Raw genomic sequence first — 288358 nt, 5'->3', positions numbered from 1 at the left:
TGTACAGGGGAAGGTAAAACACAAACATTGTTGAGGTTGCCAGATTCCAGCAAATACATTAATCAAAATATCAGTGTGTCCTATGCCATGACCATTTTACATATACCCCTTATCCACTGCCACAATAACCCAGGGTATTGCCAGGTTAACCCGGATTCTGTTCACTGGAATAGGGTTTACCTGGATCCAGTGACCCGGGAATCCTATCTGGCTAGCATGCAGGTTTGTCCCGTAAAGGACCTGGGTTATGGTGCAGTATATGGGTAAACCAGGTTCATGTGACCAGTTCACAACATAGGAGAGCCATCAATAGGAGATGATCTTATCTCCTAGCACCGTCACGGCACACGTGTTCAGTGGTGTCACTGACCCAGCAATAAGCCCGGTCCTGCTGTCCAGACTGAAAGGGGTCTCAGCCGAGTTTCATCCGGGTTGGAGTCGTGTCCAAAATTCCAGATGCATGTTATATACAGGGGTTTAATTTTCTGGAAATGCATTTACCACTAAATACTAGTTGTTATCGTTATTCCTAATACCACTTTCACTCTGCATCCTCGACCCAGGTTATTGCTGGGCCGATGACGTATCAACAAAGGTCACGGTGTGGTGTGACAGCACCAAAACCTATAACTCTGACCCAGCATCCCAGCATTCCGACCCGGGTTAAAAGAAGGCTCAATCCTGCTTCGAACCCTGGTTGCTGTGCCGTGTGAAAAGGTAATCTGGGTCAAGCGACCTGGGTCCCGTTCACACCATGAGGGAAGCAGTGCCTCCCGGTGCCATCGTCAGTTACAAGCACTGCCTCCCAATGGCTCTTCTCGGCTCCCCCCACTCCCGAATGATGTCAGTGACCAAGGTTATTGCTGGATTGCTGGGGGGAGCTAACACCTCGCAAGTGCTGGGTCGATCCAATGTCGGGCCCGTGTCCAAATCCCAGATGTGACCCGGCATTTGCAATGTGAAATGGGTATAAGTTACCCGCAAGCAGTATTCCAGAATGCAGTTAATGGGAAATACAATAAAGAGTATTGCATTACATTTCATGATCTTATGTTCATTATTACTTATTACGGTACTTGTGTATTTTGGCGGCGCCCATCGCATCGCATACCATAAGGCATGCGATGGTATGCGATGCGATATCGCACGATATTGTACAATGTCATACAATTTTAAAATTGTATGACATTGTATATGGCATACAATGCCATACAATGCGATGCGATGTGATTAAACATTGTATAAGCACCCTAATGGGTGTTTATACAATGTTAAATGCACCCCACGCCACCCCCCCACTATAAACGGGAACCTGAAGCGTGGCGAACGCAGCGAGCCCGCGAGGGGCGGCGGTACGCGTCCTCCGACCTTTTCATACCCCCACTATCCACGTCGGCATGGAGTTGAGAATAGAAAGTGTGGCGATCGCAGCAAAACACCGAGCCACCGAGCCCGAAGCGTGGTAGATGCTTATCCAATGTTTCATCACATAGGGGGCAAAAATCGCGTCGCATCGCATGCCATCGGGTGCATGGCATGCGATGCGATGCAATAAAAACATTGCGCGATGGACATCGGGGCCGCCGCCAAAATACACAAGTACCCTTATTACAGTCCTGATCTCCTGCAATTTCAGTAAAGACAAGCTGTGCAACCTTGCTAACCTTATCCCTTATTCTGGTTCACTTGCAAAAGCAAATTTCTTCTCAAATGGACAAAACCATGTGCAATGCACAGGGGGCAGATGTAACATGTTTCAATACCCCCCTAAGTGTTGGATCTTAAGATCAACCCCAGTATGTGTATTATAGATGGAGCTGCTGTAGTTTATCGGGGGTCTGGCGGTCAGATTTTCAACCTATCCTAACTATAAATTTTGCTCCCCCCTGCCAAAAGTTTTATGTGTGTGTAGTGTGCGTGCTGCTATATGTGGTGGTGTGTGTATACTGTCTATGTTTTTAGTGTGTACTGTGTATGTGTGTATATGTAGTGGTAGGCAGGGGGTTAAATGAGCCAGCACAGAGCAAAACTGTGTTGTGTCTGTCCTATTTGGTTCCACCGTAGCCAGCTCACCTTGCCCATCCATGGAACTTATGGGGGTTATTCTGGTTTACTCCTTCTGGCAAATTCCTTCTTAGATGGACAAAACCATGTGCACTGCAGGTGGGGCAGATGTAACATGTGCAGAGAGAATTAGATTTGGGTGGGGTTTTACTTCAAAATGAGATCTATATTGCAGTGTAAAAATAAAGCAGTCAGTATTTTCCCTGCACAGAAACAAAATACTCACCCAAATCTAATTATCTCTGCACATGTTACATCTGCCCCCCTGCAGTGCACATGGTTTTGGCATAAGGAGTAAACCAGAATAACCCCCTATGTATATGGCAGCTCTATCTGCTCTCTGTGGGCTGGGTTCCCGATATTAATAAATGGGGCGGTACGCCCTCTGATTATGTAGAAAAAAGGGGGAAGGGGGATGGAGGGTTGTTTGATGTGCACTAATCTCTTTCACAAGAAAAAAATAAACACATTTAAAAAAAAAGTTATACATAAAGTTTAACTTTATTTTGTTTCCATAAAATTCCCTTGCATTAGGGTCCCTCTCTGATGGCTGCTGGGCTGAAGCAGGCATGGAACCACAAGGAGAGGAGCTGGCAGCACACTGAGAGCAGACAGGACCAATATGGCCACTTATAGGAAACACCAGTAACACAGGTGGCGAGTGTATGTGTGTGTGTGTGTGGGGGGGGGGGGGGTTGGGGCAATTATTTGTGCATTATTATGTATATAAGTGACACTGCTGACATTGGCATTTCATTTATTGTGTCTAAGCGGTACCGCTATTGTGGGCATTCATTATGTGTATAAGCGGCACTCCTACTCTGGACATTGTGTATAAGGGGCACTACTGTGTAGCAGATTGTGAATATGGGGCAGTACTGTGTTTCGTAATGTGAGTAAGGGGCACTGCTTTGTGGTGTAGTATGAAATAGGGGCATTATGTGCCGTGTCATTTATTTATTAACAGTTTATTATTAACAGCAAGTTCAGTTCACAATCAGATTGTGCTACTTTGGTGTAATTTGAATTGAAATGAGTGTTATTGTGTGATTACGCCACTTTGTGAAACCACACCTCTTTTTCTGCACCACGTGTCTTTCGTGTGCAGTGTTCCTTTAGAGTATGGGGTTAAGGCCCTTTGTGAAGTGTGCTCTCTCTCTCTCTCTCTCTCTCTCTCTCTCAGCCAATCAGTGGCCGGCCTAGCTTTTGAATTTTCAAATTCTGCCGGTGCTGTCCGCAGTGTCCGCTCACTCAGGCTTCCCGGACACTGCAGACTGCCCACTATGCCACTGCACCCACAGCTCCAAGGCACTTCATGCTGCCCAGGTACCACCTGCCTCCCCCTGTATCATCCTAGACTGGCCGCCGTGACACTGCACCCACAACCCCAGGCAGGCACTTTGAAATTTCACTTGGTGCGCTAGTAGGCCTAGAGCCGTCCCTGGCAGGGTGGCTACAGAAGCATGCAGGCGTGTTACTCCGTCTCCAGCCCGATCTCCCTGGGCAGAGTGCCCTACCTCAGGAGACAAGGAAGGAAGGGGTGGGTCCCTGGGCAACTGCCCATTAAGCAAAATGGGAAAGACAGCACTGGTTGTAAGATATTTAGAGATAAGAGGAGAGATGTACATTGGTGTAGTTTGGTTTATGGCCTTGTGTGTAAGTAAAAGTATTTTGTATTGAATATGGTAGAATACAGGTAACCAATGGAGTGACTGACAGAGTAGCTTTGCAGAAGATGAATGTCTGACTAGGAAGATTAGCCTCGCAGCTGCATTCATGATGGACTGTAGTGGTGAGAGTCTGTATTGGGGTAGGCCAATAAGGAGACTATTGTAATAATCCATGCTTGAGATGATGAGAGCATGGATTAGAGTGTGTTGTGTAAGGTAAGAGCAAATTTTGAATATGTTTTTTAGGTGCATGTGGCATGATTTCGAGACAGATTGAACAAAGTAAAGTTCAGAGTCAAGGATAACACCTAGGCAGCGAGCTTGAGTGGTAGGAGTGATTGTCATATTTTCAACAGCAATAGAGATATATGGTTGGTAACTACTATTTATTGGTGGAAATATAATTATTTCTGTTTTTAAAATATTCAGTTTGAGGTGGTGGCATGACATCCAAGACGAAACAGCAGAAAGGCACTCAGAGATACGGCCCAATACAGATGGGGACAGGTCCGGGGAGGAAAGGTAGAGTTGAGTATCATCCGCATACAGATGATACTGAAATCCAAAAGAGTTGATTAATTTGCCAAGAGATGAGGTATAGATTGAGAAAAGCAGAGGACCTAATACTGAACCCAGAGGTAATCCAACTGAAATAGGTAGAGGAGGTAGAATCAGAGAAACAAACACTAAAGGAGCTGTTATATAAGTAGGATGAGTACCAAAAGAGGGCTGTGTCTTTAAGACCTAGGGATTGTAGTGTTGGTATGAGAAGTGTGTGGTCAACAGTGTCAAAAGCAGCAGAGAAATCTAGGAGAATTACAGTATTAGTGAATAGTGGCCTTTAGAATTAGCAGTGACCAGAACATTCACTACTTTAGTCAATGCTGTCTCTGTGGAGTGTTGAGCATGAAAGCCTGACTGAAGTGGGTCCAATAAGCTGTGGGAGTTAACAAAATGCAGGGCCGGTGCTAGGATGTCCGGCGCCCTCCTGCAAACCATACATTTTGCGCCCTTTCACATTGCCATTGCAATAAGCTGCAGCCCGATTGTGGGAGTGTATGCAACATGAGATCCTATAGAGGATCTCTGGTGCATGTACATGTATGCATACACCATCTCAGTGCTGTGTCCGCAAAATGTTGCAGGCACTAAAGGTGCCCATACACGCTGTGAGAATTGCATACGTTATGGGCTAGAACGCATCGCATGGCATGCATGCATGCAATGTGTGCGCGATGTGATCCGAAAGCAGTACAAAAAGTAGGTGCAGCACATACTTTTTGTACTGTGCGATGCCCGCAGGAGCGCAGATCGCATCGCACGCTGCTATTGCAGCATGTATGGCCACCTTTGGGCACATAACCCAACCCATTATTTAAAAAGTGTCTAAATTAATATAAAAAAAAATCTAGAATTATTAAAAAATGTGTTATAAACATGTATAATAAAAGACTAGGGGCGAAATGTAATAGGGTGCGTTTTTTTAGACAAAAAAAAAATCGCACCAAATCGCACCTTTAAAAATCGCGTTTTTTGCCGCGAATTCGCATATGTAATGAGATGCGAATTAGCGGCAAAAAATGCGATTTGCCGCGATTTCCAGTCATGAAAATGTGCGCATTTTCAGTCATGAAAATGTGCGCATTTTCATATATGCGATTTTGGGTAAAAAAATAAAATTAAAAAAAAAACGGCGTGGGGTCCCCCCTCCAGAGCATAACCAGCCCCGGGCTGAAAGAGCCGGTCCTGGTTTCATAAAATCACAGGAACAAACAAGTTGGGGTTCCGTGCATTTTATAAAACCAGCACCAGGCTCAAGGGCCGGTCCTGGTTCCCAAAATACGGGGGACAAAATGACTAGGGGTCCCCCGTATTTCAAGAACCAGCACCGGGCCCAACCAGCCAGCAGGGTAATGCCACAGCCGGGGGGAGACTTTTTATACAAGTCCCCCCGGCCAAAGCATTTAGCCCTCTGACCGGTCAGCATGGGCAGGGGTCCTGGGGGAGTGGGGACCCCCCCAAAGAAGGGGTCCCCCCCCTCCAGAACTTACCAGCCCATGCTGAAGCCCGGGGCTGTCCTCGATGCCCCTGGGCGGTGGGCATCGAGCTGATATTTGGTGTAAAAAAATAGATAAACTATTGTTTTTTACTGTGGCACTACAAGTGCCAGCAAGCCTCCCCAGCAAGCTGGGACTTGGAGAACCACAAGTCCCAGCCTGCTGGGCATTAAAGGGCCCGCTGGCACTTGTAGTTCCACAGTTAAAAAAATAGTGCACAAAACACACTGACACACATTTTAAATAAAACTTTAATACACACATTACACACATACTAATACTTACCTATCTTCTTCCCGTAGGTAGCCCTGGTCCTGATGTCCTCCGGTCCTGTGTCGGCGTTCCTCTTCATGTCGACGTCCTTCTTGAAGTCGACGTCCCTGTCGGCGATGGCGTCCGGTGTCCGGGTCCGACGAAATCCATGGAGGAAGCAGTGGAAGGAAACCATACTCACCTGTCCCAGCGCGACGTAGTCCAGGTAAGGGTCTTGGAAAAAAAACAAACCGACACCCGAATCCAAGCGGACACGACGGAGACGCACGGTGTTTACATCGTGCGGCTCCGCCTCCCGAATGCCGCTATTGGCCGCCTTGCGGCCTAGCGGCCAATCAGGAGCCGCTAGGCCGCAAGGCGGCCAATAGCGGCATTCGGGAGGCGGAGCCGCACGATGTAAACAAACACACGTGCGTCTCCGTCGTGTCCGCTTGGATTCGGGTGTCGGTTTGTTTTTTTTCCAAGACCCTTACCTGGACTACGTCGCGCTGGGACAGGTGAGTATGGTTTCCTTCCACAGCTTCCTCCATGGATTTCGTCGGACCCGGACACCGGACGCCATCGCCGACAGGGACGTCGACTTCAAGAAGGACGTCGACATGAAGAGGAACGCCGACACAGGACCGGAGGACATCAGGACCAGGGCTACCTACGGGAAGAAGATAGGTAAGTATTAGTATGTGTGTAATGTGTGTATTAAAGTTTTATTTAAAATGTGTGTCAGTGTGTTTTGTGCACTATTTTTTTAACTGTGGAACTACAAGTGCCAGCGGGCCCTTTAATGCCCAGCAGGCTGGGACTTGTGGTTCTCCAAGTCCCAGCTTGCTGGGGAGGCTTGCTGGCACTTGTAGTGCCACAGTAAAAAACAATAGTTTATCTATTTTTTTACACCAAATATCAGCTCGATGCCCACCGCCCAGGGGCATCGAGGACAGCCCCGGGCTTCAGCATGGGCTGGTAAGTTCTGGAGGGGGGGGACCCCTTCTTTGGGGGGGTCCCCACTCCCCCAGGACCCCTGCCCATGCTGACCGGTCAGAGGGCTAAATGCTTTGGCCGGGGGGACTTGTATAAAAAGTCTCCCCCCGGCTGTGGCATTACCCTGCTGGCTGGTTGGGCCCGGTGCTGGTTCTTGAAATACGGGGGACCCCTAGTCATTTTGTCCCCCGTATTTTGGGAACCAGGACCGGCCCTTGAGCCTGGTGCTGGTTTTATAAAATGCACGGAACCCCAACTTGTTTGTTCCTGTGATTTTATGAAACCAGGACCGGCTCTTTCAGCCCGGGGCTGGTTATGCTCTGGAGGGGGGACCCCACGCCGTTTTTTTTTTTTACTTTAACTTTTAGCCTTTTTTTGGACAGAACCATGCACAGATCACACAGATTTGTGCATGGTTCTGTAAAAATCGCCAGCAAGAAGCTGGTCTATTTTTTTTGCGTTTTTTGGTAAGGTCCCATATGCGACTTTAGAACTCGCATCCTATTACATATGCGAGTTCTATAGTTTCCTATGGGAAAACATCTGGATGCGATTTTCAGTGTGACTGAAAATCGCATCTTTAAAATGTGCGATTTCGCGGTAAAAAGTGCGCTTTTTACCGCGATTTTTAACCTATTAAATGTGCGATTTTCGGAAAATGTGCGATTTCGGCCGTTTTTGACCAAAAATCGCACATGTCTAAAAAATCGCACCCTATTACATTTCGCCCTCAGTGTTCTTTTGCTGTTTAACTCTTGTGCAGTCCCTTCTCTTCTATCTGCGTAGGCAGGACGCTGAGGATGACATTACACCCCTCTCGTGACGGGGGGGAAAGGAGGGGAGAGAAGGAGGAGATGGAAGAAGAGGGGAGGAGATAGAGGGAGCGGAGTGTTGAGGACTGGCAGTGGCACTGGTACAGCACATTGAGAAGAGGGAAGGAAGGGCGGCGCTGCTGCCTTTTTGTCATTTGATTGACAGCTGACAGGCGCAGGGAGCAATGGGTAGGGGGCGGATCCGGACATGACATCTCATCCAGGCATTCACAGACAGCGCTACATGCCTCAGCGCAAGTGTCCGTGAGGAAGAGGGGGCAGGTCGCATGAGGAGAATAATGTGTGCGCAGTGCAGGGAGCTTCTCAGCCATATACTGCCGCCAGCTGTCAGACAGGCGCTGCGGGCGGCATGCACGCTGTGTGCACTCGTGGTTCAGGGAGCAGCTCTTTATACTGCCGCCCGCTCGCTGTCAGACAGGCGCTGTGGGCGGTGTGCAGGAGGCAGTGACCGTGAGGGCTGAGGCAGCTTGAGCAGAGCAGGGAGGCAGACAGCGCCTTTTCAGCATGGCGCCTCCCTGCATTGCAGGAGCTGCTGAGTGGGTAGCGCCGGCCCTGACAAAATGTGTCAGGCAATCGTAGGCAAGTCTCTCAAGTAAACCAACAACAGGTGTCTATGGCTCTAGGGAATATCTTAGTGTGTACTGGGCTATCCAACTTCTGCTGCCGCCGTGCTGGAGGTTTGCCAACCTCCACAATTTACCAAAAGAACACAAAAATTTGCATGGGGCGCTGAAGTGAATCAAAGAATCAATAAAATTTATTAAGTACACATATCGCAAATTCACTATTAAATCAGAATAAAACTGTACATACAATAATTACAATACCAAAAGCATGAAAAAACCCTAAAAAATTAAATAAATAAAAGAAAAAGAAAGAAAAAGAACAAAAAAAGAAGGGGGGACAATGGGTAATTAAAAATAAATATAAAATAGCAGCACTTAGTGATCAGCCTAAAATAGGCACATACAGATGGAGCCAGACTTATTGTTGCTGGCGAACCGCCAGCAGCATGTTGCTGGCGATCCGCCAGCAACACGGCGCTCTATCTGACTGAGACGAGCGTGCGTCCCCCACGCACGCGCGTCTCAGTATCTGGGCGGCGGGGCGGTGAGGCGGACGCAATACTGTCCGCCTCCCGCTCTAGGGGGGCTGGGGGGGACTCGAGGACACTGCGAGGGGGTGCGGTCGCCCGGTGTGGGCACCGGGCGACCGAGGGCAGCACCGTCGGAAGGGGACGCGCGCGTACCTCGTGCGCGCGCGTCCCCTTCTGGCATACAGATGGCGCGGGGCAGGGGATGGCGGCTGGCGTCGCCATCGCCATCCCCTGCAAAGATGAATCCCGCTACATCTGTAGCACCGTCCATATATGAACAATTACCCACATCCGGGTATATAAATGAATCCTTATGCACGTCTTGTTTTTGGCTAAGGATATCCTTATATAAGTGATTCAGATTTCGCTATAATAAGCACATCCAACATTCAGTAATTTAGGGCCAATGTGCCCGGCAATCTTTAATGGACAATGTCAGTATTGAGTAATATATAACCGGTCCTTGGGCTGATCGCCACTTTATAGAGTTTCTTCACGTGGACCTGATGACCCGGAGACGCCGCTTGAATAGTGTGGTGCGGCTGCAGTGTGAGTACCGCTGATATGATTTCTCTCCGGTGTCAGCGTGTGGAGGGTCTGGCTTTAGTCAATACCGGCTGCTGATTGCAGTTTTCCACCAGGTTCTCGTGTTGTAGCAGCACTTGACCTCTGTGTTATTAGTGCTCTGGCACTCTGGAATTGAGAAAGCTGCCCTGTGAGCGGAGAAACGCGTTTTCCAAAAGAGTCTGACTGGGAAGCTGGCCGCCCGGTCTACTAACACCGCAAAGTGATCTCGTGGGTCCCTCAAGTACTGCTACAACACAAGAACCTGGTGGAAAACGGCAATCAGCCTATATACTCCAAATAGGCCCACAGCATGTGTACATTGATATGCGCATCTCTTTGTTGCAGGTTCTGGCGATTCTGTCGCCAACCGCTAGGACACACCATCAGATGAAAGGGGCGCATGCACATGAGACGCTCGTGCGCACTGTTCCATCTAAGCCCTCTGCCACCTCCAATTGACCTCCCAGCTGCTCCCCTGAAGTGGAGACGGGCAGGGAAAGTGCTGTGTGGATGGGGACGCACGTGCGTTTGAGACACTCACGCATCCTCGACAGATGGAGTGCCTCTCCGCCAGCTCTCGCCAGCGCGGTAAGTAGATGCTATGCATATGCCCACAGAATGTATTCACAGAAGGCAGAGGGACTGAGAGCATGGCCAGCAGCTCTCACAGCACTGGTCATGCCCCTATACTGACTTAGCCCAAGCTACAGATGGGACAGAAAATGGAGCTAAACGGAGCAGCCTCTGTGGTATACCTTTGGCTGTACAGTTTTGTGTTGCAGTTTAGAACAACAAACTGACTCTGATGTATTTCTTCTTGTTTGTTTCAGAGCCTCCCGGTAAAACACGTTCCTCACTAACATTGGTGATAGATATCAAACCAGGTAAAAAAAAATGGTTAATAAGAAACTGAGAGAAACTGATGCATTGTGTTCTGTTGTAAGTAGCCCATATTAGTCACATAACATATCTGGCAGGTCTGTCAGCCATGCAAGGGGCACGTGCACATGAGACGCTTGCACGCCCCGTTCCGTCTAAGCTCTCTGCCACCTCCCGTCAACCTCCCAGCTGCTCCTCTGTAGCTTCTCCTCTGTAACTTCATTGCCCCTGATGAAGTCATGAAAATGACGAAACGCGTTGTGCTTTCCGCTATCAACCCACCAGAGTTGTGCATGTATTTGTGAACATCTTTTGAGCAATTAATTTATCCACCAAAGTTGCATATTTGTGTAATACTTGTGTTTATTTGTTACACGATATAGGGTGATTTATGTGAAATTTCATACTTAATCTTTTTTTGTATTAAATACTATTCTTTTATCAAAGTTGCTGTGTTACTCTAGCGCCCTCTGAAACCCCCCTTTCTTTCTCATTTCTATTTCCTGGATCCTATCTAACAGAGGATCCCTCAGAGGTGCTGCTTCTAAAAACTCTGAGCGCAGAGAGGGGACCCCTATAGCTTTTTTATATATATATATATATATATATATATATATATATATATATATATGTACAGCCTGCTCTAACAGTTTAAATAATGTTGCAAGAACAACTATAATAGTCATGTCCTTAAGTTGATGGTGTTTTCTCATGTTTCCCCATCTCCCAAGCATGCAGCAATTGCACAAAACAACCCTGCAGAAGATGGTAAGTACAGCTTTAATAACCATGTGACTAAGGCATGGGCAAACTGTGGCCCTCATACCCTTCAGTTGTTGGTAAACTACAAGTCCCAGCATGTGACTTGTAGTTTCACCACAGCTGGATTACCACAGTTTGCCCATGACTGACGTAATGGTAATAACAGTATCAGTTTGTGCACTATTCTGTATAACAATTGTTGGTGTTTTCTCATTTTGCCCAGATTCATTCGCAGGCGGGAATCTAGAGACGGAACCCTCAGAACAAAGTCTTCCAATAATCCCTCATATTGTATTCAGTACAGAATAAAGGGGCTCACAGATGGTGCGATTTTGACTATGACTGATTTTGACTATGCAATTTCCCCTTGAAGTGCATGGAGCTGATTTTGGCTAACTTTCCATGCAATTTGGCTATGTGCTATTCGGCCTATGGCCAAATACATTAAAGAGCATATCTCCCAATTGTCCCGTTTTGTGCTATTTTGGGACGGTCCTTCATTAGCGGTGAACAGATGTCATGCATATGAACACAGAATGTATTCACAGGAGGCAGAGGGACAGGGGGCATGGCCAGCAGCTCTCACAGCACTAGTCATGCCCCTATACCACAGGTCTTCAACCTGTGGCCCTCCAGATGTTGTGGAACTACATGTCCCAGCATGCCCTGAGGTTTTTTGGCATGCTCTTATAGGAAAAAAATGTGGCAATGCATGTTGGAACATGTAGTTTCACAACATCTGGAGGGCCACAGGTTGAAGACCTGTGCCCTATACTGACTGAGCCAAGCTACAGGTGGGACAGGAAATGGAGCTAAACGGAGCCACCTCTGTGGTACACCTTTGGCTGTACAGTTTTATGTTGCAGATCTAGAACAACAAACGGTACTTGTTTCCTAGCACGGCCACACCGATTTTGATCGGGTCGGAAAAATCGCGTCGATCGCATGCGACCAAATCGCATGCGATGCGACCGACACAATTGACCCGATTTTTACATTGATTCTAATGTGAAATGGTCCCTGGGACCCTATTTCACATGGGATTCAATGTAAAAATGTCCCCAGACCCCAATTTTAACCCAATAAATGGAAAGAAAAGAGGTGTGAAACCGCGCTTTTACCTATTAATATGCAACAATTAGAGAAAGCTCTAAGAGCGAAACGCGTCGGTGTATTGGAGCCCTGACACCCATTATTGCCACCCAGATTCAGCTACTTCTTTGTGACCGGACCAGCTTTCCTCATCAAATATCCCAGCAGCCGCAATTTACCACGACACCATATCTACAAACCAGGTTGAGCCCTATAACAACAGGAGCTCCCTTGGCTGGAAAAATACAAACCAGGTCGAGCCCATTACCAACAGGGGCTCCCTAGGCAGGAGAATTACATCACTCCTAAAATCCCCCATCGGCCCACTTCATTGGGACATATCAGGAAGCATACATAGGAATGGACACTGAGACTCTCACCTTTGGGAAAACTGGGTGACTATCACGGCTCCATATTTTATTTTAATTATCAGCGATAGTACCATCTTTTTCATTTATCCATATATGTGGTATATTTTAACAAGTGTATTTTTAATAAATGTATTTTTACCTCTAATTGTTGCATATTAATAGGTAAAAGCGCTGTTTCACACCTCTTTTCTTTCCATTTATTGTGTTTGGGCTTGACACCCTTACTTACGAAACCGCAGCTCTAGCAAAGTCACCCATTTATAGGCGCCCTCACGGGACACTTTGTGCCCCACCCCCCCTTCTTTTCCCAATTTTAACCCCCCTGATGGTTCAAATGCCCCCATTGTGAACGTCACCCCACGATTTACGCCAACCCGAAGCGTGGCGAGCGTAGCGAGCCCGCGAGGGGCGGTGGTACGCATCCTCCGACCTTTTCATACTCCTACTATCCACGTCGGCGTGGAGTTGAGAATATAAAGTGTGGCGAGCGCAGCGAGCCACCGCGCCCGAAGCGTGGCGAGCGCAGCGAGCCCCGCTAGGGGACGTGCATAACTTCACAGGTATACGCGTCCCCTCGCGGGGCTCACTGCGCTCGCCACGCTTCGGGCTCGGTGGCTCGCTGCGCTCGCCACACTTTATATTCTCAACTCCACGCCGACGTGGATAGTAGGGGTATGAAAAGGTCGGAGGACGCGTACAGCCGCCCCTCGCGGGCTCGCTACGCTCGCCATGCTTCGGGTTGGCGTCAATAGTGGGGTGGCTATCACAATGGGGGGCATTAATTAATAACCGTGAAGGGGGCTAATACAATCAGAAATGGGCCATATTGGCCCATTTCCCATTGTTTCCTATGTGAAATCGCGTCCATTGCATCTTGTGCCATTATAATGGCACACGACGGACACGATCAACGCGATTATAACATGAAAAAGAATTTAACATTGAAGCCTATGGCAAAATTGCGTTGATCGCGTCGGTTGCGTCGCGTGCCATTTTAATGCACGCGACCAACGCGATCAACGCGATTTTGCCTTTGCCGGCAAAATGGACCTGATTTCAAAGGAAATCGGGTCCATCTCGTTGGTCGTGTACCTTAAGTTAAGGTACACGACCACTAACGATTGTGGCCGTGATAGAAAACAAGTACCCAACAAACTGACTTTGATGTATTTCTCCTTGTTGGTTTCAGAGCCTGCAGATAAAACACGTTCCTCACTAACATTGGTGATGGATATCAAACCAGGCAGAAGCTGATAGGTTGGCACTTCATCTATCTCTCTCTAATGTATTAAGTTCCCTTCATACAGCCATAGCAAAGAGTGAGCAGGAAAGGGGACAGTGGGATAAACGTGGCTGCTTCCTGGGATTACATAATGAGCATTTTAGTAAACATTGGCCAGTGTTCCTTATCAATGTAAGCATCTGCCCTGTGCGAGATCTGGATGATAGGATGGCAGTCAATAGGGAGACATGCGCAATGCTGACATATACAATGTGGTAGTGACGCAGGGCACATGGGTCACTTGCCACTCCAGGGTACATGGTAATCTAATTGGGGGCCACCTGCTTAGTTGTTGGCACTGACACCAGAAAAAAACATGAAAAACTCATGTTGACCTTTTGTTTGTGTCAACCTTTTTCCAGTGTTAACCGTTTGTCAACCTATTGACTATCAACCTAGGCACTGCCGAGTCTATGATCAATTTTGACTTTAACATTTCAGCCTTTATTGAAATTATAACTTATGAATTAAAGAGAATAATCTTTTTGTACCAACACAATTCAGTTTTAGATGCCATACTAGATCCCATACAAAAAGAGATCAAAGATGTAAAAAAGGGACTGAAGAGCCAGGATTTAATAAACATCTTATTATCAAGCATTATCGGCATTACCTTCCTGCTGTTCCTTGTTACCAGCGCTGCTCTCTTTTTTTATTGCAGAGCCAAAAGGTAGGGATTGTGTTATTCCTTTTATTGTCCGTTTTATAAATGTTCAAGTTGAAGCTTCATTTATTGATCTCTTTATTTATTAACAGATCTCGCGAGGACAGCAGTGATATGGATATAGAAGGTGAGAAAACCAACAGTTCTCTATACGGTGTCTTACAATTGCACATATCCAGAAATGATGTAATCTATTTATCTTTCTATCTAGATCTTTCTAGTGGCATAGATTCATCTGACGATTAAGAAGATGCAGGCCTCTCCTTCAATCAGATCTATGAAAGCCTGGATTTGAGGGTACCACATTTATAATCTTCCAACTACAGATGAATGGCACCAAATGTCTGCCAGTTTGGTGATAAGCCCCTGTGTACTGACTAAGATTGATGTAAAATTTACTATGTATTATGTTATTAAGATGTTAGAGATGATCCCACCTCCCCCCCCCCCTACCCTTTTCCTCCACCCCCTCCAAACATTTCTTTAGGTGGTTTGAAATACTGTAGTTGTTTCAGAATGTCAGATCTGTTATAAAGCTTTGATCCATCCATACAACTAGAACACTTACGAGGATGATGCATCCACATGGTGACGGAAACTTTACAAGACTTATAACTATATGTGTTCAAATGCTCTGACAATATGCTTGTTTTATTTACAGTTGATTTAATTGATATCTGATATATAATGCCTGATCCACCCCTCCCCCCTTTTTTGAAAAACCCAGTACATTTACATAGCTCCCGACTTCTACATTAGGTAATAATGGAGTCTATTACCTGCAGGCTGGGGGGGACTGGGAGTTGATATTTCCAGGCTGAATGTGCTGCCCTTCTATGGGGAGCAGGGGCTGCTAGAATGGGACCAGTGCTTATATTCTAGAAGCTAATGCTGTTTTTCTATCCAACCTCATATATAATATATATATATATATATATATATATATATATATATATATATATATATATATATATATATATATATATATATATATATATATATATATATAGCAGGGCGTTTCTTACCGGCACTCCACGGTCTTAGTTCAATCAATCAAAAGAATTTTCAAACGGACACAACTGGCTTCATGCAACGTTTCGGGATCCTTTAATCACATCCCGTCATCAGGCAGTGTACATACGGGATGTGATTAAAGGATCCCGAAACGTTGCATGAAGCCAGTTGTGTCCGTTTGAAAATTCTTTTGATTGATTGAACTAAGACCGTGGAGTGCCGGTAAGAAACGCCCTGCTGTATACTTGTGATACAAGGCACCCCGGCTATTGCATATCTGAAAGGAGAGTGCCGGCTATTCGATTGCTATATATATATATATATTATAAGGGCACGGTAGTGCCCTTATATTAAGGCTGAATCCAACGAACGGATTTTTCCCATAGGGAACTTTTCGGATGGGGCATGGTGTTTGAGGGACTGCACCTCAAAAGTGACTGGGCGTACTGAGCTGAAATTTGGCATGTACGCGTAGAATCGTCAACCGGTGCTGCGTGCCAAATTTCAGGTCGAAATATTAAAAAATGACCAATTGGGAGCGATCTAAACTTCCAACTGCCAGTTTTTTTCTGACACTTCAGAAATTACACTTTGTCACCCATGTTAGTCTATGAGGGTTTTTTTGGGAAGGCATAACTCGGGGTAGGGGAACAATTGAGACTTGGGGTTTGTTTTATTAGGTAGATATTGTCCCAGTGGAGTGCCTTTTGGGGTTGAGGATTTTCAGATAGGTACAGTTTTTTTATAATTTAGTGAAACATGCCCCATTATAGAGATAGGAGCTCCAACTTGTTGCGCATGCGCACAATGCCACCAGCAGGGGGAGCAGTACACTGATGAGCTTTACTTGGGTGTACCAAGATGGCCGACTGTGAAGCAATATTCACAGTTTCTTATATAGCAATATATACAGTATACTTCATACACATACATGCCCAGCTAATGCAGATGGCTGATGGCATAATGACACACAAACATGGGGCACAGGAACCGGGCAGACAGGTGTTTTTTTGCAGGTCTGGGCATAGGAGGACCCAAGAGAGGACTACAGGTGGTGAGCGCAGTCACTGTCTCTCTGTCCCAGCTGAGGTCATCAGCCGGCAGATAATTACGTGCAGGAGCAACAGGACTAGTACATGCAGCAAGGTAGCTGTGGGTAGCATCAAATGGGTGCTTACATCAGTGCCCCCTCCCCTCCCCCAGGTGGCTAGCAATGGCCTGGGCTCGTTTACCGTGATAGTTAAAAAGGGGGCGTGGCCTAATCGCGGAACCCCGGTGGCCACGCCCCCTTTTGAAAACTATTGCGTTACACTTACTTTGCTTGTGCCTGGGGACGGGGTAGCTTTTTTCTGTGAAATAGTGAAGCTGCAGTGCAGCCCTGCCCACTGATCTGTGGCATGCTGCTCCTGGCTGAAGGTAATTTGTGCAGGGACTGAGGAGGCACCAGTGTGTGAGAGCGTACTAGTAATTGAGGGGAACAAGGGGCCTGATTCAGGATCGCTTGCTAAGCAGTGTTCTTTTGCTGCTTAGCGAGCGGAATGCCGCCTTCCGAATGCCCGCCCCCTATGTAATGTTACTATGGGTTTGTATCCGCTGTGTAATGTGATTGGGTCACTACGCACTATATAATGTGAATATCGGTCACTACATCCTGTGCTATGTGTATATGGGTCACTACAAGCTGTGTAATTAAATGATGGATCACTTTGCGCTGTGTAATGGGACTATGGGTCACTATACACTGTGTAATGGGACTATGGGTCACTACGTGCTGTGCAATGTGACTATGGGTCACTACGTGCTGTGCAATGTGACTATGGGTTACTACGTGCTGTGCAATGTGACTATGGGTTACTACGTGCTGTGCAATGTGACTATGGGTTACTATGTGCTGTACAATATGACTATGGGTCACTACGTGCTGTGCAATGTGACTATGGGTTACTAAGTGCTGTACAATGTGACTATGGGTTACTACGTGCTGTGCAATGTGACTATGGGTTACTACGTGCTGTGCAGTGTGACTATGGGTTACTATGTGCTGTACAATATGACTATGGGTCAGTACTTGCTGTGTAATGTGAATGGGTGTGGTATATTTCCCCGACAGTCGGGATTCCGACAGTCATTACTCAGACGTCGGAATCCTGACTGCACAGCGTGGGGAGTGCAATGAAGCCCCTTGCGGGCTCGCTGCGCTCGCCACGCTGCGGGCACGGTGGCGAGCTGCGCTCGCCACCTATTTTATTCTCCCTCTATGGGGGTCGTGGACCCCCACGAGGGAGCAGTCGGGATTCCGACATCGGAGCAATGACTGTCGGAATCCCGACTGTCGGGGAGCCGTCCGGCACCCATGTGAATATGGGTCACTTTGTGCTGTGTAATGTGAATATGGCTCAGTACGTGCTTTATAATGTGACTACGGGTCACTACGCACTGTGTAATGGGACTATGGGTCACTATGCTCTGTGTAATGTGAATATGGTCACTATGTGCTGTGTAATGTGAATATGGGTCACTATGTGCTGTGTAATGTGAATATGGGTCACTATGTGCTGTGTAATGTGAATATGGGTCACTATGTGCTGTGTAATGTGACTATGGGTCACTACGTGCTGTGTAATGTGAATATGGTCACTATGTGCTATGTAATTGAACTATGGGTCACTACGTGCTGTGTTATGCGAATATGAGTCACTACGTGCTGTGTTATGCGAATGAGTCACCACACGATGTGTAATGTGACTATGGGTCACTACGCGCTGTACAGTGTAATGTGAATATGGTCACTATGTGCTGTGTAATGTGAATATGGTCACTATGTGCTGTGTAATGTGAATATGGTCACTATGTGCTGTGTAATGTGAATATGGGTCAGTACGTGCTTTATAATGTGAATATGGTCACTATGTGCTGTGTTATGCGAATATGGGTCAATACACGATGTTTAATGTGACTATGGGTCACTACGTGCTGTAAAGTATAATGTGACTGGGTCACTACGCACTGTGTAATGGGACTACGGGTCACTATGTGCTGTGTAATGTGAATATGGTCACTATGTGCTGTGTAATGTGAATATGGGTCACTACGCGCTGTGTAATGTGAATATGGTCACTATGCACTGTGTAATGTGAATATGGGTCACTAAGCGCTGTGTAATGTGACTACTGGTCACTATGCTCTGTGTAATGTGAATATGGGTTACTATGTGCTGTGTAATGTGAATATGGGTCACTACGCGCTGTGTAATGTGAATATGGTCACTATGCGCTGTGTAATGTGACTACGGGTCACTATGCTCTGTGTAATGTGAATATGGGTCACTAAGCGCTGTGTAATGTGACTACTGGTCACTATGCTCTGTGAAATGTGAATATGGGTCACTAAGCGCTGTGTAATGTGACTACTGGTCACTATGCTCTGTGTAATGTGAATATCGGTCACTATGTGCTGTGTAATGTGACTACTGGTCACTATGCTCTGTGTAATGTGACTATGGGTCACTACGCGCTGTGTAATGTGACTACTGGTCACTATGCTCTGTGTACTGTGACTACTGGTCACTATGCTCTGTGTAATGTGAATATGGGTCACTATGCGCTGTGTAATGTGACTACGGGTCACTATGCTCTGTGTAATGTGAATATGGGTCACTATGCACTGTGTAATGTGACTACTGGTCACTATGCTCTGTGTAATGTGAATATGGGTCACTACGTGCTGTTTAATGTGACTATGGGTTACTATGTGCTGTGTAATGTGAATATGGGTCACTATGCGCTGTGTAATGTGACTACTGGTCACTATGCTCTGTGAAATGTGAATATGGGTCACTAAGCGCTGTGTAATGTGACTACTGGTCACTATGCTCTGTGTAATGTGAATATCGGTCACTATGTGCTGTGTAATGTGACTACTGGTCACTATGCTCTGTGTAATGTGACTATGGGTCACTACGCGCTGTGTAATGTGACTACTGGTCACTATGCTCTGTGTACTATGACTACTGGTCACTATGCTCTGTGTAATGTGAATATGGGTCACTATGCGCTGTGTAATGTGACTACGGGTCACTATGCTCTGTGTAATGTGAATATGGGTCACTATGCACTGTGTAATGTGACTACTGGTCACTATGCTCTGTGTAATGTGAATATGGGTCACTACGTGCTGTTTAATGTGACTATGGGTTACTATGTGCTGTGTAATGTGAATATGGGTCACTATGCGCTGTGTAATGTGACTACTGGTCACTATGCGCTGTGTAATGTGACTACGGGTCACTATGCGCTGTGTAATGTGACTACGGGTCACTATGCTCTGTGTAATGTGACTACGGATCACTATGCGCTGTGTAATGTGACTACGGATCACTATGCTCTGTGTAATGTGAATATGGGTCACTACGTGCTGTGTAATGTGACTATGGGTTACTATGCGCTGTGTAATGTGAATACGGGTCACTATGCGCTGTGTAATGTGACTACGGGTCACTATGCTCTGTGTAATGTGACTATGGGTCACTACGCGCTGTGTAATGTGACTACTGGTCACTATGCTCTGTGTACTGTGACTACTGGTCACTATGCTCTGTGTAATGTGACTATGGGTCACTACGCGCTGTGTAATGTGAATACGGGTCACTATGCGCTGTGTAATGTGAATTCGGGTCACTATGCGCTGTGTAATGTGACTACGGGTCACTATGCTCTGTGTAATGTGACTATGGGTCACTACGCGCTGTGTAATGTGACTGTGGGTCACTACATGATATATAATGTTAATATGGTCACTACGCGCTGTGTAATGTGAATATGGGTCACTATGCTCTGTGTAATGTGAATATGGGTCACTACGCGCTGTGTAATGTAAATATGGGTCACTACGCGCTGTGTAATGTGAATATGGGTTACTATGCGCTGTGTAATGTTAATATGGTCACTACCCGCTGTGTAATGTGACTATGGGTTACTGTGTGTTGTGTAATGTGAATATGGTCACTATGTGCTGTGTAATGTGAATATGGGTCACTACGCGCTGTGTAATGTGACTATGGGTTACTGTGTGTTGTGTAATGTGAATATGGGCCACTACGTGCTGTCTAATATTTACATGCTGTGTAATGTGAATATGGGTCATTATGCGATGAGTAATGTGACTATGCAGGGCCGAAATTATGTGTTTCGGCGCCCGGGGCGGCAGTCGGGCTGTGCACCCGAGAGGCTCTGGCTTGCAAGAGGATTTGGAGGAAAAGATCTGCAGTTCCTCCACGGCGCTGCTGCAGGGGGAGGGAGATGTAGCTTCCCCCATGGTGCCGCTGAGGAGACAGGTAGGGCAGGTCCCGCTCCAGCGCGTATCGCTGGGCGCGCTGTGTTCATCACAGTCACAGACACTAGAGGTCAAGCCCACCTCTAGTGTCTGTCTTCTTCAAGGCGGCGGCCATCTTTGGAGTGGCCGCCGCAGACATAGATTGCGGCGCTAGCTCCCCGTTGCTGCCGCTGCTTGTGTAGGCTGCTCACACTAGCGCCCCCCCCCTACAGCCCCCGGTTCGCGTGACCCCCCAGCCCCCCCCCCTAGTTACGGCCCTGGACTATGGGTCACTACGCACTGTGTAATGTAAACCGGCTCTTCTCAGACTGTCACTGTAGGGGTTATTCTGGTTGAGTCGGATGGCTCCGAATGTGGACGGACGGCCGATGGTTGGTGTTTGCGCATGTGCAGAGGCGTATCTGCGCATGTGCGAACGCCGCACACGTCTGAATACGGCGTGAATTCTGTACAGAAAACGATCGGTCAGAGCAATCCGAACAGGGGGTGGAGAGGGGCGTGAAGGGCTGTTTGGCCTCATTACCATATGCGTATGCCCTGCGTTTCATGGGCGTTCCCATGAAAACGCTGGCCGTACATATGGTAATCCGGCCGTGACGAACGCGTGGGGGGCGGACATATGACATAGCCGGAAGCCAGCTGCCCGCCCATATCCCTGCTTTTGCATGGAGAAATGCCCCAGTGGTCTGGAGCACTCGGTGCTGCCTGACCACTCGGTCCAGCATTCGATGGTCGGCGACCATCGAATGATGGGGGAGGTTCCCAAAGATGGAGGAGGTGTGCATAGGAAAAATCCACTCGCGGCCCGTTCGGTCGTCGTCTTACCGCATTAGGACGGTGTGAGCGATCCATATGGAAGGCAGGGCTAAGAACACTCGGTTCCTTTCCAAAAATACGCATCTGACCGAATCAACCAGAATAAGGCCCTGTGAGAGGACTGGACGTGCAGTGATCTGTGTATCCAGTGCATGTGCAGAAGTACTGAAAGACACTAGGGCTGTACCCGGCACCATTTAAATTTACAAGGCTAGCCGACATGTGGAATGGAAAACAGGAAAAGGTTTAACTGCGCATAAGTAACAAGTGGTCAGGTGTATAATAAATAAAATAAATTTAATAACTCTAGAGCATTAAAAACAATGAATATTGAGTAACCAGAAGTGCAATATGGTTGGAATTAATAATAACTCTTATTTCTGATTGCCAGTCCATGGATCAGCCTTATTGGAGTTCACACATTGGAGGGATAATGATTGAATCAATTATATACAAAAAGTCCTCACCGACTGATGATATCCAAGTCTGTAAGGAATACTGTAAATTGCAGCTGTCTGGTTCACTGCAGAGCAGCTGAAGCATTTTGCTGCTATCTGCAGCTTTTGCAAAGGTGACCCGTTGTGACTTCTCTACAACCAGGACCCTCTCAAACCACCACTTGGGAGATAATCCCAATCAGAGAAGCTGGTTGTAGAGAAGCCCCCTTCCACTCGAGGCGGAAGCTGCCTCTCCTCCCCATCCCACCGGAGCTGGCCTGCCAGCAGCTCTGGCACACATGGACCCCCCCTCAGCTGAGAGCAGAAGGTGCCTCTTACCTCCTCTGCTCCAACCCCGTCCCTCTGGCGTCAGTTGCCTAACCACTGGCAGCAGCGCAGAGTGGGGAAGCTGCAAGGCTGTCTCTTTTCTCCCCCTTCCCATCCACATAACAGCAGCAGTGAAGCAGCAAAAATGTAAGTAGCACTTTTGTGGGCATTGTGTAAGGTCAGGTGCACTACTGGTGGCATTAAGTTTATAGGCAGGAGTACTGGGGGCATTACACGTAACAATGGGCCTTATTCTGATCGGATCAGTGAAACGTGCATACGGTCCGTCACACCGTACATTTCCCGTACGCTCATGGTGAGAGTAAGTCCGCCCACAGAACAGCCACACACGGATGGTCACAAACACCGACAATGGGGAGTGGCATACACTTGAGCGTACGCCACCGTATACGGACGGGTCTGGTCCGTTTTCACACCGTCACCTTCCGTATATCTGAACGTACGCCACAGTGCAAGTAGAAATTGAGTCCAAAAACATCATTGTTGCTCTTAGATGTGGTTTATGTGTCTTTTTCCTAATAAAAAACTGGTATGTTTGTGTTACAGTGAAAAAGTTGACACATGTCGACTTCTGTGAATTGAGTGTCCTGCTTTTTAAAGTATACAAAAACACTTTCTGAATGGGTGAGATGGTTATAGCAGCATTGCTTATTGCATTCAGGTGTATGTAATTTACTTGTATTTGGCGTTAATTAGCAGACCCAGGTGTCCGCTCTCATACGGTATCTCTAAGAGTGGTCAGGAGCACTCTTTGGCGTCCGCCTGTTTTTGGCCCAAAATGCACGGTGCGTTCACCGATCGAGGCGGTTGTGGCACCGTGCATTTTGTGTGCACACCCCCGTGTACGCCCATGTTTACGCCCAGTTTTCCTCATTATTCCGGCCGCTCCCATAAAAACGCCCACATGCCGCCCACAATGACCGTACTCTTGCGGACAGTTTTTTTCACACGGAGAGACCCGTCCCTGAGCGGTGTGAGGTCGCCACACATGCGCATTGCGAAAGCTACGCATGCGCAGATGCAAAAAAACCCCGAACCGACCACGTACAGTCCCACCGCACCAAGCAGAATAACCCCCAATGTGTGGCATAATATGTAATGGGCATAACAGTGTGCAGCATATTGTGTAATGGGCATAACAGTGTGCAACATATTGTGTAATGGGAATCATAATGTGCAGCATTTTGTGTAATGTGAAGTACGGTGTGTGGCTTAATGTGTAATGGGCATGTACATTTTTGCAGCGCACTGTCCTTGTTTCTAGTATGTGTGGGGGAATGATTAATTCTGAAGTGCATATACATAAATAAGTCACCTTCTATTTAGTGTAGTTTGCATTGATGCCTAGTAGGCGGTGATGGACACACCCAGTAGGCAGTGATGGACATGCCCCTCCAAGGGTGCACCTCCTAAGAATATGCCTATGCTGCCCACACAGGTGGCACTGCCACACAGAGGGTTAAATAATGGTACTGCCCTGGCATGTAGTAGTATTGGGTTACAGAGTCACACGCAGGGATCGTCCACTCCTCCACATAATTAATGAGTTTTCCACTCCGCTCCTGTTCCCAGGGCTGCTCCGGCACTCACCATCGGTCTGTTCTCTGCTCCCACCCGCTCCTGACACCCTGCTGCTAATCCTCCCAGCAAGTGTACTTTTGTGCTTGCCATCTACTCTGGCCATCCAAAATCAATGCCCTGGAATGGTGCTGTGGGGTCAGTGCATAGTGCACTAGATCACACAGATTTGGGAAGGGTACGTGAGATAACTAGGTTACTAGATTCCCAGCGTCAATGAGCGCATTCCACACACACCATCTAACTGTATATGTACACATTATAGGTTCTTTTCCAACTGCAGATACCTGTTGACTGTATTTTGAAAATGGGGTAATGGCTGTGGTAGGATGTAGCTGAGCAGCTCCCATAGCCGGTACCAGTCCCAGTGCTGATATGATCTAAGACTCAGCAGGGGGTAACTCAATGGCACCCTCCCCCTGTCAGCAGCACTCATCATGAGTCACAGTGATTGGGAGCTTCAAGTAGCAGCAGCCAGAGCTGAGGTCCTGCAATATGCATGGGCAGACAAGCAAACCCAAGGTCAGTGCTGCCAACCCCTTGTGGCCAGCCCAGTGCCCCTCCATCTACTCAACCATCCTCCATCCCCAGCCCAGTACACCCCAATCTACCCAACCATCCTCAGCCCAGTGCCCCACAACTAGCCAATCTCATCCGATAATGTTGCACTTCTCAGCATAATTGTGTGTGGCACATGTATAATGGGCATTGCGGTGTGTGACATATGTGTAATGGGCATCACGATGTGTGGAATATGTGTAATGGGCATCACAGTGTGTGACATATTTGTAATGGGCATCACGGTGTGTGATATATGTATAATGGGCATCACGGTGTGTAGCATTATGTGTAATTGGCATCACGATGCGTGGCATATGTATAATGGGCATCATGGGGGGTAGCATATGTGTAATGGCCATCATGATGCGTGGCATATGTACATTGGACATCACAGTGTGTGGCATATGAATAATGGGCATCAAGATGTGGTGCATATGTATAATGGGAATCACGGTGTGGGGCATATGTATAATGGAGCACAGTTGCCACATTTGTGGATGGAGGTGTTTAAAAAAATCTCACTCAAAGTACTGGTAGGCCTCACACTGTTTGAAGTCCCACCCCTGCAAAAGCTCTGCCCACTCTGCTCCTTCCCAGAGAGTTCCTGAACCTATTTTTGTACAAAGCACTGGCTGCAAGTATACACAAGTAAGATGTCACTGCAGCTACGCGCATGCGCACCCTACTGATGTGAGCAGGGGATGGGGGTAGGAGTTATGGGATGTGTAGTATGTTGGGGACAGCGGAAGTAGGGTGTGGGATGGGAGTAGAGGATTATAGGGTGCCTTCGGCTCACACTGTTCCTATTTTGAGTATGGGGAGGAGCATATTTTTGCACTTGGGCCCACAATTCTCTAGTTCTGCCTCTTGTTACACACCTACTTGTTTATTATTATTAGTAGTGGGGTGTTAGTACATTAGTGGAGGTTACTCACATCTGTGTACCATAGGCAGGGATTAGGTTGTTGTTCAAATGTGTTGGATTCCAGGTGATATTTATTATTGACATTATGGGGGAAATTTACTAAAATGGGAGTTCTATTTCACATGGGATGTTGCAATGGGCAACCAGTCAGATACTATCGATTATCTTCTAGAAGGTTCTAAATAAATAAAGTAGCTTTTGATTGGTTGCCCAAAGCAAGATCCCATGTGAAATAGAACTCCCTATTAGATTACTCATTACCAGTGCGCCAACATGTTGGAACAAACCTCTTGAATCTCCAATAGAGGTGACGAGCAGTGTTTAGCCTTTTACTATATAGGATCATCTCATCATGATCCCAAAATAAAACTTTATTGATTTATTAACAACAGTATGAATGATGTTAGAGACTTTTTTTTTCCGTTTTGAGAAATTTTTTATTTTGATTTTGACCATTTTTATTAAAATATACTGTTGTTTATAACTCATATGAAAGCCCATAAATAAAACCTTGTCAAACTCTTTACCTCAATTTCATCTTTGAAGGCATATTAACTTCACAAACCAATGTACGTTAGCTAAGAATTTTAAGTTCTCTCACATCCAAGCCATCAATAAATATACCAAATGCAATTGCAACATGGAATAGTCAGTTTAACACCCAGCGGGGAATGTAATAGGGTGTGAGAATCCAAAACGGAGAGATTTTAGGAGAGTTTTTGCCCTACAGTAAAGCTTCTAAACGCTGGGTGTCATGCTCATTGCCAGGGGTTTCATGGGCTGGATGTCTTGCCTGTTGACAGGGGTTTCATGCACTGGGACGGGTGTCATACTCATTGCCAGGGGTTTGTAATGCTCATTGCCAGGGGTTTGAAATTCTTGTGGCGAGGGGTAATGCTCGTTGCCAGGGGTGGGTTATCGTTAAACATTTAAAAAATCAAATGTTTATTCTTACAGTGAAATTTTAGATTTCTGAATTAAATAAAAATAAATTGAAAAAAAGCTATGAAATTCCATTGACAAAAAACCTTACGGTTTCACATGTCCCATTAAGGCTTCTTACACATGATCTAGAATTTCTGAAACCTGTTGTAACTCTTCCACTCAAACTCCAAAAAGCAATGAAATTCCGATCATTAAGGCTGACGCCTTAATGGACGTGTTACTTGCGCAATACAGATATGGTACGCCATCACAGCCTGTGGGTAAGTGCAGATTCAGCACTCTCACAGAGTGAGATTGCTGTCACTCACACAATGGTGGAGCTGCTAATTTACAGATTTGTGTGCTCATTGGAATACACACATGCAGTCTATGCAACTGAAGGTCTGAGCAGTAAACAGAGCCGAGAGGATGGGGTAAAAGTGGTGTTGATTGGGGTAGGAGACAGTGTGGTGCGGATGGTGAGCAATAGAAATGCGTAGATGGTAGGAAGGCTAAGCAGCACTGATGGGGGACTAACAAAGCAGATGGGTGGAAAAGAGTGGCACAGATTGGGGAAGGTAAGACAGAGTGATGCGATTGGGTGGGAAACAGAGGAGCAGTTAAAGGAAAGACAGCACTGATGGGGGTGGGGGTTCAGAGCAAAGGGGATAAAGGGAAAACAGAGCAGCACAGATGGAGGGAAACTGTGTCATGGATGAGGCGGGCAGAGCAGCATGAATGGAGGGGGAGACAGAGTATCACTAATAGAGGGGAAGCCAGTGGCATCTGTGTGAAAAGACAGGGCAGCGCAGATGGGGAAAGACACATTGGTGCAGATGAGGCAATACACACAGCAGTAGGTATCGGGGAAGACAGAACAGCATGAAGGCGTATAGGAGAAGAAAGTGTAGATGCATAGTAGTTGGGAGTATTATAGTTTTTGCAATTATGAAAAATGTTTTTGGTAACTGCATGTGAATACTAAATTAAATGGATATATGTAGTGGGTGTGAAAGATGTTGGACCCTCAGTGGGATAGTTCTAGTAATAGTGTTTATTCTAGCACCCGCTATCTTTTAAAACCTATGCAGTTCCTCTACCCTGTCTGGGGTGTTGCTGTCTGCTGTAGTGTTTCTAGCAAAGGTCTGGTTTGCAGTGCTGATATACAGACCACACTGTGCTAGAAGCACTACAGCATACAGCTACACCCCAGGCAGGGAAGAGGAACTGCATGGGTTTTCAAAGATGGCGGGTGCTAGAATGAACACTATAGTAACTCGGAGGTACAGTATAGACAGTTTTAGATTATTGCGGGTAATTACAGTATTAGGATGAGTGCGCCACATAACTGATCAGACCTTCAGTTGCATAGACTGCATGTGTGTATTCCAATGAGCACACAAATCTGTGAATTAGCAGCTCCACCATTGTGTGAGTGACAGCAATCTCACTCTGTGAGAGTGCTGAATCTGCACTTACCCACAGGCTGTGATGGCGTACCATATCTGTATTGCGCAAGGAACACGTCCATTAAGGCGTCAGCCTTAATGATCGGAATTTCATTGCTTTTTGGAGTTTGAGTGGAAGAGTTACAACAGGTTTCAGAAATTCTAGATCATGTGTAAGAAGCCTTAATGGGACATGTGAAACCGTAAGGTTTTTTGTCAATGGATATATATATATATATATATATATATATATATATATATATTTATATATATATATATATATATATATATATATATATATATATAGCTGCGATGTCCCTGCACCCGCTCACTTGCTGTCAGCTGCCGCGGTGCCGGTATAAAGATTAAATATAAAAGTTCAAAGGATACCGCACCCGCCGGACTTCTTTAGCAGAAATAACGTCACACTGCAACTGCCATATATGCACTCTTATTATGCGTATTATCCATTCCATTAGAGGACAGCTATTATTGGTTACATACATTTTTTTGTTAGAGAAAGATATTAAGATTGAGCTGGTCGTTCAAACCTTTTGGTTTGACTGTATCTAATGTGAAAAACATCCCCGATGATGGCAGAGGAGGGGATAGGCATTTAAAGTTACTGAAATGTGAATCCAAATGTATTTTCACATTAGATACAGTCAAACCAAAAGGTTTGAACGACCAGCTCAATCTTAATATCTTTCTCTAACAAAAAAATGTATGTAACCAATAATAGCTGTCCTCTAATGGAATGGATAATACGCATAATAAGAGTGCAAGTGTATCATGTGTTAAATGAATAGAGAATCTGTAGTCCATCTTTTCTTTATACTACTCATTTTGAATGTTTTTACCGATGTATGTCTTTTGTGTATATGTTTCCATAGTAACATTGTATTACACTTCGCAACAGACGCCGGTCTCCGCTGACGTCACTGACACGCTGACGGGAGGGGTGGGGAGATCCTATCCAGGAAGCTGCTGGCAGAGACGGAAGGCGGACGCCGGACGTGTGGCGCGAAATGTGAAGGTATTTAAATGTATTATATGCTCATTTATATGTTTGTGTGTAAAGCCTGAGGACGGGATAAATAAAAAATCCCGAAACGTTGCTGATATATGGCAGTTGCAGTGTGACGTTATTTCTGCTAAAGAAGTCCGGCGGGTGCGGTATCCTTTGAACTTTTATATATATATATATATATATATATATAAATATCTATCTATCTATCTATCTATCTATCTATCTATCTATATACAGTATATATATATATATATATATATATATATATGTATATATATAAATATATGTATATATATATATATATATTAGATATATATTGTATACATACACACATATTTGCCAAGTCAGAGAGGCTCTTCCCTACATTAGCCATCCCTTGCTGAATCCCCAGCCGCCTGACTATTGCTGATTAAATGAAACAGCCTCCAGAGCCGAGATAAACAGGCGGGGGAGGGGAGTATCATCTTAGGGGCTCAGAGTCTCTATCCTCGTACAGAGACCCTGAGCCCCTCCAAAAATGGCTGCCATCATAAAGGAGAGAAACATTTGTAGGCCTCCATCACCTCTATCAGGGTGCCTAGCACTACCCAGAAGTGCTGGCATGCTGAGCGCCTGCATCCCCAGGCAATGCAAATCCCCCTGCAACAAGCATGTAATCCCCTGTGGCAACAAGCATGTAGACCGCCATGGCAACAAGCATGTAATCCCTCCATGGCAGTGAAGCCCCTGGAAAGGAGCATATAACTCCTGTCAAGGAGAAAGTAATCCCTTGCATTGAGCAAGAAACCCTTGGCAATGAAGGTAAGCAGAACTTATGTGGCATAATATGTAATAGGATTTTCGGTGTGTGGTATAATGTGTAATGGGCATTATGTTGTGGGGTATAATATATAAAGGCATTACAGTGTGTAGTATAATGCCTAATAGGCATTACGGTGTGTGGCAGAATATGTAATGGCCATTATGTTGTGTGGTATAATGTGTAATAAGCATTACGGCACAGGTCTTCAACCTGTGGCCCTCCAGATGTTGTGGAACTACATGTCCCAGCATGCCCTGACAGTTTTGGCATGATGTTATAGGAAAAAAAATGTGGCAATGCATGTTGGAACATGTAGTTTCACAACATCTGGAGGGCCATAGGTTGAAGACCCATGCATTACGGTGTATGGCATAATATGTTAAAGGCATTGCGGAGTGCGACATAATGTGTTATGGACATTACGGTGTGCAACATATTGTGTAATGGGCATTACGGTGTGCTTAATTCTGGTGCTGTGTTTTACTTGGTGCAGGGTGTTTAAGGGGCTATACTTGGCACAGTATCTAAAAGGCTCTACCTAACGCAGGGTGCATAAGGAGCTCTAGCTGGCACAATTTGCATATGTAGCACTAATTTGTGGTGTAATGTGAATAAAAGACACATTGGTACTATTATGTGGCCACGCTCCTTCCCCACAAAGCCACAACCAAAATTTTGCCCGCCCGCCTTCGGCGCGCACTGTCCCTGTCTTTACTGTGTGTGTGTGTGTTATTGTGTGGGGGGACACAATTCTTTTTCTGGCACAGGGCACCAAAATGTTTAGTTATTGCACTGCTGCTACTGGGCACATGGTGTGGCACTACCACTACAGACATTTATTTCAGGGTCTGCACTGGGTACTTGCTGTCTTTTCTTAAAGTAAGGAAGGGCGCAAATTTATAGTTTGCAGGAGGGCGCCGAACACCCTAGCACCGGCCCTGATCTTGATTACCAAGTATGGGATGCCATCAATAAATCAACAGTAAATAAGTCGACAGTTAATAGGTTGACACACATGATAGGTCGACAGTCGAAATGTCAACGCATGAGAAAAGGTCAACATGGTCAAAAGGTTGACACACATGATAGATCAACGTGGAAATGTTCAACATATGTTTTTCATGTGTTTTTTTCTTTTTAAAAACGGTGTTTTTCATACCTGACTATCCACTTGGACATAAGGGTAAATATAATAGTGCGCCGAGTGTACCGAGGCGCCGTGCCCAAAGCATTGTGGGCGAAGCAACTTATGTCGACATAGACACAAAAAAACATGAAAAACTCATGTCGTCATTTTTCACATCCACATTTTCTATAATGACATATTGCTTGTGTTGACCTTTTGACCATGCCGACCTGATGCTTGTCGACCTTTCACATGTGTTGACCTTTTTAATGTCGACCAATAGTGGACAATCCTGCTGAGAGAGGGGGCTTGCTAGAGGAGCCCAGCGGGGCCCTGGTCCGCCCTGTTCCCCCTCTGTCCCTCCCGGGCAGCAGCAGCACACCTACAGCATGTGCTGTTCTGGCAGCAGGCAGCGTGAGTGCTCTTGCTGAGCCTGCTGTCAGCACAGCACATGCTGTAGGTGGACAATAACACTCCCACCTCAACTTGAGAGTGTTTAACATTTGGGGGCATGGCCTAACCATGGGGAGATGGCCACGCCTCCTGCTATTAGGCAACACCCCAAAAATGTTATTGGGGCCCAGTATACCTCTTGGTGGCCCTGGTTACAGTAAAGGGGTGTACACGGAGCAATTTTTGCTAGGGAGCAATTTTGACTAAGCGAATTTACTATATACAACAGCGATTTTGACTAAGCGATTTGACTAAATGCACCAGAGATTTTGTCTATGGGTGATTTTGACTATACTAGAATTAACATACTTGCAGATCACCTAGTGAATATTTCCCTCAGCTGTGAATACCAGCGATTTTGACTAGACAGCCAGCGATCAAGTCACAATATTCTTGCCTGGCAACTCTTTTTTTACTAAGCGATATTATAGGGCGATTTGTCTAACCTTGACAGCGATCTTTACTAACCACCTAAGCCCTTTTGACTATGTAGTCAAAATCGCTTAGAAGGATCGCTCCGTGTGTACACCCCTTAACTGCTATCACTCTGAATCAATACTACCAGCTGATTTACTTATTATGTAGTATTATTATGAAACCAAAATAAGCTTTACCAACGTGATTGGGAGACTATTGGGAGACTATTATGAAATGAGCCCCATAGTTAACTAGGAACTAAGTTAACATGTTTTACAGTAGATCACAAAGTCCTGCTTAAAGATTAGTGAGTGTTTTTGTCTCCTAGATATTGGTTTGTGCCCGAAATGCCAACATTAAAAATCCCACATGTGAATATTTTTACCATTCTGCATTATTATTCAATGAAATAGAGAAGTCGCGGAAATGTTTTCCCCATCAGGTTTATCTACTGTCCCATGGCTCCTTCTACATCCAAGCTTCAATTTCAGGTCTTCAATTACACCCCTGCCGCTTGGCTCAAGTTGTTACTAACGACTTCTTTAGTACAAACATTTTTCCAAAAATTATACAATATGCGGTTGGCTCATTTTAATATATGCAGCAGATTTTTCCAGATTTTGGATGAGTGCAAGGTTCCAAGGCATTGATAGCTGAAGGTAAAAATGCACTGAGATTTGTATGAAACTTACTGGTCTGATAGTTATAGGAAACACACCGAACTTACAGGAACACACACTGGACTGAAAGGTGTAGGAGACACATTCACTTGAGAGTTGTAGGTAGCACACTTGTCTGATAATTGTAGAAAAAGCATTGGTCCGAGAGGTGTAGGAAACAAATCGGTCCAAGAGGTGTAAGAAACACACCAGAATTAAAGGTAGAGGAAACGCAAAGGTCCGAAAGGTGTAGGAAACAAGAGATGGTCTAAGAGATGTAGGAAATTCACTGGTCTGAGAGGTGTAAGAAACGCACCATTCCAAGTGGTGTAGGAACTGCACCAGTCTAAGAGGTGTAGGAAATAGAAGATTTATGCCATAACCGTCTGAGAGATGTAGGAAATGCATCTGTCCAAGAGAAGTGTAGGAAATGCACCATTCCAAAAGAGTCTGGTCTTGGAGGTGTTGGAAATGCACTGGTCTGAGAGGTGTGGGAAATGCACTGGTCTGAGAGGTGTGGGAAATGCACTGGTCTGAGAGGTGTGGGAAATGCACTGGTCTGAGAGGTGTGGGAAATGCACTGGTCTGAGAGGTGTGGGAAATGCACTGGTCTGGGAGGTGTTGGAAATGCACTGGTCTGAGAGGTGTGGGAAATGCACTGGTCTGAGAGGTGTGGGAAATGCACTGGTCTGAGAGGTGTGGGAAATGCACTGGTCTGAGAGGTGTTGGAAATGCACTGGTCTGAGAGGTGTGGGAAATGCACTGGTCTGAGAGGTGTGGGAAATGCACTGGTCTGAGAGGTGTGGGAAATGCACTGGTCTGAGAGGTGTGGGAAATGCACTGGTCTGAGAGGTGTGGGAAATGCACTGGTCTGAGAGGTGTGGGAAATGCACTGGTCTGAGAGGTGTTGGAAATACACTGGTCTGAGAGGTGTGGGAAATGCACAGGTATGAGAGGTGTTGGAAATGCACTGGTCTGAGAGGTGTGGGAAATGCACTGGTCTGAGAGGTGTGGGAAATGCACTGGTCTGAGAGGTGTGGGAAATGCACTGGTCTGAGAGGTGTGGGAAATGCACTGGTCTGAGAGGTGTGGGAAATGCACTGGTCTGAGAGGTGTGGGCAGAGGCACATTGAGGACTAAAATTGGCCCTGGAAAATTTCTGAAAGTGGCCTCATGTGGGTGGCATCAAATCAATAATGGGTGGACACACATAGCGGCACCCCTGGAATTATACGGCACACATGGTGGCACCCCTTGAATGATATGGCACACTTAACAGCACCCTTGCAATAAGAAAAAAAACAAATCCTTTTAATTAAAAAAGGCAGCTCCCTTAGACTGATACTGCACCCCTGTAATTATATGGCACATGTGGTGGCACCCCTGGAATTATACGGCACACGTGGCGGCAGCCCCGGAATTATACGGCACACATGGCAGTAACCCTTGACTACTAGGGCACACTTAACAGCAACCTTGCAGTAAGAATTTTTTTTCTTTTAATTAAAAAAGAACCAGCTCCCCTGGACAAATACGGCGCACACATGGCAGAATGGCTGATGCTAGGGTGTTTGGCGCCCTCCTGCAAACTTTAAATTTGCGCCCTCCCAAACAGCTCATGAAAAAAAGGGTATATAATGCCCGTAGTAGCAGTTCCTCTTTTAAACATAATGTGCCCAGTAACAGCAGTGATGATAATAGACATTTTGGTGCCCCAAAATTACACAGTAGGTCCACTTATATACATTGCGTCAGGTATAGCCCGTTAGACACACTGCGCAAGGTAGAGCCCCTTAGACACACTGCGCAAGGTAGAGCCCCTTAGACACACTGTAATGGCCATTACACTTTATGCCACACACCGTAATACCTATTACACATTATGTTACACACTGTATTGTCCATTACACATTATGCCCCACACCGAAATGAGCATTACTTATTATGCCACAGACGGTAACGTCTATTACATATTATGCTGCACATCTTATTATGCCCAACATGTCTATTCCCACAAAGTTTTGCTGCTTACCCACGTGCTCATTGCCAGGAGTTATTTACATGCTTCTTGACAAGGCTTTCATCCCCGTTGCTATGGGGGGGTTACATGCTTGTTGCCAAAGGGTTACATGCACCTAGCCAGGGATTACATGCTTGTTTCCCAGGGGGGCGAATACATGCTCGTTGCACAGGGGGGATTACATGCTCCTTGACCAGGGCGATTACATGCTTCTTGTTGGTGGGGGTTACATGCTCCTTGCCCTGGGATGGATTATATGCTTGTTGCCTGAGTAGCACTGGGCACCCTGACAGATGCTAGAGGTGCAGGAGGACCTCTAGCATTTCTCTTTCTAAGGCAAAGGCCATTTTTGTAGGGGCGCAGGGTCTCTATTTGTACGTGGAAAAAGAATCTGCACCCCCGAGGCCCCCAGTAGTTTGAATTACATAATAAATCTGGGAGCCGTGGATCCAGCGGAAAGGTAGCCAACAGAGGGAAACATCCCTCTGGCTTGGCAACCCTTGCCGTGCTTACCCCACTTACTGGCTTCCACCAGCTCAGCCCCCCAGTAGAGGCATCCCTTACAGGCATAATGTCACCAGTATCAGGGTGACCTACACACTTAATGCCCCCATACCCCTTAATGCCACATAACATACATGCATGGTGCACTCAATATCAGAACCACTTCTATATATACATACATACATACATAATGGCCACACACAGTAAAACACAAAGTACTGTAGCTGCACTTACCTAACAATGCCTGGCTGTCTGACCCTGTAACCCATAGAGGAGTGGAGGTGGCTGCGGCCACAGACACTCTCTATATGCAGTCGGAGGAGGCTGGGCCAACCAGGGACATGGCTGCCGCTGAGGCTGAGTTAATTATGTGTAATGAGTTGCCCAGCCGAATTGTGTGGGCGGTGTCGGCACACTACACCCGCCCCGCATCTTTCAGCCGCACTGTCATCGGCCTCCCAGGAAACTTTCCGGTGAATTTAATGGCCAATCCGCCCCTGGGTGTGGGAAATGCACCGGTCTGAGAGTGTGGGAAATGCACCGATCTGAGAGGTGTGGGAAATGCACCTGTCTGAGTGGTGTGGAAAATGCACCAGTCTGAGAGGTGTGGGAAATGCACCAGTCTGAGAGGTGGGAAATGCACTGGTCTAAGTGGTGTAACAAATGCACCGCTCTCGGAGTTGTAGGAAATGCCCCTGTGTGGAAAATGCACTGGTCTGAGAGGTGTAGGAAAATCACTGGTCTGAGATGTGTAGTACTGTACTTGCACCAGTCTCAGTGATGTGAGAAATGCACTGGTCTGAGAGGTGTAGGAAAATCACTGGTCTGATATTTTATTGTGTATAATAATACAATATAAATTAGACCCAACAAACACTGAAATAACAAACACTAGTAAAACCAAATATATCACAAATAAATGCATACAAATTATATATATACATTTAAATGTTTGGTTGATTATGTGCAAACTGAGATTTACGGAAGAGCAGGAAGACATACATCACATGACTACTGTACTTGACCAGCCTAATGGCCAACACTTGGATTTAGGGAAGATGACAGTGTTGCAATTCTGCCCATTGGGCAAACTGACATGCAAAATGGGTATTGCAATCCGCCCGATGGTAAGTCAATGATCCGATGTCTGTGTACTAGGACGCAGCTGAGATCACTACTGCAGCCAGAGGCATCTCCTTGTAATAGATATACCGTATACAAAAATATCACTGCTGCATCAACAGACACTCTGTACACATATGAATTATCCCGCTTGGGCTTTATTCAGGGATGATTGCATAAGTTGTCGGAGCTGCAATCCCGTATACAGCAGTTGTGCGAAAAAGCACTGCTGCGAGGGTTTGTATTGAGAGTGAGACTTTAACTGCTTGTGACTCAGATAGATTTATTAAGCTCGGAGAAGTGATAAACTAGTTTTGGTACTCTTTACCTAGAAGGGCGCCCGTCGCGGGCATCGCGGGTACATTTATGTGTGCCCGCGACGCGACCGACGCGATGACCGCGATTTCCCATTGAAACCCATGTTAAACATGGAAATCGTGTCGGTCGCGTCGCGGCCGGCCATAAATGTACCCGCGATGCCCGCGACGCGATGCTCCCGATTTCCCATAGGAATCAATGTTAAAAGGCGCGATGGACCCGATTTTACTGTTAAATGGCTCAATGGACCCGATTTGGCCATAGGAATTAATGTTAAATGGGCCACAGAGCCCATTAACCCTTAAATGTCCCCCCCAATTTTTAACGCCACCCCACGATCCACGCGAACCCGAAGCGTGGCGAGCGCAGCGAGCCCGCGAGGGGCGGCGGTACGCGTCCTCCGACCTTTTCATGCCCTACTATCCACTAGGGCGTGGAGTGAGAATATAATAGTGTGGCGAGCGCAGCGAGCCACCGAGCCCGAAGCGTGGCGAGCGCAGCGTGCCCCGCGAGGGGACGCGGATACCTTCACAGTTAGACGCGTCCCCTCGCGGGCTTCACAGGTGTCCGTGGCGACGCTGACACCTGTGAAGCCCGCGAGGGGACGCATCTACCTGTGAAGGTATCCGCGTCCCCTCGCGGGGCTCGCTGCGCTCGCCACGCTTCGGGCTCGGTGGCTCGCTGCGCTCGCCACACTATTATATTCTCACTCCACGCCCTAGTGGATAGTAGGGCATGAAAAGGTCGGAGGACGCGTACCGCCGCCCCTCGCGGGCTCGCTGCGCTCGCCACGCTTCGGGTTCGCGTGGATCGTGGGGTGGCGTTAAAAATTGGGGGGGACATTTAAGGGTTAATTGTGCTTATTTGGGCTCTGTGGCCCATTTAACTCTGATTCCTAGGGCCAAATCGGGTCCATTGAGGCATTTAACAGTGAAATCGCGGTCAATCAGCCTTTTTAACATTGTTCCCTATGGGAAAATCGCGGTCATCGCGGGCATCGCGGCCATCCCGATTTACCCGCGATGCCCGCGATGACCGCGATTTTTACCCCCGACGACCGCGATTTCAATCGCTGGCGCCCTTCTAGGTAAAGAGTACCCTAGTTTTTATTACCGACCAATCAGCTCCTACCTGTGAAGCTACAGGCTTGGTTTGAAAAATGACAGGTAAAAGCTGATTGGCCGGTGATAAAAACCAGACAGTTTATCACTTCACTAAGCTTAATAAATCTGCCCCACAGATCTGATGCTTGTGCAGTAAGATGCAACCATTGGACACACATCAATTAGTCTGAGTAATTCTATCTATATATGAGTATGTGTATTGTGCAAAAATATCAAATATGTTTGTAGTTTTAAAAAATATAGGAATGGTGTTTTGAGGTCACCTTAATATCATTCCAAAATGCAAAGTTCATGGAACAGTCAACTGTCCCTATCACTCCAGCAGGTGTAGGCAAACATATATATTACTATATCAGACACAAACATAAGTGAACTTGTTTGCCAAAAAATAAACACAAGAAATAAGAATTTGTCTAATAAAAGTCAATGTCTTTCTTGAAGCGACATATAAAATGTTGCAGAGTTTATAGTTATATATTAATTTTCCATTCCTTTGGCTACACTTAAACAGCAAAATGTGGTTGGAAAATTGTGGGGTGAGAAAACTGAATTGCAGAACAATAAAGTAGAGGCAAGAATATAAAACCGAGCCATAGAATTTTAAGCTGCTGGAAGCCTGTTGCTTGGCGGAACAACAACTGGGAAGAGTCACTGAGAGCAGAGCTACAGTAAGAAAGGGTTTTATACATATGGAAACTTGTTTTTAAGCAGATTGCCTATGCTGCTCCAAGCATTTATTATTTAATCTTCTATGGACCAATGTATTTGTTTGCAGCTAAACTCTAAAGGGCTGATTCAGTCGCTGTGACCGCTTTAGCGTATTTTAATTTACCTATATCTGTGACTTCATGTTAATGCCAGTAAAAGCCCTTTACATGGTGCAGAAGCGTGTGTCTGACTGTCCATAACCTGGGACACCCAACATTCCCTGTAGGTACATCTTTAGTTGCTACCATTGGTTGCCCATCAAAACATGCTCCTGCACCACGTTGGGTAGAGATTCGCTGTATGGCCTCCAGTGTAATAGTGTGTACACATGGGGCTGATCCAGCGGCTGCTGATCTCGATTCGAGATCGCCAGGTCTTGGTATGTGCTGGCAGGGATGGAGGGACGGCATTGGGGTGGGGGTAGGGGAGCGGGGGTCATGCTGCATTGAACAGCATAGCCCATGTTCTGAGATAGTAGAAATAGACACATGCGCAGCCCCGTGGCATCGGAACCGAATCCGTATTGGGTGCAGCATAAAATGGTGCGATTTGCACTATTTGATAAAGCCACTGAGACGGCGAAACGCGTAAGGTGTTGCCTACCCCCCACTTTTATTGGACTGTTCCAGACCAGCCTTGGACTCTTCATTTGGACCTATTACCAAAACCGTGGACATTGTTTACCATCTTGAAGGACCCCAGCACCATCTTTGGGAGTACCATCTCTGGGTGTCTCCCCTACTCTGGACGGTGACTCGGCCCAAACTCCAACTTGGGCCTTGAGTCCCAGGGAGAGAAATCACACACCCCAGCCTTCTGTCTACAGGTGGACGGTAACCCAAAAACTTTATTGTTTACATTTGCACTTTATATGGTCCTGACCACAGGCACAATAGGAACGGACAGTCCTTATATTGCAACCTAACTCCCCATGAAAAGCCCTTTGCATTTTTTACCAGCATCTTTTCCATCTGGTCAAGTTATTGAATAAAATGTATTGATTTTAAATTGTACAATCAGTCCAATCCTTATTATATTATATTTTATTATATTTTATCTATTTTCAGTCAGCGCTGCTTTTCTTTTCTTTTTGGTGTTGTACAGTACAGTTCGAGCCTGACAAACCCGACACACATTAGCAGCTGCCAGTGATTCAACACAGGTCACAGCGCCACCCCCCCGCCCCCCTTCCTTCCTTGTGGAGGAATACATCCTTTTGCGATTTGCACTATGCAGGGATAGCTTGGTAGCCACATCAGCGGCGGTAATATAGGAACAATTGGGATATATTGATTGCATTTGTATTAGTGAGGGAAAAGCTGGATTGCCCTGCAGCGGCGATAACAGGAACATATAACAAATCAGTGTAGCCACACACAGCGGTAATAACCCTAACACCCCTTTCACATCGCAGCTGTAAGCCCGTATATTGCCATTTTTTTTAGCATTTTGAAACGGTACCAGCTGCAATGTGAAAGACTCCCCAGTCAATTTACCAGTTACAGAATACCGGCATTTGAAAAATTTTTAGAAGCAGGATCCTACACGGTTCTGAGCGATTTTTCCTGCAGTCTGAACGGGCCAGAACCGTTTTAATCTACACATGATAAAGGGTCATTAGTTGTCTCCCTGCATGTTGTCACTGCCCACAAGCAGGAACTGCATAATAGAGTTTTATTGCAAAGAAGCCGTTTTTTTATGGGTGAAAAGGTTGAATGTGAAAGGTACAAAAATGGTATATAAACAGTTATATCCTGGTATACTGGTTACAACATGCAATGTGAAGAGGTTTAACTGGCTTTTGACCAGTTTTATGAAACATTTACAAAAATGGGTTGAAAGCAGGGTTGCAATGTGAAAGCAGTATTAGTGAACTGACAGTGGTGTCTGGCGACATACACAGTACATATACTCCTGCTAGCCACAACAGAAGCGGCAGTGAGAACTGTCTATACAGCAACCGCCCACAGTGGAATTAATACTGTAACCTAACACTAAGAATGAAGGGTTAAATTATTGGCGGCATACCGTGAAAGCATTAAAAGGGACATACACCCCTTTACCTGTAATCCACAGTTTAACATAGGGCCATCTGTGATGTATTGGTGGTATGTGTACTAGTGAAAGAGAATCTTACTTGCCGTGCAGCGGTGGCAGCACGGAGAGATAGCAATAAACTATAGCCACATACAGTGGCAATAATCTCCTGTTAATTAATGGGTAATGTGCCTGGCAGCACACTTGGGATATATATTCCTGCCAGTCGCGATAGAAGCTGCAGTAGGAGCTGATACGGAAATCACAATATAGCAGCCTCCCACAGTGGAGATAATATTGAGACCCAATATTAAAATTAAGGGTCAATTCATTAGCTGCATATTGGAATAGCATTTAAAGGAATATACCTCCGCTAATAGCAATCTACAGTGGCGGTAGATATCAGCATCAGAAGGGTTAATATAGTGGCCGTATCCAACAACTAGAACTATTGGATATAAAGGGTTATATCTGATGAGAGCAATCTAAACCCTCCTCTCCCCCTTTACCTGTCAGACACCAGCTATCATTGAATGGATTAAAAACACAAAACAAAAATTAATTTTTATCTAAAATTATAAACTAGAAACAACCAACAAGGAATTACCAAACCCAATATAGACCTCTCTGAAGGCTATAGTGGATACACTGTTGAAATAGAAACAATATTGTGGACTTAAACAATATACACTTTATTATGATGCAACAATATCCAGTGTCTCTCACAGATGGGAAGAGACCATTCATTGTGAAATCAGAGAGAACAATCAATTATATATGTCCCAACAGCATTAAAAATATACAGTAAGTACAGACTATCCCTTAAAGGTAAAATACTAATACTTTTTTAATTAATTCTATAGACACAGATGCCCTGGAATAACTGACACATAGCGGACATGTTTTAAAATATTCTTTTTTAATAGTGTATTGCACTTTGTTATGTCTCACCAACTTCACTTTCACTTGTGTTCTTTATATTTCGCTATTTTAAATATGTGAATGAATAAAAGTTATATTTTATGTCTATTCATTTTTTCTTGGGAGACTTCATCAATGTATGGATAATGTTAATCAATACAATCGACCATATCAGTCCGGAGTGCCCCAAGCAGGAATATTTTTCGATTCGAGATCACCAGGTCCTGGTATCTGCTTGCAGGGATGGAGGGATGGCATTGGAGTGGGGGAGCAGGGGTCGGTACTTGTGTATTTTGGCGGCGCCCCTGATCTCCATCGCGCGATGAGTACATCGCGTCGCATCGCATGCCATGCACCCGATGTCATGCGATGCAACGCGATTTTTGCCCCCTATTCGATGAAAGATTGTATAAGCACCCTAAAGGGTGCTTTTAAGCACCCTAATGGGTGCTTACAATGTTAAATGCACCCCCACGCCACCCCTCCCACTATAAACGTGAACCCGAAATGTGGCGAGCGCAGCGAGCCCGCGAGGGGCAGTGGTACGCGTCCTTCGACCTTTTCATACCCCCACTATCCACGTCGGCGTGGAGTTGAGAATAGAAAGTGTGGCGAGCGCAGCGAGCCCGAAGCGTGGCAAGCGCAGTGAGCCCCTCGAGGGGACGCGGATACCTTCACAGGTATCCGCGTCTCCTCGCGGGCTTCACAGGTGTCCGCGTCCCCTCGCGGGGCGCGCTGCGCTCGCCACGCTTCGGGCTCGGTGGCTCGATGCGCTCACCACACTTTCTATTCTCAACTCCACGCCGACGTGGATAGTGGGGGTATGAAAAGGTCGGAGGACGCGTACCGCCGCCCCTCGCGGGCTCGCTGCACTTGCCACGCTTCGGGTTCAAATTTATAGTGGGGGGGTGGCGTGGGGGTGCATTTAACATTGTAAGCACCCATTAGGGTGCTTATACAATGTTTAATCGCATTGCATCACATTGTATGCCATATACAATAGCATACAATTTTAAAATTGTATGCCATTGTACAATATCGCGCGATATCGCGTCGCATCGCATACCATCATATGCCTTATGGTATGCGATGCGATGGGCGCCGCCAAAATACACCCTTGTTCTGAGATAGTAAAAATAGACTCTTTTGCACATGTGCAGCCCATCGGAATCAAATCCGTATTGGGTGCAGCATAAAATGGTGTGATTTGCACTATGTGCTATGCGATTTTGACCGTGTGTGTTATGGTGTGTATACACGGTCGACGGCCGTGCTATTCAATCCCGATGAGATCAGATAGCATCGGTATCGAATCGCATGGCAAGCCAGAAGACATGCCAGCAATTTTCACTATTATACTATATAGTCAATGCAGCCCTGTCTATGCTTGCGTGCATCTAACTCACTGTATAAAGTCTTTACACCTTATTGTTTGATACAGTCACTATTTCTCCATCAAATATTATTAGTCAGGGAAAGATGCTTATTTTCTCCTTCTGATGAGGAAGCACATAAATGTCTGCCTGTTGTACAGTCAGAGGCAGAACTCTGGGAGGCAATGGAGTCATCTGCCGCCGGGCTCCTGCTCTTAAGGGGGCACTTCTCCTTTAAAACAATTAATTGAAATCCATTGATATTGCTTCTGTGGCTGATTCCCCCTCCTAGCAGGACCATAGAGGTTACACTTTCTTTGTTTTAAACATAATACACATAACATACATTCACATGCAAAAATATATTTATATATGGTGCAATGTGTGTGTTTGTGGGGAAGGGGGGGCGGCAATATTTATCTTGCCTCCAGGCAACTGGGATGAACTTACGCCACTATGTACAATTATCATCTGAGGTAAACGCAGTCTCTGTGTTAACCCTGCCTTAGATTATTAGCATCTTTTAACCTTCCTGGGATAGTACATCTTTCAAAATATACATCTGGGTGAGAGAAGAGCATATTACAGCCGTTCTGAGGTAAAATGTATATTTTCTGTCTGCGGCTGTGCATAAATATAGCAGACTTTAGTTCTATGAGGTAAAATGTCCTTTTCTGAGGTATAATGTCTTGAAACAGTATACAGCTGTGTAGGTAAATATGAGAACACTCCTTTTCTGGGCTGGTATGTCATACCCTCCAACATCTGGAGGGACGAAATCAGTGCACATTTGGAAAGGGGGCATGGCCAAATGGGCGTGTTCAGTGGAAAAGGGAGGTGTGGCCAAATCCCCTTTCCGAAGGTGTATTGGCGTCATTTAAGAAGATCATATACCCGGGGCCCCAGGTATCATAGTAGCACTCACCCTGCTTTCTGTGCCCCCCGTGGCCTCCTCGTCCTCAGCCGCCCGCCCATAAGCTCAAATACGGTATCAGGGGGCGCCCCTGTGCACTGTGGGCCTGGGGTGCACTGGCTTTGCAATCCCCTGGGAACGGAGAGGAGGTGCAGGGGTTGCAGGGAGAAATCTCTAATCAAGGTGAGGACTGGAGCCCGGCTGAGGCCCCCTGCAGTGCAACCTGGGAAATGTAGTCTAAGCCTCATACTACACAATGGGCAGTTGGCAGGTGAAGACTACATTTCCCAGAGTTCCAGAAGCCACCTCAGAAATCGGTACATTCGGTACAGTTAGATTTAGCTGGTACAGACCATTTAAAAACGGCTAAATCGGTACAGTTGGAGGGTATGCTATGTATATTTTTTGGGGCAGGAAACACCACATCTCTCCTTTTCAGTCCGACAGGTGACAACAAAAACTTGAAAGGGAATATCATGAACCATCTCCACATGCCCCCAGTAAGTATAAGCATCCCTCCATGCACCCTCTGTCTGCCACACTCTTTCTGCCTGGACCTCTCCTAACAGATCACTGCACTGCCCAACTGCTCACCCTCCTCCTGACACAGGCCATGTGACATGCTACTGACTTTCTGTGCAGCTGCCGAGGCTGCTGGGAAATATTCACCACTGTAAACAAATTCACTATAGTGTGCTTCATCATGACACACAATTGTATAGCAGGTTATTACACAAACACAAACTAAAACAATTTTTTGAAGTATTGAGTTCCAAAATGAGACAAGGCAGAAAATATCTTAGCAACCTTCAGTGTAATGCTGTGTACACACGGTCCGATTTCCTTTCCGATGTTGACGATATAGTCAACATCGGATCGGCATCGGATCAACATCGGATGCAGATCGCAAGGGTTTTAACCCTTGCGATCCCGATCCGATCCCGATGTGCGTTCACGTATCGGAAGCCAGAAAGTCTTGGCTGCCTTGTCTATATAGTGCAGATCTGTACTATATAGTCAAGATAGGATGCAAATCGGATGTGCCTTAAGATCCTATCCACGATCCTATCTGATCAGATCGTGGATAGGATCTTAAGCCACATCTAACGTGTGTACACACCATAACAAAATACGGTACTTATGTAATATCTGGGCTCCCGTTTTTCTTATGAGACCGCATCCCCTCGCGGGGCTTGCTACGCTCACCACGCTTCGGGCACGGTGGCTCGCTGCGCTCGCCACACTATATAAATTCAACTCCATGCGTAGTTGGATAGTAGGGGTATTAAAAAATGGGGTGCATTGAACATGGGAGCCCAGATAATACATAAGTACCTAAAATACTTTATACAGTATATGACAAATGTTTCTGGAATTGGCTGTTCAACATAAAACAAAAGACACAAATAAACAGTAAACAGGGAGGTAGCGGAGGAGAGGAAACCCACAAAATACTTTAATCAGAGTTATAGCTAGACATTTTGGTGCCCTGCGCCAGAGAGAGCACTGATCCCTCCCCTTCTCTCATATGTTAAACAATGACAAAGGACCAGTAGTAGTAGTGCCACTTATCCACATAATGCCACACAGTAGTAGTGCCCCTTATATACACAATGTCACATCCTGCACTCTGTGTGGTGGCACTGATCACACCACCTTAGTCCCGGCCATGACTTCAGTAACCCAGGTGTCGGCCTGGCGCATGCACATTGGGGGGGTGGGATGGGGGCGGACAGTGTCGGCGCTTCAACATGGGAACGGCCAGTCCCCATGCAAATGCTGGTTCTTCTAACCATTTTCTCTGATTGCACCTGGTCCTTGAATTTGTGACCTTTATATTCGTATTATATATATTATAATTATTTTTACTGTGCCATTAAAACTGTTCATATATTGATCACTTGGTATAGCAATTTCTTTTCATTTCAGTGCTGCTTTCCATTTTCTTGTTGTTCTTTATCCATATAGGGAGCTGACTACTCCCCTCAAGCAGCAGCTTTGATAAGCAAACACATAACAAGCGCTGTAAAACTAACTTCCTGCTAATCCTTTTCTTATGAATGTACACATGCTGTGGGCCTATTTGGAGTGTGAGCCGGAAGCTGCAGTTCCATAGCCCCATTATTAATCTTATTAGGTCAACATGGTTAAGGTTGACAGGGTCATTAGGTCGACATTGGTAAGGTCAACAGTGAAAAAGACAACATTTTTTTTTTTACCCTTATGTCGACACAGTCAACATAAACACTAAAACATACCACCGGTAGGGCATGAAATACCACCTGTCGGCAAACATTGTGTCGACATGGATGCCGAAACGGACCAACTTTGGGGAAAAGACCACAAATGAAATTTCTACAGGGAGCTGTACCTGTGAATGTAAGACTTTCATAATAAAAGTCCTGTATCTATGAACAACTTATGTTTTACGTTAGGCTCTTCAAATTATAAACAGCTGACAGTCCCCAATCTATCTCATCAAGCAAACTGCTCCTTAAGCCAAGTTAACTTAAACATTTAGAGTGCCTGAGACGGTTAGTTTATATTACCAGAAAAGTAAAGCTCAGTAAGTCTGGGATATCTGCATGAAAAAACAAATATATACAAAATAAAGACTTGTTTTCCTGTCTCATCTTCCCACATCTGTATTTAAACCGAGCATCTAAACTTGCTTGGGAAACAACATCACATAATCCGGTGTTTTCTTTAATTATGAATGTAAGCAAAGTATAGCAAAATGGTCTCCTCCTGACCAGTCTAATTGTTAGGGTAATCTGTATTGGAAGAGCCAGATGATAATGTCTAACATCACTGTTTTGTGTGACTGGCATACAATTGGGATTAAGAAACCACAGGAGTGTTACAGATTGTGGTTTCTAAACTGAACATTTAGCTGGTAAAACGAATTATATATAGAGATCATTGTGATGGATTCAGAGTTATACAGTACATTTACAGATTTGGAGATTTTTTTATGTCATATTGAACTGTGAGGGTTTGCTGCTGCTGCTGCACCAACATGTTGCTTGCCTGCTTAAGCAACAGAGACATTTTAAATGTGGAGCTGGTCACCAGCCAATCAGAGCTTGCAGACCAGCAGCTACAATTAGCGAATGGCTGCCAAACCATTATTTCTTTATTTATTAACAGTTTCTTATATAGCACACACATATTCTGCGGCGCTTTACAGAGAATATTTGAACATTCACATCTGTCCCTGCCCCAGTGGAGTTTACAATCTAATCTATTAACCTACCACATATACACACACACACACATTCATTCTAGGGTTAATTTTGTTGGGAGCCAATTAGCCTACCAGTATATTTTTGGAATGTGGGAGGAAACCAGAGTACCCGGAGGAAACCTGCGCAAGTACGGGGAGAATATACAAACTCCACACAGCTAGAGGCCATGGTGGGAATCGAACCGATGACCTCAGCGCTGTGAGGCAGTGATGCTAACCATTACACCATCCGTACTGCCCCGACCATGAGCTTCTATTGACTCTCGAGCCGGCGTTATATTTGAAATGTATGCCAGGCTTATCTAGAGGGGAGCAGAAACGCGCTCTGCACTCCACCCTTCCCCATTGTAGCAGCTTCAGAAACAGGGGTGGATGCAGGGCTGGACTAAAGTAAGTAGCACTTTTGGAGGCATTATGTGTCATTGGCACTACACATATGCAGCATTATATGTGCAACATAATATGTAATGTGCATTACAATGTGGCATAATTTCTAATAGGCATTACGGTATGTGGAATAATGTGCAAAATGGGCATTACGGTGTGGCATGATGTCTAATAGGCATTATGGTATGTGACATAATAGACCTTTTTCTGGTTGATTTGTACGTGCGCATGTTCACACGCACTTCTGCGAACTGCAATCGCATGCAGTCATGCGAAGCGACGCCCATAACACATGCCAACGGGAGTGTACGCACCGGTACCCAAAGGGTAGTGGACTCAAACTACCCGCACACTTGCGTGCTCCTATGCACATTCACGTGAGCGCAGGATCATGCAGTGTGCATGCGCACGTGCACCCTCTGTGGGTTTTTTATTCGCAACTCAAACCATACACACACAGCCAACCCATTCTCAACACTATAGTTCTACACGATCTACCTTTTGGCCAGGTCTGATGTACACAGATATGTATAGTTTTGAGATGAACTCTCCTAACTTTTTTCCTAAATGTTTTCAAGCTGTTCAGAAAATAAGCTGATAATAAATATGGCTGGACTTCAACGTTCTTGAACTAATTAGCAGGGCAAAGGACCAAGGAAGTATGGAATACGCAAATTTATAGGGGTGAACAGCAGTGCAATCCGGGACTTCATGCATTATATCTGTTTCAGGGATTACACCCTTTGCCAATAGTTTAAAATCATATTTTTCAAGTAACATTCTTGTATCTAGTCACAGAAAATATGGTCTGGAAAGACAGGAAATTATTGCTTATCCGTTTCACAATGCTGCTGAACTGTGTCGATCTCAGTCCAATCTGTTGGATATTTTACCTAAAAACATAGAGCAAAATTTAAATTTCATAATTACATCAATGTAATCAATGATTAGTACAAAAATATGTATTTTAATCACTGGTACTCTTTACCTAGAACGGCGCCAGCGATTGAAATCGCGGTCGTCGGGGGTAAAAATCGCGGTCATCGCGGGCATCGCGGGTAAATCGGGATGGCTGCGATGCCCGCGATGACCGCGATGACCGCGATTTTCCCATAGGGAACAATGTTAAAAAGGCAGATTGACCGCGATTTGACTGTTAAATGCCTCAATGGACCCGATTTGGCCCTAGGAATCAATGTTAAATGGGCCACAGAGCCCAAATAAGCACAATTAACCCTTAAATGTCCCCCCCAATTTTTAACGCCACCCCACGATCCACGCGAACCCGAAGCGTGGCGAGCGCAGCGAGCCCGCGAGGGGCGGCGGTACGCGTCCTCCGACCTTTTCATGCCCTACTATCCACTAGGGCGTGGAGTGAGAATATAATAGTGTGGCGAGCGCAGCGAGCCACCGAGCCCGAAGCGTGGCGAGCGCAGCGAGCCCCGCGAGGGGACGCGGATACCTTCACAGTTATACGCGTCCCCTCGCGGGCTTCACAGGTGTCCGTGGCGACGCCGACACCTGTGAAGCCCGCGAGGGGACGCGTCTACCTGTGAAGGTATCCGCGTCCGCTCGCCACGCTTCGGGCTCGGTGGCTCGCTGCGCTCGCCACACTATTATATTCTCACTCCACGCCCTAGTGGATAGTAGGGCATGAAAAGGTCGGAGGACGCGTACCGCCGCCCCTCGCGGGCTCGCTGCGCTCGCCACGCTTCGGGTTCGCGTGGATCGTGGGGTGGCGTTAAAAATTGGGGGGGACATTAAAGGGTTAATGGCCTCTGTGGCTCATTTAACATTGATTTCTATGTCCAAATCGGGTCCATTGAGCCATTTAACAGTAAAATCGGGTCCATCGCGCCTTTTAACATTGATTCCTATGGGAAATCGGGAGTATCGCGTCGCGGGCATCGCGGGTACATTTATGGCCGGCCGCGACGCGACCGACACGATTTCCATGTTTAACATGGGTTTCAATGGGAAATCGCGGGCATCGCGTCGGTCGCGTCGCGGCCACACATAAATGTACCCGCGATGCCCGCGACGGGCGCCGTTCTAGGTAAAGAGTACCTAATCACTCACCAACTTCTGATTTTAAAAGAACTCAGGTGGAGGTATATGAAAGCTTTTAGACACATAGAATAGAGAGCAATAAAGTATCATCCAATCAGCTCCTAACTGTTAATTTTTCTAACACAATCTGTAAACTGGCAAATGTTGAATGCTTAGTACATCTCTCTCTGAGCTTTAATAAATCTCCCCAATTGGTGTAAATACAATTTAATTTGAGTGTTTCCTGTAATGTAATGCCCCCAACCCCAACTTTACACTATACCACACTGTAGTGCTCCTACGTCATGTTATGCCCCACTGAAGTACCCCCAGTTTGCATTATTCTACACTATAATTCCCACACTTCACAGTATTCTTAGTAAATAAAACAATTGTGAGACTGTGCAATTAATTGGTAAGTAGCAGCACTAAGAAAGAGCAAAAGGGTCTTCCCCAAGACCCATATAGAGTACTAGAAAGAAAATGATTGCTCAAACAATAAGGCACCTAAACGAAAATAAATCTACCATGAAGCCACAAACAAAAGAGCTTACAGTAACAAAGGTCCAATCTGATAATCGATTTTATTGAAGGATGGATGTTTAAATTTCCATAGAACGACTGCCCATTCGTTTTGATCTCCAATGGAGGGGTACCTAAAAGGGAAAAACAGATAACACTGCTGGTGCATTAACTCTTATACAAGGATAGATTTATTTCACAAATGCACTCACAATTAAAAAACAAACAAAGCAATCTATTTTTTTCAGGTGATAAAGTGTTTTTTTTTGTAGGAATTGTTTTCTATTGCGAATAATGTGTTTTTTTGTGTTTTTTTTTAATGGATCATGTCTTTTTCTGCTGTACGGGAATACTTTGTTGATTTCTTCTATAGGGGAAAATGGAAGGAATTCAATTGTTTCTCCCAGCAGCTACCTTTAGATGGTACCTCATAGAGTAATTACATTGATGTTTTTTAGGCATGCTGAGCCGTGAGGGAAGCACATTTTAGCTTGCAAAGTGATCTGTTTGGGTGCTCCAATGACAGTACCTTACTTAGGTCTAGGCACTTTCTGTGGGGGGGAAATGTGTTTTTTTCTCTGTAGGAGATCATGAGTTTTATTCTGTTGGGGGTAATGTGTTTGCCTTGTGGCCAGACTCCATTAATAAAGATTCCTTTATTTGCACAGGGTATTGTTGGAGAGTCACCGGGACAGAGACACTCATCTCGGTGATCACTGAGAAGTAATGTGATCGCACTGCAATTACATTACTTCCTTCTTATCTCCCTCAGCTGTGCTACTGCACATGCAATGACAGATGGGGCACCACCATCTCTTTTGCCTCCTGGCACCTGGTTCAAACTTACACCCCTGTGTATACCAGTTTAAAAGGATAGTATGGTGAGCCTTCTTATGTTGGAACTTTTAACCTGCCTTTGAGACACTACTGGGTTCAATACTGTGGTCTGGTGAACTTTACCTAGCAAAACTTGAGCCCCTCTCCCCCCTGATATTTTCACCCCCCCCCCCCCCCCACCCCAATTACATGGGACTAATAGCCAGGGTCACTTACTAAGGGCTTGTACAACAGGCCTGAGGCCCGATTGCATCCACAGTCCCAGTGCGTACCTCTCAAAATGACCCATTCCATTAGAGACAAATTCTGTTTCTGGATTTCCCCCTTGATTTATGATTGCCAACACCTATGTTAAACTAGCTAATTTATAAGAAAGGTGGTTCAGTGACACTCTTCAGTCCTAAGCTTCTTGTTTCAGATGCTTGCCAATCCTGAACATCGGCACCTCCGCAGCTTTCTTCTACAAGGGCTATTTCAATAACTTGCTCTTCTTTCATTTCTTTGGGAGGTCTTCTTTCCCCTGTCCCTTCTTCTCTCCCATCCCAGAATAGCACCACTTACAGCAAAGCATTCCTTTCCGATCACAGGACAGCACCTCTCGCTCCTCACAGCACATGACCCCTTAAGGGCAATATTAAATAGTCATTTTTATTTATTTATTTTTGTACAAATTATGTAAGTGCTGAGTATGCAGTAATGAGAGTAATTTTAAAAGTAGTTTAAAATAAAATACACTAAAAAAAATACTTAGTTTGTACAACTGCATCTCACTATGTTTATTCACAACTTCGCAGTCACATAAAAATATGCACTGCGGCCGCAAAAACTTGTTAGTCATTTAAAAAAAAAAAGTCAAACATAATTATAGTTGTCAGTAACAAGACATAGTTCCTCCAGCTCACTGAATAGTAATAGTAACCAATCTTGAACACTACATGATAATAGAATTCAGATATTTTGGTTACATATACCTGCGCAGGTGTATGACATGCCCCCAAGCCGTGTCAAGGCTTCTCTGTATATTGGGGGTCCCTAGCGCTATATCTAGGTGCAGGGTGTGGCACCCCAAAAACTATCATAAGCTAGGAGGCCCAGTGCGGCATGCCAGTGAGATACTATAGTGTTAATAATTAGTGATAATTAGCGCAGGTATATGTAACCAATATCTCTGAATTCTATTATCATGTAGTGTTCAAGATTGGTTACTATTACTATTCAGTGAGCTGGAGGAACCAATGTCTTGTTACTGACTAAGTATTAACCCCTCCCTTTCATACACCTGAAAAGTTTTACTGAACTAATTTGAGCATCTACCACTATCTGTATGTATGTTGTGAGAGGCAGAGAGGAGCTTGTATTAGGCGGAGATGCAGGTCCTGATATGCCACATGGAGTAGTCTGGGGTTGCTCCAAGGTAGGTAGCTCTTAGTTCAGATATACCAAGTAAGGAGCCATTATCATGTGGCTCCTTGCTGACTAATTGTAGACCCAATTTAGGGTAACAGTGGTGTGGGGTGCGGTGCCCCTGGACTGGTTGGGCTGGGTGGCTTTAGTGCGGCATGCCCTTACATTCTATTAACACTTTTCCCTCACTAACACTATCTCTCTCTCTTATTTTAATTACATTTAATTTATCTCTCTCTTTATGTATAGCTTCGGCTTCCTATCACTAATTATTAACACTTAGTATCTCACTGGCGTGCCGCACTGGGCCTCCTAGCTTATGATAGTTTTTGGGGTGCCACACCCTGCACCTAGATATAGCGCTAGGGACCCCCAATATACAGAGAAGCCTTGAAGCGGCTTGGGGGCATGTCATACACCTGTGCAGGTATTTGTAACCAATATCTCTGAATTCTATTATCATGTAGTGTTCAAGATTGGTTACTATTACTATTCAGTGTGCTGGAGGAACCAATGTCTTGTTACTGACTAAGTATTAACCCCTTCCTTTCATGCACCTGAAAAGTAGTACTGAACTAATTTGAGCATCTACCACTATCTGTATATAATTATAGTTGTGTAAGTTCATCGGTATGAATAACAATCGAAAAGAACAGGCGCAGCAACCAAATACTAGCGCTAAAGCTGCTGCCAGTCATCATTGCACAACATCTACTTAAGGTAAAGATAAGGAAACACTTGAAATCTAAATCTTTCACAATGGTAAAAAGGTAGAGTGCCACCTTGAAAAGCGCAAAATCATAAAAAAAAAAGAACACTAAGTGATAAATTTACTAAAGCTTCAAGGCAACCAACATATTCTGTCTATCTATCATTTCTCCCATACATTCTAGAAAATGATAGACAGAATATGATTGGTTACTATGGGCAACACCACCTCTTCATATTTAGAAGCTTTAGTAAATTTACCCCTGATGCTCAACTCTGTGTTCACAAAACCCTTAGAATAGCCATGGGGGGTGTTCACGTTAGCTATGGTGAGTCTGACATTTCTCACAATGTCCTCGTTGAGAAGCCTCTTTCTCCTCCTTCCACTATTTTTGCACCATCTGCACATGTGAGGAGCAAAACATGTAGAGATGGTAATGAGGACATAATAGAACTTGAGGATGCTACTGCGAAAGTGGAACAGGGTGAGGGGGATATTTGTGTACTACTACTATCTGACACTAATGAGGTTGGCCAGTTAGCTTGATGTAGCTTTTGGCCTAAACTGAATAAAAACAATATTGTGAACTGTAAAATTATCAAACTTAATGAAATTACTGGAAATGAATGCTATTGAGGTTAACAGGACTGTAAGAACAACAAAAAGCCACACCACTATGTGATTTTAGTTGTTTGTAATCAATTCTTGAAGACCAAAACATGCTACTGTACAGTGCAAAGTGCCTTCAACCATTAGAGTTTATAGTGCAAGTAACAGTGCCTCAGCAAAAAAACAAATTGATGGGCCTTGTCCAGTGATGGCTAACCTTGACACTCCAGCTGTTGTTGAACTACACATCCCAGCATGCTCTGCTACAGTTTTGCCATTTGGTCATGCTAAAAATAATGTAGGGCATGCTGGGATGTGTAGTTCTACAACAGCTGGAGTGTCAAGGTTAGCCATTACTTACCTAATCTGTAGGTGGCCTCTAGGCCTTTATTATTATTATTATTATTATTATTATTATTATTATTATGTTATTAATCCAGCACTGCTTCAATCAGTCATATAATATGTCACATTACCAGTTATACTGTATGCAGGTAAACAAGACGGTCCAGATCCAGGCTTTACTGACCAGGCTATACTAATATAAATTATATTTCTAATTTTGGTCATTTTTTTCCCTTGCTTCTGCCTCTCCTGTTTTCACGTCTTTTCAAGTTTGCAGTATGTTGTAGGGTTTTCCAATGCTAAAACAAAAGTCGTTTATATACTGTAGTAGCTGCCTTTATGGTGTAAAAACACATTTCCAGCAATTAACCTACAGTAAATTATGTGTTCCAAAATCAACTCACTGTTAATGGAGAATGGACCACCTACTAATAATTTATACCACTAAGGCTATTTAGCTGCAGCCAGAATCATTTGCTAATACTCTAACGAAAATGTTCTTTCTAGTTAGTACAATATTTTATTACGTTTTACTCTCCCCTTTTTTTTTTACATTTTTTTTTAATTCACTTGGGCCGCCCCTGTACACTAAACCTGCAGATGTTGCTGAGTCTCATTGTTTAAGTTCAAAGTGTGCCTAGGTCAAGAGTCGGCAGCCTGTTGATTCCAGCTGCTATTGCACTAAATGTGATCATCTGCCAGGCGCCACGGGAGTCGTAGTTTGATAAAAGCTGGGATGCTTCATCTACATCCAAGCAATGCAGATATTGTTATAGACACACTTATTTAGCTTTATTTTTTGTATAAACAAAAACAAAATTATTCCAGCAGCAAATATATGATTAACAAAGGATTTTGGAAATATAGATGTACAGCATCCAAAGGGCCTGGGTCTGAATCACACACAGGGCTTATTCAGACTTAGGGGGGGTATTCAATCTGGGATTACAGCTGTCGATCCCCGCCGACAGCCGTGGTCCTGGCCCGTTTGCGGTCAGAATGACCGCAAAACGACAGACGGGATTCAATGTTCTGCCTGCCGATGGGCGCAAAGGGGGCATGGCCGTGAAAACGGCCGTGGATTGTCGATCTGCAGCCTGGATAACGACAATCCACGGCCGTTATCGGCAGAACGGGCCTCACAGCTTCTGAAGTCGGGCCCGTTCTGCCGTGATCCCGCATCAATGCTGTCATTAATGACAGCATTGAATAGGGAGCCACCGCTATTTCCCACGTCGGAAATAGCGGCAGCAGATTGCATACCTCCCCGAATCGCAGCCCTGAGATTTAGCAAGATGGCTGATTATTGATAGAATGTGCATGGGTACAGATCGCATGTGCGAGCCCATTCTGCAAAAAAAAATCATTTATTTTTATCACAAGCCATTCGCAAGTTGGACGTCCCCATGAAAACACCGGACGTTCCCCAGGGAAAACAGGTGGGTCAATGACTGCATGGGGCAGGCAGCTGACATCACATGATGTCAGCCCCCATCCCAATTTCGGGGGTCTGCGGCGGTAATAAAAGTCAGTTCAGACTGACTTTTATTACCGAAGGACAGAGAAATCATTCGATGGTCATCGACCATCAAATTAATTCTTCTGTCGGACGGCCCTGACCTGTTCGCCAGGCTGCTAGTGTATGCTGCCTAGCAAACAGGTCTGAATCAGGCCTATGAGAATAACAGTATATACTGTTCTGAGCACTCGTCAGGGCTGTTTGCTCAGTGGAAGCAGCTGTTGGTGGAATTAGCCAGATCCCGTCTACATGGAATGCACAAAACAAAGAAAACAGCGCTCCAAAACAATTACAAGACAAGTGAATTAATTGTGCATAGGGCAATTTGATTGTACAGTATGTAATCACAAAAAAGAAAATGAGATAAAATAAATAAGAACAAAAGCTTGGGACCCTTGTGGGGAATGAGTGGTAATATAACCTGCACTGGAGCAATGAATAGGCTTCCAATATAAGGAGTCCAGTTGGATGAATTTACTTATTTATTAACATTATTTATTATTTATATAGCGCACACATATTCCGCAGCGCTTTACAGAGTATAGTTGAACATTCACATCAGTCCCTGCCCCCAGTGGAGCTTACAATCTATATTCCCTACCACATGTACATGCGCACACATACATTCTAGGGTTAATGTTTGTTGGAAGCCAATTGACCTACCAGTATATTTTTGGATTGTGGGAGGAAACCGGAGTACCCGGAGGAAACCCAAGCAAGCACGGGGAGAATATATACATCCATGATGCCCCAATGTACTTGGTGCAGTTGGAGGTTTGCGGTCCCAATTGGGGGGGCTTTATGGCATACAGCAAGTCCTCACCAGTGTACAGCTATTGTCCAAGAAGATAAACGCTCCATAGGGAAAAAACAAAGCAAGTGTCCAGAATATTGAGCAGCTAAGTGTCCCAATGATTTGTAGACGGGTCCCAAGGTATGCACCAACACGTTTCATTACCTCTAACTTTATCAAGGTGACTTGTTAGAGCTCAGTCCTGGGTATAAATGCCCTTCTCAATTAGTGAGCTATGACCTCATTACAAAAGTAATTCACTTGTCATATATCCAAAATATTATAAAAGACACGGCGATCAGAAAAGTATAAATGTCTAATTCATATATAAACGGTATTAAAATAATATACATAAAAAACATTAAATGAAAGATAAATAATCAATTAATGACCTTATGACCCTTCCTCTCAGTAAAACCGAAGAATAATATAATAATATTTGTTATATACTTCCTGTACCCTATATTTGTCAACCACTGCACCTTACTAGCATTACCTGCTGCCTCATTCCATAACTTACTGCCTGTCACCCTCTCCCTGCCACTCACTACCTCTCCCTGGTGTCACCCAATGCCTCTCTCCATCACCACTGCCCCACATCCTCTCCCTGCCATTTCAATGCATGTCATCCCATCACCCACTGCCTCTCTCCAGCACCCTCACCCGGTCACTCACTGCTTCTCCCTGACATCACCCACTACCTTTCTTCATCACCCACTGCCTCTCTCCAGCACCCTCACCTGGTCACTCACTGCTTCTCCTTGACATCACCCACTACCTTTCTTCATCACCCACTGTCTGTCACCCTCTGCTGGTCACCCAACGCCTCTCTGCATCACCCTCTCCCTGTCACCCACTACCTCTCCCTGGTATCACCTTATGTATTTAGCACCTTCTAGAAAATAATAGATAGTATCTGATTGGTTGCCCATAGCAACATCCCATCTGAAATAGAACATCCATCTTAGTAAATACATTGGGGGATGTATGTCACGCCATCACCCACTGCCTCTCTGTCACCATCACAAACTGTCTATAGCCCCCTCCAATTCCCATTTCAACCCACTTTCTCTCCCTAACATCACTTATTGCCTCTTTTCATTACCCACTCCCTGTCTTCCACTGCATATCCCTATCATAACCCACTGCCTGTTATCCTCTTATGGTCACCCACTGCTTCTTTCTGGCATCATCCATTGCCTGTCAACCTCTCCTGGTGAACTACTGCCTCACTTCTTAACCATCTATCTCCTAGTGCCTGTCACCTTCTCCCTGTCACCCACTGTCTCTCCATGGCACCACCCACTGCCTCTCTCCATCAACCACTGATTGTCACCCTCTCCCTGTCTTCTACCCTCTTTGTCCCCCTATTGCCTGTCACCCTCTCCTACTGCTTCTCCCTGACATCTCTCACTACCTCTCCCTTGCATAACCCACTGCCTGTTAACCTCTAATGGTCACCCACTGCATCTTTCCAGCATCGTCCACTGCATGTCAACCTCTACTGGTGAACCACTGCCTCATAACCTTCTGTCTCCCAGTGCCTGTCACCCACTGCCTCACCAGGGCACCACCCACTGCCTTTCCATGGCACCACCCACTGCCTCTCTCCATCAACCACTGATTGTCACCCTCTACCTGACTTTCACTGCCTCTCTCCATCACCTTCTCTGCGCCTCTATTGCCTGTTAACCTATCCCACTGTTTCTTCCTGACATCTCCCACTACCTCTTCTAATCATTCACTGTCTGTCACCCTCTGCTGGTCACCCATTGCCTCGACCTGGCATAACCCACTGCCTGGCATCCTCTCTCTGTCACCTACTGCATCTCTCTGTTAATCTCTACCTGAATTAAGATAAAGACCTATTATTTTACTTACTTTTTTTCCTGTATAAATCTTTAGTTGCTCACACACTGTACATTGCAATAACTAAATTTGCTTAAGACATTTGCTATAAGACATGTTTTAAAATGAATGTGGAAAAGAAAAGGGTAAGCAACACTATATATGAATTTCTAAGATATTATAAAATACCTCTAGTAGAGCATTGGATGGTCTATAACAACATTTTAATAAAACAATAGCATAGACCAGTGGTCAGGGAACTCGGTCCTCATTACCCCACACAGTGCATGTTTTGCAGGTCTCTTCACAGAATCACAAGTGAAATAATTAACTCCACCTGCGGACCTTATAAAATGTGTCTGTGAGTAATTAGTACACCTGTGCACCTGCTGGGTTACCAGCAAAACATGCACTGTGTGAGGTAATGAGGACCGAGTTCCCTGACCACTGGCATAGACAATAATGTGTAATAATATAAAATGCACCCACAGTAATAAAATATTGATGTATCCAGGAAAGTCCGTTCCTAGAAGTACCCCAAAATTTTTGAGGTAAGTAAAGATGGATAGTTACCGTCCCTGTGAGGATAAACAAAGAATTGGCAGTCCGTTCAAAGGTCCATGCGGTCGGCCCAAGATGGGTGTAAGTCATCGACAATCAGTTGGAGATATTGAGTAAGTGGTGTTTGTGTTCAACTTTGTAATCCAAGTAAGGAAATGGCTTGGGGAGCAGTGTGTTGGCAATGTTTGTATAGCCTCAGATGGGAAGGAGTGACAAGGTGTCTCCCAAGGGGTTGGTTCGGACTCAATCGAGGTAGTATTAAAAGCAGGTGGGGGAAGAAGCAATTGTACTTTATGAACACATACTGTGTTTATAAATAATCTAGCACCATTGTATGTTTAATGGGTTGGGATCATTTGGTCTAAAGCATGATGGTCGACAGTCATTATGTTGACACCATTAGGTCGACATGTGAAAAGGTCGACATGGTTCTAGGTAGAAAGGTCATTAGTTCGACAGGCCATTAGTTCGACAGTGTCTAGGTCGACAGTCAAAAAGTTGACATGGGGTTTTTCACTGTTTTTTAAACCAAATGTCAACACAATCAACATGGGCACAGTTTAAAGTGCACCGCATCCCCTCGTGTTGCTCACGCACGGTGCCTCGCTACGCTCGGCACACTATTTTATTCTCCCACCACGCCCTAGTGGATGGTAGGGCATGAAATACCGCCTGTCGGCACATATCGGCTCAAAAAACAGTGAAAAATCCCATGTCGGACCTTTTGACTGTCACCTTTTGACACTGTTGAACTAATGACCTGTCGAACTAATGACCTTTCGACCTAGAACTATGTCGACCTTTCCCATGTTGACCTAGACCCATGTCGACCTTTTCCCATGTCAACCTAGTAGTGTCGAGCTAATGACTGTCGACCATAATGCTGTAGACCAAATGACCGCATCCCATGTTTAATATAATGAAAAATGTGGGAAATTAATTTCACACAACCACACACAAAAAAGAAAAATATGTGCATTGCATATATATATAATTGTATAACATTAACTATGTAAATGAGTCCCCTTGATGAAGTCTGTTGGACGAAATGCATTGGTCTTTCACAGACTGTGCTTCTGCTAAAAGATAAGGAATTGCCTCTAATTTCTAGTGCTATCCTTTATGGGGTTTTTTGTATGCCTTTTTTTATGTGCCACCTACATTGTACAATTTTTATAGTGTCTTTTTATTCCTTGTTGTTGTATTTTTTAATTGTTTTTAAGTAGTCAAATGAAGTTACACCTTACTCATATGTCTTAGTTATATTTGAATGCAATTGTGACTAGAGATGTGCAGACTCAGATTTCAGAGATCAAAGCCCCCACGGACGTCATCATTCCGAGGCCGGTTCCGAGCAGCGCTTGGAGGTTCCCGCTTGACTCGGGTCCGTCCGCGTGGGCAAGAACGTCATCGCCCGGCACCGGATTTCGCAAGGCTTTAAATAGCGTCTGCCACGTCCGCCATCTTCACTCCAGTCTAGTAGTGGGTTGGGAGAGGGTGTGTTTGTGCTGCTGCTGGGGCTTAAACTTGAGCTTGACCTTGAATGCAATATTTTATTCGCTGGGGCTGTCTCTCTCGGTGCTGCTGTGTAGTCTAACTGTGTACTTGTAGTACTACTGTCTCCTCTGTGCGGTCTACCTCTGGTGTGCTGTGCTGTAATTATTTTATTCGGTGGGGCTGTCTCCCTCAGTGCTGCTGTGTACTCTGTTCTCCTCTCTGCTTAGGGTGGGATCTCCCTAGCAAGGAGGACAGTCTAACTGTGTACTTGAAGTACTACTATCGCTTCTCGGCCTTTTGGCTAAGATCAAGTGTAGTATCTGTTCTTATCAGTTGGGTCTGGACCGCCCCCCCTGGCAGAGAATAGAGAAAGGCCGGACTAAACCACCTTGCTACTGAGCTGAGGATTAGTGAACCTCATGTTCTGGGCGGGGGTAAAGTCTGGCTGAGTATCTTCATCCTGCCGTAGTGGGGGGTACACACTCTCCTACTGGTAGGGACGGGAGAAGCATCGGGCCTAGTAGATGGGGCTCTTGTTCGGGGGTCTATAGCCTCTGAGGGAGAGTCACTCGAAAAGCCCGGTCTAGTATCCACTCCCAGGAAGACGGGAAAAGCTGGGGCCGAGTAGATTGCTCTCGGGTCCGAGGGAAACAGGTCCCCCCCGGCCAGGGAGACAGCGAAAAGCCCAGCCCAGTACTCAATCCCTGGGAGAGGTAAAAACGTCGGGACTGAGTAGGTGTTTTCTTCTCCTTCAGTTGGTCTATTCGGCCGCTGCGGGGGAGACTCATCGAAAAGCCTGGTGGAGTATCAATTCCTATGCCGGGGGGCCGGAAACACTTGGTCGGATGCTGACTGGCTGGCTGCCTGAAGTCCGAGGCTGCACTGTGCCCCCGGGGAAACTCAGGGGTGCCGAACATGCACGGGTGATCCCAAGTCACCTTGCACTAGTATGGCACTAGCACTGCGCACTTCCCTTTAGGTTAGCGCTTCACGTCCTTACCTTGTCCTTTTGGATGGGGTGGGACAATTTTTCACACCCCCACCCCGGCCTTCTGGCTGGGGTCTCTATAATTATTTATTTCTTTTCCCTCTCACGTTTGTCACTTTTCACGTTCTTTGTTTTTTGTAGTTTGTCACATTTTTTGGTGTAGTGTGGTCGACCCTTACGGGCCTTCCATTTCCCCAATATGCCGAAGCTCTCGCCTTTTGGGGAGAGCTTCGGTCCCCTCGAGGACGACCCCAAGCCGCAAGGCGGAGGGAAGTCTACTGAGGGTCTCTCCAAACCTTCGGGTGCGGAGGACCCACTGTCCTAACCCTTCTGGGGGTAGAGGAATGAGGGTCTCTCTAAGCTTCGGCGAAGAGGACCCACCGTTCCCTATTTTCCCCTCTTCGGCCTTATGGTAGAGAGGGGTTAGGGGAAAAACTGGGCCCACTTTTGAACGTGTTTAGGCACAGCACTGGTGGTAGGGAGCACACCTCGGGCTCCTGAGTTTCTTCAAACTCAAACTACTGTCTCCTCTGTGCTGGGGCCTACCTCTGGTGCTGTGCTGTAATATTATATTAATAATTAATTATATTGGTACTTGTGTATTATCATGGCACCAATCGCATCGCAGACCATAAGGCATGCGATGGTATGCGATGCGATGCAACGAGATTTCCCCCGATGTCATACAATGTTAAAATTGTATAGCATTGTATATGGCATACAATGCCATACAATGCGATGCAATGCGATGCAATGCGATTTTAAATTGTATAAGCACTCTAATGGGGGCTTACAATGTTAAATGCACCCCCACGACACCCCCACTATCAACGTGAACCCAAAGCGTGGCGAGGGCAGCGAGCCAGCGAGTGGCGGCGGCATGTGTCCTCCGACCTTTTCATACCCCCACTGTCCACGTCGGCGTGGAGTTGATTTTATATAGTGTGGCGAGCGCAGCGAGCCACCGAGCCCGAAGCGTGGCGAGCGCAGCAGGCCCTGCGAGGGGCCGCGTAATACATGTAAAGTAATACGCGTCCGCTCGCCACGCTTCGGCCTCGGTGGCTCGCTGCGCTCGCCACACTATATAAAATCAACTATATCTACTATCCACGTCGGCGCGGAGCTGATTTTATATAGTGTGGCGAGCGCAGCGAGCCACCAAGCCCGAAGCGTGGCGAGCGCAGCGTGCCCCGCGAGGGTCCGCGTAATACATGTAAAGTAATACGCGTCCGCTTGCCACGCTTCGGCCTCGGTGGCTCGCTGCGCTCGCCACACTATATAAAATCAACTCCACGCCGACGTGGATAGTGGGGGTATGAAAAGGTCAGAGGACGCGTACCGCTGCCCCTCACGGGCACGCTGCGCTTGCCACGCTTCGGGTTGGTGTTCATACTGGGGGTGGCGTGGGGGTGCATTTAACATTGCAAGCACCCATTAGGGTGCTTATACAATTTAAAATCATATAGGGGGCTTATACTATTTTAAATCGCATCGCATTGGTGTGCATCCAGTGTATGGCATGCGATTAAAAGTCGTGCGACTTAAAATGTGATAATACACAAGTACCATTATATTATTATAAGGGCACGGTAGTGCCCTTATATTAAGGCTGAATCCAACGAACGGATTTTTCCCATAGGGAACTTTTCGGATGGGGGCATGGTGTTTGAGGGACTGCACCTCAAAAGTGACTGGACGTACTGAGCTGAAATTTGGCACGTACGCGTAGAATCGTCAACCGGTGCTGCGTGCCAAATTTCAGGGCGAAATATAAAAAAATGAGCAATTGGTAGCGATCTAAACTTCCAACTGCCAGTTTTTTTCTGAGACTCCAGAAATGACACTTTGTCACCCATGTTAGTCTATGAGGGTTTTTTTGGGAAGGCATAACTCGGGGTAGAGGAACAATTGAGACTTGGGGTTTGTTTTATTAGGTAGATATTTTCCCAGTGGAGTGCCTTTTGGGGTTGAGGATTTTCAGATAGGTGCAGTTTTTTTATAATTTAGTGAAACGTCCCCCATTATAAAGATAGGAGAGCTCAACTTGTTGCGCAGCCGCACAAGCCATCAGCTGAGGGCGTACACAGAGTGGCTTCACTTGGGTGTACCAAGATGGCCGAATCCTTCTCGCAAACTGAAATAATTTGTGTAAGTGGATTTAGCTGTGGTTATGTTATAGTGGGAGTGGGGGTGGGGGACGCTGTGTGTTTATTAGCCCTGACACTGTTATATTATAGTTTAGTAGGGTCCATGGTGCCGTGCCAGAGGTGGCTGTAAGATGAGTGACGTCATCTAATTTATTCACTGCACTCGTGCACTGCCGGGAAATTCAAAATGTGCTTTCTGTGGGGAAGGGCTCACTCAGGGTGGTATATGGCAGGGGTGGTGTCTCCTCGCAGCATTCCCAGTGTCCTGTCCCCCTGTGATCCCCCACAGCATCCCCAGTGTCCTGTTCCCCTGCAGCATCCCTAGTGTCCCGTCCCTCTGTGATTCCATGGCAGTATTCCCAGTGTGCTGTGCCCCTGTGATCCCACGCAGAATCCACCATCCCCCCCACAGCATACTCAGTGTCCTAGTCCCCCGTGATCACCTGGCAGTTTAGGCGTACGCATGGGGGTGCACATGCACCTAATAATGATCCCCCCGCACAATTTTACAGGAGACAAGCTGTGCAACTGAACGGGGTGCTGCACAGCTTGTCCCCGCTGTTGCATTGCAGCTGACACGGCTTTTACAGAGCCTGTCACTTTCAGGAGAGAGAGCAGTGGGGACGGAGTTTACAGGGAGTGTAGAATTACATAGGAATCAGGGGGCGGAGCTACACGGAAGTCAGGGGGCGGGGCTACACGGGAGAAAGGGGGCGGGGCTAACCTGGCTCAGGGCAGCTGGCCTACTGCCCACATTGCTGCTGCTGTCATGAAAGGAGAAGAGGGACAACTACACATCCTTCCAGTCCAGGCATGGCTATAAGATTACCTTAAGTTCCTAAGGCAAGTGAGTACTACTGTGTGTTTTTTTTCCCTGTGAAATGAAGTATGTAAGGTGGGTTAGCATTAGGCTGGAGGAGGGAGGGTTAGATTTAGGCACTAGAAGGGACATAGAGTTAGGCTGCTGGGGGACTTAGAATTAGCTGGTGGAAAGGGAAGGTTAGGCCGCAGGGCAAGTGATTGCATCTGTGTGTGAAAGCCTGCAGGCCGCATGGTGAGGTAGTGCATCAGTGGGATTTAGCGCAGGCCGCAAGGTGAGGGAGTACGTCAGTGTGACAGAGCGCAGGCCGCTGAGTGATGGAGCGCGTCAGTGTGATTTAGCGCAGGCCCCAGGGTAAGGGAGTGTGACAGAGTGCAGACCGCTGATTGAGGGGCGCATCTGTGTGATAGAGTGCATGCCACAGAGTGAGAGAGCATGTCAGTGTGATAGAGCGCAGGCTTCAGGGTTATGGAGCGCGTCAGTGTGATTTAGCGCAGGCCGCAGGGTAAGGGAGTGTGACAGAGTGCATGCCACAGAGTGAGAGAGCACGTCAGTGTGATAGAGCACAGGCTGCAGGGTGATGGAGTGCGTCAGTGTGATAGAGCGCAGGCTTCAGGGTGATGGAGCATGTCAGTGTGATTTAGCGTAGGCCCCAGGGTAAGGGAGTGTGACAGAGTGCATGCCACAGAGTGAGCGAGCACGTCAGTGTGATAGAGCGCAGGGTGATGGAGTGCGTCAGTGTGATAAAGCGCAGGCTGCAGGGTGAGGAAGCATGTCAGTGTGTTACAATGCATCAGTGTGATAGAGAGCAGTGTGATAGAGCACATGCTGCTGGGTGAGGGAGCATGTTAGTGTGATAGAGCGCAGGCTTCAGGGTGATGGAGTGTGTCAGTGTGATTTAGCGCAGGCCGCAGGGTGAGGAATCATGTCAGTGTGAAACAGCATGATAGCGAGCAGTTTGATAGAGCGCAAGCCGCGGGGTGAGGGAGTGTGACAGAGCGCAGACACTGAGCGAGGGAGCGCATCAGTGTGATATAGTGCATGCCCCAGAGTGAGGGAGCACGTCAGTGTGATAAAGCGCAGGCCGCTGGGTGAGGGAGCGTGTTAGTGTTGATAGAGAGCAGTGTGATAGAGCGCAGGCCGCAGAGTGAGGGATTGTGACAGAGCGCAGACCACTGAGCGAGGGAGTACGTCAGTTTGATTTAGCGCAGGCTGCAGGGTGAGAGAGCGTCAGCGTGATATAGTGCAGGCTGCAGGGTGAGGGAGTGTCAGTGTGATTTAGCGCAGGGTGAGGGAGCGTCAGTGTTATATATATAGTGCAGGCTGCAGGGTGAGGGAGCGTCAGTGTGATATAGTGCAGGCTGCAGGGTGAGGGAGCGTCAGTGTGATATAGTGCAGGATGAGGGAGTCAGTGTGACAGAGCGCAGGTCGCTGGGTGAGGGAGCGTGTTAGTGTGATAGAGCGCAGGCTGCAGAGTGATGGAGTGTCCCAGTGTGATTTGCGCAGGCCGCAGGGTGAGCGAGCATGTCATTCTGATAGAGAGCAGGACACTGGGGGAAGGAGATTGCTCCAGCTACAGCTCCCGGCTGATGCTGTTGCGCTGCCCAGTTAAGTTAGGTAAACTGTAATATTTGTCTCCAACATCCTGTCCCACTTGCGTATGTCACTCACACACCCACTCACACACCACTGTCACCCATATGCCACTATCACTCACTATCACTGTGTGGCATAATGTGTAATGGGTATTACAGTGTTTGGTATAATGTGTATCGAGCATTTCGGTGTGTTGCATAATGTGTAATGAGCATTATTTTCTCTCTCCCATTGTCCCCCCTTCTCCTCTTTCTCTCCCCTGCGCTCTTCCTTCTTCTACGCAGTAGGGTCTGCACCGTGACCGCTGTCCTGCTTCAGCCGGGTCCTAGACGCTGCCAGGGTGCTGCTTCAGCTGCTGGGTCCAGGAGGGTTCTCGTTGCTACTGCTGTCTTGCTCCAGCTGGGTCCAAAAGGGTCCAAACTGCCCCAGAGTGTCGCTACACCCACCACACAGTAAGAAGCACACCAGCACTCAGACATCTCCCCCATCACTGACCTGACATCTGTACCCCCCCACCAATCACTAACTTGATAGCTGTATCCCCCCTGCCCCACCTATCACTGACCACTGCAGACCCTGCCCCTGAACCGGCACCCCATCACTGCATGACCTGAAAGCTGCACCATCATCCCCTTCCCCCCCAGCCGTGAAAGTAGAAGCCTCAACTCCCACCAGCACTAACAGCAGCTACGCCATCCCCATCCTCCCCCCAGAAGTGACAGTAGAACCCCCAACAGTTATGTCTTTCCCATTGGGCACAATGGGCAGTTGCCTAGGGGCCCACCCCAATGGGGAAGACAGCACTGCCTCGGGAAGCTGCTGCGGCTGGAAGACAGTGGGTGCTGGGACCTTGTAGCGCTTTTTGCCGAGCAGCGTGGCAGGAAGCGCTGCTGATTTTTAAAAGACTGGCTGGACACAGATAAGGTTTTTCAGAAAGTTACAGGGTTTTTTAAATTTAGTGAAATATGCCCCATTATAAAGATATAGCATTTCAACTTGTTGCACTTGCACAGTGGCCACCAGTGCATACTTAGAGAGACTTCACTAAAAAGGTGTACCAAGATGGCTGATTTTATTACAGTACAGAAAGAGACGCTGGCATTTTCCATCCCCTCTTGACACAATCGTAACCGTTACTTTGTATACCGTTACACTGTATGCATGGGGCTCAGTTGTCACATTCCCCCCATCACACTCGGTCTGAGGGAGAGACACGTGTGCACGGCACTGCTTATTTACATATTACCGCCTCTCATACTGTGATTAACTCCCTCGTTGTTGTGCCAGCTGCTGATTGGTCAGACGTCCTGTCGTTTGCAATTGCACCTGACACTTCCTGAAATTAGGCTCTACCATGTTCATGCTGGAGGACTGTAGTGGTGCATTGGAGGGCAGCAGGGAAGTGGAGGCTGCTGCTTGGGGGAACTAGCGGAGCTTTGGAGGGAAGCTGGGAAGCGGAGGCCGCTGCTCGGGGGAAACTAGTGGCACTTTGGAGGGAGTCTGGGAAATGGAGGCCGCTACTGGGGGAACATGGAGTCCCCCCCCCCACCCCCAGTGCCAGTCATTGTCATGAATGTAGAACCCCAGGGGGGGACGGGGGACAGGGAGTGCCTGTCAGTGTCATGTATGTAATACCCCTTCGGCATATGTCCCCTTCCCATGTACACCCCATCCGCATGACTGTTCCACCTTCCCATACATATATATACACCCCCTCCCCATATACATGTCCTACCCCTCCTACACATGTCCCCTTCCATACATATATACACCCCCTCCCCATATACACGTCCTACCCCTCCTATACATGCACACAGAGGAGACGCTGATGATCAGTGGCAGGCTGGGGACGGGGGCAGGGTCCCTTCATCCACACTGGAGACTTGGCGTCCACGGCTCCCCCGCTTTCAGTCACCGCTCCCCCTTCTCACCCGCGCCCACCGTAATCACGGGCGGCCCCCTTTCTCCTGCATCCCTATACCTGCTGCCATCGGGCGCCCGAGTCCCTAGCCCGGCTGCTGGTAGGAGCCGGGTCTCCTCCTGCAGTGCGGGCGTGCGTAGATGGCCTGGCGTCGGCCAGGAACTGCAGCCAGAGCTGCGAGAGGAAGAAGCTGTGAGGAGCCGAGGACAGCGGCCGCTCACCTCCTGCGGTAGGAAGGCGGGTAGTGCCAGGCTTATTGGGGTGCTTAGAGCGGCTGTAATGACTGGGACTGTGCTTGCAATCATACTGTGGGCTGCGTGTGCATTATTTATATATATATATATATTGGGGGATATGTGTGTGTGTTTGTGTACAGCAGTATGTATAGTTTGGGACGTGTGTATGTACAGTATATATAGTATGGGATACGCTGTGCCCCCCCCAGTGTGTACGCTGTGCCCCACCCCCCAGTGTGTACGCTGTGCCCCACCCCCCAGTGTGTACGCTGTGCCTCCCCCCGTGTGTACGCTGTGCCTCCCCCCCGTGTGTACGCTGTGCCTCCCCCCGTGTGTACGCTGTGCCTCCCCCCGTGTGTACGCTGTGCTCCCCCCCGTGTAAGCTGTGCCTCCCCCCATGTGTACGCAGTGCCCCCGTGTGTACGCTACACCCCTCTGTGCCCCCATGTGTGTACGATGAGCCCCCATGTGTGTACGATGAGCCCCCCATGTGTGTATCTCCCTACAGGTCCCTGTGGCATGAGAGTGGCGGTGGCTGTTGCTGCTGCGTGTAAGCCTGGAGGTCCCTGCGGCAGCTCCGTGAAGGTCCTGGCGGCGATAGACAGCAGGTCCCTGCGGCACGAGTACGGCGGCTGCTGCTGTGAGTCAGCCTGGAGGTCCCGTCGGCAGCTCCTTTAAGGTCCCGGCAGCGTAAGAGCAGGTACAGTATATGGTAGCAGCCCATATGGTATGCCCCCCCCATGTGTACACTTGCCCCCCCCCCCCCCGTGTGTACGCAGTGCCCCCCGTGTGTACGCTACCCCCTCTGTGCCCCCATGGGTCTACGCTGTGCTCCCCATGTGTGTATCTCCCTACAGGTCCCTGCGGCATGAGTACGGCGGCTGCTGCTGCTGCTGTGAGTCAGCTTGGAGGTCCCGTCAGCAGCTCTGTGAATGTCCCGGGGGCGTAAGAGCAGTTAAAGTATATGGTATGCCCCCCCCCCTCTGTGTATGCTGCCCCACCCCTCAGTGCCCCCCCGTGTGTACGCTGTCACCCCTCAGTGCCCCCCCCCGTGTGTACGCTGTCACCCCTCAGTGCCCCCCCCCCGTGTGTACGCTGTCACCCCTCAGTGCCCCCCCCCCGTGTACGCTGTCACCCCTCAGTGCCCCCCATGTGTACGCTGTCACCCCTCAGTGCCCCCCGTGTGTACGCTGTCACCCCTCAGTGCCCCCCGTGTGTACGCTGTCACCCCTCAGTGCCCCCCGTGTGTACGCTGTCACCCCTCAGTGCCCCCCGTGTGTACGCTGTCACCCCTCAGTGCCCTCCGTGTGTACGCTGTCACCCCTCAGTGCCCTCCGTGTGTACGCTGTCACCCCTCAGTGCCCCCCCCGTGTGTACGCTGTCACCCCTCAGTGCCCCCCCCGTGTGTACGCTGTCACCCCTCAGTGCCCCCCCGTGTGTACGCTGTCACCGCTCAGTGCCCCCCGTGTGTGCGCTGTCACCGCTCAGTGCCCCCCGTGTGTACGCTGTCACCCCTCAGTGCCCCCCCGTGTGTACGCTGTCACCCCTCAGTGCCCGCCGTGTGTACGCTGTCACCCCTCAGTGCCCCCCCCGTGTGTACGCTGTCACCCCTCAGTGCCCCCCGTGTGTACGCTGTCACCCCTCAGTGCCCCCCGTGTGTACGCTGTCACCCCTCAGTGCCCCCCGTGTGTACGCTGTCACCCCTCAGTGCCCCCCGTGTGTACGCTGTCACCCCTCAGTGCCCCCCGTGTGTACGCTGTCACCCCTCAGTGCCCCCCGTGTGTACGCTGTCACCCCTCAGTGCCCTCCGTGTGTACGCTGTCACCCCTCAGTGCCCCCCCCGTGTGTACGCTGTCACCCCTCAGTGCCCCCCCCCCCCCCCGTGTGTACGCTGTCACCCCTCAGTGCCCCCCCCGTGTGTACGCTGTCACCGCTCAGTGCCCCCCGTGTGTACGCTGTCACCCCTCAGTGCCCCCCCGTGTGTACGCTGTCACCCCTCAGTGCCCGCCGTGTGTACGCTGTCACCCCTCAGTGCCCCCCGTGTGTACACTGTCACCCCTCAGTGCCCCCCCCCCGTGTACGCTGTCACCCCTCAGTGCCCCCCCCCCCGTGTGTACGCTGTCACTCCTCAGTGCCCCCCCGTGTGTACGCTGTCACCCCTCAGTGCCCCCCCGTGTGTACGCTGTCACCCCTCAGTGCCCCCCCGTGTGTACGCTGTCACCCCTCAGTGCCCCCCCCCGTGTGTACGCTGTCACCCCTCAGTGCCCCCCCCCGTGTGTACGCTGTCACCCCTCAGTGCCCCCCCCCGTGTGTACGCTGTCACCCCTCAGTGCCCCCCGTGTGTACGCTGTCACCCCTCAGTGCCCCCCCCGTGTGTACGCTGTCATCCCTCAGTGCCCCCCCCCGTGTGTACGCTGTCACCCCTCAGTGCCCCCCCGTGTGTACGCTGTCACCCCTCAGTGCCCCCCCCCCCGTGTGTATGCTGTCACCCCTCAGTGCCCACCGTGTGTACGCTGTCACCCCTCAGTGCCCACCGTGTGTACGCTGTCACCCCTCAGTGCCCACCGTGTGTACGCTGTCACCCCTCAGTGCCCACCGTGTGTACGCTGTCACCCCTCAGTGCCCACCGTGTGTACGCTGTCACCCCTCAGTGCCCACCGTGTGTACGCTGTCACCCCTCAGTGCCCACCGTGTGTACGCTGTCACCCCTCAGTGCCCACCGTGTGTACGCTGTCACCCCTCAGTGCCCACCGTGTGTACGCTGTCACCCCTCAGTGCCCACCGTGTGTACGCTGTCACCCCTCAGTGCCCACCGTGTGTAAGCTGTCACCCCTCAGTGCCCACCGTGTGTAAGCTGTCACCCCTCAGTGCCCACCGTGTGTAAGCTGTCACCCTCAGTGCCCACCGTGTGTACGCTGTCACCCTCAGTGCCCACCGTGTGTACGCTGTCACCCTCAGTGCCTCCCCCGTGTGTACGCTGTCACCCCTCAGTGCCCCCCCCCCCGTGTGTACGCTGTCACCCCTCAGTGCCCCCTCGTGTGTACGCTGTCACCCCTCAGTGCCCCCTCGTGTGTACGCTGTCACCCCTCAGTGCCCCCCCGTGTGTACGCTGTCACCCCTCAGTGCCCCCCCCCGTGTGTACGCTGTCACCCCTCAGTGCCCCCCGTGTGTGCACTGTCCAACCTCAGTGCCACCCCGTGAGTACTCTGTGCCCCCCGTGAGTACGCTGTGCCCCCCCCCCCGTGAGTACGCTGTGTCCCCCCCGTGTGTATGCTGTGCCCCACCCCCCGTGTGTACATTGTGCCCCCCCATGTGTACGCTACCCCCCTCTGTGCCCCCCATGTGTGTACGCTGTGCCTCCCATGTGTGTACGATGAGCCCCCCATGTGTGTATCTCCCTACAGATCCCTGTGGCATGAGAGCGGCGGCTGCTGCGTGTAAGCCTGGAGGTCCCTGCGGCAGCTCCGTGAAGGTCCTGGCGGCGATACACAGCGGGTCCCTGCGGCATGAGTAGGGCGGCTGCTGCTGCCTGGAGGTCCCGGCGGTGTAAGAGCAGGTACAGTATATGATAGCAGCCCATATGGTATGCCCCCCGTGTGTACACTGGCCCCCCTCAGTGCGCCCCCCGTGTACGCTGTCCCCCCTCAGTGCCACCCTTGTGTACGCTGTGCCCCCTCACTGCCACCCTTGTGTACGCTGTCCCCCCTCAATGTCCCCCGTGGTGTACGATGTCCACCCTCAGTGCTCCCGTGTGTACGCTGCCCACCCTCAGCGCCCACCGTGTGTGCGCTGTGCCCCCCCGTGTGTGCGCTGTGCCCCCTGTGTGTGCGCTGTGCCCCCCGTGTGTGCGCTGTGCCCCCCCGTGTGTGCGCTGTGCCCCCCCGTTTGTGCGCTGTGCCCCCCGTGTGTGCGCTGTGCCCCCCGTGTGTGCGCTGTGCCCCCCCGTGTGTGCGCTGTGCCCCCCCGTGTGTGCGCTGTGCCCCCCCGTGTGTGCTGTGCCCCCCGTGTGTGTGCTGTGCCCCCGTGTGTACGCTGTCACCCCTCAGTGCCCCCCGTGTGTGCACTGTCCAACCTCAGTGCCACCCCGTGAAAACTGTGCCCCCGTGAGTACGCTGTGCCCCCCCCCGTGAGTACGCTGTGCCCCCCCCCGTGAGTACGCTGTGTCCCCCCCGTGTGTATGCTGTGCCCCACCCCCCGTGTGTACATTGTGCCCCCCCCCATGTGTACGCTACCCCCTCTGTGCCCCCCATGTGTGTACGCTGTGCCTCCCATGTGTGTACGATGAGCCCCCCATGTGTGTATCTCCCTACAGATCCCTGTGGCATGAGAGCGGCGGCTGCTGCGTGTAAGCCTGGAGGTCCCTGCGGCAGCTCCGTGAAGGTCCTGGCGGCGATACACAGCGGGTCCCTGCGGCATGAGTAGGGCGGCTGCTGCTGCCTGGAGGTCCCGGCGGTGTAAGAGCAGGTACAGTATATGATAGCAGCCCATATGGTATGCCCCCTGTGTGTACACTGGCCCCCCTCAGTGCGCCCCCCGTGTACGCTGTCCCCCCTCAGTGCCACCCTTGTGTACGCTGTGCCCCCTCACTGCCACCCTTGTGTACGCTGTCCCCCCTCAATGTCCCCCGTGTGTACGATGTCCACCCTCAGTGCTCCCCGTGTGCTCCCCCCCGATGTCCACCCTCAGTGCTCCCCGTGTGTGTGCGCTGTGCCCCCCCGTGTGTGCGCTGTGCCCCCCGTGTGTGCGCTGTGCCCCCCGTGTGTGTGCTGTGCCCCCGTGTGTGCTGTGCCCCCCGTGTGTGTGCTGTGCCCCCCGTGTGTACGCTGTCACCCCTCAGTGCCCCCCCCCCCGTGTGTACGCTGTCACCCCTCAGTGCCCCCCCGTGTGTACGCTGTCACCCCTCAGTGCCCCCCCCGTGTGTACGCTGTCCCCCCACAGTGCCCCCGTGTGTGTACGCAGTCCCCCCACAGTGCCCCCGTGTGTGTGTACGCAGTCCCCCCACAGTGCCCCCGTGTGTGTACGCAATCCCCCCACAGTTCCCCCAGTGTGTGTTCGCAGACCTCCCACAGTGCCTCCATGTGTGTACGCTGTGCCCCCCGTGTGTCTACGCTGTCCCTCCCCCCAGTTCCCCCCGTATGTGTACACTGTCCCCCCACAGTGCCCCTGTGTGTGTACGCAGTCCCTTCCCAGTGCCCCCGTGTGTGTACGCAATCCCCCCACAGTGCCCCCAGTGTGTGTTCGCAGTCCTCCCACAGTGCCTCCGTGTGTGTACGCTGTGCCCCCCGTGTGTCTACGCTGTCCCTCCCCCAGTTCCCCCCGTATGTGTACGCTGTCTCCCCACAGTGCCCCCGTGTGTGTACGCAATCCCCCCACAGTGCCCCCCGTGTGTGTACGCAGTCCCCCCACAGTGCCTCTGTGTGTGTACGCTGTGCCCCCCGTGTGTCTACGCTGTCCCTCCCCCAGTTCCCCCCGTATGTGTACGCTGTCTCCCCACAGTGCCCCCGTGTGTGTACGCAATCCCCCCACAGTGCCCCCAGTGTGTGTTCGCAGTCCTCCCACAGTGCCTCCGTGTGTGTACGCTGTGCCCCCCGTGTGTCTACGCTGTCCCTCCCCCAGTTCCCCCCGTATGTGTACGCTGTCTCCCCACAGTGCCCCCGTGTGTGTACGCAATCCCCCCACAGTGCCCCCCGTGTGTGTACGCAGTCCCCCCACAGTGCCTCTGTGTGTGTACACTGTGCCCCCCGTGTGTGTGTACGCTGTGGGCCGCCTGTGTGTGTACGCTGTGCCCCCCCCAGTGCCCCTGTGTGTGTATGCTGTCCTCCCCCAGTTCCCCCGTATGTGTATGCTGTCCCCCCAGTGCCACCATGTGTGTATGCTGTTTCCCCCCTCCCCAGTGCCCCGCATGTGTACGGTGTCCCCCTCCCAGTGCCCCCCTGTGTGTACGCTGCCCCCCCCCCCCAGTGCCCCCCGTGTGTACGCTGCCCCCCCCCCCCAGTGCCCCCTGTGTGTACGCTGTCTCCCCCAGTGCCCCCGCGTGTACGCTGTGCTCCCCGTGTGTACGCATTGCCCTGTGCCCCCCTATGTGTACCCGGTGTGTACATTGTCCTCCTTTAATGCCCTACAGTAAAGCTTCTACACGCTGGGTGTCATGCTCATTGCCATGGGTTGCATGGGCTGGATGTCTTGCCTGTTGACAGGGGTTTCATGCACTGGGACGGGTGTCATACTCAATGCCAGGGGTTTGTAATGCTTGTGGTCAGGGGTAATGCTCATTGCCAGGGGTGTGAAATCATTAAACATTTAAAAAATCTAATTTTATTCTTACGCTGAAATTTTAAATTTCAAATACAAAAAAAATAAATTGAAAAAAGCCATGAAATTCCATTGACAAAAAACCTTACGGTTTCACATGTCCCATTAAGGCTTCTTACACATGATCTACCATTTCTGAAACCTGCTGCAACTCTTCCACTCAAACGCCAAAAAGCAATGAAATTCCGATCATTAAGGCTGACGCCTTAATGGACGTGTTCCTTGCGCAATACAGATATGGTACGCCATCACAGCCTGTGGGTAAGTGCAGATTCAGCACTCTCGCAGAGTGAGATTGCTGTCACTCACACAATGGTGGAGCTGCTAATTCACAGATTTGTGTGCTCATTGGAATACACACATGCAGTCTATGCAACTGAAGGTCTGAGCGGTAAACAGAGCCGAGAGGATGGGGTAAAAGTGGTGTTGATTGGGGTAGGAGGCAGTGTGGTGCAGATGGGGAGGAATAGAAATGCGTAGATGGTGGGAAGGCTAAGCAGCACTGATGGGGGACAAACGAAGCAGATGGGTGGAAAACAGTGGCACAGATTGGGGAAGGTAAGACAGAGTGATGCGATTGGATGGGAAACAGAGGCGCAGTTGGAGGAAAGACAGCACTGATAGGTGAGGGGGTTTGGAGCAAAGGGGATAAAGGGAAAACAGGGCAGCACAGATGGAGGGAAACTGTGTCATGGATGAGGCGGGCAGAGCAGCATGGATGGAGGGGGAGACAGAATATCACTAATAGAGGGGAAGCCAGTGGCACTGATAGAAGGAAACAGTGGCATCTGTATGGAAAGACACATTGGTGCAGATGAGGCAATACACACAGCAGTAGGTATCGGGGAAGACAGAACAGCATGACGGCGTATAGGAGAAGAAAGTGTAGATGCATAGTAATTGGGAGTATTATAGTTTTTGCAATTATGAAAGATGTTTTTGGTAACTGCATGTGAATACTAAATTAAATGGAGTGAGTGTGAAAGATGTTGGACCCTGGGATAGTTCTATTAATAGTGTTTATTCTAGCACCTGCCATCTTTGAAAACCTATGCAGTTCCTCTACCCTGTCTGGGGTGTTGCTGTCTGCTGTAGTGTTTCTAGCAAAGGTCTGGTTTGCAGTGCTAATATACAGACCACACTGTGCTAGAAGCACTACAGCAGACAGCTACACCCCAGGCAGGGAAGAGGAACTGCATGGGTTTTCAAAGATGGCGGGTGCTAGAATGAGCACTATAGTAACCCAGAGGTATAGACAGTTTTAGATGATTGCGGGTACTTACAGTATTAGGATGAGTGCGCCACATAACTGCTCAGACCTTCAGTTGCATAGACTGCATGTGTGTATTCCAATGAGCACACAAATCTGTGAATTAGCAGCTCCACCATTGTGTGAGTGACAGCAATCTCACTCTGCGAGAGTGCTGAATCTGCACTTACCCACAGGCTGTGATGGCGTACCATATCTGTATTGCGCAAGGAACACGTCCATTAAGGCGTCAGCCTTAATGATCGGAATTTCATTGCTTTTTGGCGTTTGAGTGGAAGAGTTGCAGCAGGTTTCAGAAATGGTAGATCATGTGTAAGAAGCCTTAATGGGACATGTGAAACCGTAAGGTTTTTTGTCAATGGAATATACATATATAGTCCACTAATGCTGCCTGCACTGAATCTGCCAGTATTATTTACTCAGTCCACTGTTGCCACTGGCAGTGCTACTGCCTAAGTGTACCTACCTAGTACATACTAGGCTGCTATATATAATTTAATAAAAAAAATAATACCTGTGCTGCGTGTGACTGTAAAAAATAATTCCATGCTGCTGGTGCACTGACGTGTGCCACTGAGTGCCACTGCCAAGCAGTACCTAATAATAAAATTGATTATTATAAATTCTGCTGGTGCATAATAGTCTGCTACTTTTGTGGTGGCCTCTGGCAGTGCTACTGCCTACCTACCTAGTACAGTAGTTTAGTTTCTCTACCTACTATGCTGCTATATTATTAATAAAAAATTTTAAAACATTAAGTGGACAGTAAGAACTAGAATAGTTGATCAATACATATAATTCTAAGTCAAAAGCAAACTGAGATTATAAAGAATATAATTCAGGAATAAAATAGCACTGAAAGACACAATAACCAGAAAAAAGCATATATGTTATGCAACATGAGCAATAATCAGGTTAGGATGCAAGTATATTGCATATTACTGATCTATAATCAGGCAGCAAGATACTCAGAGGCAAAATCAAACATTATCTCAGCGAAACACAGCAAAAGAAATCTGTTCATTTAACCCCTTTGGGGCAATGGTGTGAAGCCGGTGTATCCACCGCGCTTCACAAAGTAAAAGTTGTGTTCCCCGATTACCGCCGCGAATATTCGGCGACACACAATCGATCATCCTGTAGCGCAAGCTATTAAGAGAATGATGTAAAGTGGCAAAGTGACGAGCTACCGGGTGGTGGCAAAGTGACGAGCTACCGGGTGCTCGCTAGTGCCCGCAATCAGTGGGCAAATACAAAATGTTATTATAGAGGAAAAAATTGTTATTCAAAATTAAATCCATAAGGTCCACCAGAAAATCAATTTTAACAGAATCAAAATCACTATAAGTAATGAGGAATCTGCAGAAGGCTGAGAGACCTTATATATATTTATATATAACACCTATCCACAAAGAGTGACAAGAGAAGGAGGATTTGGTTCGAAAATGAATAGTTGCATGTTATACAATATTTGAATATTTTAATGTTACTAGATGAAATGAAATGTATTTAAAATTACTTTTTATCACTATGAATCTGGGTTTCACAAAAGAAAATACAACACACTGTCAAGAATTAATTTTTTTCCATACTTTTAATTGACGTCATAGTGTAAGTCGATTCATTTTCTATCTGAATTATGGGTATTAGAATAAACAAACAGCCAGCATGTGGCAAGTGAAATTCAATTTTACAATGCAACAGAACATAATTTACTTTCCTTATGGAAACAAAATGAAGCCAAGGCTTGAATCTTAACCTTAGAAAACCAGGAAAGTATAATATTTCTAATACAGAATAAAATACTGACTTGGCAAATACATAGCTTTCCTTTTTCTACAAAATATTTCTTATTGATGAGGATGGTATCTTATCCTATATAATAGAGAGCGAACACTGCTCCTCCCCTCTACAGCGGGAAGTCTAGTGTTGTGTGCACCAGCTTCCACTAGATGGCACCCGACAGAGCAATTCAAGTGTCGCTTTGTTCGGGCCCACAGCCACCAGCGCTGACATCACTGTTATGTTGTTCATTCCATAATTTTGACAGGCTGCTAACTAGTACAAACACAAAGTAAATATTTGGCGGTACTTCCTCATCTTTGCAGCCACCGCTACACCACTTATGTTAGCTGCTACTTAACCACTTTGTAAGGATTTTCGGGGCAGGAACCATTACAAATCTGCTCGAGAGGCATTTTTTGAGGTAAAAGATGTTTACTCTATTTAATTTACCACAAACTGAGGAGGATGCTGTGACTTTTTTGCAGCAAATAGACATTTTAGCTTTCACAGCTATTCTGAAAGCAATTGTTGAGGTCTGGCCACCTGTCTCTGACAACTAAAAGTACTTTCACACCACCACCATGTTTCCATGTCAAACCCCCTGTGTCGACACCACCATCTATTACCTGAGCGAAGCTGTAGCAGCACCATTGTCCCCTTGTGGGCTCGCTTCACTCGCCACACTTTGGGCTCGTTGGCTCACTCCGCTTCACTCGCCACAACTTTACTAAAGGTAATACATTGTGGCATGGACACAGGAGAGTGGCGAGGACCCAGGGTGGTGGCATTGACCCAGGGTGGTGGTGCGCTGTAATTGCTTATTTTCAGTGATCTCACTCCTACAGTACGGCTATATTTATGTATAGTCCGATAGTACCAACATGGGGGGGATCTTATACACATTTTAAGGTGAATGTGGAAATTCTTAGGGGGGATGTCTTATGCATTATAATGAGCAATGTCTTTAGAAGGTGAATGCCAGTAGGGGTGTGCATATGGACTTTAGAATGTGTTTAGTAAGAAGTCTCAGGGGGTGTTCTATAGACATTATAAGGTAATCCGTGGCAAGTCTGGGGGCGAGTGTCTAATGGGAACGATAAACTTTGATAGATTAGGTTATTATTATTATTATTATTACCATCATATTTGAAATTCTGAATTGTACTTTGAGTATAGGATAGAGCTGTTCTGTCTCTGTGATATGTACCTGCCAACTTCCTTGAAAATAATCCATCGGGAGTGAAACAAAGGATGAGTACATAAAGGTTTTGGTTTGATAAAGGACAGAGCGATGCATGAAACAAGTGACACATTTTGAGCCAGTTTTAATTCCCCCCCCCCCCCAAAAAAAATAAACAAAAAAATTAAACAGTTCTACCCAACGATGGCCTTTATTCAGATCTGATCGCAGTACAAATGTGTTTGGTAAATGGGCAAAGCCATGTGCACTGCAGGTGGGGCAGATGTAACATGTATAGAGAGAGTTAGATTTGTGTGAGTTATTTTGTTTCTGTGCAGGGTTAATACTGGCTGCATTATTTTTACACTGCAGTTTAGATTTCAGTTTCAACACACCCCACCCAAATTTAACTCTCTCTGCACATGATACATCTGCCTCACTTGCAATGCACGTGGTTTTGCCCATTTTCCAAACAAATTTGTACTGCAATCAGATCTGAATAAGGGCCTATGAGCGGTTCAGTGGAAGGCGTCACTTATAACTTTGTGGGCAAAGTAGACAGTTCAGATATAGAAAGAAGTTCTAGAACACAATATGGCGCTCGCTTGCATTGCAGATTTGTGAAAGTCTGGAGTCTGTACTACTGCACCATAACTGGCCAATATGTGAACAGCATGCATTTGAGTTTATGTTAAGACCAAATTCCACAATAGTTAGATTGGTCACTAAATTGTACATTAATTACATATAAGAGTATCACACTATATAAGAATGTAATTAATAAACAGTGCCTGCTCTATTCAAACTGATACTTCAGATGGATTAACAAAGTGTAACTTTATTTAATTCTAACAATAGGGTGTAATCTATTGATCAAATCACACGATCCTGTATACAATCTATATTTCAAAAATCTAGTTGTATTGTTTAAAAAATGTTTTTCCTGTGCAGATAAACAAATCCAGTACGGATGTTGCTCGCAATGAGCATTTCCAGCGAAGTGTGACAAGACCAGCTTGATAGCTCTGTTCTGGTACTTCACTTACTTGGACTCTTGCCCATGGTGTCAGATGTTCTTTGTCCCAGCTTGATGAACTGCCTTCCACCTAGTGCATGTTCTGTATACATGCTAATTGGCATCAGTAACATCTTGTTGCGGGTTGAATAACTGAGATTCATAAAACTATACAATAAATCCTGGTTATACCATTATTCTGATTCGAGCAATTAATCCATTGTGAAACCCATTTATAACCTTGGAGACACACCTGATCATTTGACAATTAACCATATATGTTTTTAGATTATTTAGGTGCTTTTATAATTGTATTGTGCATTTAGAAATGTCTTTTTTTCCTTTTTTTATATTTCTATAAAAATTAATAATTCTAAAGCGTGTCCAGTGTGTGATTTTTTGGTCAACAAACCTTTTCTCAGAGTGGTATTTTTGCTTAGCAGCGCAATTGTGTTGAAACCCCCCCCCCAATCCAGCTAAATATTCTGTATAACAGTCACTGGGATGCTTACTGTACTGTTTGACTGCCATGCTTAACGTTCTGTGGCGATCACTAGGATGGTTATTCTTCTGTAACATGAGTACGGGGATATTCAATGTTCTGCCTTGCAGTCCCTGGAATACTAAATGTTCTATATAAAGGTAACTGGGGTGATAATGTGTGGCACTTAGGGCGGGATTCTCTAAAATCCGCAGCCCAGTATCGCCGGCATTCGCATTTCTAATGACCGCATATTCTCTAAAATATGCGGTCATTAACGCAAGGGACAGCTCTTGCGGTAAGAGCTGTCCCTTGCGATGCGGCACCGTTGCTGGACTTCCGGGTCTATGACCCGGGAGTCCGTCTGCGCATGCGCAGACCAACGCACCGGCCGCGGGGCATGCTGGGAGGGATCCCTCACACAGCGCTGCGGTAAGAAGCCCATAGGTTTCTGCAGGGGATCGCCAGCTTTTTCTGGCGATTCCCTCTGCAGCGCTGACACTGCGAAGGGGGGTTAGAGAATACAGAAATACGGTAAAAACCCTGATAACAGGGTTTTTACCGCATTTCTGTGATAGAGAATCTCACCCTTACTCAGATAATCATTGCTGTATAGTGGTCACTGTGATGCTGCATAGTTGCCTACCCTCCTGCATTCTGCAGTAGACTCCCTGAAATAACAGCAATCTCCCTCTCTCCCTCATTAGTCTAGCAATCTCCCTCATTTCACCTAGCCCACATTACACTGTTACATTTTTGGGGGGAAAAGGAATGAGAGATAGATACATTTACATTGAATCATAAGGGCAATTTACCAGCATTGGTGATAAAACACAATGATCCCTATGGCTACATGCATTTCTTGTGGGCATTCTTATGGAACCACATGTAAAACACAATACTGTAGATGAACAATCCCTGACTTTTCTTTAGCAAGTACAGTAGCTCTTACTAACTGCTTTGGGGCTCATCTACATTTGGATACAAGTCATTTTAAAAGATTCCTCTCTGATGTAGCAGTACACACCTCAAAATTCTCCCTTAGTTGATCCAGATAGGATGATGTGAATGTAATTGGGCCTACACAGATTAGCTGAGCGATGCTAGGCCGCTCAGCACACAGCGCTGCACAGCGGTGTGTCAGAGATGCGTGCTGACCAATCTGTCAGGGCCAGTGTTCTCCAGTGAGAACACTGGCCCTGACCGACAACCTAACTAGATTTATTCTGCATGCTGGATCTTAATCGCCGGGCGATAGCGACGCGTGGGGCCACACATCGCTATGGCCCCTACACACGAGCGATGTAGGGGCATCTTCTAAGCGATCTAGTCAGATCACTTAGAAAATGCCCGTGCCCTTGTAGGCACCATAAGAATACACAGTTCTCTTATTGGATGATTATCAAATAATATTTCATCATTTTATTATTGTAAGTGTAATGCTTAAATGTATTTTTTTAAATTTCAAATTAATAACTGTTAAAACAGTTATTTAGGCCTAATTCAGAATGGATGGCTAATCAGAGTATGCAATGGAGTGCAAATCTGACAATTGTGAAGTATATATCGATATTTATGTACTCTAGTTTTAGATTTATATTTATATTATTTAAGAGTTTGGTATTCCTACACCTTAGTGGACATAATTGGAGCAGCAATAAGTAACACAACAAGAAAAGTTGTATTTATATATCTTTATTATGCACAAAAGTAGAAGATGACACCTCAAAATATTAGACTTGTACAAAACATAAATAAACAACTGTGTTGGAATAATGAGAATCACGGCCTGCTAATACAGGCCAGCGGCAAATGCCTTTATTACATTTTGTAGCAAGGACTGAATGATGGAACTGCTGAATAACTAATATGCATTAGAAATGACAGCTACACATTTAATAAATGCTGTCAATAACAGAACAAATTCCCTCTGATAAACAGGATAATTGCAAAGGTAACCCTTAGAAAGTCTTTTTTTAAAAACAAAAAAACACAATGAGGTAGATTACATATTGCAGAGTAGTTAATAGCTATACTGTAACTAAAAACCACTGGGGGGACTCCATTTGGAGGTCTCCATGCAACTCAATGGCGAAGGTTGAATGTAAGGTTTCATTTCACTTACAGCTGAGTAGGGAGAGTGAAATTGTTCTTTAAGAAAGAAAAAGGAATATGCTAAACAGGATTTCCAATGCTGGGACGGGTCAGAGGAAAAATGCTCAAGGCAAAGGAAACAGTCAAAGAGGAAGTATTGCTTATTTTTATATTATTATACGTTTACAGGGTTCTTCCTGCTGAATAAGTATCTGAAACATAATTTTCTGTGTGTGATCATTATGCATCTGTCTACTGGTTGGCCTTACACCCGAATATATCGGCAAGGACATAGACTAGACAGTGTAACTTTTATTCAGCAAAAAAACTTGGAACATTTTCGTATTAATCATAATTAAAGAGATTACTTATCCATAGCTGTGAGGCAAACACGTGTGATTTACATCAGAGATGAGTGGGTTTGGTTTTACTCAAAGTTATGCAAAGCTCAAGCTGGATCTTATTGGCTTTCCAAAACATGTGACAGGCTATAGCCAATCGGAAAAATCAGAACAGAGTAAATCAGAGTCAAACCGAACCCGCTCATCTCTAGCTTACATGGCGAAACAAGTGGCTGCTGAGACCATAGCGATCATAAAGACAAAAACATAGCACAATAATAGAGATGCCACATTTTTACTTACTGAAGAATGGTTCACAGTGCCCCCTATATTACCAATATAGGTACTGCATACTTTATCCCCCACAGCGAACGTAGTCACAATATGTTGACAGCAAATTAAATACAATTGTGTGAATGATCCCAAACATAGATAACAAAAGGGCAGATGTATTAAGTCTGGCAAAATGTTAAAACACTGATAAAGCAGACGGTGATAATGCTCCGGCCAATCAGCTCTGTTTAAAAAGGACAGTTAGGAGTTGATTGGCCGGTGCGTTATAACCTTCTACTATCTTACCAGGCTTAATACCTCTTCCCTAAAAGTCCCATAAGGATGACTGTTTACAACAACATAAAAAGGCACAACAGTTGTGATTCTTAACTGACCAAACAATAAAGTGTATTATATACAGATTTCCCTTTTTCTTGATACATACATAATGTACCTGACTACAAGTAATCATTTTGTACAACATGTGTTAAATGTTCCCTAACACACTGCTGGATAAACATAATAATGGCAGGGAAATGAAATGATAGAACCCATTGGGACACTTTCTTTGAAAAGTAATGCATCCCATTTTTGAGCTACAGTATTCACAGTATGGTTGGGACAAAGAAAATGACTGTTACTATCCAGCATCCCTGGACTAGAAATTGTGCGCAATTACTGTATATATATGTTTATATGTGAGTGGCATTGTTTGTAATATTGCCGCTCAAAGTGACTTTAAGAAGCTGCTAACCCTCCATTATAAGTGACTCACAGATCAAGGAGATGATATGAAAAAAGGAAATTGGGGAGTATGTGCTCCAGAACTGAATGCAAGGAATAGCATACTGTAGGTGCCTACCCTCCTGCATTCTGCAGGAGACGCCCTGAAATAACAGCAATCTCCCTCTCTCCCTCATTAGTCTAGCAATCTCCCTCATTTCACCTAGCCCACATTACACTGTTACATTTTTGGGGGAAAAGGAATGAGAGATAGATACATTTACATTGAATCATCAGCGCCATTTCCCAGCACTTTACAAAGTACAGTAGCTCTTACTAACTCCTTTGGGGATCATCTACTTTTGTATACAAGTCATTTTAAAAGATTCCTCTCAGATGTAGCAGTACACACCCACGCTTCTAGGTGCCACGTACACAATCTCTTTTCACAATCTCCCCATATATGGAACTAGACATGCCCTTTGGGTGGAGCATGACACGCCCCCTCGCTGGGGCGTTGTACAAAATTCTGCTACCAACTATAATCTCCCTGAAACTAGTTTTGAAAAGTAGGCAAGTATGAGGAATAGATGCTTATATTCACCTGTGGGCAGAATATGCTAGCATAAGGCATTACACCCACTCCCTCATCATAAACTTGATTTGTTACCCATCATCATAAGGACGCACGTGCATAAGAACAATGCTTGGAACAAATGATGCGACTACAAGCAGGCACATCCAACCTTGCATGGCCTGCAGCTTCTCTAACTTCTGACCTTCACCTAGGTAAGCAAACTCAGATACACTTCTACAGTCGTATTTGTGGATGCAATTGTAATGTTTCTGCCTGTACATGGCCCGTACTGGTCTACGCTCAGCCCTGGAGTATGCACGGTGTGAAGACTTGTGGGATACGCTACGCAGGTGGTTGCATGTTTAACAATGCACCTATATATCTAAAACTCCCCATGTCATGGCAGAACATATGTATTATATATTTATCTAGAGCACCGTTAGTGGTACTTTACATGTCTTTGGTAATGTGCCATCCACCACTTCACATTCACTATAGTGCTTTGGATTGCAGAGGGGCAGAAGCATGCACTGGTTTATGGGTGATGTGTGGACTGGACGTGTCCTCTGCTAAGGAAAGATAAGCTGCACATACATTTAATGCGCAGGTTGAATCTGAAAATGCATTTCTGTAAGCAAATTACTACTAAAATGTAACAAAGGGGTGGAGGGAGCTCTTATTTTAGGGGCAATTCTCGCATCTCCTCTACTAAAAACATTCTATATTAGCACCAGCTCATCTTCTTATATAATGCATTTCCCCTTTACACTTGTATCATAGTTCACTTTGTCAATGGAAGAAAAATGTAGGGAAAAAAGCTAATTTAATAAAACTAGGTTTAATAAAACTCTCATGATAAATGTAATAATAGTACATGCTGCTAAACTGGGCAATATTTTGGGAAACAAATGGAAAATTTGATCCGATTATAATCGTGGATCTATAAAATTAGAAGAGTGGACCTTAGTTTAGTGTTTATACTTTTCCACAGAGTGCGCAGTAGCTTTCTCCACCACACTGGCTCCGTGCCACGTGCTTAGCGAATCTAGGTGCGCTGGTGTAACAGCAAAGTGATCTGCAGTATACTGCACCTCCAGCTCCTTCTGTACGTGAGGAGTACAATGGCAGTTCTAAAGGCCCCCATACAAGCTGCGATGTGCACTCCCGCGGGCATCGCATCGCACAGCACAAAAAGTATGCGCTGCACATACTTTTTGTACTGGCCGCGCATTGCTTGCAAAACGCACGCGTGTAATCCGAAGCGATTTAGTACAAAACGCACGGGTGCTGTTGCACCGTTTAGAATACAGCAAGTTTCATCATACTGTGAATACTGTTTTAAAACTGGGGATTCATGTGTTTCATTGGTTGCTAAGCACACTTATGGAGAGATACACAGTAAATGCCAATAAACAGAAAGTGACTTTTCAAATATAATTTTTAGATAAAATATGCATGGCTTTTTGTCTGTAAATATAAATTTGTAGTTATATATATATATTATAATTAAAGTAGATTGCTGATAGTACAAATATTTTTTTTCTCAAAAATATACATTTTAAAGTGTTTACAATGTTGTTGTCCAGCCCATACTTGAACTCTTGGTATTGCATAATTAACAAGAATCCAACCAATGAGATGGAGAGTGTTGGGGGGGGGGATTTACATTGGGTGATAACAAAATTCACAGTCATTGAAATGATAACACGCACACACAAACACAAATCTTATAGAGTACATTTGTCATAAAACATTTAAATATATAATCTCTCTATATAATGTAGTAAAATATAGCTATAGGAATAGGATGATACTCTTGTCTTCTTTTAAAGAATTTTTACAATTTTTTTGTAAGTTTTTATATATATGTATATATATATTTTTTTTACATAATGTAGAAGATGCTTTTAAAATACATTCAGGTTTAGTTTTGGCAAAACGCTTGATTGTCCAACATTCAGGTAGCTTATAAGAATCCATGTCCATCTCTATTGTTGCAATGTTGTAGAGGAGGTTTTAGTAAGGTGTGGTTCTCTTTTACAAGGCCTAGCAAGCACCTTCTGCCAAGCAGGAGTGTGCTTGGAGTATTAGTTACCTACCTTTGCTATAGAGTAAAGTCATAAATCTAATGAAATGGATAAACTTTATGTAACAGAAAAGTTGAATTCAAAGTATCTTTCTAATCCCTTTCAGTCCATTCCTGATCAACTAATGCAGAGGACGGCAGCCTGGAGCAACTGCTGAGGTGTTACAACTCTGACTGCTGAGGTGTACAACAATGGAGGAACCTCAGCATTCCCTCTATCCCTAACTTCCATGAATGTATCTCAAATGAGCTGAGTTTTTGGCTTCCACAGTCTTTCTTGCACCTTTAATTAAATACATAGAGAGGAAACCATTTTGTCTACTTCCACCAGTGCTTGAGGTCTCCTTTAGAGCAAGTCACTGGTAGTTTCCCTCAAGATTAACACCAGGGTTGCCAACTTTTTCTGTCTCCTCTCCGGGAGAAGCCCGGAGAGGAGACTTCCAGCTGCAGGTCGGGGGGCGGGGCTTGAGCTTTACATCATTAAGCCCCGTCCCCAGGATGGCAAAACACCCAATACACGGATCTCTGTGGAGGGGGCGGAGCTAAAATGACGCGATTTTAGCTCCGCCCCCTCCTCTGACACCCGCGGATTGACGATTTCAATCCAAAAGGTATGGGGAAGACGCCGCAATCGGGGGGGTGGCGTGGGGGTCCCCCGGAATCCGGGAGGGTTGCCCACCTTTCCGGGGGGCCGGGAGGAGGACCCGATTTTCGGGATCCTCCCAGTAATTCCGGGAGGGTCGGCAACCCTGATCAACACAGATCCCATAATCCTTCAATAAAAGATAAAAACAGGTATCACTATTTCACAGTGGACTTGGTGATCAGGTTGAAGTCATGACGGACTAGAAAAGATACTTTGAAGTAGAAAATAATGGGGACATATGCATATATCATGCCAGAAGGACCAATGTCATGTACTATAGAAAGGTCACATGACTCTTGTGTTAATAAACAAGAAATGCATAATGGAGCCTGTAGGGTTGCCACATATCTCAGCAAGCGACACAAATTGATACCTGCCAACTATCTCCCGGTTCCAGAACTTGCTCTGAACTGGACATACAAAACCCTCTAAATGCCAGCTGTGGGCAAACTACATGATGCCCAGCCTGCCAGCCAGTGGAAGCTGTAATTAACCAACAGCTAGAACACTGATGACGTGCTATCATTACATAATCAGTCTGCACAGGGAGGCTACAGTATATAATATAAAATAAATTCCCACACCACAAATGTCTCACCTAACCTATTTATTCTTGCAGTGGAAACTTTTTTTTTTATTTTTCCATAGAAGAATCTAGTGTTTGTTTCCGTTTCCTGCTAGTCTTATATACTGTTTTTGAGATCAATTTTACATTTGTGAGCATTTATTGCATATATGATCACTATATTCAACTACCCTTTTTATATTTGTGTTATTACTGACATTTACTGAGTAAGCAGGTTGTGGTCTAGTTAGTGGGGAAAGTTAGTATTTTCAATTTAGCATACAATTTGCAAACTGTTAATTGGCACAGAGTATACGTATAAAAAGTATGAAAACAATGTTGTGAATTGTGATTATTATTTCACTAACGTTCCAGGATATTTTATATTTACATACATTCAACTGCATCCTTCCTACGGGCAGGTTTAATACCTATCATCATTTAGCGTCTGTTTATTGCAAATGCGGACTGCTTGAAATTGCTCTGCAACTTACTACAATCACCCTAAAACAATAAAAGACAAAAAAGTGCCCAAAAATCAAATAATAAAATAAAAATGATAAAAAAACAACAAAACAACAACAAGTACAACAAAAACAGAAATAAACTCTTCTCTACTCTTTTGATTGCTCTCTACAATGTAAAGGAAACATTGGACAGCGTTCCTCAACAACAGACGCCAAGTGCAGCAGGCACACTCATTGGACAAAAGCCACATCTATGCAGCCCTGTTTTGTGCTGGGATTAAGACGTAATGTGTTGTTTATATTAAAAGTGAGAGGCGGGGTGCTATTGGTCCGTTGCACGGAGAAGGCGGATCAGACTTGGTATAAAACTACTAAACACAAACACACCAGCTGCACGTCGCATTTCAGAACAGCAAACACTTACATTCAACACACAGCTGCTTTATAGTGGCTAAATATTTGACACTGTATTGATGCGCCCATGGTACCTCAATCAATGTTAAAATATACATACAGTGCATGTATGTATAACGTTTTCTTTGCGTGTATAGACAAAACCATGGCATCTTAATACAGGTTAAATGGGATGTAAGCAGCATTTTCAAAACTGGCACACATTTCACATTGACAGCCAAGGAAACTCATGTTGCAGGATTGCACACTGCATAATTAGTAGTATTACCACTTTTTTTTTGGCATGACGTTCTCTGGACTGACCCAAAGACTGCATTCATCCAGTAAGTACAAAAAAAAAAAAAGGCAGATTTGACACTGAGATCCCTTTTTCCTTTCAGAAAGAACTCGTATGATTCCTTCCAACCTTGGAGAGCTAATGTCAACAGTGACTTTGAACCTCTGCCCTTGGAGCTGATCTTCGGTCTTCCTGTGCTGTTTTCTTGGGTTAGGCATTGCTGTTGCTAGAACAGGGGGTGCTTTGTGTGCTGCCAATGCTGTGAGCGGCGCTGCTGTTTTCCGAGGCCGGTGGGGATGTGGGGACCTGCTGTCTTCCTGCTGTATCACCTGGAAATGTGAAGAGAAAAAAAAAATAAGTCTGATTAGTCTTTTGCTGCTGCTTTCTTAGATGAATAAATCCTAGATGAATCCAACAACAGCCCATTTAGAGCAGAGGGAAGAAAACCGCTGGGCATGTAACAGTTCCATTAAATAGGTGAGAAGGAAGAAATCTAACAAGCAAGTTCCTTATTCCCGTCTGCGTGTGTAGTTAAATATTTGGCTGGGTTGGGATTTATCAAATATTTGCTACATTTTCTCTTCCCGTAGCAAAAACTCGCACCTGGTCTCCACTGCCTTTCTTCTCAGAGAGAGAGAACACGAGTAGTCATTAATACAAAGGAAACAACTATTTATCAGCAGTCACAATCCGTGTCTCCCTGAGTTACTCATCTGCAGCTCCTAGATGAGTAGTATACCCAGTACACACTGTAAGATATATCCACTAAACAGTGCTTTAACTAAACAGCTGAACGTAATACGGCAATAGCATCAACTCAGTTTTGTTTTGCATTTATTGCTATTGACCAGGAGCATCTTAACCCTTTTGTGTGCCAAGTGAATTTGTCAAAATAGGTGTGAAAATTGGCAAGCAAACTTTTTTATCCATCACAATGACCTGTAATACCTTATACAGGAAAATAGAATCTTTTTTTTACACAATATTATTTATTTGAATTTATGTAACAAATGTGAGCGACGCTGGCATTTTTAGATGATATTTAGAAAATCTCTCACAGAGATGTTGTCACTTAAAAGGTTAAGAGAGGCCCGTGTGCAGCCTTCTCTGGCCAGGCCCCTCCTCCCTGCTGGGAGCAGGGCTGTGTAGTAGGGTCTGAACACTAGAGCACCCAGACTCCACTGCGCATGTGCAGATTGCTAGAAAAATGACCGCCAAACGATTTTTTTTTTCAGAGATGTGCTGGACTCAAAATACATAGATACAGATAGTGGTAGATGCTCAAATTAGTTCAGTAAAACTTTTCAGGTGCATGCAAGGGAGAGGTTAATACTTAGTAAGTAACAAGACATTGGTTCCCCCGGCACACTGAATAGTTTTAGCAACCAATCTTGAACACTACATGATAATAGAATTCAGAGATATTGGTTACATATACCTGCGCAGGTGTATGTAACCAATATCTCTGAATTCTATTATCATGTAGTGTTCAAGATTGGTTGCTAAAACTATTCAGTGTGCCGGGGGAACCAATGTCTTGTTACTCAAAACACATAGGCCTGCAGCTCTTCCTTATTGTCGGGAGACCAGAAAAAAATTTTGGCTGCAAAAACGGGTGCCCTCATTTAATATGGTGGAAATTGCAGATAAACAAAATTGTGAAAAACTTTCAGAACTAAATGGATGCAGGCCTAAAGCTGTGTACACACTTTTTGGCTTACGATTTTGACTAGTCAAAATCATGTAGCAAGTTGCCAAAATTGCAGTGTAAACCTGCATGCGATACTGAGGCATGGCCATGTGAGGTCGGCATCACAAGTAGAGATACGCTGTGTACACACGGTGCGATCTTGGCTATCAAGTTTGACAATATAGTCAAAATCCCGTTTATCCCCCCCCCCCTTCCTACCCCTGAACATAAATTTGGTTGTTTATACGCAAATAAGTTTATATAGCTTCTTATAGAAGTGTATCCTCTCAGATCTTTCCCAAATAATAATCCGCACTCATTGATGTTTAACAATGTATCTGCTTTATTGATTGTAATGTTTACTGAATACTTGACTTGAAAAATTCAATAAAAAAAATTCTCAAAAAAAAAAAATATATATATATAGTCAAAATCACATAGCAAGTTAGTCAAAATTGCACATGCGATCGCATGGCTAAATAGACTGTACAATGTGGAATGTGTTTGGCCTAGGGCCAATAGGCAATATAGCATGAAGTCAACATTGTAAGTGAAGCTAGTCAAAACTGCATAGTCAAATATATATAGTCAAAATTGGCCATGAGCCAGAATCGCACCATGTATACACAGCTTAAGTGCTTAATGCTATCACTTTAGAAGTATTAAATAATAATTGTATTCAAACATGGGTGAATTTTCTGACAAGCAGCTTCATTAACCACTAATTCAATTTCAGTATATTCCAAATTTGCTGTTGAGTAAAGTATACAAACATTCGAGCCATAGTAGGGAATTTTCCTTTATACAACTTAGACATGAAATTACAAATATTTATCTGAAATGTTGCCCACTTAATGACTGAGTGTTACTCTAATATTTCTATCATGTATATAAGACTGTTGATATGCTGTTTATTTTTTATTTGAACTGTTATGTTTTATGCTGTACTGAATAGTTTGCTTTCACTTAATTTAAATTAATTGTATATCATTTAACTGTGCAATTATGGCTACAAAAGTTAGGTCTCCGGTTTTTCTTGATAATTTAGCCACAAGGGACACTGACCTACTGAGCCTTAGGGCCTCTCTGTAATATTATCTGGGCAGAAAAAGAAATATTTCAGCAACCAATCATATAAATGTGGAGAAACTAAAGTCATGCGCCATACAACGCCCATATACTTTACTGAACCTTAAAAGTTTATAAACAAATAAAGTTAAATCCCACTACTTTTATATGGGGGTAGATTTTATCTTTAAAAAAACCATTATGGTAGAGAGGAGAAAAAAACCTCATTACTATGCAACTAACTGGAAACACTAAAAACAGCAAACCCCAAAACCGCACTTTCTAAGGGACTATACAGTGTTAGATAGACACATATGCTCTACATTAAGTAACGTGCGTACTTGGATTTAGAATTCCAAGTAAAACATAGGATGTTGTAAATGTCTTAAACTAGAAATGAAGCGACTACAGTTTGCTTTCCCCTATGTCTTTTTAGAAACACTCCAGGTTTTCTGCGACATACTGTACTGTATGAGTTCACGTTTTAGACCTATAAAGTGACAGTGCTATGATAACAGGCCTTGTCTGCTGGTGTTTATGAGAGCCTCTTGAAGCGCTGGAGTCCTCCATTAGAAATGTCAGTGGAGGAATGACCGACGGAACATTGCTCAAAGATAAACTACATAGGAGCACACTATAAACAGCTAATGCAGGAACTTGTTCTACACTCATTCCCCTTTTTAAAGCCCCAGAAGCATCTAAGCCAAGAAAGCAGAATATAGAACTGGCTGAGTTGTCTGCAGTAACGTATTATTACAGTACTGCCCGTCCCCATTATACAAACCACAATAGAACACTAATCATGCAATATACTGTAGTTTTCTTTTTAAACAAATTATTAGTGTTCCTGCTAGGCTGTTTTGGCGGGGCGCTGCGCCCTGCCCAATTTCTAAAGGGCAAAATGCGCCCTGCCCCTCCAGCAGCACCCTGCTAAAAGAGCCTGCTGTCTGACTTAATGGTGTGCCCGGCGGCGATAGGCTTCCCCGGCAGCTCAGGGACTTTGGCGGGGCCAGGTCCATCCCCTTGCATGACGAAGGAAGCCCGGGCATGCCCCCTTTAGTGACGCGGCGGCCCGGGCACGCCTCCTTTAGTGACGTCGCTGCCTGGACACGCCCCTTTAGTGATGTCTGCGGCCCGGGACCGCCTACAACGATGATGTCGGCAGGCCCGGTCCGCCCCTATTGCGCTGCCCCGTGCAGCGGAGCCCTGCCCCCAAAAATTCCTACAGGGAACACTAAATTATTATTATATTGTAGTAATACCATATATAATAGTTAACAGACCTGCATTTCCTTTTTGATCCTTATAACATATAAAGGGGTCGGAATGTATTAAGGCTAACTTGAGGTAAAAACACAGAACTGGCATTTTCAGAGGTCTGACCCCCATATGGACAAAACTCCGGAAAGCTTAACTTTCCAACAGTAGTGTAACGCCCACCTGCGGTGGCTTGGATGCACTAAGTAAGTGTGGGTGTCTTAGGTCAGAGGGGGCTAGGAAGCACCATTAAAATGTAGGAGATCCCATCTATCCCTGATACTCAGTATAGATGGTTTTACCATCTATCCATTTACTAAGGCAAAAAACAATGTAAAACTGCACAATTTAGAATAGAACAGAATAATAAAGCACCATAAAGCACAGAAGGAAAGCCTTAAAGTTACAGTATGAAGCAGGGTTTTGGAAACCTGGCCAAACAATAAACCTGCCAGTACAGTATGTCAGGCCAAGCACTGCACAGATCACTATTGTTTTTGCAGGATTTGCTATGTTTAAAATTATAGCAATATTTTTTTAAATAAAAACAATGTGTCCCCCCCCCCAATCCAAAATCAGAAATGAACCTCCAAGTCTAACCTGGTACTCGAAAATAGGGGGAAACTGTGTGACATTCCTATTTTGCAATATGAGGCTGACCTAGCCAGGGGGCTAGTGCTATAACAGCGAGACACCTAGCGTGGGGTTCCCCTTCCATAACATTACCCAGCCCCAAACTGGTCAATCCAGGGCTGAAATCCTTTGGAAATGTGTAACCCCCAAATAAATGGGATATTCCTCTCAAGAGGCAGCCTAGGGCTATTCCCTTGCAGGGATATTCATAAATAAAGTTAATAATACTGTTTTTTTTACAGGCAGCCTACATGTCCCAGCAAGTCTACCCCGGCATTATGACACTTGTAGAACCACAAATGCCAGCATTCCAAACCATTAAGCGCTTACTGGCACCTGTAGTCTGCCTATAAAATATATTTGCATTTCAAATAATGAGACCACTTGCAGGAGGTTTCCAGCGAGTTATAAATGACACCAATCCCGCTGCATAGTACATTTTACCCAACATCTGTAAATATTATGACCCTGTCTATGGGTGTTGTAATAATCTATACCAGTAGGTGGAGTATGAGGTTCTGCAGGCTTCATGTAGAAATACACAAGTCTTTCCATAGTATCAGTTACATGAGTGCTTGCCCACATATTTACTGGTTTACAGAACACTCCAATACATCCTCTTATTTGCATATTCTGCTTAAGTACATTATATATATATTTTGAATTGTGGCATTAAAGGGCAAAAGTAAACGTATTGGAGATGCAGCAAATCAGTTGCATATTGAGTTTACGTGAGCTCTAATACTTTACAAGAAGAACATAAATAATCAACTTGTATCCTAAGTTCTAGCACCGGAGAACCCTGCAATGTGCACTAAAACTCACAGGGTTATCACTATTTGGATAGCCGAGTCCTAGGGATGTTGCAGAATCAAACTCTTAGCCAAATGTAAACTTATAACAGACTAATATATCCTCCTTCCAGATGAGCTTGTCCCTTATACGGTCGGTAAACAGGCTGGATGCAACACTCTGTACTTTATTAATCAACACTTTGGCACATAGTGGATGTTCCTCCCCGAACAGGAAGTCTGAAAGTTTGTTTTTCTACCCTTCTGCCAAATTCAGCTTGTTGCCATGTCTGTTTATTTTAATCGACTTTTATAAAAGTTTCTGGGTAATGTCAGACTTCTGGAAAATGTCAATTATTAGGTACTGGCACATTGCGCCAATATGTCCAAAAAAAGATAATGGGTGAAATGTAATAGGATGAGAGATTCAGAAAGTGAGAGATTTGGTAAGAAATCTCCAGTTTTTTTAAAGTGGCAATCATTGACACAGCAAAACCAGTGTGATTTTGCTGTGTCAATGATTGCCACTTTAAAAAAACTGGAGATTTCTTACCAAATCTCTCACTTTCTGAATCTCTCATCCTATTACATTTCACCCAATATTTTATTTAAAGATTTAGCAGCACCCTGGAGCAAAACTTAGACTTTTGTCAAGCTTAGCAGTTTAATGTGTATGGCTTCAATCTAAAAATGCATTTTCTAGAAAACAACATGGGTGGTAGCCTATAAAAGTCAGACAATGCTAAGTGGTTGTAAGAACTACAAGCCAAGTGGTCCTCATCTGCCATCAAATTCAATTTTTTGCTTCTAATTGTTTAAAATCGCATTAGGTAAGTACAGTATGCTGCAACCGTTTGTGTTACTTATGGAAAACAGAAGTTATATTGTGTCAGGACTGCCAATCCACAGTACAATGTACAGAGTAGCAGAAAAGTAAAGAGAAAATTTCATCAGATAAAAACAACAAAAAAAAAATAACCAGACTAAAACCGGAAAGCCTCCTAATACTACAATCATACGCCAGTATTTTGAATGGGTATGGGTCACTAGGTTGACAAGAGGAAGGTCGACATGCATTAGGAGGACCACTGAAGGTTGACTTGCATCAAGGTCGACACATGCTTAGGTCGACAGGGTCATTATGTCGACACAAGCATTAGGTCGACATGAGGAAGGTGGACAGCCAAAAGGTCGACATGGGGTCCGTAACGTTGCACCGCGTCCCCTCGCATGGCTCGCTGCACTAGCTATGCTTCGGGCACGGTGCCTCGCTATGCTACTATTTTATCCCTCCCCACCACACCCTAGTGGATGGTAGGGCAAGGAATAGTGACTGTCGGCACATGTTGGCTCCAAAAAAGTGAAAAACCCCATGTTGACATTTGACTGTCGACTTTCCCCATGTCGACCTAATGACCCTGTGGACCTAACCTCATGTCGACCTCCAGAGGTGTCGACATTGATGCATGTCGACCTTCCACTTGTCGACTTAGTGACCGTATACCAATTTTAATAGAATATAATTGTTACTTATAACCGGGATATCTTGTCTAGATGAAGTTTCAATATGTAGATACAATTCTAGTTTTTAACACAACATAATAATTTGCCAGTAATAAACCGCCAGCCTTCAAAAACCTGAATAGCATTGGCTGCCTGTTATAGCGGCCAAAGTTACACTTTATATTGTAATGTGATTAAGTCATCTAAAAACACTGGCCCTTATTCTGGTTCACTCGCAAAGGAAAATTCCTTCTCAAATGGACAAAACCATGTGCACTGCAGGTGGGGCAGATGTAACACATGCAGAGAGATTCGATTTGGGTGAGTTATTTTGTTTCTGTGCAGGGAAAATACTGACTTTGTTTTTACACTGTAATATAGATCTCACTTTGAAGTAAAACCCCACCCAAATCTAATTCTCTCTGCACATGTTTCATCTGCCCCATCTGCAGTGTACATGGTTTTGTCCATTTGAGAAGAAATTTGGCTCTGCAAGTGAACCAGAATAAGGGCCACTGTAAGTAGCTTTGGCCATATGTCATCACACCCAAGAGTTCCTTGGCCCTTCTATAATTTTTTTTTTTTTTAAATGTGATTTTTTTTCCTTTCAGTGTCAACTACAACTAGTAATGCCTTGTAATCCTGTATGCCATTAATCCCTTGATAGCACTATTGCACAGAGGAAGTTAATGAAGGTAGCTGTAAGTCACAAAACTGATGCGTTAACACTGTGATTCCATCTATATGAATAGGAAATATCACACATCCAGGCATAAACAAGGGAAATCTAAAATGCACATTTACTAACTGGAATTCTGATTTATTTCTTGTAACTTGTCCCCACGCCACGTAACGTCTTGTTTCTACATTAATTCCCTTCCTAGGAGAAGTCCCTTCGCCGTGGTCAATGAATGATGGACAGCAAAATCCCTGGGTCAATGCTTGGACCTTTCAGCTACTGATCACAATGAAGAATGACCTCTCACATACTTTTTGTATCTTGGGAATCACACTCCCTGTGATATGAATCATAATAATTTTATTTTCCCAGCTAAAATACTGTGAATATAATCTATATAATATCTAATGTTTGCTTAATGCCTTTGGTGCATGTTATCAACAGATTTTTTAAATTATATTCACAGATGGCTCAGTTTGTGATTTACAATTCTCTCCAGATCAATTTATAGGTAACAATAACACACATTACCCCATGGATGTCAAAGGTACTGCTGTTCATCAACGCCTTTCATAGAGAAATACTGCTATACTGTACATTGATGTCTCTTAGCCAACCTACATATGGAGAACTGCCCAGGATAGCTCTAACACACCTGCATGACTCATGTAACTCACATTCATAGGCTGGTATTCAATTATCCCCAAATATTTTTATCCCCCAAAAAAACCCCAAACCAATGGTCAAATTGGGGTACCTGATTCTAGCCCTTTTTATCTGGGAGAAAAATGTCCGGTATTCAAGAAATAACACATGGGGCAGAATGTAATGCCACCCGAGTTCAGCGGCAGAGCGGGATGCCGGCTGAACTCTTAATTTTTTTTAAAGGGGCAGTAACTTGCAAAAAAATTGAGTTCTGCTGGCATCCCGCTCTACCTTCGAACTCGGTCGGCATTATATTGCACCCATGGGATCATAGATAAGTATCAGTATCCCACATGTTATTGCAGCTGGGAGGGCTGATTATTGGGGACTATGCCTTTCATGCCTAAATCATGCAAGTATTGTTCCAGATAAGTGCTATTCAATTAGCCTCAGTGAACCAATTAACTGCGGTAAATTACCGACGCTAACTGAAAACCAGGCATAAATAAAAACACAGATATCTTCTTTTTTTCTCTCTACTTGAAGTAAATATTTTTAGACCAATGCTTAACTGAAATGAACAAACTTTAAGTATAAGATTTGTTATACTCTAAATTCATAATAATATCTAATACAGTCATTTATTTTACATAGTTTTGTGATGGGAGACCAACAATAATGATTAATCCCATGTCATGCTACCCAGAGTACCCTGTTTTTTTTAGGATTAGCTAGGCACCCACCTGGAAATTGAGTTTAAACTTAATGATCAGTCACCGTTCCATATGCTGGACGCCATACCATAAATCATTTTAGGTTTTAGAAAAAATGATATTAATGCATATGGTTTATAATCATCTATCAATTATACTAATTTTAATAGGTCCTATGTTGATAATCTGTCGATTAAGATTGCATTTATTTAGCTCATATTTATCTCTTTACAACAATCTCAAAATGTAATATCAAGGCATATACTGTAAGTGTGTAAACAAAGTAAATATTTGGTGGTCTCAAGACTTTCCCGAATACCGTAAATATGATGCATTCATTGCTCTGCTAATGAATATCACCTCACCTCCTCCCTGATTACTATTTCCTACTCTCTCATTCTAGATTTCTCCAGGGCTGCACCTAACCTCTGGGATGCCTTCTCTTACTCCATCATACTTGCATCCAGCCTTCAAGTGAGCCCTTAATGCTCATTCTTGTACTCTAGCGTACCAGCCAACCTCTTATGCTGGCCACACATCAGACCCAACTTTCTTCCAACCATCCAACTAGTTGCTTGGATGGAATAAAATGATGGTACTGGATGGGAGCAAATGTAATATTTAATTCAGAAATTTGCTCCCAAAATCTGCAAAAGGACAAAAACTGTCGCTCAGACACAGTACTGTAGATGAACCGGTTTGATTTAAACAATTTGATTGAATGTTTTTGTCCATTTTCCTGGGTTTTTGAGCACATTTCTGAGTGTCCTTTGCTCCCATCCAGTACCAGATTTTTATTCCATCCAAGCAACTAGTTGGATTGTTGCAGGAAAGTTGGTCTGATGTGTGGCCAGCATTAGTGTCTGCCTTCTTCTCATTGTGTCCATCCATATCTACTAGTAAGCCCGCTTGAAGCAAAAGCTTTGAAAGCTAGTCTGCTACTTTCTGTGTTTGTTCATGTGCGAGAAAGAGATGTAGTTTCACTCTCTGCCACAGATGGCAGTGTTTCGGAGACTCACGGACACTAGACAAATATAGATGATAAATAGTGGCAAGTTCAAATGAGCAGGGTCTCGCCCTTTTGTCTTCTGTACATAATTATTCCATACATTAATGATGCATCTACTGTATGTGAATATATACTGTATATTAGTCTGTACTTATATTTGCTAGTGCCAAGTTTGATCACCTTTAATGGTGCTACAATTAACCATTGTGGAGTTTTATAAATGAAAGATTATTATTAATAATAATATTAACAACAATAGTAATGCATTAGCCAAGACAGTGCTACCTTGCACCCTATGCGGGACATCAGAGAACTTTCTCTTGCACACTTAAACTTACTGTGTTTTTTTATCTGAGCCCACATGACGTTTCGCTGCTTGTTGATTTTAAAATATTCATTGGCAATGCAAAGCAAAGCATATTAGGTCATTTGTTTTGCTATCTGACGGACCTTAAGCTACTTGGACACAGTCCACAAGTTGATCTTTGTTTTAGGGGATATCATCCAATTCATTTGCACTTCAGACACTGTGATATACTTTACATTTACACTTAAGGTCATAGTTAGTGTCTGGATAACAAAGATGAAATAAAGTATGGAAATGTGCTATTTGCCTTTTTTCGGCATCTCGTGGACAATATCTCTTACAGGAAGCCCATTAACGACACTACTCATCAGGCTGGCTGGAAGTCTAGTATCTTGGCCAAGCTTTAAAGATTCAGAGGTACAGATGTAGACCACATCATTGCAATGTGTCTGTGCGGAACTGAAGTGTGTTTTGACTTATCGGTATATAAGATGACCTTAGTAAGTATTTGGTACTTCACCAATATGTTCCTACAGATGTGTCCTCGTACATCATTGCTGCAGTCATGCCAAACAGACCCTTTTTGGCAAGTCTGTTCCCACAATATTGTCAGGCATCCTTTTTTTTCGAAAATGGGTCTTAGGTGCAATACAATACAGCTAAGAAGCATCAGGAGACTATGCTGATTAATAAAGCAACCAGTATTTACCCTGCACAGAAAACTTATAACCCAACTAAATCTAACTCTCTCTCTGCATATATTACACGTGCCTCACCTGCAGTGAACATGGATTTGCCCAGTTGTGTGATTTTTTGCTTGTTAACAAACCTGAATCAGGCCCTGTAATTGGTTACTTTTAATGATAACACACTGGACTAGATGTATCAAGTTTCAAAAAGTAATAAAATGGAGACTCAAAAAAAAAAAAAATCAACACCTAGAAATCAGTGTCATCTAGCCCTTTAATAGAATTAAGTGAGCCAGAGCTGTAAAACTTAATCCTATGCTAATCCCCTATTGTATTGTTCTTTGTATTGTATTGCAGCTGAGAACAATAGGCCTTGATGAGCCATGGCTCACCATGGCTATCCAAAGATGGCTAGTTGAAGAAGGCTCCATCTGAAGAAGGAACTTCAGTTTTGGGATCCAAATGATACACATCACCTATATACGGTAGTTGGCTGGGTAAAAGGCCACACACTCTAAGCTTATTAGAGCAGATTTTCATTTTAGAAGATCTCTCACCAATGGCCGATTATCCCGGATATGGGATTCTGGATTTTGTGTTTGATTTACACCCTATTCAATTGTTAAGTATATCGGTTTGTTCTTGGCCCTGAGGAAGTCTTACTGACGAAACGTGCTGGGCTTCACACCTTAACCGACTAACTCCTACTAACAAGTAGCCAAAGAACATTACTAACAAGTAGCCAAAGAACATTACTAACATCGGCTAACGATTTATTAAAGGAGATATCAAGTGCCAAGTATCTTGAAGTGTTTCTATACAGCCAAAACTGTACATCTGTATATGTTTTACAGTAGGAGCAAGTTTCATCTTTGCTCCTTCGGCCATGGCTAGCCATGGCTATTCTATTGTTCTCAGCTGCAATACAATACGTATTGCAGCTGAAAACAATAGAATAGCCATGGCTAGCCATGGCCAAAGGAGCAAAGATGAAACTGGCTCCTACTGTATGTCATTTTTATGACATTTTTTATGAAATTTTTTATGACATTTCATATGAAGTGTATATTTTATTAAATATTGTTATAATATAAATTCAAAACTATCTCATAGCGCCCTCTGAAACTTCTTTTTTTTCCCCAAGGCTCCATCTGTACCTGTAATTTTTCAAACCCAGCCCATAACATGGCAGTTAAGAGCTGATTGGCTGGTTGTTTATCACTCTCCGTTTTATCAGTATTTGAAGCTTGATACATCTGGCCCATTATGTGCAAGAGGGTTTGATAATTATTTATTAACAATATACTACAAAAAGAGTCCCTGTATGTTTCTTTTAAAGATTTTACTAACACACACCATAAAATAAGTACATTATTATGTGTATAATGTGTGTCTACACGAAAACAAATGGATAACTAGGAAACAGTTATTACACTTCTAGTTAATATTATGTTTGGGTGGACAATATGTATGATTGGGGCAGGCCAGGAACTGCAGAGTGGGATTATATTTACAGCGAGTGAATGAGTCATGTAGCACAGCATCTCTGCAGGAACAAAGAACCACCACCCATTAGAAAGTTCTGACACCATACACTAGTGATTCATTTTCCATCAGTTTATTACAATCTTAAGCTTTAATATACTAATGAATGTGAAAGAGCAACATCTTCACAATGTTTTAACCTTATCTAAAACACACATTCATATGTGATCACATAGTAAAAAATGACATGACTAACAAGCAACTGAAAACTCTTCTGCCGCAGGGATGCCCAGACTTTTGTAACTTGAAATGTACAAGTTGTATATGTTGCTCTAACAACTTATTTCATTGGATCAATGTCCACATAACAGAAATCTACAGGTGTATTTGACCTGAGGACATGGATCCTGGAGATTCGGTATATTTTGTTAACATACATTAATAAGATTCATAATATCGACATATTTGCATGTTGACATTGGCCACATGGACATTCCTCATGTCGATAGTGATGAAATGTCAATATTATTAGAATATCAACAAAATATTCAAGGTGTTCTAGGGGCAACTTGCTTGTATGTAAGGAAGTTCTGTCAGGGTAGAGTTACGCACTGAGGTAAACTGTCATGTGAATCTTTAAACCAAGAAGCATAGATAGGGGTGGTCCAGCCACAGAAATATGTGCCTACATCTAAGTATGCTGCTGAAAATACACATTTAGTTCTGTGTATGTTATGAGGGAGCATTTACAGCAGGCATGTCCAACGTTGGCCCTCCAGATGGTGTGAAACTACACATCCCAGCATGCTTTGCCACAGTTTTGCTAATAGAGAATGCTAAAACTATTGCAAAGCATGCTGGGATGTGTAGTTTCAAAACATATGGAGGGCCAACGTTGGACATGCCTGATTTACAGCCTACTTATGTTCAGCCCCCTAGTGCTCTGGGAGCAACAACTAATGGAGCAAGACGGAACATAACGACGGAACATGACCATTGTGCAACATTTGATCCAAGTATTTCATAATATACTGTAACAGAAAGACTCTGCCAATGGTGCAACCAGAAACAGATGCCCACCCAAAGGCTATTCGGGTGAATTAGGAAGTGTCCATTGCGAAAGTATCCTACCCCAGGGAGGAATAACCAGATGTCCACATAAACACATAAGTCTAGCAATGTGCTGGCACAAATGAACAAAATTACAACAGGCAATTATAAAGTGCAACATTTGGACTGCTTCAGAATTAATAAGTAATTATATACTCGGTAATAAATCATGTGGATTGCATCATTATAGTAAGATACCCTGGGAGCTGTTACAAAAGTCTCAAGGGCATAAAGCAAATGTGTCCAAAAAAACCATCTCACGGAAGGCAGAAAAACAAGCTTCCATGAAATAGCTGTGTAAGTTGCTGGTTCTGCCGAACAACGATGACAACTGTTACTTACATCATTGTTTTCACAATTTGTTTCTGGACACCGGTCTATCATTTCAATATGGAAAATGTTAGCTAAAAGTCTGTGCTAAAAAAACATAATCACATCTTGTTTACGTTCCTACTTCGGCAACTAGTACGGGTATTGTTGCTTAGGAGCGTGTGAGCTCAGTGGATGGGGCAGCTAACCGAGACATTCTGGCAGAACGTGGATTTCTCCAATCCAGACAGGAGTATGGAAGATGAGCACATTGATTGAAAACATATTTCAAATAAGTTTGTGTTAATAGTACAGGACTCATCAACTGCAGTGAAATACAGTGTGCCCAATTTCACTGTGCTCAAACTCCATCATAGCTTCATGCCCTTTTAGAGATAATTTGTTTTCCTATTACTCAATTATTATTTTTAACCCCTTCACCACGCTTAGTCAATCTGCGGCACTACAAGTGTTTGGCTGCGACAGCTGGCATGTAACCTTAAGGCTTAAAAACCACCAAAGTGTTGTGACTCAAGTGATGGTGTTAATAAAATAAGTGCACTGTCTAGTTATGCAGCACTGTGCTTATCAATGCTACTAATATTTCAGATTTTAAGAATATCCATGCTTGAGTACAGATGACTAAATTAATGTCATAGAAGGACTCTTTAAATCAACTATGTATGCTTGAGGAGATGCGGTTAGCATTCCAGCGGTCTCTATGCCGGCAGTCAGAATCTCAATGCCAGAATGCTGAAAATGGTCCAAAGACCAGTGCTGGGATCCCAAAATCACTCACAATGCTGGGCTCCAAAACCCTGACTATACACATCCTGATCATAAGTATGCCGGGTTGGCTAGGTTTAGGCCATGGGTGAGTTAGATTTAGGCAGTAGGGTGAGGGATAGGGGTAGGCTGCAGGCTGGGGTGTGGGTTGGAAAAGTTAAGGTTAGGCTGCGAGGGGCAGGTTTAGGCACTAAGAAGAGAGAGTAAGGCACTAATGGGGTATGGGTAGGTTTAGGCTGTGCTGTGGGGGTTAGTGTTAGGCACTAAGAGTAGAGGGTTTTCCTTAGACTGCAATGGGAGGGTTCGAGTTAGGTTTCGACCGGAGGGTTAGGGATGGGTGCAGGAGGAGGGATGTAGGCGAATAGGTTTAGTATACTTACCTAAAAGGTGTTGTGATCCTGACCAGTGGGAAGCCACTATCAATCTTCTGACTGCTGGCAACCCAATCGCCAAGATTCCAATACCATCATTGCTTAAAAATGGATATAGTTAAAACAGTGCAGTGCTCAGCAGTGTCGTCCCGTGTGTGGGCCCCTTAAGTTCATCTGGCCCAATATGTGATTCTCAGATGAATTATAACAGACACGTTTTGCAGGGGAAAAAGTACAGTACATAAGCATCAAAGAGTTAACAATAAAAAGGAAACATTTTCTTTCGAAAATCTGTCGGTTTCGTTTCAGAAACAGATGCTACAAGTTATGAAGAACATATTTTGTATTGACCATGTGTTCATATGGTAACAAATGATCTAAATGGATAAAACTGCATTTTTTGTTTCTGGTTGGTCCAGCAGCACATTATTTGGTTGGCAACTTACTACTAACGGTACTCTTTACTTAGAAGGGCGCCCATCTCGGCCATCTCGGGCATTGAATGCACTAAAAAATCAGGTGCGATGCGACCGACGAGATGCCCGAGATTTCCCATAGGGAACAATGTTAAATGTCTCAATTGACCCGATTTTCCTGTTCAATGCCTCAATTGACCCAATTTTTCCATAGGAAACAATGTTAAATGGGCCACAGAGGCCAAATAGGCACCCTGAAGTGAATAATGGCCACCCGAATTGTTAACGCCACCCCACGATCAACGTCAACCCGAAGCGTGGCGAGCGCAGCGAGCCCGCGAGGGGCGGCGGTACGCGTCCTACGACCTTTTCATACCCCCACTATCCACGTCGGCGTGGAGTTGAGAATAGAAAGTGTGGCGAGCATAGCGAGCCACCGAGCCCGAAGCGTGGCGAGCGCAGCGAGCCCCGCGAGGGGATGCGGATACCTTCACAGGTATCCGCGTCCCCTCGCGGGCTTCACAGCTGTCCGCGTACCCTCGCTGCGCTCGCCACGCTTCGGGCTCGGTGGCTCGCTGCGCTCGCCACACTTTCTATTCTCAACTCCACACCGACGTGGATAGTGGGGGTATGAAAAGGTCGTAGGACGCGTACCGCCGGCCCTCGCGGGCTCGCTGCGCTCGCCACGCATCGGGTTGACGTTGATCGTGGGGTGGCGTTAACAATTCGGGTGGCCATTATACACTTCAGGGTGCCTATTTGGCCTCTGTGGCCCATTTAACATTGTTTCCTATGGAAAAATCGGGTCAATTGAGGCATTGAACAGGAAAATTGGGTCAATTGAGACATTTAACATTGTTCCCTATGGGAAATCTCGGGCATCTCGTCGGTTGATCGCACCCGATTTTTTAGTGCATTCAATGCCCGAGATGCCCGAGATTTTTTACTAACGATGCCCACGATCAAAATCGTGGGCGCCCTTCTAAGTAAGGAGTACCCTACTAACCTATTAGCTCACACTGTAATATACGTAACCTTGCTACATAGCCTTCCAGTGCCCGTAGTAGATGAATGTTAGGCACCAGAATTAACTTATCCAATCATAATGCACTCCTATAAAGGGGGAAACGTGACTGTGCACAGCCCAGCCTCACTACAATCCTATTACTGTACCCTATCGCCAACTTTCCAATTATTTCTCTAAGCCCGGATTCCATTTTAGATGACGGCAACGGTGACGCAAAGGTTCACTTAAGTTGAGAAGATTTCCAAATCTTGCTACTTGGATTTTGTTTTTATCCCCCTCATCTCAAATATCCCTATAGCGACACTGAAACGCTCTAGGAAGTTGTGTTTTGACAAGATTTGGATCCCTGATAGCCCAGTCCATGCTCACAGTTTATGTTGGCGCAGTGCTAAGCTCTCAGGCCATTTTCAGACCAAGGCCACTATTTGTATGTTTTCCTTGTGTTTACATGGATGTGCTCTGGTTTCCTCATATACTGCAAAAAGAACTTACCGCTAGGATAATGTTAATATGTGTGTGGTATAGGCATTTAGACTGGATGCTCCCAGAGGGCAGAGACTGATGCAAATGATTCATCGTTCTCTATAATGAGCTGTGTGAAATGTTGCTGGTATATAAATAAAGGTTATTTATTTGGCAAAATAAATAGTTTAACTATCAGTTAGTTAGTGCTGCTACAGTAATTCATCCCCCAGGAGCTATCCAATTAGCACTGATCTGGGATATGTTTTATCCTGCCTGAGGCAGGAGTATAGATTATCCATGATAAATGACCCATTTTAGTGATCGCACTCACGAAATCAGATTGGTCCAGAAACTAATCCCAGATCATATGTGTTTTCACCCAATTAAACCGGTTAATTTTGATGCAAAAAAAAAAATGGATGACAATTGAAAGATGATGAACATTGGTCCTTAATCGAAGTAAAAGCCCATTTGTTTTAGCAATAAAGGCCTACAAATATTTTTTAAAAGACAAGGTACTAGCCAGTCTGCTTCTGCCTTACATATTACAGGCTGTGTTTGGAAATGGCATTCAGGAGCTGATTGGTTTGTACTTTATCTCTCACTATTTTATTTTTCCAATATTATGTAAAGGGGCATATACACGGGGCGATTTCAGACCCTTTTCTAAGTGATCTGACTAGATTGCTTAGAAAAGGACCAAGGAACGTAATGTGTGCATGTCCTGCACCAATGCCGATGCACGGTCCTGTGCGTCAGTATCACCCGGAGAGAAAGCCATTGTTTGCACTGGCTTTTCCTAGATTGCGGGGCTTTGCCTATTATAAAAATATAACGCTCAGCACACAGCATTGCAGTGTGCTGAGCGGGTGTCCCGCTATGTGCTGAGCGTTTGAGCTGCAGCACATCGCTCAGACAGAAAATCTGGCTGAAATCTCTTTCTGTTTTAATATCAAACATTTTTTGACCTTGTAAATAAAAATTACGAGCAAGAGAAAACATCTAATGTAAATGTAACTGTGGAAAGTAAATGCTAAATTAATTGATTATAGTGACTTTTTCCTGTGATCATTTGATCATTTTTACATAGTAATGTCATAATATCTTATGACAGTTTACTCAATGTTACACAAGGGCTGATTCTAAGTTGGGTGCAAAAGAATAAAAGAGCAAGGGAATGTTTTTTCTTTTCTTTTATTCTGCCTTATGTTGAGGCCATGTTTGAACTCATTATACTGACTTCTTTCTAAGGGAGGTATTCAATCCTGAATCCGACAGTCAGGACGTTCCCGACATATGGATTCACGGTCATTTGCGACCCGTTCTGACTGCAACTCCACAGTTGGTATTCAATGTTCCGAGTCTCGGAATGGATGCGTTTTGCCGATAACGGATGCAAATTTGACGGAATCGGCCGCAAAATCAACAATTAAAGGCTGATTCCAACAATTCAGTCGATTGAAGTCTGAAAGACTTTATTGCTGTCGGAAACGGCAGTACTGAATAGGCGAGTACTGCTATTTCTACCAGTGGAAATAGTTGCACAGATTAAATATCCCCGTATGTGTATCTGCTCCTGTTGATTTGTTACCATGCTGTTACTGGACTTTTGTCTATTGATCATTGCATATTTGCTTAAAATCAATAAAGATATAGTGCAAAAAAAAAAAAGATAGCAAGTAATTTTGCACCTTGGAAAATACAATTAAAGAATAATGACTGCGCCTGAATACTGCAGCCCTTGATTATCCGAGAGACTCCTCAATTCTCAAACAGTTACAATACAAAAACTTTTTTGGGAGAATCATAGGCGCTGTATTCCCTTGGTTGATTGGTCTGGTATACCAATTTTCTGTCTGGTGACTCCTTGTCTGGTAGCTAATAGAACCTGATAACTGACCTTCAGCCAGTGCCCTATGTGCACATCAAGGTATCTTTAATACGCCTGCTTCCTCCTGCACAGGTAAATGTGGTACAATAGCCTGGTCTCCTCGGCGGGGGACCCAATAGAAAAGGACTTACCAAGGGCTAATGCCCTATGTTCATCAAAAGGTTTATTTAGTCAGGAGGTCCCAGGTCACTCAAATCATTAAATCCAGGGGACGAATAAAAAAGGATTTATTTCCAAAAACAGCAGTAGATAGAGATAAAACCGGAATGGTTAAAAAGTCCAATGGTAAAAGTAAAATAGGCAAGGAGATTTGGGTATTGTTGGAAAAAATGGGGTGCCCTCCTGACCGGATGGAAGGGATACCCCAAACCAGGGCTTTAAGATGTTTAAATAGCCGGATTACCTCCAATACTCCAAAAATCCTCACCTCTCACCAACGCGTTTCGGGCTTTAAGATAGCCCTTTTTCAAGGTGTATGGGCTTACTGCCCCCTGACTGGTATTTATACCAGTTCCCATCAGTATTTGGTGGGGTTATTGATAAAACAAGGAGAAATCCCTATCCTCAATAATTTTATATAATGCTCCAAAAAGCCTTTAAAAATACATCGCAAAACCATATTTTCACATTATAATTACATATGCATAAATTGAATGACGCAAGGTACAGTATGAACAGACATATATCCATTTTACATGCATTTCATTAAAGTCCGGTTTTCCGCAGTTTACCCAAGATCTTAAGCAGGTGTCTTGTTTGTAATCTACAGCAGGTATGTTCACAGCTGTTTTGTTTTGTCCGTCAAAAACATGGTCCCTTTAATCCTGACGCACTCCATCTGCAAGTATGAACAGACGGATGATGCGTTCCAAAAGCCGGCACTTCCTGTATTCCAAATACCGGAAATACAATGACGCACTTCCGGTCTGGCGTTCGAGACCCGGAAATAGAGCCAGATGATTGGAGGCCGTATACTATGCATTCCGGAGCACACAGCTGTGAACATACCTGCTGTAGATTACAAACAAGACACCTGCTTAAGATCTTGTATAAATACCAGTCAGGGGGCAGTAAGCCCATACACCTTGAAAAAAAAGCCCGAAACACGTTGGTGAGAGGTGAGGACTTTTGGAGTATTGGAGGTAATCCGGCTATTTAAACATCTTAAAGCCCTGGTTTGGGGTATCCCTTCCATCCGGACAGGAGGGCACCCCATTTTTTCCAACAATACCCAAATCTCCTTGCCTATTTTACTTTTACCATTGGACTTTTTAACCATTCCGGTTTTATCTGTATCTACTGCTGTTTTTGGAAATAAATCCTTTTTTATTCATGACCTGGATTTAATGATTTGAGTGACCTGGGACCTCCTGACTAAAGAAACCTTTTGATGAACATAGGGCATTAGCCCTCGGTAAGTCCTTTTCTATAGGGTCCCCCGCCGAGGAGACCAGGCTATTGTACCACATTTACCTGTGCAGGAGGAAGCAGGCGTATTAAAGATACCTTGATGTGCACATAGGGCACTGGCTGAAGGTCAGTTATCAGGTTCTATTAGCTACCAGACAAGGAGTCACCAGACAGAAAATTGGTATACCAGACCAATCAACCAAGGGAATACAGCGCCTATGATTCTCCAAAAATTTTTTTGTAATTTTGCACCTTGGCAGAACCATGTTGCACTGCAGGTGGGTCAGATTAACTATGTGCAGAGAGATTGAGATCTAAATCTTATATATAAAATGAACTGGTCTCTTTTTTGAGCATTATGCATTCGGACATCCCTGCATTGGGATAAAACGCATGTGATGTGGACCAGTTGGATCCAGCCAGGTTTTAAGGAGATTAGGATCCCAGTTGGACCTCGAGGCAAAATGCCGAACTTTGACCCAGAAAACCAAAAACAACACTGGGCACTCACATCATGGGATTGTTACATCCAACTCATTGATAACTTAATAACTAGAAAATTAAAATCTGGACAATGGCAAGGACTTTAGTTAGTTGCAGTGTAAAAAAATAAAGCTGTCCAGCATTTGAGGGCTAGATGCAAAATCAGCTAGTATCTGCCCTGCATCCAAAAACAGCAAATGTATTTCTACCCCTTCTATTGCAACATGATTTGTTCCAGAAACAAAGTTTGCTTTTAGCTTTTCTACCATTTCAGAATCAGCCCCCCAATTTTTTTTTTTTTTTTAAGAATACAGACTATGGAATTGGGAGGGTTTATTGTGCCAAATGTTTATGCCAATTATGTCCAATGTTGCAAATCCAGCTGTTTTATACCAAATGTCATTCCAACACAGCCCCTTCTGCATGTCTTCCACTTGTTGAAACACCTTCTAACTTTAGTTTCCTGGTGTTTCATATGGTAAAACATTTGACACAAAAGTTGGCAGCATTATAAGCCGCCAATGACCCAATCTACAACGTTATGTAATCACGATCTGCTTCCAAGTTCCCTTTTCCTGAAGAATTTGTGAAAATGCAGCTCTACGTTCTAGAATTTCCTACTTGCATACTCTAGTGATATCATAAACCACAAATGTATGGCTTAGCTGTTGGTTCTCGTGTGGGTCTCAGAGCGGTTTAAGAGAAAACAAAATCTCTAATGGGTATTTGCCCATTCTGTCTCTTTGTTTGACATGGTCATATTGTGCTAATTTTCATGATGTGGTAAATGAGGTTAAGGAAGGACAACAGTATGATAATACACACGCATTACTCTAGCTACAAATTGATCAATTTCTTAAATTCCACTAGGGACCCTGACAGCACAAAGGATGAAGTCTAAGCAGAGGAAATCTATGACTAAGGTATGGGGACAGAAGTCTTAAAAATGTTGTTTACAAAAGTGGAATAATTCTTTACACCAACTTTTACCCATCAGCAATAAACAAAATATTACACACTCTAGAACTGCACTGCTAATTATAGATTGAGTAGATTTATTTGTATTTCATTTCTAAACTTAAAGCCCCTCTATTTGTGTGTGCTGTTTCACTACTAGAGAAATAGGGGCTTATGCAGCTGTGAACACCGTTTTGGCGACATGTATTGTTTGGTTGAGTGCTGTATTAACACCAGAACAGGCAGGGCAGTTCAGTTGCCCCCAAACATAGCTACATCCCCTGTATGGGGGGCACTGTCTCATAATGTGAACTTGGAGATCAATGTGACATACTGTAACACTAACTGTCCAGCAGAACCCATAAACCTTAATCTGTCCATGTGTGTTTTTGCATTGCGCATGCTCCAGAGTCTATGCAGAGTGTGCTCCAGATTCTATGCAGAGCAGTATGCAACTTAGTCACATCTTCACGGTGTTAGCTGGGTGGTAAAGGGGCAGTTGTATATAGAAGGAATGACAGCAAAATTGCAGGCTATAAAGAGGGGGGGGGGAATCTACTTATTTATTTAGCACCCTCTAGAAGATAGTAGGCAGTATCTGATTGGTTGCCCATAGCAACATCACATGTGAAGTAGAATACATATCTTAGTAAATTTCCCCCACAGTACTGTACATTTGATAATGGAATAAAAAGAAACTACCTACAGGCAGCTGACCATGCAGAGAAAGCAATGTGAAAGCTCTAACTCATATTAATGTGAATAAGAAAACTATGCATATTTGTCTCCCACTGACTGCTTACACTTTCCTTAATCCAAGGTCATCCTTTAAGGCACAGAGGGCCGAACTTGGTTCTCTAGGATCCATTTCTAGTGGCCAGATGCACTAAGCTTTAAAAGTGATAAAATGGAGAGTGATAAGCAGCGAGCCAATAACCTCCTACCTGCCATGTCACAGACTGTGTTTGAAAAATGTCAGACAGCAGCTGATTGGTTGGTTGTTTATCACTCTGCATTTTATCACTATTAAAGCTTAGTGCAACTCGCCCTAGATCTCCTAGCCTGGGCTCAGGTGGTCCATCTATTACATTTAACAAAATCCACAGGTGACCTTGATAACATGACCTGCTAGGGGTCCTTGAAGATCCCTGCCACAAGTCCTTGAAGACCTAATTTTGCCACCCATCCAGTAGAAGTTTATATTCTGAAAATAAAGCACCTACCCTACACTAATATGTCCAAAGGCAGTATAGTAGGTTTGTATCTGTCTGGTCACTGGCCCCTGGGTAAAGAGCTGACTCAAAAGGCTAAAAGAATACACACTCTTGTGCACTTTTTAGTCAATTTTGTTTCTCCACCTGGGTGACCAAAACACGCTCCTCACCATAAACAAAAATCAGTATTTCTTTTAACTACATAACATTTTAAATAATTCAATAAATATTTAGTAGTGGGAGAATTATTAACATATGTAGCAAAGAAAATGTGTAGAATGTAAATAAGCAGTACACAGTGTGCCATCAGTACACTGCAGTACACCAACTAGTAGCTAGGGGGCTCAATTGGTACATAAAGAGTTGTGAGATTCCTGATCAGACATTGTTACTCTTCTGCAATATAGTGGAAAGAGAAATACAGGGTAAAATTCAGAAAGTTAGAGATTTGGTAAGGAATCTCCAGTTTTTTAAAGTGGCAATCATTTACACTGAAAAAAAAAACAGTTTGATTTTGCAGTGTAAATGATTGCCGCTTAAAAAAATAATAATAATAATGGAGATTTCTTATCAAATCTCTCACTTTCTGAATCTCTCACCCTATTACATTTCACCCACAGTGTCTATATGGCATTTAACTTCAAGTAACAAAAACCAACATGCAAATGTGGCATGTGTAACTATGACAGGTCTGTGGTATATTGCCACATCATGTACAGTTTAGGGTGATGTTTCTTATAGATAGCAGTCTGTACTTTATGTGTGTAACAGATGTATAACTCTGAGGAACTCTCCTAACCTTGCTATGGGAGACAGAAGAGCTCCAAATGTACACTCTGTTTTTGTATGTTCTGTCCTGATACAATTGTTTTCTCTTGTGACTGATTGTATGACACATAAATAAATCAATAACAATAAAAAAACAACTGTTCTGTAGCAATCCGTGCACATTTAAACCATGTTTTAATTCTATTATTTCAACCAAATATTTCAAAACCCACTTAAATGCTTTAAAAGATGTACACTCCCTTATTAAAGTACATTGTTTCCATCTTATAGTAATCAGTCATTGGATGTGTAGCAATATAATAATAGGTTCCAGTATTTCCTTTATAGAATTTAAGCTTGAAAAAACTTTTTTTTTTCTGTTTTGTGGAGACAAACTATTTGTGGTGTAAAATAATTCAGCTGTTCTATGAGGGATGAATTCCCAAAACCACAGGGGTGGGGAAGGCTTTATTTGTTGGAATAGGAAATGTATAAGGGACATGTTTTAAATAAATCTGTTTTCTCTGTTGGCATTAAGCCTGTGCACGGTTTGCGGCAGTAAGATTTACTAGATAATGTGCAGGTACTTTCAAAACACAAGTATTGTTTCGCTTTCCTTATCAATACTATAAGGTAATAGAAACTTAGAATTTGACGGCAGATAAGAACCACTTGGCCCATCTAGTCAGCCCCCTTTTAAATGCAATAATAATGAAGGAACTCCACAGTATAGGTCTCAATATTTAATACTCCCCAGCAATGGTGCAATGAAGATGGCACTGTTCACGGTGACAGAAACTGTATGATATCTTAAGCTTCTAGCGTCATGAAAATGTACACGTATATAGTTATACCCCTTTCAGACTGCACTCTTAACCCGGGTTATTGCTAGGTCGTTAAGTCACCAACCCGGGTCAAGGTGCAGTGTGAAAGCGACACCCCGGGTCGCACAACCTGGGAGTTCAACCCTGGTCACGACCAGGGTTGAACACAGCTCAGATTCGGGTCAAGGTGTGTTGGTGTCAGCTCCAAGCATTGCCTCCTCCCCCACCCCCGATGACACAACACCGCTCAGACCTACCCCGTGTAATGTCACCGACCCGGCAATAAACTGGGTCAGAAGGGGAGCTTTCAGACCACAAATACCGGTTGTGACCCAGCATTTGCGGCCTGAAAGCGATATTACTTATAGTAAATACAGGAAAAACTGCTGCAGTATAATTTATAGACACAAGGTGGCACTATAGATAACTCACATACTTCCACTGTGGTTTGTAGAATATTCTAAGACAGGATTGATATACTAAGGCAATGTCTATGCTATTGAGTAGAAAAGAACAATCTAAAGAAACATTGAAAAATATTGACACTATAATGTTTGGAGATTAGTACTGCATCTATACTATATGTTAAATGCAGCATTCTCCAATTATTGTGTTTTAGCTCATAACATCCAGAATTAGTACAGTATGGAAAATAGTGATGTCATAAATTAGGGATTATGTTCATATATTCCTGGGAATGATCCATTTACAAAATTAGAAAAATAGGTTTTATATTTATTGTCATCAATTATAGAATAATCTGGATATTTGTAGTTTACTGAACAACACTTTTTACCTTTATCGGACATATAATTATAACCTTCAAAAACATTAATACATTATAATACAATAAAATCTTGATTTTGTTATCTGCCTTAACCAAGGTGTACTCTACCCATTAATAACATGTTCACAACAACCCATGCCCCCATCTCGTAGACCGGCTTCTGTGCCACCCAAGTGTCCATTACATCTGCCGTGGGTTCTCCATGATTTATCTTAGATTTATAGTAATTCCCTATTTGGAACATACAGTCATGGGCCAAAATACAATTCACGTTCCGTTATCAATAGTTTTATGCTAGAACTACTTCCAAAACTAAATGGTTCAAAAAGGATTTGAGACATACCTGTGTGGGAATAGATGTACCACAATGCTCCTGTTAACAGCGCACCGATTATGAAGGCTGCAAATGCAATTCCGACCACCGTTGGGGTGTCCAGTCCATAGAAAATGGCTATATTAACAAAAATACAGCTCCGTCATTCACAGTGACTGACATAAAATCTGTACATTTCCGAAATTTCATTTTGGCACAACATCAACCAGTTTGGAAAAGAAAACCCCTTTCATACATCACAATTAGGGCAATAAATCAGTTTCTATAGCAGCATGGGTCTGTCGTTTTTTCCTTATGAGATCAACATATCTGGGGGTAGAAATGACCTTCCGCAAAGCTGTAAGAAATCATGCCCCATGGAACATGTCTAATTTCACCACTGTGAAAAATGGATTTTCGCAGAAGCACTTAACTGCGACGGCCTTTAAATGCCGCACTGACAGCATTACTAAGATTTAAGGAAATATCACTTATTCCTACATGAGTGCTGTCATTTCAGCCAACTTTATTTTGTAACCTATGAAACCTTTCTGGCCTTGTTCCCATTTGGAGGTGGAGAGCGGAACCGCTTGTGAAATAAGTGATGTCAGGCAAAGGACAGAGAATCACAGAAATAGATTCTATTGTTCTCAATATTTGGCAATGCTGTATAGGTTTGAAATTAAATCCAGACAAAAAAAAATACACTTCCTTTAGTTGAAAAAGTCACAGAGACACCCTCTATTGATATCCAAGTGTGCTTCTATTTTCTTACAAATCCTTGAGGCATTCATTCTTTTTCTTTTATTTATATACTTTTTTTATTATTGGCATATGCCTCTTATTCTAATATTAGTCAGAGTCAATGGAACTACATTAATATCAGGCGGTTGGGTGGAAAAAAATAAGAACAATGGCCAGACAAAAGCAAAACACCAGATTTGTAAGAGGTTGTGGCAAATTAAATGGGTGTTTGCATGAATTGGGTTTAAAGTGTATACAGCATTTACACATGAATGCGGCAGCCATTTTGTCGCATGAACTTATGTGTATGAGAACGCAGCACTAGTCACTTTCCAGTGAGAGGAGACTCTGAGGGCCAGATGTATCAAGCTTCAAAAAGTGATACATTGGAGAGATAAACAACCAACCAATCCATACCTCCCAACTGTCCCGTTTTTTGCGGGACCGTCCCGGTATTTTTGGGTGGTCCTGCCTCCTGCCTGGTGCTGCCAGTGTCCCGCGGATAGGGATGAAGGCGATTTTTAACCCCTGGGACCTGGGGGCAGGCAGGGAGATGGAAGCCTCCCTGCCTACGCCAGAATGTGAGTGTGTGTGTGTGTGGGGGGGGGGGGGGGGGCTCCTGGGGACACAGGCAGCACAAGCTGCCCCCCACCCCGGAGAGCTGGAAGGGGGTGCAGTGGAGGGAGCCGCTGCACTGGTCCCGCTCGTGCATATGTAATGAGCAGGACTTGTGTGCAGTGAATATTTAATGAGCGTCTCCCAGTCCCCTGCTGGCGAATGTGTAAAAAAAATCATGGCGAAAATCATGCTGAAAGCAGTTCTCCATCCTAGCATTGAATACACTCGGCGAATCCCAGTGAAAACCCCATTGAAATACACCAGCAACTTGCAGCGAGCATGAAACGGAGAACTGGCCGGCATTCACTGTTCGCTTTTGGCGAACAGTGAACATTGAATAGGGCGAATCAGATTTTCAGTGAAAAAGATTCACAGCAGGGAGTGAAAACAGCCCGATTTGCCGGAAAAAAAACAGTGAATTGGGAGAATTGAATACTGCCCATAGTGTTTGGTAGCGTTCTGTCATTTTTTTATATAACCTAACAACCTGCTACAGTATGTAACTTTTACTATCATTTACTGTATTATTTGGACAGAAAGAGTGTTAAAATGGCATTTCTAAAAACTGAATTTGAAAAAAAATGAATTTAAAATATCACTTACGTTCGGGTAAACTTGGACTGTTCTGATTTTTTGAGTTATCTGTTTAGAAACAAAGAATCCAGTTGAAAATATAGCAAAATGTATACAAACAAAATAAATATGAGATATATGCAATGATACAAACAGCCTGAAAAGTGTAATTAGTTTATATGTTTCCATTGAGTAAAGACCTACAAGTTCCACACGCTGAAATTAGTTTTAATAAAGTTTTAATAAAGAGTGGAAAAACAAAGCACCATAACAACATTAAACAAAGCACAAAAGGCCCTAATCACTCGGAAGGGGGTGAATTCGGCCTTGTTCCGATGATTGGGGGTCTGAGCATGTGCATATGCAGCCCTCGGCAACTAATGGCTTCATTGAGTTACATACTCGCCGGGCCGTTTTTTGCGGAAAGGGATGGCCAGGGGTAGAAGACGGCGGTGACAACAGGCTGATGCCTGCTGGGGGCCCGTCTTCGTCGTTGCGCTCTTAAATAAAAGTCACTCTCTTCTGTTTGCACAGGCAGGAGAAATCAGTCGATGGTGGGTGACCATCGACTGATTTCTCCTGCTAGCGGAGGCATGCAAGGGGATCTGTTTTCGTACACATCTCCTCACATGGTATCGAGGGGATTCAGCGGCGGGGGGTATTCCGCTGGGTGGCAAGTGGTGTCTGATGCGCTCAGTAAGCTGCGATGTTCATAGCTTACGGAGCCAACTGAATCAGGGCCAAAGTCTGCACCTGTCCCTCCTGTTGTATGCGTTTTTACATTTAGAGGAGAAAAATAGGGGGGCAGAAACTGGGGGGGGGGGCACTGTCCAAGACCAATTTTAGCATATTGGAATCTGGATGGTAGGTCAACCGTGTCTAGATAGACAGTCAACACTGACAAAAGGTCGACATGCACAAGGTCAACACTGGCAATAGGTTGACATCCACGAGGTCAACATTGGCACAAGGTCGACATAAGCGAAAGGTCAATATGCTGTCAACCCCTTAATCCAGAACTGGGAACCCTGCATATTACATAGAACCTATGGGTTACTCCGGAATGGGATCATTCGTCAGACTGCATTTAGGTCTACAGTCATTAGGTCGACCCCACTAGGTCGACTGGCAGGAAGGTCGACCTGACTTAAGGTCGACATGGGCCAAGGTCGACATGACTTAAGGTCGAATTTGCATAAAGGTCGACATGAGGAAGGTCGACTGGTCATAAGGTCGACATGGGTTTTTCACTGTTTTTTGATCCGAATGTCGACACAGTCGACATGGACACAGTTGGCAATGAGAATCGGACCCTCGCATCGCTCGCTTCGCTCGCAATGCTTCGGGCACGGTGCCTCGATGCGCTCGGCACACTATTTTATTCTCCCACCACGCCCTAGTGGATGGTAGGGCATGAAATACCGCCAAACAGTGAAAAACCCATGTCGACCTTATGACCAGTCGACCTTCCTCATGTCGACCTTTATGCAAATTCGACCTTAAGTCATGTCGACCTTGGCCCATGTCGACCTTAAGTCAGGTCGACCTTCCTGCCAGTCGACCTAGTAGGGTCGACCTAATGACTGTAGACCTAAATGCAGTCTGACGAATGACCGCATCCCGTTACTCCTTAATCCAGAACCGGGAACCCTGCATATTACATAGAACCTATGGGGTACTCCTTAATCCAGAACGGGAACCCTGCATATTACATAGAACCTATGGGTTATTGCACAGTACCCAAGGTTTACCATGTAGGTAAAATACAAGATACTTGAAAATCTTTGGGGAGTGAAATTCAGAGCTTTCCCTGCTCTGGAAACCATGCAGCTAATTGGATACATCCCTAAATCTCTGCAATTTTTATATCAGCCAACCCTTAGTGCAACATTTTTTTTTGCCAAGGTTCTAAATTACTTGCTCTTCTTTGTTCTCGAACTAAAGCTTCTAAAATGAAAAGAGGTGATGTTTCCCATAGCAACCAATCAGATTCTGTCTATCATTTCTCTATTGCATCCTAGAACATTATAGGGTACTTGTGTAATATCTGGGCACCCGATTTTTTCATTGTATTACATCGCATTGCATCGCATCGCATGCAAATAGTGGCATACAATTCATGCGATGCGATTTTTCATTGTAAAGACCCGATTTTTAATTGTATAGTCACCCATGGGTGATTTCATACCCCCACTATCCAACTACGCATGGAGTTGATTTAATATAGTGTGGCGAGCGCAGCGAGCCACCGAGCCCAAAGCGTGGCGAGCCCCGCGAGGGGACGCAGAATACAAGTAAAGTAATCCACGTCCCCTCGCGGGCCGCGCTGCGCTCGCCACACTCGCCACGCTTTGGGCTCGGTGGCTCGCTGCGCTCGCCGCACTATATAAAATCAACTCCATGCGTAGTTGGATAGTGGGGGTATGAAATCACCCATGGTTGACTATACAATTAAAAATCGGGTCTTTACAATGAAAAATCGCATCGCATGGCATGCCTTAAGCAGTGGCATGCGATGAAAAAATCGGGTGCCCAGATAATACACAAGTGCCCATTATAGACATAATCTGTTTGTTTGCTATGGTTGTTTGCTATGGGTAACATCACCTCTTTTTATTTTTAAAAGCTTTAGTAAATTGACCCCTCACAATCAGAACCTTAATCTACTGTATCTAGGCAGTGACACCAAAATGCTGGCTCTGCTGCAGTGATAGGAGCTTGGTGCTGCAGTGTAACACTAACCTGCAGCACTCAGCTCCTGTCACTGACAAGGAGTTTCAAGTGCTTGAAGAGTATCTGGGGTAAGCTAATGTGGGGCTCCTCCCACAAAGCCAAACCCCTTTATGAGAAACTACACCCTTTTTTGTCCACGCCCACCAAAGGCAGGTGCGACCACTGGCTGGAGCTATGCAGATGTAGCCTTATAAATCTAGCCTCAATACACCACGTAGTGGGAGATGCCTGGAAGTGAGCTGACACATTCTGTCTAATGCCACTAAGGGCAAGATCCTCTTTGCCAAAAATGTATCTAAGTTGCATTGCATCTATATCAAAAAGCTTAAACCCCCATCAAATAAATCCCCCTCAAATACATGCTACCTAACACATGGGGAAAAACTAATTACACACTTGAGGAGGCACATAAGCAATTATGGAAGCCTGGCTTCTGTCCCCACTTCCATAGGCTGCAAGCAGAAAATAGCAAGAGAGATGCATCGCGCATAGACGTTTGAGGCCGTACACACAATGAGAGTTATTGACAAACCTTTGTCTAACTATATCATATGTTATATTTGACTCATATCTAAATGTAACATTCATTTATGTATTCGTTTTATCATTACATTTAAAATCCAGCTTTGGACTGCGATGAAACAAGTCAGTCCTATCCATAAAGAAATGTTAGAGTCTGGAGATCCTACTATTCCTATCTATACTGTTACATTCTTTCCTGTCTATTGTTATCACTAAAATGTCACTGTGATCAGCAACACCACTAATCTCATCCCACTAGTGGAGAGAGAGAGCGAGATGTGTGTGCCATTGTAGACTACATATTTTTTCCTGGAGAATGCCTAGTGACATTTTGTATATCTACAAAGTACTATTTTATTGTTGAAGCTAGAGCACATCATATTTTAAATTAATAAGTGCTGCAGTATAACTGTAATATGCACACTATAATCACATAGATGAGTATTTTATTGTTTCTGTGTCTGTGTCCTGTCATTGTTATTTTGGGGGTTTGGATAAAGTTTTCCTTTTGAACTGCACACTACTGAGTACTGATCATGTAGCCATGGTAACTCAATGTTAGTCAAAACAATTCCATTTTTTATGACCAGTTTGCTGCAAATTGAAGTAATTAGTGGTTGCTATAAACCTCTCTGGACCCTCTAGCAATCCATTTTTTGGCACTCTTAATTGGTATTACAAAAATACCAAAACCATACCTAACTAAACTATAGCTACAGTATTTCTTTCTGTAGATCATTGATTACAACTTTATACAGCAAGTAACTCCATTACCCTTGCACACTGTTCTATGCAAAATTCCTTTACATCCCCATTTAAGGATATCTTTGGTACTCAAATGTTTACATCAAGCTAAATCCTATGGGCCAAATATTTTAAGCATGTTATACCATCCTATAACATCTGCACAGACTGCTGATGTATACATATGCATTTATCACCTCGCTCGGGTGATAAAACTACTTCATTAATAAGAAGGTTGATGAAGATTAGAGTAAATATTTGGCTATTTTGTGTGTGTGCTTTTCAGAATGTGCGGTTACCTGGAGGTTTCTCTAACGTGATCACTGCCAGTGGCCTTGTGACCGTCTTCTTGTTCTGCATCATAGAAAGTATCATACTGCTGGTAAGGGAAGTGCAGGCTTCATCAAGCTCAATACACTGGAACAAAGAAATGCAAGGTCAGGAAGGGATTCAGTGTACAGTTCAGTATCATAAAAAGCATCAACAACTGTCATCCTGACCTGGAACAGCATGTAGGGAAGGAACAGGTTGTAGTGTTTTAAAACAGGCAGGAAAAAAAAAACATATTAAATGTGCAGCTCACCTTATCAGACGTTAAAAACAACAAGTCATAACCTGTAGGCTTGTCTGCTTTTGTAGAACTACAGCCCCCATCATGTCACTTGTTTATGCATGTGTATTCTATATTTAGCCCTGTTGCAGGATAGAGCTTTCCTGCACGACATTGTTCAATTATAGAATAAAAGAATTAACCGTTAGGACTTTTCCCCAGGCCCCTGGGAGATACTGGAGAAGGAAGCTCATGTGGAAGGTGCATGAGGTGGAGCATCTCCTATTAAGGACACTGGTTTACTTTCTCCCTTAATATTCTAGAAATCCCTGGACCATTTTCACATGAATCTGCTTTAAGCCATCTTAAAATGGTGATATAGGAAGACCAATCGAAAGCCATAGTCTCTTTGTCCCCATATTCACAATCCCCAGGTGCCTTAGCCATGGATAGCTATTACAAAGGTAGATATTAGTGGAGCACAATGCAGATGGTAGCACAGTTGAGCAGTTATTTGCTACGCCAAAAGCTCAACTTATTCTGAAGAACCCTACGGTGCACGGTGCACGGTGTACAGGAATGGTGGTATCAGAAATGGAGCTGTAAGGTAATGAGCATTCCTGGGTGGTGATTGAAAGGTTCCATAAAAAATATCCGCCATGTGAGTTATTTATGTGTCACGTGCATATTAGTGTCACGTGCATTCTCAGGTGCACAGCTGCTTCTGCAGAGGTCATGGTCAGACGGAGACACTGCACCATCATATTCACAATGGGGAATATAATGGTGAAGCGAAGATGGACTGTCTAGAATCATCAGTGACGCATGATACTGCATACAGGAGCACAGACATGGGCTTCGCAAGGCTTGCTCTCTGCAATGCATGCACTCAGCACAAAAAGGATAGGCTTAAACCAGCATTTGCATATTAATGCGCACGCGACTCTTCGAGCAGGCTAAAGTGGGCAAAGTAGCGGCCATCTTTACATCAGGCCCTCAGTCCTGTATTTAGGATTACTATTTTGGTTGCAAAGGAAGTGGAATAAAGTAACAGGTGAAGTTAATGATGCATAAGGCTCCAAAACAAACAACCTCTTGTGACAGCAGATTCTGTGGGAAAGGGTTTCACTGTACACATTAGAGGTGTTGAAAAATGATGCAACTGACAAGAGATCATTTACTATCAGCATAGTAAATATACAGAGTAACTAAGCCTAGAATATTGCATCTTGATTGAGTGCGTAGGACCAATTAATGTGTTTGGCCTGCAGTAGATACCAAACTTGCTGACTCTTGAAATAGACTGGAAAAAAATCAAGCAACAATTGCAAAATAAACATGTTGAAGGGTAGTGAAGGTTCTTGATAAAAGCCAGTCATGTCTTGCATTCTAGAATCCAGGTCCCTGGAGCCCGGGCATGCTGTGAAATATAATCCCCTCTTGTGTTCCTCCTTCCACAAATGAAGCAAAACACACTTCTACACACAAGTAACCTGACACAAATAACTGTCAATGTACCTACTTGACTCTAGTAGCATGTACAAGCACTTAAGATTACTCAATTCAGACTATGGGGGCAATCTGTATTTCCCTCATGAAACAAACTAATTTTGTTGCTCTTGTCACATAGGGGGTTATTCAGGCCTGATCAGGTACAGGTTGAGTATCCCTTATCCAAAATACTCGGGACCACAAGCATTTTGGATAAGGTTATTTTTGCTGATTTTGGAATATATTTTTTTCATACTTATCTAGTCCCCTGGTGGTGCCCCGTTGGTCCCCCAATGTCCACAGCGGCCTTCAGGATCCTCTTTAGCGGCATCTCCGGTCCCCAGAATGCATTGCGCGCCCGCACACTCGCGCAATGCACCCCTGGGACCGGAGATGCCACTGAAGAGGATCTCGAAGGCCACCAAGGACACCGGGGGACGAGGTAGGTATGAAAAAAAGGGCAGGTGGGAGGGGGAAGCGTTTTTTAGAATACACGGATAAGGGAGACTCGACCTGTAATTGCTGCCCAGCCAAAACGGAATCCCACCCTGTACAAGCCTGCGAATCAATGTGCGCAGCTTGGGAAAATGATGCTGCATAGTATATGGCAGCTAATTCATACGCACCTCACTCGCCATCTAATGATTTTAGATGGTCTGTGCATTTTGAAGGACTCGGCCAGTGCACGACAAACAGGTTTATCGGTGCCGGAGCTGATGTCACAGACCTTCCTCACAAACGCCTGCATTTTCCCTGACACGTCTTGTGAGCCACAAGTATGCGCAGTTGTTAGATTATCACGCGGCCTGTGAATTCACAGCGGTGCGATCGGGTCTGAATAACCCCCATAGTACAAACTCATCACAAAATTGGACTAAGGAACTAAGGGCCAGATGTATCAAGCTTCATAAGTGATAAAATGGAGAGTGATAAACAGCCAACCAATCAGCTCCTACCTGTCATGCTAAAGGCTGGGAGTGAAAATTGACAGGTAGGAGCTGATTGGCTGGTTGTTTATCACTCTCCATTTTATCACTTATGAAGCTTGATACATCTGGCCCTAAATCAGCACTAAGTAAAGTTCCCTTCTGTGCCAGTAATTATCCACTATAGAGGTAATTTGAGAAAGAGCAAATACAGGCTTAACGCAGTGCCTCAGCTTGTGTGCGACTGTGTGCGTGTGTATACACATCTGCTGCCTGCTGGAGCCCTGACAGGGGCTTCTTATCCTATCACAGAGGGACTGAATCTCCATTGTGCATTTACTGGCACTTGTGTGCGCTCAGAAGAGCAACATGGGACCCCCACCACTGGAGCAGATAGATATACACAGGACCAGCCTCACTCACTCACTGTGCAAACCAACAAACTAAGGGACTTAGGGGTAGATGTATGAAGCAGTGATAAGGGAGAAGAAGTGATAGAGTGCCAGCTCCTGACTGTTAAGTAACAGGCTGGGTTTAAAAAGGGACAGTTAGGATCTGATTGGCCGGTGATAAAGTACCGGGCACTTTATCACTTCTCCTCCCTTATCACTGCTTCATACATCTACCCCTTAATTCTGAATCATTATTGTCAAGGGGGTCTATTTACTAAGCTTTGGAGAGTGGAGAGAGATAAAGGGGTCAATCCTGTTAAAAGCAATGATCGTATGGATGGGAATCACGGCAGCACCCGGTAGAAGTCAGAGTAATTTTGTGCGGAAAAAAGAAATACAAATGATAATGAGCGCTGATTAAAGTATTCTACAATGAATTACTAACCAGTTTGGTTGAGATGGGAATGGACTAATAGCTTTATATATGTTGTAAGTCTTGTCTGTCTATTGTTGGCCATGAAATTGTATACTTTTTAAAATAAATGTACATTTAAATTCAACACAGCGCTGTACCATACTCTTTTTTTAATTTTGTGCGGATTCATGCTAATATCTGCCCACGAAGGGTGCGAGATCCAGGTGTGTAATGGCCTGGTTCCAGGAGTGGGATGGGCAGGGCCTATATACACTGACACATACCTCCCAAAATGTACAGTATAACTTGAGGATCGGGACACTCGCACGGCAGAGGCTCGTATATATATCCCCTAAAAGGGGTGTGGCCTGTGACAAAGGGGATGTGGTTTTGTGGGGGTGCGGTGGCTGCCAGCCATGCCCCCATTTTGTGGCACTACGAGGGCATGGCCAGCACTGTGTAAACTGCTGGCAAAGCCCCCAGGCCCTCTGACTCACGGAGTCTTTTCCCAGCAGCAGAGCTGCCCCCCCGCCGCCGCCACAGGACACTGCTGGCCCTGGGTAGGATGCAGGAAAGTCACAAAGAAGTACTGTCCTGCAAAAATCGGGACAGTTGGGAGGTATGCTGACAGCATCCCTATGCATTATGGATGGTGGTTGGAAGGGGCTAATCCAGGACAGTAACATTTATATTTGTATCCGTGAAGGGGTAATATTTACAAAGGCATGTCAGTCCATATACATTAGGGCACAAGAAACTTTACAGCGACAGGTTAAATGGGGGGAGGGCTGCCTCATTATGGTGGCACAGCAGGAAGTTACATCGACAACATGTATTCACATCTTGTTTGCCAAAAAGGGGGTAGTGAAAACAAACCCCCTCCGATGAACTCTAGAGCACATGGCACATGTGCTGTGTCACCCTGACCTGCCGGCTCCAGTGCACATGTGCGAGATCTCACATGCAGCCTGAAACCATCACCCGCGGCAGCCATGAACAGCACCGTCCCTGCCGTGTGGAGAGCACGACGACACCTGCAGTATGGAACCATACTGTCACATTTTCTTACTATTTGTTATTTGGGCCTATATAGATGGAACCACATACATCCATCTATCCTACATGTGATACAAGTCATGTAATACATACATACAGCTTTGGGTGACTGTAGCGCCGAATGACGGGTGAGATAAAAGACCCAAAGCTCACCATAGGCAGATTCTCTATTCCTCCTTCCTTATTTGTGCACAGGGTCAGCTCGCAGTGCAGGAAGAGTAAAGAAGTGTTAAACATGGATTTAAACATGAAGCTGAACCGCTTCTTCTCCGTTTGTTCCTGCAGTTCATTCATTCTTTTCACATTGTAAAATTTAACAGATTCATCTTTCGGACAAATATTCTCTATGATTGTGTACTGGGTTAGGATATCAGGATTGGAAGAGTGAGAAACGAAACAGGTTTGGATGGAGAAGCTCAATTCCTTCACTGCCTTGGTTAAAGAGACCTGCAAATACAGAGATGGAAATTATTACCATATTCAGATTTGTAAACAATGCCATTGCTCTGCTGCAGGCATGTCCAAACTGTGGCCCTCCAGCTGTTGTGAAACTACACATCCCAGCATGCCTTGCCATAGTTTTAGCATCCTCTAATAGCAAAACTGTGGCAAGGCATGATGGAACTTGTAGTTTTACAACAGCTGGAGGGCCATAGTTTGGACATGCCTGCTCTACTGTGTATTGCTCCACAGTTGTAAAGTTGTGTGAAACAGTGCCACAGTGTTTGTGCATTATCTGTAGTGCCAGGAATCTACTGGCCTTTCTTTTCTGTGTAGTGCTTCTATTAATGATTGCATCGTTAAGGTATAAAAGGAATCTACAGATGCGTCCATATACATCTATCCTCCATGTGATACAAGTCCTAAGGGGGGGGAATTTACTAAGATGGAAGTTCTATTTCACATCTGATGTTGCAAAGGGCAACCAATCGCATAACATCGCCCCGCCGACGGAGACTGAGACGCACGTGCGCGTGAGATGCACGCGCGTCTCAGTCTGATGGATGGCGAGGCTGCTGGCGGATCGCCAGTGGGGACGTTCTGGCGATCCGCCAGCCAGGATGAAGCCTGCCCCATCTGTATGTATTTCTTCCTTTTTCATTTACAGTACATTGGGTATAAATCAGCTTGGATCCTACATCTGAAAAGATGCAGTTGACTCCGAACAGCAAGCTGCTGCCCAGACAGAGAAAAACGCCCCGTGCAAATGTGCAAATACAACGCAGTTCTCTATCCACTTGCAGATCCATAAGCCAATCCCTGAACATTGAAGAATCTTTGTCGGCTGAGTAGGTCTCAGGCTACCACTAATCTGCAACTGAGATGGGCTGGAAGTGGTCAGCTCCAATGTCAGAGATCCAACTTAAAACCACCTGGGCGCGGCTGTTTTCTTCAGACCCATAAAACGGCAGGATTTCAGTCAATCTGCGGCTGAATTGTGTTTATGACCCGATTGCATTTTCAGTCACTAACAGTGCATGCGCAATGCAAACAGTATGCATGTTTGGTCATTCAATAGTTGCTACATTTGCAAAATACCTAATTACCGATCCATATTGAATCAGACCCACTGTGTCACACTTTGCACCTCGTGGGTAAACAAATAAAAACATATACCAACATTTTTAGATTATTATGTCGGTGTAAAGCTTTAATGGTGGCTCACAGAGTTTGCATCGGAACATCTTTATACTTTATTTCAGTATACACATCACTAACATGTCTCCTTTACATAATTGTCCTGGAATATAACACTTTACCTCCACATAGACCTGCCCATTTTCAGCTACAGAGAAGAGGTTCTGAGAGAGAGTATTGAACAGATCTGTTTTGTGCAGCTCCATGTTAAACGTAACGTTGTCCATTGTGGCGTAGGGATGAAGGTCAGAGGCAGGCATGGTATCCTGTGGCACTGTGCAGTTAAACTACAGACAAAATGGAAATAAAATACAGTACAGTATTTGTCACAGGAAATAAAACCAATGGAAGGTGGTCAATAGCAAATAGTCTATTCTTCACTTCCCCATAGCTAGGAGTACTGTTTATCACCAAGTGACATCACCATCAGCACAACAATACAGAAGGGCCTATGTGTAGGAGTTGTGCATAGCTAATTAGTAGTGGGACACAGTTTACAATTATTATCCAACAGGAGAATCATTTGAAAGGGCTAACCCCAAGCTCACCCTGGACTATAAATAAATGTTGTGTGCATGTGCACAGCATCTATTTACCTGGTAGTGATGGGTAAGTGCAACTTTTCCCACCTGTGAGACACTGTGGCCGGCGGCTGGGGAAGGCACATGGCAAACTGCTTTAGCATGGCACAGCACATTCTGCCACTATAAATTTGGGCAGGATGCAGCACCCCGCTAAAACAGTCTACTGTGGTAAATACTATTATTTTATAATCATGTCAGTAGATTCCGGTTCTAGACAAGTGACTTGAAAGAAATACTGCTAGCCATTTTACCTTTTGTAATGTCCATACATACAGATATAGCCGTGCTCATCGCTGTTGCGCCAATTGCCACCTGTGACATGCATGGAAAAAGGCGTGCACCCATCGCCATGTGTGACTTGCTGTGCCAAATGGGTGCTAGCAGCCTTATTGCAGCAACAATGATCGCGGTTATATCTGATTACAAATTGCGGTACCAATGTATTGGAAAAACAATGAATTTAAGAACACAAGTACATTCAAGCTGTAAATCCCAAATCAGAGCATATTTCCGCATGTACCATTCAGTTACTCTCTTATCTGGTGGTATGTGGAACACAGCACAGCACTGAAAACAAAGAGTTTTATTTTCACTATTTAGTCGCACAAACCTAAAACATTGCTGTAAATATGAACACGAGCAATGTCTAATCCATATACGCTCCATTTATTCCCCAAACCTGTTTTATTGAGCGTTTTACACAATATAAAATACATAATTCCACAGTACACTGAGAACATAGGCCCATTTACCCTGGTTCAGAACTGCGTAAAATGTCTGACAACCGCTACAGCACAAAGGTGATTCTGCAACTGGCACAGATGGCACCAGAACAGTGGCTTTAAAGTGATGGGCGCTCCCGGGCAATGACTGGGAGGTGGCCACTAGTGCAAGCAATAATGGTTCGTTCAGTGGGTGCATTATGGGAGTGTTGCAGGTGTGTCAATGGAAGCAGCTGTATTCACAGATGCATACTGTAGTCAGATGGAGCAATTGCACCTGCCATAGGACTTATGCGATTTTTGATTGTGCATCTAATGGCGTAATATTAGGACGCATCAATATGTCTGAGAGCTAGCATGGGCTCTGAAAGTAAACATCTCAGTCCTTGCATATTTGGCCACATGTATATACACAAAGAGAGGGGTTTGATTGACATTTGAATAAACATACGTGGTTCGTCCTGATCAGAGCCGGCCCTAGCCAATTTGATGCCCTAGGCAAGATTTAGGTTGGTGCCCCCCAGCAGCAGCGTTAGAACTACTCTACATTACTGACCCCATTATACCCACAACTACATTACTGACCCCTCTATAATCATCACTACACTAATGACTGTCTCTATACTACTACGTGCTGTCCCTCCTCCAGTTCTCCTAGCACGGGACAGACAGTGTGTCAGTGTGAGCACTGAGCCGCCTGCGTCACATGAGGGTGCGCAGCGGATAATGTAGCAAGGACCAGCACATCCATTCAAATAATTCATCTATTTATTCAATAATAAAGCCTAGAAAAAACATAAAAATTGGTCATAAGGGCATTAGGTGCTTATCAACGGGCAGCAGCTGAAGACAGCCATGACATCCGTGAGCCAATCAACACCCTGACAGCCCGTTTCGGTACCCATGTAGCTCTCTCAGATTTGAGGAACCGAAACGGGCCGTCAGGGTGTTGATCCCTATGGATGTGCTGGTTTGCTACATGATCGTCCTTTGGATTTATATACAAGTATGTGGCCATCTGGTTTTACATATACATTTCAAATATAAAGTGAGTGCTAGAGGGATAATGATTAATAAAGGAAAGAATAGGAAACCGTAAGAAAGAAAATGGGCATGTAGAAGAAAAAAAGGTACTTATGTAGTATCTGGGCTGCCGATTTTTTGATTGTATGCCTTAAGTTAAGGCATACAATCAGATGCGATGCGATGCGATATCGCATCGCATCGCATCCGATATCGGATGCGATATCGGATGCGATGACCCGATTTTTCCATAGGAATCAATGTTAAAATGATTCCTATGGAAAAATGGGTCCTTTTCATACCCCTACTAGGGAGGCCAATCCCGGGCCATTTTTTCAATCCCGGGATTCGGGATTGAAAAATGGTCAATCCCGGGATTCCCAGGATCCCGGGATTGGCCTCCTGATATGCCCAATCATTTATAAAATACCTGTCAGCATAAAAAATGTGGTGGAGGATGCGAGCTGACGCACTCGGCGGGCCGGGGAGGAGGCATGTAACTACTGTAGGTGTCCGGTGCCCGGCCAGACGTGGGTGTCCGGTGCCCGGCCAGACGTGCTGGAGGAGACCTTCTGTTACTCGGCGGGTCGGGGAAGAGGCGGGTAACGCGGTGTCCGGCCAATCAGTGTGTGGCTGTGCAGCGTGTTGTGATCTCTCACATCACGCTGCACAGCCACACAACCTTGTTGCCAGGCAGCGCAGCGTGATGTTAGAGGTCACGCTGCGCAACCACAGTGTTAAAACACCGCCGCGTCTGCCCGGACATTAAGTTAACTGCCTCCTCCCCGGCCCGCTCAGCGGTGCACAAATGCGCATTTGAATCCCGTAATCCCGGGATTGGAGCTTCCAATCCCGGGATTCAAATCCCGGCCAAAAATGCCCTAAATCCCGGGATCCCGCCGATCCCGATCCCGGGATTGGCATCCCTAACCCCTACTATCCAAGTGGGCATGGAGTTGGATATAAACCTGTGGCGAGCGTAGCGAGCCACCGAGCCCGAAGCGTGGCGAGCGAAGCGAGCCCCGCGAGGGGACGGTATTCGTCCCCTCGCGGGGCTCGCTTCGCTCGCCACGCTTCGGGCTCGGTGGCTCGCTACGCTCGCCACAGGTTTATATCCAACTCCATGCCCACTTGGATAGTAGGGGTATGAAAAGGACCCATTTTTCCCATTGAATTCCATGTTAAAATGGACTCAGTCCATTTTAACATTGATTCCTATGGAAAAATCGGGTCATCGCATCGCATCGCATCGAATCGCATGGTCGCATGCGATGCGATGCGATCTCCCGATCCGACCCGATTTAGAAATCGGCAGCCCAGATACTACATAAGTACCGAAAAAAATGGTTCTAAAAATGTTTACACTCTTCTCTGAGAGTATTGTGAGTCCGTGGGTGTTGGAACCTACAGTATACTCTCCTTATTTCTAGCGCCAAACACCATCGGGTGGCGTGGAGGAAATTAGCGGTCAGAGCTTCTCGCTGTTCTCCAGAACCATCCACAGGGCAAGCCCGCAATAGATAGAGCTAAGGAGAGTATAGGTTCCAACAGCCACGGACTCACAATGCTCTCAGAAAAGAGTGTAAACATTTTTACAACCATTTTTTCCCCTAAAGCCACAGTTGCATTTTCTGTTTCCTATTCTTTCTTTTATACATAATAATCATTATCCCTCTAGCACGCAGCGCACATTACAATTATAGATATGTAATATACTGTATCTACAAATCACTCAAGCAGGTGACAGTCTTCTCCTTCATCACTGCGTGTGCCTCACTCCCTCACGGTGCCGGCTGGGTAGTGGGTATTGTCCAGTCTCCTCCCCTCAGTGCTGCTCCCGAGTTCTGGCCCCCAGAGACGTGATGACATCCACACGCAGGCGCTGCGTGTTTCCTGTGCCCTCTGCAGGGCACACTTACAGTTAGTGACAGGTGCGTGCGGGGCAGCAAGTCGGGCTTTCATTGCTGGCGGCGGTGATTGCTGGAGCCCGGTCAGCGGGGGCGGCGGTAGCGTGTCCACGCAGCAGCCGGAGGTGGGGTGCGGTATGAGTGCGGCTAATTGCCGTACCACCCGCACCCACATTGTGATGCCCAGCAAAGCTGCTGCCCCTAGGCATAGGCTGCTGCCCTAGGCAATTGCCTAGTATGCCTATGCCTAGGGCCGGCCCTGGTTCTGATCGCTTTTTAAATACTTTGATAATTGAAGTTGACAAATGTTTCAGCAAAAAGTCCAACAGCAAAATGATTGCTATTATCTAGTTTCTTGGGGCTATATTTGGAGATATGATTTTGACGTGAATAAAAAGTCAGAACTTTTCCCACATTCCCACAGCAAGAAAGCCCTGCCCCAAAATGTCCCTAAGATTGAGCATTTAAATCTGAAGGGGAGTACAAGGCTGCCTAGTTGTCTATTTCAAGTGAACAGAGGTACAGACTGTCAAATAACAGACACCCTCTTCCATATGTACTGATAATATTTATACATAGTAATTTATGTCTAACCATTATTTATGGCCATGCACCAAAAAAGGAACATAAACCGCATACATAGCTACAAAGACCACATACCACTACAGTTTCTAGCTAGTCAAATTAAAGCAGCAGGCACACACTTACAGGGTAAGCTAAATCCCCCAAAAACGGACATCAGTAAAGGAAAAGACGGATTTAAATAAGAGGGATTTGGGTTTATTAAGGGACAGGTAAAAGGTTTGTAATTAATACAGAACTTTAGAAAATATAGCCCTACATATCCTGACATGCACGTACCACCACAATTTCAGGTCGGTTCAAGAAGGGAAGACCTATTTCAGTTTCATCTGCGTCTCCTGGAAAACCGCTATCTCCAGAATCCAAATCCTCGTAATCGCTAGGCCAGCCACTTCCCTCAGTGGGTGGTGACAGCTGTATAACAATCTGTAACATCATAGAAAAAGCTGTCAGTGTGACGGCTTTTTATAAGAATAACATCAAACAAAAAGGCTTTCTAGCTAAACACACCTGATTGCTTTTCCGCTGCCTCCTTTTAGATTGAATAACCCCCCAAAAAATAAAATAGCTTAAATGACCAGTGGACAAAACCAAGTCATTAGAAAACCAGATTGTTTGTGAGCTCGTGGAAATGATGAATTCAGCAAGGGAAAAGGGAACATGTGGGTTTTATATACACACATAGATTGAGCTCTTGGGAGGAAGCTGTCCTCTCGTGTGAACAATACTTATGTCAAGGGGAGGATTTAGGTTATATCTGAGCCTTAAATAGAGAGATTTCAAGAGATTTGTTTTATAGAGCATTGTATAGCCAGACCAGCCATTTTATAGCATGGACTGGATCAGCGTAATTATATGAAGTCACAGCTCATGTGGAAAATGATAGAAAGAAGTAAATATACACATAAACTATGTTGAGTGCTCAAAGAATGTTTGTAGAAATATGTATTTATGGTGCACAATAACCTGACTATAATGTAGGTACCACTTTACTGTGAGGGAATGCCCATGAAATGGAAACTCTGGTAAGTGCTATCAGTGTACGCATGGGCAGTTGCTGTGAATGTCGTGTGGTCTTAGGATACAAGCAGGGCTGGTGCTACCCGCTCAGCAGAGGATGCAAAGCAGGGAGGCCCTGGGCAGGAGAGGCGCTCTCCCTGCTGTACATCTCCTGCTGTCCTCTGTGGCTGCTGGCTGCTGCTGCGCCTGTCACACTGCAGGACACAAGGCCCATGTCTGGAAGCAAAATGTGATGCAGGTAACTGGCCTAGGTTGTGAGGGTACAAAAACTCAGTACTCTTTACTTAGTACGGCGCCCATTGCGGCCATCGCGGGCATTGAATGCACTAAAAAATCGGGTGCGACGCGACCGACGCGATGCGTCTCAATTGACCCGATTTTCCTGTTGAATGCCTCAATTGACCCGATTTTTCCATAGGAAACAATGTTAAATGGGCCACAGAGGCCAAATAGGCCCCCTGAAGTGTGAAATGGCCCCCACAATTGTTAACGCCACCCCACGATCAACGTGAACCCGAAGCGCGGTCGAGCGCAGCGAGCCCACGAGGGGCGGCGGTACGCGTCCTACGACCTTTTCATACCCCCACTATCCACGTCGGCGTGGAGTTGAGAATAGAATAGTGTGGCGAGCGCAGCGAGCCACCGAGCCCGAAGCGTGGCGAGCGCAGCGAGCCCCGCGAGGGGACGCGGATACCTGTGAAGCCCGCAAAGGGACGCGTTTACTTGTGAAGGTATCCGCGTCCGCTCGCCACGCTTCGGGCTCGGTGGCTCGCTGCGCTCGCCACACTATTCTATTCTCAACTCCACGCCGATGTGGATAGTGGGGGTATGAAAAGGTCGTAGGACGCGTACTGCCGCCCCTCGCGGGCTCGCTGCGCTTCGGGTTCACGTTGATCGTGGGGTGGCGTTAACAATTGTGGGGGCCATTTCACACTTCAGGGTGGCTATTTGGCCTCTGTGGGCCATTTAATATTATTTCCTATGGAAAAATCGGGTCAATTGAGGCATTGAACAGAAAAATCGGGTCAATTGAGACATTTAACATTGTTCCCTATGGGAAATCGGGTCAATTGAGACATTTAACATTGTTCCCTATGGGAAATCGCGAAATGCCTCAAGTAGCGCTAACAGCTAGGTTAACTACTTACAGTATTGTAGTAAATAATGCTTAAGTCATCAACTCTGTGCTGTGTTCCACATTCCGTCAGGGAAGACTCTAAGATAAAATGAGTGGCATTTTCTCTTGCTCTGCAAACTGGGTCGAGTAGAGATAGCTCTGTCCCTACGTATTCATTGGCCTTAAAAAGGATGCAACAAGTAAACAGCTACAATCACAGATCAAGAATACACCATTATAACTTAAGGCGTGCACTTCTACATCTAAATAGCAAAATACTGCAATAAAATACATAAAATAAGCAAGCATTTAAAGGAAGGCTACTCAACAGATTACAATGTGAGATTATTAATCTTATTTTTGGATCCAAAAGTTTGACTTCTAGAGCTCCGAGTGATTTTATTGCTGTCAATTATTCAGACAGGTGTAACATCCATTCACTCAACATAGCTTCCACCTTTATCTCTCATTTTGCATTTTGTGCAAACGAAAGAATTAGGCAGGTTCAGTAGACATTCTTATAACCTGGACTACAAGATGGCTACTGAAGCGTGTAGTGAGGATTGAACATTAACAATCTAAGGAGGCCATTCTGCTTGAAATTCGCAGCTTTGCGAGTCAATTAAACACCGCCTGCCACCCGCACAAACGCCCCCCCCCCCGCACGCACGCACCGTGAATGTCCCTGCATGCATGTAAATGGATGTTTTGCATACACATCCATACGCAGCTTGCGTGGGTAACAAAATAATTTCTAAGGTGCTTGCAAATCTCAGATAATCTGGCTACCTTTTACGGGAAGACAGAGGGTGTCATTGGCGAGTTACCATGGGAACGCCCCGCATTTTCATGGGGACACTGGGCATTTCCCTGGGCGTGACTGCAGTCTGCGGCAACCACCCGCACTAATCTGTGTGATCGGGTCAGCGACTTCACAAGTTGCCGCATCCGCTCACACAGATGGGCTGCACATGCGCATAGGCGTATATGCGCATGCACAGCCCATAAACATCGCTCACCATTGCGAATTCACAACGGTGAGAACAAACCAGAGTGACCTCCTAAAACCGCTAAATGAGAAAACCATTATTGACAACAACAAAAAAAATCTACCTTTACACAAACTGAACATGCTCAGTTCTTACCAAAATACATGTTAGGTTTTAAAACTTCTGAGCTACTACTTGACTAATCCATCCTACAACTGTAATCAACTACATAAGAAATGCCAACAGAACATTAGTTGTATTTTCTAAAGGATACAATCAAAATAAGCGGATGTCAATCAAGAGCAGTCTTGTATTCCATAATGCTATTGCTACTCTCCTGCACCAGTTGGCCAACCAAACAAGATCATTTCTATGCAACCATCCAGAAGCATGGTGACTCTCCCACAAAGTCCAATAGTCCCCATGATTCCAATTGTGCATGCATGTAGTACATATTATGCCAGATATTACTACCACTTCCCATCCTTCTCCGTGCCAAGCTCACACAACCAGGAGAATGAAAGCAACCACATCTTGAGTTATTTCTTTACCAAATGATTTAAATTGGCTGTAATCACATGTTTAATCATTCACAAAACCAATAACAAAATGTTACGCACCTCCAAACTGCCCTTTTCTATAGCTGCCACCATCTTGTCCTCATCACACTTCACAGACAAGGCCACGTTAATATTTCCCTGCACTTCCTCAGGATTATCCTTGCTGTTGTCTTGCAGTATCATAGGTATCATGTCTTCTGTTATGAGTCCAAACCCTTCCCGTCCTATAGGTAACTCCACATTCGGGTTACCGATGCGAAGCAAATCAAGCAGTTCAGGAGAAAGAGTATGGTTCTCTTCATCGTTCATCTCTGCGCAACACAAATATATGGTTTTAAAATGGTCCACAACAAAAATAGTAGTACTTTTATTTTCAAAAAAATTCTTAACAATGCAGATATTTGGCTATTGGAATGATAGGGAACATTGTGCAAATAACTTTTATTATCAAATGGACAAAACCATGTTGAGGTAACATGTGCAGAGAGTTAGATTTTGTTAGGTGTGTTCAAACTGAAATCTAAATTGCATTGTAAAAATAAAGCAGCCAGTATTTACCATGCCATGAAACAAAATAACTCACATAAATCTATCTCTCCCTGCACATGTTACATCTACCCACCAGCAGTGCACATGGTTTTCTCAATTAGAGAAGAAAGGTGTTTTGCGATCAGGTCTGTTTTTTAGAATTTATTTTCAATGTGGCAGTTTTTTTCATTTTTTTGGGCAGAATGTACAATAAATTATTTGCTAAGTGAGATGTAATTGCAGTTTGCAGCTTTTTTTTATACAAGTTGTATTTTTATTTACAGTGCATCTTTTAGTCATATGAAATATATGGGTCTGTGTACTGTATGTCTATTGAGCCTTAACCGAAGCTGAAATGAGGGTACAGTCATGGAGCAGTGGCATGAAGACTCATCTAAAGTGTAGACCCAAAATGCAACGATGGACAATAAAAAATGTTGCTGCACCTTAGGGTTTCATATTCGGTATCCATAATAAAAATAATAATAATCATAAATTAGCATACTCTAACCAAACCTGCTAATCTATAGAAAATCCATCAGGAAATTTAATTTGGGTTATCAATAGTAAAAAAAAAATGTACTGTATTGTTCTGGAAAATTTGCAAAATGATTCAGCAATATAGGTAAATGAGTGGGTTTATTTTTGTATTTTTCTTTAGCAATGTGAAAGGAAACAAATTCTAAAATCATCAGTTAAATATTTACTATTTCTAAGTCAAAGATAAATTTATTTTGTTTAAATAATTTTTTTTCTTTCTATATTTTTTTAAAACATGTCTCTTGTGCTGTTAAAGGTAACTGGAATATCATCAACATAGTTTTAGATAATCCTCCAGCTCTATTGAAGGTTTGTTGTGGATATACTAACTCAGCGGTTCTCAAACTGTGGGTCCTGACCCCAAAGGGTTTCCACCAACTCCGCATGGGGTCACGACTTCATGTTGCTGTGACCCAAGGAGTCTGAAAATCAGTTGAATTGTCTGTTACTGCAGACTCCTCGCATCATTTTGTGCCCCCACAATGCTGCCATGCATGTGCTGTCTGCTGCATGGCAAAAAATAGCTTGAGAACCCTTGTACTAAATAAAAGATGTAAACTTCGCTGCCAGTGAAAAGAGTAGTCCTAAGATAATGTGTACAAAAAAAGAGTTTAGCCTGAAATTGCAAACAAATAAATTAACTCAAATGTAAATATTTGATTTAATTTGGTATTTGTTTCCTAGAATGGCGCCCACTAAGCAATTTGCTTAGTGGGCTATTCTGCGTAGGGAAATCGCATCGCATCGCATGGGCCATTTTAGGGCGTCCTCCGACTTTTTCATTACCCCACTATCCATGTCGGCGTGGAGTTGATGATATATAGTGTGGCGAGCCCAGCGAGCCACCGAGCCCGAAGAGTGGCGAGCGCAGCGAGCCCCGCGAGGGGACGCGGAATACATGAAAAGTAACCCGCGTCCCCTCGCGGGGCTCGTTGTGCTCGCCACGCTTCGGGCTCGGTGGCTCGCCACACTATATACAAATCAACTCCATGCCCACGTGGATAATGGGGTAATGAAAAAAGTCGGAGGACGCGTTCCGCCGCTGCTCGCCACGCTTCGGGGTGGCGTGGATAGTGGGGGGGGGGGGGAGGGTGTGTTAAACCTATTTTTGGGACATACAATCATATTATTGTATACCTATTGTCATGGTATCGCACACCCTATAAAAACGCATGCGATGCAATGCAATGCAATATAGTGGGGTACAATGAGGATAGAAAAAATTACATAAAAAAATCGCATCGCATGCCGCTATAATGGCCCATGCGATGCGATGCGATGCGATGCAAGTTCACTACGGTTCCGTACGTAGGAAATCTGGGCGCCGTGCTAGGAAACAAGTACCATTAATTTATTTGCATATAAAAGAGCGGAAAAATTTAATTTAGAGTACTGAAGAACAGTCTCAGATTTATGCTGTTTTTGCTACAGTGGCACTACCAGAAAAGTACAGATGTTCCGGTTCATATAAGATTACAATGATATCATATACAACTTACTTTACATGTACAAATATTGAATATTTTCTTCTTACCTATGTCATCAAGTTTAATGTGGAATTTGTTTGCCACTGGTGCGTACGTGTAGGATGTCACCGTGTAATTCTCAACAGAGGCCCACTTGATCAAGCTCTCCTGCGTTGAGGGAATGTTTTCAATCACTAATTTATCCATGAACAGGAACTTTTCAGTCCCTTTTCCAAATCTTATGCTGTTTGGTGACTGTGGAAAGAAGACAAGCACAAATTGTTAGAAGAATATGAACACTTAAGGAATTAAATGTTACAGTGAGCCTAAAAAATGAACACATCATCATTTTATAATGTTCTCTCTCTCTCTCTTTAGATATATATATATATATATATATATATATATACGTCCAGGATCCCATAACACAGGAATGACACGACACTGCAGCATGAAGTTCAAAAGAAGTGAAAACTTCACATTTATTGTATATGTATATGTATATATATATATATATATATATATATATATATATATATAGATAAAGGAAATAGCCGGCACTCTAAGTCTCCAAAACAGCCGTACATCAGTTGCGGTGCCTTCCGATATTCAGTGAATAAATAGCAACAGTTCAGCCAGCGGCACTCGCATATAACAAAAACACTGACTCAGCGAGCTCAGTTGAATGACATGTTTCGGTTTTATTAACCGTCCTCAGATACCTGAGGACGGTTAATAAAACCGAAACATGTCATTCAACTGAGCTCGCTGAGTCAGTGTTTTTGTTATATGCGAGTGCCGCTGGCTGAACTGTTGCTATATATATATATATATATATATATATATATATATATATATATATATATATATATATATATATATATATATACACAGGTTGAGTATCCCGTATCCGAATATCCGTTATCCGAATTATTCCGAAAACCAGACATTCCAGAAAGTGAAAATTTTTATTTTTTTTGCTAAAAACTCACTGGGGACATTTGTAACAGCATCACTGGGGACATGATGTGTAACTGGCACTATATATGTGCAAGACAATGATTGCTTGGCATTCAAATTCAGTGCTGAGATAGTACACACATTTTGTTTCACGTTTTGAAACCTTGTTTTTTGAACAAATAAAATATATTTGTGTGTATTTTATGTGGTAATAAAATATATTTGTGTGTATATTATGTGTTTATACAGCATAAATGCGAGATACTTCAAAATTCATCATTGAAATATTAAAATATTCCGAAAAACGGAATAATCTGTTATCCAAAATTCTCCTGGTCCCGAGCATTTTGGATAAGGGATACTCAACCTGTTTATATAAAAGGCTAAAAAACTCCTCACCACTGAGTTGAAATAGTGACCACTAGAGGCCATTCGACGAACCAAATTACTCCTTATCAGAGAGTGAAGGCAAAATGATCTGTTTCAAACTTACTGAATATGGAGAGAGGGACAGAGATTGGAGGCCGGAGCAGATAAGGACTAAGCTGTCTTAAATATATATAAAAATACATAACAAGCTGGTGTTATGATAACATGGAGTGCCGGTCCCAGGAGGTGTATGTACATTCAACATTTGACAGGGCACCCCGGATGCTGTACTAAGGAGAGGAGAGTGCCTGCTGCTAGCGGTTACGTATTTATTTTACAGATTCTCCACTGATTAAGTATTCACATAGGAATATTGTTACCATGTAGATCATGCACTCCGGATCCCCTGGTTTTAAAGTAATAACAGTGGGCAGATACTCGGGATCTCCCGGCACTTTTATTAAGTATAGTAATGGCTACAATAAGGGTGTGTGGCTCCAACTGATCCATTTTCACACCTCCACTGCCACTTGTTCTGCCGGTACAGCATTCGATTTGAGATGCAAATCCGTAGCCAGGTACTCTGGATCTCCCAGCCTAGAGCGGCATCTCTATTACTTATACCAACAGCCACAATGTGCTATTGATGCATGTCTCCAGCCAATGCAAACTTGTACCTCCAAAAGCATTGAAGAATCGGTCACAGAACCTCCAGTGATTAAATAAAAAGTGCTGATTCCTTCTAACGCGTTTCGCTCCTAATCCTGGGCGATTTTTCAAGGGGCCTTTTTGTAAAACCCCCTACTGGTGCCCCATTTTCACCTCCGCTACTGCAGCTTTAGAGATGCAATGATACATGCCCCAATTTTGTCCAGAATCATGTATTTATTTTAATATTTAGCATAATGTCCATCAATTTCCATTTATTTTCTTGAGTTTAGAACTTAGGGTATGCAAACACAAATATTATGCACATTTTGCAGATGAATAAAGAAGGTTCTTCATGTGTTTCACTTCAGGGGCCCCACAGTGCTAATCGGAGAAAGTCTTGCTGAGAAGAAATAAGACTTTAGAATGCGTTGCTAGACAATCTTTTTGATCACTAATGGAGAGGCATTTTCACTTCTTGATTCCCACAATAAGTGACCTCAAACTAGCTTGAAATCTCGCAACATGAAACGCAGTTATAAAGTTCCTACTTTCTTTGAATAACAGACAGAGATTAGATATAAACAATGTGATTTGGTGCCCTGCACTGTACGCAAATAAAATATGCTTTGGTAACTGAATTACTAACATCTGTGAAAATATTTATGACCCTTTTCTTCTGTTTCGGATTAGAGGACAGAGGAGAGTCCTGGATTTCACGTCTGCTGAAGCCAAATGATGTAAAAGTGGATGATCAGGTACAGTACAGTGATATCCAATATACTTATAACAACAAATCTATCTTTAGTACCAAAAAAAGTAATCTTGGCCCCAAGAGCTATTTCAGTTTCCTTGCTTCTTTTTGTAATGTAAATTGAAGTATTTTCATGCTGGTATGGAAAGAATGTCCAAGTGCATCTTATTTCTCCAAAATATAACAGGCCATGTCTATTTCAAATCATCATTCGCTTTAAAAGTAGAATTACACACGTAGCATGAATTCCTTCTGAAATACATGATTGTGTTGAGATTCTTGTCCCAAGAGAATATTTTACGCAAAAGTTATAATCGTGAATAATTGTTTGGGATCATTTTCAGTACAGGCAGAACACCTGGGTGCATTTTGTGGAACCAAGATGGCCTCCCCATACCTTAAGACGTTTGCTGCGGATTCAGTGACCTGCGTGTAAATGCCTATCACTTCAGGAGGAATATTTTTCTGACATAAAACAGAGTCACTGTGGAGTTTTTAAATATAACCATATGTTTCTGCTTTGTATTAAGCTTTGAAACCCTCCATACATACAGGGAAGTGTCTATCATGAGGTAACAGATGTGTCTTAGTGTTGTTAAGATAAGTTTTGTCAAGATAAGTTTGATAATAATTCATAGATAGCAAATTGCCAATACTGATCTTCCCATCTATTGGTATTGGAGTTTTGGAAAGGCAGTGGCTATTGCTTAGCAACAGCTGTATATTGACAGAAGAAACTTTATACAGTGGGAAAGGTTAGGAGCAGTGAACTTTGGGCAAAGAGGTGTTGATACTGAAGAAGTCACATGAGGTTGTGGAAAATGAACCACATGGAATGCAGAGGTGGCGTTTAACTAGGACCACATCTGTGTACAGGGTCATAAACACACACTGCAGGTGACACAGGGGTATATGTATCTTATGAAGCAATTTTATAACGGAGGAGAAGTGAGCCAGAGTAGTAGTGGCCCATGGCAACCAATCAGCTGCTCTGTATAATTTTATATAATGCAAATTATAAATGTTACTTCAGTGCTGATTGGTTGCCATGGGCCAGTTCTCCTCTGGCTCATTTTCCCTCCCTTATCACTGCTTCATACATCTATCCCACAGTTCCAAGCGCATCCTGTGAGGATGTAGCTAATCATAGAAGCCAGGGGACATACATAAACCTATAACAAAAGAAGACTGATGTGTCTGTAGGGACATAACTAGAATTTGCTATTTAAAAGTGCAATTTTTCATAGTTTAGTGAAGCATGGCACTTCAGCACAAATATAGTAGAGCTGAAAGAGAATGAGATAAATGTATAGTATAGACCAACAGTAAGAAGACTCTTACTGTAGCTTGTGTTTGGAGCTGAGAAAGCATGCAGGGTTCTGCCAATCCAAATGTATATATGAATGCTCCACACCTAAATTTAGACTCTTGTACTATACTCAGAGAGAAACAAGCTGGGGCTGATGCTTAACCTCTTCCCGGCTAGAACAAACCAGGAAATATGTGAAAAAATGACTGTATCTACTGCAGATATAACTTTATCTAAATAGATACAGAGACAAATCTATATGGGAAAGATTGGAGGAAAGAATACTACATGCTGCCGCTTTCCCGAACCCCAGCGTCCCCCGCCCCTCAGTTGGTTCCAGTTCATAGATCTACAGCAGGGTGGCCAAATCGGTCCTTCGAGATCTACCAACTGTTCACGTTTTCCAAATCACCAAGCTGGTGCACAGCTGTAGTCATTACTGTCACATGTTCAAACCTGCTGCATTCATTCCTACTATAGATCCACAGGTGGCCTGATATCCATGAACTGTTGGTAGATCTTGAGGACAGGTTTGGCCACCCCTGGTCTACAGTGTCTAGATAGACACTCAAAGGTTGACATGCAATATGTCGACAGGGTCAAAAAGACGACATGGTCAAAATGGCACCATACAACAGGATCAAAATGTTGACACGGTCAAAATGGCCCCATGGAAAAAGGTAGACACATTAAAACATCGACACAAGTTTTTTCATGATTTTTTTTCTTCAACTGGCTTCACCATTCATGTCGCCATAGGTAGACCTATTGCTTGTCTATCTCGACCATGTCTATCTAATAATCCACACACACCCCCAGCACGGATGTCTTTGCCTGTCAATCAGTGAAATGCAATTGCATTTCTGCTCTGCGATCGCAGGATCCGTTCTGTACAAGCGTTGACCGTGTCCTGCACGTGCGCAGTTTCCAAACAATTGGGAAACTGCAGGTTGCACTGCATAAGCGATCCAACCTGAATTAGCCCCTAGTTTCCTTGTACACTGAGATTTCTCCGAGAAAAGCTGAGGCCTGATCTTCCGGTACATGAATGAGTGAAAATGTTTCCAAAAGAAAGACTAGTAAAAAAATGACAATTTAGTTATCTTGAAACAAAATGAAAAGCACATGTTTCAAATAAGAAGATTTGGCAGGCTACAGCTACGCATAATATGTGGATTTCCCTTCTCTAGTTATGGCACGCTGTGCGCCTAATACCTGTTGGCTTAAGCAAAGCCAGCATTGAGTAATGAAAGGGTTAATAGCGGACGATAACAAAACTATGATTTTTACTTTTAAAATATTTATAGCAATAGCTATTCGTGAAGCAGCGAGGTCAAGAAGACCCAGATGGAAGTGAGCAAAAAGCTGAAGTGGAAACATTTAAGGTCAGGCCCAGTTCACACTGCGTTGGGACAGCCCCTAAGTACGATACAGCAACAGAGCAATTCTCCTAAATAATGACCTAAATAACATGAGGCCAAATTAGACATAAACTCTGCTGCCCACTGGGAAACAGAAATCTGTCCCTGATGCATGTTTCCACTAAATAGCTTAGGAACTACTGATTGGTTTAAATCGTCCAATGATACTGTATTTACAAAAGAGGGGAGGGGGTGTATCGGAGTTTGGAGAGAGACAGCGCCGTTTTTCAAATACAGAGTGGAATTCAATTGCCGGTGAAGGGTGCAAATTGCTGTTTCCTCTGTGTTTAATCTCTTGCACCCTTCTCCAAGCTAATTTTCGCCCGATTCACCCAAAAGTGTTTACCAGCCTATGGGGTAGCAAACACTTATGTGAAAGATTCCAGTAAAGTGTGGCAAGTACCGCAAAAATTCTGCTTGGCAAGAAAAAACAATTAAATCCCTCCTCCCACAGTGTGTAAAATGACAGCTACAAACTGATTGGTTGATAATTTATCTCTCTCCAAACGTTGCTAAATCTTCCCCATAGTTTCATAGGGATAGTTTTGAAATGAGCAGCAGATACACTGAGCACTTCCTTCTCACTGACCAAACTAACTAAATTATAATTGCATACCTCCCAACTTTGCTGTTGTGGATTAGGACAATTATGAACCTACAGGGGGCATGGCCATAAGTAGCAGAAGGGTGACCAGTACTACTAATGCGCTGGACTCCCTGACCCCTACTATGCAGAGCAGCAGCAAATAGGACAGATCTCCCAAATTTCCAGCCCAATAGGGATAAAGATGCCCCCATCAGTACTGAGGCACTTAAGTTAGATGCACAATAGACAACGGGGTATATTTGACTTTTGTGAGCTGTCACAGCTCGTATAGTCAGTATTCAACTGATCCCCAGCACACGCCGTTTCCAGGTGGCTGTTTTTTTGCAGCGACGTGAAAACGGTGCGGACGGCCACTAGAAAAGCGAGGCTCGCGGCTAAATGCAGCGGGCTCCCTGCATTAGCCTCGCTGTTTGGGGGAATCCTCACGGTCATCTGACAGCGAGGATTCCCCCCGGAACGCTGATTAGTGTGAGCGGCCGGCGCGGGGGTTTAACCTCCTCGCCGGACTGAGCTGGGGAGTCAGCATCGGGAAGTGTATACACATTTGCAGTATTCATTAGCAAGTGTTTACACATCTGCAGCATGTTCAGCCTTGCACAGAGGATGTCGCTGATGATGCGCTGAAGCATGGATAACCGCCTGAATCTGCACATTCATTCATTCAAAAATTATCTAATGTGTACGCAGCATAAGTCTTCAAGCCAGGACTGACCTGCCTAAATCACAAAAGTATGGAGGTATGTTTAATTATAATCCAAACAAGGTTTCTCTATTCTAATTGGATAGTGCTTGATAGAGCACATTGCTCTGATTTCCAAAATGAAGGAAGTAGAATTTAATTGCAAATACAAGAATGAATACCTGTTTTTAACGCACAACCCCTAATGCAGTGGTTCCCAAACTGTGTGCCGTGGCTCCCTGGGGTGCCTTGGGACACTTGCAGGGGTGCCACGGGTTGGTGGCCCATGTCCAATTCAAATGATTTATGATCAATTATTTATGGACAAAACCAGTGCTGGTGGCTGCCAATCATAGACTATGTGAATAATCACAAGAAAATCTAGCCCTTTAATACCTAACTGAACCTAAGAAGCACATATAAACACAATCTACTTTTATTTTAATTGGGGGGGGGGGCTAGGGGTGCCGTGGAAAAATTCTGATACTCTAGGGTGCCGTGATTCAAAAAAGATTGGGAACCCCTGCCCTAATGTATGAAAGTGCTAAGCATGCACTCTCCTGCCCTGTGTGCCTGTATCTGTGCGATGTCACTGTCTGTACAGCGTAGCACACTGATTGGGGAGACATGATGGTGCTGTCGGCATTACTGTGAGAAATCTGATGCGAAGGGCTGACCAGATGCAGTATATTTCTTACTGTGGGAGCATCATGTAGCAACCCTGCAAACATTACACTTGTGGTGCAGGAAAAGATTATATAAATGATATGCAAAGAAGTGTGGTATCGCTCACAGACAATGTCTAGGTCGACAGTCACTAACTATGTCTATATGCACAAGTTTGACGCCGATAAAAGGTCAACATGAAAAAGGTCAACACATGAAAAGGTCGTCATGAGTTTTTCACTTTTTTTGGTAACGCCATGTGGACCCCCAAGTAGTGTACCGTGTGCCCACACGGCTTCGGGACAGAAGCCTTGCTGCCCACTGCACACTTTACTATTCCCAACTGGAGTCTACATTCAACCTTAAAGTCACCCCAAAATGTTGAAAAATGAACGTTGACCTTTTTGTGTGTTGACATATTGTTTGTGTTGACCTTTTGTCAATATCGACTGTGTGCATGTCGACCTTTTGGTTTTGACCTATTGACAACAATACAAAAATGCCTATTCAGTCAAAAGTCACACATCTATTCAGTTAAACCAGTGTGTTTTCGCTAGGAGCAGCCCTATTTCCATTGCAGTTGTTTTCCCAGATTCTGCTTTCCCTGCCGGAAGCAGGTGAAACAAAATCCCTGGTAAGCCGTGGCACGTGCTGGTTTATCAGCACTAATTAAATTGTCCACGGGCAAGACAACTGCCTCTGATGTGATCGGGGGTAATTGAACACTGGCCTTAAAGTTCAATGAACAATACTGCCACCATAGACACAGACTGGATTTCCAAAGCAGATCCCAAGGCCTGTGAATGCACTAGGTGTCATTTGTGCAAACAACATTGCTCTGCTTTTCTGCATGCTTCGACCCTTACAGCTAATGACAGTACTTCTGATATATTTTGATCTAGGCTACTTACTATCTATATAGCTTTATGGGAGAATTTAAGATCCTCCAATAATGTACAAAATATTCAAAAACTTTACATTGCACCAAACACAGGTTGTTTAAGATCAAATCAATTAGCGGTATTGTTAAGAAGTCAATAACTAGGGTTTATAAACTAAATGTAGTAGTCTATTAATAAGTAAAACTAGAGATAACGCAGCACTCCAGATAAGCTCGGCCCTGCAAGGTGTTAGAATGTATGTTATTGTAAGTGAAATGTTAGCAATCTGTCAACAAGTATAAGAAGCAAGCTCTATTCTTTGTGCCCATGGTCACAGTATATAACGGTTTCCAGCTTCTTGTTTAATGTAAGCAGGAAATTCCTGACCTCTAGGCCAATAATCCCCAGGATTTATCAGTCATCCAAAAGACAGGTAATTATAGCCCTGAAATGATGCGTACAAGTGGTATTACGCAGCACGCCTTCTGACCAAATCAATCATTTCATAATGTAGTCTGTACCGCGGCAGACACTATAACTGTAGTCCCTTCAGGAGTTACAGGTTACAGTTAAGAAAAAAATAAAAATAATTGATATATACTGTATAACACACACAGTATATTCATAGTCTCCCTCGCCCCGGTCCAAGTGCCACACACTTTTGATTTGCTTTAATAAAATGACGTCGGACTGGGGTGCGGGTTCTGCTGCTCTTTTTCTGCTGAAGGAGGGTTAGTGGGAATATTTAATTCTTTCTGCACCGCTCATTTATGCTTTAAAATTTACTGTCGTAACTCTCACTTTTGACATCGCTTTTACCACTATGTACACCGCACCCCCCACTATATATTACCCTTATAAACATTGCACCCCCGTCCTCTTCTACAGTATATACGGCACCCCCACCATATTCTGCCCCAATATACACACTAAACCACCATACTCCTCCAGATGATGCCCCTATATACCGGGCTACCCCTAATCCTGCCATATACCGCATACTCTGCGCTCCCTCCATAATCTATACCGCTTCCTCCATATACTATAATGCAAACATTGGTCACTTGCCATCAGCAACAGGTAGCATTAGTAACCAAGAAATGGATACAGGAACCACTAGATGGTCTGGCAGGGATCAAAGCAGGTGTACCGGGGACATGTATGGCCACTTGCCAGCAAGGGGAAAATGTCAATCAGTCTGGTAGGTAGGGAATAGACCCTGGGTGGGATGAGCAGTGTGGTGACTGGGAGGAGGAGAGGTTGTTGCTGGGGCCCCAGATAATGCGGGAAAAGAGAAGGCAGATAACCGGCTCAGCTGCTTTATATATTCTGCACACTGGGGGCAAGGTGGGGTCTTGTGCTTGTTCGTCCAATACCCCGCACAGGCCATGCCCAGATCCCTCCGGTCAGCTTCTGGTGGCTACTGGTCTTCTCTATCTCCATACTGGCAGCAGCTGTACAGGGACTGGTAAGCTTGCATGTGCCAGTTCTGGTGTATATATTACAGAATCATTATAGCCTGCCCATTACAGATATACAGCATCTCTCAAACATTTCAAACGGAAAACAATGAATGCTTATATGATAAAGCTAAAAGTCCATACACACTGGGCGACTATGCCCAGCGTGTATGGATAGCGATGATGACAATCATCAATGCGGGGAAAGCCGCTCAGTGCAAACCTACTGTTTTGAGCGTTTAAAGACTGATTTATAAAATGTGTGTTGGTTGTTATAATTCATATAAGTATATTCACATGTATAAAACTTTTGTTACATTTATAGCACTTGATATATCACCCTCTAAATTTCCTTTATCAGTTAGTATAACCAGTACTTCTGCACTCAGCTGATACAGTATAAGACAGACAGACACTTAGTACATCTATACAAGCAGTAGACATATTAGGGAACATACCAGGACTTCCAATTTGCCTTCAATATTGTGACTCTTAATAACCCAGTTCACTGCTTCTGTGCTCTTAAGAATAAGAACCAGATTCTTGACAAGCTTGCCATCGGGATGCCGTGGACTGATTTCAATGTTAATGTCGACCTGGAATGAACTAAATGTGGAAAAGAATGAAAGCTTACCTTTTATAACCAATCCATTTCAACATTTCCTACACAACCAATTAATCAAATTCGTTTTCACCAAATAAAGAACATGTGCTAACCAAACTGATCTAACAAAACCTCTACATCAGCATATGACTTGAGGTGAAATGTAATAGGGTGTGAGAATTAGAAATGAGAGATTTTGAGAGTTTTCCCATTTTTTAGGTCAGTGGCTGTAGAACCCTGGGGGGGCATAAGACACTTGCAGGGGTGCCTCGGGTTGGTGGTCCAGGAGTAATTTAAATTGGTCAGTAGACAAAACTAGTGCTTGTGGCTTTCCATCATAAAATATGTGGACAAACCGAAGTAAATCCTGTTCCCCACCACATATCTAACACTAAGGATGAAATATAAACACAATTTAGCTAATTTAATAATATTTTCTAAATCTCTTTGCTTTTGGACCAGGGGTGCAGTGAAAAAATTCTGATACTCTAGGGCGCCATGATTCAAAAAAGTTTGATAACCACTGGGCGAGGTACAGTATGGAAAAAGGGGGAGAGGAAGCGCTGGCATATAGTGTTCAGAGATGGGGATAGAATGAGCAGTATTCAATAAACTATGAAAATAAATATTTTGAGTGTGGGTGAAAATGCTGTTCTTATAATGAGAATTTTGATGCCATAAACAATAGAGTTTTAGTGCTAGATGATCTAAGCCTTGAAAAGTGATGAAATGTAGAGCGATAAACAACCAGCCAATCAGTCCCTAGCTTTCATTTCAAACTGAGCCTGCAAACTGAGCCTGCAACATCGCAGATAGAAGCTGATTGGCTCGTGCGTTATCACTCTCCATTTTATCATTTTTGAGCTTGGAACATATGGCCCTTTGTCTTTGTGATGCAGCAGGAGGTAGGCAATGCTACAGTAATATTGTTACAGATGGAGGTCACTTTAGTTGCCATTTTGAAATGTATCACGGTGCAAATCTGACAGATTCTACCTAGCAACATTAAAATGGAAGAGGCCCGAAAATGCTTCAGACATCAGAGCTACAGTAGTTGTGTCAGGTGAGCCGAATCCTTCATTGAAAACGCTCCACATGTGTGATTGTTGACTTAGTTGTTGCTTTGGAGAAATTGTAATATATCCAATTCAGCACTACAGGAAGTCTGAAGTCCTGGCGCTTAGGACTGTCATTACAACACAAAAATAGCCAAGTTTCAAGCCCTGGTAACTTTGAAAAATATATTGAAGGAATTTCATTCAAAGCAGAGAAAACCAAAACGGTTATAATACTAGAGCCTAAAAATATACAGGGGTATCATGCGCCAAAGCAGCCAGCTGCCTGGTACCTCAGATTTCACTTCCAATGGCAATTAGTTTTTGGCACTGTAATATGTACTGGAAATTAAAAGCATATGTCTCACATGAGTATATATCTCAACGCCACCAAGTCTAAGATGTATGGCTGCAGAAAAATACATTTTCATATAATGTGATTTTGTATCTTAAACAAAAAAAGAAAACTATATGAAACTGCAGCCAAGTTGTGCGCCGAATCTAAATTCATTAGGAGGTACTCATACACATGACTGGTTTAATATGCTTCTTATAAATCAGCTGGCAAAATGGCTGCCATGTATGCATTGCTATTGTTATGCTTATTTCAAGCACAAACTATTTATGCAATGCTGTGCAGATAACATATGTCATTCACATCAGTCCCACTCCAGTGGAGTTCACAGTCTTACGGGGAGATGTAGCAAATAGTGAAAAGAGCTTGCACCTTTCATTTTATAGAGAATACTTGATACATGCTACCTGGAAGCTGTTTGGATGCTATGGGTAAATTCTCCACTGGTCCATTTCTCCACTCTTCACTGCTAACCCCCTAAATTCCCTCACATAACCTTCGTAGTGCGCCCAAAATGGCTGCCTCATGTGGTACGCTTGTGGATGAAATGAAAAATACATGGACCTGACTGTCTGGTTGGGACCCTACCTACACTGCAATCACAACATTTTGTGTCATTTCTTCTAGGGGTAACCTATTCCACCCAGGGTAATCCTAAGCAGTGTGCACAAGATGGCTGCCTCACACCGGGTGGAATACACAACTCGTGGATGTTATTATCCAAAATGCCTGCACCATTCCTGCATTTTGCTTACTGTGCTCTCAAGGTTTTCTCTTATGTCTATGTGACTTGTCTATTGCTGTACTACCTAAATCTTATGTATTATGTGCATTGTTGTGATGTCTGTAAAACGCCTTGAGTACAGTTGGAGAAAGTGCACTACATAAATAAAACTTACTTACATACATTAAACTGATAATAACTTTGTCAGAATCTACACTGCCAGTATGTTTTTGGGAGTGTGGAGTGTGGGAGGAAGCTGGAGCACTCAGAGAAAGCACATACCAAATAGGGAGAACATACAAACCCAACATAACTAGGCCTTGCTTTGTGAACTCATGACCTCAGTGCTGTGAGGCTATAAAAAATCACCATCCCTGTTTGCCCACAACAACAAAATATGTCACCTAATGATTTAGTGTTACATAGAAAAAGCAAATTGTACATAAAAACACAATTCATCTTTCAGTTTAGTTTACCTGGAAGGCGTGGAACTTGGAGAACCAAGCTCAATGATGTAAACATCCCTCTCTTCTCTGGACTCTAGAATGCAGCCCATAGCAGGCTGAGGATGCACATAGCGAGCAAGATAATTCAAAGACAGGAATTTCTTCTCTATTCTGCATGTTGCAGGGAAACTCTTGTCTGTGAAGAACAAAAGACTTTCGTTAAATATGTAAATCAGTAAATGTCCTGCAAGGAACACAAAAATGCTGAGAAGCTATGTTTCTAATGGGTCCTTTACATATACAAATTATCAAGAAGATGCAGTACTGTTATACTGCTTTCACATTGCAGAAATGGGTAATGACACAGTATTCTTAAATGGGACTTTAAAACGGGTCTGAGCCTTGAGACCTTTCACATTGCAGGTGAAAACCGTTTTAAAAATAATTTAATACCATTCAAACATTCAACCCGTTTAACCCCCAAGGGACACGTTTCAAGCCATTGAAATAGAGCCATTCACACTGCCTAAAAAACGGCTTTAAAACGTGTAGGACTCTGCTTTTTAACCGTGTTGAAATACCGGTTAACTTTAACCGGTAAATCAACTCTGGCACTTTCACATTGCAGCCTTAAACGTTTTAAAATGGAAAAAAAAGGCAATATACCGTTTTAAAAGTGCGATGTGAAAGGGGTATAAGTTACTCAACTGCTGCTAAACTACTCTACCCCCCCCCTCCCCCCAAATTCCAAAACATTGTTGGCCTAGTGATAATTTGGGGCACAATTAAGCCCCATCCCCATAAAATCACATGTGTGAATAAGTAATAATTATCTTTTCACATGAAGTAGGATGGATCCTGGGGCCCTGTAACACCATCACAAAAACAAATCTTATATTGTGTCCATCTACAAAGTATACAGTACTTTTGATAACCATTTGCTACCATACATTGAGCGATTACTGTTCCATCCTGGTATTTGTGTGGGACGTTGGAATGACAACTGCTTGTTCACGGCAACTGAATACTAGCAGGTAGATTTACTAATAGCTATTTATTAAAATTGATGATCATCTGTACCTCTGGTTCCGCATTTATTTCTACTCCCTGTTAAATACGATCTGTCAAAGTTGACGATGTTCAGCTGCTATAATAACCTCCACTTAGTAAATCTATCCCTTAAAGTAACTGTGCAAACCAAGGAGACTTGAACATACCAAACACATCAACCTGAGACCCAGAGTGCACTAGCTGGTGACAATATTATTAGTACTAGTAGGCTAATGCATTTGTTACAAGAGAAAGGATTGCTCCAGTGACAGAACCCTACTGCATCCTATCACACTGTCCCGAAGTAGGACCATTTATAGCCTCAAATGAACAGCAATAAAGCTCAAACAATGGTAAACACTTACACTGCGATATGACCCAATGAAATTTTGGATAATATCCAACTAAATACATTTCCTCCCTCACTTCTTTTATTACGTAAAGTACAAAAATAACACATACCTTCACCCACTTTAATGTGAATGTTTTTGGTCATTTGGACTTCGGTAAAAGATGTGACAGCTCGATACTTATTCATGGCCCATTGTAACAGGTGCTCGTTACCAGAAGGGAGCAGTTCTTCTGACTGTGAGGGTTGAGATCTCTCATACTGAACGGAAGATCCTTGGGATACCTAATAGGACAATAAATCATTTAACTTTGACAGCATCAACTTCAGCAAAAAATCCACAATATACCTAAATGTGAAACCTATTACCAAGACTGATATCAAAGGACTGTTAAATATGGACAATTAGCATTGTTGACACTCTAAAAAATTTTTTTACATTTTTATTTTAGTAAATCACCAATTGGATCATCAAACTCAACCTTTTAAATGGAATATTGGATTAAACACACCATTAGTTCATAATTTATATATTTTTGCATGTCATTTTGTATGACTACAACAGTGCGACCGATGGCAAGCTTAATGACGCACCAAGCTGTATTTCTATCTTAATGGACACTAACAGTGGACATTTCACTCCTTACAGCAGGCATGGCCAAACCGTGGCCCTACAGCTGTTGTGAAACTACACATCCCAGCATGCCTTGCCATAGTTTTAGCAACTTCTAATAGCAAAACTGTGGCAAGGCATGATGGGACTTGTTGTTTCACAACAACTGGAGGGCCATAGTTTGGCCATGCTTGCCTTACAGATTTGGCTGTGCGGTTCTCCACAAGCCAAATGTCTTTGCAGTGCTTTTGGTATAAAGGAACACGCTACACTACCGAGGACACGTCTGTCTCAGAAACAACCTCTTAGGCTCATAAGTGTTAAACTCATGGACTATTTTGAGGTTGGACCATGCCAGGCTTATCTAAACACCAATCAACACTTGTTGTGGAGACCGATATAGTTTATCATCACTTCCATTGGAAGGAATAAAGTGCAGCTTGTAAAGCAATCCAAACAAAACATATTAAATGTAAAAGGTTAATCACAAATGAGTTTAAACAAAAATAATCAAGCAATAGACACAGTTCCCATAATCAAGAACAGGGGAAGGGGGGGATTGCGCATGACTAAAGCTGATTCGCTGATTAAAATATGAAGAGAAACTTGCTAGCATACACAAACACTTGCCCTGGCCGTTGGAGCAGTGTGATTTATAGGCTTCTCCAGAAAAGGAAAGTTTATATATTTACACACACATTCCTTCATTTCGTGTCACGTATATATGTTACTGATAAGCTCTTACATAAGATTTACGCTGACGTCACCAACTTGTAGATAACAATTTAAAGCAAAACATTAATGATGCATAATACATTTAGGTAAACTTGATTAAATTGGTTATGAACAAGAAATAGTAATAATTTCTGTCCATTTATATTTTAATTATTATTTATTTATTTACAGTTTCTTATATAGCGCAGCATATTCTGTTGCGCTTTACAACTGGATACAACAGTGATTAAATAAACTGGGTAAATACAAACCAACATGGAGGTAGGAGGGCCCTTATAAGAGGGATATCACACTAACCAATGTGAGTTTTGGTACGCATCAAGGGACCAATCCACTCTTGTTCTTGAAAAAACGTCACTTACCAAATTAGTTATATCAAAAAGACACACACACAGAATTTGTAATCAATGTTTATTTGTCTTTTATTTTTTCACCTGTTGGCAATTGCTGAATATCACAGCCTGGTGATCAATATCTATTGAGAAACAACTTTATTCCGGATAAGAAGATCCTGAACCTATAACACTTTAAGTATTTCATCTGCGCCATTCTTTCTATATCCCAATTCTTTTTCTGGCCCTGCTCGCAAGCTTACAGTCTACAGGGATAATAGGAGGGATACATAAGGATAGGATTCCATAGCATGGCAGTCCCATCAGATTACAAGACAGTCCTGATAGGATGCAATTAGATATGAATGAAACTGGAGGTTGTTTGGGGGTTCCTGAATATGATAAGCTTGCCTTAATAGGTGAATTTTCAGGGAACGCTTGAAAGTTAGGTGCCTAGAGTAGAGTCTTAATGTGCCTTAAAGGGTATTCCATAAGGTGGGTGCTGCCTGACAAAAATCTTGCAAGTGTAAGTGGGAGCGAGTAATTTACCATGTGCTACCTAATGGTATGACATAATTGTCAAAATTGAATATGTGAAATCTGAACCAAGGAACCTTACTCTGTCACCGTCAGCTTTTTTATTTAGGTATTGGAAAAGAGCTGGCTATTTTGCCTGCAACACCTGGTGCTTCTCAGCCATGTTATATTACCGCAGGGAATAGCAGCTAAGTGTTATCAGAGATATCCTGCAGAATCATTCTGAAGCTGTAAACATTTGGAATGACGTTAAGACATGAGATACTAACTCCTGCCGTAGTACCAATAACGAATGTTACAGTAAAACAGGTGATGCTTGAAGTGTTTGCAGAGATTAGTATCTGTGGTGCCAAAAATCCAGCACTGCTCTTTTTTTGTTAGCAGGTGGAAAAGTGTAATTTCTGTAATAACCATTTACACTACCCATACCCAAATACCACTGTGATTACAACATCAGAAGTATAATGATTGCACACAATACCATGGTTACTATAAATGAAGGAGTACAGATCCACCAGCAAATGAATTACATGCACACGGATGTGTAACTGCGGATAAAGAAATACTCCTTTACAGTAATTAAAAGTTATACAACTGGATGGGTAAATGCCCATACGCCAAAACATTATGGGAGTGTGCTGCTTTGGGCAATGTTCTGCTGGAAAACCATGGGTCAGGTCATTTATGTGGACGTTAATTTGACCATACTACTCCTCTGTGACCGATAGACAGGTGGATACAGAAAATTGTACTAGTGGACGATCTAAACTAGGGATGGGAAACCTTCGGCCCTCCAGCTGTTGTGGAACTACACATCCCAGGATGCCTTGTTACAGTTTTGCTATGTGACCATGCCACAACTGTTGCAGGGCATTCTGGGATGTGTAGTTCAACAACAGCTGGAGGGTCAATGGTTCCCCAGCCCTGATCTAAACATTCATTAAACTATCAGAGTAAAAGGTGGATAATAAAAAGTTACTTTGCTTCATACAGTAATACTCCACTTGGATTATGATGGCTGTAGGCTGCAGCAATTAAACCATACTTCCCAACTTATTTACGCAGGACAATCCTGATTTTGAACAAATGCCCTTATGCCCTGTGGATTGGTTTCATATTTCTATTTTATATACAATGCTTCAGAACACTTTCAAATCTGGTTCCCAAACTGAGTGCCAAAGGTTGGGTGTCCAAAACCAAATAAAAATATTTATGGTCAATGTGACAGACGATACCAGAGCTGGTGGCTGCATATTATACATTTGTGGACAACCGGTCCCCCAACACATCACTGAATCTAAGGATGATTGGTAAGCACAATTATCTTAAAACTTTTTGAAAAATATTTCAATAATTTTTTTTAGCCTAGGAGTATCTTGAAAAAGAATACCAAAGTTCTAGAGCACCATGGAGGGATTTTGCAATAATGCCTCTCCTAAGGCCCGATACACTACTGCGATTTTGGCAGGTTTCACCCATTTCCGACTGATCGGGACAAGACTCAGCCCAAATCGGATGTGTTTGATGTCCCATTGGGTCCGATGTGACTCTGACCCCCCTCCAGGCAGCAGGGAACAGAGTTCGCAAGCGATACATCACATGTGAATGTGTGCAATGCAATCTTGCCACCTTTGTGGCAATAACCTCACTCTGATCCCCCACTTGCTGCTTGGTGTTGATTTAAACTACATAGGTGTCAATGCCCCTCCCCTTTTAACTTTCCAAAAGGTGTCAATGACATCCTGCTCACCAAATTTGATTCTGTATTAAACAATCTCTCGTATAGGGTAGTGTTAAACATATGATAGACATTGGAACTGACAGTGCGGGGGGGGGGTGTACACACCCAAATGACACTGGCCATACCAACACCGCATTGATCACAGCTCCTTCCATTCTCAGCAGGGGCCCTTGGCTGTTTTCAGCCCGACCCCTGTGGTCCTTAATCCGGCCATGGCGCCATGATTCAGCTCTAGATATTAATTTTCTGGCTGCCAGATTTCATACCCATATACATCTGCTTCATGGAACAGTCAATTACATTCAGTGCTTAATTTGTAGATAAAAAAGTGTCGAACTCAAAAAAAAACTAAATGACATATGTTGGAAGAGCATACAAAATGATCTTTATATACTAAAGGTTCCGGGGCCAAAAGTAATACTGTAACAGCTTTCCTGTGTGTTCCTGGACAAATTAAACCCTGTTTTTCAAACTATAGAATGCAAACACTGGCTCCTAACACACATCGGAAACACAGTAATAAAGAGGGTACATGTTGTTTCCCCCACTGCACAGTACAGATGTGTGCCATTATAAACAACCCAGCGAAACCAGTTAAACAAATGTCAGCAGAGGCCGGGCCAAGCTGTACGCCTGCCATCCCAAAACCATTCTGTTTAGATCTGCTTACGGGTTGTATTATATTTTTACCAGACTGGTATTTCTTATGTGAAAATCGGTAATAGCAATTTTAAAAGTAAAGAGCTCTGCCTCATCTGTCAATTCTCTAAGCTTTATTACAGCGGCTTAAGGTGATGGCAAGATACCAAAGTCTATTATTATTACTGGACACAAGTCAATGGCCTGGCTCACAAATGAAATAAAAAAAAATCCACTTTTGTTTTCACACCTGACATTATGGAATAATTATATTGCATCACAAGCAGCTAAGAAAGTGACTTAAATACAATGCAAATAAAGTCTAAGCTTACACATAATAAGCAAATTCTCAAGGTTAGTTTAAATGATTGCAACCAGAGGAAAGTGCAAAACACAGCAGAGAACGGATTAGTGCTCCATATAGGCTTACAGCTTAATAAAGCAGCAACGTTCTCTTTTACAATTATAATTTGTATTATACATAAAATGTATAACGCATAACTCGATTTTGGAGGGACTGTCCCAATTGGCGGAAGTTGAAAGGGCCCAAAAGTGGATGATTCCTGCAAATCATACAGGGTTGTTTTGGTCATGGCTTATATAGTATAGTCCAGACTTTGCTATCTATACGTTAAAAAGGGTTGACATATTTTTGGTTCTTTTACTGAACTAAATAAAAAAGCTACTATAGCATCCTTCATCCCACCAAAGGCCCTTATTCTAGTTGACTCGGACGGATGTGTATTTTCAGACGGTTCTTAGCCCCGCCTACCATACGGATCGCTCACACCATCTGAATGCGGTAGAGACGCCGAGCAAAACGGACCGCGAGTGGATGTTTCATTTGAACAACTCAGCCATCTGAGGGAACTTCCCCGCCCTTGGACCAAGCGGTCAGACAGCTCCAAGTGCTCCAGACCACTCGGACATTTTTCCGTATGAAAGCAGGGATATGGGCGGGCAGCTGACATCCGGCTATGTACGCGTCACGACCGGATTACCATACGTGCACCCAGCGTTTTCATGGGAACGCCCATGAAATGCGGGGCGTACGCATATGGTAATGAGCCCAAACAGCCGTTTACGCCCCTCTCCACCCCCTGATCGGATTGTTCTGACCGATCGTTTTCTGGACGCAATTCACGCCGTATTTGGACGTGCGTGGCGTTCGCACATGCGCAGAAACACCTATGCACATGTGCAAACACAAAACTTCGATCCGACCGAACACGCAGCCATTCGACTCAATCAGAATAAGGGCCATAGTTCCATTTGATGTAGTTGAATGCAATGCAATTATACAATGATAGTGAGAATGCCGGAATAACTCCTATCAATGTGGTTTATCTTCCATGGATATGGAAAATTAATAGTTTAATTTTGGCTTTTAATGTCTTTGATATATTTAAAATAATTGCAATTGTTCTAAGTGCTATGTACAGAAAGGTGGTGAGTAGAGTAAACCTCGCACTAGTCCTGGCAGTAATGACAACTCAGAGGCTACCAGGACATTGCCATAATACCCCACATGTAAACTGTCCTGGAATGGCAGGAGTTTTGTGGAGGTAGGACTCTATGGAGAGCAGGGAACCCTCATGGATCTAAGCCATTTGCGTCAAATTATGTCATCAAGGACGTTCCAATGGATTGTTCCAAAAGGTGGGCAAGTGTTTCTTAAACAAGGAACAGTTGTGAAGTATGTGCTGTATGATTATGTAAAGCTTAGCATTGTGATAACAAGTTATGGGCTAGTATCTAGGGGTTTTTTTATTCACTTTTTTTTACTTTAACTTTTTGTAATGGAACTCAAACAGGGGTCTTTTGTATTCTGAGAACACGAATGCAATGAGACAGATACTGTACTATTATGTTCTCTCTAATCAAGAATCCTTCATTACTAGGTTGGTACCACTCTAAGGGGGTAATTCAACACCACTCAAGAAGCAGGGAACAGCGAACAGGCAAATGCCAGACGCCAACCCCCCCCCCCCCCCCTATCAATCGAATCCCCTCTCTAACATGCAAGGGGATGTGTACACTAACATATGTCCTCCCATGCAGCCGCATGGGTTGAAAATCATCCGATGTTTGCTCACCATTGAATTATTTTTTTCACCTGTTTGAAAGTCAGTCTAAACTTTTATTATGGCCGTAGATCGCTGAATTCGCTGACACTCCTGCCTCTGCAGTGGTATGCCCAGTCCAAATTAGGCCCATTACGAATGTGTCTGAATCAACCCTAAATATGTAAAGAGTAGACCGTTATGGCGTTTTATGGCTGGACACAATTTAAACTGACATTTCATTGGTTGTCAGGACAGCTGTGTTTACACAGGAAATCATGTAATAGTTTTAGCTTCCTACTAACTTGATGAAACAGGTGACAGCTTTCAGTGATTGCTACTACACTTTTTTAACCATTTATAGCTCTGGATTAAAAAAAAAAAAGGTACTTCCTCATCTTTGTGACCACTTAGCCGCTACGTAAGGATTTTCGGCAAGAGAATAATAACAAATATGCTCTAGCAGCACCATTTTCCCCTTGCAGGCACACTTCACTTGCCACACTTCGGACTCTGTGGCTCGGTGGCTCGCTCCGCTCCGTTCGCCACAACTATACTAAAGGTAATGCAAGGTGGCGTGGAGACAGGAGGGTGGTGTGGACACAGGAGGGCGGCAGCATAGACCCAGGGCTGTGGCGCCAAACAGTACGTAAGTTCCATAGCGCAAGCGGTAGCCGCAACGATTTGACACTTTGTGGATTCTGGGGAATTTGATTGAATCTGAGTATAAACCTCTACCATAATACCAGTGATACGCTTGTTCTTACATTTTATACTCAGACTTTGCATGCACCAGTGACATACTCATTATTACCTATAGATTTGCATGCACCAGTGACACACTCATTATTACATACTGGCTTGCATACACCAATGACACACTCATTATTACATACTTGCATGCACCAGTGACACACTCATTATAACATACAGGCTTGCATGCACCAGTGACACACTAATTATTAAATATAGATTAGCATGCAACAGTGACACACTCATTATTACATACAGACTTGCATGCACCAGTGAAATTATGGGAAAACAATCGATATCCAAGTCTAAAGTATAAAACACAAGTGAATAAGTTGCCTACAGTAACCAAACAGCTTCTAAATAGCATGTATCAAGTACATTCTATAAAAGGATTGGTTGCTATAGGCAAGTTCTTCACTTACCTACTCTTCATATCGTTTTCTTATATAGTTGTTTCCTACAACGGTTGAATCACCTCTAACCTTTACTGTATGTAACCTTTGTGATGCCCATTGGGTAGTTCAGAGTTATACTTTGGAATCTGGACAAAAGACTATCAAACACTATCACCAGGGATTGCCGAGACTTTTGTTTTGTTTGTGGGGCTACATGGTCACTATAAACATTGGACACAAACTATTGCATTGTTTGTTATGGCCCATTTCTGCACATGTCCTCTTTAGAACGTTTGATACATCTCCTGCTAATGTCATACACTGTCATATAAAATGTCTGTCCGACAGCCTGAAACCTATCTGATATAGTGACCATACAATGTGTAATATTTCAGTGCAAAGACACAATATCTGCTTAGGAGGAAACATTTCCTCATTCCTCCCCTGTGATAAATATGGGAAATGTTGGTCAGTCAGCCACGGCAGCACATACAACACCAGATGCAGCTGACCAATGATCGGATCAGTCAAGCATGTTGTTAGATTTCTTATGCCAGACCGTCCAATCACTTTAATCAATCACTACTACACATATGCAAATGTCATCCTAAACTGCCAATAGGCTTGGGAAGAAACCTGCATAATGCATGCCAGTCTCATTCATAGCTTAAACGAATCATGAACCAGGAGTCATCGGGATGCCGTTGTTCCATATAGCAATATTGTGTATTGGGTTTTATCTACAATGAGCAAAGTGGCCACAAATGTATTGCTGTCCCACAGGGAAAACTAAGGATAAGACTCAATCTTTTCCAGTTCATTGTTGGTGCAAAGTCTTTTGCGAAGGGAAAATGGCTGTAAGCCGTTCTAAACCCTTAAAAAAACTTTATCTTATCATCATCTTGGTCAACAAAATGCAAACAGAATTGAGAATGTAGCATAAGGACTGAGGTAAATCTTAGGCATAATGGAAACCTTTTCCAAATGTCAGGAGTGAATGATACAGGTTGGAAAAATAGCAATTCAGCAGCTTCCCACATGTGTTATTCATTGCAAATCTTTAGCTACCAGTTGTAAAGGTAACCTTATGATATGTGCTGCCAATGCCGAACTTCATTTTATCCGGATGTGTGACATGTGAAGAAAGCATCAATACATAAATGCATCTCAGTGGAAAGGACGTGGAAGAAAAGTCTGGCAAACAAATCCACTTTTAGCACATAAAGTTGAAACAAAAGTGGTGTCTCAAGAGAGGAGAGGACTTCACTGCGGACCCCCTCCTCCCTGAAGGCAAGTAGACTCTGGCATTAGGCCAGTCTACAGGTCTCCGGGTACATGACGCCTGTGCTTTGTTCCAGAGGACAGATCCAGTGTGCATGGGGAAATGGCAGCGGAGGACATTTTTAGAGTGATCTGTGTGTCCGGAGCCGGGATGCCACCGTAGGTCTCTGGCGGGGTAATAATGTATGGGTAAATAGTGTGTGCGGTGTGGGCCCTCCTGGACTTAGGGGCCCCTGAGCACCGCACAGACACTTCACCCATTATAGAAATGCCTATGGTATGTTCTATACCAGGGGTGACCAAAGCGGTCCTCGAGATCGAAAGCTGGTGCACAGCTAGGTGGCCTGGAAAATGTGAACTGTTGATAGTTCTTGAGGATCAACCAGCCCTGTTCAATACCTTGCAATAACCTTTGAAAGAGGACAAGTGGAGGTATAATCTATGTCGACCAATCAGATTTTTTTACCTATCGTTTATTTACATACATGTGATTGGTTGCTATGCGTTAACACATCTAATTTTTAACTCTATAGAACGTTAGCTTAATCTCTTCAATAATGTAATAACAGCTTCAATATAACTCATGTAATTAGATCCAAAATAGGGTTTGTTTGCCAAGTTTATATTTTCTCTGTTTTATCAACATATGACTAATAGGTGTATCCAATGTCGCGGCGAGGGGGGTTTGTACGACGAAGCTGGCTTATTTTCAGAGAGGAAAACCCATCCTCGCCATCCTACCTCCTCACACTCACAGCGAGTCCGCTGCATTTTGTGGCGAGCCCTGCTGTTTTAATGGTCACACTCGCCGTTTTCACCTCGCTGAAAAGAACCAGTGAGGTGGAAAAGGCAAGTGAAGGGGAGGCAGTTGAATACTCTGATAGCGAGCTATCGACACTGCTCGCCGCCATAATAATAAAACCTGCATATTATCAATTTTTTACCCAGTAAACCTACACATCTGCACTGGGTTTTTTTTTTCTCTGCATGTTCATTAGTCAATTTACATCATATACCGGCAGCCTGTGGGAACAATGTTTTTGGTATTCTGAAAGCCAGTTCCCACGTTCAACAAAAATGCTAATATAGTAAAAAAAATCCGGAATTATACATGAATATATAAATGGGTTAATATTTGAAGGGATATGCACATTTTTGTTCAATCTGTAATTGCCCATATACTATTTGTATAAGGATGCCAATTCAAAAACCTTTTATAACATTTCACTGGCAGATGATAATCGGATATTACATGGACAATATAACTCAAAGCCTTGACAGTTCAGGATGCACTGTTGCATAATGTTTTGAGTGTTTTTGTTCTTTTTTATAGATGATTTTGTTATAATTTATAAAATTATAAAGGTTGGCTTTCCTGTCCACACAGACATTTGTGAATTGTTCTCCAGCAATGACAGCAGCATTGTCAGGGCTACAAACTATATCTATCTATCTCTCATCTATATACATGAAACTACATCTACTAGCTTCCGAAGCATTTGCTTCGGGCGGGATTACTAGTCTCTCTCTTTCTCTATCTATCTATCTATTCTATCTATCTATAGAGCCTGACGAAGTCCGTTCCAGTGACGAAACGCGTTGGGCGTGGTTTGTTGATGGTCCGACGTAGTGAGGTCCAGCTTCCACCTGTGATCCAATGGGCTCTCTGTGTGATTCTCCATGGCAGCTCCAGCGTTTGGTCTTCAGTTCGGCGGTCTGTGGCTTAGCCTCGGTGGTCCCGGTACATCTGTTTGGAGTGTCTGCTGTGATCCTGTTATATACCTGGCTGGCAAGCTTATATTTTAAAACCTCAATGTATGTGAGCATTAAGAATGAGTAAATGGTTTTGTGATATATCTGCTCATTGAGTGCGTTTCTTTCTCCATCTTTTTTGCATATATATATATATATATATATACACATATATATATATTATATATATATATATATATATATATATATATATATATATATATATATATAGCCAGCAAAATAAGAATGCCACTCACCAGGGCTTTCTGATATTTCAAATGGGATACTTTAATCCATCAATCAAGCGAACATAGACAGGTCAGGTCGACATTTCAGCCACAAAACGTGGCCTTACTCATGACCACAACAAATAGACAGACCAACAGATCCCTCACCGCAGGGCCACCTCTTATTTTCATAAAGGCACCTCCCACCGGTGACTCAGCCAACCAGCACATAATGTACAAATATACTTACCCCTATAGCCTATTACACAAACGTTCTATTTTACTTACAGAACGCCATTAGTAACTACACCACCAGTTCCGGGCGCATCTCCCGGAAGTGTCACTACCGGGATGCGGTCCAAGCACCGGATATACATCATATTGAGTTCCAGCAGTCAGCGCTACCGCGCCTACTGGATATACATATTCAGCAGGTTCCGGCTCATATTACCAAAATCATCACTTCCGGGGAGTGTTCCACAGCCCTGGATGTACTGCTATGCATTCCACTTGTCACTACCCCTTATCTTATACTTATTTGCGTTCCACTATACTGTATTATGCTGTGAAACGCATGGCCATATTCATATGTCTTAACCCATACTCAAAATTCTATAGTAAGTAGTTGGTATTAACCACAAATGCGGGTCTCCCATCTAGAGCAAGAGGGGGCTGCTGTCAACATTATATAATATATAATGTATATATATATATATATATATATATATATATTATGAAAATAAAAAGGTTCAGAGTGCGCCTCCAGTAATTACACAACTTTGTTAAAATGTAATTTTTTTTATAAAAAAAGTACTTAGTCATTTAACCAATTTTATAGGAAATTCACTTTATATTACATTTCAGCATTAATAAACAGATTTGTACTTATAAATATAAAAGCTGTTTATTAGGGTATAGAACTACTACATAGCTTAATGTGGGCCAGATGTATCAAGCTTCAAAATGTGATAAAAAGGAGAGTGATAAACAACCAGCCAATCGGCTCCTACCTGTAATTTTTCAAACCCAACCTGCAGCAGCGTAACTATAATTTTGGCGCCCCCCCGCCGATAATAAAACACGCGCCCTCCCCCCCCCCTCACCCCCCTCACCCCACCACTCCGGACGCCGATGCCCCCCCAACCCCCCATCCCCCGCTTACTTACCTGTATTCGCTGCGCTGGTCCCAGCTCCCATCCTGGCTTCATTCTGATATGAAACACGGACCATCACAAAATGGCCGCCCCCATACAGCAGACAGTTTCAAAGAACTGGCTGCTATATGGGGGCGGACATTTTATGGTAGCCCGTCGCAATAGCCGAATGAAGCCAGGGGAGCCGGGACCGCCGCAGCGAATATAGGTAACGCTGCGGGGGATGGGGCATTACGATAGCACCGCAGCCCCCCCCCCCCGGCGCCCGCACTTACCCAGCGCCTCCCCGCGACCGCGGGGGCTGCGGTGCTGTAGTTACGCCAGTGCCAACCTGTAACATGGCAGGTAGGAGCTGATTAGCTGGTTGTTTATCACTCTCCATTTTATCACTTTTTAAAGCTTGATACATCTGGCCCTGTGCATCTAAACAGTACAAGTGGATCACTTGATGCGTTTTCATCCTGAGAAGTTCTTCAGTGTCTGTATTCACAAGCTAGGATTATACACTAACTGAGTGACTTTTGGCTTGCAGTTTTCCAGCACATCTGTTCAGGTCACTATCTGGATATAAATATCTATAAATTCCTATAAAATAGTGATTAGGATTATAATTGTTTAAACATGTCAGATATTGTATGAAAGTTGTTCGTTAAGATAGATCCCTCTGGACATTGCATATAAATGTTTGAACATTTGGTGGTGAGGAGCAGAGGTAACAATGGGAGTGATGCAGCTCATTTCCTTACAGCCATGTCTCCCCCTAATCAGATAAATAAGGCTCGTCAAGTTCCTCCCCACACTCATTAAGCAGCCCATCCATTACAGCCTTGTCACACCCTAATTTCTGGCTGAAAACCGGGATTACAAATGAAAGAATCTTCTTCCATTCCTGAAGTACAAAATGTGCACTAGTTTAACCTTGCATTAAATTCAACGATAATCTCTCAGCATATTCTGCAAGCGATGTAAACATTATACTTACAATATAAAGAAAATCTACACCTACGGGGTCATATAAAGTAGAAGCCAACACAAATACTACTTGTCCTTGACTGACACGCTGAGCGAGGCAGCTGAATGGAATGTAAAACTGCATAAGTGAAAGTAAAATCCCTTTAAAATGTGGTTCTGTCGCTACTAAGAACATAATGCTCATTTCCATTGAATCGCTGGGAAGGTATTCTTATATTCTGTAGGCAGTATCTTTACACTAGCAACCCTGCGTTGCAGCAATGGTGGAAATACAGTGGTATACCTTATTCAGAAAGCAGGAAGTAGTAATAGGCAGCTTCCTGTACTGGCAATAGGATGCAGAACTAAGGGGGTGATTCAGGTTAGCTCGCAAAGCACATATGGTTTGCTAATGGACAAAACCATGCACACTGCAGGTGGGGCACATGTAACACGTGCAGAGAGTTAGATTTGGGTGAGTTATTTTGTTTATGTGCAGGGTAAATACTGGCTGCATTATTTTTACACTGCAATATAGATATCAGTTTGAATGCACCCCACCCAAATCTAACTCTCTGCACCTGTTACATCAGTCATCCCTGCAGTACACATGGTTTTGTCCATTAGCAAATCAAATGTGCTTTTCGAGCCAATCTGAATAACCCCCTAAGCTTTGCATTGTCAATACTATATATACTGTATAGACTGTATGTCTCCAAATCATGTTACATGCATCTAAAAAACATATCCAAAATCTCACACAAGACACTACTAAATCTCTTATCCATGCACTCGCATGGTTATCCCGCATTGATTATTGCAATAGTCTCCTAACTGGTCTTCCCAAGAACCGACTCTCATCACTGCAATCTATTTTAAATGCTGCTGCTAGGCTGATCTTCCTTTAAAGACGCTCATCGTCCCTCCATTGGTTACCTGTATCTTTCCGTATTCAATATAAAACACTTCTACTCACATATAAAGCTATTAACCATACTGCACCAACATATATCTCTTTATTTATCACAAAATATCTCCCATCTCGAACACTCCGCTCTGCAAAAGATCTGCGTCTCTCTTCTACACGGATCACTAGCTCCAATTCACTATTAGAGGACTTTCATTGGGCTGCTCCCACCCTATAGAATGCCCTTCCACACACAATAAGACTCTCCACTAGCCTCCAAACTTTCAAGCGTTCCCTGAAAACTCACCTCTTCAGGTAACCCTATCATATTTAATTTCAACACGCATAACCCTCTGAGGCACTTATGTATTATATAGCTTCCCTTCTGGACTTGTAACTTGGTGGGACTGCTATGCTATTACTGGTGCCTGTCCTTGTGTTTCCTTCCTATATCCCTATAGATTGTGAGCTTGTAGCAGGGCTCTCCTACCTCCAACTCTGTCTGTTGTTACCCAGTTTGTTTTATCACTATCTACTGTGCTATATAATCTGCTGCGCTATATAATAAACTGTAAATAATGAAATAAAGAAAAAAATGCTCTTCTCTGTTATTACCCAGATTTGTTTTATTACTATTACATTTCCAATTGTAAAGAACAACGAAGTATGCTGATGCCATGTAAGTAAATCTTAATAAAGATATGCAAACAAATAAATAGAGGGTCTCTCTGCGCATGGGGACTTCCAATGTGCACCTAGATGATCTGTTCTGCACAATTATAGGGGACACACCTATTGTCTGCACTCTGAAGATGCCTCTGCGAGTTATGTGAACCGTGGTGTGCAGCAGAGATGCAGGATGTGCAGAAGTGTCAATTCCACATCAACCGAGGAGCAACATAGCGCTTTAAAACCAAAACTCTCATTACATGAATCATTTCCATTTGTTTTCTGCAAAATACATACAGCTTGACTTACAGTATGCATGGCATCAATGAACTATGGGAGTGAACAGACACCATGACAGAACTTCTGGGTGTGTGTGGGACTTAATGATGCCATTTGGCCAGTTCAACGCAACAATGTAGTTTGCGTCATCATTCTGGATTCCGGACACAGATGTCTTTCTGGCTCATCTTCATGGAGATGGTCAGACTGTACTATATAATAGAAGGGTACTAGCAGTCGATATATGTAGTAGAGATCCTTGACCTGTACAAAACATCAGCATGGGTAGTATCACGAGTTCATCAAGAAAAAACACAACCAGGATTCCAAGAGTCAGCACAAATATAATCTGAGCAATCCCCCACGGGTTCCAGCTAAACTCACAACAGAAGTACGAGCAACAAAAACATCAGTCTCACTTATGCAAATAACATTAATTGTTTCAGCTCCTTATGACATCTATTCATTTCAGCTCTTTGTATCAAATCATGCTAATGATTAGAAACTACTTAGTTCCTGTTTTATAAGCAATTTGCACCTCTACGTCTTGCAGTCACTTTCAGCACATTCATTTTCCACCCAGCTTGCAGTGTGGAAACATTAATAGCTGCAGTTCCTATGAGTTTAAACACTGGCAGAGCATTTCCTCTTACGCCTCACTCCTCTCTTAGCGGAGCTGGAGGCTCACATCTGGATCTATTTAAAATACGATTCTGGAAATATATCCTCCTGATTTCCCGTTAAACGCTAAGCACAGGAAAACAAATGGCACTTGTTTTTCAGACGGTTTTGACAGCAATCCAAAAAGCAGACCAAGCCATTGCCTGACTAGAAGTCATTGGTATCGAATTAACCATTTTCCAGCATATGCCTGTATGAACTATCCCTGCAGACTTTATTTTCCAGAATTGCTCTCCTGCTCATACAGCAGAGAGTAAATAGTTACACAATCTTCTCATATTCAACAGTTAAAAGAAAGCGGTGTAAATAGCAACACTGTGATTGTGGGGTTGCACCTTAAAAATGTTAAGTATAGTATTTTTTTTACCGTTGTAACATAAAAGTATGCCAAAATCCCCTCCGATCCCTGTTATGTTACTAAAGCCAATATGACTTTATAGGAAGGTATTTTGGTTTTGCAAAACTGTACCTGTTATTTTGAGACCGTGGAGGAGGAAATTGTTTCGGCTGAGCCAATATTTATTATATTGTAGCCAAACTGTGGGGAACTGGTGACATCACTAAGGCACGTGTCAGTGGTTCATTGTGAAGTGATAGATAGCTATCTCATATTGTATTCTCAGTGGCATGACTCATATACTGTATATTGCTAGTTCTTAATGGATTTATAAGCTAGTGAATATTTGTTAACTCCACAACATTTCTCTCTCTACTATGTGGAGGCAGCAAAGTTAATATTTATTTCTGGGTTCTGCCCCCTGTTTCTGGGATGGAGTAAGTTTATGTCCAAGATTTAAACATGAATATAGACCACTCAGAAGAGCAGGAGCTTCAGGGAAATATAACAATCTGGCTGTAAAGCTGGGCATACACTAGGTGACATCTCCCTCGGAGAAGTCGCCCGCAAACAGCACTTGAGCCACCCAGGACATTTCAGGATGGCAGGATCGCATGCAGTCCTTTTCCAGTGCAATGCGCATGGGACCATGCATTGCATCGGAGCTGCTGTCAGTCACAGTCCCCAAATTGCACATAAATCACCCTACGTATGGGCCTATGTATGTATTGCAAATTATAATGCTCTTCTTTGCTATGCTGAATGGTCCCAACATACTCTACTGTATAATTTGTATTGATTTTCCACAAGAGGAGATGGAAACTATGAGGTTAAATTAGGGTTTAGGGGTAAGGGATTTACTTTTAGGCTACAGTTGAGGGTGGTTAGTGATAGAAGCTATGGGGCCCCATTAACCAGTGACAGATTGTCACAATTTCCCAATCCCCACACGCCTGGGTGAGAGGATACGGGAAATCCAACATGTTGGATTTCCCCAATTTGCAGATCACAATCTAAAAAAAATCATCAGGATTGGCAAATTGGGATTTTCAACATGCAGAATGTCTCCAATGCACAGATGGATCACAGATGATTGTTGCCTGTGCTCTGAGTTTCTGATCAGCGTTAGACTAGAAAGGGAAAGAAAAAGTACTCTCTCTTTTTGGGGGCACGCTTATTTTTTAGTATAAAACTTAACTTTTAATATTCTTATATAAGAAGAAAGATATGTCACAAAACTACAAGACAGACAACACAACACAGAACATGCATATATAGATAGTACTGTTGAACCTTTCTAAATGTGTGACTTTTCTTATATATAATGTCACTCAGGATTTGACAGCACACGAAAAATATTCAAAGTATAAAACACCACATCATATAGTGTGTAGAGGATACAATAGTAATATACGATTTTCAATCCCTGCCGCAATTGACTGAGTCTAACAAGTGAGATTGCTTGTGACCATCTCTCATAATAGAGCCTGCGGAGGGTGAACCAATCTGTTGGCAAGATTAATAGTATGACCATTAATTAACATGTGTATTATATAGCTTGTATCTATTGTATCAAAAATAGATGTAGTTTTTCTACAAATAGATATAGTGGTGAGACAATTTTATCAACTTACTCGTAAGTTACTGACAATTATTCTACACCAGTAGGAACTTACTCTATTTTCATAAGGAGACAGAAAAAATTATTATTTTTATCGTATTTGCACACAATATTAGGAATAAGATAATCAAATATACTTGCTGGCTCACACAATGTTAGGAATAAGATAATCAAATATACTTGCTGGCTAATAATAATAACAGACCCAATTTCTGATCAGCGTATCAGATCAGGGAAATGGCCACCTGATGATTAAGTTGATAATTGGTCTGGATAATTGTTAGGTTGAGGAAATGGAGAACAAACGGTACAGTATGTGATGGTAATTGCCTTAAGGCCCCAATACATCTGCAATGGATTGTCACAATTTTTGCCTGTTACATTTTTCGCCATGTTGCATTTTCTCGATTTGCCTAAACTTTCCAAAAATGATCTGGAATTTAAACTTGGACAATTTCCCTGATTCCCCGGCAGATCGACAATGGCTGGTGGTCAGTGACTAAATTGCGCACAACTCTATCTTGCTAGTAGTTGCGCACGTTTGGTTCCAGAGCATATGCAAAGTGAAAACATGCAACTTGTGCTCTATAAACATTCTCCAGTCAACACATTGGCCCCGTAAAGTGAAAAACAGAAAATCAGATGTTGGATAAAGGAAATAACAGTTCCCGCTGTTAATGCCGCAGGCATACAACTGGATATAAATAAACAGCTGCCTGCTATTTTTTTTAAACATGATTGTGTATTTATTTACAGTACTGGTTATTGTTTTATCATTGGCCAAAAGAAAGAGCTCACTTTGTCTTTATTTTCAGTCCTTCAAACTGATTACGACAGATACACTCTGAGATCTGTTATGGCAAAGTCCGCAAAATAATTCTGTGAGCCAAGTAGTGTAAATGGAAATAGTAATTGTCTTCATCTGTTGAGGAGGATAGAAAATATTTGATGTAATGGTTGATATAGCAGGCTAGTAGAGAATTTAATGGAAGAAAGTAATTACCCACCATGCATAAAATATAAACTGTTCTTTTATTTTTGGTGCATTTCCAAATTCACATTTTCTAATGGCAAAAACTGATATTGCCCAAGCAAATTAAAAACATGAGCTCAAACTAATTCGGGAATGATGGACTAAAACCATTTAGCTGTTTTCCAAACATGTCTGCCTGTGGATTATTACTGAATCCAAAATAAATTAACTCACGTGTTCATGACTAATGACATCCACCTATCACTGTTGGTGGTACCTGGGGACTGGAGTTGGGAACCACTTGTTTAAAAATCCAAAATACTTTCTGCCTCTAGATTATTCTAAGAGACTATGACAAGCAGTGCCCATCTGCCATGCTTCTGGTCTCAATATAATACTGTGTGTACTGAATATATATAGACTACTACTACTGTATATCCTGGGCAGCCCTGTATGTTTGGAAAATACTAACCATAAGTGTGCATTCATGCACAGAAGCATGGTTTGTATGTGTAAAAATAGCTAGTATAGTCCATACATTGCAAAAAGACAAAAAAGAGTAGCTTTCTTGTAACAACATCAAGGTAACATTGGTTTCAGAAGACCGAGGAAGAGAAAGCTGGTTGAGGCCCGGGGGTATACATAAACAAATTAAAGGTCATGGAAGACACGGTTATGACAGTGGAAGGGCCACACTTCATTGAAAGAAGCACAGGACTTCTCAAGGATTCTCATAATGCACACTACTTGATAAATGTAATGATAAACAACCCGTTGCAGATCAAGGAAACGATGGGAGAAGTGAAATCTTCCAGGAACAATAAATTTGGTATATAGTGGCACTCATTATATGGTGGCATACTTTATACTGTAGGTGTGTTTATGGCAGTTTGAGATAAAATAGAGTGAGGATCATGTGGGACCTGCTAATTGAGGATCTGTGAGACTATGGTATTTTCTTCCATCCAGACTTACTGAACCTTGGGCAATTCTATAAACTAATCACAATTCTTTCAACAGGCTTCCAAGATGTCAAAGCAGTAGAGCCATGAGTGCAGGGTCGTAGCTAGACCTATTATGGGCCCACAATAGTTCTCTCCAAAACTATTTTGAAGCTTAGCCATTATGATTGTAAAATATCTGTTTTCTTTAATCCTCATTGTGTATGATATAATGTGGTATTAAAGAAGGTTATGATTCACAAATAAATTAGGCATAGTAATATGTCTCTTGCGGAAGACATGGCTGATTGGTTAAACTTGTAGTAAAATAATCTGTACTGTATGTGGCTGGCTGTGGCATGTGATCATCTGTTGCATCGCCTACTCCCCCTTTCCCCATAGTTAGGGAAAGAGATTGATGATCATCAGCTAAGGGTCATCTGATTACAGGATTTGATGTCCCACAAGTCCAAAAATGTATGACATGTCACTTGTGAGATGATGGATGAAGTCCAGGACCTCTTTACGTGCCAGCTATTACCTATCCCATCTGTAAACTGTTTGTTAATGCTTCTTGTTTTATCCTAAAGAGTAAGGACACATTTACATCTGTAAGCAATAATCTAGTACAATCAAAACAACTGTCTGCAGTATGTCTTTAAAACGTAATGTGATTGTCCATAATTTATGAATACTTAGAATAAAAGGAATAATAATATTATTCTCATCATTATTATAAATGTGTAATACATACAGTTTTGTAAAGCACTTAACACTATAACCTACAACTTCATTTTGCCAACATTTGGCCAAAGTCAAAAAGAGGCCATTCTGGGGTTAGAACCCCAGAGTCTGAACCAATATATCACTAGAACTGTATATATAAATGGATTAGGGTCCAATTTCTACTCTCTTACCTCCATAACTGTACAACTAAAAGTTCATACTATTAATGCACAATCATTTATAGCCTCAAATTATGGGACTCCTGTAAATTATTCTTAAAAATTAATTCTATTTTCATTTTGACATCGGACATATGATTTTTGTAAGGTGCAGTTCTTTAATAAAATACTAAAACAAAAACAAAAAGTTGAATTCAACATTTTTGTTGAATATATTTGAAGACCACCTGTGGCATCTCAACCACCTTTTGAATTTACCTGAGCCAGTTAATCCCAGAACTGTAAGGCCCGCATCCACTAGGGCGATACTTTTGCATGTGATACCCCATCTCACTTGGCGACTCCTGGGAGACAAGATCACATACTATACAATGTATGCTTTCCTTTTGCATACAATGTATGTGATCCTAGCAGGGGCTTCGGGTGGCGACAAATATTCATGGCAGCCCGTAGGATCTGCAACTGCAATGCAAGGCGCACAGGAATGTGCCTCACATGGCAATCGCAGGTAAATAACTAAGGATGTGTCACTTTTTATGTGATCGCAGCAATGCGTCAAAATCGCATACAAAATGGCCATATCGCACTAGTGGATGGTCGCCTTAAGAGATGGCTGCATTTGGATCACCTTTATACTCTACATCTCATATAATACTCTTCTTACAAATATATACCAATTACAAATTTGTGAAGGCTGTTAAATAACAAGGTTGTACTGAAGAGAGTCATAACACTAAGAGTATGGTTCCCATTTCAGCTACTGAGCCAAGAGTTGCCAACCATTGCTATCTCAGTTCCTACTTTGGTGAAATAAAGCCAAAGCACTTGGCAGCAGCAACTCCTGCAAAAACTTTAGCAAACATGGGGAACAAGTGTCCTGGCTCTGTATCCTGGAGAAAAAGTGATGCCAGAAGATGGATTAACACAGTGACCATGCAGCTTAAGCATAAAAGTCCTTTCCAGAACCAACTGAGCAAGTAGGTCAATTGTGATATATGGCGAAGGACAGTCATGAATGTCAGCAGTTGTCTTGACATTTCTACAGTAACTGGTTAAACTTTACACACTCCCCAATCTCATTATTTGTAATCAAAACAAGATAGCTATGCTTGGGTCAATAACTTACTATTGGTGGCTGTTAATGTCTTACTGTAGACATGGGATGAGGTCGAGATCCTGATATTCAGAATACTGACAGCGGGAACCTAACAGTCGGAATCCTGGTAAGTATTGGGGTTAGGCTCTAGGAGGAGGGGGGGGGGGTTAACCTGTGGGGGTATGGGGTTAGGATTAGGCTATGCTGTTGAAGGGGATGGTTAGGGATGGGGTTAAATTAATGGGATCCAACAGGATTTTGGCCGCTGGGATGCCAATGTTGACTAGGACTGTTAGGATTACGTACCCAACCACACACTTACCAATCCTGCAGGTAAAATGTTATTTCCACTAAGTTGTTTTTCTTTTCCTTACATAAACCCCGAGATCAGTGTTTCCCAAACTCAGTCCTTGTTTTAAAGCTGTCCATGCTTTAGCAAAGATTACTTAATTAGTATCTCACTCTGTGGGGACGATGTATCAAGCCTTCTAAAGACTCGACAAGCAGAACTTGATAACTGTTACCTTAGAGTAGATAATTAGCTATACTCAACTTGTCCACTTGTCTAATCTTTAGAAGGCTGGATAAATCTCCCCATTTGGAATTAACCATCTGTGCTCAATCATGGATATTCTTACAACCTGTCTGCTAAGGGGCTTTGGGCTGTAATTCAGAGGTAGATTCAGTTTAGAGAACAGACATAAAGAGCGATAATAGTCAAACTGCGCAGCCCACTGTGCACACATGAAAGACAGAGTGTTCTAGTGCATACATATACGTATGAGGTTACTATTACTTGGGACCGTGTCTGCAATCTATGTGCGGTTCAGGGTGAAGACTGGATAATTACATAAAGAGGGTGTGTCATGGGAAGGGGTCTGTATAGCATGCGGCTGAGATCTCATACGCAGCCACAGATGCCGTATCTTAAGAAAGTTACAAGGGAGGCTGTGCATCTCTGAATCAGGCCCTTTGTGAAGGAGTTTAATGAAAACAATGTTTATTAAATCATTATAAAATGATCTGGGCAGGGCCAGCATCATGTTCTGTTCCATGATCACCTCAATGTACACCACTGCACAGTAATCTATGATAGCAATAATTAAACTCCCTAGAAGTGAGTGTGATATCTGTGCTCTGATCATCATTCAGTGCTCACTAGACACAATAAAAAACTTTGTAAGTGAATACAGCTGTAAATGTCTTACAAATAACATTCGTGGTTGACTTTTTAATGGAGCTCAAGCTGCGGAAAACAATGTGTACTGCTTATTTCGAGCTTGTGCGTGTCTTGCAGATCTGGATCTGCATATGGCCTGCAGACAACGTAATACATACCAAAGAATCATCCTTATTAACTCATATTATAAACCCAAGCCACAATGTGCAGACCAGCCAGCGATGGCTCACTTCCATACACTACAGTATATTCCAATTCATTTGGGAGCACGGGTGGAGTGCAATGTCTCGCCTGAAGAATCCTATTCTTTTATAATACCACAGGAATCTACAAATAGATTTATTGAAAACCCTTCAGATCCGTAATGCTTTTACTCTGCGGCTGATAGTTGCTTGTGATCCTGTTCTACACTGTACTCTGATTGGCTGTTCTGGATAGGACAGTCAGCCAATGTCAACAGCTGTGGTAACTGAGCTTATCTGCAGCGTTAGGGTGGAATCACAATTTGGATAAACATAGCAGAATGAGCAGCCGGTAAGTATTTTGTGCTCCAAATATGGGTGTGGATATTAGTATGGAAGGAAATATGGCTCTGTATAAGGGTATTGGCACCAAACATAATGCTATACACATTAGTCTGACCAACAGATGTGGATCTGTATATTAGTCTTGGAACCAGATTGGTTTTGCATGTTGGTCTTGGACCCAACTTCTGTATTGTTTTACATAGTAAATTTGAAACCAGGTATGGCAGATGACATCTGTAGTCAGAATAATATTTACAGCTGATATTTGAGATTCACAGAGGGAAATTCAATTAGATTAGGCAATATACTGCGGGTGAAAAAAGGTGGTCGCCTCATGCTATTCAATTAGAGCGTCTGTTCGCTTTCGTTAACTCAGAGAATGCGGTATAAGTTCCCAGTCTCATGTGTTAACACGGTCGTGGCATCAATACTAAAGGTGCATACACACTGTACAAATTTTTTGACCAATTTAGTTGAAAGACATTTCCCTTGAACCCAGTGTCCTGGATGAAAGATGTTGACGAAAGATATTGACGACCGATCTAGCTACAGTTTATAGGCTATTTTTGAGAGATATCCAAATTGAGCTGTATGCACCTTAAGGCTATGTAACATGGATATATTTTCGAGCCTCCTCAGGCTCAAAAAAAAAAATTAGATAACTGTAGTCCGCCTTCCGGACTAATTGAAGCAACTCGACTAAACTACAATGGCTAAATAAATTTCCCCCAAAGAGAATCGAATGCAGAGATGATTGTACATTTCTTTGTGGAGCATGTTTTATTTATATCCATGCTCCAGAAGCAAGCGTATACAGAGTATAAACATTCTCCTCTTACAATGGTGCATTCGCGCATAGGTAGCGTTCTATGGCCCTTATTCAGATCTGATCGCTGTCCCTGCCACAATGGGTATGGATCATAGGGTCAACAGGAATTAAGTCAATAGTACCTAGGTCAAGCACAAAAAGTCGGCATGCACAACGTCAACATGGGAATTTGTCAATTTGTACAATTGATCAAACAAACCCTTAATTAGTGTACCGCTTCGCTCGCAATGCTTTGGACCAGGCACCACCGTTTAGCTACTGCTGTGCTCGACCCACTTTACCGTTCTTGTGAATGGTAAACTTTGAAAAAGTTAAGAAAATTAAGCCAATTGTGAAAAACTTATGCCAACATTTTTATGTGTCGACTATTAATGAGTCGACCTTTGTTTTGTGTTGACCTATTGTCCATGTCCATTAATTCAGCCCTATACTGTATATTTTATACCCATAAAGTGCTTTGTAAATATCTATAAATCACCATAAATAGAAGCAGGGCCCTCCTACCTCCATGTCGGTTTGTATCTACCCAGTTTGTTTAATCACTGTTGTTTCCAATTGTAAAGCGCAACGGAATATGCTGCGCTATATAAGAAACTGGAAATAAATAAATAAATAATGATAACAACCTTTTTTTAGAGATGGACTACAATTGGTTACTTGACAATTATAATAATATCGTAGCCCCAATTTACCTCTGGCTAGAAGCTAGCAATAGTAACTATTAATAAGAACAGAACATACTTTTTGTAGATTGTATTACGCAGATGTTGATTGAGAGATATATGAAGGTTTGTAGTTGCATTGTAATATCTAATGGCAGAGATGTGACATTTTTATGAGCTGTTCCAATAAAAACTGCATTTTTGTCATTAACAGTACTAGTTAGAATGTTAGATTTGCGCTGACAGCTTTATGAGTGGGATGCACATTACTCTGATCAATACACTGGTGCATGTAACTCTCCTGTCATCACCAGCGAGTTAAGATGGATTTTTAATGAAAAACTTCACTCAACTGTCAACTCATACATCACGAAAATAGCCTTTACCTTGAACTTTTAATTAATAAGCCTTTCATTTCTGAAAGACCTTGCTGCTTAATCCTGTGCCCTGTAATGACATGCTACTCCTGTTGCCTTTCAGGCTCAAGTCACCAAATCCCCCCCCAGTGATACATCGAGTTTTACCATTTCATTTTAATGACAGTTTTGCCCCCAAGCCTACAAATACAAAGGACCAATCACAACTAAACTATAGGTGTACTTCTTAAATCCTGTGTGTGCCGCAGCAACTGTTCTTTTAGTAGTAATAAATACAAACACAGCCAAGTCAATTAATTGAAGTTTAGTTAAATATTGCACACAAAAAAAGAACAGTCGCTGTGAGCGGCGCTTGATATTTTGAGCATCTCTCACAGCATCGTTGGCACTCAAAGGGTTAAAAAAAACAAAACGGGGGGCGTGGCCTGGCGCTAGGAGAGAAAGGACGGACAGAGCCTGAGCTCCTGCCAAACACCCCAAAAAAAAGGGGAATAAAACCAACACCAGACCGCCCTACTGCCCTGGAGGCACAGGCACCTCTTCAGTGAGACCCCCAGACCGGAGGAGAGCAGCGCTGCGGAGCCGGGGGTAGGGGAAACCCTGCCTCGCGGGTTGTGGCCTGCGCCTACCTCAAGCCGGGGACTCAATTTTTCCATCCACCCAGCTCCTGAGCTCCAGGACCCGCGAGCGGCGATTTCGGGACTCCGGAGGGTGCTGCGCTGCACAGAAAGGTTAGCGGGACTCCCCCCTCCCTCCCCAGACATCCCCCCTCCGACCTGGTGATCCCAGCGCGCCGTGGGGAGCGTGGAGCCCCGGCATCTCTCCCCTTCTCCTGTCCCGGCGGCCATCTTGAAATCGTGTGTGCAGCAGCTGCGCACACAGAAACGAGCAAAGGGGTCTGCTGGCGGCTGGCGCGCCCGGGACAGGGTGAGGAACCCCAGCCCTGATTTCACTAATAGCCTGGGGCACGCAGCCTCAGGGGATTACAAATAAATAAAGGAATAGAGAGAGGATGGAATAAGAGACTGGCAGCCATCTTGGTTGTGGCACTGAGAACGAGTGCTGCAGCCTGCTTACAAACTCTGTCACCCGTTTAACCCCTGAGCCACTATTGCTGTGTGACACCTGCACATCTGATATAAACAAATACAGGACTTGAACTGCACTGATCACCCTTCATTATACCCGCAGCTTTGAGATATATCATTTATACCACACAGAGGAGGTATTTAGTGGGCCTGGGGCTCCACCTGGTGGCTCAATTATTTACCTGCACCACATCTCCATATATCTTTAAAAAAAAAAAAAAAAAGTCCCTTTTTGCCACATACATCTGGACTGGGTTTGGCTAGTGACCCCCTCGGGGCGCTGAGATGGTACACGTAAAGATGGCCTGTGTGACCTTTTGATGCTGTGCTAGCCACCCTATGGGGGGAAGGTGCCGGCGGGGACACCAACAACGCCACAAGCAGACCACGAGAAATCTCACCTGAGTCTTACGAATCCCACCTATACTACTCAAGTTTCCAGGTTCCATGGTGAAGGGTAAGAAGAGCACTCCAATGGACGGCCGCAAATCTCAGAAGGGACCCACTACGCAATCGGTGGATACTACTCCGGCCCCTTCCATGCGGCAGTTTTTGTTACCCCAGGGGCCCCCCCCTACTGGGGAAGTCGAGATACCTTCTACACCACGCCTGTCGCAGTTTGGGGACACTACACCCCAAAACACATGCCCCACAGAGTTGACACCCCCAACAGAATCGGCAGGTATATCACAAGTCCTGCAGATCTTGAGCACCATGCCGACAAGGCGGGACCTTGACCTGCTTGAACAGAGACTCCGTGACACTGTCCGTTCGGAAATTGCCGGTATTCAGTCAGAGGTAACCCAGATCGGTTCTCGTATATCTTCCATGGAGGAATTCACCTCGGACTCCGCAACTGCACATAACAATCTCCGAGCAGCAGTCATACGACAGGCGGTTGAACTACAACATGTGCACGAGCGTCTGGATGACCTGGACAACAGGGGGCGTCGTAATAACTTGCGGATCAGGGGTATCCCTGAGGAAATCCTTCCACAGAATCTCATAGACTACCTCACCGGGGTTTTCAATGAACTCTTGGGACAGGACCCTCACACCCAAATTGAGTTTGATAGAGCACATCGCGCATTGAAACCGAGAGGAGCCCCTACAGACCGTCCAAGAGACGTAATTTGCCGCCTACATTATTTTACCCAGAAGGAAGATATCCTCCGAAGGACTCGCCAGAGCGAGTACATTGATCGGGGGGACCACCGAATCCAGATCTTCCAAGACCTGTCATGGGCCACCCTCCAAAAACGGAGAGCTCTACGTCCATTGACGTCCGAACTCCGCAAATTGGGACTGAAATACAGATGGGGCTTTCCCTTCAGCCTGCAAGTGACTCACAACGGCAAACTCCATACTTTCAGGGGTTCTGAGGACCTGCTGGCTTTCTGCCAGGCACTAAATGTCCCTACAGTTGCCCTTCCAGAATGGCAGGAGTCCTTGGTGTGCTCCATCCCACCGGAACTTGCACATCCTAGCAATGACTGGCAGCTGGTACAGCGAAACCCCAGGCCACCATTGGAGCAACGGGCTCCTGGAGTTGCTACTCCCAAACGATGACCCATCACCTTGCTTCACCTTGGGACCACGTTGACGGTTTGAGGGCCCTCTCCTACTCCTCCAGCATCTCGACTTGAGTACTTCTTTCCTTGTTTAAAGATAAAACGATACACAGTATGGACTTAAATCTCGGCCTACCCATTTTAGCGTTGGGACTTGTTACATTTTTTGGTGAGTTGATGCGTTTAACAAGAAGGAATTAATGTTTGGTCTTTTCCCGTTACGGTTTTATGCAAAAAATTTGGTTGTTTTGGCCAGCCGCTGGCGCTGACCCCCAGTGCCCCCACGTCGCCATGTTTTTCTTGGACCCGGACATGCTCCTCATGGCCGGACTCCCAAGCGGCGGCAGTGTGCTGTTTACTTATTTTCTGATGTTATTTTTAAGTAAGCTGTACAATTTGAAACTGTTTTTGAAAGTGTTCTTTGAGGTTGTTTCTTTACTCTCTTTTTCCTCCTTCCCTTTCCCTACTCCTATCCCTCACCCTAGTGCGGTTGGTGCCCTCCTCCAGAGCTTGTTTCTAGCTTCCTTCCCAATAGATGATGGCGGCTAACATGAAGCCCACCGCTATTAGACTGGTCTCCTATAATGTTAAGGGCCTAAACCTTCCAGAAAAACGATCTAGGGTACTTAGAGACCTGTATGCTTTTAAAGCCGATGTTGCATTTCTCCAGGAGACCCACTTTAGGTCTGATGCTGCGCCAACCCTCACAGATCGCAACTTCCCGACTACTTTCTATAATAACAATACAAAAAGCAAGTCTTTGGGAGTTGCTATCCTACTGTCTAGGCGACTGCCTTTTAAGGATGTGACCTCGGTAGCTCTGGAGGAGGGCAGAACATTGTTGGTTAAATGTAGACTTTTTGACCAGTCCTATACATTCGCAAATTTCTATGTGCCAAATCAAATGCAGTCCTCCTATCTTTCTATAGCTCTGGACCGGATTGCCCCGCTGGTCGAGGGCATTCTGGTCGTAGGGGGAGATCTGAACTGGCCACTCCAACCGGAGACTGACACCTCAGGGCCCATGGGTAGACCTTCCACCGCCTCCCATCGTAAGGTCAGAAGAACCTTACACGATCACCAATTGGTGGATACATGGCGGCTCCAACACCCGGTGGATAGAAATTACACATTCTACTCTCGACCACACAATATGTATTCTAGGTTAGATTATTTTTTGCTTCCCCATAGGTATCTCCATTTGATTCAAGCTACTGACATAGGCCTGACCACTTGGTCGGATCACGCCCCTATATTTCTGACCCTTGACACGTCCATCACCAATATTAAGCAATGTACATGGCGTTTGAATGAACATCTCCTCGCTGACACTAGATGCAAATCGCAACTAACCACAGCAATTACTGAGTATTTTATTGATAATGAGACACCAGAGGTGTCTAGAATTACGATATGGGAAGCCCATAAATGCGTGATTCGTGGTAAACTCATTCAGTTGGGCACAATGCTAAAACGAGAAAGGTTGGGTAAAAAGCTGACCTTGCTCCAGCGACTACGAACTCTGGAGACAGCGCATAAATCTACCCCTTCCCCCCAAACATTGCTAGAACTTGCTGAGGTGAGGTCGGCGCTTAATGCCTTATTATTTGAAGATGTTAAGAAGGACTACAAACTGTGTAGGAACCGTTACTATCAGTGGGGCAATAAACCGGGGAGGCTTTTGGCGAGAGCACTGCGGTCTCAGAGGGCTACGTTATATATCGACACAATAAGAGACCTAGATGGGACCAGACGTACTCTCACACGGGACATAGCTGGGGCATTTCATTCCTACTACACTAAATTATACAATCTTAACACTGCTGGGGCGCTGCCTTCCTCCCATGTCCTTGTGGAGCAATATCTCCGGGATGCGGGTCTCCCCCGACTGTCGGAGGAAGAGGAAGCCCGATTGGAATCCCCTTTTTCTCTCTTGGAGCTAGAGACGGCTCTAAGGGATACCCCGTCTGGGAAAAGCCCGGGCCCCGACGGCTTCACTGTTTCCTATTATAAGTCTTTTAAAGATATACTCTTACCTAAGTTGCTGATGGCATTTAACGCAGTAGCAGCTGACCAAGGTTTTACCCCCCAATCTTTAGAAGCACATATAACGGTCATACCTAAAGAGAATAAAGACCCAAGCCAATGTGCCAGCTACCGTCCAATTTCCCTCCTGAATGCTGATATCAAACTGTTCGCAAAATTAATAGCCAATAGACTTAAGTTGGTATTGCCTAACTTGATACACTCTGACCAGGTGGGTTTCGTGCCTGGGAGGGAGGCGCGAGACAATACGACTAAAGCTATTGACTTGATATACTTGGCTTCTACTAAGAACATCCCAATGGTTATGTTGTCTACCGATGCTGAGAAAGCATTTGACAGAATTAGTTGGATGTTTATGGAAGGGGTCTTAAGACACATAGGGCTGGGCCCGATTTGTCAGCAACGTATAATGGCACTCTATAGATTCCCCACGGCTCGGATTAGAATTAACGGGGCCCTCTCGGAACCGATCCAAATTAGTAACGGAACCAGGCAGGGGTGCCCCCTCTCCCCTATAATATTCATACTGTGTATGGAGGCCCTAGCATGTACCATTAGACTTAACCCAAATATCACCGGCTTAAAAGTAAAGGAAACTGACTATAAATTAGCTCTGTTCGCCGACGATTTGTTGGCGGTACTGACTAACCCGATTATTTCTATCCCCAACCTCATGGCAGAATTTCAGACATTTGGTTCCCTTTCAAATTTTAAAATAAACATGACCAAATCTGTGGCACTAAACGTATCATCCCCACCTGACAGTTTGGAAATTCTCAAACAGTCCTTCCCCTTCACCTGGCACCCTACAAGTATTAGATACCTTGGCGTCACGTTGTCCTCTGACCTGTCCCGTCTCTATGATAACTTTAAACGTTTGCTACTTACACTCCGCACTGAACTTAGAAGTTGGCTGAATAAACGCCTCTCCTGGCTGGGCAGAATTAGTGTGGTTAAAATGAACGTCCTCCCTAGAGTCCTATATCTTCTGCAAACATTACCTATTCACATCCCAAAGGCTTGGTTTCGTGATCTACATAACGAGGTTAGAGCATTTATCTGGGGTAGCAAAAGACCACGATTCCAACACGCGATACTCTTCAGACGAAAGCATATGGGAGGACTTCAGTTACCAGACTTTTCAGTGTACTATGATGCCATTATATTAGGCAGGGTCTTGGAGTGGACGCGGTCAGCTGACGCTAAACAATGGGTCCTCCTAGAAAATGAATCTCTTCCCACGCCTATAGAGTTTTACCCCTGGCAGTTTAAAGTTCGGGTCATTCCGCACCCCACAATAGGCCCCACTGTAGCTTGTTGGAACAGACTCAGGAAAATTTCCTGTGTCTCATCACAACTCTCTCCCCTTACCCCATTGTTTGATAACCCTGGTTTTCCTCCCGGAGTTGCCAACTCAATATTCGATCCTTGGAAACGACAAGGGGTACAGCGGGTGGGCCAGCTGATGGATGGGAATAAGGTGATGTCCTTCTCTGCCCTACAGGACAAGTGGGGGTTACCTTCATCGGAGCTCTGGAGATACCTCCAACTCAAACATTATGCGCAGGGGAGGGAGGTTCGTGTGGCTGCCAGCAGAGCTCTGACGCCCTTTGAGAACATGTGTCTCGCACCATTGCGCCCGACGCATTTCCTGTCAAGGGGCTATGGACTCTTGATAGAACACAAGTACAATACACTGCCTGCTTATGCCCAGGCCTGGAGCAGGGACCTTTCTATTGATTTAGACGTAGAGACTTGGACAAAAATGTTCCAGGCCACATTCGTTAGCTCCTTCAGCTACTCTGTAATTGAAACTCAGTTTAAAGTTCTCTCTCGTTGGTATAGATGCCCCCTCACAATAGCGAAAATGTTCCCTGGTACATCTAACATGTGCTGGCGATGTAACGAGGAGATTGGTTCTCCTCTTCATATCTGGTGGGAATGTAGACTGCTCCGCCCTTTTTGGGATCAAGTTATGTCACTTACTAAGTCTATTGTGGGTAAAGAAATCCCTACGACTCCCGCGTTCTGGTTACTTAATCTGTGTCCCGGATCGGTGAGTTCCTATAAAAAATCCCTTCTGAAATTTTTGAATGGTGCCGCAAAAGCGGTCATACCAGTACGCTGGCGTTCCACATCCCCTCCCACGATTAAAGAATGGTTTACTCGTATAGATTTATATATGTCCATGGAGGACATGAGAGTACCCCCTGAACGTACCCAGGAGTTTACAGCAATATGGTTCCCGTGGATGGAGTTTAAGTCTTCACAGGTCTTCTTAGCCAATAACTAATGGGCAGTCTAAAAAACTTATGTGGACCCCAGCCGCACTTCCCCTTCCTATCTTCCTTCCCTAACTACTATCCCCCCTTTCTTTCTGTCTTTTATCTTTTCAGCTTTTTTATGTGTTATGTGCTCCAGAGGCGCGTTATGCGTACAATTCAAATTATTTAGACTTAGCCGATCTGTCAGGATATAATATTTTATTATTTTATCTTTATAACATATGATCTGTACTTCCTGGCTTGTTGATTACAGTGCCATTGAATGTTATAATTTTGTAACAATTTTTAAAAAAAAAACAATAAACATATATTGCAAAAAAAAAAAAAAAAAAAAAAACGTTTTCTTGCCAATTTTCGCACCTAATTTGACAAATTCCCTTGGCACTCAAAGGGTTAATAGAATTCGTTCTGGTTACCTGTAAGCTGCTATTTATGACTAAAGGCAGGGAACAAGATATCTATGGGAACCGATGCCATATAACAGATATATTCAGCAGAGAGGCTTTGGAACTTCCATAACATAAACTCCCGCACTCTACTTTTGCCATCATGTGACCACTCAGGGGCCTGGTGACTGGCTCACATTAAAATATTATCTTCTTTAATATTATTGCTTTGCTCACTTTTTTAACAGTAGCTGCCATAGTAATCTTCACAACAAATTGCTTTTGCAAAGGGCGAGTTATAGGACAGCCATCTTGGAAAATGACTCATCGTCATGATTAGAGATATAAAAATGTCACAATAAATATATAAATGCATCTTTAATACAAAATGACAATATAAAGGTATGCTTAATATAATTAATGTAACTTAACGGTAACCAGTATATATATATAAAATATGCACCCTTGTGGAATCACACCGAAATCTTGCTTTTATGCAAGTTAGAAGTGACAATCTCTAATACAATCAGCTAGCACCCATGTACTGTTATTAGAGGGAACTGTGGGCTGTGATGTCATAAAACTGTTATTTGCAAAGATTAAAGCTAGAAAAAAGTGAAGTAGGGGGGTAGGATAATTTGACTAGACCCATCAGTATGTATCTGTAGATTTTAACAGTAAGTATATATTTGTTACTTCAAAATGTATTATGCAGAGACACTGTAAATATACAGATATTGTGCCTGATTCTGATCCGCTCACAAAGCAGCGTACAAATCACTGCTAAGCACAATGGTAAGCCCTGCCCCCCACCCCACTAGAATGTGAGGGAATGCGTACGAGAACACATACCCTCACATGTGGCGAAAGGGGAGAGAATTGATGTGATGTCCCCCACCTCAAATGATTTCGCTCCTCTCCGGTAATAAAAGTCAGTCAGAACTGACTTTTATTTCGGTCGGAGAGCGCCAAAAAGGGGGCGGGAGCTGACATCATGTGACGTCAGCTGCCCAACCCCGAGCAGGCATCGACCAGCCCGCACTCCCAGGGGAATGCCCAGCGTTTTCATGGGGACACCCATAAAACACTGGGAGTTCCCCTGATGCAACCCCCTACAGACCCCCTCCCTCCACTACCCGTGCGAATGCCTCAAAGGCGTTTGCACAGGGGGTGTGCACATGCGCACATATGCAGACCTCCCACCATCGGAATTCGTCCCCTTCCCATCGGTACTTAATTAGGGCCCTTTTTTCTTAGTTGTTGCCTTTGGTAAATTCTTCAAATTCCTTGGAGAAAACTGTGCAATTTTTGTGCCTAATGTCAACCAAAAATTTTTGGGTGAGAATCTGAAACGGTGCCCAGTGGAAATGGCGCTACAATATAAAATGATGATAGCATTTTGATCGATATAAAATAACAACACTCCTCTGTTATGGTTACAGCAAACATCAAGAGGATGATTAGAAACAGAGATCGTAGTTCTCCTGTAAAAACACATAAGACCACCGCCCTTTCTATTGTCTGACAACCTAGATGACTGATAAGTAGGAATCACCAAAAGAATATGTGTCGTCAACACTCATGTCTTTTGATTGATATAATTAACTTGTCTTCTTCCATCCCATCAATACTACATCCAAGGCTAAATCATACGACTGCTCTGTTCGCAAGCTCAGTGTTAGCTGCACTGTTTAGTTTCTTTAGGCCTATGTCCTGTTATAATGACAGGATAGAATAGCTTGATATATTTATCCCATATGCAGTTGCATACCATAACTGCTAATTCCGTAACCACTCATATACTCACAAAGTAAAATCTTCTAACGCCTGCTGCAAGTCTGTTAGTCTTCAGCTCCCACGTCACAGGCCGTGGGGAGTTCAGGATGAACACCAGAGGTTTGTGATGAGCTGAGATTGTTGAGATTGGGGTCAAATGCAACGTGACCTGCAAATAAACAAAACTAGATTAAGACATGTATTTCTAAAACGCGCTGGTACTGCTGCTTTTTCAAACCAAAGCTAAATAAATCTATGGCATATACAGTATGAGCAACAATAATAAGCATTAGTAGGACATTGTGTACCCAGTGCAGATATGAGTGTGGTGCTATGGGTGGCTTATGCTGTACGCTTTGACTAGAATCACATGGACAAATTGTGTTACCGCATGTTCAACCACACAAACCCAGCAGGTAGATGTTCTGAACGGTGTCACCAGCAGGGTGCACCCTGATAGCCAGAAGTAAGGGCAGTGAGGCAGAGACAGTGACGCCCCCAGGGTCTGCTCCCTGCACCACCTTAGTTACAGCCCTGTGTACAACACATTCTATGTGCAGGCAAATAAAGCACATATAGGAGCGTGTTCAACTGTATCCGGATAACAGGTAGACCATGTCAAGGTTGGTATATGGCTGTATGTAAACACGTTGGGTTAACACTGTCGATCTGATGATTGTACTGTCAACAGTCTAAGGATTTCATATTGGTGGTTTACTGATATTATCAAAGGAAACTATTGAATTGTATTGAAATTTGTGTGCACAATGTTATGCTTTTAGAGTATTTTTATATTAAATACTGTTTGAACGTTAAAAACCATGCAAAGGCCAAATTTTCAGCACCACACTATCTATTACTGTACATTTTATTATCATCATTCCAAACACGTTAGTTACTCCTGTTCATGTTTTCCATGTATTGTTTTTTCTTTCTCTTTATTGCTGTATATGACAAAAAGTCAATAAAAAATTGACGCAATAAAAAAAAAAAAAAAAATTACTGTTTGAACAAAATTTGTATTCATTTTACATTTGAAATATAGCACCACTGAATCCTATTCTTCTTTTCATCTCTAAACTGTGGATCCTGCCTAACAGAGGATTCTTTCAGAAAAGCTACTTGTACTGAGTAGAAGCGTGGCTTGGGGCCCCTTTTCTATATATATATATATATATATATATATATATATATATATATATATATATATATATATATATATATATATATAGAAAGAGAGAATAGGGGTGCGCTAAATGTACCACTTTGTGGCTGTACATACAATGAATAAACAGTTATTTTCATAAAAAACAGGTAAACGTTTATTGATGGTTCATCCAGCAGTAAAAAAATTCATTTGTTCTGAGTTTTTTCAGATACATGCCACATATACTGTAGATCCGCGGCCCAACGCGTTTCGTCCCTTAGGACTTCATATGGGGCAATGAATCAATCTAATAAGGAGAAATCTCCTACACAGTCTGTGGGTGGGATTATATTTTTTAGAGGCTTTTATTAGAGTTGCCTATTACGGTAAATCAGTCTCTCAGGCTAAAAAGCTCTGTCCACAATAAAAGATTTGTACCGCCTCAGAATGAATGTGGTCTTCTTTGACCAAAGGATGGATTTGCATAGATCAGCAGATAAATTAGTAACAGTGTGGTGTTCTTCAGGTTCTAGCAGGTGTGTTTATACAGCCCTTGGGGTGAAAAGATGGTCTCCAACACCAACAGTGGATTCACACGTATACAAAAATGGGGTATCTCTCTGTTCACAATAAATGCAGTTTCTCAAAAATGTGTAAACCAAGTAACACAGGCTCCTGGAGACCCCGTGATACTTGGTTTACACGTTTTTGAGAAACTGCATTTATTGTGAACAGAGAGATACCCCATTTTTGTATACGTGTGAATCCACTGTTGGTGTTGGAGACCATCTTTTCACCCCAAGGGCTGTATAAACACACCTGCTAGAACCTGAAGAACACCACACTGTTACTAATTTATCTGCTGATCTATGCAAATCCATCCTTTGGTCAAAGAAGACCACATTCATTCTGAGGCGGTACAAATCTTTTATTGTGGACAGAGCTTTTTAGCCTGAGAGACTGATTTACCGTAATAGGCAATTCTAATAAAAGCCTCTAAAAATATAATCCCACCCACAGACTGTGTAGGAGATTTATCCTTATTAGATTGATTCATTGCCCCTGATGAAGTCCTAAGGGACGAAACGCGTTGGGCCGCGGATCTACAGTATATGTGGCATGTATCTGAAAAAACTCAGAACAAATGATTTTTTTTACTGCTGGATGAACCATCAATAAACGTTTACCTGTTTTTTATGAAAATAACTGTTTATTCATTGTATGTATAGCCACAAAGTGGTACATTTAGCGCACCCCTATTCTCTCTTTCTATCTCTTCTCTACCCATACCTTCACTGACAGCAGGGTACTATAGAGGTGCTGCTCTCCTAAGCGCATTATCGGGGCCACTATCCTTTCTCTCTCTTTCTCTCTCTCTCTCTCTCTCTCTATATATATATATATATATATATATATATATATCTCGTAGGAGGAATGGGCACTCAGCAAGGTCAAGGTTTCAACTTTGAATTTATTGCACAAGTGTAGACATACCGTCTTCTGACGTAACGTAACGTTTCGGTCTTAAAAAGACCATCTTCAGGAAATAGTACAGCATTCTATCAAACAGCATCAGACAGGCAACCTGGCATCCATCCTCTAGAGAAGATACACCTAAACTGCCTCACCGGGTCAGCTTATAAACCTAGTCACAGGAAGTGATGTCATACCACTATTAGAGTTAAAACTCCATGTAACATCCATTAAAAGTGACAGAATTATTTATTTATGTACAGTTTCTTATATAGCGCAGCAGATTCCGTTGCGCTTTACAATTGTAAACAGAGATAAAACAAACTGGGTAACAACAGACAGACTTGGAGGTAAGAAGCCCCTGCTGCAAGCTTACAATCTATAGGGATATAGGAGGGAAACACAAGGACAGGCATCAGTAATAGCATAGCTTGTAGGTCCAGAAGGGAAGCTATATAATACATAAGTGCCTCAGAGGGTTATGCGTATGGAACTTAAATATGATAGGCTTGCCTGAAGAGGTGAGTTTTCAGGGAACGTTTGAATGTTTGGAGGCTAGTAGAGAGTCTTATTGTGCGTGGAAGGGCATTCCATACTGTGGGAGCAGCCCGATGAAAGTCCTGTAATAGTGAATGGGAGCTGGTGATCCGTACAGAAGAGAGACGCAGATCTTGTGCAGAGCGGAGAGGTCGAGATGGGAGATATTTTGAGATAAGTAAAGAGATATAAGCTGGTGCAGTATGGTTAATAGCTTTCTATGCTAGCAGAAGGTTTTTTTTTTTGAATACGGTAAAACACAGGTAACCAATGGAGGAACTAGCAGAGCGGATCAGCAGATGATGAGCGTCTTGCTAGGGAGATCAGCCTAGCAGCAGCATTTAGAATGGATTGCAGTGGCGAGGGTCTGTTCTTGGGAAGACCAGTTAGGAGAATATTGCAGTAATCAATGCGGGTTATAATGAGTGCATGGATAAGAGATTTAGTAATGTCTTGTGTGAGATACGGTCGTATTTTGGAATTGTTTTTTAGATGCATGTAATGTGATTTGGTGAGAGATTGAATGTGGGGAACAAAGGACACTTCAGAGTCGAGGATGACCCCTAGGCAACAAGCTTGTGGGGTAGGGTAGATTGTCGAGTTGTCGACAGTGATGGAGATATCAGGATGGTAACTGTTCTTAGCTGGTGGGAATATAAGTAATTCCGTATTACAAATATTGAGTTTGAGGTGGCCAGAAGACATCCAAGATAAGATGCCAGAGAGGCATCCAGAGACTCGGACCAAAACCACTGGTGACAACTCTGGGGTTGATAGATAGATTTGAGTATCATCCGCATATAAATGATACTGAAATCCGAAAGAGCTGATGAGTTTGCCAAGAGATGAGGTATAGATTGAGAAAAGCAGAGGACCTAAGACTGAGCATTGCGGAACTCCGACTGACAGAGGTAGTGAAGAGGAAGTAGAGTCAGAGAATAGAACACTGAAAGAGCGATCAGATAGGTAAGATGTGAACCAGGAAAGGGCTGTATCATTAAGACCTAGGGAGTGCAGTGTTTGTATGAGAAGAGTATGATCAACAGTGACAAACGCAGCAGAAAGATCAAGAAGACTAAGTAGTGAGTAATGGCCTTTAGACTTGGCAGTTACCAGATCATTCACCACTTTAGTAAGTGGAGTGTTGGGAACGAAAGCCTGACTGAAGCGGTTCTAATAGGGTGTGAGAGTTAAGAAAGTGTGTGAGGCGAGAGTAGACAAGTCTTTCCAGTAGCCTGGAGAGGCATGGGAGCTGAGAGATAGGACGATAGTTAGAGAGAGTTAGGGTCAGAATTGTGTTTTTTTCAGAATAGGAGTAATCACTGCATGTTTGGGCAAAGAAGGAAAAGTACCAGTAGCAAGAGAGAGATTGCAGATTTTAGTTAAGGTTGGGATAAGAACAGGAGACAGAGTTTTAATGACTTGTGCAGGTATAGGATCAAGAGGAGAGGTAGTAGAGTAGGAGGATAAGAAGAGTGTGAAAACTTCCTTTTCATTTGTGAGCTCAAATGAAGAGAAAGTGCCAGAGGGTTCAGGTGGGGAAGAAAGAGGGCTAGAGGTTGTGGAAGAGCATACCATTTCTTCTTGGATGTTATCAATCTTGTCCTTAAAGTAGGATGCAAGTTTTTGTGCACTGATGGTAGCAGGTGGGGGAGGAGCGGGAGGGTACAGAAGAGACTTGAATCAAGATGATGTGAAGATGATAGCGTTGAATTGATGAGAAATCAACTAAAACAGCAGAGATGCCACACTCGCCAGACCGGAAGTCCGTTGTGCGTTCCACCCGGATAAACAGAAGTGACGCATGTGTTCCACAGGGCGCGCCGGAGCTCAGATACGCGGAAGTGGTATATGTGTACCACCGGAGCTAAAAATCTAAGTAGGCTTAAAAGCGCTAACATCATAATAGCTGTATAAAACCCCAATGGGATATAGCAATCTCATGTCTTTCAATAGACTTGCGATCAGGCACTTGTAAAATCATGTCTCATGCGTTCCATCTGCGCTGTGGCCATCTTGGAATGCGTTCCATTGTATAATTACATCATATTGTGGGAAAACAAGGTTGGAGAAAGGGATACAAGCCAACCCGGGTGGCACCACTGTATCTGGCATATTAAGCAAAACTATATACAAAATTATATACAAAAATATATACAAATTTCTAACATTAAATCAAAAAAACTATATACACAAATAATAATGCAATACAGTAAATGTACCCTCTTTGAATGCTGGAAAACCAGCTAAACAGTTGAAAGACGATACCATAATGCGTAAAGTGATTCCTGTACACATAAGTATATACATTTTTGATTTTATAATTTTATACTTTTTATAATTTTTAAACATTTTGATATTTTTATACATTTTGTAATAGTTTAACACTATATGTGTCTAATAACCCCAATGTACATACATAACTGTACAAAAATCAAAAGCATTAGTGTAGTATCAATAATTATTAGTATCGATTATCGACAATAGGCAGGTATCAAAGGTCAATTAAGACCCGCCTGGCATGTACATAGAGACATTATAGCAAAGAACTATCAGAAGTGCAAAGTGTAACACACTAAATAAGTGAATCAATCAATATAGAAGATAAATACATAAATAAATAAATAAATAAATAACAGCCCAGAGACCCTTGTTATCACAAACCAAGGCAAACCCATTTTGAATGTGTGACAGGTCCAGGGTCTGCATATATGTTGGACCCAAGTGTCCGCATCTGATGGCTGACCAATGCTTAAAACCATTGTGAATCGGCTGTTGGGTTGGTGATCTGGGGCTGCGTACTGAGACGCAGAACGTGGATCTCACTATTGCGTGCAGGAGGTGTCTCACTCACAAGATCCTCCTGCTGACCGAATTTGACACAGAATTGAAGTTCCTTCAAAATGAATTAGGCACTATATAGCGAGAGATAGATAGAAACAGGGTGAAAGGCAACTATCACTTTCTGGCAAATCATCCGCTTGGACCATATATTTTACCCTAACAAATTCTGAATGAAGAATTTAGTGCTCTTCTTTTAACACTGATAAAGTGCTATACAAGCCCATTACAATTGGCCACAACCTCTTTAAATAGTGCGCAATCATGCCTGGCACCTCATTAGCAATTTAACTGCTAAGCTGTGAAGTTGTTAATGCATAATTTTCAAAGCACTAAATTCTTTCCTTTCAACAAAACCACATGCTTGGATAATGGCAGGTTACAATGTCAAGTCTAGTGAATATGGCCATTGTGCATAGATTGAGACACCAGCTTCCGCCCAACACACACTTACAACTGTACATTGACCAAGCATCACACTCAGGCCAGCACAGAGCCCATTATACTATGGTACACTGCAGGCCACTGTCTCTACAAAATGCATCTCTCATATTCACAGCACCAAATACTGTAGCTAGCTCCAGATAACACATTTGAATGTCATAAATACCGTAGAATATTGTTTATAATAGATAAACAATGTACAGATGTTACACTTTTGCCACAGTCGTACCTAAAAGCCCTATTTGGCGTTCCAGAGAGACTCAACTTGCACTAAACAGCTTTATCGCTGAAATATGTGGTGATGTATAGTTTCATGAGACTGCATTGGTCCATTTGATACACAGCACTTGTTTATCTGTGTGCACTAGAGTCAGAGGGGGTTATTCTGGTTAATTTGCTCTGTGCATGTGGAGATGTAGGGTACGTGCGGCCATGGCGAACAGGGTGTTCCCCAGGCACACACACCCAAGTGTGTGGGCAGGGGGCGTGGAGTGGATATGTAAGGGACTTGAGAGTCACTTTTATATGTGTGCATATGAATTGCAATTGTGAATGGGCAGAATTCACAAGGCGGGTTTGGTGCCAATTCGTAGCCTTGTGAACCAACCAGAATAACCCCCCGAATCTATATACCAAGTGCAATGATGCACAGGCTTGTTTTACCCCAAGTTCCATTGTGCTTCATCTGCGATTTTGTACATATTTAAAACTAATTCCTGCATGGTTAAAGTCGCAGCGGGGCGTCTCTGGTACAGACTGGGTAACATTTGCTGCACCTTTTGTGCACATAAGATACAAATTTTAAAAAGTCATCATCACACACCGCTCAGTTGCACCAGGAGTCTCGCGACACATGATGGTAGGTGTATGAGGTCTCATTGCCAAGCAAACATTTTTGTTCATCCTTATGACCTGTAATGTTTACCTTATATAGGAAATACCTTTTTTTTTACACAACTTTTTTATTTGAATTTATGTAACAAATGTGAGCGACTGTCATTTTTAGCAGACATTTTGAACATCTCTCTCAGAGATGTTGGCACTCAAAGGGTTAAGGGGCAAATTCAATTAGCCACAGCACAATTTATTACCAAGTTACAACCAATGACACAATAGTTTTGCTATTCAGCTACAAATCAGTGTTAACCCTTTGAGTGCCAAGTGAATTTGTCAAAACTGATGTGAAAATAAGCAAGCAAACATTTGTATTCATCCTAATGACCTATAATGTTTACCTTACATAGGAAATATCATCTTTTTCTACACAACAGTTTTAATTTGAATAAGACAAATGGAAGCGACAGATGTTGGCATTTTTAGCAGATATTTTGTGCATCTCTCACAGTTGGGTTAATGTGAGTTTCAAATAGGGAGAAATTGTGGCGTTTACATTATTTTGCTCCTCCAGAATAGATGATAACTAAAAGTTATTATTTTAACGTAAAAACATCAGTAACTAGTGCATGGCCTCTGGTAACCTGCACCCAATAAATAATAATGTAACAAAAGATGTTTAAATAGAAAACTATGGACAGCATAGACAAGTACTTTGATATGTTATGTAATATTTCCTTATACTTGTACAAAAACACTTAAAAGTCACAAAAGAGACATTTAAATGTACCCCAGTATATCGTATCATATTTTTATTTACAGAAATATATACTGTATACTGGCTACCATCTTTCCATTATTTTTAACATTTGCAAAAATAAACAATTTGATTTTTTTTTTTAAGTCCCCAATACTTTGTTAAGGACCATAATAGGCTTCAAGACTGTCCCACTACCTTATTTGCAGTTCAGGATGATTTCCCTGCTTCACCTTCTGTAGTTATCACTAAGCATGACGTTAGCCCAAGACCATGGGTCTTCAAACTGTGGCTCTCCACATGTTGTGAAACTACAAATCCCAGCATGCCTTGCCACAGTTTTAACACTCCCTTATAGCAAAACTGTGTCAAGGCATGCTGGGATTTGTAGTTTCACAACATCTGGAGGGCCACAGTTTGAAGACCCATGCCCAAGACTTACCATTTCTAATAAAACTGAGCGAGATCCAATATATATTTTTTTCTCACTACCCACAGTGTTAATAATTCTGTGTTCCATGAAGTAATTAATTCTGTATTACATACACTACCCAGTGTCAGAGGAGACCAATGGGAACATATGTGTCCAGGGCCGCTGCTACAGTCACCTGCTGCTCCTTAAGACTCATGATCTTGCTCTAATGCACTAAAGAGCAGGGCACTTGTATTGTGGAATGGTGCCCACATCCCAAATAAAATAAAAATATTTAGCTGAGATATCCTGGGTGAGATTTAATAGGATGAGAGATTCAGAAAGTAAGAGATTTGGTAAGAAATCTCCAGGTTTTTTTAAAAGCAGCAATCATTTACACTTCAATATCAAACTGGTTTTGCAGTGTAAATGATTGCCATTTTAAAAAACTGGAGATTTCTTACCAAATCTCTCATTTTCTGAATCTCTCATCCTATTAAATCTCACCCCCTGACTTCTGATACATGTAACAGCTTACTGTAATGGCTGGCCTTGTAAATGCATGAAGTATTACATGCAGTGCACTTGGTATGGACTATAGCTCGTTAAGTGCTAAGTATGCCCTCTCTTTATGGGCTAACCACAAATCAAGAGTTTGGAAACCCTCATTTAGAAAGCCTGCATTTGCATTATACCCACAGTAGATGCCAACAGAAGTTTGTACAGCTAAATAAACATTTTATAAGGATGCAGCCTATCAATTCAGTAGGAACCAGTGTAGTTATGTTCCTGTTTACTACTGATTTCATATGGATGGTTACAGTACCTCACAAAATGGCTGCCACCACTGTGAGTAGGTCTACTTTAGTTGTATACATACCCTCCAACATAGCCCATTCCATTAGGTACAGTCCAATATTCAAAAAGGGGAGCCACACCTAATGCCACTGCAAACATCAATAGTCCTAGACTCACTGGCAGTTTATGTGACCCCCTCTTTGAATTTTGGACTGTGCTGGAGCCCAACCTCTGTAACTGCCACTTGCAGGGAAGTCCAGGAACAGAGCATTTTGTACCTAATGGAATGGGTCATGTTGGAGGGTATGTGTATATAGTTTGGAAAATAAAGCTCTAACTCCTATATACAAACAAACACACACCTACAGTACACAGTAATAAAAACCAACGCTAGACCTCTATCAGAACCTATAATATAAAAAGGGTTAAGACCGCTGCAAAGCTTTTTTCTGCTGTCTCTTGAGAAGGTTCATGGCATGGACTGCTGGATATCTCCATAGTAACCATACTCAGAAAAACAATTGATGGACTCATGCCCCATTACTCTGGTAAAGTAATTTCTAGTAAAAAAAAAAAAACAGTCTGGGGCACAATTTAAAAAACAAAACTAACATGGCTGATGGTTCGTGCTGAGCGTTTCCAGGCACACAAACATTCACTGGATGCTTTGTTATGAAATGCTATACTATAGTCTGGTGCCTTACATCTTCAAGGTTACTTTAGAGCAGCGAGAAAAGGATGGAAATATCTTCAGACAGTTCTCTGAAATGAATATGCTGCAATAAAAGGACTTGACGTATTAGCTACCCAGAACTGTATTCAGGGATCTGACATACTTGTGGACACCTGAGCTGACCATAGATACATTTCCATACTGGGTTTAAAAGAAAATGTGTTTTCATATACATCTATGATCAAAATCATGGCAAATAAGCCCATTTGGAGCACAAATGTGGGTAAAAAAGGCATAAGACAGATCCTATACAAGGGACTCATGTCATGCATTGTTAGCTGCATCTGCTACTTTAGAACAATTCCTTTACAAGCAATAGTAATCCTAAATACAGTACTGTAGGGCTTGATTTAACAATGAACGCTACTGCCTCTAGAGGTGCAGGTATGATAATATGCAAATGGTAGTTTCAACCTTTCTCTAGCTCCTGTATGAAGTAGCACTGCCTTGTCTCTATTATAACACTTTGGCCCTTATTCAGATCTGATAGCAGTACAAATTTGGTTGTAAAATGGGCAAAACCATGTGCACTGCATGTGGGGCAAATATAACATGTGCAGAAAGAGTTAAACTTGGGTGAGTTATTTTGTTTCTGTGCAGGGTAAATACTGGCTGCTTTATTTTTACACTGCAATTTAGATTTCAGTTTCAACACACCCCACCTAAATGTAACTCTCTCTGCACATGTTACATCTGCCCCACCTGCAGTGCACATGGTTTTGTCCATTTTACAACCAAATTTGTACTGCAATCAGATCTGAATAAAGGCCTTTATTTGCATGGCGCCTCAAGTGGTCCGTAGCGCCGATCAAAGGCAAACATTAACATAGAACAATGTAAAACAAGACAATACAGTAATGAAAACATAAACAGAACATGAGTAACAATTATCACCACAGATCTCATGAAATAATACAGCTGTTAAGCAAGCAAGCAGCTAAGGTAGGGAAATGTCATCAATGGCAATGGCAATTTAAGATCCGGCGGAAGACATTATTGGCTACAAGCAGGTGTAATTCTAAAAGATAACCAGTGTTTAGGTGAGGGCTGTACACAGAGTGCAAAAGAAGAGAGCTAAGAGAACAGTAGGGATATCAGCTTGCATTATAAGGGGTGAGAATACAGAAGACATGAGGTGTAAGCAATGGCTCAGGAAGGTAGTAAGATTGAGAGGGCTGGGACATAGAGGTGGTACAGGAGGCATTAGTTCAGGAAGGAAAGTAGGGGGCCAAGGAGAGAACCTTGCAGGACCCAATGGAAAGGACGAGAGGACAAGAGGAGGGGATGAGGTGAAGAAGGAGGCACACACAGAGAAGGAGTGGTTGGGGAGGAAGGAGGAGAATCAGGTGAGTATGGTGCTAGAGTGGCCAATTGTCTGAAGGGGGCAGAGAAGGAGAGGGTGGTCCACAGTGTCAGGAGAGTTCCAGGAGTTGAAGAAGGATGAACAGAAGTTCTCCCTGGATATGGTTAAAAGTAGGTCATTAGTGACTTTGACTAGGGCAGTTTTGGTGGAGTGTAATGGACAAAAGCCAGATTGGTGTGGATCAAGGATGGAGTTGTCAAAGTTGTAGATGATGAGACTACTTGAGACAAGTACATGTACACATATTGATTTACTATGGTGACATTTTACTTGCGTCGTTACTTTTGTCAATGTCTGACTAATGGGTCGAAACTTTTTGTTTCGACCTATTGACTGTCTGACTAGACATTGTCTGTGAGCTATACCACACTCAGAGGGAACGGGGTACTAGAAGGTCAACCATAAATTTGCACCATATGGCGCAAATGGAATAGGTGTACGCAGAGGACTCATCTGTACTTTTTATGAGCTTTATAAATAGATTTCCAAGCTAGCTTGTACCATATTTATCATTAGTCACTATCCATTTATGTCACTGTTTTAGAAGCTTTAGAAATTGTACTTGCATGGGGTGTATATCAAAGATTGGAGATACCAACCAATCAAATCCTGTAATTTTTCAGCCTGAAAATGACAGAAGCTGAATTAAGTCTCTCAGAGACTTGATACACTTCTCCCTAATGGTGTACATACACGGTGCGATGCGCTCTGTGCGTTTTGAACTAGATCGCATCGCATCTAGCTCAAGGCGCATACAATGTGCTACAGTAGTGCGCATTTTGTGCTATGCGATATGATGTGTGCATCGCATCACACGGGCAAAACGCACCGTGTATGGGCACTATTCATCATTTTGGCTCTGAATTAAATGTGATGTGTGGGGATTGCAAACTACACCTATCATTGCTGCTTAGTAAGTCTCCAACAAAATGTATTAAATGGGTTTAGCAAATAAATAATACTTTTACAATAATATAATATTTGGACATGTAATGATATTTCTGTAAAGATTACTGCTGTATTCACTGTGGCAATCCTGAAGCGGAATAAGAAACTGATGAAGATGGCATTTACAGTGCGTAGGTGCTTACATACATCCACATATTCAAAGCAGACCAGTGTAAAAACACAGTATGAAATTGGAGAACACTGCCCAGATTGAGGCAGCTGTTCACAGCGCTTCTAGGAAAACCAAAAATCTCTCTATGGGGAATACATGAAAATTACAGCAGACATGAAAAGTTGCTGAAAGAAACCTTTTCTTCGAGGACTACTATATAAACTTGGCATTGGTACTAAAATAAAGACCAGACAGTATGTTTCGAGTAACGGGAAGACACAGAAAGTAGAAATAAACATAGAAGTCACCCGCACCCCAAACGTATGATGTACACGTACATGTATGTTAATACCACAAACCATCAAAGGTTCAATTACTTAAGCAGTATCACTTTTTAAAATCTCTATTTAGATCAAAATTCTACATTATTTAACATATTCAAATGATTTTTAAATCAACATTCAGATTTTTTTTTCATTTTCTCTGTATGACCATCATTATTATTATCATTTCTGTAAATAGCGCCATCAGTTATGCATTTGATAAATTCACTTATCTATTATTAATATTAGTATCATCATCATTATTCACTCTGTCAAGAACCCTCACTAAGGTATGCGTTCAGCATCGGGTTCACTATACCAACACCGGCATCCCGACTACTGCCGAGAGACTGTGCCAAAGTCTCAAAATAATTTAGGGTGCCGGTGTTGATGTCACTGGTGGCTGGAGGTTGCCGCATCCAGCAGCTGAAGATACTGCATCAATCTATAAACACACCCATAGATTCACATTGCAAGTGATAAATATCTATTGTATTTGTATTTAAATACTTCACCATATTGCTCTCCTTGCTTTCATCATTTATACTAGATTTTGCTACACTGCGATTACGGATAAAAGCACAATTAAGAAATGATTTATTTTACTTCACTGCCAATGCATATTTAATTTACTTTATTGGTTTGACATCAATTTACAAGACAATAACACAATATAAAGATACAGTTTCATTTTAAAATTCACACTACTTATTAAACCAGGCTACCAATGCTATTGTATGCTAGGATTCTCAGGGGGAAATGTACCAAAACTGGGAGTTCTATTTCACAATGGTGGCCAAGTATAATAGGGTGTCAGAATTAAAAATTGAGAGATTTTGGGAGAGTTATTCCATTTTATATTTTTAAAGTGGCGATCATTTACACTGCAAACCCAGGTTGATTTTGCAGTGTAAACGATTGCCGCTTTAAAAAAAAAGGGGGGGAAACTCTCCTAGAATCTCTCTTTGCAGTGTTGGTTCCAGTTACAAAACACTGCTCGCATCAGGCCTTTTCTCTCCCAGAGTGCAACTAAACTTATCATCCACTTACTGGTCATCTCACGGCTCGACTACTGCAATGTTCTGCACACTGGCCTCGCTTGCTCCCAACTGGCTCCTCTCTAATCTGTCCTGAACTCTGCAGCCAGGCTTATGTTCCTCTCCCGCCGCTCCACTTCTTCCCTCCCCTTCAACAAAATCTGCACTGGCTCCCATTCCCCTACAGAATCCTATTCAAACACCTCACACTCACATACAGGGTCACCTCTAATTCCATTGCTCCATATTTATCCAACCTCATCTTTATTCATACACCCTCCCGCCCTCTCCTCCACCCTGATCACTGCTTTCCACACTAGAGTTCAGGATTTTGCCCGTGCTGCACTCTTTCAGTGGATCACACTCCCTCGCTCCATTAGACTCTCCCTGACCTTGTGAAGCTTCAAACGGGCACTGAAAACTCACCTATTCATCAAAGCCTTTCCGCTACATAACCTAGTCCTTAGACTTGTCCTCCAACCCTGCCACATGACCATCTCTGCCTGCTTACAGCCATCTATCAAGCCACCTACCACTTGCTTGCACCTCATGTAATCTGTCTGTCTCCCCTTCCTGCTAGATTGTAAGCTCCTCAGAGCTTGGCCCTCTTCCCTCCTATTGTCAAAGCCCACTTCTCTTATTTATTTATTTATTTATTTGCAGTTTCTTATATAGCGCAGCAGATTCCGTTGCGCTTTACAATAGTAAACAGTGATAAAACAAACTGGGTAACAACAGACAGACATGGAGGTAGGAGGGCCCTGCTGCAAGCTTACAATCTTCACATTTCACTCACAGCTTTCCCACATACTCACTCAGCGACCATTGCCATCCACATACTCATCTCCATCTTTGGCCACCAGCCCCTAGTAGTACGTTGATCAAGTCCTCACTACTTACAATTAAGCTGTAATGTGTATTGAGCTGTGGCGCTCTTTATTTGTACTCTATTGTTGTTATTTATTTACTGTAACGTTAAGTTTTGTCTCCCTGTACTGTTCCTTTGTACAGCGCTGCGAAACACTTGTGGCACCTTATAAATAAAATTATAATAATAATAATAATATTTGAATCTACGATGATCTTTAAAAGCTTACGATTAAAGGCAACAGTGAACCGATCTCTGCAATTATTACTGTGCAAGTAATTTGTATTGAGATCTATATGGTTTGTGTGTTAGGAGTTTATTCGCCTATAAATTGCTTGTTGCATGACACCATTGCTCGCTTTCATTAAGACTACTGATTAAAGGACTTCCTGCTTGTGTTCTGTTCTAGCAGGAAGGAATATTCACTCAGAATTGTTGTTTAGGGTATGAGAACCCATTCGGAGTTCCTTTGTTTTTAGAGATCTCCAGGATGCAGGTTTATCAGATGAACTCTTCATGTTTCCAAACCAGCAATGACCCTTTGTTGGTTTGCTAATCACAAGGAATTTCAATGCACTATTGCATGTACACAAAACCCTACTGTCAAATTGTCTTAGCGCTGCAGGAAACCTCAGACATACAGATGGGTCATTGTACATCCTTGCTGGCGGGTCGCCAGAACGTACGCGCTGGCGACCCGCCAGCAGCCTCGCCAGCGAGGAGACTGAGACGCGCGTGCGTCTCACGCGCACGCGCGTCTCAGTCTCCGTCGCTAGCGTGGCGGAAACCCTGTCCGTCTCCGCCTCAGGGAGACGGACGGGGTTAGGGGGGGGTTAGGGGGGATGCGGGCAGGCGGCGGGGACCCCGGGTTACCGCCGGCAAGCCGGCGGGGACCCGGGGAAACGTTTGGAAGCGCCGTCGGAAGGGGGCGCGCGCGCCCCCTTCTCACGATCGCCATGGCGCTGGCGGGGGATGGCGGCTGGCGATGGCGGCTGGCGACGCCAGCGCCATCCCCAGCAAAGATGGACCGTGACCCATCTGTACTTGGTGAGGATTAAGGATCTGATTATAGTTTGACGTTGTGCCAAAGTTTATTATTCTACAGATTTTACTGATTATTTGATGTTGAATCTGTAAAATAAAGTGAATAATCTAATTTTGCTATTTAACAGTTAAGGGTCTGTTCGTTAATCAGCTGGAAAAGTAAACCTAGAATATGGTAATCTACTACACAGGTTGTGTCAGAAATATGACGTGACAGGTTTAACATGGCTCTACTGGAATCTCCTGGACTGCTTCACATGTAAGCCCTTTATTAACCCTTTGAGAAGAGGTATGGAGACTAGGGGCCAGATTCTCTAAGCTTCAAAAGTGATAAAATGGAGAGTGATAAACAGCCAGCCAATCAGCTCCGACCTGCCATGTCACAGACTGTGGGGTAGATTCATCAATAGCTCCATAACGTTCTTTATTCATGCAGGTTCGCTTCACCACTTTATCGTGGTGAAGCTCACCTGCAATTCGCCCAAATGTATTATTAGTTTAGTGTACGTTATAGGAGTATCCTCAGCCGACGGGGATACGCTTCCTCCCATAACGGATGTGCGCTCCCCCTGCTGCCAAGTTCTGGATGCACAGTCGCTGGGAGTGAGGATTGCTCACAGCAACGTTCGCACTCAAAGGGTTAAACTTCTTTTAGCACATTTTATCTGGTTAAAATATGATGGACTCTCTTCATATTGCAGAGTTTATGTTAACTCATTTTCATCCATGGATTCAAAGAAGCATACACATGTTTCTATACTGTGGCAAACAAGTAAATTGCATACCTATCCAATACACACATTTGAATAAAAAAACAGGTACTTGTGTATTTTGGCGGTGCCCGATTTCAGCATCGTACGATGAACGTATCGTATCGCATCGCATGCCATGTACCCGATGGCATGCGATGCGACGCGATTTTGACCCCCTATACGATGAAAAATCGCATAAGCACCGTAAAGGGTGCTTTTGAGCACCCTAATGGGTGCTTACAATGTTAAATGCACCCCCACGCCACCTACCTGTGAAGCCCGCGAAGGGACGCGTTTACCTGTGAAGGTATCCGCGTCCCCTCGCTGCGCTCGCCACGCTTCGGGCTCGGTGGCTCGCTGCGCTCGCCACACTAATCTATTCTCAACTCCACGCCGACGTGGATAGTGGGGGTATGAAAAGGTCATAGGACGCGTACCGCCGCCCCTCGCGGGCTCGCTGCGCTCGCCACGCTTCGGGTTCACGTTTATAGTGGGAAGGTGGCGTGGGGGTGCATTTAACATTGTATAAGCACCCATTAATCGCGTCGCATCGTATGGCATTGTATGCCATGTACAATGGCATACAATTTGAAAATTGTATGTCATCGTACACTAACCAACGAAATTGCGTCGCATCGCATACCATCGCATGCGTAATGGTATGCAATGCGATGGGCGCCGCCAAAATAAACAAGTACCAAAAAAACATATTTTGATATAATAAACATTTTTCCAATGACAGCCTTTACAGATGATCAGGGAAGCTATTGCATGTCAGGAAGATGATGAACTGACGTGTTAAATAGGTTTGTATCCTATGACAGTGCAAGTCACTGAGCTTTTCAGTAAGACACATTATACTGCTAATGTTTGCCTACTGGATAACGGTTGCATGATTGGATGCTTAATTGCATGCACCTGCTACTGATTGGAATAGATGATATGGGCAAACACACTAATTAGAAGGGATGCCACATGCATTTGGCCATGTAGTGTATCATATTTTGACTACTTGATATCATTCGCAGGTTATGGGGTTGATTCTAACACAAAGTGGAGCTGTAGTTACAGGCAGCCACAGAAGTCAGATTTACTACCTTATGCTAATGCCAGGATCAGTAGAACTAATGTGGGGGTCTATGCAGCTGCAAGTGAGAAGCTGTACTGACCACTGATTTTATGCCAGCCTCCGCAACCCTCATAATTAGAAGCATAACTAGCACCAGCCTCATGCTCATGGTTGTTACAGATGGGGGGGGGGGGGGGGGGGGGGGTGATTGCTGACCCGGTTCCCTCGAACCAGCCCAGGTAAGTAATACTTGCTCCCCCTACAGAGCCTCTGCTCAAGTGCAAAATATCCATTAGAAACAGGCTTCCCGTTCCAGGTTCCACCACGATGGACATTTGCAATAGGTAATGCATTAATCCGCATCTGACCATGCACTGTTTGCAAAAACTCACCATATCTTCCGGTGTACTGAGATGCCTCCAGTTCAGCATCAGCCCTGATGGCTTTTGGGTATAGTACAAACTTAAACAATAACATAATTTTCTTGCATAAAACATACTGTACAATAGCTTCTTAAGGTTTCTTATAGACAAGACAACTGAGTCTTTCTAGTCTTGCCTTACAATGTGGCCGCACTGCATGTTATATGTCATCACAGATCACAGACAATCCAAAAACACAATCCTTCATTGCTGTGGGTATTTCACAGTTCATCCCCTGCCATGGATTGCATTGTTTTCCTTTCAGCATTGTTTCTTCACTATGACATAATAGCTCATACACTTTTGGTTAAGCTGCGGTAAATAGCCCCTTTCCAGCATGTCTGGTCCCAGGCTACTTGCCCACACCATGCTTCTTTGTCAGGCAAAAGTAGCAATTTATTTACATTAATGCAAGTGTAAGTGACACAACTACTATGCTAGATTGAACTGATCTATTCGATATGCAACATTTATATATAATACCCAGGGGTGTAGTGAGGGCGGAGCTGGCGGAGCACGAGCTCCGGGCGCCAAAAGTTCATAGGGCGCCGTAGCCGTGCAACGCGAACGGCATACCTGCTCTGTCTGCCGCCCACCTGCTGCCTTCTGTTCTGTGCCCATATTGCTGCGCCACCCGCTCACATAATATCGGCTGTGTGAGTCATGGCCAGGCGCCGGAGTCAGGACACACTCCCTCCATGGTCAATGTACCCAGTCTCCGTCCCGCTGCACACATCCCGCACCATGAGAAAAAAAATAATCTGAGAGCATGCTACATTTACTGCATGGGGGGGAGGGGGTGCGCGCAACAGGCCCTTTCACACTGCAGCTTTTAAATGGTAAATTGACATTTGTTTTGCCATTTAAAACATTTAGAGCTGCAGTGTGAAAGCTCAAGGGTGTTTTACCTGTATTTTTGGCAGTGTTAACGGGTCTGAACCGGTATTTAAGACCCTGGTAGTAGTGAGCACTGAGCTGGTTCCGCTCTGTGCGTATCTAATGAGTGGGACCCAGTGCAGTGAATATTTAATGAGGGTGGGGACCCGCTCATTAAATATGCACTGTGGTCATTAGATATGCACACTTCCAAACCTCCCCCCACCCCCTGGAGACATCCCCCCACTGAGGCATCCCCCCCCCCCCCCACCTGGGCAGCGCAGGAAAGGGAATGATCACGCTGGCGGGCAGGAGGTCCCTGCGTGAATGTGAGATCAGTGGCGGGGTCCATGCAGCGTATGGGATCTAGTAGTTCACATCCACTGCAGGGACCCCACCACTGATCTAACAGGGACCCCCTGCCCGCCAGCGTGATCATTCACTTCTTAGCTGCCCAGGTATGGGGTGGGGGAGGCTTCAATTAAACCTTGAGGTGGGTGTGGAGGACACGGCAGCTACGTCAAGTCAGGGCCCGAGTCTTCTGTAGTTGTGCAGTTTCAGCTTCTAGTTATATGCCTCTTTCACACCAGAAAACCTGTGTAGACCCGGTATAAGTGCGGTCTGAATGGGGCATTAAAGCCTGCTTTGACCCGTTTTTATATACCGGGTCTAAGCAGATTTTGCGGTGTGAAAGCAGCATAATCGTGCGACTGAGACAGAATCTACTGTATGTAAAGCTCTGATGCAGTAAGAAGTGAGCTATTGCAGCTGCAGAAGCTTCCCCTTAAACTGGATTACAATGTGCTTCATCTGTGTTTAAAATGAATTCATGTGCAGTTCAGGCAGCAGCTTAGCATCTCTAGGACACTGTGAGTGTGTCTGCGATGTGATTAATATGCACAATATAGAGAAGACTATGGTACACTACTCTTCTTAGAGCGACTAAGGTGTCTGGTGCCATAGGGCATATAGTAGGTAGGTGTATGAGGTCACATCTGTACATCCAACCAGATATGTACAGATATTTTTTGGTGTTCCATCCCTTGCCTTGGCTTCAGCAGGTTCCTTAAAGCTCGTGTTTTTAACTGTAACCTGGAGCATTTATACACCTTACTACACCCTTTCTCTGCTTTTCAACTAGACTGATTTTCAATTTTTTACTCATCAGCTTGTAGATGATAATAGACATATATACACACAGTTATACAATAGAACTTATACACACATACATTTACTTATACACATATATGCATACATATCATCCCAACGCACAGTGACATCTGGAGCCTGTCCTAAGGTTGCCTCTGGAGGTCAGTAACAGGGGTCTGGGGCTGAGCAAAGCGCTTTTCATCATTAGGTGATTCACAGGTCAAGGAAAGAGGGTGGGGACAATAGGAAGCCAAATTTGAGAAGCTTAATGTCATATCCACCCACAAACATTGCCTAGGGCAGTGTTTCCCAACCCTGGTCCTCAAGTACCACCAACAGTGCATGCTTTCCAGGTCACCCGGCAGGTGCAATCATTATTCAGGCACCTATGAAAAGATCCACAGGTGGAGCTCATTATAGCACCTGTGATTCTGTGTGGAGACCTGCAAAACATGCACTGTTGGGGGTACTTGAGGACCAGGGTTGGGAACCACTGGCCTATGGGGCAGGAATCTGTTTGCCAGCATCAGGACCAAGGAAGGTAAAAACAAAATTTGCCAGTCTAGGAGGTTTCTGGGTACTCAGAAACTGCTCGTGTGCTCTACTCTAAGCGGCCAAACATGTGAGTTTCATCCAGTTATGAGTCCCGTCTGCAAATGTCAGTTAGGGCCAGATGTACTAAGCTTGAAAAGTGATAAAATGGAGAGTGACAAACAGCCAGCTAATCAGCTCCTACCTGCCATGTCACAGACTGTGTTTGAATAATGACAGGTAGGAGCTGATTGGTTGGTGACTTATCACTCTCCATTTTATCACTTTTCAAGGCTTAGTACATCTCGGCCTTAGTCCTAGGGTTCTCTGCGCTCACACTATGTGACTTTTAGCGACTTCGGTACAGTCCATATAAAAAACGTTGACCATTTATGTGACTGTCGGCACTGCATCTCACTCAGATTCACTGTCTTTATAAAGCAATTCATACACATATTTGTGAACGTCTCTGTGTGATATTTCGTATTTAATGAATGCCTTAGGCGTAATGGAATCTCAAAATGAATAGATAAAAATGTAATGCCAAAATGCATGATTCAAAAATATGTCACATTAAAATTTAGTTGCAACGCATGTAATTAGATTAATAGTTTAATTTCAATAAGCATCTGCCTCGCAGTAATATTTAATCTGGCCAGACTGCTACAACAACCCTCGAGGACTTTCTAGTTATTTAATAACCCATGCAAATCTTCTGTAAATGCGTGACATGAAGAGCTCCCTTTAACAAAATATAGATGGAACACGGTATCTGGAAACTCAAGTGAACCCTGAAATCTCAAGTGTCTGCTTCAAAGTTATGATATTGTTTTTTATGAGGCAGCTGTTCTAGTAAGTCCCTTCAAGTCTGCATTTTCTGCCAATATCTTTTTATTATTCAGTTACAGAAATGCTAAATTCTTATCAATGTTGTGTTTACAGTAATTCACTTCTATATACTGTAAACGTAAAAAAAAATTGTACATTATAAATTCCTTATACAAAAAAAAAAAATTGTACATTATTTTTTTAAAATAGTTAAAAGAAAGGTACTTGTGTAGTTTCACAGCGTCAGCGTAGCGTACCTATCAGAATCAGCGAAGTGTTCCCGCGCCCAGCGTAGTTATCGTAGTCAGTCAGAAGTAGCGTAGGGTCCCTGGCTGCCTTACTTGTGTAGTTTTACAGCGGCAGCGTAAGCTAAGTGTGCTGAGCGCAGTGAGGCACCGTACCCGAAGCATGGTGAGCATAGCGAGCAACATGGACACAAAAGCCATGAAAAACGCATGCTGACCTTGTGGGTGTCGACCATGCCCATGTCGAAATTAAGCTTATGTCGACCTAGACATTATCTATCTGTTCCACCGTCAGCCATTAGTGGGGGGCAGACAGAGCTCTAACGAAAGAGCAGTGGGCCTAATTCAGAACTGACCCCAGTGCAGAGAGAGTTAGGTTTGGGTGGGGTGTGTTCAAACTGAAATCTAAATTTCAGTGCAAAAATAAATCAGACAGTATTTACCCTGACAAAGAAACAAAAGAACTCACCCAAATCTAACTCTCACATGTTACATCTGCCCCACCTACAGTACAGCACGGATTTGCCCATTATGAGAACAAATTTGTCCTGCGACCTCTGCCCATAATCCTCAACCTAAGATCTAAGGGTAAAGATGTGTATGTAAATAGTTCTTTAGTTGCCAATAGGCATTCCTGGATTTACTCACCAAACCATTTTGTATGTTTCATTATGCTAAAATCTTAGTTACTCTAACAAATTGGATGTATGATCTTTATTTTTATATAGCGGGGCATTTGACACCACAAATTTCCTGAATCAGTTTGACAGGAGACTCACATTACTACTCTTGGCAGCTCCATTTTTCCACTATTAAAAACTGTCTGTGGCTTCAAGCCTTCATGTTTATCTCCATTTCCCCACCTTGCAGTTATGGCACTAGGCAGAATAAGAGAAGCGGGCTGGTCACTGCCACCTGCATGACCAGCACATCAATCTAACATACTCTGTGCTGCGGTGATCACTTGTTGTTATAGCCTGGCTATATCAGATGTACGCTTGAAAAATGACCATGGATGAAATTCTAGCAGCAATGTTTTCTGCTCCGGAGATACGTGGGCTACCTTTCATATACTACCATAACATGTTATTTAATTATAAACAAATCAGAAGTAGCACGGCTCAAACTTTACTATACTTGGCAAACGGTCATCTCTGTAAGATGTTATCAATAAAAATATCAGTGAGCCCATGTCTGGAGTGTGTTTTCAGCAATATGTATTCATATAAGGGTTTTCCTTGCTGAGCTATAAAACACATTTTTCCTAGCTGCCATATAAAAAAGAGAATCTGTACAGTCCTCGAAATGTGTTGCGTGTAAAGAGAATTATACAGGAAGGGTTGAAAAACAATTCATTGCATCTCTGTTTCTTTATTAGGAGGATTCTGAGCACCACAGACAGGACAAGACCCCGCCTGCACATAATTAATTTTAATTTTCTGGAAGAACATATAAAGGGTTTGAGTTAAGTTCCAACTGGCTAGGACACAATGTCTGCTAACAGCCCACAAGAACCATATAACTCTCCAGATTTCAGTGCTGAGTTCCCAAGGTTCATTCTGAGGATGTAGTATCGCTTCTTGACCCCGGTGCTAGTGCAACCAAGATCTCACTGGTCTACAATTATGAGGTCAGATTTCTACCAGACAAAACAAGCTAGAACCCTACAATTTGGGATAGGCAGGAACAAATGACTTTGACTCTTGTCCTAAATCCATTGGACTTCAAATCATACCACTTTGTCGATTACTACATTTATGATAGTAATAACCAGCATCTGGAGTAGCCTAGAACCATGATATTGATCATATCCAATTTTATGATAGTCACTAGTTGTTCCAATTTGGAAATAAGCCAGTACACCTAACATTACTTAGTTCACAAGGTGCATACGAGAAGTAAGCATGTATGACAGACATTATGAAGGGTATACATTTGCTGAAGATACACAAAGACATGTCTAGCTAATGATTAGTTACTCTAGGCTTCACATGTCTGTAAACCAGCTCTCTACTTAAGTCTTACATTACAAGAAGTCCAACCAGTGGTACTCAATCATGGTTTCACATTAAATCCACTATGTAGGTCAATGATCTGGAAAAGGATTGCTTTATTGTCAAAGTTGCAAGCACACATACAACAGAGGCTAAAGCAAATAGTTTCAAAGGACTAGTGCAGAGGCTGAAGCGAATGGTTTCGGACATGTCAGAATTTATTGTAAAATCTAAGTGGTTATGTGGTTATGACTGGTCCCAGGACAAAATATACCAGAAACAGAAGCAGGTAATGGGTGCTTTCAGATAAGCAGTTTTAGTAATGTTTAATTTTGATTTGGAAAACCAGTGTGAACATGTAGTGATCTGTTATCTCTAACGTGTCTTTTGCTATCTGCTGAGGTGTACACCGAAGGATCCTCACTAAGGTATGATAGAACTTGCAATCCTTTAAAAACTGGAACCAAAATGTTGCACAGGCCAGAAGTAAAGTAATTATTGTACAACTTTATTCTCCATGCAACCCTTATACATGCAAGAACAGTCTGAAAACAATGTGCGCTTCACATAGAGAGTGTTCTAGAACTCTAGTTCTGGTATGCAAAACACAACTAAAACAGTAATGTGGAGAATAGAATTGTGTAACGGCTTAATCTATACCTCAAAACCCAGTGGTATTTCCTAGACCATAGCAAAATTACTAAACAGCCAGAACAATATCACCTCTATGATGAAAGTGCTGCGACAATGCCTTTTGTCAGCTTGACAGAAAATCTGGACTGAAATCATCAATTCCATTGAAGAACCAGCTGTACAGCTTCAAGGAAACACAACATTTGCAGTCAGGGTTAGAGAGAGGCCCCAAGCAGGACGTCATTTTCAAAACGTCTTCAAGGCCTGCCATTTTGAGAGTCAATCAAATCCCTATAGAAAGTACTTCCCGCTAGTGTTTCCAAATAAGGAGAGTCTTGCTAAGTCATCGCTGGTGCCGTGCTTAACTTTTCCCAACACTATTGACACTTGGGAGGCTCTGCAGCTGTGAGTACGGCAGGGAAGGCAGACGAAAGTTTGTTTTAGTAGTGACTGGTATGCATTTTATTTGGGAAGTGACTTGGTTACGTAGAATATGACAAACCTTTTTTCACACAAAATCATGTGTACTTTTATAGCCTAAAGGAAGGCAAACTCACTACATATAATGGTAGGAAAGAATGCAAAGCTTTCTGGCATAAGTATAAAGGGAATGTTCAAGGAGCAAAGCCTTAAGCCATGGTTATCTTGTCAATATGATGCAGAAGATGCAGAGTCGGTCACTGTACTCAATATAATTATACAGTGTTTTATGATGATTGTATGTCATAGTTTAGATTTGGGATGAGATCTGATGTCCATCAAAATTAAGCCAAAACTAAATACTTTGGTTGTTTACAGAACCTGAAGAGCAAACCTATTAAAAAAGTTTTTTTTTTTATTTGAGAAAGAGCAAGAGAGAAAACAAATTCCAGGACTGTGTGTTCTGATCAGGAACTGTTCAAGCCTTACTTAGTAGAAAATTAAAGGAACATGTTGCTTGTATAAGGTGACTTTCATATCTATACATGTTGCCTTAACTGTCTGTGATGTCTTATACCATGGAATACTTTCAAAAAGAATTACCGTATATACTTGAGTATAAGTCGACCCGAATATAAGCCGAGGCACCTAATTTCACAACAAAAAACTGGGAAAACTTATTGACTCAAGTGGGACCCTCACTCGAGTATAAGCCGAGAGGGGGCTTTTTCAGCATAAAAAATGTTCTGAAAAAGTAGGCTTATACTCGAGTATATATGGTATGTGACGCAAGAGGTGGTCGCTTACAATAGCTGGGTCCAGAGCTAGAAAATATGTGAGCATTAAAATGTTGGTCAACGTAAATGATTTAATCAGATTCTAACAATACATGTGGGCCACAGATGAAAGGTAAGTTTTAGTGGTTCTCTGAAATCAAGACAATAAAAAAGTCTAAAGGAAACCAGATGTAGGCTACTAAAATCTGTCTTATTTCACACTGTTTCTGTGTAATTAAAAACAGATAAAGGAGTTGATTGAGTTCATGATGCAGTTAGAAAAAGATTTGCTTCACTCAGTGATAATTTAACAATTAATTTTTCCAGAGCCTCTGGGAAGGACCCTCTGGAGAGCAAGACACCTAAGCATGTACGTAAAGAGTTTTTTTTTCTTAATAATTCTGGTGGACAATGCTTAACCATCAGGTATGCAAGTATGAAAATATCTATACTTATAATAAAGTTGTAGGTTGTAACTGTAGTAGAATTTTTTTGTAGAAATATACTCATTTGGGACTGGGTATGGCATGAAAAGAAAATTTAGATTCATTCCGAATTCGTAAAAAAATATAGTGGATGACTTTGAATGGGGCTTTCACTACTGGATAGCTTAATGCCTAAAAAACTGATGTATGTATTATCTCGATGGGACATCAGAGAGAAGAGCAATAATGGAAAAAAATAGATCTTGACACTCGGCGTTTGCAGGCTCCTCAAGTAAAACAGGACTAAATGTACATAAAAATAATTTTTGAGGGGACAAATATACTACACAAATAGTTGTGTATGCATGAACAAATAAATATATCTCAAGGATATTTACAGGAAAACCTGACTATATATTAATCACTAATCAGGCAGCTTATCTTTACTCATGAAGTTGCAGTATGCCTGTCAAACCAGTAGATAGCACACCAAGAAAAGTACAACATACACTGGTCATGTTACTTGCAACCCTTCAGTGTTACTGTAGGTTACGTACCAACAGTTTTGGTATCTACAAGAAAATATTTGTTTAACTAAAGTGCTGGGTACACACTATACAATTTTATGAACGATTTGGACAATTCCAAACGATCGGAACAACAAATTGTCCAGTGTGTAAGCACTGTGAGACTGAACTTTTTTTATTAATATGTATGGTTACTTTTTCCTACTTTATATCTTGCATCTTAATATTCGTATAGCGCACAAGGTGGTACTTAAATGGTATTTAAAACAATAATCTACTGCAATGTGAAGGCTCAGACCCGTTTTAAACACCGTTGAAAAATACAGTTTTTTAAAACGTTTTGGCAGTGTGAAAGCGGTATTAGTTAACTGTACTTGGTTTGAATTATGAAGTACTGCTAAATTGCAACTAAGTGATAAACAGTGCTCTCATCCATGTGGGATTTTCCCTTGCTATGACAAGGGAGAGGCAGGGCCGGCGCCACCACTAGGCAGCTTTAGGCATTTGCCTAGGGCGCCGGCCACTGGAGGGCAGAAGTTCGGAGCAGCCAGGTAGCAGCCAGGCCCTGGGGAGAGGCTTACTAGTCCTTGCAGATACAGAATGTCTGTCAAACTATTTCTAAAGAGGGCTTCTTAGAGGTTTATTAGTATTGTGGTCCTGTTCCAGAGTGACAGTTACATGATATAAGGGGCCAGATTCTCTAAGCTTCAAAAGTGATCAAATGGAGAGTGATAAACAGCCAACCAATCAGCTCCTACCTGCTATGTCACAGACTGCGTTTGAAAAATGTCAGACAGGAGCTGATTGGCTGGCTGTTTATCACTCTCTATTTGATCACTTTTGAAGCTTAGAGAATCTGGCCCAAGGTGAGAAGTAAAATTAGTTATGTTGGATAAATTTACCATTCAATATCGAATTCAATGTAAACCACAAACGCAGTTGTTCCCGCAGTGATTTGATCTGGGCATATAAAGATTACATCTCTTCTCCCCACAAGCCAACATAAGGACTTACTGGCTGTAGAGAGCTCATGAAAGTTATTTCAAATGAAAATACGGTTATTACTAGATCTTGAGACAAAAAAAAAAAATCTTTCACTATAGAAATTATTAATAACTGCTGATATGCTTATATGTACAACCAGGGCTATTTTTCTGCAGGCTCCAGCAGGAACTGTGGCCCTTATTCTAGTTCACTCTTTCTGACAAAATATTTCTTAGATGGACAAAACCATGTGCACTGCAGGTGAGGCAGGTGTAAAACCCCACCCAAATCTAATTATCTCTGCACAAGTAACACCTGCCTCACCTGCAGTGCACATGGTTTTGTCCATCTAAGAAATATTTTGTCAGAAAGAGTGAACTAGAATAAGGGCCAAAGTTCCTGCTGGAGCTTGCAGAAAAACAGCCCTGCGTACAACTATAATACATTCTATCAAATTCATTTATTGATGAATATAGCGGTATGTAAAAATTTGATTTCTGTAACATTAGTTGCTTCGTTCATATTAGCACAGGAGGTATTATCAGTTGTGTAAACATATTTGTATTACAACATGTTTATGTTCATTGTGAATTGTTTATTACAGACAATCATCAAAAGAATGGATAATGCCTATCGTTAGCAATATTTTTGGCCGCAGACATCTATCCGCACAACTGAAATAATATTATTATTCTAACTGTTGATGGCAGCTGGTACACTTAAGCTCCACCCTTCACCGAATACACACAAAGAATTGTGGGTCTTTTTTATGCTTTTATGTTTGCAAGTTTTAATGTGTCTCTGAGTGCATATTTGCTGGGTGCATATTTGCTGAATGAACCCCATACTGTATAACATGTCAAACAGAGACACAGGGGTAAATTCATTAAGATAGGAGTTCTACTTCAGATGGGATGTAGCTATGGGCAACCAATCAGAATCTACTTCTTATTTATTTAGCACCATCTAGAAGATAATAGATATAATCTGATTGGCTGCCCAACATTCCATTTGAAATAGAGATTTCTCCACAGGATTTAACATTCAACCAAAACGAAAAAATCTAAAAGTAGAACGATCTAATATAAAAATCATAAATGGCACCAATATAGTCTGAACATTCTAAAACTGGATGCACACAGTAGAAAAGTCAACCAGGAGTTTAAATGCAAAACAACCGCAGGCAGGACAGATTTAGAATTCCAGTAGACGGCGAATCTTGCTTCTACAATGTTGGGTTTTATATCAAATGGCACCTTGCAAACATGCAGAATATCCTGTGACCAGAAGTCTATTTTCAGTCTACAAATAGATCAAGGTATTCTGTTGTAAACATATGTGTGTCCAGGCTTTCTAGAGCCAGCAGACATCAGGAAACCACTTATCTGTTTTCAACATGAAGTGAGATTGACTTGTGTCCAAGCCAAAAGGTCATGGAGAGCGTTAACTTTTGCAAGGATCAGAAAGATAATATTCGATCTGCTTTGTTTAAAATGTCTAATCCCAAAAGTACCGTTGTGGTCCCGCTCTGGTTGTTTATCATTTTATTTTTCGTTACTGCCGCCAGTCAATCTCTTGGGCTTCCTGGACAATTTAGCAATCTTTTGCAAGGTATTGTATTACAAGGAAAAGGAAGAGGTTGGGGGCTGATGTGCTTAAAGAATGCTGCTCTAGAGAAGATAAAAAATACTCTTCTGAGTAAGGTAATCCCGGACACACGAGCATGTTACAACAAAAGTCTGTTATACTTAATACAAGGCCATTGTGGAGAGGCGTTTTGCTAAGCAGGAAGCGGGGGAGATTATTAGAAAGGCATATGAATAGAAAAGCAAACAAACGCATATCATCATTTAAAAACTAGTGTTATAGATGTGTTAAGCACTACATAGTTGGAAAAGCTGGAAGATGTGCACAAATTGTACTCCAATTTGCCACTTATACCTACATTTACCGGTAGCAAATATGGTCTTGTATTAGCAAGTGGTAAGGGTCAGGTATTGAGTAATACTTTCATATACAACTATGAAGAATAATACATTTTTTCAGACAAAATTTAATTCACAGAACAATTCAGGATTTCTAACACTCTCTCTTATTAAACAGGTTTTCTGATCATTGTACAATCTAAGGGGTTTATTTACTAAGATTGGAGTTAAATTGAAGATGGAATGTTGATATGGGCAACGAATCAGATTTTAATTATTATCTTCTAGAAGGGGCTAAATAAATAAGAAGTAGATTCTGATTGGTTGCTATAGGTAACATCTTGTGTTTAATAGAACTCCCATCTTAGTAAATAAACCTCTGAGAGCGATGTCTAAAATAGCAATTGCTGGATGGCTGCAAAAGTTGGGTAGGGATTTAAAAATAAACAATTAAACAAAGTGTTAATGTGGCCTGTCCATCAATAGGAGCATGTCTCATTTTCACTCTCAAGGGTCTACTACATGACCTAGAAGGTGTGTAAGCTTGAGGAGAGCCTATCCCAGTCATTACAAGAGGCACGCCTACTTTGCACTCTCTGGGGTCACCTCCAAGATCCAGTAGGCATGTAGGGTTGGAGAGAGTCATACCTACCCATCAATAAGGGTACACCTACTTGCCACTCTCAGGAGACACCTTTTTGACCCAGTACTGCCAATCACAACAGGCACACTAACTTTCCGCTCTCAGTGGTCGCCTCTATGACAACTATATGTGTAAGTTTGGAGAGACTCGTAAATTGCAAAAGTGTAAGAATCACAACCATGCAATTTCCTTTTAGTCACCCCTTAACTGTTTGGTTTTCTTCTAAAATAATGCGTGACTAAGGGCCTTATTGTAGTTCACTCTTTCTGACAAAATCCTTCTTAGATGAACAAAACCATGTGCACTGCAGGTGGGGCAGATGTTACTTGTGCACGTCTTTCTGTGCAGAAAAAAATGCAACGTGTGTTATCTTCAACCCGGTATCTTATTTCACTATGCAAAACTATTTGTCTGCACAAACCCATGGTCATTAACAGATATAGGAGCGCTGCCCCTTGGCTATTTTATCCTTCGTAAGATATCACCCTACAGTACCCCTTGTGGGACTGCTCTCATAGGAGATGTATGCAAATTACGTTTTTGTAGAACAAACTCAAAATCAAACTAGGGCACATTTCCCATGCCGATTTTTCACCTGGGAAAAACAGCATGGATCTACAATATTTTTTTTTTTTCAAATCCATGTGGCTTCGGTGAATTCAATGTGATTTTCAGCCGTTTTTGCCGGCAATGTCACCCATGCCGATTCGCTGAATCATTGCCCGATTTTTCGCCTAGCCAAGAAATTCTTCCGGAATTTAGGGTGTTATTTTGTTTCGCTCTTTCTGACAAATTCCTTCTTAGATGGACAAAACCATGTGCACTGCAGGCGGGGCAGATGTTACTTGTGCAGAGAGAAATAGATTTGGGTGGGGTTTTACTTGAAAGTGAGAGCTATATTGCAGTGTAAAAATAAAGCAGCCAGTATTACCCTGCACAGAAACAAAATAACTCACCCAAATCGAATTCTCTCTGCACATTTTACATCTGCCCCCCTGCAGTGCACATGGTTTTGTCCATCTAAGAAGGATTTTGCCAGAAAAAGTGAACTAGAATAAGGCCCTTAATACCCCACATACAGCACAACTGATACTGACTGCTGGCACCGGCAAATAAAGACTCTATCACCTTTATGAAGTTTAGTATAACAACATATATCTGTGTTATAAACTGGGAGCATGGCTATATGCTAGCAGGAGTCTTTGCCAATTGCTTTACCAATTGAGAATTTAAAGGCGTAAAGAGGAGAATTAGGATTCAACAGTCTACAGCAGTTATGATACAATATTTTACTGCCCTCTCTCAGTGAGTTCTGTTAAAATGAGCAATTATTTTGCACAATCAAAATGCTGCAGTCAGCAAGAGAACTGGAGACAAAAATGCAATCTCCATAAGATATAACTTAACTTTGCTTCGCAAGGGTGAAAGAATTTGAACTTAAATATTTGTTTATAGCAATCATGGCATGCAGCCTGGAGCATTAAATGATAATTTGCAACACATTTAGTAAAACCATACTGTACAAGAATGTAGCCCTTTTAAAGAGGAACTACGCCCAAAATAACATATTAGTAATAACGTATAAATAAATAAATTTTGTTTTGTTTCGACAAAAACTTTTCTTAGTTGCTATGATCTACGGTATGTAAAAATAATAAAAAATATTTCTAGGACAGTCAAGTAAAGTATTGTACATCTCTTCTGAATAACCCTGGATCCTATTAGTGCAATCAGAACACAATGGCACACAAAGACCAATGGCAGTCATCCAATAATGGGGTTGTTGCCTAGAGTGGATAACCATACTTCAACAATAGTACCACAATTTGTTTTAACCATCTGGACTCAAGCATGGATAGCCTTAAAACCTGGACTGTAGTGGAGCAGTTTGTGAAACTGTGGCCTAGAGCAGAGGTTCTCAACCTTGGTCCTTAAGGACCCCCAACAGTGCACATTTTCCAGGTCTCCACACGCAATCACAGGTGAAATAATTAGCTCCATCTGTGATCTTTTAAAATGTGTCAGTGAGTAATGAGTGCACCTGTGCACCTGCCAGGTGACCTGGAAAACGTGCACTGTTGGGGGTTCTTGAGGACTGAGGTTGAGAACCACTGGCCTAGAGCACAGGTTCTCAAACTCGGTCTGCGGGACCCCACACAGTGTACATTTTTCGAGTCTCAACACAGAATCAAATAAAATAATTAGTTCCACCAGTGGATATTTTAAAATGTGTCAGTGAGTAATGAATGCACCTGTGCACCTGCTGGGTGATCTGGAAAACGTGAACTGTGTGGGGTCCTGAGGACTGAGATTGAGAACCACTCGCCTAGAGTGTTTTGACTGCTGTACTAATTAAATAACTTTTTTATATAACTATACACATGAACTCTAAGGGCATTATTCTATGTCAAAATTCGGCATGTGCAGAGAATCCTGTGTTCTGGAGGGCTGGAGCCTTCGCTGCCAGCCCTCGCTGTCCCAGTATTCAATGCCGCAGGGGCTCGCTGCACCTGACGGCAGGGAGATGGAAGTCTTCCTGCCTGCCCCAGAATGTATGTGGGGGGGAGGAGGGCTCCCCGGGACACAGGCAGCACAAGCTGCCCCCCGGGAGAGCCAGCAGGGGACCGGGTATGCACTGCTCCCGATCGTGCATATGTAATGATCGGGATCAGTGAATATATGAATATCTAATGAGCGGCTCCTGGCTCCCGGACCCCTGCTGGCTGTTATGTGTAAAAAAATATATAATTTTTTAAAGATTAAATATATATTCATGTGCTGTAAGCACATGAATAAAAATAGCATGCCCCTTCAGATAATAAAATTCCAGATTTTTTTACACCAAATATTTTTTTTTTTTTAACTTTATTTTAAAAGTTCACACTCCAGTTCACCATAAAAAGATGGCGATTGCTACACGGTGACACACGGCACAAATCATTTAGAAAGCAATTCGCCATCTTCTCATTGAATACACTCACGGCGAATCACATTGAAAAACCACAGCGAATTGCGGAGACTATCAGACGGTGAACTATCCGTCATTCACTGAACGCAGACGGTGAAAAGTGCGCGATGAATAGGGTGATTCACTTTCTGACACAAAAAATCACCTTCCAATGTGAAAATAGCACAAATTCGCCGTGAAACATGGCGAATTGGCCTCATTGAATACTGCCCTAAAAGTTAAGCAACTTTTTTTTAATAAAGTACTCCATTAACTTTCCCATTTACCTGGTTTCCAGTAAGCATTTTGCCTGTACTGTATGTCTCTTTTATCGGCTCTCTGCCATTACCACTATGTCATGTCCAGAACTAGTATTAGTGAACATCATAATTAATACCCCTTTCAGATTTGAAACCTCAGGTCGCAACCAGAATTTTGCACATGGGTCCAACCTGGATGTGAACCAGTTGAGACCCATTTCAGACGGGCGGCTGGATCCTGCTTACTGCGTGTCAGCGACATTACCGCATACAGGTGCAGTGTCAGACCTTGGCTCTTTCTATGCTTCAGTACATTTGGGTCCCAGGTCGGATTCACCTGGGTTACCCGAGACATGGGCAGCTCCTGGGGTCATTCCGGGTCAACCTGAGTTTTTTAATGACCATTTAAAACTCAGCAAAATCCTGTATTGATGTACGTTCACATGCAATAACCCAGGATAATGCTGCTAGGAGTTTAAGACTGACAGGAAGGGTTTAGGAAGTACAAAAAAAAAATGGCTGCTGACTTAAAATCACCTATACAGAAAATATGGACTAGTCCTACAACAAGATTATTATATTACAATCATTTATATAGTCGCACTGAACAAATACAAAGGAAAAATAAAAGTGACAGACAAAGCTAGAGCGTTTCAGCTGTCCCGTGCTGTGTAAGGGATTGTCCTATCAGTAACAGGATCAGCGGCAGGGGTGGTAATGGCACACTAAAACAATAGGCGAATGTATAATATTGTGCTTCCAGGAAACATTGCTGAGCAGATTCTACTGTAAATCATACATACCTCTGTAAGACTGTGACAGGGTTCCTTCTCTACGCATTTCAGATTTATGATATGCACCTCTTGGGGGTGACTTATTGTTCCGTTGCTTGCACAGCCAGATAAAATAGCATAGCTTTCCAGCAATGCTTGGACAGGGTATGATTCAGTAACACTTGACAGTAGACATTCAGCTTTAGGGATGGGACCTAAAAGACACAGATAGAAAGAATTAGTTATGCACTCTACTGTACTAACTGTCATACAGTCACAGTGATAAAGACCTCTGCCCATTCCAATGAGTCAATTCTAAATTCTTATTCTATTATAATATGGGAGTATTGAACTAGGACTGAAGGTTAATTGGATAGCAGACTACACACCTTGAAATAAGGAAAATCTAGGCCAATCAGCGATCTAGCACCACTGGTTCTTATCTCCATTGCAAGCAATAACAGGGGTAAGCTTAATGGAACATCTTTATGAATAGTGTACTGTATCGGTACATACCTATATCAAGTGGTAATCCTAAATGTTACAAGTTCAATCTACCAAATCCAAAATCTGATACCCCAAATATACCAAAATCCCAGCACTGAGACAAGGACACCGTTGCTTTCCGATGGTTCAGAAACGTAGTTTCATGAACAAAATTTTCACAAATATTGTATAAAATTATTTTCAGGCTGTGGGCCCAAGTGTGCGGGCGGGGGGGCGGCAGGCTGGGTCACTGGCATATGGGAAAGCCTATCGTTTATGGGCGTTCCCATAAGAAAGCTGGGCGTTCTCATGCAAATGCACTGATGATGTGGGTGCGGTGGGACGCCAACTGACATCACCGGATGTCACCTGCCTACCCAGTTCCTCCCAAACGTCCATGCATATGTAAGTGACTTCAGAATCACTTTTATATGTGTGCACCTTCGCCATCAGTCGATGGTCGCCGACCATCGAATGATGTAGGTGGATCCTACTAGGCTGCGAATGGATGTTACTGTGTAACATCCATTCACAGGCCCTGCGGGGGAATCAGCCTTTGCGAATGGGTCGTGCCCAGGCCACCATTCGCAAGGCAGGGTTTTATGGACTCGCAAGGCTGAACCTTGCGAATCAACCAGAATAACCCCCAGTGTGTATATGACACATTTATTTTCGAATTTAGACTTAGGTCCCATTCTCATGAAATCTCATTATGGTATGCAAGCATGTAGAAATCCAATATATGTTTGGTCCCAAGCAGTTATAATATGGTTGGTTGTAAGGAGATATAACACCATTCATGTACAGCATTAAAAGATGAAATCGTATTCTCTTATGTTGTAAGCTGACACACTGAATATAAAGCGGGCATACTGTACATTCTTACACTAAGATCACACAATGCGGCTAATTCAGTAACCTGCGGACATCAGCAAAAATCACAGATCACAATATTTCTTGCTAGGCAGTGAACTGCTGTTACATTGCGAAAAATGCGACCGCAGTTGATGGAGTGATGGAGGAAGATGGTGACCGTTCGTGGCAGGGACAGCAACATTGCACTTCAGGGCATGGTCTGGACAATGCATAGTGGGGTGGGATCTGGCGTGTGCGGCAGCCTTGCCCTGTGCCCCCCCCCCGGAAGCCTACCACCATGAGTTGTGATTTTGCTTGCATGTTTATAGAATTAGAGCAACCAACCAGATCCTACTTATCATTTATCTAGCACTTTCTAGAAGATAAAAGCTGAATATGAAATTTGATTGGTTGTTATGGGAAACATCTCATATACAAATATAAAATATACACACAAAAAATAGCACACAAGCACTTTTTGTATGTTTTTGGATCTAAACTTGGAGGTTGAGGCTAGCTCAACATATTTAACTGTTAATTGAAAGTAACAGAGCCCAAACTCTTTGCAAGCTTCTAATATCCATGCGAATGCATGGTACCTCCAGTCAGTGGGTGGGTGAGGCTACTGTATGCTCATGAACAGGCCAAGAACAACATGGCTGCCTCAACAGTGATTGGTCATTAAGACTAACTAAGCCTATGACCCTCCAGCCACTGTCGTTGGACTGGGCGTATTGGGAATTGTACAAAAAGCACAGATTTCTTATACAGCTTTAGAATAAGTATTTACGCTACCATATATGTTAATGGAAAAAATATTTTTCCAAGTTAAGAGAAATGAGTCTCTTGCTGAGATCCATCAATGTCTTTTTGTTAACTGGTCCTAAATGACAGTAAAAGATGTGGTCAGGAAGAACATGCGTATACTCAAATGTATAGGGGATACTTGAGGTCCACCTCAGGTTCTTGATGGATAACTCACATGATGCTACAGAAATATTTTTGTAAAATTGCCGGAAATGTGAGCAAAGAAAACAGAATAAATTAGCATGATTTGTTTGCTCTATTATTTATTAGAACCAATTCAGGACTGCCCAAAACACACTCATCTGAGGACATGGATGATACTTCATTTTTTGTAAATACAAAACACAATCAACTTTCTTGGATTTAAAAAAAAAAAAAAAAAGAAAACCAAGAATATTTATACAGCTATATAAAACATCAAGACTTGAAATCAAGTAATTTCAGTCAATTCTTAGTAATATCTTAATCTAAAATCAAGATGCACTAAGGGGTGACAGATCACATGACTGGCGTACTCCAGTGATGTAACAGATTTACTTCTGGGCTCTCAGCCTATACCACAGGCATAACTTGCAAGAAAGAGTATGGTGTGTATTAAAAAATGGATAGATCTAACATTTAAGCATAGTAATATATTCCAATGCAGATCAGAGCAGATGTTAACGCCAGCATATTAAAGCATAAATGGGAGACTGTAGAAAGGAAGTCACTATAATTGCACGCAACTGAGGAATCTAGCCTACACACTTGCAAATTCTGACTCACAGTACATTGATAACACATTTGGGAATATTATTTTTCTTATTATTACTTATTTATCTAAAATATATTACAGTGCTCTAGGATAATTGTAAGCAAGCATATTATTACCTCCCATCTCCCCTACAACAAGAATACATACTAACACCAAATTAACTAGTGGAGGAAACCAAAGTACATGGAAGAAATCATAGGAATAGGGAAAGAACCATGCCACTCCCAAAGAAGTATGGAATGGCCAGAGGGCCTTATTCTAGTTGACAAAATCCTTCTTAGATGGACAAAACCATGTGCACTGCAGGTGGGGCAAATGTAACTTGTGCAGAGATAATTAGATTTGGGTGGGGTTTTACTTCAAAGTGAGATTTATATTGCAGTGTAAAAATAAAGCAGCCAGTATTTACCCTGCACAGAAACAAAATAACTCACCCAAATCTAATTCTCTCTGCACATTTGACATCTGCCTCCCTGCAGTGCACATGATTGTGTCCATCTCCTTGAAAAATCGTTGCAGTTCCTCTTTCCTGCCTGGGGTGTCACTCACTGCTGTGGTGTTTCTTCAACATTCTGGTTTGTATCTCAACAGAGAGATATAAATCAGACTGTTCTTGAAGTACCACAGCAGACAGCGACACCCCAGACAGGAAAGAGGAACTGCAAGGATTTTACAAGGAGCAGGGTGCTAGAATGAACACTAATTATTGTTGTGGAATTGGAACGAGAACTGGAGCACTACTGTGCCTTAAGAGTAGGGATGACCATGCAACAACGAAGCGTGATCAGTGCTTCTGCCTCCCTGCACCAAACCTGCTCATAATCCTCCCACAAAAACAAAATTTGCATTCCCCACCAATTCACTACTGGTCTGCGATGGCCAAATCCCCTAGCCTGATCAGATCGGAACCTTTATATCAAGACTGCCCAGCCTAAAGCGGTACAGTTAGAGGTATAGGTTGGCAATTACTGAATGACCCAGCTGATGCAGGTATTATGAAGTATGAGAACTCTAGCAGTCACTGGGTAATGAAATGTAAAAACACTGCTAGAAGGGCTACAAATGCCTAGTAATGTTGCTATGGTTATTATCCTTACAAAGGTAACTAACTAAAATGTATTTGTATAGACAGCCTCTTAGTTACATATAATGATACTATTCACACTTATCTAAAAGCTGTAACATAGCCAATTACTGCTTGTGCTGACTTATCATAAAGTAAATATAACAGAACATTTTTAAAGTCTATTTCACATTAGGCAGTTATCTGTTATATTGATAATGTATCTATGATAGTCCCAAAATAAACTCATGTTGACCGAGATATATTTATTACACATTAGACGGCGTTTTAAATATTTTCTTCTGTGCAAAAACATGTCTGGTTTTCTACTATTTTTTTAACACAACCAAATGTCAGAATATGAAATAGCAGTGCCAATACCCAATGTAAGGATGCCAATGCACTGGCATATCCAGACACTCAGTAAGTGGGATATCACATTTTTAAGCATTCAGATTTATGTCTAATAAGCACAATCCTATTGAGCCAATTAGAGCGTATTTACCAGAGGAAGATCATTTTGTCACTCAGGGCCAGATGTACTAAGCCTTGAAAAGTGATAAAATGGAGAGTGATAAACCACCAGCCAATCAGCTCCTACCTGTCATTATTCAAACCCAGCCTGTGACATGACAGTAAGGAGCAGATTGGCTGTCAGTTTGTCAATCTCCATTTTATCACTTTCTAAGCTTAGCACATATGGCCCTCAATAAGGGAAGTCCAAATTGCTAGCATATATGTAGATGTCAGTGGCAAGGTTCTAACAGCATTGAGAGACACACAATTTTATATTGGCAAGTAGTATGTTCTAAGTATAGATCAATCGTCTTTGCTCTGGTCATCACAGACATAGCTAGAGCTGCCTGGATGAGCTGACACCAAGATGCTTTGTAATATAAGGTCTTCAAAAGACATATCATATTGATCCAAGGATTCCATAATTTTGATGTTAAGAACTTGGACACTGATGTGACTTGAACTTTGCAAACTACACAAAACCACCAAATACTCTCTTTTAGTTTAATTTGAAATTGGAATCAGGAACCTTTGTCCTGCACAGGAACAAAATACGGTACTTATGTAGTATCTGGGCTGCCGATTTTTTGATTGTATGCCTTAAGTTAAGGCATACAATCAGATGCGATGCGATGCGATATCGCATCGCATCGCATCGCATGCGACCATCGGATGCGATGACCCGATTTTTCCATAGGAATCAATGTTAAAATGGACTGAGTCCATTTTAACATGGAATTCAATGGGAAAAAGGGGTCCTTTTCATACCCCTACTATCCAAGTGGGCATGGAGTTGGATATAAACCTGTGGCGAGCGTAGCGAGCCACCGAGCCCGAAGCGTGGCGAGCGAAGCGAGCCCCGCGAGGGGACGGTATTCTGTGTCCCCTCGCGGGGCTCGCTACGCTCGCCACGCTTCGGGCTCGGTGGCTCGCTACGCTCGCCACAGGTTTATATCCAACTCCATGCCCACTTGGATAGTAGGGGTATGAAAAGGACCCCTTTTTCCCATTGAATTCCATGTTAAAATGGACTCAGTCCATTTTAACATTGATTCCTATGGAAAAATCGGGTCATCGCATCGCATCGCATCCGATGGTCGCATGCGATGCGATGCGATGTACCCGATTTAGAAATCGGCAGCCCAGATACTACATAAGTACCCAAAATACTTCACCCAAATCTAATTCTCTCTGCACATTTTACATTTGCCCCCCTGCAGTGCACATGGTTTTGTCCATTTGAGAAAGATTTTGCATTTACCATCAACTCTGAATCAGGCCCATAGTCTGCCTGTAATTACATGACAAGTAGCACTAAGTCAACTAATAAAATGGACTAATGGTGTGATCATTATAGGATTTGTCCATTTACACAAACCCCGGCTTTTGTAAACAATTAATAAAGAATACTGTTGCGAACTAGAGTCTTATCTTAATTCATGTTGATTTAATATGAGATTTAGGAACTTAACACTTGTATCTGGTTTAGTGTTCACTTTGCAGTGTTCACTGTGCAGAGTGCTGATCAGTGAGGGTGGCATATTTTAATTTTAGGATATAAAATAAGAAATGTGCCAGCGCTGGCTGTACCAATATATAGACAAGACGGTTCTCAGTTATAAAAAAAACAATTTCATGTTTACACATACAAATAAAAAATAGCTGCATTATTCAGAAGCTTTTTTTTTTTTTACATAGAACATTTTTGTAGTTATGATTGAAACTATATATATATATATATATATATATATATATATATATATATATACAGCACATAACAGCAGGGTGGAGTATAGCACTCCAGGCGGCTTGTCAGCAATAAATACACTTGGTCCACAGTGTAGTGGTACAACGTTTCAATGCCCGTTTTATTCCGGCATTTAACCTGACGAAAATGCCGCAATAAAACGGGCATTGAAACTTTGTACCACTACACTGTGGACCAAGTGTATTTATTGCTGACAAGCCGCCTGGAGTGCTATACTCCCCCCTGCTGTGCTGTATGTATATGCTGTATGGGCACCCGGCGCTGATTTGCGACTATATGGAGAGCCGGACCCCACCTGCAAAGTCGATATATATATATATATATCTTCCTTTTTTTCTGGGTGATTTACCATAATTTCTACTTTGATACTGTATTTAAAACCCTGATTTCATTTCTGGACCCTATGAAATCACTTTTACTGCTTTGAAGCTAGATTTTCTTCATAAACACATGGCAGGTCAGTGTCAAGTAAACGCATAGTTACCGCATGACTAGGCTTGCTGGTGAGCAATTTAATAAGCACTGATATAATAGGGAACAACGGCTCATTTTGTTATTCTGCCATATGGAGTGCAGGATCCAGGTCCATCATTTACATTACCTAATGTGTTAGGTGACATGTTGTTTGACTTTAATCTATCAACTGTTTTATTAAGAAAAGTCTTGAAGGAGACAGAGTGGAACAAAAATGAAAATAATACTAGCAGAAATTTGTAGTTATCTAACAAAAAGGGCTATGCACAACATGACACACTCCATGTGGAAACAAGGGCGTGGTGAATACACTCAAGAACAAAATTTTTTAGATACTTCCAAATCAAACAACGTTTTGGAAACCCACAATTTATAGTTTCTTTAAGGAAAGCCATAGTTCTGCTAAAATTCGATCCCATGTGAAATTAATAGAATTTCTATAACTTCCCCAATGTACTATCTTATGTTTAGCAGAGCTTCCTCGTCACTCCCTTTGGCTGAGTAAGTTGAAAAGGCTCTGGTGTCACAGTCTATCAGTGTTCCACATTCAATGTCATCCTAATAAGTAGAGAACATTAAGTTATGGAGGGGGTAGTAAGAGAAGACTCTTAGGTCAAATGATAATATATAACTAGTTAAAAGCCCATCAAAATGACAGCTTCTGCGATGCACTTTCACTTTGAGCTGTAACAGTTTTTAGTCCACAAACTCCACCCCACCCCCAGTCCATATATTCTCCTACATCCAATCTCTGTCTTTCCAGCTCTCTCTCTCTCTCTCTCTGTATCCAGCAAGTTTGAAACATCAGTGTCCCTGCAAAAATTTCTTTCACTTTGTAATCATTTGATCTGTTGAGTGGCCTCTAGTGGTCAATAGCAGTACTTCACCTCATAGAGGTGAGGAGTAGTTAGCCTTTTATATATATATAATATATGTTTCCATGATGTAACTACTAGTAAGCACGAGGGAAGCCTTCTGAGTCCAGCTACAGGTGACTGCAACACCCTCATAAGTTGGCCAGAACCTCTTGTAGATTGGTGCCCAAAGGCAAATACCATTTGCCTGTCCCCTATATCTAAACAAATGTGTTATTTATGGGTGAATTCCCTCACTTACAATAATTAGATGCTTTTGCTGATCTTTCCTCCAAACAGGCATAGAAAAAGCAAAGGAGAAGATTTTAGAAAGTGACCACAGGTAGAGCTGTGACTGCTCTACGCTCTGAATGTCCACTACCAGGCAGGATCACGCTTTGGAAAGCAGAGATCTCTTCTGAGCTCTGGTGTCTTGGAGACCTCTGGGGAATTGTACTTCGGCTAGAACATGTGTGATATCCGTGAAAGGGGCAGGAAGGTATCTGAATGCACATTGGCCTATAGGTGGAAGCTTCTGGACTGCATTTAAATTGCAGCAAGAACTTTGTTTTCTATTTGTATGGCAATTTGTGTTTTTAAACCCGCCAGAGCCTTATTTTATTTTTGCAAATATTTGTTTTAGATGTCGCCAATGTGACAACAGGGCTCTGGCATCGTCCTGCTATTTTGTGTGTTTGCCCCCTTTGCACTTCATTTCAAAGGGCTGGTCAAACAGAATATATGCCAGTTTTCCATTATCAATTGAATAACAAGAAAACTAGATGTAATTAGTTCTGCAACGTTTATGAATAGTTAACTAGATGACATCTTCACTCATTGTTGGGACAGCAAGCCCAGGTAAAACCAAGGATAAAACTAAAGATATATTTTACATTATACCTCTTCAATCCGTGTGACAATTTTTTGACTGTCAAAAAAACCTGACACAGCACGATCCACGTGTCCAAATTATTTGCAGATCCACTTGTTTTAGTCAAAAACACATATGTTTTTGTCTTTTTACGTGGATACAGATTCGACATTAAACAAAGTTAAATCTGTATCAGCGGAAAAGCCTTCCAAAACAGCCGTTTTAAATAGACATGTCCGGGGTTTTTTGGAAATATTTATGACCTGTATGATATAAGTCCCATAGACATGTAATTAGCGCAGAATGCTGATTTTCATGTTCCATTAAGGTTATATACAATGATAAATCTCAAAGTGATAGCGGAACACGTATCACGTAGAGAACACTGTCAGTTACTTTACATGTGTTTAGAATTTATAAGAATTCAAAGATCTTTTTTTTTGTGTCACATAAACTTTAACAAAATAAATCAATCACCCCAGCTTATCAAAATGGACCGTAACAGAAAAAAAAGCCTCCTAAACGCACTTTCTGGAGAACGCTGCACATTCTCTATCAGTAATAACAGACTCGATAATGTGTCTTATGGTTTAATGCCAGACATTTGTTTCCAATAGTGAAATGATACGTATTCATTAAAGTGAAATGTATTTCTAGCCATGTTAAAATTATTTTGCATACACATTGTACGTGGAAACTGAAATACAATATATTTTTAACTGTTTCATTTTTGTTTTTCCATTTTGTATTAATAGATACAAACAAAACAACTTTAATGCAGGTTATACAAACAGGTAAGTTACTTAATATATTTGGTCCTTGACCACCAACTTGTGACACCTCCCAAATGGCATTTCCTAGTGAGATGGGCAGAATGATGAGATAAATAACATGAAACAGTGGGTCCTGGCAGATGGGGACTAGACATAATGACATGATTCTATGCTAATTTAGTACATTTAGCCCCACCCCTTTGCAAACATGCCATAATTGGGTTAATTGTTCTGCCAGGGGGTGGGGCCCATTGGCACAATAAACTCAGTCCCGCTCCTGTTGTTCTTCTCCTATTCGGGCATCTCCCAGAGCGGAATATAATAAGGTAGGCATGTATGCATTTCAATAACAATATACATTTTAGATATTTGTGTACATGAAACGGTACTTGTGTACTATCACGGCGCCCATCGCATCGCAGACCATATCGCATGCGATGCGATATCGCACGATGTTCTACAATGGCATACAATTTTAAAATTGTATGCCATTGTATATGGCATACAATGCCATACAATGCAATGGGATGCGATTAAAAATTGTATAAGCACCCTAATGGGTGCTTACAATGCTTAAATGCACCCTCACGCCACCCCCCCCAGTATAAACGTGAACCCGAAGTGTGGCGAGCGGCGGCGGTACGCGTCCTACGACCTTTTCATACCCCCACTATCCACGTCGGCGTGGAGTTGATTGTATAAAGTGTGGCGAGCGCAGCGAGCCACCAAGCCCAAAGCGTGGCAAGCGCAGTGAGCCCCGCGAGGGGACGAGAATACCTTCACAGGTATCCGCGTCCCCTCGCGGGCTGCACAGGTATCCGCGTCCGCTCGCCACGCTTCAGGCTCGCCACACTTTATACAATCAACTCCACGTCAACATGGATAGTGGGGGTATGAAAAGGTTGTAGGACGCGTACCGCGGCCCCTCGCGGGCTCGCCTCGCTCGCCATGCTTCGGGTTCACGTTTATACTGCGGGGGTGGCGTGGGGGTGCATTTAAGCATTGTAAGCACCCATTAGAGTGCTTATACAATTTTATATCGCATATGCGTTAAAATCGCATCGCATGCCATCGGGTGTATGGCATACGATGCGATTAAAACATCAGGCGACTAATTATCGGGGCGCCGTGCTAGTACACAAGTACCCATGAAACTATTACTTAAATAAGTGAATACGTTACATTACATTCTGTGCGACCATTTTTTTTTTTTTTTTTAAAGCATCCAGCCAACGTTCTTGAACAACATCTCCTTAAAATACAATATCAGCAGGTTATTTTTACAGGACACCCCTAGGGCAAGTTTCCTAATGAGAAAATGTATTAAATTAGCCTTAATCGGTCATCCTTCGGCTGAGTATTGTGGTGGTGGACATATGTGGAAATAATTCAATTTGGCCCTTGACCACAAAATCGTGACATCTCTCAAATGGCCTGTGGCACCCAAGGTTGCCATGGCACCCAGTTTGGGAACCAATGCGTAGAGATAACATTACCTGCCTTTATCTATCACCCACCCTAACAATACCTGTTGCCACTCTTTTTAGACCTATACATGGCTCATCTTGAAACCATTTACATCTTAAGTGGTTCAATCAGCCAAACCACAGCATGGGCACCTTACAGCCTTGCAATCATTATAATTTGCCGCATTTGGTAGAAAGTTAGGACCTCCTATCTTCCAGAATAAATGATAAACTCATTTTTTAGAATACAAGTATGGAAAAGTGACCTAGAGATATATGACTAAGTGACAATGTGTTTAAGTGTGGATGTTATTTATGTTGAAGGACACTTGACAGATACTTAACAAGAAGACAAGGCGCCTTCGGTATATGTGTCACTCAATAATGAAGTCTGATTAAACTCATCAGCGCCACAAATTCCACGCATAGATTTAAAAACTAAACTAAAACCTATGGTCTATATGATTGCAGGCGCCCACCATCATAGGCTGCAACAGTTTTGTGAAAATAAACATGGCAGGCATCTAGTTACAGTACAGTGCGCATTTTATGTCCCTAAAGACAGGTCTGGTTTCAAACACAAGTGTCCTGTGCCAAAATAACAGCCTTTTGTTTGCTCTATAGCAAGAATGGATTGAATTACAAACCAAAGCAATGAGTTTTTAATAATGCTAGTTTGCTTATTCTGCACTTATTTCTGCAGCTAAAGGTTTCCGACTATCAAGCTAAGATATACATTAGAACTGGAATAAATAGTCAGATTTTTTGGGAGTGTTCAGATTTTTGGGCCAATTATGTGATTTTTAAATATGTAGTAGAAAAAGTAAATGAAACATTGTTTTACCGCACCACACCGCAGATCAACAGCACTTTCAGCAGATCAACCTTGGCACTCCAGCTGTTGTGGAACTACACATCCCAGCATGCCCTGCAACAGTTTTGCTAATTTGCCATTCTAAAACTACTGCAGGGCATGATGTGATGTGTAGTTTAAGAACAGCTGGAGTGCCAAGGTTCTCCATCACTATCCTAGATTAATGATAACTATATTGCAGACACATACCCATCCAAAAGGCTCAATGTCCAGTTTTAGGTATAATCTACTGTTAACACCTATGGCTTTTTGCCCATAGTACCTTCTAAATTGGATTGCATTTTCATAGATATCCGTTTCAGTCCACAAAAGTATTTTATGAAATGCATTTAACCCAACTACGGCAGGTAATTTATACCACACATTTATTTATTTGGTACTTGTTTCCTAGCACGGCGCCCATCGCATCGTATACCATTACACTAAATAAGGTATACGATGGTATGCGATGCAATGTGAGGCGATATTGTACAATAAAATATTGCATCGCATCCTATGCCATACAATGGCATAGGATGCAATGGTATACGATTTTTGATTGTACAAGCACCCTGATGGGTCCTTACAATGTTAGATGGCCCCCAATAGTCAACGCCACCCCCAGGATCAACGCCAACCCGAAGCGTGGTGAGCGCAGCGAGCCCGTGAGGGGTAGCGGTACGCGTCCTCTGACCTTTTTATACCCCCACTATCCACGTCGGCATGGAGTTGATTTTAGATAGTGTGGCGAGCATCTGATCGCATCACATGCATCGTATGCGGCTATATTGCATGCGATGAGATGCCCTATTATGGACATCGGGGGCGCCGTGCTAGGAAACAAGTACCATTTATTTAACTAAATTGGGACAAATGAATGTGTTCTGCCATGAAGTGAGTGTGGTTACATATAATTGGGGGTTTCCAACCATTCAAAAGCTCTGGACTGTCCCTGTCCATCCCCTTTCTCTTGAATTTTGGGAGTCCAGTTTATGTGGCACAGCAGTGTTCAGTTCAAAAGAGACAAAGGAGGCATTGAGGCTTACAGATAAAGGAAGGAAGGAAGGAAGGAAGGAAGGAAGGAAGGAAGGAAGGAAGGAAGGAAGGAAGGAAGGAAGGAAGGAAGGAAGGAAGGAAGGAAGGAAGGAAGGAAGGAAGGAAGGAAGCTGACAGACACAAAAGGAAATGAGGCTGGAAGATACAAAAGAGAATGAGGTTGGGAGACACAAAAAGGAATGAGGCTGTGAGACACAAAATGGAATTAGGCTGGAAGAAACAAAAGTTAATGAGGCTGGGAGACAAAAAAAGGAATGACGCTGAGCGACACAAAATGGAATGAGGCTGGAAGAAACAAAAGTTAATGAGGCTGGGAGACACAAAAAGGAATGACGCTGAGCGACACAAAATGGAATGAGGCTGGAAGAAACAAAAGGGAATGAGGCTGGGAGACACAAAAAGGAATGAGGCTGGGAGTCACAGGGGGGATGAGGCTGAGAGACTTAGGAGGTATTAGACTCAGAGACACAGGAGATGAGGATGATAGAGACAGGGAAGTTTAGGCTGAGAGACACAGGGACGATGAGACAGAAAGACACAGGGAAGATTAGGCTGAGAGACACAGGGAACATGAGGCTGAAATGACACACAGGGTTAAGGCAGAGAGACACGAAATAGATGAGCTGATGACTAGAGATTGAATTGGGATGCACAAGGATGGTATTGAAAACACACCGATGGATTATGTTAGAAAGACACAGGCAAGGACAAGGTCAAGGAGACATAGGAAATACGGTTGAGAGACCCACGCAGAGATAAGGTTGGAGAAACAGAGGGATAAGCCTGGAGAGACACAGGGGAAATGAGACAAACACAGATTGCCCTGTACCTACCAGGGAGGTATGGGGAGTTCTAAAACTATTATTGATAGATATTACTGCTATAGGGACAATAGGGGCTAGCCCTCATTGTGTTGTTGAGAGATAACAAAAGGGGACAATGGAGCTGTTGCTAGAATAAAAAAAATGGTTTCATTTTAATGAAGGACAAAAGGGTGTACTCTGCTTCTGATTTAATTATTACACTAAATACACTACATAAAGTGCATAATCATTTGGTCGATGACAATGTGCGCAATTGTTTTGGTAACATGACATCAGTGCTCGCAGTCCTTGCAGGCGGCTGCCATAAATCAAGTCTCTGTTTTTCCAGCTCACAGTAACAGAAGAGGCCTCTCAAATGTAATAAACAAAAGATTCCACAGGAGAGAAGCTGTAACGGCAGAGGGGTGGGGGGAGCTAAGGTCTTACAGATTCTGGCCGCTGCAATTCATACACATTTCCCCAAGTGATAAATCTTTTATTAAATACAGTCTTAATTCCTGGAGTATAACCAAGTCTTCCAAGTATACTTATTTAGTGGGTACCTTATATATTACCTCTAATGATTACCAGCTGTACATTATTTTCCTCCTGCCAGTGTGTTATTATGGCCGATCAGGGGTGAATTTATAACAAAGAAATATGCTTGTATGGTATTTTACTCATTCCTGAGTTAGAGAATGAAACAGCAACAGGAAAGTAGAATGGTTTAAGGCAGTGGTCAGGGAACAGGGGTAATTACCCCAAATGGGGTAAAAATAAAATTCCTGGGGGTAATGTATGGTCGTGCTGCCGAGACACAGCCGGCATGAATATGAATCTACATGCATGGCCGGCTGTATCTTGGCAGCGCGACCATCCAGTACTCCTACAAGTCAGGGCTGATTTTGAGTTAGATTTTGAGTAAGTAGAAAAGGAACAAAAGCCAGTAACTTTGTATACGGAAAAAAGCATGTTGTGGTGAAAATAGTTGCCTGCTCTCCCAGTTCCTGAGTGAGGCAGCTGATTTTTCAGGTAGTTCCCAGCAGCCCCAGAAGAGTGGCCACACTTCCTGCATCCTGCCAACTTCCTAGTGAAGTGGGAAGAATTGGGACTAATATAGAGAGTCGCTGGATATTCGAGGAGAGGACAGGGCCTAGTGACATGTTTCTATACAAAATGCATAGTTTTGGCCTTGTCTTTATGCAAATATACACCAATCATGGGTGGAGGTGCAACAAAGCTAAACAGGACAAAAATAACCTCATTCTCACTGTTTTTATATTTCATAACATTAGAAAACTGAATTTGGTTTGTTGGTATGTAGGTTGGAAACAACTTTATTAGTAGTCTTTTCAACATGCTTGTAGATGGCAACCAGAATGACAACTTTACATACTGTACTTTAAATGTTCTGTCCTTACGCTAGGGATTTTGTTGAGGAGCATGATGCTTGTCTTATGTGACTTGTCTTCTGTACATGAGGTCTCTATCATAATCCTTTACTTGTTCCTGAACTATGCTGATGGGAACAGAGCAGCATGCTTTGTACAGTATCTGAACAGCAATGCTTTTTATCCACCTACAGTGTATGTAATAATATCTAAGGGCATGTGTAGATAATCTGCTTTGAATCTCTCTCTTGCGTTCCGGCTTGTCACAGTTGCATCATAGATCATAGTTTTTGAAGGAGACTGATGCTCTGAAAAGCAAAGAGCTTGTTCTTCTGTCCCTGTTCCACCATCACTTTGCAAAGAGCTCAGATTCACTTCACCACCAGTCTTCATATAGATTAATGAGTGTATGGTTTTAGTTTCATAGGTGGTTGGCCTATTTCTGCCCTAGACTATTTCTAGGTGCCCATCTCAGTGCCCTATTTCTATCACAGCTCTAGCAATACACATTTGCACAACGGAATATGCTGCGCTATATAAGAAGCTGTTAATAAATAAATAAAAAATGATGTATAACATCAATAAATATTGGCCAATAATGATCTTTTGTTTGTAAATCTAAATGAATAATTTTATTTATCATTTCTGCCACATCCCTATTGCAGATTGCTCTGAGACAGAGGGATGCACGCCTCAGCTTCTGCATGTACTTTACATGGTAGATTATGTGCATATGTTCCCCATATGCGGAACACAGTAGAGCAAATGTCCTCAGAGATAAGCTGTACACATATCTTTCCACCCAGAGGAAATACAGTGGATTCCTTCCACAAGCATAGCTCATGTTCTATTAGCAGCACCTCCTTAAGTACTGCACTGTCATCACTAAAACCCAGGTGTTCACACTGCATAAGACCCGCTAACTACTCTGCAATATTATTTTTATAAATATTTATTATTCACTGTGGGTAATTGGATATACAATTGTTACCAAAAAATTACAGCTCTTCAGGGATTTTGATTTACCTGCCCCCAGGGCTGCCACCGGGAATTTTGGGGCCCGGGAATGATTTCCAGTAGAGCCCCCCCCCCCCCCTTCCAGGCACCGTGCAGTTACCCATGGCGGAAATGAGCTGTCAGTGCACTCCCATCTCCCACTCCCCTCCCGCCCGACTCAGCAGGTCCAGAAGCACATGCTATTGCTTGTTCAATGCAGGAGACCGGCGGCCAATAACGATATAGCACCGGCTGGTGAGTCAATCAGAGTTCGTGTACAGGCAGCTGCTCTGATTGGCTAATGGTACACAAGCTCAGATTGGCTCAAAAGCCGGTGCAGCATTTTAATGGCCGCCAGCGTCCTACATTTAAGAAGCATGTGGAGGGTAGCAGTGAGCAAAATTAGCTGCTCGGGCCCTTCCAGATGCCGGGGCCCTGCCTGCCCCAGGTGGGATTAAACAGAATTCCCCTAAAGCAAAGCATCCCCCGTTTCTCACTCGAAAACATGCAAGCTTCATTTTCGTGTTTCGTGTTCGTGTTTTTGCGAGAAAATTCTTATTCTTTTTTCGGGCATCATGCCTTGCCACGGTTTGGCTATTAGGGGATGCTAAAACTATGGCAAGGCATGCTGGGATGTGTAGTTTCACAACAGCTGGAGGGCGAAAGTTTGGTCACTCCAGCGCTCAACAGCCTATCCCTAAGGTCAACATTCTCATAATCTGTGCACTAGCTAAATAATGCGTTTCGTCCACACCAGGTTTAATGCCTTCAAGACTTTCCAGCAAAGTGATCCAAAAAAAAAAAAAATGGGTATACATTGTACCTGATTCTATTCACGCATAACATTCCCATCTAAACTCACCAGAGTTATCATTCCAACACTATCAGGGGAATAAACATTTGTGTTATTTTCTTCTCCGTTTATCATACAAACCTTGGCTGTAATTGGACATATTTTGGATTCATGTCTACAAGCTGCAAAATAATTCCCCAATAATATAGCTACGGACTATTGTTTACCTAAAAAGGAATGTTCAGGTCCATTGTTTTTTGGATGTATTTTAGTTTTTATTTTATCTACTGCTAACCATCCAATGAACTATTTCATCATAATAAAGTATTTTAAAAAAAGACCACTCAAAGCAAAAGATAGTCCAAGCCAGCTTGTCTGCTGAGGGTCAGTAATAAAGAATGATAGGTCGAATACGAGAAGCTTTTCAGACAGCCAAGGGGAACTAAGGGGAAAATAAAAGTTAAATTCCGTAATTATATATCAATGTACCTTAGCCTAGGACAGACAAACACAGCATGATTGTCTGAAATCCTATGTAAAACAAGCAAAGCAATACATGTAAAGCAGAGACAGCCGCACAAACTGCAGGTATTTCATTAGCAGACTGCAATAAACTACAGCTTATATGTTGTAAATGACAGCAAGTACGCAAGCAGCAGGCCATTCCATCCACATGTGCGGCCCCAGCTAGGGTTACAAGGGACATTACACTCATCATTTATATAAGAACAGAACAAAAATATTGCCACATGAGGCTTTCAGCGTTTATCCCCCTTTCAGTTATTATTAGTTCATTAGCTAGAAGAGGCTGGGATTGGGAGTCTGTTGCACAAGACAGTAAGAGTCTTATTTGAAATATGTTATGTGGCCCCCTGATAGATGGTCTAAAAGCATGGGTCTTCAAACTATGGCCCTCCATATGTTGTGAAACTACAAATCCCAGCATGCCTTGCCACAGTTTTGCTATAAGGGAGTGTTAAAACTGTGGCAAGGCATGCTGGAATTTGTAGTTTCACAACATCTGGAGGGCCACAGTTTAAAGACCCATGGTCTAAAGAATATGGTAATGGGTTTGCAGGGGTGTGCTACCACTGGAAAAAAAATTGTAACAATTGGTTTAGGAAAGAGAAGGTTTGTCACTGGGTGGTGCACCAGTTCAGGAGTAACGACGATATTAAAACATACCTTTTATTATTTATTCATTAAAAAAGCTGTGAAATATGACGAACAACATATAACATCAGGGCCGTAACTAGGGGGGGGCTGGGGGGTCAGGCGCCCCGGGCGCTGCATGGGGGGGGGGGGGGGGCGCTGTGAGGTCCGGGCAGCTCAGGTCCAGGGGGGTCCGGGGACAGGCAGCGGGATTCCGGGGACAGGCAGCAGGGTTCCGGGGACAGGCAGCGGGGTTCCGGGGACTGGTGTAGCCGCTGTAGTGGCAGCTTTCACTCCGTCTCCTAGCGCTATTTGCCTGGCAGCGGGAAGCGCTGATGACTTTGAAAAGACTTGCCGGACGCTGATTGGCTGAGTGTGTAACAATCTTTGTTGATTTTCTGGAGTGTGCAGTGTAAGGAAATATAAAATATATCGGTGTGTTTCAAAATCTGTCTTTAGAAAAATACACCTACAGTATGTTAAATCAGTGTACTTTGGGGAGACAGGTGGATATTCAATGTTGGGTCATGACTGTCAGGCTGGCCCGACAGCCGTGACCCTATCCTGTTCTCGGTCTGCTCGACCAAGATTTTACGGGATTCAATGTCCTGCCTGACGAGCGTCAAGAAGGGGCGTGGCCGCAAGAAGCAACCGGGAATTGGCGAGCTGCGGCCAAGAGCTCATCAAATCCTGCATGTGAAGTCGGGAACGTTCTGCCGAGATCCCTGTTCAATGTTGTCGAGGAATACAGCATTGAATAAGGCCCCACCACCATTTCCCCCGTCGGGAATGGCGGCGGGAGATTGAATGTCCCCCCTAAAATTAAATATATATATAGTTTGAATTTAACACATGCCAAATTGTATTCAAGATGTAATTGCAATACTTGCCTTTTTCCAAAACCATTGATTATCCCTTAGGATTTGAGGGGAATATTTAAAATATAATTTTATTTAAGTAGATATAATATTGAATGACTGCAGCTATAAAAAAAATGCGTTTGAAGAACCAGCAGTGAAAAAAATAAGCAAGAGCAACTGGACTGATTTCATCCAGGGAGTATTAGCTAACAAACGTAAAACTACATTTCTGACTGGTTTGACCTTGTCGCAATAAATGAATTGATATCAGGTTATCTGGCCAGGTAGTGAGTAATAAGTCTCTCATTCCCCATATCTCCCTGCCACTCTTCAGCTCTTGTTGAACTATAACTCCCAGCATGCTTTAGTGTCATCTTGGGAGTCACAGGATATGCCAGTATACTGTAGTTGATGACATGCTTTCAATTGAAAGCACATTCAGACTTGACATCTGAAACTCTAGAGTCGCTGTAACATTCTGTCATCAGTTAAAAATGAGGCTTAACTAGCTCTTAATTAATACAATATGTACTGCATTGTGTGGTATTTACTTTTCTCTAGAGTCTGCCATTGAGGCTCGAGTTTCAACAGCAAATACAAATAATGTTGGGGCAGTTATTCTACTTCTAAGCTGTAATCACATACAGCTGATATGGCGTTAAGTAGACCTTTAACATATCTGACACTGAAAGAATTTTAAACCTGATCATGGGTCAACAACCTTACTTTGGAATGAAACCATAATTCATAGATGTCATAATGGAGCGATAAATTATGAAGGCCTAAAACCTCTAGCACTTTATCTCTATCCTCCCTATAGTCCTGAAAAGGCATGTCATGTAATCATTTCACCATAATTAGCGGAACCATGGGGGTCTCATACCTCAGATCCTCACAGTTTGGGAAAAACTCATCATTAATTATCCCTGCTGTCACATAATGCTCCAGCAATGGCAAGCAAATGCGTGTTTCAGATGTGGCTCCAAGCCACCCAACCTATTCCAGGAAAAATGTTTGGTACTTGTGTAGTTTTACGGCGGAAGCTACGTAGTTAGCGTAGCGTCCCTTTCAGAATCGGGTCATGTTACCTTGACCAGCACGACCAGCATAGTCAGTGTAGTCAGTCAGAAGTAGTGTGCTGTGTTCCCGGGACCAGCATAGGCAGTACGCACAGTAGTTAAGCGTAGCGTCCTGCGTCCTCCCAACCTTTTCATACCCCCACTATCCACATTGGCGCTGATAACGTAGCTTAGGCTGCCGCCGTAAAACTACACAAGTAAGGCAGCTGTTGGGCTACGCTAATAACTTAGTTTCAAACGTAGCGTAAGCTGCCGCCATGAAACTACACAAGTACCAAATGTTTCTATATCTTCAGCATGGAATGGGTTGAGGCCAATTTTTAGAATGTGAAAGATTCACTGATAGTCCTTTGCGGGGCATAACATGGGTGGGGCAAGTACCCTGGACACCAAGGGTGTGTGTGTGTTTATGGACTGTATTCACTATAATGATCTAAAGATGCAAGCTGACATATTTCAGAACCCCCATCCCTCACTACCAACCTCTTGAGAATACTGACAGCGCAATATTACGTCCCCCTCCGCACATTCCGTTATACACCGCTGAGATCTCAGTCCTATCTTACTGATCATGTCACTTCCAGGAAACTCACACTGTGGTGTAACTTTATCCTTCCGCCAACCAAATAAGTCATTAATTCCATCAGTTGCTTTGTTCCTGGCTTAGCTCCGCACTTTCCTGCTACAACTAGTCTTCATTCTAGCACCCGCCATCTTTGAAAACCCATGCAGTTCCTCTTCCCTGCATGGGGTGTCGCTGTCTGCTGTAGTGCTTCTAGCAGTGTGGTCTGTATATCAGCACTGATTTGCAAACCAGATCTTTGCTAGGAACACCACAGCAGACAGAGACACCCCAGGGAGGGAAGAGGAACTGCATGGGTTTTCAAAGATAGCGGGTGCTAGAATGAACACTATTAACCCCACCCAATCTGCCACAAGGTATTTCTTCAGCCATGGTAGCATCAGTAGCCTGATTCTTGGGGATTTATTTACTAAGAAGGGAGTTCTAAAAGGTGCTAAATAAATAAGAAGTAGATTCTGATTGGTTGCTATAGGCAATATCCCATCTTCAGTAGAACTCATCTTAGCAAATAAACACCTTTCTCTCTCACGTTCAGTCCCCTGGCGGATACAATATGTGGTGGGGTGAAGCACGGAAACACCTTTGTGATGTATCCAAGACAAATGCAGTACATCCATGACCCTTGCAGCGTAACTCATTGCTAAACGCTATAGAACTCCATCAGTTCTTCTGCCGATACAAAATTGTCCAACTTAAGCTGAATTTAGTTCAAATTAAACTGTAGTTGTTTTTTAACTAGGTTCTGAGCGTCAATATAGAGATACTAAGGATAAATATTCCATTATTTCACCATAATGCAAACAAATGAATAAAGAGGGCTAGCCAATGCTAAATTAGTCCAAAGTCGCGTTGTTAGACTAAAGCTGGATCAGGATGTCCTCCATACGACCTGATTGTATCCAGGTTGTGGAGCAGTCGAACAAGCCATTGTATGTGCTTAATAGCACATATGATCGCTCATTCAACTGTAATCAGAGCCAACGGATGAGCCGTGCAGCACGTCTCATCTGGGGGTCGACCTCACAACCCACGGGAGTGGGCATTGTGTGATCTTGTGCACACAATCTGTTGCACGTCCAGTCGAGATTGGACGATTCAGTACAATCTTGTTTTGGTGTATGGGGCCTTAAGGGGCGGATTCAGTTAGTCATGGCTAGATACCGTGGGCTCACTGATCGCCAGAACTATTAAATGATTGCCTGCGGCGGCCCACAATCTATGCACAGGATAAGTAACCACGGATTTCTGTCCGAGCCTCAGGAGGCTTGATCAAAAATCCATGTTAAATGCCCTGAATGGTACTGCGAACCTGTTACCCATAAATCCTTGAACTTGTCCCGAATTCTATGAGCTAAGTCGTATTAGTGGGTAATTTCCCGTGCAAGGAAAAGGGGCTGTAATTACTGCCCATAACTGAATCCAGACCATAGTTAGTTACAACAAGTCTGATGAAGAGAATTCTAATACTTGTGCAAAGGATCACTTAGGAAATCTGTGCCACCTAATATAGGTAACATCTTGAATATGGCTCAATGATGGTGCAATTGATGGGTTGGGAGTGGCATTTCTCCCAAAACTGAGTGTTTTAGACAACTTTTCTTCTGTCCTCCTCAACCAATGGATTTGTTTACGTCATTGAGTTGAAAAAAAATATATACTCTGATATGCTAAGCTGCATTTCAGTAAAGCTACAGTAATGCACACAGTCTTCAGACTGATCACGCAGAACATTTTAAGAGCACATATCTCCAGAAGCTGTTTCCTGTCCTTTATGAGTCTGAAGAGAATTTTATTTGTTTTTTTATTGCAGACTCAGCTGTCAGTGACCAAACCTGTGTGCTACAGAAGAGGGTACGATTGGAGTGGACCTGCAGACCAAGCTCAGCACTAGAAGGAGTTGGATCAATTGATCATGTTGGAATACATCTAACCAGCAATTCCCCCCTCTAAAAACACAAAGTTGTCAGTGAGCATTTGATAGCAAATGCATATTCTGTATAGTAAGGCAGTCTATAGAAGAGACATCAATTTAGATTTTAATACTTCATACTCATTGCCTAACAATACATGAGCTATGCATTGTGAGGCAATGAGATGCTCTATGAATTATATACTAATCACAAGAATACTTAATGTATTGTACACATGCCACCGGGATAGTCTTTGTTTTACCTAGTAGTAACTAATATTTCTCTGTACTGTGGGCATAATTCAGACTTGATCACAAGACAAATGTTTCCTAAAATGGGCAAAACCCATGTGAACTGCAGGTGGGGTAGATGTAACGTGCAGAGCGAGAGTTAGATTTGGGTGTGGTGTGTTTAAACTGAAATCTAAATTGCAGTGTAAAAATAAGCAGCCAGTATGCTGACATCGGAATCCCAACAGCCGTTACTCCAACAGAAGGGGCAAGCGCAAAAAGAGCCCCTTGCAGGAACGCTGTTTGGGGAGTAGCCCCTGTTGGTCGGGATACTGGCTGTCGGGCAGTTGAACAGTAGGGATTTCGCTGTCAGTATACTGACCTTCGGGATCGCGACTGTCATCCAGCACCCGTCTGGTTAAGATGCTCTTCTGCACACATGACCCTTGCACTGCTCTGTATTTGCTGCTTGTGCACCATGGGATTTGATAGTTCCACTGATATGTGCCTTTTCTTTTGGTCGTGTTTCAGAGGTGTATCATACTGGCTCGGTTATAGACTTTCCCTTCATCAATGTGCCTCAATCATGTAGTCCACAATTAACACTTCTTTATTAATCTACAATGACATACTATGTACTGTGAAACATTTTTGTTAACATGCGTATTTGTGTTCGTCACATACTTAAATAAAAAGAACCAAAAAAGCTGACTGAAGCATGGTGAGATTATGCCTATTAACATTAAACAATATGGACAGTGGGCCACTATAAACCATACCCATTACATGCCCTGGCAATGCCTAGTCTACTAAGTCCCACCTGTACAGGTCTTATAAATGAAAAAGCCCGGTCTCCTTTTTGAAAAAGGAATTGGAAAATGTAGACAATATGGGCACACAAAAATACGCTTAGGGGGTATTCAATCTCCCGCGGCTATTTCCAACGGGGGAAATAGCGTCAGGGCCCTATTCAGTGCTGTCTTCCCGACAGCACTGAACAGGGATCTCGGCGGCATGGGCCCGACTTTAGAAGCAGTCGGGCCCATTCTGCTGTGAATGGTCTTGGATTGTCGAACTCACAGCCGCAGCTCGACGATCCAGGACCATATCTCCCATCCGCTCCTCTTTCTCTGCTTTCGGCAGGCGGGACATTGAATTCCACCTGCGGAATCACCATCCAGCCAGCCAGCCGGGACAGGGTCACGGCTGTCAGCCCAGCCCAACACTCGGGACCCGGGATTGAATATCCCCCTTAGTGATAAGAAAATGTAAAATACCCATTAAACATCTCGAGCAGGTCTCTCATTAGATGTAATGTCTGGCACATATAATGGAAGATCTAAGAATTCTTTAATGAATATGTGAAGGATAAAAAAAAGCCTGAATATTCCAAGAATACAATGATTTCTTATCTAGAAATGACAAGCTAGCTTTTCAAAGATCTGCAGGGTGGACTACGTATCGCAACGGAAATGTCTTTGTATTATGCTGAGAAATTGCCTTTAGCAAGGAGCTTGCACATTTTCTTTCTTCGTCAGTTTGTCCACAAAAGCAAGATAGAAAATCGCTAGCAAAGAATGCTATAATCATAGCAATTTATGGATAAATGACAAAGGTCAACTCCAATTCCCAAAGCAACAGGATGGGCCCAACTGGCAGTTAATACTGACGTAATGCACATATGAAACTGCTGAAACATGCACTAGTAAAAGCAAGTTTGATCATGGACATGTTGTCTACATAACCACTTTCAGCAACGAAAGCCAAGATCTGAAATACTGCGAACAAAATATAAAAACAAAGTACCTAATATGGACCTGGGATGAGCAACTGTGCTCATAAAATGTCTTCAGTTTTATCTTTAGAGGGGGTAGGCAGTAAAACATATACATATTGTTTTATAGCCTGAGTGCTTTTAAAAATGAGTCTCATTGTTCTCTGTACTTTTCTTTTTGAGTAAAAAAAGAATGACATTTATAAAAAATAAAAAAAACACAGGCATGACAAGTTTCCACTGCCCTACTTCAATAATTGGCTTTCTTGTTAGTCACGGAGATACTACCCTCCCAGGTCTCCTTGCTCGCTAACTCTTTCTAAAGGTCCATACACACTGGGCGACTATGCCCAGTGTGTATGGAGAGCGATGATCACATTCATCGCTGGGGGGGAAGCCGCTCAGTGCATACACACTGAGCGGTTTTCCCCCGGCCCGGCGCCGACAGAGGGGGGAGGACGGCGTTGCATAGCAGAGCGCTATGCAAAGCCATCCTGAAAGACGCTCATCTGCTGGTATTACCAGCAGATGAGCGGCTTTTCCAGAGATGTTGCAGGAGCGAGCAGCAGCGCTCACCGCCGGACCATACACACTGAGCGTCTTTGAGCTGAAAGCCGCTCAAACCTGCTGTTTTGAGCGACTTTCAGCTCAAAGTCACCCAGTGTGTATGGGCCTTTAAGCTGGCTATACACTTATGTGATTTTGACCGATTTCACCCGACCAGCTGCGCAAAGATAAATCAGACTTGCAACCATCAGTGCACATATATGTCGCATTCCATTTCCCTTGAACTTCCTCGGCAGCTCTTGCAGCTCTCCGGGAGTCCTTCCGGCTCTATTTTTACATGCGATAAATCGCTTGTAAAAATGGCACATCAAGTGCCAAATCGATTGGTAGGACTCGCAGAGAGCTGCCAGGGGAGTTCAAGGGAAATCGGATGCATCTTGTGCATCAGACAATTGGTACTAATGTATTAGGGGCCTTTACAGGTTCTCAATAATTGTTTTTTTTTTTAGGTCTTTTTCTTGAACCTGGGTGATTTATTTTGTTGGAAAGTATTTTTTTTTTTTGCCATTTCACACAGGAATCAGCTTTGTGGCTTTTTGTTTTGTTTTATACACAAAAATCTTATATGTGATCAGAAAAGTCATGTGAGTCACCTGGTGCAGTTTATCGGTCTCAGAAGAATTCCAGATCTCAATAGATCAAAAATACGGAGAAAGATTATTACACTGCTATTCCAGAACTACAGACCGGAAATTATAGCATCTACTGTATAATTAAATGATTGCTTTTACCAAACCCTCAACATGTCCTAATGGTGGCCACACATTAGCCCTTATTCAGATCTGAGCTCAGTAAAAAATTGTTTGGAAAATGGGCAAAACCATGTGCACTGCAGGTGGGGCAGATGTAACATGTATAGAGAGAGTTACATTTGTGTGAGTTATTTTGTTTCTGTGCAGGGTAAATACTGGCTGCATTATTTTTACACTGCAATTTAGATTTCAGTTTCAAGACACCACACCTAAATTTAACTCTCTCTATACATGTTAAATCTGCCCCACCTGCAGTGCACATGGTTTTGCCCATTTTCCAATCAAACTTGTACTGAGCTCAGATCTGAATAATGCAGCCCACACACGCACCGATTCCAGCGTGCGTTGTGGGCTTAACTAGCACACACAGCATCGCATCGTATGCCTTGTGCATACGATGTGCATGCGATGCGATGCTGTGCTAGAAAAAGCTAGTACAAAAAGTATGTGCAGCACATACTTTTTGTACTGTACGATGAGGTGCCGCGGAAGCGCGCACCCCATCGTATAGCATCGCACCGCCGGCATCGGCGCGTGTGTGGGCTGCATTAGGCCCATGGTGAGATGTGTGCTAGGTGCGATTTGAGCAATGTTTGCTATGCAATTTGGACTCAGTGCTATGCAATTTGAACTTTATACACTGTGCTATTTGAACTTCATAAGATTTGGTATGCATTTCCCAACAAAGGCTGCATTTCCCAACAAAGGAGCTCGCATCGCAAGTGAAAATAAGCACGGTGCGATTTGAACTAGACGTGATGCTATCTGAACTAAAAAATATCAAATTGCATGCGATAACCGCACCGTGTGTGTGGGCACCTTAAGCCAGTCACATACAGGTGATTATGTGGTCATAAAGCAAAACTTGTAAATTAAGTCACATGCAGAATTGTTTTTTTTACCAGAGCTAGCTATGACATCACCACACAAAGCTTCGTGTGAAATGACCCAAAGCAGAGCAACCACTGAATGGCCCTAATTAAGTTAATATGACAAATGAAATAAAGGCAGATTCAGCAGTCCCTTACTTTTTGGTACCATACATGTATATAAACCTGTTAAGTTATTGTTGTGAACAAAAAATGTTCCTATAACTGCATTTGATTGTCAATGTCAACTTTCTCTGTGCATGTGACATTTTCCCCACCTGCAGTGCAGCATGGTTTTGTCCATATGCTAAAAATAAAATGTGCTTTGTGATCAGGTCTGAATAACCCCTAAGCCTTGAAAAATTATAAATTACCAGCCAATCAGTTCCTTCATACCATTTAAGATGCTTGGTTTGAAAAGTTAGGAGCTGGTTAGTTGATAGTTTATCACTCTTCAGTGTATTCCTTTTTAATCCTTTGAGTGCCAACAGCTCTGTTAGAATGCGCAACATATCTGCTAAAAATACCAGCATCTCTCACATGTGGTATATAAATTCATATAAAAACCACTGTGTAAAAAACATTATATTTCCTATATAAGGTAAACATTGCATTATGTTGTATAAAAATGTTTTCTTGCCAATTTACACCCCTATTTTGACAAATTCACTTGGCATTCAAAGGATTTAAGGCCCCCATACACTATGCGATTTTGGGACGATTTCATCCGATTTCGGCACTTTGCCGCTGCCTGCCCCCACTACTGCTCACCGCCCTGCAGCTCCCCGGGTTTTTTTTTACATGGGATAAATCGCATGCGATTTATCCCATGTAAAAATGGCACATCAAGTGCCAAATTGTATGTGAGCCTCCCGGGGAGCTGCCGGGCGGCTCGCAGGTAAATTGGGTCCGACTTGTCCCTAGGACAAGTCGGCCTAATGTATGGGGGCGTTTAGGCTTAGGGCCAGATGTATCAAGCTTCAAAAAGTGAAAAAGTGGAGTGTGATAAACAACCAGCCAATCATCACCTGTCATTTATCAAACCCAGCCTGTACCATGGTAGTCAGGAGCTGGATTTGCTTATGTCATGCAGGGAGCTAGAGTAGTCTGTCAATTAACCTGCTCTGGTCCAATAAAATGACTTTTTCTTTAAATCCATGGCTGCGCTACATGGAATTAGTTCACTAAAGTCAAGTCCAATCAGGACAAAACATTTGTTACGCAGAACAGAGCTCCAAACTGTGGGCCAGATGTACTAAGCTTGAAAGTGATCAAATGAAGAGTGATATACCACCAGCCAATCAGCTCCTACTGTACCTGCCATGTCACAGGCTGTGTTTAAAAAATGTCAGGTAGGGGCTGATTGGTTGGTGGCTTATCACTCTCCAATTTATCACTTTTCAGGGCTTAGAACATCTCGCCTTGTGACTGTTCTACCAACAAACTGGATGGTAGTGATGTATATTTTGCCGCCCCTCACTACCTATGTCCACCGCTGCTTTTTTCCAACACCTTAGCTGCAGGAATTGTGGTAATCACACAGCTGCCTAGCAACATTTCTACAAATATAGATTTGTTCATGTGGAAGAAGTAGCAGATGTTCAGTAAGGCACATGTTCGTATTACTCACCACGGACTGTATTTTACTTTTACATGAAACCATAGACAAGGTTGGTTCATGTCTTCGTGTAACAGCAAAGTACGCAGTGTGATCTATGTCTGTTTAATTCCAGCTTTGCTTTATTATGCAGACAGATAATTAAATGCACTTTCAAGGCCAACTTTTCTCTGCTCCGGGACAAACTTGCACAACCCCTTTCACCTGTTCCTGGAAAAAAACAACCACTCTGGCATGGCCAGCTGGCTGCGTACATGTGCGTTTGCCTTGTCCTGTCTGTTGTTGCAAAGAACAAGACTCTCAGACATCCAGAGCTCAAGGGTTGTACGCTCCAGCCAGCTTGAGGAGAATGTATTCTTTATTTGCAATAAGAGATGGAAGTGTGCCACCGTCAGACACCACAAAAGTGTTGCAATCCTAAAATTGCCATGAAGGAGCTTTCACTGAAAGAGTCATCAGACAGATTTCTATAGGCGTCAATTGAGTTAGGAATTCTGAAATCAATCACTGGATAGGTTTTGGCACAGCCACATGGAGACACATCCTGAGGATCTAACACAACATACAGTATTTATCTATAAATGATTGGGGGAGGGGAGCTGTATAGAGGTTAACCTGAGGGACAGGAAAGAATACACTGTATTTAAGTGTTCCCGTGCACTTCATGCACTTATAGAAAATAAAAGTAAAGAGTTGTCACAGAAATGCTAAGAAATAGTAATATCTGAGGAATGGACACCGGGCAATATGACCATATCCAGATGACTTACAGGTGGCCCTTGGTCCTACAAGGGAGCAACACCTTATACCCCTCTGACATCGCAAATGCTGGTTATTGCCGATATTTGGACACAGTTCCATCCCAATGCATTTGCAGTATTTGGCTGCTCACAGCGATCTGCCTTATTGTTATCCAGCAGGGCGGCGCGTCAAGCGGAGTAGGAGGCAGCACCGAGGTGAAGCTGCTTCCTCCCGCATAGAAGTGAACAGGACAATGCTATTTGTGCGGTGTGAAAGGGGTATAGCGCACCTCAGTTCAGATTATGACATTACAGCGCCAGCAGGAAGCATGTTCACGCAGTGCAAACAGTAGTCAAAGCTGGAGAAGACACACTTATATTGGGACATTATAATTTAGAGGTGTAGTTATTAACCTGCAGCAATCTAAAATACAAATCGCAAAGGTAGCTGTGTAATATTCAGTTGCTTCGGTGTTCCGGGTCCTGAGAGGCAAGGGAGAACTAACCAATTTGTGAGCAAAATTTCAGAGATATGCAAATGCATCACCTTAGAGTCAATTCACGCAAGCGCAGTGGAGCAGAAAGCCAAGACTTATATCCCATTCAGACATACTACCTGGGATTATTACCAGAAATGAAATCCCGGGAAAAACCCAGGTCGATTGCAGGGGCTCAGGATCCGGGAGTGAAACCCTGGGAAGACCCTTGCAGACATACTCTAGTCCCGGGTTGATGTGCGTTCATGTGGCATTAGGCAGCAGGACATCGCACCTGCAGGATCCCTTTCTCCTTGCCATGATCTGCTCCTACCTCCAATCTCTGTCCTCTCTCCATATCAAGCAAGTTTGAAATTGATCATTTTAGTTCCTGTTATGGAGTAATTTGGTCCGACCAGTGGCCTCTAGTGGTCACTGGCGGCACTTCACCTCAGAGGTGAGGAGTATTTAGCCTCATATATATATTTCGACTCGATATTAGCTTTTATATAGAGCTCTTTGCCCATAACTATGAGTTATAGTCTTGGTTAACATATTGTATAGCAACTTAATGAGAGTTGCATAATTTCGTTCTGCCAAGTCATGTTTTATCACTGTGTCTGACAGTAATTTATGACTCTAATAAGCAGTGCATTACAAAAGCCATTTTATTCTGTTCAATCCTGTACTGAACCCAAGCATATCATCAACACATTATACCTGAGAATCTGGTTACAATATGTTTTAGCAAAGAAATAGCAGCCTCTCTAAGTAATGTTCTTCAATTAGCAACACCGGGGAACAGTTACAGTTTTACAGAACAGAGTGGGAAATATCGGGTGTGGTATAGCACTCCGACAGTCGGGATTATCACAGTCATTAGCCCGATGTCGGAATTACGACTGCCCCCACTCAAACAGTAGGGGGAGCGCAATGAAGCCCCCTGCAGGCTCACTGTGTTCGCCACGCTATGCTCGCCACCTATTCTATTCTTCCTCTGTGGGAGACGTTTTAATCAGACGGAAGGTCATGTCAGAGTGCCAAACATGGCATACCAACATGGCAGTACTAATGCAATGTGCAGCATCACAACCAAGCTGGTTTTACAGCATGATTGTAAAGCTCGAAATCCAGCTATCCTCCTTCTGATCTTTGATGGACGATTAGCTTTCATCTTTCTACATCCTCATCATTAGGGTCATGAAGGGTTCCCATCATTAGGGTCATGAAGGGTTCACAGTCTTTTTTTTTTGTTTTTGTTTTATAAAATGATCAAAATTCATTCCAAATATGAGGCAAACGCAAGATAATCTCTAGTGAAATTATCATCATAAATGTCACAAGTGAAATTCACCATCGATGCCACATTTTTCTTCAATGGAATGATATCCACCGCTCCTGTTAGCTAGAAAAATTTTCTTCTTTTCCGGGAAGTCTTAAAACTGGATGACATAATATAAATGTAAACAGAAGAGTTGCTATCATCACCCAAGTGCAGGCAACTCGGACGCAGTAGTTTACAGAGGTTTTATAAAGTTTCCCTATGAGATGTGGCCTGCTTGTCCCATGCTGGACTAATGTAGGCCACAAATGTTACTGCTATCACCATTATTTATTTATTTAATTACAGTTTCTTATATAGCGCAGAATATTCCATCGCACTTCACATTTGGAAACAGTGATAAAACAAACTGGATAGTAACAAACCGGCATAGAGGTAGGAGGTCCCTGCTCGCAAGCTTACAATCTAAAGTATAACACTCAGTGGCGTAGCTACGTTTTGGGGGGGGGTGCCCCCCCGTCGCCGCGCACCCCTACCCCGCCGCCCATGCAAACCCCCCCTCAATCCCCCACAGCCTTACCTATCGCGCTGGTCCCGGCGGCTCCGTTCTTCTGCTGAGGACCACCAGAAAATGGCCGCCCCCATACAGCAGACAGTTTCAGAGAACTGTGTGCTATATGGGGGCGGCCATTTTGTGGTGGTCCTCAGCAGAAGACCGGAGCCGCCGGGACCAGCGCGATAGGTAAGTCTGCAGGGGATTGAGGGGGGGGTTTAACTATAGCACCGCAGCCCCCGGCGCCCCCACATGCACAGCGCCCCCCCGCGGTGGCGGGGGCTAAGGTGCTATAACACTTGCTCCTCCAGTACTAACATTCTTAGCAAAAATATAAACAGTAATTGTATCTCTAAAGATCATATACAAAGAAGTTATTATTTATTTATTTACAGTTTCTTATATAGCGCACACAGATTCCGTAGCGCTTTACAGAGAATGTTTCAACACTCACATCAGTCCCTGCCCCAGTGGAGCTTACAATCTATATTCCCAACCACATGTACACGCACACACAGACATTCCATTAAATTTTGATAGGAGCCAAACAACCTACCAGTATATTTTTGGATTGTGGGAGGAAACTGGAGTACCCGGAGGAAACCCACGCAAGTATGGGGAGAATATACAAACTCCGCACAGTTAGAGACATGGTGGGAATAGAACCCGTGACCTCAGCGCTGTGAGGCAGTAATGCTAACCATTACACCATCCATACTGCCCTAGTTAGTAAGGATTTTTGGTGTTTCTAGTGCCATGCCAAGACCCCCAAATATCTGCAATGTGGCACTACAATGACCATAATGATGATATTTATTAGGTCTTTGCATTGTGCTGTGGGAATTTTTTTTATTTTTTTATCCCTACAAAGATCAGACCCGTTGGCTGTCTCACATAACGTGGATATTGTACTCATCAGGAGGCTGCATGTCAGAACCAGATCGTTAATAAAGAGCTGCCAAATAGCAAAAATGAGAAATCCCTGAAGCCTCCAACAATATCTCATACCGCTAAGGCTTGGCACTTCTTACAAATACAATTGTTAATGTGTCACTCTGATTGCTTTCACTAGTAGGGGGCTTGGTAAATACGAAGAAACACCCACTTTCACCGCACACAAATAATATATAGGTTTCAGACAGGAGCACTCTTGATTATGGTGAAATAGAGATAAGGTCGAAAGGTCGACAGTAATTCGGTCGAGAGCCAATAGGTCGACTACTATCGGTCGATAGGCAAACGGCCGACACATGATAAGGATTGAGGTGCAGTAGGTCGACATGGTCAGAAGGTCGATGCAAGCAATAGGTCTACATGGAAAAAGTCAACATTTTTTCCAAATAAAGGTGTTTTTTCATTCTATACTATCCAAGTGGGCATAGTGTGCTGAGCGTAGTGAGGTGTCGTGCTCACAGCATGGCGAGCAAAGCGCGGGGAGGCGGCACACTTACACGGTGTTCACGACGACTTATATCAACATAGACACCAAAAACCCATAAAAAAACCTTGCGCCGGCCTTATTCATGTTGACCTTTTCCATGTCAACATATTTATTTATAAACAGTTTCTTATATAGCGCACACATATTCCCCAGCGCTTTACAGAAAATAGTTGAACATTCACATCAGTCCCTGCCCCAGTGGAGCTTACAATCTATATTCCCTACCACATGAACACACACACATACATTCATTCATTCTGGGGTTAATTTTGTTAAAAGCCAACTGACCTACCAGTATATTTTTGGATTGTGGGAGGAAACTGGAGCACCCGGAGGAAACCCACGCAAGCAAGGGGGGAATATACAAACTCCGCACAGTTAGGGCCATGTCAGTAACCGAACCCATGACCTCAGTGCTGTGAGACAGTAATGCTAACCATTACACCATCCGTACTGCCATATTACTTGTGTTAACCTTTTGACCATGTCACCCTAATGCATGTCAACAATTTTATATGTTGGCCTGTGCCTGTCGACCAAGAGTTATCGACCTAACTACTGTCGCCCCTATGACCCATACCCGGTGAAATATAACCGGGTATGGGTCATCAAGTTTAACCCTTTGAGCATTAGGTGAATTTCACAGAGATGTTGGCACTCAAAGGTTTAATTGAAAATTGTTCAATGTCCACAGACAGCTTCATCCAAGTGGATGGATAAACTACAAATAATGCTGCACAACATTGCATGGTTTGCTCTAAAGGGCCCCTTACACTAGAACGATATATCTGATGCTGAAATTGGAAGCAATTTCCCTTGAACTCCCCCTGGACCTTCCCGGGAGTGATTCCATCCATTTTGGTACTTTTGTGTAATTTTTTGCATAAGCTATATCACATGCGATTGATCAAGCCGAGATAAATCGCATGAGATATATCTTGTATACCATTGTACCATAAGATATATCTGATCAGCTGAATTATGGGCTAGAGCAGGGGTGGCCAACCGGTCAGAGGTAAAGAGCCGAAAAATATCTGTAGTCAAGCTAAAGAGCCAACAACATGCGCGCACCTTCGACGACCGTGCCAAGAAAGGGGCATGGTCTATTTGGACCCCTTGGGTGAGTGTGATACACATACGCCTCCAATAGTGCAGTGCCATATATACATATGCCCCCAATAGTGCCAGATACACATATGCTCCCACGGTGCCAGGTATGCCCCCCACGGTGCCACAAACTGCTATGCCCCCACAGTTCCAATAAGCTGGTATGCCCCCACAATGCCAAAAAAATGCTATGCCCCTACAGTGCCAAAAAGCTGGTATGCCCCCACAGTGCCACAAACTGCTATGCCCCCACAGTGCCACAAACTGCTATGCCCCCACAGTGCCACAAACTGCTATGCCCCCACAGTGCCACAAACTGCTATGCCCCCACAGTGCCACAATCTGCTATGCCCCCACAGTGCCACAATCTGCTATGCAGTGCAAAATTCCCAGCAGCAGCACTCACAGTTGTTGCTGCTGGGCGGGGAGAGGACAGTCTGGCGTCCCCCTGCAGTCCTATCATGTCGCAGAGGGGAGGAGAGCACAGGACACCGCGCGTCTCCTTCCCCCCTCACTTCCCTGTGACTGGGCCGTCCACCAATCAAAGCTCGCGGGCCGGCTCCTGATTGGCTGCCGGCCCGCAAGCTCTGATTGGCGGATGACCCAGTCACAAGGATGCACAGTGAGGGGTAGGAGAGATAAGCGATGCGCGCTCTCCTCCCCTCAGAAGGAGAAGGGATTCGGGAAACCGGCAGCGGGTGATGGGGGCAGACGGTGGGCGGCGGGCAGCAGTGGGAGCAGGAGCCGCACTTTAACAGGGGGAGAGCCGCATGCGGCTCTAGAGCCACAGGTTGGCCACCCCTGGGCTAGAGGGACGAAATTGTCAGTCAAACTTTCCGCAATATATCGCATACAATATATCGCATGCACAAAAAGTACTCCATTTTCCATCCGATTCCATCTGATTCCGATATATCACAGGTGCGGGCCGCCCAACCTAGAGACTCCTATCCGACTTTCACAAGACCGGGCATCACATCGGACCAGATGGAAAACACAAACAATGTGAACTTTTCAGACGATATATCGACACGAATGGTCGGAATCCACCAAAATCAAGCAAAATCATTCTAATCTAAGAGGGCCTTAAGTATTCAGATGACTTACTGACATACAGCTGGCTTACTAACACACTGCCGAGATACAACAGAAATTGTACATGATCTGACTCTCCTTCACGTAGCCAGAGAGGGACACATTTTGTCAGGGAAACAAAATCTCATAACTAACGCATTCTACGCTGTTCTTCCAATACACATAAATATTTAACAGCGAGGAGGCCAGGATTCAAAACAGCTTCATTATAATTCCTTTCTTCTGAATCACCTACGCGAGGCAGCACTTGTGCAACAGCTCCAAGTTCCAGGCTGACTCCAGACAGATGGAAGACAAATGTGTGCTACAGTATGTCAGAAACCATGCTCACTTCTCAGAACACAATATTAAACATGAATGAAAAGGGCTATTTTCTAGATTTCCAGTGCAAGATCATCGTGTGACCTGAAGATCAGTCAGTGGTGTAATTGATGAAAGAGTCAAATGTTGGCCTGTAGGCAAATCAATGCCATACACCTAGTTATGTAACAGCTCCTGTATTTCCAGGGAAGCACATACAGTAAGATGGACCTGGCTGTTTCTCACATAGGGCAGGATGCACTTAGCTTCAAAAGTGATAAAATGGAGAGTGATAAACAGCCAGCCAATCCGCTCCTACCTGCCATGTCATAGTTTGTGTTTGAAAAATGTCAGACAGGAGCTGATTGGCTGGTTGTTTATCACTCTCCATTTTATCACTTTTGAAGCTTAGTGCATCTGGCCCTATGGTCCTTATTCTGATTCACTCGCAAAGGCAAATTCTTTCACAAATGGCAAAACCATGTGCACCGCAGGGGGGGCAGATGTAACTTGTGCAGAGAGAATTAGATTTGGGTTGGGTTTTACTTCAAAGTGAGATCTATATTGCAGTGTAAAAATAAAGCATTCAGTATTTACCCTGCACAGAAACAAAATAACTCCCCCCAAATCTGATTCTCTCTGCACATGTTACATCTGCCCCCCCTGCGGTGCACATGGTTTTGTCCATTTGAGAAGAAATTTGCCTTTGCGAGTGAACCAGAATAAGGGCCTAAGTGCAGTATAAGAGAATTAATTTACTTTTGCAGGATGAGCTTATTTAAAACAGTTTCAATGGCAGTTTTAATAGCAGTGTCCAGTTCTAACAGATGTTACAAAAATAAACTTCTACGTAAATCTTAATATCTATTTTCAGAAATAGCGTGCCTCAGATCATATAAAATGTGACCGATAAACAAAGGCCGCAGTTGGGTACTGTGTGAGACTCCTTTGCGAGATCCTGTATCGGATAGATCCAGGAGCACAGGACGTCAGCCGCGTGCCCCATTTTTGTCCAACCAGAAAAAATAATGTGATGGTCGGTGACCATCGTATGATTTCTTCTGCAGCGGAAACATGCGAGGGGATGTGTTCTCATTACCCATCACCTCGCATGTTACAGAGGAGGATCGGCGCCGGCAGGGGGCAGGCACTCGGTTGGGCCACCGTCTCAGGCGAGCCATCTTGAATCGGGCCCAATGTTCTGCCCTATAGGCAGGTCCTTCTTACGGCTGTATTGAAAGGTTTATAAAAAGCAGCATAAATACCTGTAAAATGTTTCAAAATCTCTTCTATGAGGAATGCAAAAACAGTGGCTGGTAGTTAACATTGAGTGGCTATAGTTTACCATTATTTGATAGATCTGGGTTTTAAGTGAGACTGAAACTGACCCTCGCAAACATGAATTACTTCTTTAAATAGAGTGGTATGACTGACAGCTCACCTTGCCTAGGGCCGTATTAATGGCCAGGAAAACCAAGCTGTCAATAGTGCGGCCTAAAAGGGGACAGGGAATAACTCACTTTGACACTAAAGGTTGTTGTAGGGATATACTTAAATCCTTAAATGCCGATGAGGGCAGAAGCTGTGAAATGCTTTGCAGGCCTTTGAGTTATAAAAAGAAATCTAATGCAAGTGGAACCCTAAGGCAGCACAAGCACCAAACACTCATACTACCTGCCTAGTAGAACCTTGTGCATGAAGGACCCATACTGCACCCCCAGGCACAACGCAACTCTCTAGGTGTTCCAAAATGAGCCTGGTGAGGTGTGCGTTCTATAGAATCGCCTTATATAACACTCAACCACAACAGCAAATAAATACATTTAGAGAAATAACCAAGGGCTTATTTGCATGTGTAGAAAGAACAAGGATGTAGACTAAATCCGTGTTGTAGAAATATGCATGAAGAATGTTGGAATGTGCTTATGTGCATACTGTATTTAAAGTTATAGTCTTCTGAATCTGCATGGCAAGTGCCAGAAGCCTAGCAGTACAAAGATGAGTTCCTAAAATTCTGCGTTTAACATTATATTGCAACAGATGCTACAGAAACCAAGGAGGGAATGATTACACGTCATAAAGATGCAATTGTTTTCCAATATGCATAGTTACGAAATTCTTTAATGCACACGAGAAAGGGGCTCAGAGGTCACTAAACATGATGTGTGCTAGGAAGATAGTGGAACGTGTGTATGTGTATTTCCGGAGACACGTTTTATAAATTATAACTCCTTCCTTTACTGTAGAATGTACCCTTATGTTTCTATGGTAGGAATATTTCATATTACACACACACACACACATCTCTGGGTCCTTTCAACATAGCTGCTGAGGGTGCCCTCCCTTGGCATAGAACAGCAAAGGCATACTGTAGGTGTGACACTCATCAATAAGTAGACAAGACAACTTGGTCACTAAGTAGACAAGACAACTTGGTCACTTATGGTTGACCAAGTTGTCTTGTCTACTTACTGAGGAAGAGAGCCGCACCTTTGCCTCTAATATATATATATATATATATATATATATATATATATATATATATATATATATATATATATATATATATATCAATATATGTGTATCATATATAGGCCCATCTTCCGGACATGAACCTTGTCCTGAATACGGGCCTTTGCCCGAAACATCATAGGCACACAGTAAAATATTATTCTATGTTCAAGTCCCGGAGTGATGTCCTTTTTCGGAATTATATTACAAGGAGTTTTGTTTTTCCCCGGACTGGCACGTGGGCCACCAATTTATGCCAACTTGTGCAGCAGGGAGTGCCGCAAACCACCCCCCCTCAAAGGTTTATTTTTATATACATATATATATATATATATAGGAACCAGGGATGTAGACAGCCTTGCGGTGAATCATCAGCGTGGCACTCCAGGACTTGTGCAAAAAATCATTTAATTTTGCAACAGTTTCGGGGAACAATTCTCCCCTTCTTCAGGCAGACAGCATAACACATGTTATGCTGTCCGCCTGAAGAAGGGGAGAATTGTTCCCCGAAACTGTTGCACCATTAAATGATTTTTTGCACAAGTCCTGGAGTGCCACGCTGATGATTCACCGCAAGGCTGTCTACATCCCTGGTTCCTATACATTTTTGCAGAGGCACCCAGGCCATTGACTGCTTACCCCGGAGTGCCAGGTCGCCATTCCTATATATATATATATATATATATATATATATATATATATATATATATATATATATATATATATATATATAGAGGAGGAGGTCGCGGCACTCGGGACTGACGTACAATAAATCAACTGGAGCCCAAAAGATTGGTTGACTGTTTCAAAACAGCTTGAGAAAAGCCTTGATTAAAAAGGCTGAAACGTCAACCAATCTTTTGGGCTCCAGTTGATTTATTGTACCTCAGTCCCGAGTGCCGCGACCTCCTCCTCCATTCATTCTGGGTCCTGCCACGGCAGGTCCCATCCGAGGGCACCGGGCAGCTCATCAGCTCAGGAATCGAGTGCCAGCACCCTCCAAACATATATATATATATAACCTTATATAAAGATACAGAGTACCATCGCACTCGCCATTCCTACGAATGGGGTACAAACAACACTCGCCATTCCAAGGTTGGGGTGCAGTGGTCTGTGAACACATGCTCTAATAAATACAAATACATATATATATGTATACATATATATATACACATATACACACGTACACACACACACACACATATATATATATATATATATATAACCAGGGATTACGCATATTTCACACTCAATAAAATAAATGGTTGAAGATTAATATTCCTTTTTATATCTTAATGCATCTTTATTAGGAGACTGAATGTGGTATTGGGAGATTATATGAAGCACACCAAGCTAAATTTGCTTTGTGGAATATGAGACTAGTGCACCAGCACCTTGCTGAATGCATGCCATTAAGAATTCAGACTGTTCTGCAGGCAGTAGGTTATCAGTACCTACTGTAGTAAAGTAACCTCTGAGCGCAAGTTAAAATGATAAAGCTCTTTAAGTTTCGTTCTACCAGGCTTGGTACATAAGAAAAACGTCCAGATTATGTACAGTTTCTTTAACAGATAAATGCATACAAATAATTTTTGCAAATTAATTTTACTCTCCCGCAGGCAGATCATCTGGAAATACAGCAATGCATTACAGAATATGACTCTGTATATGCCAGGGATGGCTAATTTGTTGAATAGCGTTCAGATTTCTTTTTTTTTACAAAGGTGTATTTAAACCTCATCAGACGGATGGCTCTTGAATGTCTTTACTTTTCCACGTTTAAAAAAATATTCAGCTATAATTAAGGCACTGCTTTAGAGACAAACAGCACAATGTAAGAGGTAGTAAATCGCTGGAGGAAGTGGAAGTCCTTGGCAAGCAATTATCTTATCATACAAATGTAAGAACGAAAATGTTAAACTCCATATAATAGGGGTTTTTATTCCCGTTTTGACCCTTAACCGTTTCACTGCCAGTGGGGTCATCCTAAACTGGAAAACAAATTAAAGAGCTTTAAAATGATTTTCTATCTGCAGGGCAAACTCATTGAACGTCATTTTAAGCAAATACAGAGCACAATTATGAGCAAATTGACTTTCAAAAGCATAAAGACATTGCTTGCGTAAATGCTTATGGGGTGGATAATCTGTGCATTGTGTGGCAATAACAGATGTGTCTATCATCAGATTCAGTACATTGTATACAATATGTGTGTATATTTCTGTGCAAAAGTTTTAGGCAGGTGGGAAAATAATTCTGTAAAGTAAGACTGCCTTCAACAATAGAATTGTTAATAGTTTATTTTAACAAAATGCAAAGTAAATGAACAGAAGAGAAATCTCCATCTCCAGAAGTCACCATTTGTTTTCAGAACAGCATCAATCCTTCTAGGTACTTGCACACAGTTGTGCAGGAACTCGGCAGGGAGGTTGATCTAAAACATCTTGACAGATCATCTGTTGATGTAGGCTTGCTCAAATCCTTCTGTATCTTCATGTAATCCCAGACAGACTTGATGATCTTCAGATCATGGATCTGTGGGGCCAATATCATTAGTTCGAGAACTTCTTGGTCTTCTTTAAGCTGCAGATAATTCTTAATGACATAAGCCTTATGAACAGGGTTGATGTCCTGCAGCAGAATAAATTTTGAGCCAATAAGACGCATGGTGGATAAGTACCTGCCTATATTTCTCTGCATTAAGGACACCATTAATCCTGACCAAACCCGCAACTAATTTCACTGAAATGTAGCCCCAAATTAGCAAGGAACCTACGCCATGCTTCACTGTTGCCTCCAGGCACTCATTATTGTACCTCTCTACAGGCCTTCTATTACAGCCCAATATTTCACATTTTGAGTCACTAGTATTCTGCACCCAGTTCCCATGTTTTTGTGTATAGTTGAGTCATCTGGCCTTGTTTCCATTTTAAAGGTATGGCTTTTTGGCAAAAATTCTTCCATGAAGACCACCCTCGGCCAGATATCTCCAAACAGTAGATGGGTGTACCTGGGTCCTACTAGATTCTGCCAGTTGTGAGATGATGGCACTGTAGGACATCTTCCGATTCTTAGGGAAGTAACTATGATGTGTCTTTTCATCGGATGCACTGAGTTTTCTGCCTCTACAGTCCCCAATGTTGCCAGTTTCTTTGCGCGTCTTCAAAAGAGCTTGAGCAGCACATTTTGAAATTCCAGTCTTTTTTTAAGTCTTTAGTTGGGGGAAACCTTGCTGATCCAGTAAGAAACTGTATATTGTTGTTTTGAGTAAGACCTGTATCTTGTTGCTGTGCTCAGTCTTGCCATGGCATATGACCTGTGACATGAAATCTTACCTTTGTAAGTTTATCTGTTCCTCACCCTGTTTTAAGGCTCATCAGCTGTTTCTGTTTCAGTTAATGACTGTGTTTCAACCTACATATAAAATTGATGATCATAACCACAGTTGGTGTGAATATGTAATAATACACCTAACTAAGGGGTCAATGCAGAGCTGTTTGCATGGGTGCAAAATTACAGTAGCCAACATCCAGGTAGGTGCCAACCCACCAGGGTGATATCCTGCCTTGAGAATTAATGTGATCGCTGTGCATATAGATGTGCATGGACGCAAATCTATTTGCAGCTGTACAAACATGTCCATAACCCTCAGAAAGACGCTCCCCATCAAATGATTTTTCCACTGTGTAGCAGAGTAGCCAGAGACTTACTTGGAGGCTACGATGAGCACAGGTATATTCGTTATGTTGCTGAAGTCACACACCCTCCCCTAAAATACCTGACACCCCCATGGTTTTTTCTGGCACACAAAGCGTTTTTTTATTGGCACTTCCATTAAATTGCTGGTTCCCAACCCCAGGCGCCTTCTTCCTGTCAATCATCTCGCGACTAGTCAGCGATCAAAAAAGTAGCAGCCTTCATGGCTGGCCAGCATCGCGCACGGACATTGTGGCCCATACGCATGTGCAGTATATCGATTATCGCCCGCCATGCAAATTTGTGGCCGTGCGATCAGCTCTGGAACAACCACTAAAATCCTACAATATCCCTGTCTTGCGAAGTGCACCTAGAAAAACTGATGCGCTTTCAAATATTGATTTGATTTAGATTTCTCTGCTGATCATTCTATTTGCATTTCGTTAATTGATAAAAAATATAAAGTATTAACACTACTTTTTTTAAGCATTCTTTCTTCAAATTTTTTTTTCCACACCTGCATAAACCTTTGCACATTATTTTGTGTGTGTGTGTGTGTGTGTGTTTGTGCTGATGACTATAACCCTGATGTACAGCCTGGATGTGTCCACAATTTATGTCATACATATAGACCAGACATGTCCAAACTATGGCCCTCCAGCTGTTGGGAAACTGCAAGTCCCATCATGCCTAGCCACAGTTTTTCTATTAGGGAATGCTAAACTATGGCAAAGCATGCTGGGATGTGTAGTTTCACAACAGCTGGAGGGCCATAGTTTGGACATGCCTGATATAGACCATCTGCTTATATCTACAGCCTTAGCAAGATATATTGTTTAAGAAATTGAATAGGATTGCTAGGTCAGCAATGTGCACAAAGGAGTGAAAAGAGGTAAATGGAAAAATGTCTTAACTTTTTTAGAGGAATTGGAAGTAAGACACTTGCAATAAACAGTAAGTAACAAAACAGCAGAACTAGTATACTGTCCAACTATTTATCAGGAGAGACTCTGGCTGCAATTGCCAATGTTACACTTTCACGGGTCTGGTCTTTAGTTACCTTATTTCTGCATAATACATTGAGCTCCTCAGCCATCCAGGAAGCTGGCTAGCTAAAAATGTCATGGGATACCAGTCATGGAGACTCACTAGCCTGTGTCTCTATGCCACCGCTTAAATATGCTTATTGGGAATATCTTTCGATGGCCAGTTAGGGCATATTAAAACTTTCTGCCTCTGAAACTGCAATATATATAGATCCAAATAAGACGGCCAAGCCAGATTAGCATCAGATGTCAGTGGGGACAGAAGCTAAATCCATTTAGACAATGACCACATCAGACCAAGTGTATGTTCGTATCATCGTCTGACCACACTACTTGCAACTTATCTATCAGCGTTGATAACACCTGCATCATCATCATAAAATAGGATTTTAATACCTACCGGTAAATCATTTTCACAGAGTTCATATGGGATACTGAGGTCTCAATACATTGGGGAATAGAGGTCATCCGACAGGAGACAGGCACATCATTGTAAACAGGGACGAATTTGGCCCCTTCCGAACAAGCCTGAATCAGGCTGCTATTTTCCAACACGCCACAAAGCTTTGTGGGGCTCAGCAGTCGTGACTAACCAAAATAAAGAATACTGTGAAGTATGCCATAAATACAATCTCACTGTATAGAAAAAGTTACATTTGCCCATAACATTTAATGCTTTAGCATGACATAAAATATTTACAGCGCTCTCCTTATCTTAACTCGCTGAGGTAAAATACTATCTGGCTGCTATGGGTTACAGACTGTATATAAATCATACTACTGCTTTCTAGCTTAGCGGGTGTATCGTTTAGTAAATGCATAAACATTCAGCTTTATAAACACAATGCAAGCGGACTTCGCATTTGTTTTCTCCATTATTATACACAAAATCCTTCACTGATGAGTTTCACACAAACAACAGCGCTGGCTGAACATTATGTCCACCAGTGGAAACGTTTACTATGGAGAAAACTCCAGTCCATATAATGAGATCATCTATGATTATTTTTACTTTACAAGATGATAAATAACACTCTTCTGACTGAGTGCATGAAGCAACCATCATTAAACGCTCTTTCCCGCCAAAAGCTAATTAAAGTTTGTCTGCGCAATTGTAGAAGATGCATAACTTTTAATGGCTGCTAGAACTTTTCTTGGGACAATTCCTTTGCTGGAGATTGTGTAAGGCAATGTCTGAATTCCGCCCACACTGCAGCTGTTGCTCAATCACAACTCGCATGATATACTGACACTATGTGACTGGCTGATGATAGTGGGAGGCGTAGTGTTTTTATCACAATGAAGTCGAGAACATATTTATAGCAATATACTTGCGGACAGGCCAAAAACCATTTGTCATTGGAAAAAAATAGTCAAATGTGAATATGGCATTAGCGCATGTAATGTCTGTCTATGCCGCGTTTATTGGATGGATACACTTTAGTGGATGTAATCACAATAATTTGAATCTGAGGATAAACACAGCTAGGTTGCTATGTTAAATACAGAAGAACGTGAATCACCAGTTTAATGTGTGACAGAAGTGACTCCATTCCTCTTCTTCTGTTACAGACGCCATACAGACGCAGTGCCATGGACAATTCTTATGTCTGCATCTCTGTCACATGTCATAGCATCTTTTTCACAGTGCAGCCGCACACTACGAGACATGAAGTGTGCTGGGGACTTTGCACTTTTGTCAAATGCATCAGTAGCTCACTTATATTGGTTCCCGGTCTCTTGGCTTTTTTTTAACAGCTTTACATCTTATTCGCACTACCATTAGAATGCAGGCCCACCGCTTATGTACTGGGTACTCGTATTGTTTGTATTACTGCTGTGGAAAAGATGCATACTGTATTTGCCATTTTAGCTGCATTTTTAATGGGGTGCCGAAAGAGCCTATTTGATGCGATTTGACAAAAGATGTATCTAGACACATCTGTAAATACAATTCCCAATCAGTCTCTCCCTAATTCTGGGCATACATGCTACAATAATCTGGCTGATCTGCCCAATATCTGCGGATCGGAAAGATAATTGCGTAGGCGACAGATCTGAAAATATCAATTGGTCAGACATGCCAGATCATCCAGCATAGCTCTACTCAATTTGATATTTAAGGTGAAATTTTATGTCCTAACATGGCCAATGGATGGACATTCTCCCTGTTCCTTCACACAGAACTTGGAAATGTGTTGGGGCAGATGTATTAAGGCCTTAACAAGAGATAAATGTAATGCTGCCCATACACGTCCCGATCCGGGCGTGCGTTCTGTGCTTAACTAGCACGCATCGCATTGCATGCCTTGTGCATGCGTTGTGCATGCAATACGATGCGATGAAAACTATGTACAAAAAGTATGTGCAGCACATACTTTTCTACTGTGCGATGAGGTGCCGCGGGAGCGCGCACCTCAAAGCACACATCGCACAGCCCGCATCGGGACGTGTATGGGCACCTTAAGGGTGATAAAGAGAGATAAATGTCCAGCCAATCAGCTCCTTACTGACTTTTTCCAAACACAGCCTGTAACATGGCAGTTAGAAGGTGATTGGCTGGACGTTTATCTCTCTCCATTTTATCACTTTTGAAGTTTAGTGCATCTGGCCCTTAATGTCTGTCCAGCCACATTGTGTTTTTATGTCTGTACTGTTTTCCCACTATCCATGCTGTGGCGCATTACAAATCCAGCAAAAGGATTGCAGGATTTTCTATTTTACCTGCTGTTAAAGTGCGCATGCCACACACAAACAGTAGTCAGAAGGTTTTCCTGTCAACTGATGAGCCACATTCTCATGAATACCACAGAATAGCTTTGAGTCCGCAAATTCCTGCATTTTTCCATCTACTTATAATAAATGGATAAAGAAAATAAATAGAAACCTACAAAATGTAGGCTGTGCACACACTATGCCGGACCTGCCGACATAGCAGCCAATTTAATAAACAGTCACACTTACCATTAGGCCACTGGAGGTGTCTGTGTATACATGACAACTGTATGGACATTACAATTTTCCTGCGATTCACAGATATAAACACCCACTGACTTGCTACCGAAATATAGGGTGAAATTTAAAAGGATGAGAGATTCAGAAAGTGAGAGATTTGGTAAGAAATCTCCAGGGGGGGGGGGGGGGGGGGTTTAAAGCGGCAATCATTTACACTGCAAAATCAAACTGGTTTTGCAGTGTAAATAATTGGCGCTTTAAAAAAAAAAAAAAAACATGGAGATTTCTTACCGAATCTCTCACTTTCCTGAATCTCTCATCCTATTAAATTTCCCCCATAATGTGGCTCAAGCTAACAATATATCGTTCTAGTCAGTGTATAATCAGTTTTAGATCCATCAATAAGCAAAAACTGCAACTGTTCCACAGTATACATACAGTATACTACAACATATAGTTGTGTGTGTAAACAATATACACAGAAAGTCCATGTTTGAATTGTCACAGGATTTAAATAACTTGGAGTATGGAAGTAATTTATACTGATGAGTTACATTAATGCCCCTTTCCCACTGCAGGTCTAAAACGGTAAATTGCCGATTTTTCAGCGCAATTTACCGTTTAAGGCTGCAGTGGGAAAGCGCCAGAGTTGAAATACCGGTTAAAGATAACCGGTATTTCAACCCGTTTAAAAAGCAGGGTCCTACACGGTTAAATACCGTTTTTAAGGCAGTGGGAATGCCTTTTAAATGGTATTTAAACTCCAGGCAGTCCCTGTGCCTGATGAGAACTAGTAGTTCCCACTTTGCGTATGTGTCATGAGCGCAGTGCATAATAATAAGCCGCTCATTACATATGCGCATATGTAATGAGCAGCTCATTATTATGCTCTGCTCTCATGACACATACGCAAAGTGGGAACTACTAGTTCTCATCAGGCACAGGAACTGCCTGGACCCCGTATGGACCCCCGCTGCCTCCCCACTGCCCTGCATCCCCAGTCTGGAGGTAAGTACAAGGGGAGGGGAGATGGGGGCACAGGGGGTTAGGCACTCTTTACACTTCGGGGGGGGGGGGGGTTGGCACTCTTTACACTTGGGGGGGTGGGGGTTAGGCACTCTTTACACTTGGGGGGGGGGGGGGGTTGGGCACTCTTTACACCTGGGGGGGGGGGGGTAGGCACTCTTTACATTTTAAACGGTTCACTGCAATGGGAATGGTACTTAAACGGTATTTAAAACGGTAATCTGCTGCAGTGGGAATGCTAATACCGTTTTAAATACCGTTTAAAAATACCAGTACTTAAAACGGGTCTGCAGTGGGAAAGCAGCATAAGTCTGTTATGTCTATTTGCGTATAAAACTGTGCTCATTCACTGACTATAGAAGTGTGACACTGAGGAACTTTATGGAACCAGAAAAATGTGTGTACCAGCTATCACACTTACACTTGAAGTTTACCCTATAGAGAGGCACATATTTCCGGCTGAAATCCCTGTTGTCTCAGGATTTCCTGTATTCTGCATGTTAGTACCAAACCTTTCAGCTTCCTATATATACAGAGTTATTTGGCATCCATGTTTATTTTTTCCTCCTGTGGAAAATTACATTTTCATTTTGGAAAATTCAAACAAACTGGGGTTTTACGAAGAAGTGCAAGCAGTCCTGAATACAAGTATGTGACTGATTATGAGTTTTCTTTTACAAAACTGACAATAGTGAGACAGCAGTACTTTTCTGCGGCCTACGCTGGATACGGCACCGTAAAACGTGAAGGAAAAACAGAGCAGTAAAAGTTTTCAGCAGCAAACATTACTCGTTAAAGTTAATGACTCGGGACAGGAGCCGGTAGCGGATTAATAGATCAATAGCAACATTCAATGTGCAATTTTATTTTTCCAGGAAACTGAGCCATTCTGACGGCTGAGGAGAGCTAGCCGTTCACAACATGCCACAAGAAGATGGCGCAAATATTTATTTAGCTCTCGTTCCTCTTTAAATGTGAGGGAGGCAACTGGCAGGACCTCCACTAGTCTCCTGCTATGTCACCTAAAGATACCCAGCTGCTTCCCTTTCCTCACATCCATGTTTATTCACTTAGCACCAGCTCTCACAGTAAATCGGATTGCAGTCAATTACAAACACAGACCTTGAGAAGAGGCTTCCAAAAATATGATACAAGATCACATTTATAAAAGAGCCCACTTAACTTTTTGGAATCGTAACTATATGCTGTTATGGATCAGTTTTTATTTTCAGACAAAACCTAGACAGACTTTGGGGCCGATTCAGACCAGTTCATACAGGTACGAATATGCGCATGGCGTCACATTATTTAGCACCCGCCAATTCTGCGGACATCTGGAAAGTAAGTATTGATTTACTTTTCAGAACTAAGGCTGAAGAAATGATTCAATGGTCAGCCACCATCGAATAATTCCTCCTCCGTTAAGTCGCATGGGAGGTGATGTGTTCGCATACATATCCACTCGCATGCTAGCAAGGGGATTTGGGCATGGGGGGGGGGGGCAGTCGTTCAGCCAGCGCCTACTTATTCGTTAGTCTGCGAAAATACGCAGAGTAGCGCGGGGCGGCGGTACGCGTACTCCGACCTTTTCATAACCCCACTATCCACGTCGGCGTTTTTTTAGTGTGACGAGCGCAGCGAGCCCGAAGCGTGGCGAGCGCAGCGACCCCGCGAGGGGACGCGTATTACTTTATATGTATTCCGCGTCCGCTCGCCACGCTTCGGGCTCGGACGCTCGCCACACTATATAAAATCAACTACATGCCGACGTGGATAGTGGGGGTATGAAAAGGTCGGAGGACGCGTACCGACGCCGCTCGCCACGCTTTGGGTTTGCGTTGATATTGGGGGTGGCGTGGAGGTGCTTGTAACATTGTAAGCACCCTTTACGGTGCTTATACAATTAATAATCTTATAGGGGCCCATTTAACATTAAAAACACCAATTAGGGTGCTTATACAATTTTAAATCGTATACCATTGCAGAGGCGGATTGGCCCACCGGGAAACCGGGCCGTTTCCCGGTGGGCCAGACCAGATTTCACTGGGCTGGGCCGCTTACCTTGGTTAGAAGCGGCCGCAGCCCAGCCTGGTCACAAACGGCAGCATTGCCCGAAACAAATATGGCCTCCGCATATATGCATATATTAAATGCACATATGCGGCGGCCATATTTGTTTTGGGCAACGCTGCAATGTGTGAGCACGGCTGCACCGGATGTCGAGGGAGGCGGTGGTGAGTAGTGTGTCCGCACCCCCCCCCCCCCCTGGCTTTAGCGACAGCAAACCCCACCAAGCCCTCACTGGCTGTGGCTGTAGCTGTAGCGACATGCTTGAGCTCTGAGGGACACCTTGGTCATCTGACCAATCCAGGATGGATGGACTGAGAGGGGGGCGGTTAGGGCTTCCTATCTGTATATAAAGGTCAGTAGCGACAGTAGCTGCAGTAATGAGACTGATTCCCTAGCCCCTGACATCACCACATGCTAATCTCAATATCCATGTATGCAATCAATAATGAAATCAGAGCAACAGTGAAAAGTGTATTTACTATTCTTAGCCAAACAGTAGGCTAATCCATAAATGGCTGGTTGCAGGCAAAGTTACAAGGGGTTACATTTGTACTGTGCCCTCAGACTTTGAGGGCTTCCTGGCACTTGAGACCACAGATGCTACCTTCTCCCCAGGCCAGTCCAACTGTGCCTGTGATCAGGGTGCCGGCATAGAGCTGGCAAACAGACAAGTTACTTGTTGGCTGGAGTGGCATGAAAGGTATGATGCTGCTGGGGCAGTGACGGTACTAAGGCTGTTGAAAGATATGGGATGGGGCATAAAGCTGATAGTGAGACATCGTGTTTCACCAGCATGATAATGGGCATCACGGTGTGCGGCATATGTATAATGGGATCACAGTATGCGGCATATGTATAATGGGCATCACGGTGTGCGGCATATGTATAATGGGCATCACGGTGTGTGGCATATGTATAATGGGCATCACAGTATGCGGCATATGTATAATACTGTAGCATCATGGTGTGTGGCAAATATATAATGGGCATCACGGTGTGTGGCATATGTATAATGGGCATCACTGTCTCCCCTCCCTGCATCCTCCACCACTTATTGACTCCCCTCCCTGCATCCTCTGCCACTCTGCATTCCCCCTCCTACCCTGCATCCTGTGCCACCATGCCCCCCTCACACTCTGCGTCCTGTGCCACCCTGTGTAAGTCTAACCTCCCTTCGTCCTCAGTCACCCTGCATCTCCCCTCCCAGCATTGTACGCCACCCTCCATCCCCCCTCCCTCCCTGCATCCTCTTCCACCCTGCCACTCTACTCTCACCCCTCGTCACCCCCTTCTCACCCTTCATTACCAACCCCTCTCACCCTGCACCAACCCCCTCTCTCCCTGTGTCTTCTCATTTCGTTGTTGCATAATGTTTTTTTAACTCAGTGGCAAAAATTGGGCGTAACCTCATTGGAATAGGCCACACCCCCATACTGATAGGCCACGCCCCGGCCGGGCTGCTTCAAGATATTTCCCGGGCTGGTTTTAATTTCCAATCCGCCCCTGTACCATTGTATATGGCATACAATGGCATAAAATGCGATTTTATACGATTTAAAATTGTATAACATCGGCTGACATCGCGTAACATCGCATCGCATTGCATACCATTGTATGGCTTATGGTATACGATGCGATGGGCGCCGTGCTAGGAAACAAGTACCTATCTTTTTACTGCAGATCTATTAACCAGATATCATATAAAATGATCTTAGAGAAAACACAGAGTATTTAAAAAGTATATGTATGTAAAAATCTGTATGTTAAAATACGTGTGCCTGTAAGCGGTCTCTTTGTATACCTCAATCACCAACTTTAGCAGGGCAATATACTATAAATGCCGATTGCTTACTCATTGATGCTACCAGTTTTCTATTTAAAACAGACTTTCAGACATTCGAATAAAATACAAAAATTCATAACCTTCAAGCCACAAAAGTGCCCATTGATCTACCTGCCAGGTTATCACCTTGTTTAATCTTCCTGTCTGACAAGTAAACATTGCTTTTACACTCTAATGGTTAATTCTTTGATAAAGGCCTTTGATGTGAAGTTCTCAGAGTTCTGGCTGGTGATAGTTTGTAAAGAGGAGGGTGAATTGGTTGGTTAAACAAAATGTTTGAAGGCAGCTCAGTGTATCCGAGTTACACCATGCGAGTCAATCATTAACTTTTCAGAGACAATGCTGAGGAGATTTTACAGATTTATTTTAAAAATGAGGATGCATGGTGGATTTTCTAATCTAGTTATTATTAGGATCTTTTATTTATATGATGTTACAAGGGTTCCATAACATGTATATAGGAGAATACAGCAAAATAGCAAAGCATAAGGATCATCATACAGAACAGACAAGTTCATAATGTTACCGCACCGCGATGCCAGCCGCATATGTTAGCATCGCAGCGGACAGCCGGCGATGTATATTAATACATCCCGCCCCTAGACATAATCAGAGATTAAAGCTATATTAATAAACTAACCACTTTTTTTCCCTTGGTGAGTAACTAGAAAATGTCTTAATTAAATTAAGTTCAATTAAATTATCATCAAACAATAATTTCAGAAACTGCCCTGCTGTCCTGCGGTGGAGGGGAAGTTAGGCTACCCCCTCACACCCACTGCTCTGCTTATCAAAGCAACAGGGGGAGAGGACTGGAAGATGTCCTGCAGCCCCCAAAGGGCTGGGAATGACCCCTGCATGACTAAAATGGGGGCGTGTTTTTCAGGTACAGCAACTCTTGTGGGGTGACGCCCTGTCGCAAGGCCATGATAGATTTAGTTTTATTTTAAAGGAAGTTGGGAGTTAATCTAGACTAAATGTAAAATATAACTATCACAGGCAGCTAAAAACATGCCCCTACTCCATCTGCTGCAGGGGGTGCTGTAGCTATGAGGCCTGGAGATTTTGGAAGACCACCTCCCCTATAAACAGCAGTGATGCATAATGTGATCTGGGACCACTACAGTGTGGCATAATATGAACTGGGAGGACGGTATGACATAATGTGAACTAGAGGTCTTTTGTAGCATAATGTGAGTCATAATATGAACTTGGGCAATGTGTGACATAATATGAACTACGGGTTATTGTGAGTCATTATATGAACTGGGGCACTGTGTGACATAATATGAACTAGGGGTTATTGTGAGTCATTAAATGAACTGGGGCACTGTGTGACATAATATGAACTAGGGGTTATTGTGAGTCATTATATGAACTGGGGCACTGTGTGACATAATGTGAAGTAGGGGTAATTTTGCAGAAAGTGGTGTCTCTCTAGAAACATTGTTGACCCCTTTTACATTGCTAGGCCCACAAAGTTCCAGTTACTACCTTTGGTGGAAATATTTAAGTATAAATATTTAACTATGTCGGCAGAATAAAAAACAGCAGCAGTATATTTAAACAACTGACTGCCATGACTGGCCAGATTAACTTTGTCATTCTGAGAAATCCAGAGCATTTATACCTGACCTGCATATTCTGTGAAATCAGTGGCTGACCTACTGTACCATCATTGCAGGCAGCCAGGAAGTAAGGGGGGGGGGATACCTTTGCAACCCCTCACGCCCCTTGCTCTTCTCACCTAGTACAGGGGCCTGGATGGAACAGTGCCAGGGGCCATAAGAGGGAAGGGAACACAATGCACTGAATATCGCATAGGCATCACGTTGCTTTATTTGACAAACGTGACTTTAATGTTTTATCTGCTGTATTATTAGAATGCCGTTTTCCATCTCAAGACATTTAGAAATCTTCTCCCAGTCTTCTACTGAATTTATTTATCATTCATATAAATATAATGTTCCCTCAATGTTCTGCACGGGATGACTGCGATAAAACAAGTACTGGATCACTGTAATGCTGAAGATATATTTGGAGTTCCTATTTAAAGAAATAAAGGGTCAACATGTAAAGCCTGAACATATTTTGCAATGGAAAAGAAATCTAAACCGTGCTGGGAAAGTATAGAGAAAATCCACCGTTTATAAGGGGACATTTCCTGCAATGTCTTGTGCTAGTGACGATGACACTGGGATCTGCAAGGATTGTGCGTACTTTAAATCTCTGCGATCAGATCCACAGAGGCAAAGCAATGGGTTCTTAGCTCACAACGAAAATTCTGCAGTGAGGAAATGTACAATGGGAAATAGCAAAAGACATACCAATGTCGGCGTGGTATATGGTCACTAGGTTTACATACAAAAGGTCGACACATTAGGTTGACCACTGAAGGTCGACAGGCCTTAGGTCCACACCTATAAAAGGTCAAAATGGCGTTAGGTTGACAGGACCATTAGGTCGACACAAGCATTAGGTCGATATTGGGAAGGTTAACCGTCAAAAGGTCGACATGGGTTTTTCACTTTCTTTTTGAGCCGACATGTGCCGACAAGCGGTATTGCATGCCCTACCATCCGCAAGCGCGTCGAGGGATGAAAAAGAATAGTGTGCACGAAGCATGGCGAGCGTAGCGACTGTGTCAACATCCAGGAAAAAAAAAGTGAAAAGCCCATGTCGACTTTGACTGTTGACCTTCCCAATGTCGACACACTGCTTGTATCGACCTAATGACCCTGTCGACCTAAAGCCATGTCGGCCTAAGGCCTGTCGCCCTTCAGTGTTCGACCTAACGATCCAGACTCGTCAGCGTTGGGATGTACTGTAGCATCAGCTACAGGTTTAGTATACTAAAAATAGAGGGGCAGTAGTGGCGCTGTGTCTTAAAATGTACCAGTGTGCTCCTAACTAGTGAGGTTTGTGACTGTATTATGCTGTGCTAACGTATATCCCGCAATATTCCCTGTGTATCGCTACTTGTACAAAGAAGCATCATCCGCGACAGTCAGCACTTATTGTTGGAGAACAGTGATCTCACTCCATAAATTGTAACTGCAGAATAGTAAACTCACTTGTGTCATGACTCAAAAAGTTTCTGCAGTGGAAATTCTAACTGATATTGGGACAAAACACACCTGTATATGAGTATCACCACATACAAGGGATGAAGCTAGCTATATAATAGGATCTAACTTTATAAATGCCCACAGAATGCATTAACTATTTTAAAATGATATATGATAGAAGGGAAGTGAATTAATTCTATTATAATTTATTGAAAACAGTAGGATCACAACGATGCATTGTGAAAACTTAAACGTAGAATACGCAAACATATAATAACATCAGTGATGGGCATCTTGGGGTCCAAGGCCATATCTCAGACAGGCATGGCGTGAGGACACTATGGTTCTTATTCTGGTTCACTCACAAAGGCAAATTCCTTCTGAAATGGACAAAACCATGTGCACTGCAGAGAGGGGGGCAGATGTAACATGTGCAGAGAGATTTAGGTTTGGCAAGTTATTTTGTTTCTGTGCAGGGAAAATACTGACTGCTTTATTTCTACACTGCAATATAGATCTCACTTTGAAGTAAAACCCCACCCAAATCTAATTCTCTCTGCACAAGTAACCTCTGCCCCACCTGCAGTGCACATGGTTTTGTCCATTTGAGAAGGAATTTGCCTTTGCAGGTGAACCAGAATAAAGGCCTATAAGCGCTGCGGAATAGGTGTGCACTATATAAGAAACTGTTAATAAATAAATAAATAAATCTAGTGCTGAAAAGTGCTAAGCTGCTCCTTGTCCCCTGTCGGTCCTCTTTCTGTGACCCTTTAACTGCTGCATGCACCAGTGGCATCTTCTCCTGGCACACCATCACCTATGTCCTGCTATGCAGAGCAGCAGTGGACCAACATACCTCCTCAACCACCCAGCAATTGGGATAATGCATTCCTGATGGTTACAGCAGGACAGAGCACTGAAGTATGTACTGTCCAGCAGAATTCAGGACAGTTGGCAGGTATGCAAAGCTGTTCTACTGTATTTCCATAGCATACTATGTACACATGTTAAGTGACCATTTCTACATGTCCTTGAAAACGAATGTTAATAAGTGATCATGTGTGTTTCAGATCAAGTCCTGGTTTTCCATACAACCAGAAGCGAAGCAATGACTTCATCAAGTGAAATCCTTAACGGGACAAAACATCATGTCTGTACAATGGGTACATAACGTGACCTCTTGGGAAGAATTAAATGATTAGGTAAGAACATGACGCCAAATGTTTGGTACCGTATAAACTGCCAACTAGTGCTGTAATCCAGTCTGGCCAGCAAGCCAAGAAATGGGGCTGTGCTGATAAAACTGCCATACAGGTGCTATGTCACCTATGGAAGTCTGTAGAAATGAGCAGTCGGGAAAGGCAGCAGGTTGTAGTCTGCGGACAGATTCTCTGTCTGCCTTAGACAGTTGCTACACCTTTGGCCCATGTCCTGGGTGACTCACTCCTGCTAATGGGGCCCAGAATGCATGCCTCCTCTTGCGTCATTTCTGTCTCGGTTGAACCTGTCAAATTTAAGACTCGCAGGTGCTAGATCAGTTTGTCTCAGCTGGAACTGTCAGTCTGCACTATAAGTAACCAAAACAATGTCTTTGTTTTGCAGTGTTAAGATTAGGCAAAATTACGCAGACGTTTCTAAATAGTAATTTTTTCCAAGAGATACACAGCAAACATGAATAAGTAGTGCTGGGAAGTGCGTTGCTTTTACAGGGTGCATATGCCAACAGCCTGGAAGAGAGCAAACACACTGTCTAGCAGCGTAATACTCCAGCCTACGGACACAGCACCACTGTCTGACACCTCGGCAGAGTACAGTGCTCCTCTGATATGTTCCGGAGAGATTTATAGCGATGTTCCCCGATGTCTGATGAACATACTGTATATGGACCATTTCCTATCAGTAGTCCTGGGTGTAGTTATGTGCGGAGGTGTTTACAGCACAATCTTCCTGCTCTTCAACAGACCATAAAAATCTCATGTTATTATTTTCCCACAAATCTCTCATTAAGTATAGATCCTGTCCCCTACTATGTGCCAACCCGTATATCAGGGCACGCCAAGCAAGCACACAATTAACCAAAAAGGGGGTAACAGAATTTGAGTAATTCTGCAATTACATATGCCTTTACCTGGAGAACTGGATGGAGCAAAAGGGAGGTTTTCAGTTGGGTCTGTGTAGATTGGGACAAGCCTGACGAAGCCCTACACTGCACAGGTATCAGGGGCACCGGTGCAATGTAAAAGTAGTTAACAATGATGACGGTGCCCAGAATGCTTGTGATTGGCTGCTTACAAAGTAACTTACTTACTAAGTAACACAGAATCAGTTTGAGAATACTGCTGGTTTCTATGTACATAAGATACTGCACAAAACAGTTCTATCCAGAGCAAGCCGAGTTCCGCACAGCTGCAAATAAGCCAATCCTTATAGTCTGCGTATTAATATTATACATTCATCATAGTGACCTGTAATGTTCACATTATATAGGAAATATAATCTCTTGTTACACAACATTTATTTTATTTGTATTTTTATTTGAATGAGAGCAACACTGGCATTGTGATTGGATAGCTGAAAGGGTTAAACATTTGTATGCATCTCATATGTTCCTTCTCTATCACATCCATTATATCACCTCTCTCCTAAAGCAGACAAGTAAGGGTTACTTAAATATTCTTATGACTTGCTGCACTATAGGTGACAGACATTAGAGAGTGTTAAACAAGTTCCAGCGAATTCCTAACACCTACGAGAAGGAAGGCTACAGACAGTTCATACTGCAAATGTAATCTGGTAGGACTACGCTTGTGCAAGTGATATTCTGATCTTGTATTGCCCAAAAGTTTCAGCGCCGTGAAGTGACTGACAGCTGCAAATGTGCAGTCCTGTAAATACCACACCACACACAATGCCACCTACTAGTGCTGCCAGCTGCAACGGCATTGTCACTCGTGTTCTAGGCAAAAATGTTACAACTGTATCTTTGATCACATCCATCACCGCAGAATAAATGACCCAAAACAGAACATTCTGTAGAATATTGTGCTACAATATATCATGTGCGAAATATTACTGCTGCAGAACAGTCATAAGTATGACTGTCCCATAATACCCACATAGACGTGACATTAAGAAGACATGAACCCGGAAAGGAGCAGAATAATCAGATTGTCAGGCTGCTGAATTACAGCGCTTGTTCCAGGGTGGCTTCCTCTACAGATTACAGCTCTGCTAGAGGAAACGTGCCCAGGAACGAGCATAGAATACTGTACAATGCAGTTCACCAAAGTGAACAGGTTCCCGAGGAACTCGGATTGTTCTGCTCCCTGCACAGTTCACATGGCACTATGTATAACACAACAACATCAGGCTAAGGAATTTAGTGCCAGATCTTCTTTCAGTCTAAATCAGATGTACCTCGCACAACAGTCACTGTCATAAGACCAACCAACAACCACCACCACGTTAATTAGCAAATGGCCAATTTGCACAGTCAAACAACCCAGCATGGAGTCTACAATTTTCATCAAAGGATCTTTTATAGCAGCAAATAATTGTAAAACAGTATCACTTGATTTTCATTGCAATGCAATTGCTTCCTCTTTACATAACAATTACCAATAGGGAAATTGTCATTAAGCTCGGTGCCCTTATGTACAGATATAAGACTTTGTATATGCATGGAAATTTGGGATTTCCATTCTGTTTATGCTGGCCATACATCAGGCCAACTTTCCTCCAACCATTCAACTAGTTGGTTGATTATAATAAAAATATGATACTGGGTCGGAGCAAATGTAATTTCTTGTAATTCAGTCATTTGTTCCAGTACCTTAGTTAAATCTGTTTGATTTACACAAATTGACTGAATGTTTTTGCAATTTTCATGGGTTTGGGAGCAAATTGCTGATTGTCTTTTTCTACAATGCAGTACAAGATTTTCAGTCCACCCAACCAACTAATTGGATGAAAGTTAAGGTCCCCTGCCACTGGACCTTCCTGGGAGTGATTCCAGACGATTTGGTACTTTGGTGTAATTTTTTGCATAAGATATATCTCATGCGATTGATCAAGCCGAGATAAATCACATGAGATATATCTTATGGTATACATTTGTACCAAAAAGATATATCTGATGGGCTGGAAACAACTGTCAAAACTCCTGCGATACTGTATATCGCATGCGCAAAAAGCACTCCCTTTTCCATCCGATTCCAATAAATCACAGGTGCGATACGACAAACCTAGGGGCTCCTATATAACACTCACGGGACCGGGCATCGGATCGGATGATAAACACCATGTGGCACATTTCAGGCGATATATCGGCACGAAACATCGAAATTGGAATGAAATCAGGCAAACTCGTACTTGTGTATGGGGGCCTTAAGTCTAGTGTGTGGTTAGCATTACTCAATTACATGTAATGTTAGCTTTGGATGAATAGTAGTAATCGGGAGGGGGGCGGGCTGCAGGAACTCTATTAGGTATAATTTGTTATAAACAACGCTCACATTTCCCTTCAAGCAATGTCGATGTAGAGTAGAGGGGACGGTGCTACAGACCACTAAGGTCTCTCCAGGCTCGCCGGGGATATGAGAAGGGTGATGGGGCCATATGTATTTAGTCTCAGGCCCCACAATTTCTTATTGCAGCCCTGCAGAGGGGCAATGTTAATCAAAACTCCGAAATGCCCAAGAACGGGCACAATGCAAAACAAAATACAGCATCGTTTTCACAATAGGACCTGCTACTAGAAAGACCACTGATTACAAGCGTCACACACTGAATAATATGGGCTAAAGGTTTATAAAAGCCAATGCATGCACACAAACACTTGCAAACTGAAATAAACAACATGGGAGTTGTTGTTCAACAATGGTGCAACATGTAATAGGAAACTTTGCCACCAACTCCAGACTCTGCACCACTTGCAGATCAATGTTTAACACAAGTCCTGGGGAATCAGTACCACATAGGGTGGCCAATCCCGGGATCGGGATCCGCGGGATCCCGGGATTTGGCCCCCAAAACACCGGGATTTCAATCCCGGGATTGGAGTTTCCAATCCCGGGATTTCGGGATTAGACTGCTCATGCGCAGTCTAATGCCGGGCAGCGTCTGAGCGGGTGCTCAGCAGCTGCCCGGCTTCTCCCGTCCCGGGCAGCGCGGCTCTGCGCAGCGTGACGACGTCAGAGGTCACGCTGCGCAGGCCGCACAGGCTGTCTGCCTCCATACTGTTCCAGCCTGCCCAGCTGCCCTGTCCCCGGACCAGCCCGCCCAGCCGTCCTGTCACCGGACCAGCCCGTCCACCCAGCAGCGGACCTGCCGGCACACCACCATGCCACCAGTGGACCAGCCCGGTCTCCATCACCCCGGCTCGCCCACCCACCCGGCCGCACCACGCATCTGTAAGTAAATATGCAAATATGCGGGGCGGCCGAGGTGGGTTTTTAATAGTAGGGAAGCCAATCCCGGGATCCCGTGATTGGGCATTTTTCAATCCCGAATTCCGGGATTGAAAAAATGCCCCGGGATTGGCTTCCCTAGTACCACAGAAGAAATCCATACATTGTAATTCATTGAGATAGAAGGCCAAGGTTACGATCTGGGACACACTGCTATTAAAACCATGTGTGGATGTGCCAGAAGGACAGTGGGGAATGAGAGCGATGGAGTGAGTGGCTCATTACACTGAACAGGACGCTCGCACATTTTTATATGAAACAGGTGAAACACGCAGCGCAGGGAAACCAGGTGTATGAAATCGTAAATGACGTCAGAACCAAAAACTAACACTATTTATAGATCAATATCCAGTTTCACTGTGAGTTTATTGGGATAACGAGCTTTAAGGAGAACACAACCAGCGTAGATCAACGTTGAGCTTGTACGGAAATGTTTCAAATAAAAGAGCAGTCCGTTGGTATGTTGCTGTGCATGTTATGTGTATTGTGGTGTCCTATAATTAAATTACGCTAAGCAGGCTGTAATACCGCACTGTGTTCATCTGTGCTTAACCACCTGCTGCTAGCCAATAGCCAATAATACTCAAGTATATTGCAGAACACCTGCAATCAAAGTGCCAACCAAAATTGTGCATACAAGAAGCCACCTATGGAATGCCAGATGTAGGACTACAAATCCCAACACATCCTTCCATGAGCACACTGACTTTACAAGTGGGTAACTTAGCAATGCCTGAGATAAAGGTGCGACACATTAGTTACCATCATATGAAGCCTGTGGTCCCCCAGATGTTGCGTGACTAATAGTGCTAGCAGGCCAGTCACTGTCAGCGCACGCAGGGACTTGTAGTTACACATCGGCTTGATGACATGTTGCCTACTCATAGTTTTATTAAAAATACATGTCTCATGGTATGAAATGAGGATGACAATCTACTGTACCTGCAGATGATGAGGGCAAGAGGAGGAGGAGAAGGCATGACGCCAACCACTGTCTGACCATGTTGTCCTTGCAGGATACTCTGGATTACACCAATACTGTAAATTCCCCGATTTAGCTGGTTCAGGTCACTGCTACCTACTTTTACACCCGGATCCTGCTACAGCCTGGGGAGGAAAGAGAAGACAGCCTAAGCATAGGCATCTACAGCTGATATTAAACATCCTGCTGCCATATCCCACCCCCAACTCCTTGCAGTATTGCAGTACAGGGAAGAGCACAGCACTTCCATGTGCACAGGCTGCAGAGAGAGTGAGTGACACTGTCACTGGGACACACTATGCACAGAGCAGAGAGAGTGAGTGACACTGTCACTGGGACACACTGCACAGAGGAGAGTGACACTGTCACTGGGACACACTATGCACAGAGGAGAGTGAGTGACACTGTCACTGGGACACACTATGCACAGAGGAGAGTGACTGTCACTGGGACACACTATGCACAGAGGAGAGTGAGTGACACTGTCACTGGGACACACTATGCACAGAGGAGAGTGACTGTCACTGGGACACACTATGCACAGAGGAGAGTGACACTGTCACTGGGACACACTATGCACAGAAGAGAGTGAGTGACACTGTCACTGGGACACACTATGCACAGAGGAGAGTGAGTGACACTGTCACTGGGACACACTATGCACAGAAGAGAGTGAGTGACACTGTCACTGGGACACGCTATGCACAGAAGAGAGTGAGTGACATTGCCACTGGGACACACTAAGTGCAGAGGAGAGTGAGTGACACTGTCACTAGAACACGCTATGCACAGAACAGGAGGACACTTTGCAGACTGTAGGGTGCATGGAGCTTGCAGTGCGCTGTCATCACTTACTCCGGCCAGATGCGCTGCAGTTCTAACATAACATACGCTGCAGCCAGATGTTCGGGCATGCCCCTACAGGCGTTGCAATCCTTCCTACAGCCGGACATCACTTACCCGGAGATCTCAGGGAGACGCTGACGAGCCAGTGCCCGCTGTTAGTTCCCACTGGGCTGAAGTTTCCTGCATCTCCGGCACTAGGGCTCCGAGCCTGGGAGAGGGAAAGAGGGGGCGCAGCGTAGTCCTTCCCGGGGGCGCGGCCTGACATCAGCAGCTAACGCAGTACTGTACACCCAGTCCCGCTGTGTGAGTCGCTGCCACCTAGCGGTCATTTCTAGCACTGCCACCTGTATGTCCCATTATTTCTCGGCTTATACCCTACTACAGTACTGAGCCAAAGCTGCACCATCACCATTAGAAGAAGCCAAACATTGTTTTCCAAATGTATCATTTTACTTATTATTTTATAGAGCAATATTTAATATTGTGGTGGAAGAAAATCTTTTATGAATAATTTTTGTGTTTGATTATGTTTTCTGAAGAAATGATTCATTGAGAAGAGAAATATACAACACAAACAAAAGAAAAAGTATCTTGTATCATTTTGGCACTAACTCACTTGTCTCCTAATACTGCTTTCACATCTCAAAATGCAGGTTTGCACCGGGACTTTGAAACTGTTCAGTCCCAGCGTGAACCTGCATTTTGGGATGTTCACATACCCACAACGAACCACCATTATTGCCGGCTCACTGACGTCATCCAAGGGCACGGCGGGAGTCGGTGCGTCATTGGGGGCGGGGGAGGAGGCAGCGCTTAGAGCTGGCACTGCTCCATCGACCCATTTAACCCGTTCACACCGCCAAGCAACACGGCAATGAACCGGTAATAAGTTCAGGTATCCGGTCCCTGCGTCACTAGTTCGACATCTATAAATGGTCGACATTGACATACTGATGGGTCAACACAAGCAAAAGGTCAACATTGACATGGTAAACACTAAAAAGGTCGACACAAGTTTTAAATGTTTTTTTTTGTTAAGAACGACTTGGTTCATACTTTACCATACAAGTGAGCAGTTAGATGATACAGTAGTAGTGTGACGAGTGCAGCGAGCCATGCGAGGGGACACGGTACACTTATATGTCAACGTAGACAACAATAACGTGAAAAACTTGTGTTGACCTTTTCAGTCTCGACATACCAATGTCGACCTTTTTATCCATGTCAACCATTTACCAATGTCGACCTTGGGTACATCGACCATTTATACCTGTTGACCTAGTCACTGTTGATGTTACTGGTTGATCTAGTGACTGTGGACCTAGACATTGTCCACCCACTATCCCAGAACCGTTACTCGGGCCTGATCACTGTGGTGCGAAATAGCAGTGCCCTGTGATCACCCTGTGATTAGTTAGCCACTGCCCAGTCTGTGTGAAATCGTGGCCCATGCAAGCCTGCAAATTGCTTAGCACGGTTTGCGAAAACTAGTTGAATCAGTGATTGGCTGCAAAACCATTTTGGAAGCCGCTCACCATCAAATGATTTTTGCATTTTGTGCGTAGCCCAGGACTCACTCTGCTGCAATAGAAGCAGTTGGATTGGGGACATAGCTGACATCACATCAAACACCTGGGCACACCTGCATTTTCCCTGACACTCTTAGATAACAGCCCCTAACATAAGAAGAGAAAAAATGGCGATTTAATTATTCTACAGACAGATTAAGGACCTTATTCTGGTCCACATGCAAAGCTGCGAAATTCACAGTTTTGCGTGTGGACCAGAATAAGGTCCTTAATCTGTGGATTAAACCTGTGGATTAAACACAGCCTGCTGCCTACACTACTGACGACCCCCTCACACGCCGAATATACCCACAAGCATGCAAATGGATGTTTTGCATATACATTTATTCGCAGGCTTGCATGTGGGGACAAAATCATTCAGTGGTCGCCGACCATCAAATGATTTTGCAAGCGCTCGCAGACCTACGACAGCTCTGTGGTGTCTTAGGTCTGCAGGCACCTTGTCTGGGAAGTGGCCGGGCAGCTGATAACAGCAGCCACCTCCCGCGCCTGTGATGCCAGCATTTTCGTGGGAACTCCCATGAAACGCTGGGTGTTCTCATGGGTGCGACCCCTCGCCGCCGCCCCCCCCCCCCACATCCCTGCTAGGTGCAAACAGGACGGCGAACAAGCAGTTCACCATGCCCACTCACACCAAGCGCCTGCACATGCACATAAATGCGCATGTGCAGATGCTTATCATCGCTCCCCTGTGCAAATGGTCAGGGGAGCGATAAATTCAGAATAACTCCCTAAATCCATGCATTGATCATGTCTAGCCTTTCCTTTTTATATGTAGAATATCCCCATGTACAGTAAATTACATATAAACATGCATACAGACATGTATGTAACATATGTGCTGGCTACAGGTCCCTGGAGTTTGGCAGATCTGCATATATCACAGGACCTGGCAGCACCCCAGATGCTGCAATCAGCTTCACTGTCCTTCAAAGCCTGCAAAACAAAGCCAATGGGAGTTTTGGGGGGCGGGCTGTAGCTGGGTACACACTCAGCGATATTTTAAATTATATCACTCATATTGGTTTGTCTAAGCGCAGTGGCGGTTCCTACCTTTTTGGGGAAGGGGGGCTGCCTCTGGCCGCAGGCACCCCCCTCCCCCTGTTGCCACCGCCACCACCACCACCGCTCTCCTCCCATCCCTGGCACCTGTCCTATGATTGCAGGTGCCGGGACTGGCGCATGTGAAGTACAAACATACAGATGGAGCAGGTCCCATCCTGGCAGGGGATGGCGCCAGCCGCCATCCCCCGCCAGCGCCATATCGATGGCGAGAAGGGGACGTGCGCGCACGAGAGGCGCACGCGTCCCCTTCCGACGGCGCTTCCATCCGCTCCCCCGGGTCCGGGCTTGTCGGGGGTAACCCGGGGGTAACCCGGGGTCCCCGCCGCCTGCAAGCACCCCCCCCCCCTAACCCTGTCCGTCTCCCTGAGGCGGAGACGGACAGGGTTTCCGTCGCCCCGCGGACGGAGACTGAGACGCGCGTGAGACGCACGCGCGTCTCAGTCTGATGGATGGCGAGGCTGCTGTCGGATCGCCAGCGGGGAAGTTCTGGCGATACGCCAGCCAGGATGTAGCCTGCCCCATCTGTATGTACTGCGCATGTGGCCAGCTTTTATGGGCTGCTTCGGCAACAGCCCATAGAAGGAATCTTGGTCCCTTCGCCTGTACAACATAAATTACAGGTACCAGGACCAGCGCCTGTGCAGTGCCGATTTTGTCCAGCAGCCCGCACAAAGGGGTCCCGGAGGGAGGGAACACCTTCCAATGGGACCACCTTGGTGAGTGGCAGGTCGGACTTTCAATAGGAAGTCACTACCAGTCACGGTGAAGCCAGTGCAGTCTCACAGACTGCATCTGGCTACACTGCAGTGGCGGATTTTACCTGGTAAAAACCGCCACTGTCTAAGCTTTATCCTTTGCTATATCCTCCAGTGTGTACACTTAATTTGGTTAAGATACACACTTCTGAAGGTTGTTAATAATGCCCTCCATTGTCCTGCATTTACAGACGACGGAGGACACAGCTCCTCACTCCACCACCCCTGCGCTCATTTGTAGCTACCACCATTGACAATTGTGTATGTGTAGACAGTGATGTATTGTACTGGATGTCGCTGATGGCTGTTATACACATTGCTGCCATCCTGGGATAAAACAAGCCAGCACGTATATTACATACATTTTTACATGTATGTTTATATCAGGCTTGCCTACAACTTTCTGGGGGGCTGGGAGGCAGACCCAATTTTGGGGAGGCAACTCTGGTTTATATATGCTAACTTACCCTCCCCACACACTATATAGTCAACCTGAAGTGCTTTTAGCATGTATCTCCATGGCCACCATCATTAATTGTGGGGCCTGCGACTCACAAAATATGTACAGCTTTATTTCTGTTTCCTATATGTCACATTGCTGCCACCTGGGGACCAAGTGTGTACAAAAGCAGGGAGTGTCTATATCATTCCATGGGCATGACCACATCATTTGGTGCATGGCTATGCAATGGCATAAGGCCCTGTCCACAATTGGCATTTTTACTACCAAAACACCATAACTTGTCTCAGTCACGTGCAGATATCATAACAGAAAGTGAGTGAAAATTATTTTTGCAGGGACACTGATCTGTTTCAAACTTGCTGGGAGGGAGGGAACTGGGAAGGGAAGACAGAGATTGGAGGTAAGAGCAGATAGGTACTGGGGATGGGGTGGAGAATTTGTGGGCTAAAAACTGTCACAGCTCAAAGTAAAAGTAAGTACGGTCATGGCTCTAGGTGAAATTACGTTATCTTTTTAACTAGAAGATAGATAGATAGATAGATAGATAGATAGATAGATAGATAGATAGATAGATAGATAGATGGATGGATAGATAAATAGATAGATACTGTAGATTACATTTATGAGTGTCATGTATATTTGATATAAAACAGCAGCATACAGTGTTACATACCCTATGGAATGAGGAGATTTTATCATTAATTGGCATAATCTGAGTTATTTAATAAAACGATGCTGCGTGACTGAATGCACTGCAATCCATACCAACCAATCACATAATAGCTGTGAATATTCTTGTGTAGAAAGTGAAAACAAATGATTTTAAAGTTAATTTATATCCAAATGCCACTGTAGACTCAGATGTTGACAACACATAATTAATTAGCACAACAATATAGTAGTTTCCTGCCACTTTGAGGGAAACACAAATTTGTCAAGATCACAGATTTTCTTGCCTGGCATTGCTTTTAAAAAAAACAACACTGTAGCTTTAAATCCCAAGCATATTTTTTTTTAAATTGTTTATTTTGATAAATTGATTTAAATGACATTTCCTCATTATTTGTAGTATGTAGGCAAATGCCATTATGAAAGGTTGCACAAGGTATGGGAAATGTGCCAGAGTGGCAAAGTATATGTCACAATTTTTTTTCCTTTAAATCTGTTTAATCTTTTTTTTTTTTAAGTATAAACAAAACATCACAGATACAAAAAAAAGAAAATAACAATGTTAAAAATAATAACATTGGGTACAATGTGTATAAAGGTGCCCATACACGCACCGATTTTGTGTGCTGTGCTTTTTGTAGTTCAAGCTGCCATGCGATTTTGGCACTTGAAGTGGATGCGATGCGATGCGCATGTACTGTACTTTGTGGGTGCGATGCGATGAGATGCGATTTTAGCCACTTCTTTTTTTTAAGTTAATAGGTACTAATGGACATTGCATTGCATGTACTCCTGTACTGATGCAGATACTTTTTTTTGCTTTACAATATTGTACCTGCGGGGAAGCACATCACATCGCATCCCCGCAGGTACACCGTGCGATTATCGCACATGCGATGCGTTTTGTACTTTAAAAGTACAAAACGCATGCGATAATCGCAGCATGTATGGGCACCTTTAGGGACAAGACAGCAGAGACCATTTCAAATATTGCAAATCAAAATAAACACATAGTTTATGAAGACCAGGATTGGTCCTATACATAACCCAACCACATATATTAGATGGTCCTAATAACAGTGGCGGCTCTTACCCTTGCGGAGGACGAGGGCTGCTGTGATGTGGGCCCCCCTCCTCTGCTGCTGCTGCCACTGTGGTGCTCCCCGCTGCTGCTGGTCCCATCCACCGGTCCCCTGCACGGGGCCAGTGCATGAAATTCATACATACTGCGCATGCGCTGGCCCAAACCTCCATGGGCTGCCTTTGCAGTAGCCCACGGAGGCATATTCAGGTACCCGAGTACGGCGCATGCACAGTGTCGTCCATGGTATTGCACATGCGCAGAAGCTGTTTTTTGGGCTGCCCCGCAGTTGCGCACTGAGAGGCATCCTTGAGGGAGTGAAAACCTCCCAATGGGACTGCCTTGAGTGACTGGCAGGTCGGACTTGCAATAAGAAGTCACTGCCAGTCACAGTGAAGAAAGTGCAGTCTCACAGACTGCATCTGGCTTCACACAGTGGCGGATTTTACCTGGGAGGGCTGCAGCCCTGCAGCCCAAAGGTAAAAACCGCCACTGCCTAACAACATTAAAACATAATAGAAAAATAAAAAAGTGGGTGAAGGAAGGTTGACAAGTGATAGAGAGGAAGGGAAAGATAAGGGGGGGGGGGAGCAGAGTCAAGAAATACATGTGTAATTCTGTTTTCAAAAAGTGACGAACTACCAAACAATTTGTTAACCCATACAAGCCAGTAAGCAGTTAGGAACCACCCGAGCAGTCACTTACGATTCTCTACCTTCAAGATACACTCTGGAGCAAAAACCATGAGGTGGTTTCAGACACCTTCAGTATATATAGGTTTGGGTTGGAAGGTTTAATGATTCAATAAAAGGTGCCCCCTACGTAAATATGTGTGCTACCCCTTTTTCCAAAGCAGGAAACAATGTTTGTCTATCATAATACAATGTTTTCAGCAAAAAAAAGCTTTAACAGCACCTATAAAAGGAAGAGTAGAGGAGGTCCAGTTATGTAACAGAACTTTTTGAGTCATTCTAACGTCAGTGGTAAGCACGGGTCTGGATAACTTATTGTGTAGTCCTATACTCCAGCTAGAGAAATTAGCACATAACAATGCTCTTGGGTCCGTAGAGAAGCCAGAAATTATGGTAAAAGGTGGCATTAGGATGTTTACATTTAAGGCAATGGCCAGTTTCGCTTAGAACCATGATTTGTCTCCTTCGTGCTTGGGAGATGTACACACAATAATCTGTTTGTGTAGCGAAGAGAGTACGTTCATGTGGTGGTAGGGAAAAACCCTCAGCCGGGACCGCTGTTTAGGACGGTCACGGCGCACCCTACACTGGCTATGTTGACCTCCTTGGGCAGATGACCGCAGTTTGCAGATAGCTAGGCTTCTCCTTTAGTCGCTGCCTTCGAAGGAGCGAGTTTGGGCCGCTTATGACTTATGAATAAGTAATAAAAAATCATCTCCAAAGAGTGCTGCTTATTGGTTATTGTTTTGGTTACATTTTCTAAGGGTTGAGAGCATCCCTTAAAAGCAGCGACACTTTGGATATGACTGCGAATGAATGTCATTTTGAGTGTAATACTGCTACTAGAGGCTCCAGCTTTGTTCAGCTTGCTAGGCCGCAATTCACGGGAACCATCAGAGACATAGTCCGGCCGTCCCTAGCAAGGTAAAGGGCACCGGGTGGTGGGGGAAGCCCACAGATCCCCAGGGAGTCCATAGTCCAGTCCGAGGAGACAGAGGCCAAAAAAGGAGTGCCTGTCCGGGACCTCAGCCTAGGGATGGCCATCGACCATCAATGATTCAAAATGAAGTGGAGACTATTGACTTAATTCTGCAGCAGCACCCTGCCCCTTGACCAGTTAGCACAGATTGTACATCTACTATACTCTCCCTGATTTCTCACAAAAGGGACACTGCTCCCTCAATTTCAAAATCCAATGGGGCAAATGTATTAACATGTATATAACGTTTTAAAAATAACGGGTCCCACTTCTCCTGCATAACAAGGAGAAGCGGGCACCCATAGCAGCCTGATGTATTAATCCCTCCCAGCATTGATAAGGAGAGCCGTTATGTCCCCCGTTACATCCACGGCTCTCCTTATAGCCGCCTCCGTCAGTGCTGCACATGGGCATTTAAAACAAAAAAAACTTCTCTCCCCTGGCCGACTCTGGGCATGCGTGAGATCTCCTGGTACTTGTTTCCTAGCACGGCGCCCACGATATTCAGTCGTATGGCATTGTATTCAATTTAAAATTGTATACCATTGTATATGGCATACAATGCAATGCGATGCGATTTTAAATTGTATAAGCACCCTAATGGGTTTTTTCAATGTTAAATGGTCCTCCTATATGATTTTTAATTGTATAAGCACCTTAATAGGTGCTTACAATGTTAAATGCACCCCCACGCCACCGCCACTATCAACGCCAACCCGAAGCGTGGCAAGCACAGCAAGCCCGCGAGGGGCGGCAGTATGCATCTTCCGACCTTTTCATACCCCCACTATCCACGTCAGCGTGGAGCCGATTTTATATAGTGTGGCGAGCGCAGCGAGCCACTGAGCCCGAAGCGTGGGGAGCGCAGCTAGCCCCGGGAGGGGACACGCATTACTTCACATGTACTCCACGTCCGCTCGCCACACTATATAAAATCAACTCCACATCGACGTGGATAGTGGGGGTATGAAAAGGTCGGAGGACTCGTACCGGTGCCATGCTTCGGGTTGGAG

At 43.5% G+C, this 288358-nt stretch overlaps 1 protein-coding gene, 1 long non-coding RNA gene and 1 pseudogene across 3 annotated transcripts; 2 read left to right on the top strand and 1 right to left on the bottom strand.

The window, feature by feature from the left end:
- The first annotated feature begins 60102 nt into the window (after window positions 1-60102).
- Window positions 60103-60264, top strand: LOC146029952 (U2 spliceosomal RNA; annotated as a pseudogene).
- Window positions 60265-65288: 5024 nt separating this feature from the next.
- Window positions 65289-79380, top strand: LOC146027085 (uncharacterized). The gene is made up of 6 exons (XR_014454657.1): window positions 65289-65824; window positions 68038-68229; window positions 68387-68496; window positions 70934-71085; window positions 71842-71993; window positions 79028-79380. It is a non-coding gene; the product is annotated as an uncharacterized LOC146027085 (long non-coding RNA).
- Window positions 79381-81251: 1871 nt separating this feature from the next.
- Window positions 81252-280321, bottom strand: TGFBR3 (transforming growth factor beta receptor 3). Of its 2 annotated transcripts, XM_083157112.1 has the most exons (17): window positions 280167-280321; window positions 279167-279331; window positions 219602-219786; window positions 185753-185890; window positions 151526-151697; window positions 150044-150209; window positions 147288-147435; window positions 137144-137330; window positions 134602-134852; window positions 133024-133173; window positions 131135-131281; window positions 126160-126324; window positions 124553-124846; window positions 119869-119986; window positions 115601-115639; window positions 113666-113773; window positions 81252-88364 (listed from the first exon to the last, which is right to left on the bottom strand). In XM_083157112.1, the coding sequence occupies exons 2-17, from the start codon at window positions 279225-279227 to the stop codon at window positions 88246-88248; spliced, it is 2448 nt and encodes an 815-aa protein (XP_083013238.1). In that variant the 5' UTR covers window positions 279228-279331; window positions 280167-280321; the 3' UTR covers window positions 81252-88245. The 2 variants fall into 2 exon arrangements, with proteins under 2 accessions (XP_083013238.1, XP_083013239.1); XM_083157113.1 differs by lacking the exons at window positions 131135-131281; window positions 133024-133173.
- Between the last annotated feature and the right edge of the window lie 8037 nt (window positions 280322-288358).

Source organism: Crinia signifera, chromosome 8 (assembly GCF_055691185.1).
Source record: "Crinia signifera chromosome 8, ASM5569118v1, whole genome shotgun sequence".
Classification (NCBI taxonomy): domain Eukaryota; kingdom Metazoa; phylum Chordata; class Amphibia; order Anura; family Myobatrachidae; genus Crinia; species Crinia signifera.
The sequence above is the reverse complement of the archived record's forward strand: the minus strand, read 5'-3'. Positions and strand labels throughout refer to the sequence as shown.

Excerpts from the sequence above, each read along its gene's own strand:
- TGFBR3 (XM_083157112.1), bottom strand. The coding sequence starts at position 279,227 with ATGGTCAGACAGTGGTTGGCGTCATGCCTTCTCCTCCTCCTCTTGCCC. Across the intron at positions 150,210-151,525 it reads TCACATTAAAGTGGGTGAAG|ACAAGAGTTTCCCTGCAACA; the intron begins GTATGTGTTATT and ends TGTTCTTCACAG. Across the intron at positions 134,853-137,143 it reads CATTAAACTTGATGACATAG|AGATGAACGATGAAGAGAAC; the intron begins GTAAGAAGAAAA and ends TGTGTTGCGCAG.